Genomic DNA, 288,358 nt, shown 5'->3' with positions numbered 1-288,358 from the left:
TTTGGCTCTGCAGCCTGAGTCATTAGCCCTCCCTCCCATATCTGATCCTTTCTATTCACTTAAGCTTTCCTTCCAGGCCCCAAGATAGACCACTGGGAACCTCAGTAGACTGTGCTCCCTGAACAACAGAGTGCCTCATTAGCTACTTTTCAATGAGGTCACAGCCTGCGACTTGCTCATTAATAGATTGGCTAGTCAGCATCCCCAGGGGTAGGGGAGACTGAAGACAGAAGTCAGTGATTACAGAGCCTAAGTGTAGCTGTGTTAGAGGGAGAAAGAACTTAGCAGAGACTCTGAGGCTTTTACTCTGAGGTCTCCAGGGTCACTTCCAGCTCTCAGAGACTATGATTCTGGAGAACATCTTGAGGGACCAGGGCCTTGTTGGGAGGAAGTGACAACAGAGTCAAGTGATCCCAGGCTTGTAACAGCTGTTGGTCTAGAGAGATTCTTGAGGAAATGAAATGCTCTTCAAGTTCTCTTGGATGCTTATGGAAATGGAATATTATTTTTGCAACCTTTTGTCATCTTGCCTTCCATAACCATGGATTTTCTTGCTATTCCTTGCATATGACTAAGTGCAGATTGTTTGGGTTATTTTCCAAGTATTTTAAAACTGATCCTGGGAGTTAATTTATTGGCCCTCTTCTATACTCCTTGTTTACTGTCTCCTAGACATCCCGTTCATTCACAGGATTCCAACATATCACTCCTCTGGAGATGAAACTTGGGCATTGACTTATATCTCCCACTAGGATTAGTGCCACAGCCTCCTAATTGTATTCCCTGCCTCCAGTCATGCTGCAGATTTACACATACACCTCATTCTCATTCAGCCCTTAGTCTCCCCAGAGTTCTTTCTAAACACACATGTGGCAATCTGTCTTAATCACGTTTAAATTCCTTATGAATCACCCTCATAATCAGAATGAAACCATTGTACTTAGCATGTCATACAAATAGTTCATCATACTGAACTATTTTCTTTTCCCTTATACCATGCATTTTTAATTTCTCAAAATGTGCTTTTTTGTTTCTCTCAAAAATTTGGAGTCTAAAAAACCTTTGTTCAAATTATGTGTCTGCTACTTACCAGATATGAAAATCACGCTATGTTTCTCTCCTATTTCCTCTTCTGTGAATTGAGTGATAATATCTTGTGGATTTAATGCAAAGATGAAATGAGAATAAGGAAACCTACTGTGAAGATACTAAGAGGCCAGCCATTCTGTGACAGCAGAGGTAACAGGTGAGCTAATCAAATGATATTAGCCAACAACTAACACCTGTGGAACTTTATGACTTTTGTCTATTCTTTGTTCTTTTTTACATTTAAAGTAGTATATCAATTATGTAAAATTCCCAATAGGTATTTGCTATTATTCATAACACAAGTAAATTGTTAGGTTCCCTCCTTTTCCCAGTGAACAGAGTAAAGAGAGGAAGTAACATGTTAAATATGAGCTACATGTTTGTCAATAAAGTGTTATTTACTCCTCACAGGTATTAACAAGAAGTATATAATATGGCAAAGTAACAAGTAATGGGTGTCAAAGTTTAGGTTTGAATCTAAGTCTATCTGATTCTAAAATATCATGTTTAAGATAACATATTTAATCTTTAAAATATAAAGAAAGAATCTAAGAGTCTAGAAAGTTATTTGGAAGTAAAGGAATGTAATATAGACAGCCAAGAGGCTTCAGGAGGGTCATAAGAGAGAGAAAAAAAACCTTTGAGGCCAATAGACATAAATGGATGACATATCACCATATTGTAAACTATTTCTTCGGGGTAATTGAAAGAAATGAATAGTTACTTTTTATTCTCTAATGCAAGCTCTTTATTCTCTAAATCAAGCTACTTGGAAAAGAGTACATCTTCAACAGAAGGTAGACATTATTATTAAATCTTTTTATCTTTACTCAGTTCCTCTGCCTGCTATTCTTGCCTCTCACCCCATACTCACCATACCAAGTTAATCCCTACATATTATTTAAGATTCAACTCTAGTGTTTTCTCTCCTATGAATCTCTCCCTGATTCCTCTAGGCAAGTCTGAGTTCGCTCTCCTTTGTACACATGTGATATCTTGTATATAAAATTGTTAAGCATTGAAGACATTGAAATTGTCTCTTCATAAGCATAGAGGATACAGTAAGAGCAGTTCATCATTCTTGTTTGTATTTCTGACATCTAGTCCAGTGCCTGGCATATAGTAAGTACTCAATAAATGATTGAAGAAATGTGTGGTCCCCAAATTGTTTCTCTAGCCTTGGCCTGTTCCATTCTCACTGAAAAGTGAAAATTGTCTCTGAGACATTTCTGCCTAGCTGTCAAGGCACATGTCAAACAACAACAAGCTCCCAGATAAAATTTTCTCCCATTCTCTAAATCGTGAAAGAAAAATGTCTTATTACATATTTGTTGCTTTTACCCCACTTTTCATTGACATATTCTTTCATTTAATCAGTGAATATTCATACTGAATCCTGAAGGTACAACAATGAACAAGGTGCGTCCCTCTAAGAGCTCCTGGCTCCTTAAGTGAGAAAACGTAAATACACAGATACAGACAAAAAGACAGTGCCATGGAAAAGGCTTTACTATATTATAATTTTGCAATGATAACTGCTATCAAAGAAATGTTCAATCAGTCTCCTAATCCTATTAATTCCTCCTTGGCAACATCTTTTTACTCAAACCTTGGTTAAATACCCATTTTCACTGCCACTGCCACTGCCATGAGTCTAGCCAGTGGATCTTCTCAGAGAAACTTCTGCCCGGGCATCTAGGCATTTCCATACATCTTCTGAAATCTAGGCAGAGGTTCCCAAACCTCAATTCTTGGTTTCTGTGCACTCGCAGACTCAACACCACATGGAAGCTGCCAAGGCTTAGAGCCTGCACCCTCTGAAACCATGACCCGAGTTCTAGGTTGGCCCCTTTCAGCCATGGCTGGAGTGGCTAGGATGCAGGGCACCAAGTTCCTAGGCTGCACACAGCATGGGGACCCTGGATCCAGCCCATGAAAACATTTTCTTCTAGGCCTGTGATGGGAGGGGTTGCCATGAAGCCCTCTTACATGCCCTGGAGACATTTTCCCCATTGTCTTCTGGATTAACATTCCTCGTTATTTATGCAAATTTCTGCAGCTTGAATTTCTCCTCAGAAAATGGGTTTTTCTTTTCTACACATTGTCAGGCTGCAAATTTTCTGAACTTTGCAGTTCCAATTTTCTAAACTTTGCAAGGATGCTCTGCTTCCCTTATAAAACTGAATGCTTTTAATAGCACCAAAGTCACATCTTGAATGCTTTGCTGCTTGGAAATTTCTTCCGCCACATACCCTAAATCATCTCTCTCAAGTTCAAAGTTCCACAAATCTCTAGGCCAGGGGCAAAATGCCACCAGCCTCTTTGCTAAAACATAACAAGAGTCACTTTTGCTCCAGTTCCCAACAAGTTCCTCATCTCCATCTGAGACCACCTCAGCCTGGACTTTATTGTTCATATCACTATCAGCATTTTTGTCAAAGTCATTCAACAAGTCTCTAGGAAGTTCCAAAGTTTCCCACATTTTCCTGTCTTCTTCTGAGCCCTCCAAACTGTTTCAACATCTGCCTGTTACCCAGTTTGAAGTCACTTCCATATTTTCAGGTATTTTTCAGCAACGCTGAGCTACACTGGTGCAAATTTACTGTATTAGTTCATGTTCACACTGCTGATAAAGACATTCCTGAGACTGGGCAATATACAAAAGAAAGAGGTTTAATTGGACTTACAATTCCACATGGCTGGAGAAGCCTCACAATCAGGCAGAAGGCAAGGAAGAGCAAGTCACGTCTTATATGGATAGCAGCAGGCAAAGAGAGAGAGCATGTGCAGGGGAATTCCTCTTTTTAAAACCATCGGATCTCATGAGAGTAATTCACTATCACAAGAACAGCATGGGAAAGAACTTGTCCCCATGATTCAATTACCTCCTACTGGGTTCCTCCCACAATATGTGGGAATTCAAGATGAGATTTGGGTGGGACACAGCCAAACCATATCAGTTACTCTTTTCTCCCCTTTTCATACTGTACTCTTTGTAAAGAAGTCACCATGATAAGCCCACACTCAAGAGGTAGGGCGTAATGTTCCACCTCCTTATGGGCAAAGTAACTACATAAATTATGTTGAATTATTCCAGACAGACTTGTTGACTCTTCCTCATTTATTTCTTTATTCAATCATTTATTTACATCATATATACTCATAAACATTTATTTTATATGTTGGTTTATAAACCAATACTACCTTTTTTGTTGCTCAAATAGTCCAGCTTTGGCTACCGGGAGCTCTTCATTTGGTTTCTGTGTTCCTTTGACATACCCAATAATGTGGGTTTTTTTTCATCACTTTCTTACTTTCTGCATTACAAGAGTCTCCAGGATCATCTTGCATATTTCCTAACTCAGTCCTAGAATCAGCCATTTTTCCAGGGAACACGAGTTCCTTCTAATGGAAGACTGTATTAGAAAGAAATATTTGGGTGTTAGGTGTCTATCTTAAGCTTTTACATAAATATTAATGCATATCCCAGTTATATTGTATTCCATTGTAGTCTATGGAAAATCTGCAGGTTTCGAATCAGTCTCCTATTAATGAAATCAAGATTTTTTTTACATTATTTTGCAAGTAAAATGTGCTGCATTAGCAAAAGTATCAACAGAGTAAACAGACATCCTATAGAATGAAAGAAAATATTTGGAAATTATGCATCTGATAAAGGTCTAATATCTGGCATCTATAAGGAATGTAAACAAATTTATGAGTAAAACCAAAGAACTCCATTAAAAAGTGGGCAAAGAATATGAACAGACACTTTTCAAAAGAAGACATATATACGGCCCAAAAGCACATGAGAAAAAGCTCAATATCATTAGAGAAATGCAAATCAAAACCACAATAAGATATCATCTTACACCAGTCAGAATGGCTATTATTAAAAAGTTAAAAAATTACAGATGCTGGCAAGGTTATGGAGAAAAGGGCATGCTTATACACTGTTAATAGGAGCGCAAATCAGTTCAACTATTGTGGAAAGCAGAGTGGCAATTCCTCAAAGAGCTAAAAACAGAACCACCATTTGACCTAGCAATCCCATTATTGATTATATACCCAAGGAGTACAAATCACTTTACCATAAAGACACATGCATAAGTATGTTCATGGCAACACTATTCACAATAGTAAAGACATTGAATCAACTTAAATGCCCATCAATGGCAGATTGGATAAAGAAAATGTGTTACATATACATCATGGAATATTATGCAGTCATAAAAAAAGAACAAGATCATGTCCTTTGCAAGAAAATAGATGGAGCTGGAGACCATTATCCTTAGAAAACTAATGCAGGAACAGAAAACCATATACCATATATTCTCATTTACAAGTGGGACCCAAATGATGAGAACATATGGATACAAAGAGGGGAACAACAGACACACTGGGGCCTACTTAAGGGTGGAAGGTGGAAGGAGGGAGAGAATCAGGAAAAAATAACTAATGAATACTAGGCTTAGTACTTGGGTGACAAAATAATGTGTACGGAAGCCTCCCATGACATATACCCCTGAATTTAAAAGTTTTTTAAACAATGGTGCTACATTTAAAAAATAATTTCGGCCGGGCACGGTGGCTCATGCTTGTAATCTCAGCACTTTAGGAAGCTGAGGCAGGCGGATCACAAGGTCAGGAGATTGAGCCCATCCTGGCCAACATGGTGAAACCCCATCCCTACTAAAAATACAAAAATAAGCTGGGTGTGGTGGTGTGTGCCTGTAATCCCAGCTACTTGAGAGACTGAGGCAGGGGAATCGCTTGAACCAGGGAGTTGGAGGTTGCAGTAAGTGGACATCATGCTACTGCACTCCAGCCTGGTGACAAAGTGAGACTCTGTCTCAAAAAAAAAAAAGAGAGATAATTTTTCCTTTCTCCAAAATGACTGGCTTTTAAAAGCATGGATCAATTTAATATCATTTTATCTCTATCTTGTACTGTTCACTAGCTATTTCAAAATTAGGTAGCCTCAATTCATCTGAACACCCAAGAGACTGGGGATGATGTCTCCTACATTTTCCTTAACAATGACCAGCATAGGACCAAATAACAACAGCAAAAATTCTTATGCAAAAGTCTACATGTCTGCATCCCACTTTCCATGCAGTTTCCTATTTCTTCCTTCTGGATTCAATAACAGCTATATTAGTCATATGTTCTTTGTTGTTATCTTATAATTTACCTAATTGTAGTTCACATTTCCCCATTAAAATGTAAGCTTTATGAATACAGGAACCAAATCTGTTTTTGTTTTACTTCTATAACCTAATGCTTAGGAGAGTATTTGACATTTAGTAGATACTTAATGAACAATTATTCAGCGTGCAAAAGGTTTAACTAATATAAGCCATTCTCTGTAAAATAACATTTGTTATCTTTAAGAAATGTGGAAATCAAGGCTCAGTGAGTTTAACAAAATTGCTAAGCATTACGAGCCAGAGTTCCAGTGCTGAGATTAAATTTAGGTTGCTCTGACTTCAAATTCTTATAGTGCTTCTCTACACAATGCTGCTTCCCCTAGCCTGGAGTTTGGTTTTTCTTTCTTGAATTTTATCCTGTTGGCATCTGAAATTCATTATATTCTCAAAGGATGGTAGATTCAAACAAGACCAGGTCCCTGAAGAAAGGAAGGAAAAAGCCTATAAACACCTGGGAAAAAATACAGGTGTCATCCCTTCGACTAGCCCCAAGGACAAAAAGAGGCACAGATGGGAACAACTCTCCCAAAACCAGGACTGGGAGCATGGCCAAACTTCATAGTGAGCTTACTTGCCTCTGACACACAAGGCAGCAGTGAGCTGGCTACAGCTCCAGCCATTAATAGCTCAGCCAGGACAGGGAATAAGACTTCTCTGGTTCTTCTTTTGGCTTTGCTGAAACAGAAATAGAGCTGTTACATTACATGCATGAAGGACATGCATGAAGCATGGATGTCAGCCAGAGTTGAACAAGGCAGATGTTCCTGTTGGACACAGGTAAGGCTTTTTTTTTTTTTTTTCCACCAAGGACTGAATCTACCAGAGGTCACTCTCCAAGTTCAATTACTCAGCTGCACAAAATGTGATCAGAGTTTGGATACCTAATTCTATTCTTCTGTCCACACTGGGAGATCTCATCAGTTCCTCTCTCCTTGGGCATCAGTTTATTCTATGTCATAAGATAAGTGAGATCTGGGTTCACAAAAAGACTGATATTACCCAGGCTTTTTCCAATTCTGTCCTCTAAAGTTTTCTGAGTCAGGAAGCTTCCAGGCCCTACAACCTTCACAGGACATATACCCCCTTCAGGTCTTGATTTTTGTCTAAGTAACACAAAAAAGACTTGCCTCAGTGGAACATTTATGAGACGGAGAACATCAGGGCAAACTACTACTTTACAACAATTCGGCAGTCAGAGAAGGCCTAGAAGAGTGGGTTCCAGGTCCTGGGACAATCAAGTGATTAGCAAAGGGATGTTCCTAGGGAAGTTCTAGAGCAAGTTTGCCCAACCTGTGGCCCATGGGCCACATGCGGCCCAAGATGGCTTTGAATGTGGCCCAACAAAAATTCATAAACTTTGTTAAAACATTATAAGATTTTTTTCCTTTCTGTTTTGCTCATAAGCTATCATTAGTGTTAGTGCATTTTATGTGTGACCAAGAAAGTTTTCTACTTCCAATGTGGCCCAGGGAAGCCAAAAGATTGGATACCCCTGTTCTAGAGGAACTGGCAAGAACGCTGTGGGCTGGACATGAGCTGCCAGCTTCTGCAATGCCTCTCCCACACTGGAGACAGGGCACTAGCTTTTCTTCCCCAGTAGTTTTCAGAAGTTCTATGGGAATCCCAGCAAGTGTTTCTGCCCCTCCTTCTCCCCAGTCTTCTCCGCCAGCACCACATACAACACATCTGTCATGAGGCTTCTAGTTAAAGTGCAGTTCTAACAAAAAAAGAAAAGAACAGTCATTGAGAAAAAGAAAATTCTAATGGTGAATAAAAACTCCAAGAAGGATGAACTTTGTAGAACTCGTGTAATCCTTTATACAATCAGCTGTCCAAAAACATGTATGAATAGCTTACTTGGTAAAAACACTGGGCTTCTTCTTATAAAGATGACTAAGACAGTTTATACTATGGAGAAGTTTAAAGAGTGAGATATATATTGGTAGTAGAAATATCTGAATAATTAAAAATATTTTTAAAGGATAGAGGAAAATAGAGAAGATGACTAATCCTATCTGGAAGCATCACATGACAGACAGAGCTGAGTTTTGAGGATTTGAAGGAGTCAGCCAGATAGAGGAGGGGATGTGCAGGCAGAAATGATGTCACATGCAAAGGCAGAGGCAAGCAAAAAGAACTCTGTTCAGTAAATAGTAAGAAGCTCAGCAGTGTGATACATTTACAATTTCAAAAATATATGCTATATAAAAAGACTGAAAGGCTATATGCAAAATGTAAAAGTGACCTATTTCAAGTGGTAAAAGGAGGGGATTTATTATTTTTATTTTTCTGGATTTCCAAATTTTCTACAGTGAGGTATATTTGCTCTGCATTAGCAATAAAAACATTGAGAATGAAAATGATGATCATAATAATGATGAAGCTGGCAATATTCCCTGAGTATGTAATAGATTTATGCTTTGTGCTTTATAGTGATTCTCTTAATTTTTTTCTCACAACTCTAGGATTTAAGTGCCATTATCCTCTCCACGTTAGAGATGAATAAACAAATTTCAAACTGATATGTAATTTTATGTAACCATGATATTATAATAAAATAAAACATTCAATGTAAGTCATTCATTGTAAAATGAACATACACGTTAATTTATATATAAATATATCCTATCGGGAAGTATCACATGACAGACAGAGCTGAGTTTTTTTTTTTTTTTTTGAGATGGAGTCTTGCTTTGTCGCCCAGGCCGGACTGCAGTGGCGCTATCTCGGCTCACTGCAAGCTCCGCCACCCGGGTTCATGCCATTCTCCTGCCTCAGCCTCCTGAGTAGCTGGGATTACAGGCGCCCGCCACCGCGCCCGGCTAATTTTTTCTATTTTTAGTAGAGACGGGGTTTTACCGAGTTAGCCAAGATGGTCTCGATCAGAGCTGAGTTTTGAGGATTTGAAGGAGTCAGCCAGATAGAGGAGGGGATGTGCAGGCAGAAATGATGTCACATGCAAAGGCAGAGGCAAGCAAAAAGAACTCTGTTCAGTAAATAGTAAGAAGCTCAGCAGTGAAGCAGAAGAAGGAGAGATGGATGTGGGAGACCAAAGATGACATTTCGGGTGTAGCTTAAGTTCATTTCATATGGCTTGTTGAAAACCCCAATTTTTTAATTATAAATTTTTCTGTTTTAAGTTCAGGCTCTGCCATTTATTTTCCATATAATTACAAAATTTCTTATATATATAAACATTTATATTCATAAATATATATTCTTATAGATATAAATATATATAAACATTTATATTCATAAATATATATTCTTATATATATAAATATATATATTCATTGTAAAATGAACATATATGTATATATGTGTATATATATTAAATATTATATATATTATAAATATATATTTAATATATATTATATATAAATGAACATATATGTTCATCTTACAATGTATATATATTTCTATATATGAGAATATATATTTATGAATATAAATATATTTATATATTTTCCATATAATTACAAAATTTCTTACATATATAAATATATATATCGAAATATATATTTATATATATTTATCGATATATATTTATCGAAATATATATTTATATATATTTTATATATTTATCGAAATATATATTTATATATATTTATCGAAATATATATTTATATATTTATCAAAATATATATTTATGTATATTTAGAAAATTTGGAATTCCAGAAAAATAAAAATAATAAATCCCCTCCTTTTACCACTTGAAATAGGTCACTTTTACATTTTGCATATAGCCTTCCAGTCTTTTTATATAGCATATATTTTTAAAATTGTAAATGTATCACATGTGTGCAGGCTGTGTTGTTTTTCATTTAATATTATATGGTGATTATTATATGACAGCATTAAATGTTCTTCAAAAATGACTTTAAAGATTACAGGGTATTTCCTTAAATACATGCTTCATAATTGAGCCATTCATTCTGTTAATTATAATTTTGAATTTATAACTATAATAGTCAGCACTGAACAAACAAATAATTGGCTATGCTTACTAAATATTCACACTGATTCAATAATTCTGACCCACAAATATGCAAAGATTTCACTGAAATATGACTGGGAAATTTCTATTTTTCCTGAGACAATTTTTAAATAAATTAAGAAGATATTGTCTTTTATTATTTTAAAAAATGTGTTCAAAGCTTATTGCAACTCTATATTTAGCAGATTTTTAAAAATTCATTAGCAATTCATCAGTTTTTTATGTGAATAAATATGGAGTTTTACAGGAGACATAATCATTTCTGTCAACAAAATCATGTAATGATGTAAGTATTTGCAAACATCCAAATGACCCTCCATAGCAGAGAATTCCATTGCTAGGAAAATCTCCCACCTTGGTCTTTTATATCCAGACCTGCTTCCCTCTTGTCCCCACCGTCTTGTTAGTCAGTGGCAATCACTAATCTCTTTTCCATTCCTATAATTTTGTCATTACAGAAATGTTATGTAAGTGGAATAATAAAATATGTGTCTGTTTTTTTCACTCAGAATTATCTGTAAATTAATTCATGTTATTGCATGTATCAATAGTTCATCCTCTCTATTGCTGAGTTTACTAAGGTATAAGTGCATCATAATTTGTTTAATCATCTGGGTTTTTAACAATTTGAGGCTATTATGAATACAGCACTGAGGAATATTCATGTTTTTATATGAACATAGTCTTCATTTCTCAGGGATAAATACCCAAAGGTACAATTACTGGTTGTACCGCAGTTGCATGCTTAGTTTTTTTAGAGAACTGTCAAACTGTTTTCCACAGTGGCTATACCAAGCTTGTCCAACCCTGTGGGTCGCATGCAGACCAGGACGGCTTTGCATGTGGCCCAACACAAATTCGTAAACTTTCTTAAACCTTTATGAGATTTTTAAAAAAAAATTTTAGCTTATCAGCCAATTCTTCTTCCAATGTGGCCCAGGGAAGCCAAAAGATTGAACATCTCTGATACTATTTACATTTTCATCAGCAATGTATGAATGATCCAATTCATCAAATCCTCACCAGCATTTGGTGTTGTCACTTTTTTTTTAACCCATTCTTTTTTTTTTTTTTTTTTTTTTTTTTTTTAATAAACAAAGCTTGTTTATTTATTTTTGAGACAAAGCCTCACTCTGTCGCCAGGCTGGAGTGCAGTGGCACGATCTCAGCTCAGGGCAGCCTCAACCTTCTGGGCACCAATGATCCTTCTACCTCAGCCTCCAGAGTAGCTGAGACTACAGGTGCACACCACCATACCTGGCTAATTTCTGTATTTTTTTTTTTTTTTGTAGAGATGGGGTTTCGCCATGTTGCCCAGGCTGGTCTCAAACTCCTGGGCTCAAGTGATCCATCTGCCTTGGCATCCCAAAGTGCTGGGATTATACTCTGGAGCCACCGCTTCTGGCCCAAAGTTTATTTTCTTGCATGTGGATATCCAATTATTCCATCAGCATTTGTTGAAAAGACTACCCTATCTCTACTAAATTACTTTTATATCTTTGTTGAAAAGCATTTGTTCATTTAAGTGTGTGTCTAGTTCTGGACCCTCTATTCTGTTCCATTGATTTATCTGTTGTTATGCTAATACTACACTGTCTTGATTAGTTGAATTAGATTGTAATCTATAATATATATTCTTCTTTTTCAAAGTTGTTTTGGCTATTTTAGGTTCTTTGCATTTCTTTTTTTTTTTTTTTCTTTTTTTTTCTTTTATTGTAATTATTATTATTATTATACTTTAGGTTTTATGGTACATGTGCCCAATGTGCAGGTAAGTTACATATGTATACATGTGCCATGCTGGTGCACTGCACCCACCAACTCGTCATCTAGCATTAGGTATATCTCCCAATGTTATCCCTCCCCCCTCCCCCCAACCCACAACAGTCCCTGAAGTGTGATGTTCCCCTTCCTGTGTCCATGTGTTCTCATTGTTCAATTCCCACCTATGAGTGAGAATATGCGGTGTTTGGTTTTTTGTTCTTGCGATAGTTTACTGAGAATGATGATTTCCAATTTCATCCATGTCCCTACAAAGGACATGAACTCATCATTTCTTATGGCTGCATAGTATTCCATGGTGTAGATGTGCCACATTTTCTTAATCCAGTCTATCATTGTTGGACATTTGGGTTGGTTCCAAGTCTTTGCTATTGTGAATAATGCGGCAATAAACATACGTGTGCATGTGTCTTTATAGCAGCATGATTTATAGTCCTTTGGGTATATACCCAGTAATGGGATGGCTGGGTCGAATGGAATTTCTAGTTCTAGATCCCTGAGGAATCGCCACACTGACTTCCACAAGGGTTGAACTAGTTTACAGTCCCACCAACAGTGTAAAAGTGTTCCTATTTCTCCACATCCTCTCCAGCACCTGTTGTTTCCTGACTTTTTAATGATCGCCATTCTAACTGGTGTGAGATGGTATCTCATTGTGGTTTTGATTTGCATTTCTCTGATGGCCAGTGATGGTGAGCATTTTTTCATGTGTCTTTTGGCTGCATAAATGTCTTCTTTTGAGAAGTGTCTGTTCATGTCCTTCGCCCACTTTTTGATGGGGTTGTTTGTTTTTTTCTTGTAAATTTGTTGGAGTTCATTGTAGATTCTGGATATTAGCCCTTTGTCAGATGAGTAGGTTGCGAAAATTTTCTCCCATTTTGTAGGTTGCCTGTTCACTCTGATGGTAGTTTCCTTTGCTGTGCAGAAGCTCTTTAGTTTAATTAGATCCCATTTGTCAATTTTGGCTTTTGTTGCCATTGCTTTTGGTGTTTTAGACATGAAGTCCTTGCCCATGCCTATGTCCTGAATGGTATTGCCTAGGTTTTCTTCTAGGGTTTTTATGGTTTTAGGTCTAACATTTAAGTCTTTAATCCATCTTGAATTGATTTTTGTATAAGGTGTAAGGAAGGGATCCAGTTTCAGCTTTCTACATATGGCTAGCCAGTTTTCCCAGCACCATTTATTAAATAGGGAATCCTTTCCCCATTTCTTGTTTTTCTCAGGTTTGTCAAAGATCAGATGGTTGTAGATATGTGGCATTATTTCTGACGGCTCTGTTCTGTTCCATTGATCTATATCTCTGTTTTGGTACCAGTACCATGCTGTTTTGGTTACTGTAGCCTTGTAGTATAGTTTGAAGTCAGGTAGCGTGATGCCTCCAGCTTTGTTCTTTTGGCTTAGGATTGACTTGGCGATGCGGGCTCTTTTTTGGTTCCATATGAACTTTAAAGTAGTTTTTTCCAATTCTGTGAAGAAAGTCATTGGTAGCTTGATGGGGATGGCATTGAATCTGTAAATTACCTTGGGAAGAATGGCCATTTTCATGATATTGATTCTTCCTACCCATGAGCATGGAATGTTCTTCCATTTGTTTGTATCCTCTTTTATTTCCTTGAGCAGTGGTTTGTAGTTCTCCTTGAAGAGGTCTTTCACATCCCTTGTAAGTTGGATTCCTAGGTATTTTATTCTCTTTGAAGCAATTGTGAATGGGAGTTCACTCATGATTTGGCTCTCTGTCTGTCTGTTATTGATGTATAAGAATGCTTGTGATTTTTGCACATTGATTTTGTATCCTGAGACTTTGCTGAAGTTGCTTATCAGCTTAAGGAGATTTTGGGCTGAGACAATGGGGTTTTCTAGATATACTATCATGTCATCTGCAAACAGGGACAATTTGACTTCCTCTTTTCCTAATTGAATACCCTTGATTTCCTTCTCCTGCCTAATTGCCCTGGCCAGAACTTCCAACACTATGTTGAATAGAAGTGGCGAGAGAGGGCATCCCTGTCTTGTGCCAGTTTTCAAAGGGAATGCTTTCAGTTTTTGCCCATTCAGTATGATATTGGCTGTGGGTTTGTCATAAATAGCTCTTATTATTTTGAGATACGTCCCATCAATTCCTAATTTATTGAGAGTTTTTAGCATGAAGGGTTGTTGAATTTTGTCAAAGGCCTTTTCTGCATCTATTGAGATAATCATGTGGTTTTTGTCTTTGGTTCTGTTTATATGCTGGATTACATTTATTGATTTGCGTATATTGAACCAGCCTTGCATCCCAGGGATGAAGCCCACTTGATCATGGTGGATAAGCTTTTTGATGTGCTGCTGGATTCTGTTTGCCAGTATTTTATTGAGGATTTTTGCACCAATGTTCATCAAGGATATTGGTCTAAAATTCTCTTTTTTTGTTGTGTCTCTGCCAGGCTTTGGTATCAGGATGATGCTGGCCTCATAAAATGAGTTAGGGAGGATTCCCTCTTTTTCTATTGATTGGAATAGTTTCAGAAGGAATGGTACCAGCTCCTCCTTGTACCTCTGGTAGAATTCGGCTGTGAACCCATCTGGTCCTGGACTTTTTTTGGTTGGTAAGCTATTGATTATTGCCATAATTTCAGCTCCTGTTATTGGTCTATTCAGAGATTGAACTTCTTCTTGGTTTAGTCTTGGGAGGGTGTATGTGTTGAGGAATTTATCCATTTCTTCTAGATTTTCTAGTTTATTTGCATAGAGGTGTTTGTAATATTCTCTGATGGTAGTTTGTATTTCTGTGGGATCGGTGGTGATATCCCCTTTATCATTTTTTATTGCATCTATTTGATTCTTCTCTCTTTTTTTCTTTATTAATCTTGCTAGCGGTCTATCAATTTTGTTGATCCTTTCAAAAAACCAGCTCCTGGATTCATTGATTTTTTGAAGGGTTTTTTGTGTCTCTATTTCCTTCAGTTCTGCTCCGATTTTAGTTATTTCTTGCCTTCTGCTAGCTTTTGAATGTGTTTGCTCTTGCTTTTCTAGTTCTTTTAATTGTGATGTTAGGGTGTCAATTTTGGATCTTTCCTGCTTTCTCTTGTGGGCATTTAGTGCTATAAATTTCCCTCTACACACTGCTTTGAATGCATCCCAGAGATTCTGGTATGTTGTGTCTTGGTTCTCATTGGTTTCAAAGAACATCTTTATTTCTGCCTTCATTTCGTTATGTACCCAGTAGTCATTCAGGAGCAGGTTGTTCAGTTTCCACGTAGTTGAGCGGTTTTGAGTGAGATTCTTAATCCTGAGTTCTAGCTTGATTGCACTGTGATCTGAGAGACAGTTTGTTACAATTTCTGTTCTTTTACATTTATTGAGGAGAGCTTTACTTCCAAGGATATGGTCAATTTTGGAATAGGTGTGGTGTGGTGCTGAAAAAAATGTATATTCTGTTGATTTGGGGTGGAGAGTTCTGTAGATGTCTATTAGGTCTGCTTGGTGCAGAGCTGAGTTCAATTCCTGGGTATCCTTGTTGACTTTCTGTCTCGTTGATCTGTCTAATGTTGACAGTGGGGTGTTAAAGTCTCCCATTATTAATGTGTGGGAGTCTAAGTCTCTTTGTAGGTCACTCAGGACTTGCTTTATGAATCTGGGTGCTCCTGTATTGGGTGCATATATATTTAGGATAGTTAGCTCTTCTTGTTGAATTAATCCCTTTACCATTATGTAATGGCCTTCTTTGTCTCTTTTGATCTTTGTTGGTTTAAAGTCTGTTTTATCAGAGACTAGGATTGCAACCCCTGCCTTTTTTTGTTTTCCATTTGCTTGGTAGATCTTCCTCCATCCTTTTATTTTGAACCTATGTGTGTCTCTGCATGTGAGATGGGTTTCCTGAATACAGCACACTGATGGGTCTTGAGTCTTTATCCAATTTGCCAGTCTGTGTCTTTTAATTGGACCATTTAGTCCATTTACATTTAAAGTTAATATTGTTATGTGTGAATTTGATCCTGTCATTATGATGTTAGCTCGATGTTTTGCTCGTTAGTTGATGCAGTCTCTTCCTAGTCTCAATGGTCTTTACATTTCGGTATGATTTTGCAGTGGCTGGTACCGGTTGTGCCTTTCCATGTTTAGCGCTTCCTTCAAGAGCTCTTTTAGGGCAGGCCTGGTGGTGACAAAATCTCTCAGCATTTGCTTGTCTGTAAAGTATTTTATTTCTCCTTCACTTATGAAGCTTAGTTTGGCAGGATATGAAATTCTGGGTTGAAAATTCTTTTCTTTAAGAATGTTGAATATTGGCCCCCACTCTCTTCTGGCTTCTAGGGTTTCTGCCGAGAGATCCGCTGTTAGTCTGATGGGCTTCCCTTTGATGGTAACCCGTCCTTTCTCTCTGGCTGCCCTTAACATTTTTTCCTTCATTTCAACTTTGGTGAATCTGACAATTATGTGTCTTGGAGTTGCTCTTCTCGAAGAGTATCTTTGTGGCGTTCTCTGTATTTCCTGAATCTGAATGTTGGCCTGCCTTGCTAGATTGGGGAAGTTCTCCTGGATAATATCCTGCAGAGTGTTTTCCAACTTGTTTCCATTCTCCCCATCACTTTCAGGTACACCAATCAGACGTAGATTTGGTCTTTTCACATAGTCCCACATTTCTTGGAGGCTTTGCTCGTTTCTTTTTATTCTTTTTTCTCTAAACTTCCCTTCTCGCTTCATTTCATTCATTTCATCTTCCAGGGCTGATACCCTTTCTTCCATTTGATCGCATCGGCTCCTGAGGCTTCTGCATTCTTCACGTAGTTCTCGAGCCTTGGTTTTCAGCTCCATCAGCTCCTTTAAGCACTTCTCTGTATTGGTTATTCTAGTTATACATTCTTCTAGATTTTTTTCAAAGTTTTCAACTTCTTTGCCTTTGGATTGAATATCCTCCCGTAGCTCGGAGTAATTTGATCGTCTGAAGCCTTCTTCTCTCAGCTCATCAAAGTCATTCTCCGTCCAGCTTTGTTCCGTTGCTGGTGAGGAACTGCGTTCCTTTGGAGGAGGAGAGGTACTCTGGTTTTTAGAGTTTCCAGTTTTTCTGCTCTGTTTTTTTCCCATCTTTGTGGTTTTATCTACTTTTGGTCTTTGATGATGGTGATGTACAGATGGGTTTTTGGTGTGGATGTCCTTTCTGTTAGTTTTCCTTCTAACAGACAGAACCCTCAGCTGCAGGTCTGTTGGAGTACCTGGCCGGCCGTGTGAGGTGTCAGTCTGCCCCTGCTGGGGGGTGCCTCCCAGTTAGGCTGCTCGGGGGTCAGAGGTCAGGGACCCACTTGAGGAGGCAGTCAGCCCGTTCTCAGATCTCCAGCTGCGTGCTGGGAGAACCACTGCTCTCCTCACAGCTGTCAGACAGGGACATTTAAGTCTGCAGAGGTTACTGCTGTCTTTTTGTTTGTCTGTGCCCTGCCCCCAGAGGTGGAGCCTACAGAGGCAGGCAGGCCTCCTTGAGCTGTGGTGGGCTCCACCCAGTTCAAGCTTCCAGGCTGCTTTGTTTACCCAAGCGAGCCTGGGCAATGGCGGGCGCCCCTCCCCCAGCCTCGCTGCCGACTTGCTGCTCGATCTCAGACTGCTGTGCTAGCAATCAGCGAGACTCCGTGGGCGTAGGACCCACCGAGCCAGGTGCGGGCCATACTCTCCTGGGGCACCGTTTCCTAAGCCCGTCGGAAAAGCACAGTATTCGGGTGGGAGTGGCCCGATTTTCCAGGTGCCGTCTGTCACCTCTGGAAGGGGAACTCCCTGACCCCTTGCGCTTCCCGAGTGAGGCAATGCCTCGCCCCTGCTTCGGCTGGTGCACGGTGCGCTCACCCACTGACCTGCGCCCACTGTCTGGCACTCCCTAGTGAGATGAACACGGTACCTCAGATGGAAATGCAGAAATCACCCGTCTTCTGCGTCGCTCGCGCTGGGAGCTGTAGACCGGAGCTGTTCCTATTCGGCCATCTTGGCTCCTCCGGTCTTAACCCATTCTTATATGTGTGTAGTGATATATCATTGGGGTCTTTATAAGCATATATGCATTTCCCTAATGGTGAACACTTTTTATTTTTTTGTTTGGTTGTGGTTTATAGGGGGTATTTTTGTTTTGTTTTGTTTTAATCATTTTCCAATTTGGTTACTTATCAGAACTTTTCTCTATTTTCAGAATTAAAAAAAAAATCTTTCATTAAAATAAAAACATGTTTGTGTGAATATATTAAAATTTTCTTTCGTACTTAGGGATTCTTTTGGTTCAAAAAGTCATGTCTTCTGTTAGATCAGAGACATTTATTCTTCCTCTGGTACTTCTTTGGATATTATTTCTACCCCTCTCCATTCTTTCTGTCGTTCTGGAATACCTGTTATAGTGATTTTATTTCTTGTATTTTACTTCTTTATTCTTCTTATAATTGTTATGTTTTCATAATTTTCCCCAGTAACTTGGGTGTAATTTTTCAAATTTGTATTCTAATTGACTCAGTTTTCTTAAGTTTCTGGCATTTTGCTCCACAAGGTTTAACTTCAATAATCATGGCTTTGTTTTGTCCCCCAGGTGGTCTTTTCTGGCCCAACACTGTCGTTTTCATGAGTACTTATTCAATATTCTATTATTATTATTATTATTATTATTATTATTATTATTAAGACAGAGTCTCCTTCTGTCGCCCAGGCTAGAATGCAGTGGTGCAGTCTTGGCCCCCTGCAACCTCTGCCTCCCGAGTTCATGCGATTCTCATGCCTCAGCCTCCCAAGTAGCTGAGATTACAGCCGTGTGCCACCACGGCCAGCTAATTTTTGTATTTTTAGTAGAGAGGGGGTTTCAGCATGTTGGCCAGGCTGTTCTCAAACTCCTGGCCTCAAGTGATCCTCCCGCCTTGGCCTCCCAAAGTGCTGGGCTTACAGGCATGAACCACCGTGCCTGGCCTCAATATTCAATATTTTATAGGGCTTTGTTGAGAGTAAGTAATAAAGACAACTTAATGTTTTTCAACTTTCTTTCAGACTCTTGTTTTTGAAAAGGGGAACAATTGATTTGATATCTTGGATTTCATCTCATTAACCTAAAGTGTTTTGTCTTCATATCTCCCATAACCTTCTCTGTTTACTTATGGGCTGGCTTGCCTTGGAATGACAGTAAGAGAGTTTCTATTTTTTTTCTTTACTTTTTTTTCTTTTTTGTTGAGACTGAGTCTCACTCTGTCACCCAGGCTGGAGTGCAGTGGCACAATCACAGCTCACTGTAGCCTCAACCTCCTGAGCTCTGGTGATCCTCCCACCTCAGCCTCCTGAGTAGCTAGGAATACAGGCATATGCCACCACACCTGGACAGTTTTTCCATTTTTTGTAGAGATGGGGTTTCGCCACCTTGCTGAGGCTGGTCTCAAACTCCTAGGCTCAAGTGATCCACCTGCCTCAGTCTCCCAAAGTGCTGGGATTACAGGCATGAGCCACCATGCCTGGCCTACAGTGAAAGAGTTTCTAGTTGAGATGATCTGTCTTTTCATCATTGGTTCTTTTATTATTTTTTAAACTTACATTTGTTTTTCTGAAACCAAGCTAAAAACTGTAGACATTGCTTCATTTAATGTTTAGCATTTCTGAGAAATCTTAGATCAGTTTGATTATAATTCTTTTATAAGAATGGTGTTTTTTCCTTCATAGATGCTCTGGAGTTTTAAACATAACCTTGAAGTTCAAATTATTCACCAAGACCTGAGTAATATTTAGCCTCTTTTAAATAAGTTGTCTGCTGCTTGAAAATGGATTGTGAGTAAAGATGGAGGGTAATTATAGATATACCACCTAGTCTTCTTGATCTGAGGCCTACAGCTTTTGATCCCTTCTCTATCCCATTCTATCAACAATGTCAGAGTGATCCTTCTACATAGCATTATGACAATGCCACTCTGCAGCTTCAAATATTCAGGTGAATCTCCTCATCTATAAAATAAAGTCCAAAATTCTCAGCATGTAATATAAGTCTATTAATGTAATATATCCAAAACACTGACCATATCTTTGTTTATCTTTTACTTTGTGTCAGTTCTGGTTTTTACTGTTCCTAATAATGTTTTTAATTTTTATTATTAATTTTTTTACCACAGTTTGCTAACCACATTCATTTTTTTTTTATTTATCCCAGCCTCTCAATTTCATTTTCCAGCTTAATATCACCATTTCTCCACTAGACTTCAATATTCTAGATTACAAATACAATAAGAAGAGCCTCTAGATAACCAACTGCAAATTAGAAACCAGTAATACAAAATTGGGATTCAGTTGTGTCTAGGAAATCTCCTAAACGTCTTAATGCTAATGATGTTGGTTCTCGTGCTTATCTTTGTCTGTCTTCACTGTGATTTTGCAGAAATCCCAATTCTAATTCTCCTACAAATTAATGAGTTAGTCATCAGATAAGGCATGACAGTCCAACAAAGCATGATTTAGTAAAAATCTGAAGGGTTTTGTAATCCAATAGATGTGGTTTGGATTCAAGATCTGCCATGTGATTTGTGTTTCTTAAATTATCTGGGATCAGTTTCCTCATGTATAAACCAGAGATATAAAAGAACAAAAACATGCATATGTAAATGGTCCTCAATACATGCTAACCTTTCACCCTCCTCTCAAATTCTAGCCAGTCAAGAAAGGTTCATGAAGAGTAGAAAACATATTATATGCATTCTTCATGATAGTTATAAATATATTTCTAAAGTTTTGATAAATTTAAATGTATGTGTTCTTTTACGAGATTATAAACACTCGGTGTGTTTCATAAGTTTAAGTGTTTTCAGAAACATCACTTTCTCCCAAAATGTATCCTTTGATGGACCCTTCAGAAACTTGTGATTCTGACTTTGCTTGGCCTTTCTGAATAACTTAATGTGTGAACAGAAATATCAGCTCCTCTAGAAGCTGATTCAGGCCCATCTCAGAGATTAGGCTCTGGCTATTATTTTTGTGTTTTATTCTTAGACAACCCAAGGCACTTCCTCTGCCTGAGGTGCTGACCTTGTCTCTTTCCCTGACAGTAAGAGGGAGTCTGAAAAACAAATTGAGAATCTGACTTCCAATCAATAATCTTTCTCCATGACCACAGTTGGGGACTTCTGCCCATAATTATGGCTACAGGAAACTGGACAAGAATAAGTGAGTTTATCCTCATGAGCTTCTCTTCCCTGCCTACTGAAATACAGTCATTACTCTTCCTGACATTTCTAACCATCTACCTGGTCACCCTGATGGGAAACTGCCTCATCATTCTGGTTACCCTAGCTGACCCCATGCTACACAACCCCATGTACTTCTTCCTCACAAACTTATCTTTCCTGGAGATTGGCTTCAACCTAGTCATTGTGCCCAAAATCCTGGGGACCCTGCTTGCCCAGGACACAACCATCTCCTTCCTTGGCTGTGCCACTCAGATGTATTTCTTCTTCTTCTTTGGAGTGGCTGAATGCTTCCTCCTGGCCACCATGGCATATGACCGCTATGTGGCCATCTGCAGTCCCTTGCACTACCCAGTTATCATGAACCAAAGGACTCGTGCCAAACTGGCTGCTGCCTCCTGGTTCCCAGGCTTTCCTGTAGCTACTGTGCAGACCACATGGCTCTTCAGTTTTCCATTTTGTGGCACCAACAAGGTGAACCACTTCTTCTGTGACAGCCCACCTGTGCTGAGGCTGGTCTGTGCAGACACAGCACTGTTTGAGATCTACGCCATCGTCGGAACCATTCTGGTGGTCATGATCCCCTGCTTGCTGATCTTGTGTTCCTATACTCACATTGCTGCTGCCATCCTCAAGATCCCATCAGCTAAAGGGAAGAATAAAGCCTTTTCTACATGTTCCTCACACCTCCTTGTTGTCTCTCTTTTCTATATATCATTAAGCCTTACATATTTTCAGCCTAAATCAAATAATTCTCCTGAGGGCAAGAAGCTGCTATCATTGTCCTACACTGTTGTGACTCCCATGTTGAACCACATTATCTACAGCCTGAGAAATAACGAGGTGAAGAATGCCCTCAGCAGGATGGTCTGCAAGGCCCTAGCCCTCAGAAACTGTATCCCATAGACCTTAGGAAGTAAGGCTACATTTTACCGGATGAGAAACAATCAGTCCCAGATTTGAGATTCCTCTCTGCATCTTTCCACATCTCCAATGAGATGAAGTCCTGTTGCTGAAATGGCTTTTGGAAAGCTGAGTGGAGAGAAAAGAGCACAGAAGTAGTTTCGACCTAGCACCACCAACTATGAATACTCCTCTGCCTGCCCATTGTAGACTTACATTGTTTTCCTTGTTTCAACTGGTATGATAGCACTTCTGTGGCCAACTATTTCCAGGTATTATATTTCTTTTTTTTTTTTTTTTTTTTTTTTTTTTTTTTGAGACAGAGTCCCCCAGGCTGGAGTGCAGTGGCGGATCTCTGCTCACTGCAAGCTCCACCTCCCGGGTTCACACCATTCTCCTGCCTCAGCCTCCTGTGTAGCTGGGACTACAGGCGCCCGCCACCACGCCCAGCTAATTTTTTGTATTTTTTTTTCAGTAGAGACGGGGTTTCACCGTGTTAGCCAGGATGGTCTCGATCTCCTGACCTCGTGATCTACCCGCCTCGGCCTCCCAAAGTGCTGGGATTACAGGCGTAAGCCACCGCGCCTGGCTGGTGTTTATATTTCTGTGTGACGTGCATTATGCACAATATGAAACTGTTAGTCATTATAACATGGGGGCACACATAGTAACTGAGGGTAAAACCCAATAACAATCATCTTGTCACTTTTCCTCTTCTGGGCAGATCTGACTCTACATTCATGACATAGAAAATCTCATGATCTTTCCCAACACATAACTCTCCTCACCCTCTTACTTCATTCTCATGCCCTTAAGCAGTGTTAGTTCTTTTAAGCTTACTGGTATGCAGTATGCATGTATGAGAGTAGATCAAAAGTTCACATGCATATGCCTTTATAACCCCAATAATTATTTCCTTCACACTAGATTTTTCCCAAGAAGAAAAACCTGAGCTTCCCTAAGCTCTCTATTCCATATTCAGGTTCTTATGTTTTGTTGAAGTAATATCACAAATTTCAGTCATAGCTTTGCTTTGATGAGAACAAAGCTCCAGAATAAGTCTTCTTTAACCACAAGATTTCTCCTTCTTATAATCTGGTAGTACTCTATTTGTAGATGTGCCCTAATTTATTCAGCCAGTCTTTTACTACTACAAATCATGCTGTAAATAATGGACTTATCCATATATCTTTTTTTATATTTTTGCTAGTGTACCTGACAAATAGAAATCTAGAAATTGAGTTTCTTGGGCAAAAGTTAAATACATACATAATGTTGCTATATATATTGTCTATCTAGCTCCCCTCTGAACTTATTGCACCATTTTATGCTACCACCAGCAATTTATGAGGTGTTTGTTTCCCCACAACTCAACAATAACATTTGTCATGAAATATTTAGAATTTCAATTATTTAATATTTTATAAAAAATCAATGAAATTTTAATTTGAATGAAATAAATAGTGAAGAAAAAGAAAGAAACAGATGATCAAATGAGAGGAAAGGTGTGCATTTCATTGAAACTTGAGTTATAGATTAGACGATTAGCAATTGGTGATGTCTTGGTGTTTTATTTTCTCTTCTTGAAAGGTTGTTTTTCACTTTTATTTTAGCCGAATCTATCCCATCTCTCAAGACCCCACTGTGATTCCTCAAGAAGCATAAATCACTCTTTCCTATATGCACCCATTTCAAGTTTATTAATAAATAAGTTAAATTTTGTATATACTACATGTAGAAAATGTACATGTACTTATTTTTACATGTTTGTCTTCCTCCAGCTTTTCTGTAACTCTTCAAAAATAAGAACTGTTCAAGTGTTTCTGGTGTTTTGTTTTGTGTTTGAGACAGGGTCTCTCTCTCTGTCACCCAGGCTGGAGTGCAGTAGCAGAATTATGGCTCACTGTAGCCTCAAATACCTGGGCTCAAGCCATCATCCTGCCTCAGTCTCCCTAGTGGCTGGGACTATAGGTGTACATCACCATGCCTGGCCATTTAAAAATTTTTTTTTAGTAGAGACGAGGTCTTGCTATGCCACCCAGTCTGGTATCGAACTTCTGAGTTCAAGCAATCCTTCTGCCTGAACCTCTCAAAGTGCTGGGATTACAAGTGTGAGTCATTGCATGCAACACAAGTGTTTCTCTTTTCTTTTCTTTCTTTCTTTTTTCTTTTCTTTTCTTTTCTTTTTTTTTTTTTTTTTTGAGACAGGGTCTGCTCTATTACTTAGGCTGCTGGGGTGCAATGGCACAATCTTGGCTCACTGCAACCTCCGCCTTCTGGGTTCAAGCAATTCTCATGCCTCAGCCTCTTGAGTAGCTGGGATTACAGGCATGCCAAGCCATGCCCAACTAATCTTTTTTTTTTTTTTTTGTATTTTTTAGTAGAGATGCAATTTTACCATGTTGTAGCTCCTGGCCTCAAGTGATCTGCCTGCCTCAGCCTCCCAAGGGCTGGGATTACAGGCATGGGCCACCATGCCAGGCCAAGCATTTCCCTTTTAATATGACGTAGGCATTCCTGAAAAGCTTATGTAATGTTATGGGGAAGTAGGGCTAGGGTTAGGGCTAGACTCAAAATACATGCAACTTTAAAGACAAGGCATTAGTAGAAACAACATTTGGTCCCCAGAGAGACAATGTAGACTGCCCAGGCAGGCAGCTCATTGAGGCTGGAGGTTGCCACAGTAGATATTTAAAATATATAACAACAGTAGAATGAAAATACCAACAATGCTTTGATTAGAACAATGATGCTTGATGCTGAGAAAATTTGTACTGGGGTAGGGGGTAGTCCTTAGGTGGTCATGGGAGTCAATGCCACTTGCCAGGAGCCAAAAGCTGCATAAAGCAAGGAATACTCCTCTCTGGGAATGAGGCCTAAGATGCAGGCACACTTTAAATTTTTTCTATAAAATAGACATAAGGGTTCCCGATGCCAAAGCCTAAAGACATTTACCTCACTATGGAAGATTTGTCTTGCCCAAGAAAAACTTTCACATTACAATGAAATCACTCTCTGATTTTTCAGTTGTGTATGAAAAAAGAATAAATGAGTGGGTAGTCCAACTGAGAAATGATGGTGACCTGGAGTGGAATGATATGAGTAGGAATTAATTTAAAATAATTTTGGAGGAAGAACTGATAGGATTCTTAAAAGTAGATTACATGTGGGGAAATGCACTGCTCAAGAGAGGAGGGCTGATTCTTGAGCAAAATCAGTTCCTGTAGCAGAGCATAGGTGTTCTGAAAGCCTGGAAGAGATCCATAAAAGAGGTATAAAATAAATGAATATTCTTTACACAGAAAGTCAAGCCTGAAGCTTTTTCCTTCATATCTCCGTGTTATAAATCCCTTTCCACCTTTTAGGGATATCTGCCCTCAACCAGTGGGAATTAGACTTGTCTTAGGACCAAAGACTTTCATCACAGGCCAGGTTTTCCTAGAATCAGATATGGAGCCAAGGACTCAAGTAAAGCTGACTTGTTAAAGCAAAACCATTAATTGAATGGGGAAAGTTGAGTAGAAATGCAGAAGAGGCTAAACAAAGGTGCAATTTCAATTGAAATCCCAAATTCCACCTGATCCAGCAAGGAATTCCAGGGCATACATAAATCTCAGAGTTTGTTCACATCAGGGCATAGGAAGTAGGCTTTTGTTCCACTCCAGCCATCCATTGGCTACTGGTGGACTGTGGGGTGAGCAAAGGGGACAAGTAAAACTCTCAGGCACCTCTGTGTCCTGGAGAGGGTTCCTAATGCCCAAGGGCATTCTTTTGAAGGTGTCAGGTGCAAGCTGTTAGAAAGAAATCAAGTAAAGGCTATGCTAAGTGTTCTTACTGCCTCCCCCCCCGCCCCCCACACACACACAAGGAAACGTTTGGAGGTGATGGATATGTTCATTACCTTGATAATTTTTTTTAAAGTAAAGCTTGAAGAAGCTGAGAAAGGAGGCACAGAGCCAGTAAAAGTGACTCAGAAGTATTAAGAAGGAACTACAACAGCGTCCACTACAGTCCTCCTGTTAGAAGTGCTTGTCATCATCTGAGTGTATGAACCAGAAAAAACCAAAAGAATTTAATCAAAACATTTAAAAATGACCCTTGATAAAATGACTATAGTTAAATGGAAATATATTGTTCCAGGATGATGGACCCTAAATAGTCTGGCTTGATCACTTGATCATGCAGTATGTACATGTAACAAAGTTTCACATGTGTCCCATCAATTTGTACAAATAAAAAGATTACCATGGAAAATAATGACCACTAACACCCTAAATCTAGAACACAGTTCAATGTGTGGTGACCTCTCCAAGTTCAACATCTACCCACCAGTGTGATTTTTCCATGAATAATTTGAACCAAACACAAATATTCAAACTCATCTCCCAAAGATATGCATTATTAGAAGAGTCTACATATGTGTAAAAAAAAAGTATTTTTTATTTAATTCATTATTTTCAAGGTATCTTTATTTTTCACAATGGACTCAGAACCATACATCATTACATAGGGCAGTGATATTTCTTTTTCTTCATCTCCCACTTTTATAGTGCCCCCCTTTGGGATTTCTGGGACTGAGAAAGTAGCCCATGATGACTGATTTACCTCATAAAGACTTCTTGTTTAGCAATCCTAAAACATGGCTGAAGCTTTGGGGTTGCTGCTCATAATAATTTTATTAAATTATTATCCAGGTCTCTCATGCTTATAGTTTATAGCTAGGGAAAGGGGAAATGCTATTTTTGAAGATACATAACTTTCTTCTAGTTACATGTTCATTACAGTTGTAATTTCACATTTTTACATGGTTGTTTGATGTTTGGCTCCCCCTCTAAACTGTATGTTCCATGAGGCCAAGGACAATGTCTATTAAATTTATTATTAAATCTCTAGTGCTTGCTACTTGTTAGGCATCCACTAAATATTTGTTGGATGAACGAAGCAAGACTCAAAGTGGATCTTGTGCATTTGTTCATTGGTCATTGCAGCCTGTGTTACAATTTTTCCTCCTCCAAATGCTAGAGAGCAGGACCAGGGGAGAGGGAGAGGATGAGAGGAAGAATGGCAGAGAGAAGTCGGGTGGCCATATCTACTCTCACATTATCTTTGGTTATAATCCCAAGTAAACATGGGAACCAACAGGGATTTAGAGTATACACTGGAAGAAGATAAGGGTTATCAGGGGGAACAATAAATAGCTGTTAATTTTTATCCACTGAATAACTTATTATCACTTTTTTGGGGGGAAATGTGGAGTATTTCTGTAGAACAAAGTCCAAGATGAGCATGCCTTCCTAATCAATCAAAATAGAAAATCTCAAGTTATATAGATAGGAGTGAGACAAAAGGTCAGTACATTAAATATGCCTTGTGGAAAAATTCCAGCACATAAGTGCAGATACCATGCTAGATACTAAGCAAACAGTAACAATCAAGGCAGACAAGATTGCTGCTTTCAGTAAGAAACATGCAATCAAAGGTCTCATTCAAAAACAGTAAGAAATATTCAGATGTCCATTTGGGTCTTTGAATGACGCCCTTATTGTCTGGGGGGAATTTTATCCCAAAGCATTGACTTTACCTTACTTCCTCAACTTTAATTCCTATCGCAGAAAGGTTAGAATGTTGAAATTGTTAGTTGGAGTTTCTTCATCTTAGCATGGAGTTAATAACCTCCCCAACCAACAGCATCCCCAGTGAACTCTTTATGGTTTTTATTAACATTCTCTACTTGGTTTAGACAATGATTAATTGGTTATCTTCCTCATGCCTGAAAACTTTTTCTGAGTTCAGATCAGAAATACTCCTGAGAACCAGCCCAAAATAATGAAAAGTGAGGGGAACTATGGAAAGAATACTGGTATACTCCTCTAATCTCTCTTGGGTACAAACCTTGGAGGATAGATAGACCACTGAGTTTTGTCCCTTTACACTTCTAGCCTCACAAGTGCAGAAAAAGTTGGAGCTACAGTAAAGACCTTCCTCTAATTATAAGATTGCAGAATCTTCAGAATTTTTGCAATCCTGGGAACTCCCCAATACTCATACCTGTCAGAAAGCGAATCTATGACTTCACCTTAGGAAAACAAAGCATTGGGGGAATCACTTCCCTACAGTAAACAGCAGGGAATGAAATAATCCTGAGACCCAGCCTGGAATCCTCTAGAGTGACTGACACAGATCCAGTTCAGAACTCCTCTAGAGTGACAAATGCTGCACAGCTCGGGGCTTCTTTAGAGGGACTGACCCAGCCACAGTCCAGGATTTGCCTGGAGTGACCGACACAACCTGGGACAAAGTTTCTTTGGAAATGTGACAAAGGCACAATCCAGAATTCACTAGCATTGTGGACTGAGACAAGCACAGCCCAGAGCATCTTTGGAATGACTGATGCCTCCGACACGGCCCAGGCCTTCTCTGGAATGACTTGCATAGACAAAGCCATAATTTAGGACTCCTCTGGAGTTACTCACTCAGAAATAGCCTAAGGCTGCTCTAGAGTGACTAATATAGACCAGGGCTTCTCTGAAATTTATACAGACAGATGTCACTGGCAGAAGGTGAGTAAGGGTAAGAGGATGGGGCACAGACTTGAAACCTCTTGTATAGAGGCTCACCATAAAAAATGTGTCTTTTTGGACACATTTCTCAAAGACAAGAAAAGAGAGCATGGGTCTCAAGTAAAGAACCTGGTTTACAGGACTTGACATGGAATCTAGGAAAGGATAGAACATAAATGGTAAGATATGTATCGTGCTTTCGAATGTTCAAAATGTTTGCACATATATTATCTCTCATTTTGCTCTCACAACCACCCTGTCAGGTAGATAGGACATTTATTATAATTACCATTTTACAATTGAGAAAAACATAATTCAGAAAAGGTCATGTCTGCAGCTCAGCATCTCATTTAAAAATAAATAAGTGAATAAATAAACAGCCAGAATTTTAACTCTGAACTTAAGGCTCCAAACTCCTTGCCATTGTAACTCTGTGGTCTCAGACCGTCATTTATGTGGTAGTTTCACAAAGTTCTTATGTTATCTGGTTCCTCCATATTGAAACAAAACACAGACTCTCTAAGATATTATCCCTGAAAGGAGACACTCTTGACAGAGAAGGGGCTGACCAGGCAACCTCAACTAAGTTTCCACGTAGCTTTTCTCTCCCCCTAGGGTTCTCTCCTATCTCTTTCTGATGGCTGCAGCCACAACCACACTTATCAAAGGTTCTGTGCTTTGCAAGACCAGTAGTAAAATAGTACCTGAATTATGCTGCATGATAACATCCTGACAGCCATAGCTACTTGTGTACAGTTATAGGAATTCTTCACATCTTCCCCACAACTTTCCCTCTACCATCCCTTCCCTGCTTAGTAGAGGAAAAACCTAAAAAACGAAAAACAGAGGAGAAAGTTGAAGGGTATGAAAGAGAAAGTGAGGGAAAGATAAATCCAGAGAGAAAATATGAAGGAGAAGGTTAAAGAATGAAGGAAAATATAGAATTACAAGTATGAGAAGGAGGCATTTGAAAAGTCCTAAATCAGGTTTTCACGTTGTATTTCTTGCAGCCCTTGGGTCCTGAAGATGCCTGAGGGGGACATTTCAGGGGACAAGAGAAAGTAAAACCCAAGCAGTAGAGCCCTGAGGCCCTGCCCCTGCCCTTGCTTTTCCTTATGGATGTAAGTATTGCAATTCCCTATAAAATTTGGTTTGTAAAAAAGGAGAGGACATCCCTGCTCTAAAAGTAAAAAATAAATAAACAAATAAAAAACCAAACCTACTATTAGGTATATGTGGGTTCTCTCAGCTTCATTTACTGAATATGCAGCAATACTCTGATAACGTCTGAATTTTCAGCCAGAGAACCTTTTTCTTCCCAGTCTTTAGTCACATGTAGGCCAGTGGCTAACTAGTATCTGGTTGTGTATCTTTAGGAGATTCTCAAACTATGCTGTGTGGCACTTTTTCTCTGGTTTCAACTATAATGGGCCTCGGCTACACTTCATTGGATTTTTTTCTATCTATCCAGCACGGTTTCAAGAAAAATTTAAGTTTGGAGGTTTTTTTTTTTTTTTGAAACTATAGTAATATTAGTGATAATAATTACGATAATAAGAATTCAATTTGTATAGTTTTATAATTCTACATTTATTTCCATCTCTCTTATAATTTAAAACAGAAAATAATTCAAAACATTGTTAAAAGGATTTTTTACAAAAACTTTTTAAAAAATAGCAATTATTTTAATCCATGATGGATTCACTAATGACTTCATGACAAAGAACGTCATTAACTTTTTAAGATAAATATTCGTATGGTAGGCCAATTCACTAATATCATGAAAATAAATGTTAATTCATAATTCAACAAATATTTATTGTTACTTAATATATACCAAGCAATGTAATGTGGACATAATGATGGATATGATTTTGTGTCTCCAAGGAGCACACAATTTGCAGGAGAGAACATATATGTAAAAATAATTAATATATAAAACCATTGTTATAATAAGGGTACTTTTAAATGTTATGATGAACACAACCAGAGAATAATTAATTATACCCAGTTGGGGAATGACAAGGAAGTTGACATTAGATCTCAGATTAAGGAATGAGGGCCAAAATGGTTTGCTGTGCTTCACTAAGATATTTGACTAATTCTTTCATGAGGTCTCTGTTGCCACATTAACAGATGACAGTACTTATAACTGTTAAAAACCCAACCAGTGTCTGAAATGATTTAAAGTCACTGAGAGAAAAAAATAGATAGCTTTGCCCAGAAAGTATAGATTAAAAAATTGGTGTCAATCAATTTTAGGATATGGTTTAATTGATGTGCCTCAGTGTCTTGACTCTCTCCCAGAAAACATTATGATTAAATATTTCAGGGGAGTGGATACCCAAAGCACACTGAGCGATGTAAAGCTATTATATTAGAGTAAAGCTTTTAAAATATTTTCTCAGAACATAGCAAAATATTTAAACAAAAGAAATATACATTGGAAGACAAAACCCAATAATATACCACCTATTAAAAAAACACCTATAAGAGTTCTGACTTTGTAGGCTCATTTAGAGATCCAACAGTGTCATCAAAGTTCTATAAAAATAATCAAACCTTAGGCTGCATTAAATACTGAGCACTTGGAGTGAAGCACTTTGTTAGGTGCAAAAAATACACAATGAACAAATAGATTTGTCCTCATGATGTTAACAATTAAGATAATATAAATAGATACACAGGTACACAATCATAAAAATACTCTAAGAGAGTTTTTCACAAAGTGTTATGAGACAGGACAAAAACATTCTTGATTCTGCCAAGGGAGGACAAGAAACTTCAAAAAGAAAGTGATGTTTTAGCCAATTCTTACAGGATGAGCAGAAAGTTATACTTTTTTAAACTCCTACAAATGAGTAAGAACATGTGATATTTACCTTTCTGTGCCTGGCTTATTTACTTAACATAATGGCCATCCCAACACAAAGAAATGATGCTTGAGGTGATGGATATCCCAATTACCCTGATGTGATCATTATACATTGTATACATGTATCAAAATATCACATGTACTCCCAAAATATGTACAACGATTACATGTCAATTAAAAATAAAGAGAGTATGGGTAAAGAATTTGAAGTAAAGCAAATGAGAATAATCCAAAACCTAAAAAAAAAGCTGTACATAGTTTCAGGGAAAGGATTCCAACAGAAGAGTGCCACATGTACAAACACAGGAGTGCTGAGAGACTATGATGTGTGTAAGGATCACAAAGCATTTTTGTGTGACTGAAAAATCAGCTGCACTGGGGATTTGAAACTGGAAAAATAAGCAGAGATCACAGGAAAAGACCTTGTTAAAGGATTTACTTTATCCCAGGGGCCATACGGAGTAATTGAAAGACATTAAACAGGTAAGTGACTTAACCAGAATTGCTGACAGATCACATACAAGCCAAGGATGGTTTGAAGAGAATGAACCAGAAGCAGGTTCCTACCGTACTCCAGGCCAGAGAAAATAAATCCAGAACCTACAGGCAGTGGTGGTAGAGCTGAAGAAGGTGACACTGAATTAGTGTTTAGGAGTAAAAATAATCAAATTTGGGGGACAAATTAAAGGATTATATCCCAGTTCCTGGCTTGTACTTTGGGGTGGCGCCATTTACTGAAAGGGGTATCTACAAAGAGGAGGTTTGAGCTGGAGGAAGCAGACAAGTAGGTTTATATCTCTCATCATTGTTTAAGTCCATGTAAATTGTATGATGTTATATTATATTCTTTTGTGCCTTTGTCTAAATTCCTTATGAATGGGGCTCACTGTACCTACTTTGTGTCTGTGTAGATGTTTCCCTGATTATTTACCACATTTTCTTCATTATCTATTAATTTATTCAATAACAATTTACTGGGCATCTATCTTTCTAGGCATTGGGGTAAAAAATTGAATAACACGATTTCTATTTCAAGGAGCATGTCATCTACTGTATGAGACAAATACATACAATAATGATTATTCTAAAATAAGAACTATGAAAGTGGCATTCCAGTTCTCCAATGTTAATAATATATTGAAATTTTCTGCCCATCTTAAGAAATTGTGTTGCTTTGTTCTTACTGCCACCCTGTACTGGATACTGGCTTGTCCTTAGCTGTGGGCTCAGATTTATTCCCATTCTGAAAAAGTGAGTGCAAGTGTCACTTGTTGGCCAAATCCCTGACTTGGACTCAGGCCACCCAGGATTCCAACACTTGCTGAAAAAACTACTCAACTTATCTATGTCTCAGATTCCTTGACTGTAAAATGGGTATAATACTATCTGTATCTTCAGGTGTTGTGAGAATCAAATAAGATAATACATGCAAAACACTTAGAACGGTGTGTGGTGCTTATTTGATGCTTCATAAATGTTCATTCTTACTATGAAAGTAGATGAGGTATCAAGGATGTTTTCATAAAAGAAGTGATTCCTTGGTTGAATTGTTTTAAATGAATATGAATCAACAAAAAAATTAAAATAGCATTTTCTCATTTTTTTCTCTTTACCGCCCTCTTTCCTTCACCAATCTAAATTCACTTCTTGCACTCGCTCAGAACTTTACTCAAGTATCATATTCTTAGTGAAGCTTTCCCTGACACTTTCCACCTCTAAATGTTTATCTCCTTCTCTACTACTTTATTCTTTTCCATTGCTCTTACATACTATGCTTTCTACTAACATAATTTATTTATTTATTTATTTTTGAGGTGGAATTTCGCTCTTGTTGCCCATGCTGGAGTGCAATGGCGTGATCTCGGCTCACCACAACTTCCGCCTCCCGTGTTCCAGCGATTATCCTGTCTCAGCCTCCTGAGTAGCTGGGATTACAGGCATGCACCACCATGCCGAGCTAATTTTGTATTTTTAGTAGAGACAGGGTTTCTCTATGTTGTTCAGGCTGGTCTTCAACTCTCGACCTCAGGTGATCAACCAGCCTCCACCTCCCAAAATGCTGTGATTACAGGCGTGACCCCCCGCGCCCAGCCTAACAGAATTTGTTTATAACCTGTCTTCCCTATGATGAGTTTTTATGAGGGCAGAGATTTTTGCTTGTTTTATTTACTAATGTATTATCTTCAGTATCTAAAACAGAGCATAGCATACAGAGTTATCTTCTGATAATCAATATTTACTGAATTATTTTATTTTAGAGATTGAATAGTAGGGGCTATAGTGAGTTTTGGCAATGAGCTGGATAAGAAGATTTAGAACCATAAAACCTAAAGTATAATAATAATAATAATAATAAAAGAAAAAAAATAATAACTTACGTAAAAACTTTCAAAAAAAAAAAAAGAAGAAGATAGGTCTAGCATTATATCAATAATTATAACGGTTAACATTCATGGAACATGTATAGTATAGCAGACAACATGCTAAGTGCTTCAGATTTTATTCCTCCATATGTTTATAGTCATCACAAAGAATTTCAGGGTCCCAATTTTGAAGCTTCGTTATTAATGCAATGATGAAATCTTTTGTTTCCTTTTCATGGGATTTCATATTATTAGTCACACCTGCATACTTAAGTAGTGTTTTATTAACATGTAAAATGTGAGCTTCAAGTTTCTTGAGAGTCAAGACACAAGTCAACCAAGAGAGCTGATGAAAAAGTTCATGCTTAACCCATCTAGATTCTGTCCATGGTTGTGATGCTATCTTGACACATACAATTACTTGGAAAATACTCATCCCTGGGATCAAGATAAGCCACACTGACTATGTTGTGTGTCTTCTTGTTTACACTGCAATTTTCAGAGTGTAGAAATTGAGATTCTTACAATATAGTGAAACCTTCCTGAGTATGGGCTTCTTGAGATTGGGACACATTCGGATCTCCTCCTCAGGAATCATTTAGTAACTGCTGAATCAGTTTCTTTGATTTTCTCCTTCCTACATTTTTGTTTTGCAAAAAATATACCTGCCTGACCTCACCACTTTTCATTATGTATCAAGACCTCTCTCTTCATAAATGCTTGGCCTGCCTTTCTTAGCACCATTATTGAAGAGAGATAAGGTAGGAGCATGAACGCAAAGCTGTGATTTTGGCCATTCTCTATGGAGAACAGAAAAATCAGGACATGTATAGATATATATGGTGTGTTAATTAAGTCTGGAAAAGTAGAATTCTTTCCCCAAAAATTGTGAATCTAATGGTCAAATTTGTTTTATTATATTTTGGAGAGTATAGATGTTTGATCCTCAACAACTCTAACAAGGAAAGTAAAGAATGAGGCCACAGGAGGTAACCTTTATAGGAATATAATAAAGGTATAAATGACATATGAGATTTCTTCTGCCTTCCTAGATTTTGAATGCCCAGTGAAGTCCTGGGCAGAAGAATGATGTGGGAAAACTGGACAATTGTCAGTGAATTTGTTCTTGTGAGCTTCTCAGCCCTGTTCACTGAGCTTCGGGCTCTACTGTTTCTCCTTTTCTTGACCATTTACCTGGTTACTTTAATGGGCAACGTCCTCATCATCCTGGTCACTGTAGCTGACTCTACACTACAAAGTCCTATGTACTTCTTCCTCAGAAACTCGTCCTTCCTGGAGATAGGTTTCAACTTGGTCATTGTGCCCAAGATGCTGGGGACCCTGATCATTCAAGACACAACCATCTCCTTCCTTGGATGTGCCACTCAGATGTATTTCTTCTTCTTTTTTGGGGCTTCTGAGTGCTGCCTCCTGGCCACCATGGCATATGACCGCTACGTGGCCATCTGTGACCCCTTGCACTACCCAGTCATCATGGGCCACAGATCCTATGCCCAGCTGGCAGCTGCCTCTTGGTTCTCAGGGTTTCCAGTGGCCACTGTGCAAACCACATGGATTTTCAGTTTCCCTTTCTGTGGCCCCAACAGGGTGAACCACTTCTTCTGTGACAGCCCTCCTGTTATTGCACTGGTCTGTGCTGACACCTCTCTGTTTGAACTGGAGGCTCTGACAGCCACTGTCCTATTCATTCTCTTTCCTTTCTTGCTGATCCTGGGATCCTATGTCCGCATCCTCTCCACTGTCTTCAGGATGCCGTCAGCTGAGGGGAAACATAAGGCCTTCTCCACCTGTTCCTCCCACCTCTTGGTTGTCTCTCTCTTCTACAGCACTGCCATCCTCACGTATTTCCGACCCCAATCTAGTGCCTCTCCTGAGAGCAAGAAGCTGCTGTCACTCTCTTACACAGTGGTGACTCCCATGTTGAACCCCATCATCTACAGCTTAAGGAATAATGAAGTGAAGGCTGCACTGAAGCGGGTTATCCACAGGACCCTGGGCTCTCAGAAACTATGATTGACTTAGATGGAAACTGAAGGGGTAAAATGTAAGTACACACACAAAAAATAGAAAAATGAATTCTTCAAGTGGGTTTTGTGTTTCTACTCTTTCCAGGTGATACAGTATGCCTACTGAAACTTTTTACTTTCTACTAAGACCTATTTCTGAAAGAAAGAACATGAGTAATGTGCTACCTGACTTCAAACTATACTACAAGGCTACAGTAAGCACAACAGCATGGTACTGGTACAAAAACAGAGGTATAGACCAATGGAACAGAACAGAGCCCTCAGAAATAATACCACACATCTACAACCATCTGATCTTTCACAAACCTGACCAAAACAAGAAATGGGGAAAGGCTTCCCTATTTAATAAATGGTGCTGGGAAATCTGGCTAGCCATATGTAGAAAGCTGAAACTGGATCCCTTCCTTACACCTTATACAAAAATTAATTCAAGATGGATTAAAGACTTAAATGTTACACCTAAAACCATAAAAACCCTAGAAGAAAAGCTAGGCAATACCATTCAGGACATAGGCATGGGCAAGGACTTCATGTCTGAAACACCAAAAGCAATGGCAACAAAAGCCAAAATTGACAAATGGAATCTAATTAAACTAAAGACCTTCTGCACAGCAAAAGAAACTACCATCAAAGTGAACAGGTAACCTACAGAATGGGAGAAAATTTTTGCAATCTACTCATCTGACAAAGGGCTAATATCCAGAATCTACAAAGAACTCAAACAAATTTACAAGAAAAAAACAAACAACCCCATCAACAAGTAGGTGAAGGATATGAACAGACACTTCTCAAAAGAAGACATTTATGCAGCCAAAAAACACATGAAAAAATGCTCATCATCACTGGCCATCAGAGAAATGCAAATCAAAACCACAACGAGATACCATCTCACACCAGTTAGAATGGCGATCATTAAAAAGTCAGGAAACAACAGGTGCTGGAGAGGATGTGGAGAAACAGGAACACTTTTACACCGTTGGTGGGACTGTAAACTAGTTCAACCATTGTGGAAGTCACTCTGGCGATTCCTCATGGATCTAGAACTAGAAATACCATTTGACCCAGCCATCCCATTACTGGGTATATACCCAAAGGACTATAAATCATGCTGCTATAAAGACACATGCACACCTATGTTTATTGCAGCACTATTCACAATAGCAAAGACTTGGAACCAACCCAGATGTCCAACAATGATAGACTGGATTAAGAAAATGTGGCACATATACACCATGGAATACTATGCAGCCATAAAAAATGATGAGTTCATGTCCTTTGTAGGGACACGGATGAAGCTGGAAACCATCATTCTCAGCAAACTATCACAAGGGCAAGAAACCAAACACCACATGTTCTCACTCATAGGTGGGGATTGAGCAATGAGACTTTCATACCAGAAAGTCCAATAAAAAGTCCTAACCTAACCAGTATGTTGTCAGTTACTTTCTGCCACAATACTACATTACACATAATCTTCAATAAATTCTACAAGGACTATATGATTCCTTTTCTGGATCATAATTTAGAAATACTATTTACAAACAAGAGTTAAGTTTACTTCTTCCTAAAACTTTTTATTGCCTATTTAAAAATTTTATTACTATTCTGTTCATTTAAAATATTGTGATATATTCATAAATTGAGCATCCTTCAAGATGTATTTCAGATATTACCTCTTTCATGGCATGGGTTCAATTGCTTCCAACCTGACAGTATTTTCTTCTCTGAGAAAACACATGCACACAAACATATGATCTATTTTTATTCTGTCTTACTTCTTTGCTCCTTGATTATACTGTTTTCTTGTAAGGACAGGGTTTATAACATACTTATATCTCCTACATGGCCTAGCACAGTGACTTGAGCATGGGAAAAATGAAATTAATATACATTTGATTTCCCATGAAATAAATTGGAAGTGCTAAATAAGTCCAAACATTCAACTATCCAGGATCCCTCACAGATATCTATATATAATCCCTGCAGAGAAGTGTTGACTTATCAATATTTTAAGTTTCCAATATTTAAAACAATTCTATATTTATGATTAAATGTGGGAATTAAAAATGATAAAAACTTTATATCTGTCCACCTGAAGGGTGTCTGTATTATCCAAGAAAATGTGTAAAATACATAACTTTTCCATCTACTCCCTGCCTGCAGTTAATCATTTCTATGTAAATTACATAATATGGTTGGATTAGAAAATATAACAAAAAACATACATTTCTATAGTTTATAAGTTACATTTATAAAATTCTACTTTTATCTTTAAAATAGCCCTTTGAATTAACTATTGTTATTATTATTCTCATGTTAGAGATCATCTAAAAGATTTTATCTGGTTTCACGCCTTTATATACAATGTATACAGTACTGATACCCAAAATTATATCTTCAAATGTGATATCTCCACTGAGCGCAAATCCAATATCCAATTGTGTTCTTCATCCCTCTGCATTTATGTCAAGTAGGCAGCTCAAACTTAATTCATCCAAAACACTTCCATAAAACTTGCTTTTTTATTCCCCTCTTCTACTCACCAGCAAATATTATCACCATTTATTCAGTGACTCAAGCCAAAACCTTAAGAGCCATTCTTATTTACTCACTACCTTTTATCCCTCATATTCAACCTATCAGCAAACCTGACAAATGGTTTCCAAAATATATGCTATATCCAATTTTCTTTGATCTATGCTGCTATTATCCTAGACCAAGACACAATCGTTCTTTACCTTGACTACTGCAGTACTTCCTAACATATCTTCCTATTTCTATCTTGCTTCCCTATAATCCACTATCCATGGAGGATCCTGAGTAGTCTTTTCAATAAGTAAATAAGATTATGTCATTCCCTTGCTTGAAAACTTTTCACAGCTTCCCATCACTATTAAAGTAAAATGTAAAACCTTTACTAATTCTACATTCCCAACTTGTGCTAGTCTCTATCCACCTTTCCAGCCTCACTTAAAATCCCCTAACCCTATCAAAAAGTGGGCAAAGGATATGAACAGACACTTCTCAAAAGAAGACATTTATGCAGCCAAAAAACACATGAAAAAATGCTCATCACCACTGGCCATCAGAGAAATGCAAACCAAAACCACAATGAGATACCATCTCACACCAGTTAGAATGGCGATCATTAAAAAGTCAGGAAACAACAGGTGCTGGAGAGGATGTGGAGAAATAGGAACACTCGTCCACTGTTGGTGGGACTGTAAACTAGTTCAACCATTGTGGAAGTCAGTGTGGTCATTCCTCAGGGATCTAGAACTAGAAATACCATTTGATCCAGCCATCCCATTACTGGGTATATACCCAAAGGACTATAAATCATGCTGCTGTAAAGACACATGTACACGTATGTTTATTGTGGCACTATTCACAATAGCAAAGACTTGGAACCAACCCAAATGTCCAACAATGATAGACTGGATTAAGAAAATGTGGCACATATACACCATGGAATACTATGCAGCCATAAAAAAGGATGAGTTCATGTCCTTTGTAGGGACACGGATGAAGCTGGAAATCATCATTCTCAGTAAACTATCACAAGGACAAAAAACCAAACACCGCATGTTCTCACTCATAGATGGGAATTGAACAATGAGAACACATGGACACAGGAAGGGGAACATCACACTCCGGGGACTGTTGTGGGGTGGGGGGAGGGGGGAGGGATGGCATTAGGAGATATACCTAATGCTAAATGACGAGTTAATGGGTGCAGTACACGAATATGGCACATGTATACATATGTAACAAACCTGCACGTTGTGTACATGTACCCTAAAACTTAAAGTATAATAATAACAATTTAAAAAAATCCCCTGGCCTCTCAATTACATTGATATAGTACAATGATTTTGAACTGTGGATCAGAATCACCTGGAGAACTTTAAAGACACACTTAATGTCAGCACTTCTCTTTTGGCCACAAAGAAGTAGCTTGCATTTAAGTAACTCTCCCCAAAACAACTACACAACTATAAAAGATTGACAAAACACACAAAACAAGTGCTTAGAGATACAGGAGAGCAGCAAATACAGGACTTGAAGAGAAAAGGTAAGAGGAGGGAAGAACAATAAGGTAAGTGCCACATTCACCTAAGTGTTTTCCCCAAGGGCGTCTGTCAATTCTCTAAGAGGAAAAGAGAGTGTTAGCATAAAGTAGCAGTCACTTAAATAAGAGGGCAGAAATTAGAATTCGGGGTTGCCAAACATATTAACATTGAGAATCAAATCACAAAGATGAGGGTACCACAGATAAACAAGTCCAAAAATTTGCATGCAATATACTTATAAGTTGTTTGTCACTCCTAAATAGTGTATGCACAAGAAAAGACTCAAGGAAACTCAAAAGAAAGCAGTATATGAAAGGCTAAAAAAAAAAAAATATATATATATATGTATGTATGAGCTGAGCATTTACTAACTGATTGGTGCTGGGAGATAGAGGGTAGCGTTTAAGTCTTGTGAGGTAGATCACTCTGTGCTTTCAGCTGAGATCCCACAAAGGTAATAATTTAGGAACAAATGCAAAACTAGATAGAAAAAGCCTAAAAAAGCCTAAAACCAACCATCAATAGGATTGAATTGATCTGCTTATGTTTTTACCCTGTCAAAAGAAAACTGCATCCTCTTAGAAAGAAAAAAATCACCCAGAACCTCTACAAGGGGACTATTTAATGAAAAAATTATAAAACATGCTAATGAAAAAGGGTCCATAATGACTGAAAACCGAGAAAAAAAATGGGCAATTTATCTATAAATGTTTGTGACATCTGTGACATTTGTTTGCCAATCTTTTATGGACAATTTATTTGTCTACGTTTAGATATATTGCCATTATTCATAAAACATTTAGAGGTGATTTAGATATTAGAGTTCTAGGTTCAAAATAACTGTTATTAATATTTTTAAGAAAAGAGAAAAATATTTTTTCATGAGACAACTACAATTCATGAAAAGAAAAACAGACATAAAACTAAAAAAGAAACTGAACTGAAAATGCACTAGGTAGGCTCAATAGCAAAGTACACAAACCAGAAAAGATAATTTATTAACTGTAGTCTTGTTCAGTAGAAAGTATGGAGACAGAAGCACAGAACAAAAAGGAGGGAAAATAAAGAAATGAGCATAAAAGTTCAACTAAGAAAAAAGGTCTAAATCATGGATAGTCAGATTTCCAAGAGAAAACAATAAAGTAAAAGAGATGCAATATCAGAAAAAAATACTAGCTCAGTGAACACCAATCGGATAGCTAAAACAAACAAATAAACAATCACATCAAAATGCTGAGAAAGATACAGAGAATATGTAAAAAGCATCTATACAATCACAAAATCAGTAGAAGATGGAAGACAGTGGGATAATACTTTTAAACTGCTGAAAGAAAATACTGGCTGTAAAAATTTTTGTATTGAACAAAACTGTCATTCAAAACTACTCTCAAGGACTTCCACTTTTAGCCAAAACTAAATAACAGGAATTGGATTTACCCCTCACCTAAAACAATAAAATAAGAAGCACATAAAATACATGAAACAATGATCCTTCAAGACACAGGCATCAAGCAACAAAGGAAAGCAGTTGCTGAGAGACTGGAAACAAATGAGGTAAACCTTATGAATGTATAACAGAGAAGAGAGATCTGCAGAGAAAGAGAACCCCAAAGATCTAAAAGGGTTCCACTTTGCCTATTCAATAGAGTCAAGCATATACATCTGAAGAAACTGTCCAAGGCTGGGGAAATAGCCATCAGAAAGAATCAAAGGAAGCATCAGACGTGCTTGGCATGAACATAGCGTCTGTTGTGGTTCCTGTTCCCAACATTCAGGCTGGAAAAACTTGTAATTCATGGAATAGTGGGTAGAGGATACAGGAAGGTCTAGTTTCAGTAATGGGGAATACTTGTCCCTATACTGAGCACTGCTTCAGACCCACCTAACGATTCATACAACAAAATACAAAAGGACAAAATTATCTCTAAGTGAATTAACTGAATTCTAAAACAGCGCTCAAGAAGATTTATAGGAATACAAAAAATACCCAGTATCCACCAGAGTACAATTCACCAAGTCTGGCATTCAATCAAATATTATGAGTTATGTAAAGAGGCAAGGAAATAACAACTTATATAATGAGGAGAAAAATCAGTATAAATCAACCCAGAACTGACTCAAATGTTACAATTAACAGAGAAAAATATTAAAAGTTATAATGTTATTGCATATGTTTAAAAAGTTAAGTAGAGACATGAAAGCTATAAATAAAAGACAAATTAAACTCCTAGAGATGAAAACTAAAATATCTGAGATAAAAAATATGCTGAATGGGATTCACAGCAGGTTAAATATTACAGATGAAAGATTAGTGAGTTTGATTAATAGCCATAGAAATTATGCAAAATAAAACAGAAAAATGAATACAAAATATGAGAAGGAAATCAGTGAGCTATGGGACAGCTTCACACTGTGTAACATGAAGGTAGTTGTCGTCACCAAGGCAGAGGAGAGGACAGAAAAAAAAATTGAATAATGAGGCTGAAAATTTTCCAAACTTAATTAAAACTATAAACCACAGATCAAGAAACTCAGTAAATTCTAAGCACGAAAAAATGAAGACACATAACTAAAGGCACGTAATTGTCAAATTGCTCAAAAACCAATGATAAAGAGAAAATATCAAAAGTGGCCAGTGGGAGGAAGGCGAGGCATTCTACGTATAGAGGTATAAAGATAACATCAAATTTCTCATCAAAAACAATACAGGTAAATGAAAATGAAGCAAGACTTTTATGGTATTCAAAAGAATAACAATTTTTCAACCTGAAATTCTACACTTGGAAAAATATCTTTCAGAAAGAAAGGCAAATAAAGATGTCTTCAGGCATACAAGATCTCAAAGATTTATCACCAGCAGAACCCACACCACGAGAAATACTAAAGAATGTCCTGTTGGCAGAAAGAAAAATGATACACAGGCCAGGTGCAGTGGCTCACGCCTGTAAATCCCAGAACTTTGGGAGGTTAAGGCGGGCGGATCATTTGAGGTCAGGAGTTCAAGACCAGCCTGTCCAACATGGTGAAACCCCATCTCTACTAAAAATACAAAAATTAGCTGGGCATGGTGGCGTACGCTTGTAATCCCAGCTACTCCGGAGGCTGAGGCAGAAGACTTGCTTGAACCTGGAAGGCAGAGGTTGCAGTGAGACAAGATCGCACCATTGCACTCCAGCCTGGGCAACAGAGGGAGATTCTCTCTCTCAAAAAAAAAAAAAAAAAAAAAAAACCATAGGAAAATCTGGTATTTAAAGAAATGGAGACCATAAAAATAGTAGTAATATAAGTAAATATATTTTAAAATTTACTTAGTATCCAAATTTTTTTTTACCAGAAACAACATTATTTAATGTTAAAAGAGTCAATTTACCAGGAAGATATGACAATTATAAGAAATAAATAGAAAACAACACAACAATAGTAGGAGATTTCAATATCCCACTACATCTATACACACACACACACACACACACACACACACACACACATATATACATTAAGTTCTGGGATACATGTACAGAACATGCAGGTTTGTTACATAGGTATACACGTGCCATGGTGGTTTACTGCGGCCATCAACCAGTCATCTACATTAGATATTTCTCCTAATGCTATCCTTCCCCTAGCCCCCCATCCCCCGACAGGCCCCGGTGGGTGATGTTCCCCTCCCTGTGTCCATGTGTTCTCATTGTTCAACTCCCGCTTATAAGTGAGAACAGGCGGTGTTTGGTTTTCTGTTCCTGTGATAGTTTGCTGGGAATGATGGTTTCCAGCTTCACCCATGTCCCTGCAAAGGACATGAACTCATCCTTTTTTATGGCTGCATAGTATTCTATGGTGTGTATATGCCACATTTTCTTAATCCAATCTATCACTGATGGGCATTTGGGTTGGTTCCAAGTCTTTGCTATTGTGAACAGTGCTGCAATAAACGTACGTGGGCATGTGTCTTTATAGTAGAATGATTTATGATCCTTTGAGTATATAACTAGTAATGGTATTTCTGGGTCAAATGGTATTTCTGGTTCTAGATCCTTGAGGAATTGCCACACTGTCTTCCACAATGGTTGAACACAATGGTTGAATGAGTGAATTTACACTCCCACCAACAGCGTAAAAGCATTCCTATTTCTCCACAGTCTCGACAGCATCTGTTGTTTTCCGACTTTTTAATAATCACCATCATAACTGGTGTGACATGGTATCTCATTATGGTTTTGATTTGCATTTCTCTAACGACTAGTGATGATGAGCTTTTTTTTTTTCATATGTTTGTTGGCCACATCAATGTCTTCTCTTGAGAAGTGTCTGTTCATATCCTTCACCCACTTTTTGATGGGGTTGTTTGCTTTTTCTTGAAAATTTGTTTAAGGTCCTTGTAGATTCTGGATATTAGACCTTTGTCAGATGGATAGATTGCAAAAATTTTCTCCCATTCTATAGGTTGCCGAACAGACACTTTTCAAAAGAAGACACACAAGTGGCAAATAAGCATATGAAAAAATGCTCAACATCACTAATCATTAGAGAAGTGCAAATCAAAATCGCAATGAGGTACCATCTCACACCAGTCAAAATGGCTGCTATTAAAAAGTCAAAACAACAACAACAACAAAACAGATGCTGGCAAAGTTGTAGAGAAAAGGGAACACTTTTCTGGTGGGAATGTAAATTAGTTCAGCCACTGTGGAAAGCAGTTTGGTGATTTCTTGAATAACTTAAAACAGAACTACCATTCGACCCAACAATGCCATTACTGGGTATATACCCAGAGGAATATAAATCACTCTACCATAAAGATACGTGCGTGGTTATGTTCATTGCAGCACTATTCACACAGCAAAGGCATGGAATCAACCTAAATGCCCATCAATAGCACGAAATGTGGTACATATACACCATGGAATACTATACAAGATCATGTCTTTTGCAGCAACATAGATGGAGCTAGAGGCTATTATCCTATCTTAACACAAGAACAGAAAACCAAATGCTGTGTGTTCTCATTTATAAGTTGGAGCTAAATATTGAGTACACATGGATACAAATAATAGAACAACAGATATTGTGGCCTACTGGAGGGTTGAGGGTAAGAGAAGGGTGAATATAAAAAAAACTGCCTATCAGGTACTATGCTTATTACCTGGGTGATGAAATAATCTGTACACCAAACCCTCGTGACACGCAATTGACCTATGTAATAAACCTGCACATGTACCCGTGAAACTAAAAGTTAAAAAAAAACACAGAATCATCAATAACTCAAATATTACAGGTAAGAAGTTTTAGGTTGCCACACCTGTTAAAAAACTCCAGTGAGCTGAGCTTAAGGCAGAAAATAAATCCATGAAAGGGTAGTGAAAGAACAAGCTATAATTATCAATTTATGTCTGGGGCAGGATTAGGAGCTACAATAGCTGTGTTTTCTGCTAATTATTTGCTTTTTTTGCTCTTCCTCTTTCAACTTATATAAATAATCATGACAGGAGCTATTCTTTTATGTATCAAGTAGAAGTGTGAGCTACTTGATATCATGCTGCTACGATATAGTTCTTAGTGGAACTTTATGTGTTCCCTGTATTAGGAATATGAATTAATCACTGAAAGAAGAAGTGGATGCTGAGGGCAAAAGGTGTGTACTTCACCAGCTGACCTTTCCAGATCTACCTTCTATCCTTTTTCAGCTTGCTATGTGCTTCAGAATGTTTGACGTCTTTTATGGATTATACCAAAAGGCTCCTTGTTCCCTGGCTTCTAATTGGAATACAATAGCAGGGGATCAGAAGGTGGGTGGAAAATGGGCTTGAGAACTATTTCTTCCCATGGCTCCCTTGCCTTCATATAGCCTAAGTCCACAGTCACTGCCTTGTGCCCTTAGCATATTTCTACCCTCTCCAGGTTCTAGTTCCCTCCTCTTGGTCATTCAGGCTTAGCATCAGTTACAGCTTCTCACTCTTGCTATATGTCACTATTCTTGGAATATGTCACTATTTCTTGCTGGTTTCCACAACTCCTATACTCATCTTTATGAAGATGTATCCTGATAAATATGATCCTTATGTTTCTAAAAGAGTGTGAGAAGGAGAGCAGAGCTCATATATTCTGCTTCATTGTACCCATGCTCTTCATTACCCACGTTAAGCACACATACAGGTGCACATGCCAACACACATGTAGCACCTAGCTCATAGTAAGTGATTCAGTAATGTCTGTTTATTTATTGATCACTTGATGATGCAGAGAGATTCAGAAGTACCAAAAGAAAAAGGACTTGGAGTAAGATCTGAAATAGACAGGTGATAATACACAGCATTATTAAAAAGGTAGATTTTACAAGGCTTATAAAATGTGTGTGTTTCTCAGGGGATTTCTCAGGGGATTTCTCAGGGGTCCTTAGGTGTCAAAGGACCAAACAGAAGGAAGCATATCCTCCTTTGATTCCTCCATGAATTATTGTCCTTCTTCTATGAAAGAAATGCAGGATGAAGAATAGAGGGTGTGTCTATGGATAAGGCCCAAGAATAAGAATCTTACCATATTTTTTATTAATTTTAAATTTACAATTGACATAATTATACATAGTTTGGGAATACAGTGTGATGTTTCAATGCATGGAAACATTGTATAATAATCAAATCAGGGTAATTACCATATCCATCACTGTAAGTCTTACCATATTTTAGATTCACAAAGAAGAGGGCTACCCAGCAAGTCTTCTTTAATAATATAATTTTATTTTATCCAATATATCAAAATATTATTTTATAGTCATGTCATCCATATAAAATTACTAATGACATGGCTTATATTCTATTCTCATATGGATGTGAAAATTTGAAATCTAATGTGCATTTTTTTCTTCAACTTTTATTTTAAAATCGAGGGTATACACGCAGGTTTGTTACAGAGGTATATCACGTGATGCTGAGATTTGGAGTACAAATGAATCCATCACCCAGGTAGTGAGTAGGTAATAGGTAGTTTTTTTTAACCCTTCCCCCTCCCTCCCATAATCTAGTAGTCCCCAACGTCTATTGTTCCCACCTTTGTCTTCATATGTACCCAACGTTTGGTTCCTACTTATGAGTGAGAACATGAAGTATTTGGTTTTCTGTTTTTGTACTAGTTCACTTAGGATAATGGTTTCGAGCCGCATCTATGTTTCTGCAAATGACATGATTTCATTCTATTTTATGGCTGCATAGTATTCCATGGTGTATATGTACTTTTGTTTTCAGAGCAGGAGTGAAAGTTTATTAAAAAGCTTTAGAACAGTAAGGAAGGAAAAGGAAAGGAGAAAAAAGAAGGAAAGTACAACTTGGAAGGGGGCCAAGCAGGTGACTTGAGAAACCAAGTGTGCCAATGTACATTTTAAAAAATCCAATCCACCTGGGTTGATTCCATGTCTTCCCAGCAAGTCTTTGAAGTGGGAAGCCAAAAGATTCTCTGAGCTCACTGTCAGTGTGAGATTCCAAGCCTGCATGGGAAACTCCTTGTGGCTACTTTCCTCAGAGCTCCCTTCACATCCTTGTTTCTCAGGCTATAGATGAGGGGATTAAGCACAGGAGTCACCATTGCATAGAAAACAGACACCAATTTTTCCTGCTGTTTGGAAGACTTGGGTGTCATGTAAGTGATAATTGCTGATCCATAAAAAAGTATGACCACCATGAGGTGGGAGCCACAGGTAGAAAATGCCTTGAGACTCCCCACAGTTGACTTCATCTTGACCACAGTTACTATGATACGGCCATAGAATACCAGAATCAGAAAAACAGGTATGAGGAGAATCACAATCCCCATAAGAAAAATGGCCATCTCTGATGCGTGGGTGTCTGTGGATGCCAAGATCAATAGTGCAGGGGCCTCACAAAAGAAATGAGCTATGCTGTTACTGCCTCGATAGAGTAGCCTCAGTGTGAAGGTGGTGTCTACCACAGACACCAGAATGCCACTGGTCCATGATCCTGTTGCCAGCCGGACACACACTTTCCAGGTCATGATGCTCGGGTAATGCAGAGGATTGCAGATTGCAACATAGCGATCATAGGACATCACTGCAAGAAGGACGCACTGTGTACACCCAAAAATGAGGAAAAAGAGAAGTTGAGCTGCGCAACGTGTGAATGAAATGACCTTCTTCCTGGAAAGCAGATGGACTAGCGCCTGAGGAACTATGTTGGTAGAGAAACAGAGGTCAGCCAGAGACAAGTTGCAGAGAAAAAAATACATGGGTGTGTGAAGTTGGGAGTCAACATGAACAAGGGACATTAGAAGCAGATTTCCAAGCACAGTGACCAGGTAGACGCCCGAGAATAAGATAAATAGCAGCTTCTGGGTGTGTGGCCCATCAGAGAGTCCCAGAAGGAGGAATTCTGTCACTTGTGTCTGATTTATCTGTCTCATAGTTTGTTGTCCTTTTCAGTAAGAAGTCACTATGTACTAACCATAGACATGCATACCTATAAAATTATATAATTGAGAAGTGCAGGCTTAGGAACTGCCCCAACTGCTACTGAAAATTTCAAGAACCCCCTTCATAAGATGATCATGTTTCTTTCCTTGGAACATTTTCAGTGTTGTAAAACAAACATTAAAAGATGTTGCATTCATTGTTGGTGTCATCTGGCAAGAATAGAGTAGATTTTTAAAATTATTTTTTCTCCGAATACCACACTTTTAATAATACAATATTAAATACAGACTGAATTCATCTATAAAGTCCTGCCATTTAATTTCTGTTTGTTCTTAACTAAAACCCCTGAGTCTTAAGTGCTCTTGTCACATCTCCTCTTCCCTGCTTATGATTATGTAGCTTTCTGTTGTATTTTCCCGAAAGGACAGACACGAAGGTATAAGAAATCAGAAAGAGCCAAAGTACTGGTATGTTTTATTTAAGAAACTAACCTGTCTTATAGGAGCTGGGAAACCAAAGGGTAACTCAGGATACCCTTGGGAATCCTATCTGAAGCCTCAGCTTGAGTTCTGTTCAGTCTCAACTGTGAATGAACTTCCAACATAACAGACACACCTTCAAAACAGAATTTTCATTTTAAGCCACCAGCGTGGCTAGTTTCTTACTCAGCCCAAATAGCACTACTCCCCAGCTCTCTCTGCTAAAAATTATATATGCATTATCTGTCCACTCCCCCTACAAAAGTAAAAGTTCCTTTGAAAATAGTTTCCATGTCTTTTTCACCTCTGTGTCCTTTGTAAGACATAGCAAAGAACTTCACTTCATAAATGACCATTAATTCATTAAACAAATAATAATTTGATCACATAGTTAAGCAGAGTTGTTTAGAAGGTTTGCCAATATCCCTAGAGAGATTTAAAATAATTTGGAAATAATAATCCAATTTTGTGGAGCTGTTCCAAAAAGAAGGGAAATAAATTTACTTTAAAGTGTAAAGTTTAAGATCCTGTACATGGGTTGGGCTATCAATCCTTTAACTGTCTGGTGAAAGTATCTCAGAATAATGTTTTAAATACATCAAATAAAATGTATAGGATTACCAAGGAAACCAGTTATATCAAAATACAGTTATCGAAATAATTTTAGAAAACAGATTTGTAAACAGCAATATATGTGCTTCTTTATTAATACACTAAAATTTTGAAATGTAGTGGTGGGTCTAATAACCATCTTCATTTCAAAATAGTGATGAGCTTAAATGTTTGGAAATCCCTTTAACAACTGCAATACAATATAAAAATTCTTATAATTACTACTGCTGACAAAGTCATAAATACTTCTAATATTGGTGTGGGTTGGTTACTTGCATCCAAATTGGAAGGAAACATAAACTTTCAGTTAGGGGAAAATAAAAATAAAGAAGTAACATTTTACTCCAAGTTGCAGAACTCACTTGGGTTACAGGACTCCCCAGGAGATTTCTTTAAAAAAAAAAAAAGACATAATTACACCCTACATAATCTAGTAACAGAGTCTCAGCATCTGGATTCGTCTGTGAGTCAAAGAAATGAAAGATTTCAATTCCTAATTGGTTTTCAGATTAAAGTTGGAATTTGGCATTGGGAGGAAGATCCCTTTGCACTTCTACTTAACTGTTTGGTGCTTTAGATTTTTAGCATTGCTCCTTGCTCACTTTGTAGGCAGAAGGCCTTAAGCAAACAGCTTAGTCCAACATGCATCACCTGTATGACAAAATTCAATTTATAACCCTTCCACCTTTGCCCACCACTGGTTAGCCATGGACTCTACACTCCTTTCCTTACTTCCTGGGATTTCTCCTGCAACATCTTTTCTCCAGACAGGAATTTAGTTGTCCTGGGCCAAAGTTACCACTAACAACCAATCTGGGAAAAGTTTGACCTAATTTCTTTTCTCTTCTCCACTTTTATTTTAACCACCAGAGGAAGAAGCCTGAAAACAATTTCACCTTACTGTTTTACTTTACAATGTACAGATTAATTATTTAAAAGGTTCTTTTTTAACTCAAAATACACATTTTCTTTATTCTTTGTTATTCTCTTCTTTTACATATCCAGGAAAATCTGTCAAAACAAAAACAGTCTCATATCAAATCATATAAATGTAATGGTTACACAATATTACCATTATATCAGGTAAATGGAGGTGTGGATGTTGATTCAATAGTAAAATAAAAACCAGTGCCACCAAACTCTAAAATCTTTGAAAGGATAAAAGCCTCTTACCTAATCCCTAAAAGAAACTCTATATTCCTTCTCAGTTTTGAAGATAAGTTACTTAATTTTAACATTTTGTTTGCTTAATTGTATTTTAAATATACACCAAATATATATTTTTCAGAACAAAAGAAAAAAATTAATAAATTGGACATCATCAAAATTAAAAATGTTTGTGCTTCAAAAGACACCATTAAGGAAGTGAAAAGACAACCCACAGAGTGGGAGAAAATTTTTGCAAATTATATGTCTGATAAGGGACTTATATTTAGAATATATAAGAAACATAACTTGGTAATAAAAAGGCCAATAATATAATTAATAACTGGGCAAAGAATCTAAATAGACATTGTTTCCAGAAGAGGTATGCAAATGGCCAGTAGGCACATGAAAATATGCTGAATGTCATTAGCCATAAAGGAAATGCAAACCAAAACCACAATAGCGTACAACTTTACACCTATTAGGATGGCTAGCAGGTTACCATATGAATCAGCTATCCCACCAGTAGGTATATACCCAAGAGAACTGAAAGCATATGTTGCACACAAAAACTTATACATGAATGTTTATGGCAACATTATTCATAATACTCAAAAAGTGCAGTGATCCAAAGACAAAAAGTGAAATGTCTTTGAATGTATAAAGAAAAGGTGATATATCAGCTGGGTGTGGTGGTTGATGCCTGTAATCCCAGTACATTGAGAGACTGAGGCAGGTGTATCACTTAAGGTCAGGAGTTCGAGGCCAGCCTGGCCAATATGGTGAAACCCCGTCTCTACTAAAAATGCAAAAATTAGCTGGGCATCATGGAACACGCCTATAGTCACAACTAGTTGGGAGGCTAAGGCAGAAGAATCGTTTGAACAGGGTAGGCAGAGGTTGCAGTGAGCTGAGATCACTCCACTGCACTTCAGTCCATGTGACAGAGACAGACCCCATCTCAAAAAAAAAAAAAAAAAAAAAGGTGATATATCCATATAAAGGATTGAACATGGTACAACATGAATAAACCTTAAAAACATTATATTAAGTGAAAAAAGTAGTCACAAAGGATGACATATTGCATGATTCCATTTATATTAAATGTCAAGAACAGGCAAATCTATAGAGAAAGAAAGTAGATTGGTTGTTGCCTAGGGCTGGGGTTATAGGAGGACTGGATGATGATGACTAAGGAATGTATGATTTCTTTTTGGAGTAACAAAAAAGTTCTAAAACTGATTGTGGTGATGGTTGCACAACTTTGTGAATATTCTAAAAGTCATTGAATTATACACTTTAAATGGTAAGTTGCGTGGTGTGTCTAACACGCATCGCCCAAATGTATGGTAATAGTAAGTCTCTTTCCAAACACCCTCAAGCCCAATAACCTTTCCATTAGTAACCATAGATCACAGGTTGGTATACATCTTTCCAGATGTCTATTAATTCAAATACGCATGTGTGTATGTACATGAGTATGCACACTTTTGTAATTAACATATGATTTAATGACTTAATTTTCCCAACAATCGCTATTATCTTGGAGACACTTCTTGACCAATACATATAGCTATACCTATGTCTTGCTACTGATTTCATTATATTCCACACTACAGTTAAACCAAAACTTAGTTAACTATTCTCTTATTGATGAACATTAATATTGGGGCCAATTTATGCTACCACAAACAATTATGTTATGAACATTCCCATACATATATTGTTTTTCACTGTTACCAATATATCTGTAAGGTAAACTACAAACATTCAAATTGCTAGATACGAGCTTTATCCAAGACGGAAGATATAAGGGTGGGCATATCTTTACTTTTGATAGATGCTGCCAATATCTAAAAACTGTAGTGCCTAGCAGTTATAGAAGTGCCTACTTTTATTTCAAGGGAAATCAACTCATTCAATAACTGATAAATAAAACATAATTATGAATAATTACATCTCTGCTTGATGATTACTTATGGTCCCACACTGAATATAGATAAATTCCACCCTCCTTTATCCATCTGCAGGCAACCTTACCAGCCTTATCCTGTACCAACTAACTAGAACACACTGCATTTTTACACCCCACTGTTTTTTGCTCAGCATAGTCCCTCTACTCAGAGACATGCCCACTAAATCAAGGTATCATTACTTTCCTTGGGCACTCATCATACTTTGAATATTCAATCAATCTTATTTTTTGAGCAAATACTGTGTACCAAGCATATGCTAAAGACTGGGGATACAGACTGAAAACCAGTTCCTAACACTAAAGAACTCCAGAGGGGAGGGGCCAAATTGTTTCATCCCCAGTGCCTACAGTGGTCCTTGGAATATCATAGATTCACAGCCAATATTGGTTTAAGGAATCTGTATAATCTATCACATCAAACTAATAGAGAATTGCTTCTAAAGAGAAAAATAGTGTATTATCAAAACAGCTAATATAAAAATAAATTTTAAGAATACAGGTAATTTAAACATTGCTACATTTTGAATTGCCGTCCATCTGGTGGAATGTGCTATCTGGTTAGTTCTTAGAGGCTCCGGGATTTGGTTCCGCTCAGGATCTTTAGACTCAGTCCTCTTTCTGCCACAATTTTCACTCTTCTTAGAGTAGAATTTTATTTTTTTGGAATTTGATTACAACTGTATCAATAATGTGTCTAAATCTCAAGGAAAATTAAATGATAGACAAACAATCTTTCTCAGTTTTGACAAAGGAAGATATTAAGCATAAAACTAAGCATCTTTCGAAAAATTTAAAGTGATGACTACAGTCAGTGGTTAATTTAATGAAAGTGAAGCTACAAGATATTGCTATGATTTCTATCCCTTCTTCATCTGGCTCATAACCATAGCCAGATGAATTTTTTAAGATTCTGTCTAGGAAAAATATACTCCAGAAACAATTCCACAAACTTTCTCTATTCCCACCTCCAATACACATGGACATAAATACACCAATACACACACTCACAACAACTAGTCTTAGATGCACAAGTATACCTACAGCATCTTGTACTTATCTCCACCACAGCCCTTAACAAATTATATTAAAATTATTTGTCTTTCTCTGTGACTGTAAGATAGTCAAGGGTAGAGATCACATCTGAATCATCTTTATTCACATAAAATAAGAGCAGTCATCGTACATTATAAGTGTCCAACAGATGTTTCTTGAACTGATTTGACCTGAGCCAAAGTAGCAAGAGACAGAGAGGGGAATGTAAGGAAGAGATGAGTGTGATTTATGACTTGTCAGATGCTAGGAGTTCTCACTGACCCTGGGATTATGCACTAGAAGGCAGCACCCCAATCTCTCCTGATTTTTCTTTAAAAATGTTATTCTCCCATGTAAATGCAGAGGACAAAATGTTCCTCCAGGTGACGCTGAATCTGCTCCCAGGGTCAAGAAGCTCCTATAAGAAAATCATGTTCACTGTCAACCTTTCTGCCATTTCATTTTACTTTTTTTCTAGATTTAACATAAATTTGTGAGTTCATTTCTATAAAAATAAAATATGTCACTGGATATGGAAAAGGAAGACAGGGTCACAGAAACATGCATTATCTAACCTGATGTGAATTTTAGGAAGAAGAGACTGAGGAAACCCCTAAGGAATCAAAAGAAAACTACTAAATTTCTCTTCTGATTCCAAGATCCTTCACACTTAAAATCCTCTATTCCTTATCATCCATACCTATTTACTTTCTTCCAAATCAAGTTCAACAAGGGAAGAGAACACTACCCAAAGGAACAATACTGACTCCATGAAAGTTCTGCCTATATCTACATAAGGTGAAAGTCAGGATTCTTCTCAGGTAATTTTGCATTGTAATTGTGGTTTGATAAGGTAGATCCACTGTGGAATAAAACCTTGGCTAAATCTATTACAGAAGATTTAGCTCTATGAATCAGATTATTTGGACAAAATTAGTTGAATTTCAAAAACCAAATCTATGACAATGTTAAAACCAATTCACTCCCAATATATCTCCAGTTATCCCTTCTTTGTTTATCTAATGCCTTATCTTCCCCCACCCTCTAATAATCTTACCAATATTTTGTCCTATGATGGAGAAAGATCAAATTGGCATGGAAAGCCAATAAAGACACTCCACTATTGATGGGAAAGTGCTTCAGGTGCACTGGCGGCAGCATGGACTAATCACGGACAGCAGGGATATTTTCATAAAGGCAAAGGGCTCAGTAGAATCTCCAAAGTCAAGAACAAAGCAGGAAGGGGAATCCCCACATCTCCCATCTCCTTCTGCTCCATCCAAAGGTCTTATCATGGACTTCACAGTATATTGTGCAACAATAGTTCAGTTTAAATGAGGTGAACAGCAAGGATACTAGAAGCAGTCTCTAGAGCAGGCGAAGTGCTCAGGAGAATTCTGAATCATTAGGGGGGATCTTGAGCTGTGCTTCCTCTCAGAAGGTTCCCTAATGGTTATAAGGAGGGCAGAAAATAATATGCAGTTAGCAGTCACATCTCTGTTTACAGGTCCCATCATGAATTCTTACATGTCTTCTCTTTGGGGGAAGAATTGTATTGTTGCAATTAAGTATTTGGTTTCTGAAGGAAAAAATACTAGGTTGCAACTTAAGTCTACTCCATACACTGTATAATTCTGAGAAAGTTCATCATTTGTAGAGTATGAATGTGATGTGACCTAGATAATAATAATTAGATGAATGTGATTAACATAATGTATTCATGTAGTAAGAACTCAATAAATACTCTCTCTGATTATTATAACCAGGGCTAGGGGATTGAGATTATAAATAGGTATTTGAGTTTTGGCATTGTTCAGGAAATGTATTATACATAAATGAATCCTAAATTGCCCAGAAAGATGAGAGGCTGAAAAATCTTCAAGTACTCTGATTAGCTTTTTAAAATTCCTCCAAGGGTACCTGAAGCCGTGTTGGGCATGAGTGGAGGGAGTGGAGATCAGGGTCTGAAAAGAAGAGAGCCTTTGGCAGAAACCCCACTCTTTCCGTTGCAACTCCTGAATGACTATCCTAAGACAAAAAGCCAACTGAACATGGACCAGCTGTCACAAAATATGACTGAATAGGATATTCTATCAGGTCAAGTTTGTCAATGGATGGTTAAAAATCTTCATATCTTTACTGATTTTTCTGTCAGTTTGTTTTTAAAGTTACAAAGGCAAGTTCATCAAAATACATGTGTAAATTTTATATTTGATAAACTTGTTATTTTATAATTTTGTATTTAAAAATAATTTCAAATTTTCAAAAAAGTTAAAATTGTACAAAACTCTCATACCTCTCTTACTCATATTCTCCAATTATTATTTTGTCACATTTTATCATTTGTCTGTATTTACAAACATATTATTTTAAGAACTTGACAGTAAGCTATAGGTGTGATGCCCAGAATATAATGAACTACTAAAAATGAATAAGAAAAGTTGGAAATTTCCAGTTTTTTAAAATGGGCAGAAGACTTGAACAAGCACTTTCAATATAGGAGATAAAAATAACTAATAAGCACATGAAAAGGTGCACAATATAATTAGCCCCCAGGGCATATAAACAAAAACCATAGTGAAATTCCACTAATCCTCATCAAAAAGGATAAAATGACTGAGGATGTGGAGCAATTTACATTGCTTATGGGAGCATAAATTCAGAGTCAATTTTAAAATTCCATTCGGAAGTATCTCTGAATACAGAGCTAAACATGCCTTCCCTATGACTCAGTAATTCCACTCCTGAGCATATACCTAATAGAAATGAGTATTTATATCCACCAAAAATATATACAAAGATGTTTATAACAGTTTTATTCATAATATCTCACACTGGAAACTATAAATTTATATGGGCAATAGAAAAGATAAATTTTGGTACAGTCATGCAGTGGAATACTATCAAATAATTTAAAATAAATGAACTACTGCTACAAATAACCATGTAGATGAATCTCACACAGTGATGTTTTAGTAAACAAAGCCAGGTGGCACTGTTGCAAAAAATAAAAGACTAATAAACAAATAAAAGAGAATGAAGACCTCATAGACTGACCCATGTGGAAATCGAATATACAATGAAGTTAAGTCCAAAAATCATCAGGGAAGGGAAAATAGTTTATTAAATAATGTTAGTAAAGTGGGTTTACTACATAGAGAAAAATAAAGCTGGACTCCTACCTAACATGATAGAAGAAGGTAAACTGCAAATGAATTAAATATCTAAAAGTTACAAGAGAACAATGGCACAATTGAATAAAACATAGAACATCTTTCTGACCTAGAGTGAGAAGCTTCTAAAGCACAAACCATAATAATAATTTTGATAAATTTGATTTCATAAAAATCTGGTATTTGTCTTCAATGAAGGACATCATAGACAAAACTAAAAGACAGATGAGAGAATTGATGAGATATTTGCACTCTTTAAAATCAAAAAGAAATAAAAATCGAATATCAGGAATTTACAATAAGCTTCTAAAAACCAATAAAAGAGGAAGAAACCTCCAAAAGAAAAAAAGAGCAGAGGTAATAAAAAGGGAATTTATTAAAAAGTAACTTCATTGGGCTACAAGAATATAAAGCAATACTCAAATTCATCAGTAATCAAAGGCATGCAAATTAGAGCAACAAAGATATATCTAATAGGCATGCAGATATTCAGAAGTCAGATACTGTAAAGTGTTGACAAAAAAGTAGAATGTAACACTCATTTACAATTGGGAAAGATGTAGAGAAGTGTAGCCACCCTGGAAAGGAATCTGGCAATTACTTGGTCACCTTATACTTGCTTATTCTGTTATAGTCACTATTATTAAAGACAGAGCCAAAAAAATTGTGTTGCAGACATATATGGTACACTCCTGAAATGTTTGTTGTTCTGTTGTTTGTGTTGGTGAGGTGTTGTGTAATTTGGATATTACTTTACTCACCAGGAGAGAAGATGAATGAAAGTGTGACAGATGTATACCAAAGAAGATCCCACAGCAGTTAGAAAGAGATTAGACACACACATGCAACTTGAATGATCTTAAAGACAGAGGTGGGTGGAAAAGTGAGAAACAAAGAGGCATATAGCAAAATATTGTTTATGTAAATTAAGAATATGGGCACAAACACGTCATTTTTCAAAAACAAAATAAAAGTATTGCATACCTTAGAATGGTTACAGGGTCAGTAGGAATCAAGTTTGGGTGTAAATTAAGCAAAAAAAAAAAAAGTAAATAAATAAATAACAAGAGAGGGGCTTTGAAATGACTTTGAATGCATAGCAATGTGTCATATACTGAGGAATATTATTCACTCATTCCTCTGCATCTGATAATCAAACAAATAACAACAACAACAACAATGGAGAGAAATTAAGATTGCATGGTATTTGTATGGAAATATAAAGTCAGAAAAGGAACAGATTACAGGAAACAAAAATAGACTGAATCCAGCAGAAGTTTAGTATCTTGTATAAAACACATTTAAAATCACTGAGACATTTTCCCATAAGTGGTACTAACAGAGCACTTTAGGAAAACATCTAAGGTGGATTTCTATCTTACTCATTAGATCAAAACAAATTTTAGATGTATAAAGAGGTAAATTAAGCCATACATGTAAGTAACCTAGGAAAATCTTAGAAGAAAAAAATGGGTGGTTTTTAAACAGCATAACTTTTAAAAACAGAAGCCTTTCAAATGTTAACAAAAAATCAGAAGGGTAAAGACTTCTTGATTTGCTTAAATTATAAAACACACATGTGATGCAAAAATACATACAGGAAGTCAACTGGAAAAATACAAAACAACTTATTTCCAAGGTAAAATCAAAGAGCTATTTTTTTCATGTTATTCAAGGATTTTTCAAAGCAGTAAAAGAACGTTTAACAGCCCAATTTAAAAAAAATGAACAAAGAAAATAACCAGTCACTTCACAGAAAACAGAAATGAAAATGACCAGCAAACATAGATTATACGCATCCTCAAGTATAAAGTATCACATAATTTAACAATGAGATGCCATTTTTACATAAAAGACTAGTGAAATTAAAGAGTTTGAAGATATCAAATGTTAGTAAAGATATAACTAAATAGAAACTGTCTTTGATGGGAGTGTAAATTAATGCAAACTTTTAATAGGGAAGTTGGCAATATCTATTGATATTTAAAAGAAATATATCTTTAGGCCCAGAAATTAAGCCTCGAGAAACTTTTCCTTCATGTATATCTGACAAGGGTACAAGCATGCATATTTAAAGACGTTCACTGTGGCACTGTTTTAATGTCTAAAGATTAAAAATAACCTTTGTTAGTCCATTTACATTGCTATAACAGAATACCTGAGGCTAGGTAATTTATAAAGAAAATAAATTTGTTTTGGCTCACGGTTCTGCAGGATGTACAGAAAGCATGGCACCAGCATCTATCTGCTCCTGGTGAGGGCCTCAGAAAGCTTCCACTCAAGGCAGAAGAGGGAGAAAGCATGTCATAAAGTGAGATAAGGAGCAAGAGAGAGTGGGGAGGCAACGTCAACTCAGAGTGAGAACTCACTCATTATGGGGAGGAGGGCACCAAGCTATTCATGAGGAATCAGCCTCCATGACTCAAACATCTCCCATCAGGCCCCATCTCCAATACTGGGGATTACATTTCAACATGTGATTTGGAGGGGACAAAACAGCCAGACCACATCATAACACAAGTGTCCATTAATATGGATTAATAGACACTTGGGTAATATTATGGACTATAGCTCAATCATTTTAATGAGTTAGATTCATATGTGCTATGAAGCCAAAAATAAGCTGCAAATAATGTATGAGCCAAGCTACAAAACCAGTAAAACAAGAAGATTCAAATTAATAACATCTACTTAATGTGATGAGTGATGTTTTGCTGAAACTAAATTGCCATTTGAAATATGATTGAGAGATTGACTTCAGACCATTTTTTTGAACCTCACATAGCTATACTACCATCTAACTCAAGTCTTCCACCATTTTTCTCTTACATCTTTTGGCCTTTAGAGCAGTGGTCCCCAACCTCTTTGGCACCAGGGACTGGTTTTGTGAAAGGCAATTTTTCTACAATGAACTGGTGGGGATGGTTTCAGGATGACTCAAGTGCATTATATTTGTTGTGTACTTTATATTATTATTACATTGTAAAATACAGTTAAATAATTATACAACTCACCATAACGTAAAATCAGTGGGAGCCCTGAGGTTGTTTTCCTGCAACTAGACAGTCCTATCTGGGGGTTATGGGAGACAGTGACAGAGCATTATAAGGAGCATGCAGCCTAGATCCCTCACATGTGCAGTTCACAATAGGGCTCACGCTTCTGTGAGAATCTAATGCTGCTGCTGATCTGACAAGAGCCCGAGCTCAGGTGGTTATGTGAGCAATGGGGAGTAGCTGTGAATACAGATGAAGCTTTGCTTGCTTAACTCCTGCTGTGCAGCCCAGTTCCTAACAGGCCAGGAATTGGTACCAGTCCATGGCCCATGGACTGGGGACCTCTGCTTTAGAGGATATGGAGGTATTATTTAGATATAAAATTTGCCTTTGTTTTGAATGTTATCAGCTAGAGAGAATTATAGGAATAATTCCATTTTGATGAGGCCAAACCAAGTTCTTGATTTAATGGTTTAACAAACTGAAGTCTCATTCTACAAAACTGTCCTTTGATGTGAATTATCCCCTCAAAAGAAATGCTCTAACTTTATGTCCAGTAAAAGCATGCAACTTTACTACAAGAACACATTTGGAGGGTGGAGCCAAGATGGCCGAATAGGAACAGCTCCAGTCTACAGCTCCCAGCATGAGCAACACAGAAGACGGGTGATTTCTGCATTTCCAACTGAGGTACCGGGTTCATCTCACTGTGGAGTGCCAGACAGTGGGTGCAGGACAGTGGGTGCAGTGCACCGTGCATGAGCCGAAGCAGGGCGAGGCATTGCCTCACCCAGGAAACGCAAGGGGTCAGGGAATTCCCTTTCCTAGTCAAAGAAAGGGGTGACAGACAGCACCTGGAAAATTGGGTCACTCCCACCCTAATACTGCACTTTTCCAATGGGCTTAACAAATGGCACACCAGGAGATGATATCCCACACCTGGCTCGGAGGGTCCTGCGCCCACAGAGCCTCGCTCATTGCTAGGACAGCAGTCTGAGATCAAACTGCAAGGCAGCAGTGAGGCTGGGGGAGGGGCGCCCACCATTCCCGAGGCTTGAGTAGGTAAACAAAGTGGCCCAGAAGCTCAAAGTCGGTGGAGCCCACCACAGCTCATGGAGGCCTGCCTGCCTCTGTAGACTCCACCTCTGGGGGCAGGGCACAGACAAACAAAAGGCAGCAGTAACCTCTGCAGACTTAAATGTCCCTGTCTGACAGCTTTGAAGAGAGTAGTGGTTCTCCCAGCACACAGCTTGAGATCTGAGAATGGGCAGACTGCCTCCTCAAGTGGGTCCCTGACCCCCAAGTAGCCTAACTGGGAGGCACCCCCAAGTAGAGGCGGACTGACACCTCACATGGCTGGGTACTCCTCTGAGACAAAACTTCCAGAGGAATGATCAGGCAGCAGCATTTGCGGTTCACCAATATCCACTGTTATGCAGCCACCGCTGCTGATACCCAGGCAAACAGGGTCAGGAGTGGACCTCCACATAACTCCAACAGACCTGCAGCTGAGGGTCCTGACTGTTAGAAGGAAAACTAACAAACAGAAAGGACCTCCACACCAAAAACCCATCTGAACGTCACCATCATCAAAGACCAAAGGTAGATAAAACCACAAAGATGGGGAAAAAACAGAGCAGAAAAACCAGAAACTCTAAAAATCAGATCGCCTCTCCTCCAAAGGAATACAGCTCCTCACCAGCAATGGAACAAAGCTGGACAGACAATGACTTTGACGAGTTGAGAGAAGGAGGCTTCAGAAGATCAAACTACTCCGAGCTAAAGGAGGAAGTTCAAACCAATGGCAAAGAAGTTAAAAACCTTGAAAAAAAATTAGACAAATGGATAACTAGAATAACCACTGCAGAGAAGTCCTTAAAGGACATGATGGAACTGAAAACCAAGGCATGAGAACTACGTGATGAATGCAGAAGCCTCAGGAGCTGATGCGATCAACTGGAAGAAAGGGTATCAGCGATAGAAGATGAAATGAATGAAATGAAGCAAGAAGAGAAGTTTAGAGAAAAAAGAATAAAAAGAAGTGAACAAAGCCTCCAAGAAATATGGGACTATGTGAAAAGACCAAATCTACGTCTGATTGGTGTACCTGAAAGCGACGGGGAGAATTGAACCAAGTTGGAAAACACTCTGCAGGATATTATCCAGGAGAACTTCCCCAATCTAGCAAGGCAGGCCAACATTCAGATTCAGGAAATATAGAGAATGCCACAAAGATACTCCTTGAGAAGAGCAACTCCAATCTGACACATAATTGTCAGATTCACCAAAGTTGAAATGAAGGAAAAAATGTTAAGGGCAGCCAGAGAGAAAGGTCGGGTTACCCACAAAGGGAAGCCCATCAGACTAACAGCAGATCTCTCGGCAGAAACTCTACAAGCCAGAAGAGAGTGGGGGCCAATATTCAACATTCTTAAAGAAAAGAATTTTCAACCCAGAATTTCATATCCAGCCAAACTAAGCTTCATAAGTGAAGGAGAAATAAAATACTTTACAGACAAGCAAATGCTGAGAGATTTTGTCACCACCAGGCCTGCCCTAAAAGAGCTCCTGAAGGAAGCACTAAACATGGAAAGGAACAACTGGTACCAGCCACTGCAACAACATGCCAAATTATAAAGACCATCAAGGCTAGGAAGAAACTGCTCAACTAACGAGCAAAATAATCAGCTAACATCATAATGACAGATCAAATTCACACATAACAATACTCACCTTAAATGTAAATGGGCTAAATGCTCCAATGAAAAGGCACAGACTGGCAAATTGGATAAAGAGTCAAGACCCACCAGTGTGCTGTATTCAGGAAACCCATCTCACGTGCAGAGACACACGTAGGCTCAAAATAAAGGGATGGAGGAAGATCTACCAAGCAAATGGAAAACAAAAAAAGGCAGGGGTTGCAATCCTAGTCTCGGATAAAAGAGACTTTAAATCAACAAAGATCAAAAGAGACAAAGAAGGCCATTACATAATGGTAAAGTGATCAATTCAACAAGAAGAACTAACTATCCTAAATATACATGCACCCAATACAGGAGCACCCAGATTCTTAAAGCAAGTCCTTAGTGACCTACAAAGAGACTTAGACTCCCACACAATAATAATGGGAGACTTTAACACCCCACTGTCAACATTAGACAGATCAACGAGACAGAAAGTTAGCAAGGATATCCAGGAATTGAACTCAGCTCTGCACCAACCAGACCTAATAGACATCTACAGAACTCTCCAGCCCAAATCAACAGAATATACATTCTTTTCAGAACCACACCACACCTATTCCAAAATTGACCACATAGTTGGAAGTAAAGCTGTCCTCAGTAAATGTAAAAGAACAGAAATTATAACAAACAGTCTCTCAGAACACAGTGCAATCAAACTAGAACTCAGGATTAAGAAACTCACTCAAAATCTCTCAACTACATGGAAACTGAACAACCTGCTCCTGAATGACTACTGGGTACATAACGAAATGAAGGCAGAAATAAAGATGTTCTTTGAAACCAATGAGAACAAAGATACAACATACCAGAACCTCCGGGACACATTCAAAGCAGTGTGTAGAGGGATTTATAGCACTAAATGCCCACAAGAGAAAGCAGGAAAGATCTAAAATTGACACCCTAACATCACAATTAAATGAACTAGAGAAGCAAGAGCAAACACATTCAAAAGCTAGCAGAAGGCAAGAAATAACCAAGATCAGAGCAGAACTGAAGGAAATAGAGACACAAAAATACCTTCAAAAAATCAATGAATCCAGGAGCTGGTTTTGTGAAAAGATCAACAAAATTGATAGGCCGCTAGCAAGACTAATAAAGAAGAAAAGAGAGAAGAATCAAATAGACGCAATAAAAAATGACAAAGGGGATATCACCACTGATCCCACAGAAATACAAACTACCATCAGAGAATACTACAAACATCTCTACACAAATAAACTAGAAAATCTAGAAGAAATAGATAAATTCCTCGACACATACACCTCCCAAGACTAAACCAGGAAGAAGTTGAATCTCTGAGTAGACCAATAACAGGATCTGAAATTGAGGCAATAATTAATAGCATACCAAACAAAAATGTCCGGGACCAGATGGATTCACAGCCGAATTCTACCAGAGGTACAAGGAGGAGCTGGTACCATTCCTTCTGAAATTATTCCAATCAATAGAAAAAGAGGGAATCCTCCCTAACTCATTTTATGAGGCCAGCATCATCCTGATACCAAAGCCGGGCAGACACACAGCAAAAAAAGAGAATTTTAGACCAATATCCTTGATGAACATTGATGCAAAAATCCTCAATAAAATACTGGCAAAACGAATCCAGCAGCATATCAAAAAGCTTATCCACCATGATCAAGTGGGCTTCATCCCTGGGATACAAGGCTGGTTCAACATATGAAAATCAATAAACATAATCTAGCATATAAACAGAACCAAAGACAAAAACCACATGATTATCTCAATAGATGCAGAAAAGGCCTTTGACAAAATTCAACAACCCTTCATGCTAAAAACTCTCAATAAATTAGGTATTGATGGGATGTATCTCAAAATAATAAGAGCTATCTATGACAAACCCACAGCCAATATCATACTGAATGAACAAAAACTGGAAGCATTCCCTTTGAAAACTGGCACAAGACAGGGATGCCCTCTCTCACCACTCCTATTCAACATAGTGTTGGAAGTTCTGGCCAGGGCAATCAGGCAGGAGAAGGAAATAAAGGGCATTCAGTTAGGAAAAGAGGAAGTCAAACTGTCCCTGTTTGCAGATGACATGATTGTATATCTAGAAAACCCCATTGTCTCAGGCCAAAATCTCCTTAAGCTGATAAGCAACTTCAGCAAAGTCTCAGGATACAAAATCAATGTGCAAAAATCACAGGCCTTCTTATACACCAATAACAGACAAACAGAGAGCCAAATCATGAGTGAACTCCTATTCACAATTGCTTCAAAGAGAATAAAATACCTACGAATCCAACTTACAAGGGATGTGAAGGACTTCTTCAAGGAGAACTACAAACCACCACTCAATGAAATAAAAGAGGGTACAAACAAATGGAAGAACATTCCATGCTCATGAGTAGGAAGAATCAATATCGTGAAAATGGCCATACTACCCAAGGTAATTTATAGATTCAATGCCATCCCCACCAAGCTACCAATGACTTTCTTCACAGAATTGGAAAAAACTACTTTAAAGTTCATATGGAATCAAAAAGAGCCTGCATTGCCAATTCAATCCTAAGCCAAAAGAACAAAGCTGGAGACATCACGCTACCTGACTTCAAACTATACTACAAAGCTACAGTAACCAAAACAGCATGGTACTGGTACCAAAACAGAGATATAGACCAATGGAACAGAACAGAGCCCTCAGAAATAATGTCGTATATCTCCAACTATCTGATCTTTGACAAACCTGACAAAAACAAGAAATGGGGAAAGGATTCCCTATTTAACAAATGGTGCTGGGAAATCTGGCTAGCCATATGCAGAAAGTTGAAACTGGATCCCTTCCTTACATATTATACAAAAATGAATTCAAGATGGATTAAAGACTTACATGTTACACCTAAAACCATAAAAACCCTAGAAGAAAACCTAGGCAATACCATTCAGGACATAGGCATGGGCAAGGACTTCATGTCTAAAACACCAAAAGCAATGGCAACAAAAGCCAAAATTGACAAATGGGATCTAATTAAACTAAAGAGCTTCTGCACAGCAAAAGAAACTACCATCAGAGTGAACAGACAACCTACAGAATGGGAGAAAATTTTCACAACCTACTCATCTGACAAAGGGCTAATATCCAGAATCTACAATGAACTCCAACAAATTTACAAGAAAAAAACAAACAACCCCATCAACAAGTGGGCGAAGGATATGAACAGACACTTCTCAAAAGAAGACATTTATGCAGCCAAAAAACACATGAAAAAATGCTCATCATCACTGGCCATCAGAGAAATGCAAACCAAAACCACAATGAGATACCATCTCACACCAGTTAGAATGGCAATCATTAAAAAGTCAGGAAACAACAGGTGCTGGAGAGGATGTGGAGAAACAGGAACACTTTTACACTGTTGGTGGGACTGTAAACTAGTTCAACCATTGTGGAAGTCAGTGTGGCCATTCCTCAGGGATCTAGAACTAGAAATACCATTTGACCCAGCCATCCCATTACTGGGTATGTACCCAAAGGATTATAAATCATGCTGCTATAAAGACACATGCACACGTACGTTTATTGCGTCACTATTCACAAGAGCAAAGACTTGGAACCAACCCAAATGTCCAACAATGATAGACTGGATTAAGAAAATGTGGCACATATACACCATGAAATACTATGCAGCCATAAAAAATGATGAGTTCATGTCCTTTGTAGGGACATGGATGAAGCTGGAAACCATCATTCTCAGCAAACTATCACAAGGACAAAAAACCAAACACTGCATGTTCTCACTCATAGGTGGGAATTGAACAATGAGAACACATGGACACAGGAAGGGGAACATCACACACCGGGGACTGTTGTGGAGTGGGGGGAGGGGGGAGGGATAGCATTAGGAGATATACCTAATGCTAAATGACGAGTTAATGGGTGCAGCACACCAACATGGCACATGTATACATATGTAACAAATCTGCATGTTGTGCACATGTACCCTAAAACTTAAAGTATAATAATAATAAAATTAAAAAAAAAACACATTTAAAGCCTTCATTGTCATGTTGATATTAGGACGGTGCTAACCAAATTATACTCCACTATGTAAGGTGATCACACAGCACTCAAACAATCATGAACTAAAATGAAAGCACAAGGCCTGAAATCAAGTTGGATTAGTCAATTGGAAAGTCAGCATCCAGGTGATCCAATACCTGCTCATTTTCATTTTTATTTAATTACCATATAAAGAAAGACACAAGTTTGAAAACTTATGAACCCCTCAGAATATATCTGTTTTTGCCATTCTAAATGACAATGGTGTAAGGTTTGGAAGAAGGGTAAGTATGATTTAGAAACTTTAGTCTGTGGTTTCAAACATAATGCAAAGTGCCCCCCCAGGGTGTCTCAGAGGTTGGAAAAAGGTAATAAAGTTGAGGGTTTTAAAAGCTCCAGGGAATGCCCTGTTGACATAATTCTCAGGACCTCACTTTTAATTATTTTCTCAAAGGAAAATACGTTGTTCAGAAGTGGAACCTAGGTAAATTAGAATTTGTACCTTGAGTAAAGTAAAAAGGCTTGGAATGAAGTCAGACTCCTAGGATGACTCTAGTACAGGCCTTGGGAGGAATTGCTCAGGAGCCAACCGACAAACAGGTGAATGTCCTTGAAGTGTGGATCTGCAGGCACAGAAGTTGCTCCCTTCCATACTAGATCCTTGGTTCCTTCATCAGTGACCTCACAGTGTTGTTCCTGTTTTGTCTCTGCCCTCAGGTGAGACAGAAGAAGCCACTGATAGGCCTCAAACTGTAGGATTCTGCAATACTGATTGGGGGTTGGAAGCGGGCAAGGTATTGGGAAGGTGAACTTTGTCATTTTATCTCTAACACATCAATTTTTCCCTTGCTAGGTTCCCAGAGACAATTCAATTCCCACTCTTCTCCTCCAGAATCCCAGCCTGAAAACCCTCCTCCAGATCTTCTCCTTCATGGATAAGACTGTTTTCAGAGAGATCACAGAGGCTGTACCCTCCTATATTACTTTCCTCTTACTGTTGAAAAGTACCTCTGCCTGATTCTCCCCTGCCCTCAGCTGTCAGCCCTTCGGTCTTCATTGCCTCCCTCAGTTTACATTTGTTCCACCATCTTCCCTAGTGCATGGCCCACTAAATAGGCAAAGAGCTGGAAGGACACTAGGAATCGTGCTTTCAGAAGCTTCATCAAGAGCTTGGTCATGCTCTGGGTCTAAGAGATATGAAAGAACCAAGATTGTATGAATACACTGTTGTAAGAACGCTGGCACTGCTGGCTCCAATCCTCTGGTGGTCTAAGGCACATAGAGGAGAGTAGGTCCAATTACAATCAATGCTGCCCTCACAGAATGGGTAAGGATACCCACTACAGGTGCCATCATACATATACGCAATACGCAAATATGCTTCCCATACAAGTCAGACAGAATAAGTTCCCACGTTACTCAGCCTTGGTCAGTATCCAGTTGGCTCAGTACCTCCTCTGATACTGTTTATTATGTGGAAGATTTGGTAGCCATGGGGATGCATGAAAAGAATATAAAATAATTGTGTGAGCGTATCTTGAATATCTGCATGTTCTATGAGATATTAAGTTTGTAAAGCTGAGAGGAAGTCCATGTGGCTTGGGATGTGTGTGTGTGTGACAAGGAAGAATTCCCTTGTGTGCAGCTCTGTGCCTGTGTGAGACTCTTAGGAGAAGATATCCGGCAAGGACATATTAATTAAAATGTTGTTAGGGCCTCAGAGAGATAACAGATTCATTGCTTGTCCTTTCAGTTTGGGGAAACAACCTGCCTTCCATATCTCTTCCTGTACTCCCTTTCCTCTTTCTGCCTTCTCTCTACATCTCTGAATTCCTGACTTCTGTGTTCAGCTTCCCCTCCCTGATTTCTTCTGAAGTTTATTCTCTTTATTCTATTTTTACCAGTTATTTTTTCTTCTTCATTTTCTCTCTGCATTAGATAAAGAGATACCTTTGTTGAATTAATTAGGGAAGTTTACAAAGTTACATGAAATCTTCAGAGTGTGAAAGTATAATTATCCCTGGTCTTCCTTGGAATATTAATGAGACTAAATTTCATCTTAGTCCTTTTGATTTGACTCCTTTCCTGTTTTGAGATTAAGCTACATTCTTCCTAATCCACATATACCCATACATCCTGTCTTTGAGATATAGATAACCATTCCCTATATACTCTACCTGAATTCTAAGTTTTTATTGTGTGTTAAGAATTATTAATGTGGTAAAGGTATTTTTTAACAGTCATCTCTCGCACACACACTCTCATTCTCTTTCTCTATACACACACACACACGCACCATATATATAAATCATACCCATACATGCAATTTTGTAACCTACTTTTTAAATTCAACAGTATGTCAAACATCTTTCCATGGAAAATACATACCTACTTAAATTTTTAATGATATAAATTTATCATATTATCATAATAATAACCATCAACATTGCAGTCATTTCTTTACTGCAGTTTCTAGGCATAATGCAAATTTTCCACTAAGTTCTTAATTTAGTCTTTACATCTATATTATGAAGTTGTTGTTTTATGTTCATTTTACAAATTAGGAAACAGACAAAAAGGAGTTAAACTGTCTAAAGTTACAGAGCTAGGAAATGGGGAACAAAGATTCAACCAGGTATGTGTGACTAAGACATCTGCACTGTTACCCACTTCTCTATACTGTATAGGTTCTATTATATAGGAAAACTATAATTTATTCAACACAACACCTATTATTTGACTGTGGGTTGGTTTAGTCTGGAAATAATTCTGTGTGTGAGTATCCTCTGAAACAAAGCTTTGTGCATACCTATAATTATTTCCAAAATATAAAGTCCTAAAACTTGAGCTGTTCAGGGAAAAAGAAAAGTTCATTTTATAATTTTTAAATATCTTCAAGTTGACTTGCAGAGAGATTTCATAAATGCACATGCCTACATTTTTCGTATCTGTTTGTTCTGCTCTCAAAAATATAGTGGGTGATTTCAATCTATTTCATCTTTTCTAAAATGATGAGAAAGAAACAGTAACTACTTGTTTTATTTTACATTTCTCTGATTCTGAGTGAGGATGAACATTCTTTACATAGTTAGCTTTTCGGATATTTGAATTTCTTTTATGAATTGCTCTTTAACATTTCTTTTTCCATCCTTTCCATTGAGAAGTTCTTCGTATTCTTGATCTTTAAAAGCTCTTTGATGTGGTAGTTTTTCTATTTGTTACTTACATTTTACATATATATGTTCTTTAACCATTCGTTTAAAATAGTTGTATAATAAAATATACCAATCTTAACTTAATGGTTATGGTTTTCATGATGTCCTTAGAAGGTCCTTTCCCACTCAAAGATTACAGAAAATAATTTAATATTTACATCCATATTATGAAGTTGTGGTTTTACTTTCATTTTACAAATGGTTTTCATGATGTCCTTAGAAAGTCCTTTCACACTCAAAGATTACAGCAAATATTCACCTATTATTTCTCCTAGCAATATTAGGGGGTGTTTTTATTTTTATTTTTTGTTTTATATTGAGATATTTAATCCATCTAGATTTTGGAGAAGAACTGATGTGAGAATACTTTCTTTCTCAACAAATAATCAGATATTCTAACACCATTTTAAATAATACACCCTTCTATTGATTTAGATGATATCTTTATCATTTGTTCATCTATATACTTGAGTTTCAGTCATTTCTCTATTTTATTCAATTGAGGCATTGATATCTGCATTAGTACAATGCATAAAAATTATCCTGATAGTAAATCACAAGATTGGATAGGTTAAATCTCCCCACCCTCCCCATAACCACAATTCTTTTTCATATTTTTCAGATTTTTTTCTCTGAATATTTTTGCATGTATTCATCTGGGTAAACTTTAAAATTATTTTGTTAAGTTTCCCATCAGAGATTGTTTATTGGCTTTGATTATAAATGCAGTTATTTTTTAGATAATTACCGGGGAATATTTCTCAAAATATGATTTATGGAATACTCTTATCAAAATCACCAAATGGACTTGTTAAAAGGCAAATTTAATTGTTCAACCACAAACCTACTGAGAATTTCTAGAACTCAGGAACTTTTATTTTTAACAACCTCTCACAAAGAGAATTATTAGGGATGTTAATATATGAGAATCAATAATTTGTTAATGATATCTTTATAATATTTAAATCCTACATCTAGAAATTACGTTTATTTCTCTATTTATGCATGTTGACTTTTCCTGTATTCTTTCTGAACATATTCACGTTAAATTCACACCTACATATTTTGGCAAAATATATATATCTATATTTAAATATTTTTTTGAGACAGTCTCACTCTATTGCCCAGGCTGGAGTACAGTGATGTGCTCTCAGCTCACTGTAACCTCTGCCTCCTGGGTTCAAGTGATTTTTCTGCCTCAGCCTCCTGAGTAGCTGGGACTACAGGCATGTGCCACCAGGCGTGGCTAATTTTTGTAGAGACAGAGTTTCACCATATTGGCCAGGCTGGTCTCGAACTCCTGACCTCGTGATCCACCTGCCTCAGCCTCCCAAAGTGCTGAGATTACAGGCATGAGCCACTGTGCCCAGCCATTAATTATATATTTTTAAAATTAATTTTATAATTAGTTCTGATTAATATATAAGAAAACCACGTACATAGTTACATATATAATATAACTTACCTGTTTACAGATTTTTTATTCGAATCAGTTTTCAGATTATATTAAAATTTACAAACAGAAAATCAACCTACAAGTAGTGATAAATTTACCCTCTCCTTTCCAATAATTATACCTGTCATTTCTAGTTTATATTTCTAATTTTTATTTCATTAGCTAACTCTTGGCAAATAAACAGACACCTTTTTTGTAACTCAGAATTTAATGTGAATATTTCTAGTATTTCACCATTAAGCACGATGCTAGCATTTTGTTTCAAATATCTATTATTATACAAAAGAAGAAATACTCAGATTTCTTCTTTAAAAAGTATACTTAAGTTCCTGTTTGACTCAAAGTACTTATCAAGAATGAAATATGAACTTTATCAAGTTCATATTTTTTAGGCATTTACTAAGATACTTTTTCCCATTCTAATCTATTAATATGAAGAATTGTTCAAATAAATTTACTAATGTTGGCCTAAATGAGCACTTACGGTAAAAGCTCACTTGATCACAATGCTTTATTCCAATGGAATACTGTTGTTATCTATACACTTTCATTTTATTTTGACTTTACATCTATTTTATATGTATTCATTTAATGTCAACTTCATTAAAAAATTGACTTTTCCTTTTTTCTCTACAAATGAAGTAAATGAAATAGTAATCGCCATTCCTTAAAAGTTTCTGGTAGAATTTCTTAAAATGCTATTTTTATTATAATGCAGTTTAAAATTTCACTTGATTTCTTCTTTGACTCATGTGTTATTTAGAATTGTATTGATAAATTTCCAAATGCTTGAGGATTTTCTAGATATCCTTTTGTTATTGGTTTATAATGTAATTCTGTCATGCTCAGGGAAATATGCCCTATGTGAACTTTGGTGAACATTCCCTTTGCATTTGAAAAGAATGCATATGCTGTACTTATTGGGTAGAGTAACCTATAAACAACCTTTAGGCCAAGTTGGTTGTTTATGTTGTTCAAGTCTTCTGTATCCTCATGGATTTTCTATTTGTTCTGTCAGGAAGACTGTTGAAATCTTCAAATATTTCTCTGTTTTTTTGCTAATTATCCTTTCAGTTACATCAATTTTTCTTTGTACATTTTGAAGTTTCATTAAGTGCATTCATATTAAGTATGGTTTTGTCTTTGTGGTGAATGACACTTTTATCATTATGAAATGTCCTTCTTTGTTTCTGGTAATACTTCATATTCATATATTCCAGTTTTTCTATGACTAGTGTTTTTGTGGTATATTCTTTTCCATCCTTTTATTTTCACACAACTGTTTTTATGTTTAAAAATGAATCCCTTGTAGACAAAACATTATGTCTTCTTTTTTGTCCAATCTGACAATTACTGCCTTTAATTAGAATGTTTAGTCCATTTATTTTTCTTTGTTTTTTTTTTTTTTTTTTTTGAGATGGAGTCTCGCTCTGTCACCCAGGCTGGAGTGCAGTGGCGCGATCTTGGCTCACTGCAAGTTCTGCCTACCGGGTTCACGCCATTCTCCTGCCTCAGCCTCCCCAGTAGCTGGGACTACAGGCGCCCGCCATCACGCCTGGCTTTTTGTATTTTTTTTTTTTTTTTTTAAGTAGAGATGGGGTTTCACTGTATTAGCCAGGATGATCTAGATCTCCTGACCTCGTGATCCGCCCGCCTCGGCCTCCCAAAGTGCTGGGATTACAGGCATGAGCCACCGCGCCCAGCAGCCCATTTATTTTTCATATAATTATGGATACAATTTAAGTCTACCATCTTACTTGCTTTGTAATATTCCTATCTATTCTTTATTCTTTTATCCTCCTTTCTTGCTTTCTTCTTGAGTACTTAAAAATTATTCCATTTTTAGTTTTATTTTTAACTATAACTCTTATTTTATATTTTAATGGTTATTCTAGGAGTTACATTATGTATCCTTGACTCATCACGATCCTCTCTTATTGCCTACCCTCTCTGAGGTATCACCTTAGTGCCAGGGGTTTTCAGTGAAGGTTCTTTACTCTGGCAGACTGAAATTCCAAAATCTTGTAGCCTTCCATGAGCCCCCTGGCAGTTGCTGTTTTGGGACCTGGCAGTTCTATCCTGTGTATGCACAGCTTAATATTCAGCCAAGACTCAGAGAGATTCCTGAAGTCCCTATCTGCAGCTTCTTCCATTCTGCTATTCCCTTCCATAATTCAAACTATCAATTATGGATCTCCGTCTCATCAGTTCAGCAAGGGTCTCATGCTCTCCTTAGGCTCCCACTCCATGGACCACAGTCCTGAAAGTGCCTCCAGGCATAAAGCTAGTGTGATCATAGGGCTTACCTTGTTTGTTTCCTTGCTATATGGCATTATTTTCTGAGTTGGCTGTTCGTTGTTCAAGGTCTGAAAATAGCTGTTTCACATATTTTGTTTTATATTTGCTTTCTGCAAGAGGTCTAGTCCTATAACAGTTACTTTATCAAGACTTCTTATCAAGCAGAAGTAAAGAAGTGACTTTAGAGCATCCTCAATTAGGTACTACTACATTTTCCCATTTTTATTTTTTTCTTATATTGGTAATATAGGGCTTTTTAAAGTATCAACACATTAGAAAAGAATAAAAGTAACCTACCATAATTACAGTACCCAGGGTCAACCACTCTCAACATTTTGGAAATTTTTTTCTTCTAGTCTTTTCTGTGCACTTTGAAAACATATATTAGCATTGGTCTCTAAGACAACAGCAAAACCACTTTTGGTAAGTACCAATGGGAGGTGATTCTCATTTTTATTATTGATAATGATATTAATAATCATTATCTGCAGGATACAAAGGAAATAGTAGTGATCATGTAGACCTAGACAACCAGAGAAGGGGAAAAAGAAAATGACAGGCCCCAACTATTCTGGAGGCTGAGGTAGAAGGTTGGCTTGACCCTAGAAGTTTGAGGCTGTTGTGAGCTACAATAGCACTGCTGCACTCCAGCCTGGGTGACAGAGCAAGACCCTGCCTCTAAAAAAAAAAAAAAAAAAAAAAAAACAAAAACAGAAAGAAAGAGAAAAAGAAAAGGAAAAAAGGAAATGACAGACATTACTTTGGGGCTAACAGTGATATGTTCCTAAGAACACATAAGTTATTCTCTGTGGAATTTCAGAAATAATTGCAGGAGAAGAAGTGGTTCTTTGAATAGGCTGTTTCACTAATTTTGATAACTCCAATTATAGCTAGATAAATAGATACTGTGCCCTTATATTGTTGATATTTTGCCCATATTATGCCCCCTTTCACTGTTGCAGCTACATATTTGAAAACAAGCTATAAGAAAATTTTTGAGACTAAATTTTGAGTATGGGACAAATTTTTCCCTACCAAATTCTATTGAGAACTGGGTCAAAACAGATGAATATTTAAGTCTTTTACTGTAATTGGCAAAATTACTTTCCAGAAAGCGTAATACAAATTTTCCTAACCACTTGCTTTTGCAAATGTGTCCTGTTTTTGTACCTTCATTATACAGCTAATTAATTCTATACTTGTTAATTGTATAATTTGGGGACAGTAACTTAACCTTTGTGTGCCTCAGTTTCCTTATCTACAAGACAAAATTAACAGTATTTTAATTTACCTCATAATGTTATTGGGAAGACATAATAATATAAAACCCTAAAATTAATGCTGTTATGGGTTCAATGCTTAATGAATATACTAGTTATTTTTTGTTAAGGTTTTGGTGTTAAAATCTTAGATAATTAACCAAGTAAAAATTTATCTTTCATTGTTTTAATTATTGAGTTATAATAATATTGAATATTTTTCTTATATTTAGTAGCTATTTGCATTTCTTCTTTGTAAATAGTCTGTTCATATCCTTGGCCCATTATTTCTTGGACTTCACAATTTTCATATAGCTTTATACAAACTCTTAATGTAATAAGGTCATTTAATTTGACTTCTTTTCCTATTTGGATGCCTTTCATTTTTTTCTCTTCTAGTACTACGTTGAATACGAGTGGTGAGAGTGGGCATCCTTGTTTTGTCCCAGTTCTCAATCAGAATGGTTCCAGCTTTTGCCCATTCAGTAAGATGTTGGCTGTGGGTTTGTTACAGATATACCATCTTTCACCAGTCAGAATGGCTTTCATCAAAAAGTTAAGAAATAACAGAGATGGTGAGGCTGCAGAAAAAAGGGAACACTAATACGCTGTTAGTAGAAGGTAAATTAGTCCAGCCACTGTGGAGAGCAGTTTGGGGACTTCTCAAGGAACTAAGAATTAAAGTGATATTTGACCCAACAATCCCATTGCTGTATATACACCCAAAGGAAAATAAATCATTCCAGCAAAAAGACACACACAATTATATGTTCATCACAGACTATTCACAATAAAAAAGACATGGAATCAACCCAGGTGCCCATCAGTGGTGGATTGGATAAAGAAAACATGGAACATATACACAATGGAATACTATGCAGCCATGAAAAAGAATGAAATCATGTTTTTCACAGCAACATGGATGCAGCTCAAAGCCATTATCCTAAGCGAACTAATGCAGGAACAGAAAACCAAATACCACATGTTCTTACTTGTAAGTGGGAGCTAAACATTGGGTACACATTGACATAAAGATGGGAACAACAGACACTGGGGACAACTAGAGTGGGGAGAGTGGTGGGGGGGGGGAAACGGCTGAAAAACTGCTTCTTGGATACTATGCTCACTGCTTGGGTGGCACATTGATTTGTACACCAAACCTTAGCATTTGTACTCCAAACTTTGTAACAAACCTGCACATGTACCTTAATTCTAAAATAAAAGTTGAAGAAAAATAAAATTATTTAAATTTTTTTCTGGCGTCTCCCTCCGACATTTTTCTCAGTTTGTGGCTTATCTTATGATACTATTATCTCACAGAAGTCTTTCAATTTGTGTGGCAAATTCTGCATATATTTTCCTTCATGGTTTCTTAGAAAGTATTTGTGTTTTTCAAGTCTGGTCCTATCCAAATATCACAATTTTAACTTATTTTCTCTTTTTGTATTGCTTTAATTTTAATATCTTATTTCTTAATCCAAATAGTTTGGCCTTTGGTGTAGTATAGCTAAGGCTTTACTTTTAAACCCAGCAAAAGTCTGTTGCTTCTTAATAGGTCAAATTAAGTTTGATTCCTGAAAACTGCTTCACAGTTTTGAAGTATGTGTTATAATTAAATATGTGGTATTTTAAATAGTTAGTGGTAGAGTTTTCTGCATAAGGATAGTCCTAACAGTATATACAGTCATTTCCTAACAGTATATTTATAGCCGGTTAGTAAAATCCACATGAACTCTAACATCCTTACATCAGAACTAGCCAAGAGGGCTTTCACAGTATCATACTTTACCTATTAAAAAGTGGCACTGTGGAGAGACGACTTGGAAAATAACTAAGTTGGTTTAAATTGCAACCAACTAATAATAACAAATATATACATTTATTGTTAATTAGAACAAGCTAGATAGCAAAGAGCTAGAAATACTCAACTAGGTGTCAGTTTTAACATGACCCTCTTCTACAAGACTTGATGTCATAGACCCAACAAAAATGTGTTCTTTTTTCTTGTGCCAAACAGGTAAATAGGCAAAAATATCAATGGGAGAAGAAAACCAAACCTTTGTGTCTAAGTTTATCTTCCTGGGCCTTTCACAGGACTTGGAGACCCAGATCCTGCTATTTATCCTTTTCCTCATTGTTTATCTGCTGACCGTGCTTGGAAACCTGCTCATCATCATTCTCATCTTCCTGGATTCTCGCCTTCACACTTCCATGTATTTTTTTCTTAGAAATCTCTCATTTGCAGATCTCTGTTTCTCTACTAGCATTGTCCCTCAAGTGTTGGTTCACTTCCTGGTAAAGAGGAAAACCATTTCTTTTTATGGGTGTTTGACACAGATAATTGTCTTTCTTCTGGTTGGGTGTACAGAGTGTGCGCTGCTGGCTGTGATGTCCTATGACCGGTATGTGGCTGTCTGTAAGCCTCTGTACTACTCTACCATCATGACCCAACAGGTGTGTCTCTGGCTGTCCTTCGGGTCCTGGGCCAGTGGGGCACTAGTGTCTTTAGTAGATACCAGCTTTACTTTCCATCTTCCCTACTGAGGACAGAATATAATCAATCACTACTTTTGTGAACCTCCTGCCCTCCTGAAGCTGGCTTCCGCAGACACAGCACAGAAATGGCCATCTTTTCAATGGGCGTGGTAATCCTCCTGGCCCCTGTCTCCCTGATTCTTGTTTCTTATTGGAATATTATCTCCACTGTTATCCAGATGCAGTCTAGGGAAGGCAGGCTCAAGGCTTTTTCCACCTGTGACTCCTATCTTATGTTGTTGTCCTCTTCTATAGGTCAGGAATATTCACCTACATGCAACCAAACTCCAAGACTACAAAAGAACTGGATAAAATGATATCTGTGTTCTATACAGTGGTGACTCCAATGTTGAACCCCATAATTTATAGCCTGAGGAACAAAGATGTCAAAGGGGCTCTCAGGAAACTAGTTGGGAGAAAGTGCTTCTCTCATAGGCAGTGAACTCTGAGTCTGACTTTTAGAGCTATGGTAACATCCTTTAAAAAGGAGCAAGAATTTAGTAGGCAGTTATGAATTAGGTTATTTCAGGAAGAAGTGTGAAAATGAACATGTTCTAAAAACTGTGAATACTACAATCTAAACTAGAACATAGGGAAAAAATAAAAGCATGAAAAGCTTGGTCATTTCCTGATTGTAAAAGTGTTGGGTGCTACTGTGAGGAGTTTGTAGTTAATTCAGCTGCCATGGCATGTTTTAAGCACAGTCACAATTGAATCTAGGAGGTTTCAACCAGATTATTCTGAAAAACAGCTAATACAAATTGCAAGCATAATTCTAACATCAACGACATCTCAAGTTTGCATGTCTTCAGCATATAAAGCTTAGAATAGGCTCTGATTGAAACAATTAAAATATCTGTAAGAGTCTTTAATACTGGGTTCATTAGATCCTAGAGCATTTCAGCTTGTGAAAAGGTACCAGAGGAAATAATACTTCCTAGTTCTTCATGATCCCTCTTGAAAACCCCCCAAAATTTTATATAATCACCTCAAATTTCATGTAAGCATAGACTATCAGAGTAAAAAGGGAATTCAATAGTAAAATGATCCAACCACATATCTGAGGCTTAAATTATTTCATAATATCTCATCAAATAATTGTTCAGCATTTGCCTAACCAGGAATGATACAGCTCCTTACTCGGGCCACTTTCTTTCATATAAAGGTAGTTTTTACTATTATAGAGATCTTCCTCATGATAAGTCAAAATCAGTTTTCCTGTATCTTCAATCTAGTTTCTCTAGTTTTAGTCCTAGAGCAATTGTCATTATTCTTCAATACTAGAACACACTGAGGTCAATTTCTGTATTTGCCCAAATTCAATTGTCTCTGCCAACTGCCCACTAGTTTCTTTACAATTTCTTTATCTAATATGCTTTGGTACCCTGTATTATCTTGGTCATCCTCTTTTGAATGAGCCCAGTTTACCTAACGAGTATTGCTTTAAAAAACAAAAGAGAAATTAGAATTTGGGGTAACCCCTCCATAGGCTTCAACGCCTGCACACCATATCACACTGTGGCCCAAGTTCTCTAAAATAGTCAATTCCAGAGTCTACTTCAGTTCCTCATAAACGCGTAATACAAATAAACTGGCTGGTAGCCTCTTTGCTCTTTCACTTAAAACTTCTAACATTCACATGTTTAGAAGAGATTCTAAGTCACGTGTTTAGAGGTGGTTTTCCATGGTAACTATTCTACAGCCATCACGCACGTGGGGTCCAGAAACCACAGACCTCAGACTGACTGTGTAGAAGTCCCCTCCAGTGAAGAGATATCCAATAGCTGTACTTATTTCTTTCTTCTTTAATTCATGTATACATGTGTCCATTTTAAAACCAGCTATTGATCTCTTATTTCATTTTATCTTATCCAACTCTGAGTGTATTTGATATACTCAGAGTAATGACTGAGACATAACGTATATTAATACACATTTTTTTACTATCTTTTAAAAATTTACTGGAACTGTATCACAATAGGCAAACTTTAATCTAGGGTATGATAATCACTGAAAACCTTCATTCAAATGATATGTGTTAGTTGAGGTGATAATAGAGAAGGATAGGAAATTTTTAGTTGAATTTGGTAACTTTGGCTGCTGGTTATGATCTAGATGAGATCTATTTCAGTGAATAGAGGAAAAATAAGAAAATGTAAACAGACATTTGGAGATGTTTTACCATGAGGGAGGAGGAAATGAGGTATGGTTAGGAAAGTGGGATTGTGGGGGTTTTATTCATTTTATTTTATTTTAGATGCTTAGGCTACTCCCCCACCCATTCCTTGCAGATTCTAGCCCCTGACTCACTGCCACTCTCCTGAAGATACTGCTCTTGTGTTATAGTTGTTGGTTATTTTAATTTTCCCATAGAACGAAATATTCAAATAGTTTGCATTCTGAGATTCCTTAATCCTCGCTTCTCCAATGATTTCAGCTACTCATTCCCATGGTCATATCTTAAATATTGGCATTAATGATAACTGCCATCCCCTCTGACCAAATTTCAAACACACTCCTGAGCAAAATAAAACGATTGCTATTTTAAAGCACTAAATTTTGAAATGGTCTGTATGCAGCGATGGATTACTGACACCCTGAGAATTATGTTCCCACTCATTCCACCAAAATAGATGCCAATGAGGCTTCTTCACAAAGCTGTCTGCATGAAACCACTACATGCTAGGGAGGGAAGGGGAAAATAAAGACAAAAAAATTCTAATGAAAACATATTTAATACATACACCTAGAAATCATCATAATGATGATGTATCAGTCAGGGCTTTTAGTTTCAAGTAACAGAAACTAAGCATGATTTAAGCTAAAAGTAAAAATATTGAAATAATATTCGAGTCATGTAGCCAGAACCACAGACCAAAATTGTACCACAGAATTGGTTCTATGAGGACAAGACTTCTATTCAGCACCAGAAGCATGATTTACCTGCCAACACCATCAGGACAGGACACTGCTGCCGGAGCTGCTGATTCTGGAAACTGAATATTGCTGCATCCATTGCCACTGTTGGAAAGAAAAAAAAATGTCTTCTGACAAACACAACCTGAGCCAGGTGATCAAATTGAACACCAACAATGATAAGTCATACTGATAGTATGTACCTGTGATATGATGTAATAAAAATGGTACTCTATCTCTGTGACCTTCATCTCCAGTCTAATCATAGGAAAAACATCAGAAAACTCCCAATAGAGGGAGATCATACAAAATACTTGACCAGTACTCCTCAACACTGCCAAGGTAATGAAACACAAGGAAAGTATGAGAAACCGTCACAGTCCAGAAGAGCCTAAAGAGACATGACAACTAAATGTAATGTGATATTCCAGTTGGGATCCTGCATCAGAGAAAAGAAAAAAGATAAAAACAAAACAAATAAACCAACTAAAGAAGTCTGGTCCTTACCAGCCTGGACAACATGGCAAAAATCCATCTCTACAAAAAAAAAAAAAAAGAAATTAGCCAGGCATGGTGTCAAGCACCTGTAGTTCCAGCTACTTGGGAGGCTGAGATGGGAGAATCACATGAGCTCAGGGAGGTCCAGGCTGCAGTGAGCTGTCATACCACTGCACTCCAGCCTGGCAGCCTGGGTGACAGAGTGAGACCCAGTCAAAAAAAGAAGAAAGAAAGAAAAGAAACAAGCAAGCAAGAGAAAAAGAAAGAAAAAAAAAGAAAAGAAAAAGAAAAAAAAGAAAAGAAAAAGAAAAAGAAAGAAAATAAAGAAAAAAAGAAAGAAAGGAAAAGAAAAAAGCAAAGAAAATGAAGAAATCTGAATAAAGTATTGTGGACTTAATGTATCAATGTTATTTTATTTTTTATTTTTACATTTTATTTTTATTTTCTTAGTTGTAACAAATATACCATAATAATGTAAGAGGGTAATAACAGGGAAAACTAGTTGTGGAGTAAAAGGTAACTCTGTATATTACCTTCTCAATTTTTCCAAAACTGTAAATCCAAAACTGCTCTAAAAAATAAAGTCTATTTAAAAATAAATAAAAGAAACTATATGGTGTGTCCTTGTTTTTTTGTGTCACTAGCTGTTCAAAGTTGCCATCTTGTTTTACCTTAGTCCACTCCTGGCCTAGATATAAAGCTCTCTCTGGTTTAAGTTCTTTTACTCTGCTCCTACAGCACTGTCTACATGCCTCTAGGCAAGCACTAATCATATTATCATGTACTTAATGCCACCGAGCATTCTCTCCTTTGTGACACACACATCCCTTCCCTCTGTGTCTCCACACCCACCAGATTTCCTCCTACCTCTCAGGCTGATCCTCCTCTTTTTTGCAGGTCCGCCTTCCTGACTCAACCAATGGTGTTGGTGTTCCCTGGGCCAATCCCAGCCCATTTCCTTCTATTCTATTCTCTCTCTTCCTCTCTGTCCCTCTCTCTGCAATCCTATTCCAACAGATAGCATCAATCACCATCTACCCAGATTGACCCAAATTTTACAGGTCTAGCCCCAGACATCTCTAAATTCCCAAATGTTTACATCCAAATGCCTAATTGACAATGCTTCTCAGATGCCACAAAGTGTCTCAGTCTTAACAAGCCAAAACTGAACAACGAACTGCAAGAACTCTCACTTCCATACAAAACTGAATGAATGAATCTGTGAACCAATAAACCAGTAAAGACCATGTAAGAGACAATGTCTCGTCGAGATTGTCATTGTTTTTTGATTCCAGGCAAATGGGGTGTGGGGAACAGAAAGGCGATTTGGACTAGTTTCCCCGGACAGGATGAGGAAGCGCCGGAAGCATGACGCTCATTTCTTTAAGCCACCAGAAGCGCGTGGTGAGTCCATTCACAGGGCCAGAGTTCCCACTGTGCGGCGTGGGCGGGGCTTGCAGAAAGGGACGGGGCTTGAAAAGGCCTGGTCTACCTTACAGATCCGGGTCGCGGGGGCTCCTGGGGGTTCCTTCCACAGCTGGTGCGCGTGCGCAAGAGTGAGTCTAGGTTGTTCCGTGGCAATTTATGAAACTCGGAGCCGGCAGTGAGTTGAGGGTTCGGCGAGGTCAGGGGTTCCTAGTTGCAGCGTGATTACCAACGCCGGCTCCCTTCACTGTCCAAGACAGCGATTCCGCGGCTCCTCTCAGAACTGGACGGAGTGACTGAACGGGCCCCTGGAGAGGAGCGGTGCTCACAGGTATCATCCTCGTCAGCGGGCGGTGGGGACGCGGGGTCTTGGAATTGGGAATCACGCTTGAGGGCGTCCATGCGGAACGTGCAGCTCACCTCAGCTTGCTTGCAGTTACTCAGTTTCCACGCTGCCCTCCAAGGTCTGTGCGGGAAAACCTGGAGGAGGGCGCGAGCTGACTGGAGGGATGGAAACGTGGGCTGCGGAAGTAAGCGTTGAGAGCAGCGACAGAGGGCTAGGGGGTGGGCGGCGGGACGGCTGGGGTCAGGATCCAGCTCCGCTAAAGCAAGGATTTAACCACACTCCTGTTGCCTCTTCCATTCTGTAATAGGGGCAGTCTCCAGACGCGCAAAGTGGTTAGTATGTTATGATCAGCTGGTTTGGGAATGGCTGATATTGATGCCTTGTGGAAAAACCAAGTGTGACTGGATCAATCAACTGGGAAAGACAATGGAGTTTTAATTAATTCATATTGCCTTGTTTTCCCAGTCATTCCTGGCCACCTCCCTAAAAGATTAAAACCTCCAAGTATCGTACTTATTTTAAAATAATTCTTTCTCCATTTAACATAAATGACTTACATTCAGTCACTTATTTGCAAACTGTTTTCTGTTCCTCTTAATCTGCTCTAATCTCGCCAGGTGGTTCTTACCTCAAGCAGCTGTCCTACCTACAACCTGTTTGATTAGAAATAACCCTCTTCACTGACAGTACCTTTTTTCCATAATTAGCAGCTGTTCAAGTTCCTTGCGGCCATAAAACCGTAGAACTGGTGCCACCTGGTTATATTAGTCTAACCATCCACTACGACTTCAGGTCCCTCTGTCACAGTGGTACTGGCTCCGTGTCTTAATCCTGAATCCCACCTTTATATCAGAGGTGTCTATTCAGTACTTTAGAGTTTAACCGTTATATTTCTTAGCTTTGTATATTCCAGTGTTCATCACTTACCATTTAAGCTACTTGCAGTCACGTCACACCTTGGATCTCTATCATCAAAACTATTCCACCTCGGAAATCTTACTTAAATGCAGCATGCCATCCTGAAAGTCTCTCCCTGTCCTAGCTCTGTAACTGTTTACAGTGAGTAATTAATTAATTTGTGTTTTTCACCTACAAACCTCCCAGTATATTTGTTGCTTTTTTTTTATTTCCTGAGTTGGATATTTAATGCATCTCATTCTTGTTTAATTATATGTAAGGCTTTTCCATTGCCTATCAGGAGCTTCAGCTGTGCTCTTTAGATTTTGACGTACAATGTTTTTACTGTTTTTAGATACTTTGCAGCTGTACTTTCGATTCTCTTTTATCTTTTTTTTTTTTGGAAGCAAACATTTGAATTTTAAAGTAGGTGAAATTGTTTTTTCTATGTGGTGTTAATTTCTGGTTTTGCATTCTAGTAATAAATGTGGTTTCCACTACTCTTGTTTACCATTTATCAAGGATTTTCTATTTGGTAGCCTAATAAATTGCTTTTGTAAACATTCCCATAGGTGCTTGAATAGAAACTACATTTTATCTAGTTTTATTTATCTATTAGGCTAAGCATATTATTTATATCCACTACACTATTACTTTTTTGACTTTATCTGTCAAAGTCTGAGAAAGTTACCTAATATCCCATTTCTGTTGTATCACTGACTTCATTTCTTGTTTTCTGAGAATTTTGCCAAAAGTGTTTCAAGTATGTTGTACATTTAATGACAGTTATATTTCATTATGAGTTGTAATCATTTAGTTTCCTCTAATGTATTTGTGCTTTTAATTCATTATAATTTTAATTCACTAAACTCTTGAATATTTTTTGTTTGCCTGGTATTTTTTAGAAATTCTTTTACATTCAGTTTTGGAGTTCTCGTTTCGGATGTCTTTTGAGTATTATGTAGTTTGAGTTTAAATTTTTACCCGGTACATTTATTGTTGCAATTAACATCTTTGTTATTTTTACTTTTTAGCATAAAGCCTTTTCTGTTTTGTCTTTGACATGGCCTGTGAGCTTTTATTTTTTCTTTCTCCATTTATGTTACTTTCAAAGTATCTGGGCCCATAGTTCATTTTTTTGTTGGACTAAATTATACTACTTCAGGACTATTCCACCAGTCATATTTAAGACATCTCTCTTGGCTGGTGGCTCAAAAGTGGAGCTAATGAGGCCAGATCAGGAGGGTCGTGGATGTCAACAGTTGTGGCAGGTTTTCAGTCTGTTGTATTGACGGTGGGCCTTGGCAGATGCGAATGAGGAGAAAGATGGACTTTTGTTACAAGTTTGGGGAGATGTCAAGGAGTACTCCAGAGGGATTCATTACAGGAAGCGCTTGTTTCATGGCAACTGGAAGCAATTTTCTATCCCGTGAGACCCAGGAATAGCCCATGAAAGGCACCATTACCCTTTTCCTCCCCTGGCCATGACAACCTAGATGGGATCTTTCAAGCCAGAAGGCACCTGCCTCTGTGGCTTTCCACTTGCTGTGGGAAATCCTTTGGGGAGCTTGCATTCACAGAGAAAAAAAGTTTCTAAATAAATTGGTTAAAGTTACAGGAAAATAGAGAAGACAGTACAACAGAGTGTCCATATACCCCTCCACTAATTTTTCCTATTAGTAACATTTTATATTAGTATAGAACATTTGTTACAATTAATAATACTGCATTAACTAAAGTCCATGCTTTATTCAAGTTTAATTTTTACCTAATGTCTTTTTTACTGATCTATAATCCATCCAGTATACCACATTACATTCTGTTGTCATGCCTCCTTAGGCTTCTCTTGGCTGTGACAGTTTCTCAGATATTCCTTGTTTCTGATCATGCTGACAGTTATGAGGAAGTATTGGTTAAGTATGGAGAACCATCTGTTGGAATTTGATGTTTTTCTCATTATTAGACTGGGGTTATGGGTTTAGAGCAGGAAGATCACAGAGGCAAAATGCCATTTTCATCACATTGTCTCGAGGCTACATACTGCCAACATGACTTATCGCTATTGATGTTAATCTTGATCACCTGGCTGAGATGGTATTTGTCAGGTTTTTCCACTGTAAATTTACCTTCCCCCCCTTCCCCCCACCCCACCGCATTTCCTCTTTGGCAGGAAATTCCTATGCAGAGCCCATACTCAAGGGGTGGGGAGTTATGCTGTACCTCGTGGATGGCTGAGAATTTGCGTAAATTATTTGGAATTTTTCTGCATGGGAGATTTGTTTACTCTCCCCCATGTATTAATAAGTTGCCATTTATATCAGTGTGGCTTATGAGTATTAATTTAATTGTTTGAATTATCTAATATTCTGTTGCTTATATTGTTCCAGATTTGGCCATAAGGAGTGCTTTCATTTGGCTCCCGTGTACCTTTGATGTGCCCCAATAAATGTTTCAGTTTCTTTTTTTTTCCCGATTTTTTGAGCATTTCTTTACTTTCTGGCACTATAAGATGCCCCATGGTTATGTTGTATGAGCCTCGGTCCTAGAATCAACCATTTCTCCAAGAAATCCTGGTTCCTATTGGAGAATGGTATTAGAAACCAAGATCTAGGAGCTAATTGTTCTTTTGCTGCTGGGCTGTTCTTGCTTCTAGACCTACTTAGCCAACAGAGCAAGAAAATATGTGTTTATATTAATCTATGTATATATACATATCTGTAAATATTTATGTAACCATCTTCATCTAATTTAGCCAAATACAATTTCACACTTAGGTCTCCAACTCTAATCCATTATCACATGGATCATTCTAGCCTCCTTCCCTTGATTTTCTGTAAATTTCTAGTCAAACATTGAGAAACCTGGCTCTCACCACTCATCTGCCACTAAAGTATCTTTTCATAGTTCTGTGTATCCTTCCCCTACTCTGTTGGCTGATACTTATTTGAATGTTGAATGATCTATGCAGGCAGGCATTGCCATGGACAAGGTCACACAAACTTTTGGCCAATATGTAAGATCTAACATTGTCACATACATGTGTGCATATGATCTATTGAGAGCTTACTGTGTGTCAGGAAATGAGGTGAGAGCTCTTTTAATCCCTATAATTTGATCAGATATGTTTATATCCATTTTACAGTTGAGAATGCAAACTTGGGTTAATATAATTTGCTCAGCTTTATACATATAGCAACTAGTACAGCTGGGATATAAACTCATGTATCTATGACTCCAAAGTATGTAGTCTCATTTATATATTGCCTATAGCAGAGTTTTTAAACCTTGGAATTATTGACAATTTGGACTGGGTAATTCTTTGCTACAGGGGACTATCCTGTGTAGGATATTTAGCAACATCCCTGGCTTTGACTTCCTAGATGCCAGGTACCATCTCTAGCTGTAACAGTCAAAACTGTCTCTAAACATTGCCAAATTTCCCCTGTTGGCAAAATCTCCTGATTGAGAACCACTGACCTTAGATGATCATTATAAAAATGACACCTGAATAGTAAATTGCATCTGGACTTGGAGAACTGTAAATCAAATAGAAAGTTGTATCTGGACATCCCTGAATGTAGTGACTCCTATAATTTGGCAGGCTCTTTGAGATAACCCATAAAGTTGTGCTCAATTGTTATGATATTGGCTCCTGGGGGAATTCTTTTGAGTCAGAGTGTTTCCTACACCATGTTTATGGGTCTCATCTCCCTGTACTTGAGCTAAACTCTGCAAAGACTCACACTGAAAAAAAGTGCATATTATTCTCCTGCTAGCAAGTTGTTTTTTGCCTTCTGAGTAAATTGGTGCCAAATATGACCTATGGTAGTCTTGCGAGTCTAAATGTTCAGTTGCGCCTAAGACATCCCTGGTGGGCATTGCATAATTGTCCATAGTAAGTCCTAACAAATATAAACTCTTCATTGTAGTCTGGGAATCCACTTTTTGATTTAGTCCTAATAATCGTTTATGGATATTATTCTAGTATATTTTAAACAATTGTCCCTTACCTTAATTTCTAGTGCTATTGTCAGTTTTACTCATAGAATTTTATTGGCATTTTAAAGAGAACTTGGGGTAAGGTTTTTCAGTCATATCTATTCTGAAACCTTAATATCCTACCTGAAGATTTGTGTTGCTTAATTTTAAGGTAAAAATGATTTGCTACCTGATATAGAATAAATCTAATTGCAATTCAGTTATGAAGTTTTTTTAAATCAAAGGACTCTTCATCATTTGTTTTGGGATGTCTATTTGTGTGTGTTTCTCTGCCCTTTGGGAAACTGGTTAGGAGAAAGGGAAAGTGTATTTTCTAGTTCTAATAAAGGAAAATAAAAATAGAAGGAGAATCCATAATATGCATTTTTCTTAGGCAATTTTAATAATATTTGTGTTTAACACTATGCTAATAGATGTTTGTTCCCTGTGGGTTAATTTCTATCTTTTTTCAGTTGCTCAGGTACCTGAATATTGGCTTTGTGTCTAAAGTTCCTGGAACTTTCCTCCTTACCGTGAAATAACTTGGCTTAAATCACACTGCATATAGTACGCAGGTGCTTAGCTCAAGCCTGAGAATTACTGCAATCTAGTAAGGCGGACTTGAACTACTGTGGGAGTTCTATTTAGGAAGATGCAGCCTCTGAGCAAGTTGATGGCTATCTCAAAACCTCAAAACCTGTCTCTGCATGAACAAAGAGAGGTTCTGAGAGCAGATATGTGTTGGCAGCAGGAAACCATCCCTGTCGTGGAGACACATGACTCTGAGGCATCTCGTCAAAAGTTCAGACATTTCCAGTATTTGAAAGTGTCTGGGCCCCATGAAGCCCTGAGCCAACTCCGGGAGCTCTGTCTTCAATGGCTGAGACCAGAGATTCATACAAAGAAGCAGATTATAGAACTGTTGGTGCTGGAACAATTCCTGGCAATCCTGCCTGAAGAAGTCAGGACTTGGGTGCATTTACAACATCCAAACAACAGTGAAGATATGGTGACCCTCATAGAAGATGTGATTGAAATGCTTGAAGATGAAGGTAAGAATATTAAAAAATTAGAGGTAAAATACTGGACCTTTCCCATGTAAAGAGAAATTATCTTTTTTTGAGGCCAGAGAGTATCAAGTGCCAGATCTTGAAGGACTTTATATTACTCTATTAGGAGGAAGCCTTGACTTTATTCTGTAGGTAATAGAAATAGAGAATCAGGTCTCACAGATTGGGTAGGGGAGTGAGACAGTTTGATTTGCCAGTTAAAAATATTACGTTGACATCAATTTAGAGCAGGAGTTGGCAAAATATGGCACACAGGCCAAATATTTTTTAAAATAAAGTATTATTGGAACATAGCTATGTCCATTTTCATTTTGTCTATGATTGCTTTTGTGCTATGACCAGAGTTGGGTACTGGTAGCAGAGACTGTATTGTCTGCAAAGTCTAAAATATTTGTTATCTGCCCCTTTACAGAAAAAGTTTACCGATGTCTCCTGTAAAGGAGAGAGATCTGAGGGTTCTGAAAATAGGAAAACCAGTTAGACTATTGTGATAGATTAGGTGTTAGAGAATGAGCTTTGGGAAAGCAGGATTTTGAACCTAGAGGAATTATAAACATATAAATAGGATACCTTTTGACATAAATTCACATGTACTGGCCTGCATGAGTGGAATTTGGGAATGGGGGAGAAGGTGTAATACTTTAATTATGTGGCAAGTTTTATTTCAGGTCCCTGTGGGACTTTCACAATGAATAAACCAATATATAGTTAACAAGCTTCAGTGTTCAGAAAGAGAAGATTTGGAAGCTTATATGTATGAACAGAGAAGTAGGAGAAATACAAATCCTTAGGGAGCATCAATATTTAAGAGCTGGTCTAGGCCAGGCGCGGTGGCTCACGCCTGTAATCCCAGCACTTTGGGAGGCCAAGGCGGGCAGATCACAAGGTCAGGAGATTGAGACCATCCTGGCTAACATGGTGAAACCCCGTCTCTACTAAAAATACAAAAAAAAAAAAAATTAGCCGGGCGTGGTGGTGGGCGGGCGCCTGTAGTCCCAGCTACTAGGGAAGCTGAGGCAGGAGAATGGCGTGAACCCGGCAGGTGGAGCTTGCGGTGACCCGAGATGGCGCCACCTGCACTCCAGCCTGGGCGACAGTGCTAGACTCCATCTCAAAAAAAAAAGCGGGTCTAGATGTAACTATCAGTTACAGGAAATACAGAGGATAGTGGAACATGTTGAACTATACTGTGATAATACCATGTGTAAAATCCAAACTGGGAAACTATAAGACAGTCAAGTTTTTAAGGGAATAGGAAGGAGTATGGCAAAGTGATATAGAGATTAGTTATACATCTTTTTAAGTTTTTAAAATCATGTGAATGTGTGGACCTTGTAAGACATGAGGCCATGAACTGGATATTTGATGAGGAATTATTGATTGGGGACGTGATTATGTTGGTATTGTGGTTATATTTAGTCTTCGTCTAAAAATTTTCTTAATGAGCAAAAGAAAGAGAAGTCTGATAAGCAGCCTAGAAAGTAATAATGTAGGAAATCAGAGAACCAGAAAAGATTGGTATCTGAGTTAAGAAAGGAGAAATTTTCAAGAAGTGAATGTTCAACAATGGTATAACAAAAAGGTCCTATTAAGATGAATTTTAAAAATAATTCATTGAAATTGTTGATTAGGAGGAATTTTGAGGTTTAGTTTGAGCAGTTTTAGCGGATTTGAGGGGTGCTTATTTGTAATGAGTTGTATTAGTTTTCTATTGCTACTATAATAAATTGCCACAAACTTGGTGGCTTAAAACAACACGAATGTATTATTCTACAAGTCTGTAAATCAGAGATCCAACAGGGGTCTCCCTCAGCTAAAATCAAGGTAATGGTGGTACCGTTTTCTTTCTGGGGCTTATGTTCCCCTTCCCCTGTCTTCAAAGCTAGCAACAATGGGCCAAGTCCTTTTCACACTGCCACATCTCTAACACTTTATTCTGTTGTCATAGCTCTTGCTCACTCATGGTGCTTCTCACTGTCTCACCACACTGGAAAAGCTTCCTCACTTTTCAGGATTCATGTAATTAGGTTGCGATCACCTGAATAATTCAGGATGATCTCCCTCGTCTTAAGGTCCTTGACTTTAATCACATCTGCAGAGTCTCTCTTGCTATGTATCCAAGGGCTAAGACATGGATATCTTTGTGGGCTGCTATTCTGCCCATCATGTGGGTTAAAAAAAAATAGGTATGAGGTGGGAATGTGATCATTATAGATTATTCTTCAGAAATCTAGCAGAAAAGGCAAATGAGAGGTTTCAGGGTAATACAGAACTGAAGGAAGGCTTTTGGTTGTTTCTTTGGTTTGCCTGGTGGCTCTCTAAAAAACCTGCTCATAGGGCTTGCCCTTATTTTACCTAGTTCAAAAGTCACTTGGAACTGAGGTGGCTACCTGGGGGTATTTTTTAAACATTTCATGGAAAATGTATTAGCTACTGCTGTCTGAGATAATAAATAACTGTTGGGATGCTGGAGGATGAAATGCTTTGAGGGAATAAGGGATTTTGAAAGTTCACACATATATCTGAAAATCTGGATGATTGAAGACATGTTCAGAAAGACCTGAGAAAGCCCTCTTATCTCTAGCTGACCTTCAAGTGCTACACAAGAAAGAAGTGAAGAATAACATAGAGTTAAAAGTGTCTGAGTGAGTGTGCCCTAATACACACAATGCAACTGCAGAGACCAGGTGATGGTTTTTGTTTTTGATATTGTTTTTATGTTTCAAGGCATTTAAGAAAATCTCTGTGGTATCACAAGCTGACCAGTAAGCTGAGAGAACAGATTCATGCAGGTAAACATAACATAGAATATAGAGTTTACAAAATTAGGTCAAAAGTTACTAAATGAGCAATAACTACAACAGTTAGAGCCTCAAAATATATGAAGCAAATACAGAAGTGAAAGAGAAATAGATCAAGAATAATAATTGGAGATTTCACCCCACTTTTATTAACAAATACTAGAAAAAAAGATTAAAAAGGAAATAGAAGACTTGAGAAACACTATAAACTGACTTGAACTAACAAATATATAGAGCGTTCTACCCAAAAAACAACAGAAAATACATTTTCAAGTATACATGGAATAGTCACCAGCATAGACCAAATGTTAGACTAAAAAACATGTTTCAGTACATTTAAGTAGATTGATATCTCATGAAGTATCTTTTCCAATTATAGCAGAATTAGAAATCAGTAACAGAAGGACATCTGGATAATTCACAGATAAGTGGAAATTAACAGTCACATAATCAATGGGTCAAAAAGGAAAGCACAAAGGAAATGAAAAAATATTTTGAGAAATGGAAACAAAAACACAACATACCAAAACTTACGACATACAGTGAAGGCATGGCTCAAATTATAGCTATAAATGCCTACATTAAAAAGATCTCAACCCTCCACCTGAAGGAACTAGAAAAAGAAAACCTAAAAGCCAGATGAAGAAAGAAAATAAGTATTAGAACAAAGATAAATGATGTGGAGCACACAAAAATAATAGAACCAACAAAACTGAAAGTTGGTACTTTGAAAAGATCAGCAAAATTGACAGAGGTTTAGCTACACTGATCAAGAAAAAAAGTACTCAAATTACTAAAATCAGGAAAAGTGGGGACAATACTACTGACTTTGCATAAAATGAAAGGGCTCATAAGAGAATACTAGGAGCAATTAAATGCCAGCAAATTAGATGCACTTAGATGAAATTCACAAATTCCAAAAACACAAATGACCAAAACTGACTGAAGAAGAAGTAGAAAATCTGAACTCAACTCACCAATAACAAAAGACTGGATTAGTTATTTTTAAACTTTCAACAAAGAAAACTCAAAGATGATATGGCTTCACTGGTGTAACACCAGTATTCTCAAACTCTTCCAAAAAATAGGAGGAACACTTCTTAACTTATCCTGTGAGGCAAGTATTAATCTGATGCCAAAGCCAGACAAAGACATCACAACAAAAGAAAAATGGCAAACCAAATCCAACAGCATTTTAAGAGGATTATACAAAATGATTTAGTGGGATTGATCCCAGAAATGCAAGTATGGTTCAACAAATGAAAATATATCAGTGCTGTACATCATGTTAATACAGTGAAAAGGGAAAAATTACATGATTATCTCAATTGATGCAGAAAAGGCATCTGACAAAATCCAGTGCCCTTTTATGACCAAAATAAAAAAAGGACTAGAAGTGAACTCACTCAACCTGACAAAGGGCATTTATGAAAAACCCACAGTTAACATTGTACTTGATAAACTTGATAAAAAAGTGAAACCTTTGTTCTTAGAATCAGGAACAAGACAAGAATGTCCATTCTTGCCACTTCTATTCAATGTCATACTAAACGTTCTAGCTAGTGCAGTTAGGCAAGAAAAAGAGAAAAGGTGTCATGATTGGAAAGGAAGAAGTAAAACTATCTCTACTGGCAGATGTTATACTCTTATATAGCCAAAATTCTAAAGAACTCAGTAAAAAACTATTAGACTTCATAAATTCAAATTTGCAGGATGCAAAATCAACAAAAATAGGTTATGTGCCTATAGCAATGAACAACCCTTAAAAGAAACCAAGAAAATAATTTCATTTATAATATGTGAAAAATAGAGGTGTAGGACTTGTCTGCTGAAAACTACAAACCATTGTTGAAATTAAAGACCTAAGTAAATCCTGCGTTCATGTATTGGAAAACTTAATATCATAAAGATAATACTCCCCCAAAGCAATCTACAGATTCAAATGCGATCCCTATCAAAATCTCAGCTGCTTTTTTTTTTTTTTTTTTGGTCAGAAATGGACAAGTTCATCCTAAAATTCATATGGAATTGGAAAGTACCCAAGATAGTCAAACTGCCTTCATAAAGAAGATAGTTTTAGAATGTATACTTCTCAATTTCAAAACTCACTAAAAAGCTGCAATAATCAAAGCTATGTCGTACTGGAATACAATTAAGAGTCCAGAAATAAACTCACACATCTATGTCCAATTAATTTTTGACAAGGGTGCCAAAGCATTAAATGAGAAAATAACAGTTTTTCAACAAATGTTGCTGGGACCACTTGATTTCCATATGCAAAAGATTGGAGTAGGGGCCTTACCTCATATCATGTACAAAAATTAACTCAAAATGGGTCAATTGTCTAAATATAAGAGCCAAAATCATAAAATTCTGAGAAAATATAGAAATAACTCATCACCTTAAATTTGGTAATCAATGCTTAGCTATGACACCAAAGATACAAGCAACAAAAGAAAAAATAGATAAATTAGACCATCAAAATTAACACTTTTGTGCATCAAAAGACACCATCAAGGCAGCAAAAAACCTACAGAATGAGAAAAAACATTTTGAAAATCATATATCTGATAAGGGTCCAATATCAGGAAAATATAAAGAACTCTTACAATTCAATAACAAGATAAGCAACAGTTTTTTAAATGGACAAAGGACTTGAACAGATATTTCTCCAAAGAAGATATACAAATGGCCAAAAAGTATAGGAATAAATGTTCAGGATCGTTAGTCATTAGAGAATTGCAACTCAAAACCATAATAACACCCACTATATTAATATAATGTGGCTATAATAATTACAAAAGGAAAAAGAATAGGGTTAGCTAGGATGTGGAGAAATTGTTGAGAATTGTATATCGTTGTTGGGAATATAAAGTGGTTCAGCCTCTGTGAAAAACAGTTTGGTGGTTCCTCAAAAAATTAAACGTAGAATTACCATATACCCCAGAAAACTGAAGACACATATTCACATTAAAAAGTGGAAACAACCCAGATGTCCAACAACTAATGAATGGATAAACTTTGCTATATACATACAATGGAGTATTATTCTGCCATAAAAAAGAATGAAGTACTGATACATGTTAAAAAAAAAATGGATGGACCTCCAAAACATGCTAAGTGAGAGAAGTCAGACGCAAAAGGTCATATACTATATGATTTAATTTATGTGGAATGTCCAGAATAGGCAAATTCGTAGAGACAGTATGAGGAAAGGGAGTGTATGGGAATCACTCCTAAATTAATATGGGGCTCTTCCTTGGTAATGAAAATGTTCTGGAATTAGATAGTGGTGATCATTGCACAACATTATGAATGTATTAAAAACCACTGGATTGTATTATTTAAAATAGCTAATATGGTGAATTTTACATTATGTGAATTTTACCTTTTTTTAAACTTAAATTCTAAGCTTAATAGAGAATGAAGTGACTTCACTAGAGCCATGATAGAATGGGAGAAAATTAAAGAATCAGTGTAGTGTAATGGGACTCTGATGAAAGTTGGAGAATATACAAAAAGCAAGGAAGTAAAAATTGAAAGGATAGGAAGATGCATTTAGTTATTGATTTATCCAATTTTATACTCATGGCAGGATAGTTCTAAGTAATAAAGACCAGAGTATGAGCAAGGAAGTAGATTGGTTGCTGATGGTCATTAGAGATAAGAAAGCCAAAGGTCTATCAGTCTGGGTTGCTGGAAGGGGTGGTCTGTGTCAGTGTTGAAGTAACCTATTAAAAGACTGTCAGGATTTGGGGTGAAAAGCAACAATGTAAAGCAAGTAACCAAAGTTTTTATTGGCCTAGTACAATTACTTTAGTGTTGGTCATTCACAATATACTAGGCTCTCTGAGGGCAGGTATTTGTGTATCTCGCACATAGGAGATAGTAAATATGTGTTGAAAAAAATGAATGTGCAATAGCTTAATGTATTACAACATCAAGAACAGTATAGCTAAATGGCATAAACCAGTAAGAAATATTTTTGCATGACAGAAAATACTAGGAAGTGGAAGGGAGGTACAAGTAGATCAGAACAATTTCCAAGATCGTAGTGCTTAGAGGATAGAAAAAGGTGCCTTTGATGATGCCAAGATCCATTTAACAAAGGAGAAGGAAGAGTCTGTAAAGATGAGAATGTATATAGATTTTTCTTTGAATGGAATGAGGGTTTCAGAGAACATGATGGTAAAAGTTCAAGAAGGGGAGGTCAGCAGGGAAGAAGTAAGGGAAGAAAAGGATATTCAGAGAGAGCAGTAAATAAGAGGATAGCTGATTGGAGGGATTTGCACCCTTCCAAGATACCTCAAGTATTTCCAAGAATGTCAAGAACAAGGAACAACATTGTATTGACTGTCCTAAAGATTATGGAATTGAGCAGACTGACATTCCACAAAGTGTTATAGACCTGAATAAAGTTAACAGATCTCAGGACCAGGCTCACACTTGTAATCCCAACTCTTTGGGAGGCTGAGGCAGGAGGATCACTTGAGGCCAAGAGTTCAACACCAGCCTGGGCAGCATTGAAAGACCCTGTCTCTAAAGAAAAAAAAAGAAAAAAAAAATTATCCAAGCATGGTGGCACATGCCTGTAGTCCTTGCTATTCAGGAGGCTGAGGCAGGAGGATTGGTTGAGGCCAGGAGTTAGAGATTGTAGTGAGGTGTGATTGGGCCATACTGCACTCCAGCCTGGACTGAGCAGGACCCTCTTTAAAAAAAAAAAAAAAAAAAGTTAACAGACCATAATATTTGCAGCATTCACATGGTATGTTGCTGAGAAATTTGGATTTTTGTTTGCTTTTATTCAGACAGGGTTTCATTCTATCACCAGGGCTGGAGTGTGGTGGTGCGAACACCACTCACTGCAGCCTCTACCTCCTAGGCTCAGGTAATCCTCCTGCCTCAGCCTCCCAAGTAGATGAGCCCACAGGCACACACCACCACACCTGGCTAATTTGTTACGATTATTATTTGCAGAGAAGGAATCTCCCTATGTTGCTTCGGCTGGTCTTGGATGCTAGGCTCAAGCATTCCTCCCACCATGGCCTCCCAAAGTGTTGGGATTGCAGGTGTGAGCCACCAGGCCTGCCCTGATGTGTTTTAAGAAGTCCCCATGCAGTTGTTTAAATTGTTGAACCCAATTATACATTTATAATGGAGAATTAATGCTGATCATTATGTAACTGCATGGTTTTAAGATTTTTGGGGGGTTTCAAAGGTCATTAAAAGTTTTAAAAATGGGGGTGGAGATGATACAGATTTGCCAACTCTTTTTAAGTAAAAACATTTTTTAAATCATATTAGAAGACATTCTAACATCAAAAGAAAGTCCCTTATATTGAATAAATGTAATGTTTTAACAAACTTACTACATTGTTTCTACTCATTTCACCCTGAGTCAGTGAAAACTTCACAGACCAGTGTGACACTTGAGGATCACTGATGTAACTCATGAATCTTCCAGAGTGGCCCTTGGATAAATTTCTCACTGAATGGCTGGATAAGAGAATTGGTTGTCCCTCAGAATTTTATGTTTTGAAAGAAGCAATAGTTCAAGGTGGACAGGTTGCTTAGGTCTATGTATAGTAAGCACAGAGCAACTTACAGGAAAACAATCCTTGAATAGAATTCTCTCTGGAGTGTTTGAAGAAGGGATTGGTTGGATAAAATATTACAAGCTCCAAGTAGAATTACAGCCTGTGATGGCTACGCTGTAGTTAGGCTTTAGTTATGACAGAATTAGTTATTTTTTGGAATCTGCTATAAGCATAGATGAGGTCTGAAAATATTATTTTGTCCCTCTTTCTGATTCAGTAGATCTCAACCCCTGGTAGCATATCAGAATCACATTTAAAATATTTTAAAAATACAAGATCTAGGCCTGACCTTTGAAGACTGTGATTGCTGGTAGGGCCTGACATTATTTTTTTCAAAGTTCTACGGATAATTCCTGTGAATATCATATTAAAACAACTATAATTATTAGAAGTTGCTCCAGGGCAAAACTTGTCTCCCTAATAGTTTCCTTCATCTTCCTCAGGTATGCCCTGCAAGGACTCTGCCCCGCAGATGGGGAGCATCAAGGAGAAAATGAAAGCTGGCTCACCAACAGGCAAACCACAGGTGAATTAGGATTCTAGTCTTTACTGAACATACATGCTCATTTTTAGTATTACCTGCTTTCAATTTTTTGATCTTTGAACTTTTGCCAAACATGGTTCCATCCAAGAACATGAGACTTTTATTTTCCCACAGGACACTGGACCTACTTTAGTTGGTGATACACTCTTAGCCATATAGTCTCTCTGTGTATCTCTCAGACGCTATAGATGTAGCGCTGAGATGTAGAGCTATAGATGTAGCTCTATAGATATAGACGCTATAGATGTAGAGCCTACTCAGAAAATGTTGAGAATTAAGCCTCAAGAGTAGAATCCAGAGCAATGTCACTTACTAGGCAAGAGTAGAAGAAACCTCAAAGCATACTAAAAAGACAGGACCAAAAGATGTAGGGGAAAACCAGGAAAATGATGTCACTGAGGCCAAGGGGTAAGAATATTTAAGGGAGAAATGCTTTAAAGGGTCAAAATAATACAGCCCAAGTAGTGTCGATTCACTTAAGGAGATACTAAAATGCACAGGAATCTAAGCCAGACTGTGGTGTGTTGAGGAAAGAGGAAGTGAGGAAGCAGACAAAATTAATGCAGACAACTTATTCATAAAGACTGGCTTGAAGGAGAGGAAAGGAAGATGTTTATATATTTCAGTGTGATTGAAGGTGCCAATAAAGACAAGGTTGAGGATGCTGGAGAGAGAAGTGGAATAATTGATGGTGTGATACAGGAGGGAATTTATTTATTAGCCAATATTTATGTAGTGCATAATATGCCAGATACTGCTCTGAGAGCTGAAAATATGATTGATAAATAAAACGAAATCCCAGCCTTGTGGAGATCACATTCTAGTGGAGGTATACAGGCAAATAAGGTAATTGTAGATAGTAATAATTATTACACAGAAAATAATGCAGTAGTAACTGATTAGTAGGAAGGCTACTTTGGGCAGTCAGGCAATCTTGCCCATTTGATGAGTGACATTAAACTGTGAGTCCCAAATGATAAGAGTTATCAGGCAGCATTTCTTAATTAAAGAAAATGCCCTACCTCTCCTTCCAGCAGAGCCTACATTTTCGTTACAAATTTCTCTCAGAACTACCACAAACTCTTCCTGTTTTGAACTTTTAGGTAAATTATTTGTACGGCATAGTAATTTTTTGTTCCACAGTTATTTCAGTTGTCTTTTTTCCCCCTCAACCATAATGTAAAGCTACTTTAGAATAAGGACTGCACTTCACTTTTCTTTTGTATCCCCAACAGAGTATATACAGTACCAATTTGTTTGGCCCTTACTAAAATTTGATTTTCATCACTTAGAACCTCAAACATTGTCCTCAAACATTGTCCTGTCAATTTCTGGTGTATTCTGGCTCCTACCCTATTCCTTCAAATCTATTCCTTCTCTGGTAGTGTTTTGGGGAGTGACACCTTTGATTAAAAAGGAACTTAATGTTTTAGGAACCAGTGACATTCAAAGATGTGGTTGTGGAATTCAGCAAGGAAGAGTGGGGGCAACTGGACTCTGCTGTAAAGAACCTGTACAGGAATGTGATGCTGGAAAACTTTAGGAACCTGAATTCATTGCGTAAAGGTGGTTTCTATATGTTTACCTAATCTGTCCATTTAGTAGTCTCTTCCTACTGTTAAAAGCTATAGGACTGCTGAAGTGGCTAAGTTCACTTTTGGGTCTGGGTTCAGGTTTGCTAACATCCTTCGGACACAGTAGCAGATTTTCTGACTCATCTGGATGAAAGTCCTTTCTGATATTGAGCCAGAGATACACAAGTCTATGGTGCTCTTCTGGCCTTACCCTTCAGCAGCTTAGATTACTGTGTTGGGATAGAATTATCTTCTCTATAAAAATGTCTGAAGTGTTATATATGTTTGTTGTTGTTCTTTTTATTTTCTCCACGAACAGCACATCTACTTTCCAAACCATTTGAGAGCCTTAAGTTGGAGAGTAGGAAAAAAAGATGGATAATGGAGAAAGAAATACCAAGGAAGACTATTTTTGGTAAGAACCAGGTAGATATGAGGGCATAGTAAGAAGCTTCTGTTTCTTAAACATACAGACAATGCGCAACCCAATCTTTGAATTGTTTGTTGGGAAGGAGATAGCAAAACCTAAACTTTGGGGGGGAAAAAGACATCATTGGCTTTTGTTCACAGGTTCTTTTTCTTATGTGGTAAAATAGTCACATAAGGTTAGGGATAGGACCACAGACACTTAAAGCTGTGTGACCTGAGAGAGCCTTTCTGCCAGTTTCCTCATCTGTAACATAGAGTTAATAATAATATCTACCTCTAGGTTACTGTGAGGACTAGATGAGTGTGCCTAGTACACTTAGAACAGTGCATGGTGTGGCCGGGTGCAGTGGCTCACGCCTGTAATCCCAGCACTTTGGAAGGCCGAGGGGGGCGGATCACGAGGTCAGGAGATTGAGACCATCCTGGCTAACACGGTTAAGCCCTGTCTGTACTAAAAAATACAAAAAATTAGCCAGGTGTGGTGGCGGGCACCTGTAGTCCCAGCTACTAGGGAGGCTGAGGCAGGAGAATGGTGTGAACCTGGGAGGCGGTGCTTGCAGTGAGCCAAGATTGCGCCACTGCACTCCAGCCTGGGCGACAGAGAACAGTGCATGGTACATGGTAAGTGCTACATCAGTGAAAATTGGCCCACCTAACTTTGAATGTTATTCTTTATTTTAAAGAAAATAAGTCAACTTTATACTAGAGTGATTTCTAGTAATTTTCCATTTTTCCTTTTTTTTTTTTTTTAAACTGTATCACTTATTTTATTTTCTGGAAATGGAGTTCTCACTGTGTTGCCCAGGCTGGCCTCAAACTCCTGAGCTCGTGATCCTCCTGCCTCAGCCTCCACCTGGAAAACTTCTTAACTTTTGCCTTAACTCACTATCTTCTTCATTTTTGTTTATTCCTCATTCTTGTTAATACTTTGCAAGAGAAAATAAAATTGTAATATTAATATAAGTTCTAGTAAGTATAGAAAAATAAAACAAGGAATATAACTTGTTCATTACTTCAGTATCCAGAGCTATGCAGTATTAACATTTTTTAAAGCCATTTTCTTTTGTTTGTAATGTTGTATCTCTGTGGTTTCTGAATATTTCTTTTCTGAAATTGTGGAACAATTTTCAAAATTTTTCCAGAATTCATCAGGAATACATCATTTTATATCCTCTTTTCACCTAAGATACCATCGTGATTACCTGTTTCACTAATCTTTGAAAATGTGATTTCTAATTCCCATAAAATATTCAATTATATCATAATATATTTAACCATTCCCCCCACCCCTCCACTGTTGGACATTTAGATTGTTGTCAATTTTTCAGGCATGTCTGATAACTTCCATAGGATACCCTATTAGAAGAGGAACTTGACATTAAAGAGTATAAATATATTTAGTTGTCTTATATTATGCTAAATTGTCTACAGAAAGGTTATACCATTCATACTCTCACTAATAATAAGAGTATTATTATCTCTTTATCATCATCCTAGCAAACACTGGATATTATTTACCTGAATTCTTTATTAATTTGATAGGCAAATTACTCTTTTCTTCCTTTCTAAGGTAAATACCCTCTGTCCCCGCTTCCATTGTGCTTTGGACCTCATTTGCCCCTACCTTTTCTCACTTATATTTTCACCATTTCTGTCTCATTTTTCCATCAGCTTTTTAACCTTTTCTGGTCATTACTGATTTTTTTAAAGTTTTCTTTCAACTATACATCCTCCTCTAGCTATTACTCTCTTTCTTACCTCCTCTTTGTAGCCAAACTTCTCAAAGTACTTTATGCTTGTTTTTCTCATTTCCTCAGCTCCTACTCCATACCCCATTTCAATTTAGCTCTTACCCCAGACATTTACCTGAAACAGTTGTTGCTCAAGTTTTTAATGACTTCATGTAGCTAACTCCAGTAGATATTTTTGAGACATTCCTTGTCTCACTTGAATTCTCAGCAGCAAGTTACACTGTTAACTATGCCTCTTTCTTAAAACATTTTTAGGTTCTTGTAATACTTCTGATTTTCTTCTTTGGTTGGCTATTCTATCTCTGTCTTTTGCAGACTTAGCTTTCTCTAGCTATCTGATAAATTTCAGAGTTTGTCAACATTTAATCTTGTTTTGTCTTCTCTTCTTGCTCTTTTCTTCCCTAGTTTATTACATCCACAACTAAAACTTAAATTATTTCACATATATAGGGGATTTACAGATGTATATCCTTAGCTCAGACTTTTTCTCTGGAGATTTATATATGCTATGACATTTCTCTAGGATATCTTAAAGATGCCTTAAATTCCATGAAGCCAAAGTCTGATTTTTTTTCCCTTTCTACTCTTCTATTATTCCCTGAGTAAATGACACTGCCCTCTACCTAGTCTAGTTACACAAGACACAGTTTAACTATTCTTGACACAACTTCTTCTCCTTCACTTCTCTAATATTTGTTCCTATTTTACTTCCCAATTATCTCTTGAATGTCTCCACTTTTGTCCAACTGCAGTGCTGCTTTGCTAGTCTAGGTACCATCATCTCTCACCTGAACCACCACCTTGGCATACTTCTTAGCTCTATTATTATTGCCGCAACTCCAATCTTGGAACCATACTGTGACCAAGGAGATCAGATTTTGTGATCTGCATTTTTTAAATACTATATTGATTTCAGTATTGTTTATTTCACAACATTCTATTCTCTGCCTACTTCTCCAATTTCATCTTGCACCACATCCTCCCCTCTCTCTTTATACTCAAGCTACACCTATCTACTTTTAGCAAATCATCGTCAAATATATATTAAGCGTCTATATACTGTGACCTAAGCACTCTCACAGGTGTTAGTGTGCAGCAGAGAAAAGATGATTCTAAGGGAACGCATTCTGGTTGTCCCTGGAATGTGGCTTGCTGTCTTCCATCCCAGCTTTCGACATAGAACACTCTTCCCCCTGTTCTTTACCTAATTGACCCTTATTCCTCAGATCCCAAATAAGTGCACATTTCCTTAAGGAAGTCTTTCCTGACTTGGTGTTTTTCTGTTGTACACTTGTACAGCACCTTACTCTTCCTTTTAGCAGTTATCACAATTATATTTTACATGTATCTCTGTGAATATTTGTCTCCCATATTAGGCTGTATGTTCCTTGAGGGTAGGCATAATGTTTCTTTTTATCCTACCTTTACATCTCCAGCCCATGGTGCATATAGGAATCAGAGAAAAAAGGATGGATGGATAGATATTAGATAAGAAAGGTAAAAATTATTTTTTGGGTTGTCATTTAGTAAAGGGCTGTTTATGTGGTTTGTTGATTAAAACTGTAGGGGTTTTTAATGTATCAACATCTTATGTAAATTCTATGGATCACAGTTGTGGCAAATGGGATATCTCAGAGTTTTGTTTTTTACCTTTATTCATGGTGTCTGCCACAAGTTTTTAAAATTTATGTAACTCTGTATTTCCCCATTGTTTTGTATCTGTTCATTTTATACATGTTTTTCCATCCTAAAACTAGGAAACATTTTCTGATTATATTCTACTTTCATCTATCTCCTCATCTAAACATAATAATCTAGAATTTACTTCAATAAATGTAACTTATTTTCTCAAATAGTTAATGGATTGTGGTGGATTAAAGATGACCACAAAATCTATGTCATAGTCTCCATCATGATGTAGACTTTGCCAAGGCAGGAGGATTTCTTGAAGCCAGGAATTCAAGACCAGACTGGGCACCATGGCAAGACTCCATCTCTACAAAAAATAAGCTGGGCATGGTGGTGCATACCTGTAATCTTAGCTGCTTGGAGGATTGCTTGAGTTCAGGAGTTGGAGGCTGCAGTGAGCTATGATTGTATCACTGCATCCCATCTTGGGCAACAGAGCAAGACCCTGTCTCTAAAATAAATAAATAAATAAATAACAAAATAAAAAAGAGTGAGGAAGTTATATGAAAAATAAGTTGTACAAACATGAGTAACAAAGATTTAATTACGGAAATGCAATTGGAAATTCTGCTATTACATAAATACTACTAGAACACTGTTTTTGGTTATCTGTTGCATTTAACAGACAACCAAAAACATAGTGACTTAAAAGAGCAATCATTTTATTCTCAAATTTTGTGAGTTGACTGAGGAGTTCTTATGTTCCATACGATGTTAGTTGGGAATGCAGCGTTCTAGGGCTCAAGTGGGATGGAATGTCCAAGATGGCACATCACATGGGTGGAAGTTAATGCTGGCTATTTCTCGGAACTTAACTGTTCTTATGGGCCAGAGCACCTACATGTGGCCTCTCTTTGAGGCTTGGGCTTCTCACAGAAAGGTGGCTGGGTTCTAAGAGGCAACATCCTGAGAGAAATCAGAAGCTGTCACCTTAAAGGCTAAGTCCAGAAGTGGCATAGTATCACTTCTGCCACATTCTATTGGCTTAGCAATCACTGGATCCGCCCAGATTCAAGGAGAAGCAGAATAAACTCTACTTCAGGATGGGGAGTGTGGCAAAGGAGGTGCAGCCATTTTGATCTATTATCATCTGTCCTCTGGCTACAAAATATTTGTGTTCTTCACCCTTGCAAAATATATTTATTCTCTCCTAAGACCCCCAGAGTCTCACCTACTATGGCATCAAGGTTGAAGTCTAGGATCTCATCTAAATTAGGTCCAGGTTTGGAAGACATTTCTCTCTCTGAAGACTTGTGAATTAAAGGAACAAGCTGTCTGCCCCCACACACCCAGTGTACACTGGTGAGGCAGAGACAGGAAATTTTATAAAATAATAGAACCAAAGCACAGATTTGATATGGGAGATGAAGGACAATGGTTATTCAGTTTTTTTTATGGACTCCAGTAAAAACATTAGAAAAACAATGACTCAAAACTGAAGACACTGAAGTTTTTTCAACATGGAAGATGACTTCAGTCTCTCATTTGTTAAGCTAGAGGACTATGATAGTCAAGTGGAGATGTCCTAGAGAGTGATGAAAACAAGGAACAGTAATGTATGTGAGTGCAAAGCTGAATGATTTGGTCACCAATAAATGTTGGAGAATAAAATTATTAGGCATACTTGAAGTTACAAGAAAAAAGTCAGTGAAATTTAATTTTTAAAAAATTGCTGGAATATAGAGTACACAGTATATAGAAGCTAAGAGACGAATTTTGAGAAAGGAAGTGGAACATAAATAAAACAGAAATGAGGACAGGTGAAAGGAAGAGACCCAATCTTAATTAGAATGGTAAAGTTTTGAGTTCTAGGGAGTACAGTAGAAAAAAAGTACCAAAGCACTAATGTTGGAATCGGGAGTTATTTTGAGCCCAGAAAAAGGACTTCTGCTACCTTATATTAGAGTTGTTTTTGCCTTTGTTATATGTAGGGAGTAATTGAGGGGGCACTATGATTGCAAGTTTGTTTTTAGCTGGTTAAGGTATGGTGCCTGGGAATACAGACATGTTCTTAAAATTATTATTAAATTGGTATTTTATAGAAAGGAATATTTATTGGTAAACAGCTTGGGATAAACAAGATGCTAGAAGAAGGAATATTAGGCAGAGCCTTCATACACTAGTTACGAACCAGTGATAATTTGAATTATGATATGATATGCCACCCCCCATCCTTGTTCATGTAACGATATTTTACTCGAGCCCTATATCTTTTTTTAATATTCCAGAATAGCTTTCCTATTTTATTTATTAACCTGCTTTTAACATTTTTGTACCATTTATTTCTTTTATAAGTATTTTTTTCTAACCTTGCCTCACATTTCCATTCTGTATTTAAGACTCGTGATATATGCATATACCTTATACAGTTCAGCCTCCATTTCCTAATGAAGGAGTTTCCCTTCTAGCTCATGGCATTTTTTATTTCTCTTTAGACATGAAGAGTATTTCTGGAGAAGAATCATCTCATGGAGTGATTATGACAAGGCTTACCGAAAGTGGACACCCTTCTTCAGATGTCTGGAAAGGTGAGAATTGGTTATATAGGAACCAGAAAAAATGGGACATAAATTTGCCACAAGAGGCTTTCATTCCTGAAACAATTTACACTGACGAGGAAGATTTTGAATGTAGTGAAAATAAGGAAACCTTTGATATTAATTCAGTTAGCTCAATTTGTGCTATACAACAGGGAATTCCTTCAAGAAAGGGGTCTCCAAAATGTGATAAGTTTAAAACTCAATTCAAATTTAATTTAGACTCAGTCGGTAAGCAACATTCAGAATATGAATATGTGAATGACTTGAGTTTGAGTACAGATATTCGACACCAAAAAAGTCATACTACAATGAATTCCTATGAATGTTATCAATGTGGGAAAGCCTTCTGCCGAAGTTCATCCCTTATTCGACATCAGATCATTCACACAGGAGAGAAACCCTATAAATGCAGTGAATGTGGGAGATTCTTCAACCGACGTACAAACCTTACTAAGCATCAAAAACTTCATGCTGAAGTAAAGGCCTGCACAAGCAATAAATGTGGAAAAGCCGTCAGTAAAAGTGAAGACAGTAATAATCCAGCACTCCATTTTGGAAACAATTTCTATGAATGTGTTAACTGTGGAAAATCCTTCAACCGCAGCTCCTCTCTTATTCGACACCAAATGATTCATACAGGAGAGAAACCATTCAAATGTAAGGAATGTAATAAAGCCTTCAACAGGAGTTCAAACCTTGTTAAACATCAAAAACTGCATACTCGAGATAAGTCCTGAAAAAAGAAAAAATATTACTTTCAGTCAGAATGCAGAACTCATTCAACATCATGAATTTATGCTGGATAAAATCTCATGAATATAATGTAAGAAAACATTTGTCAGATTATTCTTTAAATGATATCACAGAATTAATATTGGATAGAAATATTATTGGATAGAAATCTATTTGAAGGAATTTTCCTGGTTTTCAGATGAAGCCATAAGGCTTTGGAGTTAAACACAGTATCACCATACAAGTGTTTGTGTATCATTATTTTGATATCCATTACCCTCACCTCTCCCTAGTTCATAAATAGGTCTATAGCATACTAATATCTTCCTGATTTATTGATGAAGTAGACGTTAGGCAAAGCCAAACAATACTCTTGGAGTTGATATTTAATAAAACTTAGCCCTTTTAAGAAGGTCACAAGAAATCAGGAGCTCGTGTGAATATAAGAGAATACTTCTAAGGACAGAAATCTCTGAATCAATGGCTAAGACAACAGTAACAGCCATTTACTCCACTCCTGACAATACCCTTTGTTGTCTTGCTGCTGAATGGAGATTAGAGTTGGGAGAGGGTTATCAGCTGCAATGGGAGAAGTATGTATGCTGTTAATCTATATGTATTCTTAAAATCTGCATTTGTTTAAAGTACAGCAGGTCCTTGAAAAACTTTTTTGTTTTGTTATAATGTTATAATGATGTTGATGAGAAAAATATCGATTCCCAGCCAGGGACACTGTGTGGAGTTCGCACACTCTCCCCATGTCTCCAGGTGCTCTGGTTTCAAACCCGAAAGATGTATACATTAGGTTAATTGACATATCTAAATTATCTCAGTCTGAGTTTGTGAGGGAGTGTGCCCTGCAGTGGAATGGCTCCTAATCAGCGTTGGTTCCCACAATTGCCCTGAGCTGCTAGGATGCACTCTGTCCACCCATGGGCCTGTACTGGAATAACAGGGTAAATAATTATCTTACCTGTTTTTATTAATCCTTCTTAAATGTGTATACAGCTCAGATTTATTTTAATGTCTGATATTGGAAGCATTTGGGGTCTTTAGAAGTTTGATGATGTTGTGACCAGACATTTGCTGTAGGAACTTAACTCTTGTTTGTATCCATTAGTCTACGGTAAAATTGGTTTTGTTATACATCATTTCACTTAAAGTTGCAGTTCCTAAGAACCTATTGATGATGTTCAGTGCAGACTTACTGTACCTTTGGGAACTTAGGTTGGAGAGACATCCATAGCCTTAGGTATATCATTTATACCAGACATTATGAAGTTATTAAAGTCTCTTAATACTCTGTATACCAGAACTGTGTCTTCTGTAAACTACCTCAGGATCCCATCTGGTTCTTGAGCCAAGAAGTATGACTTAATCTGCCCCAAAAAATTCACACGGGAGACATTCCCAATTAATGATGATGGTAGCTTTTTCTGAAAGTTCATACCTTATTCAAAGGCAGAAAAGGTATACTGGAGTGAACTCCTATGATTAAATAATGTCAAAATCTATGTTTGTTTATCCTTTATATTGCAATACAAGTTTTATTAGGACAAAGCCCTACATAAGTAATTGATAATAGAAATTCATATAAACAAGAAGTAACTTGTAGAGAAGCCTAACAAGAGAAAAGCACTCTGAATGTAAAAAATTCTCGAGGTATAGTTCATTCATCAAAGTACTTACATTAAATACAATGGATTCTGACTTTTTAATTTCAGGTATTCCAAGTCCAATATTTCAGTTTTTGAAAATAAGCTGTGATTTTCTTTTGGATGGTTGAAAGATAGAAGTACTATTTTCATTCTTTATCTCTTCTTTGAACAACTAGCTATTTGAGCCTAAGTAAGATACTTATTTTTTTCTCCTAAATCTCCAAGCTTTCTTTAAAAAGTGTTTACTATGTTCACTAAGTTTAACATAACATAGTTTCAAATAATAATTTTTGGAGTGCATTTAAAGCACTTGCAGAGTATTTATAGCCAATTAACATCTTCTTGCAGCCTTGTTCCACAAGCCTACTATTTATTTAGTACATTGTATTAGCGTTCTCTAGAGGGACAGAACCAATAGGATAGATGTATATATAAAGGGGAGTTTATTAAGGAGTATTGATTTACACTGTTGCAAAGTGAGGTCCCACAATAGGCTGTCTGCAAGCTGAGGAGCAAGGAAGCCAAGTCCCAATTTTACATAGAGTTCAAGTCCCAAAACCTCAAAAGTAGGGAAGCCGACAGTGCAGCCTTCAGTCTGTGGTTGAAGGTCCAAGAGTCCCAAAGCTGAAGAACCTGGATTCTGATGTTCGAGGGTAGGAAGCATCCAGAACTGGGGAAAGATGTAGGCCGGAAGACTAAGCCAGTCTAGTCATTCCAATCTCTCCTGCCTTTTATTCTGGCCACACTGGCAGCTGATTAGATTGTGTCCACCCAGATTGAGGGTCGGTCTGCCTTTCCCAGTCCACTGACTCAAATGGTAATCTCCTTTGGCAACACCCCCACAGACACACTCAGGAACAATACTTTGCATCCTTCAATCCAATCAAGTTGGCACTCAATATTAATCATCACATATTTGAGTTTTACTATATACCATCAAAGGTATACCTAAGCTGAAACATGAAGAGTGTAGATTAGCCAGAGTGTGTCTGGCAAGTGTGGAAATGTTAGGAGAGATGATAAAGGAAAAACAAGGGGCACAAAGCTATAAAGGGATGAGGGCATGGCATGTTCAGGAAACATAAGTTCATCTACTAGAATACAGCATTGGGAAAGAATGGAGCTTTCATTTCACATAGAGGTAAAGCTACAGATAGACTCAAGGGGCACATCATGAGAGGTCTTGTAAGCCACTTTATAAGTTTGAGCTTCAGCCTAAAGGTAATAGTGAGATAAAATTATTGTTAACTCCATGTTTAGTACTCTGAAAATGCTAATTTAAGTAACAAGACAAAACTCGAAAGGAGAAAATCATTTGCTGCTGATATGGTTGACCATCATGACAACCTAATAAAATTCATTGAAAAAGTGTTAGATTTAATAAATGAATTAAGATAAGGTAAATATACCAACTTTGCTCAAAAAATAATCTTGAATAAGTGGAAAGCTGTGTCTGGATGGGAAGACTACTATAGAGATTTTGAGTCTCCACACATTAAACTACAAATGAAAAATTCTAATCAGATATTCAATAGGGAGGATTTATTTCACAAAGTGATTATAAAGTTTACTTTGTAGAAGTAAGAAAATAGCTGTGACCATTTTTTTAAAAGCAAGGTAATGAGAACATTACTAATAACATAGTGTGATACTAGTCTATTGACATGTGTGAGACAGTTGTTTATAACTAGACCTAGGTGTTTATAAGAATTTAGCATATCATAAATTGTCACTTCAAATTAGAGTGGAAACAATTCAATATTTACATATATATCATATACAGATATATACATATATGAATATGTATGATATATGTTGATACATTTTTTGAAAATTTGACCATGCTGTAGAAAACTGGTCTAAAAAGTTAAATGCCAATCTCAACCGATAAACAAGGGAAATGTTCTATTTTCACTAATACTAAAAAACTTAAAGATCATATATTGGGCTGATACACAACATATAAAAGGAATAATAACACTCAGTTTTAGTGGGACTCTCAAGAAATGTAACTCACATGCCACTAAGGGAATGCAAATAATTACTAACTTTCTGGAGGGCCAACTTGACAATATATATTGAGAGCATTTAAAAAGTCAAGTTACAGGAGGGAACAGCACAAGTTAGGATTCAAAAAATCACAAGACCACATGAGCTCCAGAGAGTGACAAAGAATGCACAGTCTACACAAAGGAAGAGCAATGGGAGTTGAAGAAAAGACCAGCATCCAGCCTACAAAGAGGAAGAAAGGAGCTGCAGAACTCAGCCTGAGCAAGTGAAAACAAGTATGAGTCAAGAACCACCAGATTCACACTCAGCAGCATCAACAATCACCAAGAGGTGAGGACAAAGATGAGGCTGATAGGGGTAAAGCAAGTGCTTCACCCAGGCTCTCTTCCTTCTACTTAAGTATGTCATAAGCACGTTACTAGGCTGTCCAGCTATTTCATTTTTAGAGAGTTGTAACCCAGGTGTTATTGCCATAGATTGCCCTGGATCAATACTCTGATTACTTCACTCATGTCACTCGGGCACTGTGGAATTAAATGATTAAGAGCAAGAAATCCATTTCCAGGGCAACAGCTTTCACCATCATCTCCAGCCTTCAGAAAATGGACACTACAGAGCTCTTCAGGGATGCCTTTGCTTCTTTTTCAAAACATCTTTAAATCTTTAGTGAAGGGAGTACTAAATTGATTCCAATATTCTATCACCCTGGACCTTTGGATTCTTTTCTCTATGGTATGCCAGAGAAGTTATGTTATTAGCTGTAGGTCAAATTTGACTCTAGGCTTTAATTAGCCAACTTACCAGAATAGGTTGCTCTTTCTGGTGTTTTCATTAAATGTCAGAATTAACAGAATAGGTTACTCTTCTGGTGATTTCATTAAATCCCAGGTTTCAGATGTTTGCATCTGTGACAATAAATCCAACCCAAATGTAACTTACATTTGGTCCATCATAGAATTTGCTCCCACACGTATTCTCCAGGCTTTTTGCTAATAGAATTGCCAAGCCTGTTAACTCTTACAATAACAGATATTTCCTTCTGTAGGAACAAAGAATGCTTGCATTTTCTGTCACGGTTATATTCAGATCTAAGTCTCATTATGACCCTGGAGCCAATGACAAGTGGTAGGGGTGGGAGCCGAAGAGAACTGGTATCAGCTTGTAAGGCAAATGTAAGGTGTAGTCAAGAATATGCTTTAGTGGAGAGAAGGCCTGATACCCTCAAGTGGATAAGGAGTACCATTTCATTGGCAAGATATTCAAAAGAATGGGGTGGCCAAATTCTCAGCTTCATCAGTGTCTGCCCAAATACCTTATGTAATATTCCTCACCAGTTCTCTTACCTTCACTGTCACCAGAATATGCATTTAATTGGTGCGGCAATTCTGCAGCACTTTCTGTTGAGTAGGGTTTGTCAGCCATATCTACCTTACAGCCGCTGGGTTTCAGAGTGCCATCGGGCCTTTTGGTTATCCTCTTTTGATTCTTAATTGTGTATTCATAGCTTTTAGTTGCTCTTCTTCCATATGTTCATTCCCTATTAAAAATCATTTTTTCCACCATAACTAATGCCACAACCACTTGCGCTCTCGACACCTTGTCCTTTACCTGCACTTCTATTCTAACAGTGATAATCTGAGAAATCCTGATGTCCTCAAATGCTGATTTTTCCCCCAACAGAAAGGTTATCCCTGTGCTTTTCTGCAGCCTAATGCTGAATCCCGCTTAGAGGATCTATTTTGTAGAGCCGCTTTGGTTCCAATCTTCATTTTCCTCTGGGTCAGCAGGAAACAGATGTCATTCTCAATTTTAGAATAATAATAGTTTAATATTATGGGACTATTTCTAAAGGTCTGAGCAAAGTTTAGGGAAACCACAAGAAATAGGAAAATACCCAAAAGCTAGTAATAAGGTTTTTTTTTTGTTTTTGTTTTTGTTTTTCCTTAGGCCTGAAAAGGCAAGACAAAGGAGTCATCACCAGAAGCTAGGAGTCATGTAAAGAGGGCACTTTGGTAAGAGCTGCAACCTGAGGTCTAGGAAAGCAGCAGTCAAAATCAACCCTCCTGTCTCCTGCCAGGGACTCCCATTGGCTATAGCCATGGAGTTAAAGAGCCCATTGATGTCATCCATTTAGGCCAGCCTCCCAGAGAGGAGAAAAGTGGAGAGTGGATCTAGAAGGGAAAATAGAGGATATCTGGTATGGGATCCAAATTGATCTGATAAGGGACTTAGAGTGAACCTCAGCCCTTTTATATATATCTATGATTCACATCCTTGAAAGTCCAACTCCTTCTTGGACTGGTTTCTGTACCCTATTATGTTATCTACAGCAAGTGGAAGTGTATTTTTTAAAGTTTGACCGTTCATCTCACTTGGTAATGCTTGGTGTCTTCACCTTGTAATGTAGTGTAAGTGGTTCTTACAGGGTGGTCTCCAGACCAGCAGCATCAACATCTCTTGGGATTTGTTAGAAATACCAGTCCTTGGGCCCCACTGCAGACCTAATCAGGCAGAAATTCTGGAAAATGGACAGTAATTTTTCTTGTAACAAGCCCTCTAATTCTGATGCAAGTTTGGAAACCTCTGATCTAAGCTTGACATCTGGGCCTAATCTTACCAATGACACTGATTGTAAGTTTCAGTAATGTTTCTAAAATTGGCCTTGCATCAGCTATCACCTATATTTTTCCTGTGTCATATTGCGTGTCATAAGTCCTTGTTTCTGAAGGGCCCTTGTATTCTAAGTTTCTCTTCAGTATATTCAATATATTCAGAAACTATCAATTCTCAAGCAAATTAACAGCTCTACCCATTTTCTTAGTGCCCTTTATTTCTAGTCTACTTATCCACCTTTCCTGGGCATGGGCATTTAATTAGTGAATTCAATTGAATTAATCACACAGTCACGTAACTACCACCATAATCTGTATATAGAACAGTTCCACCAATACAGAAAATTCTCTCCTGTTCTTTTATAGTCAAGCTGTTCCCTCAACTCCTGCCCTCATGACCACTGATCTGGCCTCTCTCTATATAATTTTGCCTTTTCCAGAATGTGATATAGGTGGTTTCATATAGTATATAGGTTTCTTAGTCTGGCATCTTTCCCTTAGCTTACCTAATTGAGAGTCAAACATGTTATTGCATCTTATTTATTGTTGAGTAGCAATAAAATGCTACTAAAATATGGTTACATATATTCTACTCTATATATGAACCATCTGAGTTATTTATATATATGTGTTATTCATTTTAAATAACTCAGTTATTCACCAGTTGAGAGACATTTGGATTGTTGCCAGTTGGAGTTAAATATAAAAAAATTATATAAGAGTTTGTGTTAAGATATGTTTTCATTTATCTTGGTATATACCTAGGTGTGAGATTGTTGGGTCCTATGGTAAGTATATGTTTATCTTGATAAGAAACTGTCGAACTATTTTACAAAAAGACTATCACTTGGCATTCTGACCATAATGGATGAGAGTACCTGATTTTCCACATACTAACATTGGATATTCCCAGTTTTGCTTTGCTTTAGCTATGGTGTACTAGAGTAAGCTCACATTGGCTCACAAAAAGTAACTGTTAAATTATCAGGAATTTTGTGAGCTAAGTGAAATTATGTTATAGCTTGGAATCAACCAAGATTTACACCACAGAAACAAATGCTATTAATCTGGGTTTTTAAAATGTTTTTTGGAGACCTAGCTAAACATTTGCCATACCACTATGTTAGCAATTATAGTAAGTATGTAATAGTACCTCATTATCACTTCAATTTGCATTTTCTGAATGACTATATTATATTTTCATGGGCTTATTTGTCATACATATATTTTTGATGAAATGTCTTTTTAAATCTTTTGGCTATTTTTAAATCTAGTTGTTTTCTTAAGTTTTGACAGTTTTTTATATATTCTAGATGGAAGTCCTTTATTGGATATGTATTTTGTATAAATATTTTTTGCACAGTCTATGGCTTGTCCTTTTATTTTAAACAGTGTCTTTCAAAAAAGTTTATAATGTTGATGAAGTTCATTTTATCAATTGTTTCTCTCATTGATTGTGCTTTCACTGTCATACCTAAAATATTTCTCCTGTTTTCTTCTAGAAGTTTTAGAGTTTTAGGTTTTACATTGAGGTTTATGATCTATTCTTAGTTAACATTTGCACATTATGTGAGGTATGGGTCAAGCTTTATTCGCTTATGGATATCTAGCAGTTTCAGTACTATTTATAGAAGACTGTAGATTGAATTACCTTTGAACATGTGTCAAAAGTCAACAGTTATGTCAGTCCATTTCTGGAGTCTGATCTTTGTGCCTATCCTTTCAGTAGTATGTTAGTTTCTTGATTAATGAATATTTAGCCTTGAAATCAGATCATGTAAGTCTTCTTAGTTCTTTTTTTTTTTTTAAATGTCTTTGGCTTTCTTGTTCCTTTGCAGTTCCATATAAATTTTTAGACTTAGCTTATTTCTACAGAATAATCAAGATGAGTTTTTATTAGGGTTGCATTAAATCTAAAGATCTCCTTTTGTATATGTGTCTTTTAACACTGTTTTACATACATTAGTGTGTGTATTCACTCACAGAAATAACATTCTCAAATGAGTGCCCAAGTAACATTCTAAGAAACTCTTTTATACATTTGTATTTAAACAAAGTTTTACATGCATTACATCATAGTGAATACATCCATTTACTGAAATAATACTACCAACAAGCTGTACAAGTAGAACTCCTACATCACCTTTTATACATGGGTCTTCACATGCATCATTTGTGGTGAACTCAGATGTGGCCACCACATTAATGTGAGTAAACAGTGTTGAAAGACAAAGATACAGAAGAAATATCTGAGTGAAACTTCCACACCAAATTGAGAACAGTGTTATTTCAGTAAAGCTATATTGAACACTGTAATACATGTTATACAGAGTTTAAAGTCACACATGTAAAAGTGTTTCTGAGAGTGCCACTTGTGTACCAGGTTGAGAATGGTGTTATTTCAGTGATTGGATGTATTCACTACTATGCAATGATGTAAAACCTGTTTTTAAACACATGTATAAAAGATGTTTCCAAAGTGCTACATGGACATCAATTTGAGAAACATGTTTTTAGTGTACAAATGTGTTCACTCTATTCAAACAATGTTTAAAGATACCTAAATAAAAGATGTTTCTAGAACTGTTATTTACAGACAAATCTAAAGATCAATTTTGGGAAATTTCACATCTTAAAAATACTGTGTCTTGCAATATGTAAACATAGTGTGTCTTAAGGTGTTTTATTTCTTTTATCAGTCTTCTGTAGGTTTCAGCATACAGAACTTACAAAGATTTTGTTAGATATACTTCCATGTAATTAACATTTTTAGTACATTATAAATAGTACTGTTTTTATAACTTGAATTTCCATTTGTTCATTCCAGTGTATACAAATAAAATCATTTCATATTGACTTAGCTTCCTATGAGGGTGCTAAATTCATTCTAGTAGTTTTTTGTGATCTCACTGAGATTTTTTATATAGACAGTCATGTCATCTGTGACTATTTTTTAGTATTTTAGTTCTGTCTTCAGGGATGATACTGGTCTTTTTCTTGTATGCCTTGGTCTAGTTTGGATTAGACTAATGCTGGTATAATTAGGTGAGTTGGAAAGTTGTTCCTTATTTTCTATTTTCTGGAAGAATTTCGGTAAAACTGGTATTATTTCTTCCTTAAATATCTGATAGAATTCTCCAGTGAAGTCTTTAGGCTTTGAGCTTCCTTTGTTGGAAAGTTTTAAATTATGAAATCTATTTTTTAAGAGGTATAGAGCTATTCAGGTTGTTTCTTCTTGAGTGAGCCTTAGGACTTGGTGTCTTTCAAGAAGATACCGTTAAATATTACACAGCCATAAAAAAGAATGAAATCATGTCCTTCGCAGCGGCATGGATGGAGCTAGAGGCCATTATCCTAAGCAAATTAATGCAAGAACAGAAGACCAAATACCACATGTTCTCACTTATAAGTAGGAGCTAAACATTGAGTACACATGTGCACAAAGTAGAGCACAATATACATTGGGCCTAGTTGAGGGTGGAGGGTGGGATGAGGATGAGGATTGAAAAACTACCCATCAGGTACTATGCTTATTATCTGGGTGATGAAATAATTTGTACATCAAACACTGGTGACACACAATTTACCCATGTAACAAACCTGTACATATCCCCTCCAAAACTAAAATAAAAAATAAAAGTTGGAAAGAAAAAAAAAGTTTATATCATCTAAGTTGTGGAATCTATAGGCATAATATTCTACGGACAGAATTGTTCACAATATTACCTTGTTTTCTTTTTAATATCTATAGGATCTGTAGTCCCTTCTTTCCTGATAGCATAACTTGTATTCTCCATTTATCTTAGTCTGGCTAGTGGTTTATCATTTTCATTGATTATTTTTCTATTTTAAATTTCATTTTTATAATTTTGTTCCTTCTGCTTGATTTGGGTGTACTTTTTTGTCTCTTAAGGTAGATGCTTATTTTTTTAAGTATATAGGAAGTTGACATTTCTTTTATTATTTATTACACTTTAAGTTCTGGGATCTATGTGCAGAACGGGCAGGTTTGTTACATAGGTATACACATGCCATGGTGGTTTGCTGCATCCATCAACCCATCATCTGCATTAGGTATTTCTGCTAATATCCCTCCCCTATCTCCCTACCCACTGACAGGCCCTGGTGTGTGATGTTCCCCTTCCTGTGTCCATGTGTTCTCTTTGGTCAACTCCTACTTATGAGTGAGAACATGCAGTGTTTGATTTTCTGTTCTTGTGTTAGTTTGCTGAGAATGTTGGTTTTCAGCTTCATCCATGTCCCTGCAAAGGACATAAACTCATCCTTTTTTATGGCTGCATAGTATTCCATGGTGTATATGTGCCACAATTTCTTTATCCAGTCTATCACTGATGGGCATTTGGGTTGGTTCCAATTCTTTGCTATTGTGAATGGTGCTGCAATAAACATACATGTCCATGTGTCTTTATAGTAGAATGATTTATAATCCTTTGGGTACCCAGTAATGGGAATGCTGGTCAAATGGTATTTCTGGTTCTAGATCCATGAGGAATCTCCACACTGTCTTCCACAATGGTTGAACTAATTTACACTCCCACCAACAGTGTAAAAGCATTCCTATTTCTCCACATCTTCTCCAGCATCTGTTGTTTCCTGACTTTTTAATGATTGCCATTCTAACTGGCGTGAGATGATATCTCATTGTGGTTTTGATTTGTATTTCTCTAATGACCAGTGATGGCAAGCTTTTTTTCATATGCTTTTTGGCCACAAAAATGTCTTATTTTGAGAAGTGTCTGTTCATATGCTTTTGTTTGTTTTTTTTCTTGTGAATTTGTTTAAGTTCTTTGAAGATTCTGGATATTAGCCCTTTTTCAGATGAATAGATTACAAAAATGTTCTCCCATTCTGTAGGTTGCCTGTTCACTCTGATGATAGTTTATTTTGCTGTGCAGAAGCTCTTTAGTTTAATTAGATCCCAGTTTGTCTATTTAGGCTTTTGTTGCCATTGCTTTTGATGTTTTAGTCCTGAAGTCTTTGGCCTTGCCCATGTCCTGAATGGATTGCCTAGGTTTTCTTGTAGGTTTTGATGATTTTAGATCTTGTGTTTAAGTCTTTAATCCATCTTGAGTTAATTTTTGTATAAGGTGTAAGGAAAGGGGTCCAGTTTCAGTTTTCTGCATATGGCTAGCCACTTTTCCCAACACCATTGATTTAATAGGGAATCCTTTCCGCATTACTTGTTTTTATAAGGTTTGCCAAGGATCAGATGGTTGTACGAGTGGCAATATTTCTGAGGCCTCTGTTCTGTTCCATTGGTCTGTATATCTGTTTTGGTACTAGTACCATGCTGTTTTGGTTACTGTAGCCTTGTAGTATAGTTTGAAGTCAGCAGCCTGATGCCTCCAGCTTTGTTCTTTTTGCTTGGGATTGTCCTGGCTATATGGGCTCTTTTGTGGTTCCATATGAAATTTAAAGTAGTTTTTTCTAATTCTGTGAAGAAAGTCAGTGGTAGCTTCATGAGGATAGCATTGAATCTATAAATTACTTTGGGTGGTATGGCCATTTTCACAATATTGGTTCTTCCTATCCATGAGCTTGGAATATTTTTCCATTTGTTTGTGTCCTCTCTTATTACACATTTCATCTCCTGATTGCTCTGAATTGCATCATTTTAAGCTCTCTGTGTGGCTCACATATATGGAGGCTTTTTTTTTTTTTTTTTTTTTTTTTAACAGGCACTCTGTTATGTAACAAAGTTTGAAATCAAATTTAAGCCTGATTTAAGCCTGGGCACAGTGGCTCACACCTGTAATCCCAGCACTTTGGGAGGCCAAAGTGGGTGAATCACTTGAGCCCTGGAGTTCAAGACCAGCCTGGGCAAAAGGGCAAAATCCCATCTTTACAAAAAACACAAAAGTTAGCCAGGCATGGTGTCACATGTTTGTAATCCCAGGTACCAGGGAGGCTGAGTTGGGAGAATCACCTGAGCCCAGGAGGTTGAGGCTGCAGTGAGTCATGAGCATGCCATTCAACTCCAGCCTGGGCAACAGAGTGAGACCCTGTCTCAAAAAAAAAAATTACTTATATTCATGTCCCTTTTTTCTGGGTAAATGTTTGAATAAAACAAGCCTTGAATAAAACAAGCTGCTTCTGGTTTTCCAAATGCCTCTTTAATTGTTCATTACATTCTATGATTTCTTTGCGTGGGAATTAGTCACTGGCCATATCTTTCCATTATTATGCCATGTGCTGATTCTTCCTAATAAACTGGGTACTTTGTTGTTGAATCACTGGATTTTATTCAGGTTTCCATTTCTAAATGAAATCCAAAATGCGAATTTATTCCATGTCCTTATGCTTTTAAGAAAGAAAGAGCCCTCATATTGATAATTAGAATCTCAGTAACAATGACTTTGCTTCCAAGGATAAACTTGTAAGCTGTGAAAGAACATGTCAAGTATATTGTCACTTTAAGTCCATTGCAATTTCCGTTTACTTTCCTGTATCAAATTTTCTCCAAATATACATTTGAGCTACTCCTTGTGGAATGAAGAAAACTCACATTTTTCCTGATTATCTTAATCTCTGATTACTGAGGTATGATTGCCACCAGAGAGAAAAGCTCTACTAAAAAGATATACTTTTTTCCAAAAGCAAACAAGAAAATTTTCAATTTGTATATGTGTACAAATAACTTGAATGTACTCCATTTTAAATTTTGACTTTGGAATCATATAAATGTTTTATATAATTAAACATAATTGCATCAGTAAAGTGAAAATAGCTAAAAAAAAAAAATTTAGTTAAATGAACCCAACTATATATTGGTAGCAAAAGCACAGAATTATCTCAAGATTTAAAATATAGTATACTTATTAAACACGATGGATTATATCCTAAGAAAAAAAACTGCAAAGAGCTTTAAACTACATACTAAGGCTCTCATCTTTTCATAACTAATATTAGCATTGGTAGTCTGTTATTTTTTATTTTTTGAGACGGCGTCTTGCTTCGTTGCCCAGGCTGGAGTTCAGTGGTGCAATCTTGGCTCACTGCACTCTCCACCTCCTGGGCTCAAGCAATTCTCCTGCCTCAGCCTCCTTGGTAGCTGTAATTACAGGCACCCGCCACCATGCCTGGTTAATTTTTTGTATTTTTAGTAGAGACAGGGTTTCACCATGTTGGCCAGGCTGGTCTCGAACTCATGACCTCAAGTGATCCACCCGCCTTGGCTTCCCGTAGTGCTCGGATTACAAGCGTGAGCCACTGCGCCTGGCCAGCATTGGTATTTTGAAGTATATGTTACCCCCTATGACATATTCTTGTTAATTAAACCTCAATCTATTCAAGCTTCTAGATCTACAAGTGCAGAAAAATATGGAAATACGAATAATACAGGATGATGATAACACTACAAAAATGCAATCAGTGAAATAAAAATATAAAAATTTGTACAGAAAAAATGATCCAATTTCTTTAACAAAATGCATGAGAACAAGTTATAGATGACAAGCGACTTAAGAGGCATATTAACAAGTCCAATGTCTTGCCTTTGTTTAGATCCTGATCTGAACAAATCTACTGTAAAAAGACATTCTTGTAACAATTGGGGAAAATTGAACATGGACTAAGTATTAGAAAATATTTGGGATTTACTGCTATTAACTTTGTTAGGTGATAAAATGTATTTTCGTTATTTTTTAATCCTTGTGTATTAACAGTACACACTAAAGTGTTTACGGGTGAAGTAATGCCTAGGATTTGCTTGAAAATACAGAGAAAAACAAGGGATAATTTAAACCAGAATGACAAATTATTGACATTATTTGAAGCTTGGTGATAAGTGGGCATTCATTATACTGTTCTCTCTATTTTTGTGTATTTTTGAAATTTTCCATCCTGAAAAGTTTTAAAAATAACTTTACCCTGTCTATCTCACCTTTGTCAGTGTGCAGGTACCTACTACAACATATGCTCTGCTGCTTACTGAGCACAAAACTAGATATTCCGAGATTTCCTTCCTTGCAGGTACATGTATACATGTGATAGTTCTAAACAATGGAATGTGCACCAAACATGACAAATGAAGCTTTCAGATCTGCCCCATACAACCCTGTGGGGGAACTCGATCATGCTCTTTTCTTCCTTGCAAGTGATTGGTAGAACAATGACCAGAGCAATCTTGAAAGCCAGGTGTTGCAGATGACAGAGTGCAGACATCCAGAGTAACCTGAAGAGTCATGTGGAGCAAATACCCCTTCAGCCAACTTTAAATATTAGCCCTGGACTGTCACATGAAAAAAAAAATTTGATTAAGTTTGGATCATTACATTTGAGTGTATTTCTTAGAGAAGTCTGCCTCCTTAACTAATAAGGATCATCTCTTATTCTTGCCTGAATCCTCACTGCCTAGCACAGTGTCTGAACATAGCAGATTTTAAAAAATGTGTAAGTATAATAATCCTAAATCCTTTCCATCACATCTGTCAACAATGAATTAATCATATCTCCTTCTATGAGAGATGATTATTCCTCTGTGGCAGAGTTGCTGCTCCTCTGCATTTACATAGCTCTTTGGGCTAGCTCGCGTTACAGTCTTTTCATTGCAGTTTGGTAATACCTTCTCCTCTATCTCCCTGAAGACAGGAATACATTTTTCTGTACTATTTTGTATCCCATTACCAATCAGAATGCCAGGAAGATAGTAGATGCTCAATAAATGCTGACTAATAAATGCCTATCATAGAGAAAACATAAAATGGATAGATTAAAACATGAAAATCTTTGAGTTCTTTGAGTACATATCTTTAGAAAGGAGCAGAGAAGAAAAGAGAATTATTAGATTTTTCTTTAAGAGGAGAAGCCAAGAAATAGGAATTAGACATATAGAAAATTGTTAGGAAGAAATCTATGAAATGATATTATAAGTTCACACATTCTGATTCAGCCTTAGTTAAAATTGTCATCGAACCCATAGACATAAAGTTAACATTTAGTAAGAACTCAAGCTGGGAAGAGAAGGTTGATACAGGTGTTTTTGAGTACATATAGCAGGGTTAGCCATTGTCTTTTAGGAATAAACTGAAAAATATTAGAGTACTTACAGAATAGCTAACAAATTTTAAATTAAAGTCATTTTTAAACTACATATTGTCACTGTAAGGTTGTTTTTGCCAAGTCTATTTACTAAAGGAAATTTTTTTTCCCTGTACTACTCAGAGATTTGTTTTAATAGTTGTCTTCCCAAGGCTACTCATCTGGAACCTTGAGACTGTCTACTATTATCTGGGAAACTACATTAAATGTTTGAGTGAGGTAATTATATTTGTTAATTTAAAATTACAGACTAGGCATCAGTAACCTTTTGTTTTTTTGTAAAGAATGAGATAGTAAATATTTTAGGCTTTATAGGTTATATAGTCACTCTTTGTCAAAACAACTCAATTTTTTACAAAAGCAGCCATAAACAATACATAATGAATGGGTATGACTGTGTTAAAATAAGACTTTATTTACGAAACAGGTGACAGGCCCACATAATTCATCAGCCTCCTTTAGACTAAGTTTATCCTAGGAGACTTTTTTTTTTTGACCATTATTGTAGCAGTTTACTTCCTATAAATTCACAGATTGTTTTTTATATTTAACTCAATAACTATTGAATAAATAGAAACACTGTACACTCTCCTACTAAATTGGGAATGTATCTTTAAGCTTTTCTCCTTGCAAGAGATTTTTGCAAGGAAAATTCATGAGTGATTTTAATAAATAGATTTTAGAGTGGAAGATCTTTTACTTTCATAAATTCCAAAACTCTTATATAAATCAGTGGAAGGTGGAATTTCAAGGAAAGTAGAAATCTTCCCTGGCAAATGCCAAATAAATTTTGACAGAGATGAAACTAAAATAATTCCATTGTATTTTCCTATAAAATGATTACCAAATTCAATGGGAACGCTTTCAGTTTTTGCCCACTCAGTATGATATTGGCCATGGGTCTGTCATAAATAGCTCTTATTATTTTGAGATACGTCCCATCAATACCTAATTTATTAAGAGTTTTTAGCATGAAGCGCTGTTGAATTTTGTCAAAGGCCTTTTCTGCACCTATTGAGATAATCATGTGGTTTTTGTCTTTGGTTCTGTTTATATGCTGATTACATTTATTGATTTGTGTATGTTGAACCAGCTTTGCATCCCAGGGATGAAGCCCACTTGATAATTTTTGTGGGTACATAGTAGGTGTATATATTTATGGGGTACATGAGATATTTTGATACAGGCATGCAATGTAAAATCACATCATGGAGAGTAGGGTATCCATCCCCTCAAGCATTTATCCTTTGTTATGATCCAATTACACACGTAGTTATTTTTAAATGTACAATTATTGACTACAGTCCCATTGTGCTATCCAATAGTAGGTCTTATTCTATTTTTTTTTGTTCCTATTCACCATCCCCACCTGCCTCCCAGCCCCCAACTACCCTTTCCAGCCTCTGAAAACCATCCTTCTATTCTCTATGTCCATGAGTTCAATTGTTTTAACTTTTAGATTCTACAAATAAGTGAGAACATGTGATGTTTGTCTTTCTGTGCCTGACTTATTTCACTTAACATAGTGATCTCCAGTTCTATCCACATTGTTGCAAATGACTGGATCTGATTCTTTTTTATGGCTGAATTACTCCATTGTGTATATGTACCACGTTTTCTTTATCCGTTCCTCTGTTGATGGACACTTAGGTTGATTCCAAATCTTAGCTGTTGTGAACAGTGCTGCAACAAGCATGAAAGTGCAGATATTTCTTTGATATACTGATTTCCTTCTTTTGGATACATACCCAACAGTAGGATTGCTGGATCAGATGGTAGCTCTATTTTTAGTTTTTTGAGAAACCTCCAAACTGTTCTCCATAGTGGCTGTACTAATTTACATTCCCATCAACAGTATACAAGGGTTCCCTTTTCTCTAAATCCTCACCAAATGTTATTGCCTGTCCTTTGGGTATAAGCTGTTTTAACTGGGGTGAAATGATATCTCATTGTAGTTTTGATTTGGATTTCTCTGATCAATGATGTTGAGTACCTTTTCATATGCCTGTTTGCCATTTGTATGTCATCTTCTGATAAATGTTTATTCAAATCATTTGCTGAGTTTTTGACTGGATTATTAGATATTTTCTTATAGAGTTGTTTGAGCTCCTTAAAAGGAATTATTTCTTAAAAGGAAAAACAAAACAAATCTCATGTAAAAGTGGCCTGAGTATCATAAAATTGATTTATTTTCCAAAAAGTCCAATTAATGTCTTAAAATATGAAATGTTGAAATGGAGACCAAGGATGCTAAAAATAATATCTTATGACGAAAATAAGGGCCCAGTAGAGGTTACATGAGAATAAATCCAGAGAACTGGCAGCGTTTAACTGATGAAGAAGCACCTACATTGAGTCCAGAAGATCATATCAGCTAATGAATATATAGAAAATATGTGAAAATGATGTTGCAGTATTGAGGGAACTTAACTGACTTTAGTCTTATCCTCAGACAAAGGAAACGTGGAGGAGTTTTTGTTGTTGTTGTTGTTTTATTTAATAATTCCATTTAAGAAGAAATTGCTTCCTCTCTGACTACTAGCAAATACTTCTTGGTTCTCACCTGGAGAGGTAACTTACAGATTATTTTATTCTCCACTAGTCATCACTCTTGCCCATGCTCCAGCTGAGTGATTACAATTGGCTTGAAAAATCAATATCTCGTTTGTGGAGAGAAATACACATGTATATGTTTTCTGTTTCTTCTATTAGTTTCCTGTGGCTGCTATAGCAAATTACCACAAACTTAATGGCTTAAAACAACACATCTTTATGTTCTTAACGTTCTAGATATCAGACGTCTGAAATCAGTTTCAATGAGCAAAAAGTCAAGATGGTGGCAGCATCGTGCTCTCTCTAGAGGGTCTGGGGAGAATCTGTTCTTCACCTTCTCTAGCTGGCATTCCTGGGCTTGTGGCTACATCACTTCAATCTCTGTCTTTGTGGTCGTATCACCTTCTCTTCTGTGTGAAGTTGATAAGGACTGAATTGTGCCCTCCAAAATTCATGTGTTGAAGCCCTAATTCCGAATACCTCAAATGTGACTACACAGTAGTCCCCCCTTTTCCATGGTTTCACTTTCTGTGTGGTCAACCACAGTCTGAAAATATTAAATGGAAAATTCCAGAAATAAATAATTCATAAGTTTTAAATTCTGAGCCATTCTAAGTAGCGTGATGAAATTTTGCTCTCTTGCTCTGTCCCACCCTGTCCAGCACAGGATGTGAATGATCCTTTGTCCAGTATATCTGTACTATATACTCTACCTGACTGTTAGTCACTTAGCAGTTACCTTGGTAATTAGATTTTTTTAAATATAGATGTATATAAGGCTCTGTAATATCCGAGGTTTCAGGCATCCACTGGGGGTGTTGGAATGCATCCCCTGTGGATAAGGAGAAACCGTTATATTTGGAGACAGGGCCTTTAAAGAGATGATTAAGTTAAAATAAGACCATTAGAGTGGGCCATAATCCAATCTGTCTGGTATCCTTATAAGAGGAGATTTGGACCTACAGAGGGACCCAGGTATGCATGTGAAGGAACATGTGAAGACAGATGGAGGCCTCAGAAAAAAACCAAACCTGCTTACACCTTGATCTTGGAATTTTAGCTTCCAAAATTGTGAGAAAATAAATTTCTGTTGTTTATGCCATCCAGTCTGTGATATTTTGTGATAATGAATACACTCTTGTGACAACAAACCCACTCCCAAGATAACATTAACTCATGAATGCAGGCAGAGCCCTAGCGACCTAATCACTCATAAAATTGAAATATATATACTTAACACTGTTGCACTGAGTTTTAAGTTTCCAAAACATGAACTTTGAGGGACACGTCTAAGCCACAGCAAAAGGAAACCATAAAGATCAGAGACTCGAATCTGGGAAAAGGCAATAGCTCACTCTGTTGGTGAATTTCAACCCCATCAGTGTAATGCCTTTTTTTCTAACTAACATTACTAAGCATTTACTACCCAGAAACTGATTCAAAAATAATGTTATCTCCCATTTATATGAAATGTCTAATATAGATAAAACAGTGTTCAGTTAGTGAACCCAAGTGTTCCATCAGTAGGAGAATGGATAAATTTACTATGATATATTCATAAAAATAGCAATAAAAAGGAATGTGCTTTGCTGAGTGAATGAAGCCTTAGAAGAGAAAATAATCTATGGTTTCATTTACATGAAGTTCTTGAACAGGCAAAACTGATCTATGGTGGAAAACATTCAGAACAGAGATTACCTCTGGTGGATGGTGTTGGGGACTGATTAGAAAAGGGCATTTGACAAAGCTCAGTGAATATACATTTAGGAGCCAAGTTGAAAACAAATATTGAACTCTGATTAATATGTATGCTGCAATATGTAGGAGACAGCATACTGATATCTCTAGTTTCACTTGAAATGATTGAAAAATATGGATTGATGGATGACAGAAAAATAGATGGACAGGTATGATAAATCCAATATGGTAGAAGGTGAATAGAAGGTCAGGTATAGTGGCTCACACTTGTTATTCCAGTGCTTTGGGAAACTGATGCAGGAAGATCACTTGAGGTCAGGAGTTCAAGACTAGCCTGGGCAACATAGCAAGCCTCCACCTCTACCAAAAAAAATGTATTCACTGTAAAATTCTTTCAACTTTATGCTTGAAAATATTCATAATAAAACGTTAGAAACATGGTTAATATCCACCTATATACTTAATTTTAAAACATTAATTGGGATTAGTTGAAATATAAGATGAATAAAAATGAGAAATGTAAACTCATAAATTGAAATATGTTTTCCAGCTCTATCACTGCTAAGATAGTGTTGCTGCCTAACAGCAGCACTTCTGCTCACTATTATAATAAAATTACCATGTTCCCCATTGCCTAAATTTTATACTATTTTAAAGCTCTTATCCACCAAAAGGAACAAGCACACCTTGCCATGTAATGGAATACAAATCTTGGATCAGTACAACATAGGGATATATGTGCCAATTACCAATTTATTGTCTCTCAGCCCCCAGTCCACCTTTCTTTGTCCAACTCTACGATACTGTACTCTGAGTGACATAGTAGCAATACTGTTTCCAAGAATATCAGGGACAATGTTGAAAGGATAAAGGAATAAATCTAAAGGGACTCCTGCTAGCAAATTTTACAGTTTGCTTATTGAATAACACAGTAATAATAATAATAACAATTGTGGTATATTAGAACAAGCTGAGTCTGTGAAAAACCATAGATTTATAATAACTTGATTTTTAAGCTTTTAGAAGAAGAGTTTATATGGACATTGTGTTTCTTCTGTTACTTATATCTGTTTATAAGTACTTGCTCTTTTTGTCTGTGTAAGCAGGAAAGACAAATACTTTGAATAAGCCAAATAGTCCAATTAAAAGGAGGAACTATTTTAGGAACAGTAATGAATAATCAGTGCTGTGATTTTCACATAACATCCAAGTAGAAGAAGGAGGTTAAGTAGCATGTTTAAATGTCCTAAAGAGGAGAAGTAACTTGGCTGAACTGATTCTTCATCTCCTAACAGGTAGCTCTATTAATTATAATACTAATAAAAATTTGTTGCTTTTAAATGTTATTAACAGACTAAGTCAAAATATAATGACATAATGACTTATAAAGTATTGACTAAGAAAATAATTTTAAAATATATTGCTGAGAGGACGGGGATAGGGGGCAAGAAAATAAAACCTACATGACAGCTGTAAACGTGACAGACTTACAGATGTAAAATGTATTTTTTAAAAGCTTATTTATCTTACTTTGTTTTTCAACCAATTTCCTGAAACATAACCTAGAAAATTATGTCAATTGTTAACATTAAAAAGCAACAAGTACACATGCACGCGTGCACACACACACACACACAACAAAATTTAAACGCTAAAAATGAAGTTCAGCCCAATGATTGGTGGTTCAGGATCATATTAATTTGGAAGAAGCATTAAGTTCCTTTGTCAACAATCAGTTAACAAATCCCAGAAGCTATGTATGTATGCCTTTTGTGTTTGTTAAAATTACTGCAGTCATTGGAAGAAATCAAAATAATACCAAAACTCCAAGAAAAATTAAAAATATAGCTTATTTTGCTACAAAAATTATATAAAAATTAAAATAATAAATGAATTAAACATGTTATTTTAGAACAGGTTTAGGTGTAACTAGCAATGTTCTGTAATCATAAATATCAGTTTGATATTTAATGGTTTGGAAGTGATTCAAAAGTCTACAATACTAAATTCAGTTGCAATCGTTTAAAATACTCCAAAGTTTTAATAAGACAGTGCTCTAGAAAAATTAGTTTTCAATGTTTGAATTATTAAACAGTTTAATAAACTAAGTGTACAAATAGTTGCAGTTTTCCTTTTTGTTCTTGAGTATTAAGTAATCTATCAAAATCAGCCAGTCATTTGAAAAATGAAATTAAACTGATCTTAGTTTACTTTTTATAAGAATATAAATTCCAAATGTATCGAAGTTTTAAATATGAGAACTAAAATAATTTTTAAAAACTAGAACACAGATATATCTTTTTAAAAATATTATGAAGTGGAAATAGCAAACTCAGAGACATTGTTTTAAACCTGTTAAAGTTTTTATATATTAGAAAATACAAATAAAACCAAAAATAAACTGGGAGAAATAGTTTCACTACATATGGCAAATGAAGTGCTAATATCTCTAACATAAAAAGCTGATAAAAATAAGGAAAAATAAGGAAAAGACAAAGCATCAAGTAGAAATCTGGCAAAGAATATAATCCAAAATGCTACAGAAAAAGTAAAAATGAATGATAAATACATATAAAGGTGATAGGCTTATCTAATATTTAAAGAATTATAAAGTTTAACACCAGTACAGCATTTTTTCTCTTATGAGACTAAAAGCCTAAAACATGATAGTACTCAGTATTGGTAAAGGATATAAAAATTAACATACTCTCAAACGCTATCTTTGGGGGTATGAAGTGGTAAAATATTTCAGGAAGATAATTTGACAATGTCCCTTAATTTTTTTTTTTTTTTTCAGATGGAGTTTCCCTTTTGTTGCCCAGGCCAGAGTGTAATGATGCAGTCTCGGCTCACTGCAACCTCTACCTCTGGGTTCAAGTGATTCTCCTGCCTCAGCCTCCTGAGTAGCTGGGATTACAGGCACCCACCACCATGCCTAGCTAATTTTTTGTGTTTCTAGTAGAGATGACGTTTCACCATGGTCACCAGGCTGGTCTTGAACTCCTGACCTCAAGTGATCCGCCCACCTCAGCCTCCTAAGGTGCTGGGATTACAGGCGTGAGCCACCGCGCCCAGCTGTCCCTTAACATTTTAAATCCCCTCATTTAGCTATTCTATTTCTAGAAACTTATTTTTACAAAAAAAATTCACAAATGCACACAAAAATGTATGCATGAAGATATTTGTCACAGCGTTGGTTGTAATAATATGGAATTAGGTCAAATATTTATCAGTAAAAGACTAAGTCATATTGTGCATATATTGAAATATGTGATAAACCTAAATTTACTGACAATCTGCCCATGATTTACTTTTATGGGAAAAAAGGTGAAATTTATTGTATATGGTATGATTCCATAGTTTGAAAACTAAAATATAAATTGGTATGTTGCTACCTGCACAAAGAGGGAAAAATTACATAAACTAACTTTTTAGAAGCCATTTTATCCAGATAGTAAGATAAAATTGGGTTTTCACAATCTTACATTTCTCTTATAGAAGTAAAAAATAGTTAAAAAGAGAACAGACCAGTAATAGGTTCCAAAATTGAATCAGTAATAAAAACCCTACCAACCAAAAAACTGCACTGGTCCAGATGGATTCACAGCCGAATTCCACCAGATGTACAAAGAAGACATAGCATCAATCCTACTGAAACCATTCCAAAAAATTGAGGAGCGGGGCTCCTCTGTAACTCATTCTCTAAAGGCAGCATCACCCTGAGACAAAAACCGGCAAAGACACAATGAGAAGAGAAAACTCCAGACCAATGTCCCTGATGAACATAGACACACCAATTCTCAACAAAATACTAACAAACCAAATCCAGCAGCACACCAAAAACATAATTCACCATGATGAAGTAGGCTTTATTCCTGGAATGCAAGGTTGATTCAACATATGCAAGTCAATAAATGTGATTCATCACAAAAACATAATTAAAAGGAAAAAAACTAATCTCAATATTTACATAAAAAGCTTTCGATAACATCGAATGTCCCTTCATGATAAAAAGCCCAATACAATAGATACCTAAGGAACACACCTCAATAAGAGCCATCTATGACAAACCCACAGCCAACATTATACTAAAAAGGCAAAATCTAGAACCATTCCCCTTGATAACTAGAACAAGACAAAGATGGCCACGCTCACCACTCCTATTCAACTTAGTGCTGGAAGTCCTAGCTGGAGCCATCAGGTAAGAGAAAGAAATGCATCCAAATAGGAAAAGAAGTCAAGCTATCTATCTTCACTGATGATATGATTCCATACTTAGAAAACACTAAAGACTCTGCAAAAAGGCTCCTAGAGCTTATAAACAATTTCAGCAAAGTTTCAGGATACAAAATCAATGTACAGAAATCAGTAGCATTTATATATACCAATAACATTTAAGCTGAGAGCCAAATCAAGAATGCAATCCTATTTATAGTAGCCTCAAAAAGAATAAAATACCTAAGAATACAGAGAGCCAAAGAGGTGAAGAATCTCCACAAGGAGAATTACAAAACACTGTTAAATCAAAGATGACACAAAAAGAAAAAAGGTCCCATGCTCATGTATTGGAAGAATCAATATCATTTAAATGGCCATACTGCCCAAAGCAATTCACAATTCAACACTATTCCTATTAAACTATCAACATAATTTTTCACAGAATTAGAAAAAACTATTCTGAAGTTAATGGAACCAAAAAAGAGCTCGAATATCCAAAGCAATAAGTAAAAAAGAACAAAGCCAGAGGCATCATATTACCCAACTTCAAACTATATACTACAATGCTACAGTAACCAAAATGCATGATTCTGGTATAAAAACAGACACATAGACCAATACAACAGAATAGAGAATCCAGAAATAAAGCCACATGCCCACAACCATCTTTGACAAAGTCAGCAACAATAAGCAATGGTGAAAAAACTCCCTATTCAATAAATGATGCTGGGATAACTGGCTAGTCATATGCAAAAAAATGAAACTAGACCCCTACCTAACACCATAAACCAAAACTAACTCAAGATGTATTAAAGACTTAAATATAAAGCCTCAAACTACAAAAATCCTAGATGAAAACCTAGGAAATACCCTTCTTGATATTGGCCTTGGGAAATAATTTATGGCTAAGTCGTCTTGCAACAAAACCAAAAATTGACAAGTGGAACCTAATTAAAGAGCTTCTGCCCAGCAAGAGAGATCATCAAAGGAGTAAACAGACAACCTAGAGAATGGTAGAAAGTATTTGTAAACTATGCATCCAACAAAGGTCTAATATCCAGAATCTATAAGGAACTTAAATCAACAAACAAAAACCCCATTAAAAATGAGCAAAGGACATGAACAGACACTTTTCAAAAGAAGATATACAAGCAGTCAACAAATATATGAAAAAATGCTCATCATCACTAACAGGAAAGTGCAAATCAAAACCCCATTGGGATACTATCTCACACCAGTCAAAATGACTTTTATTAAAAAGTCAAAAAAAAACAAAAAACAAAAAACAACAGATGTTGGTGAGGCAGCATCTGTTTCTCTGTTTCCCTGCAGAGAAAAGCGAATACTTATACATTGTTTGTGGGGATGTAAACTAGTTGAGCCAACCGTGGAGAGCAGTTTGGAGATTTCTCAAATAATTGAGGGTTGAACTACCATTTGACCCAGCAATACGACTTCTGGGTACATACACAAAAGAAAATAAATCATTTTACCAAAAAGACACATGCACCCATATGTTCATTGCAGAACTATTCACAATAGCAAAGACATGGTGACCATCAATGGTGGATTGTATACAGAAAATGTGGTACATATATACCAAGGAATACTATGAAGCCATAAAAACGAATGATATTATGTCTTTCACAGCAACATGATACAGCTGGAAACCATTACCTAAGCAAAATAACACAGAAACAGAAAACCAAATACCACTGGTTCTCATTTATACCACAGAGCTAAACATTGGGTACACATGATCATAAAAATGGGAAAAATAGACACTGGGGAATACAAGAGGTGGGAGGAAAGCAGTGGGGAAGAGTTGAAATAAACTACCTTTGGGTACTATACTCATTAACTGGATGACACATTAATTTGTGCTCCAAACTTCAGCATCATGTAACATACATTTGTAACAAACTTGCACACGTACCCCCTGACCGTAAGATAAAAGTTGAAAAAAGAAAAAAGAAAAAGAAATCCACACATAGGCATCTGGTATGTATATCTATCTTTTGTTATCTTAAGAATTTGTTTAGAATGAGCCAGTTGCCCTGCAGCTTATTAACTCAAAGAAACTAGTCACAGTCAAGTTTCTGAAAATGCAAAGATGCAGGTAGATGATAAAGCACTCACCAAAGTAATAACATCCATTGTAGTCTCTAGTAACCAGTCAGTTGTTATTCTGCTATAAACCTTGACATATCACAGTATGTCTTCTTTCAAATTGCACCCCACTAACCCCACCTCTGACAAATTACATGGCATTTCAGCATGGAGAGAGGAAGGACTTACCTGGGATTTGGCCATTTCTTCTTCTTAAGCAAGTGAAGAACTGGAAAAAAAAAAAAAAAAGAAAAGTAATTATAATCAGAGCTTACCTTACAGCTCCAGATTAATCACTTTTAAAACCTCACTTAACTATATCTAAGAACATTCTGTAGGAGACTGAATCCCTGTGTCCTGTGGAAGGAAGAACCATGTTGAAGTAGTGTGACCTGTCAGATTAAATGTTAAGTAAAAATTTGGAGCAACAGCAATTCATAATCATAACCAATGCATAATGTGTTCAATTACCTTGTAGAGAATTATACCCATGACTTCTTCCTCACATCGATAGGGAGAACACACTGAAGGAAGCAGAATGAGGGGCACTAAGCACTGCAGGAGAAGATGGGGATGGCAGACTCAGCTTGACCAAAGAAATCAATCACATCTTGGTAAAGTAAGCCACTCTCATCTGTGTCTGGATTAGAGTAGGATGAACATCAGAAAAGGGCTCTGTAATCAGCCTCCTTTACTAGGCTTTAATGTAACTGATTTTCCCTTTATTATCTCCTAAACTCCTAATTTAGAACAGCATATAATAAAGCCTTTTTGTGCAGCTTTCTATCCAGGCACCAAGAGGGTAAACCAAGCCCTTATATGCAGAACTGACATACAATGCCCTCCTCCAAAATGGTAGCAACAACCATCTCTGTACCCTCAAAAGTGAACTTGTTGAGGGCAAGACTTAGGTGTCCTATCACACCGAATCCCAGAGAAAGAAAACAAGATAGAATTAAATTGGCCTGTGTTTGTTCTTCAGCCTCCCCATCAGAGCTGAACTAGAGATGACTCAAACACAAAATCATTAGGGTTCCTGGGGTTTGTGGTAAAATGGAATATGAGATATGCTAAAGATGTTTTCACTACAAAACACTCAAAATAACCAAATAAATATAACATCTTGATAATTTTGAACTTTACCTGAGCTATGTGATCCTATAATCCTCTTAAGAATCTAGGGTGTGGTCGCTCATGCCTGCAATCCCAGCACTTTGGGAGGCCGAGGCAGGCAGAACACAAGGTCAGGAATTTGAGACCAGCCTGGCCAACATGGTGAAACCCCATCTCTATTAAAAATACAAAAATTAGCCAGGCATGGTGGCGGGTTCCTGTAATCCCAACTACTCGGGAGGCTGAGGCAGGAGAATTGCTTGAAGCTGGGAGGCAGAGGTTGCAGTGAGCCCAGATCGTGCCAATGCACTCCAGCCTGGGTGACAGAGTGAGATCCGTCTCAAAAAAAAAAAAGGTATTATGTTGGTGCAAAAATAATTGCAGTTTTTACGATAAAAGTAATGGTAAAAACTTTTGCACCAAGCGAATAAAATTGACCTCTGGGAAAAAACATTAGCAGTCTGATCAAACATCCCACTTTCCCAAACCTACTTCTTTCTAGCCATGTTTACGCCTCCCTATAAAAGAAGTAGACATGGGTTCTGGAGCAAGGACATTCTTTCTGGAGAAGATAACTAGTCACCCTTTGAAAAGAAGCTTCTGACATACTACTAGGCCCTAGTGGACACTGAACACCTACCTGGAACATCAAATGACTAGATAGCCACACCCACCCATGAACTGAGTATTGTCAGATCAACCAAGTTATAAAATTGGATAGGTACTATAGCAGTCCATCATAGGAGGGAAATGGTATGTTTGAGATTGATTCAGAGGGCTAAAATTTCATGAATAGGTGGCCCAGACTCCCATGTTCCCTAGCTCTGCTGCACTCTTGGCTCTTCCTAAACTTGTATCCATGGCCCTAAAAGTAGCTTCCTGTGACCAGCTGACAGAGGAAGTGAAAACACAGGCCTGGGTCACAGAAGAGTTGGCTCAATATTGCAACCGCACCAGACAAATCTGGTTCAATTTTTATGTAACAAGGTTGTGAGTTATTTTTCAATTCCCATGGACCCTCAGGTCATGTAACCTGAGTATGCCCAGATAAACCAAGCCTGCAACCATAGGGAGAACCTAATGCTCAGACCTAGCAGCAGAAACTGAATTAAGAAGCAGACACTGCATGTCATAACCCAGGATCGAATCAAATTGAGCTCTGGCATCACCTCCATGGCAGGATCCAATCAGATAATGCCTCCCAGCACTACCTCATTGCAAGATCCAATCAGATCATGCTTCATTGCCCTATGCTTATAAAACCCAACCCCGCCCCTGGCTCAGGGAGACAGATTTGAGCCTTTCCTCTTGTCTCCTTGCAGGTCAACTTATAATTAAGCTTTTTCTATTTTTGAAAGCTTGTGCCAAAGTATTGGTCTCCATGTGTATCAGGCAGCAAGCCCATGGATTTCTTCGTAGCAGTATGTTGGAGCCAAAATCATACTGCTGCTGTACCTCAGCCCCACTCAAGGATAGCCTTAACAATGGTGAAGGGAAATCTTTCCAGTGGCAAAGTCACAAAAAAATGTTGAAAAATGTATTATCTATGTTTTAAAGGAAAATTAATGTTCATTATACAATGGAATACGATCTTTCAAAAATTCTTAAGAATGTCTTTCTGTTGTCTTTATATATATTGGGTGGATATTACCTAATTCTAATTAGTCAATTCCAGATACCCCAAACACACACACACACACACACACACACACACACACACACGTGCACGCACACACAAAGGGGACTTTGAAAAAGAAGGGTGATGAGAATATACTTGTCCCTACCAGGTATATATTCACATTATAAAACCAAAGTCATTTAAATTAGTGTGGCACTCCTGCAAAAATTCAACAGACCAGGAAAAATGAGAATCAAGCAACAATTATAAGAGCTTGTTTATGAAAAAGAATCACAAACCAGTGACTGGAGAAGGCATTATGGAAATTGGCAAAATATGTAGACATAGGCAGGAAATCAAGTTAGCATCACACTTGATAACACATACCAAAATTATATCCTCCTTTTCAAAGCTTTCCAGCCTCATCATGTGAGAAAACTGTTTTCATCAATGCCCTGACTTTAATCCTGGACAAGCTGCCTGGCCTGTAGGAAAGAGCAAAGAGTCTCAGGTTGCAAACCTTATAATAATCATGGTAGAGTTCTGGACAACCGCTTACTATTTCTTTGCCTGCATTTCTTCATGGTCGAAATGGATGGCTCCTTGTTATCTGTGATTCCACTTTCCCCTAGCCTCCCTGCTTTCCTCCAGGATATCCAGCACCAGCCAGTGTACAGGCCCAAGGTCTGGACACCCTCCCTGCCTCTGGCTCCACTAAGACACTGCCTGCGGCAGGGCTGGGGCTGTGGCAGCACACACCGTCAGGGCTGGTACTCCAGTGCTCCCCCGCCCACCACAGTAGATGAGGGCCCTACCCTAGAGCCCCTCAGGCCTCCTGCACTTACTGCCACCAAACTCCAAGTCACCCCTACACACCCACAACTGCTTTTTTACTTCCTCCTTAAGAGCTTAGGCTCAGCCTTCTTTTTCCCTTTGTGCTGTCAGTATCTCATCTCAGTTCAACATTTGTAAGTAAACTAAACAATGCTTTAGAATCTTTATGACTTCTACACTTCTAGAATTCTCATATTTTCATTGCATGGCTCATATTTTCATGATTTTGTGTCCAAATTCTACTTTGCCTCTGACTTTCTGTACGATTAATTATAACTCATTTGGTAATATTTTAATACCACTTTTAATTTCTAATATACTCTCTTAGATTGACTGGTTAGCCAGAGCAAGCTTATTATTACTACAACTAGTTACCTGTCAATTTGTCAGAACGCCACTGGCTCTACTGGCATCTCCCCATGAACCGCCTCTTGGTGTTCATAACGTTGTGTAGTCCCCTTCCTGTGAATCTAGGGTGGTCCTGTGACTCTTTTTCCCTAATAGAATATGGCAGAAGTGATAGTTTGCACCGAAATTTCATGAAGGGCTGGAAGTTTCTGCTCTCGAGCTCTTAGGATCCCTGAGCAACCCAGGAAGAATCCAGGAATTCTGCTGGAAATGCCATGTAGAAACTATGTGAAGAGGGAGAAGTCCTGAAACTACATGCAGAGAGAAAAAGCACAGCCCAGCTTGTTCCTTAATGCAATCACAGGAATGCACACGGCAAGACGAGCAGAACCAAGCAGCTCAGCTCAGCCTAGCCCAGATTTCACAATTGTGAGCAAATAAAATGGTTGTTGTTAGGTAAAATGGCAATAGATAACTAAAACATCAGTGTTAGCAAAGTGGCATAATTAATATATTGTCAAAGTTGTATTTCAAGAGTGAAGACTGCTAATAATGGCCAAAGAATCTGTGATGCTTCCGCAACCATCAATAGGATAAACATGCTATAAATAATATGACAGGATATCAACTTTGTCTTAAATCAACCTTTTTACACTAACAGTAAAGTGTAAATAAAATGTGTAAATTGTCCTCAGCGGGAAAAATACTCAGCTATATTAGATTTCGAGGACAGGACTGACAGATCGTGCTGTGCCACAGAATTATATCACATGCTGTGAGAAAGCTGTTCCTCACCAAGGGGCCCATAGAATCAACCATTGGGACTTTTCTTTCAGCTTCTACAATGAACACATTTCTAACATGTACCAGCTCTGAGGTCTGAACTAGTCATCCAGCTATGTATGCTTTCATTCTGGGACATCTGACCCAGGTTAAGGTTCTGGCTAGTCACATTATTGTTAAGTAAACAGGAGCATAGGAGAGCTACGGTAATACTGTTTTTAAATGAACTCCATCTTAAAACCAGCAAGGCACATTCCTTGCCAGTCACAATGCACAGTCATAACATGTTTTTGGCTAAGGAAGCAGTTTAGTAATGCTTGCAAGGATAAACTCCTATGATGGCAGAATGTCCAGATGTCCCAGTATCACATAACAATGTATGCTTTTAAGATATAGTCATGCTTTGATGTACTTATGCACCAAAATGCCAAAGAAAACTTTTTAAAAACAACAAAGTACTAAATTTTGTCATGCTGTCAGCCTACCCCCACATAGACATAATAGTTTTTACATACAAGAAGAGTTTAAAACAAAGAAGGCACATTCCTCCATTTCGTTTCTGAGGACACCCTACTCTGTATCTGGGTAGCTTTCAATAAACTCTCTTCTCACTGTACTCTGCAACTCACCTTGAATTCCTTCCTGCTTAGTCCCAAGAGTTCTCTCTTAAGGTCTGGATTGGGACCTCTTTTTCTGGCAACACTATTTCCTACTTCATTTTAGCCTCTGATCCTCAGAGGAATCACTTTGAACTGATTCTTTTTGTATCTACCTACCTATTTCTAAATACTGCACTATGCTTATGCGGTAAGATTGACAATTTTAGGTACTCCCTTCTGCTTTTTTTCTATTATGGGAGATGGAAATTTGGTGTTTTTATACCCCCTCTCACCCTTCCGTGATCCTACTAATATAGTTTCTATCAATTTTTTGTTAATTTATTTTCAGTGATAACATTTTTATGACTATGCCATATTGTCTAAACGGAGATAAGCAGTGTTCTATGATTACATTTTCTTCCTTATCCTATTTTTTGTTCTTTCTTATGCCTTTATGTTTGATTGGCTTGCCTAGATTTTATATACAGTTTAACCTCATTACTAATGGATTTCATATTTGTAAATTCACCTACTCACTACAATTTATTTGTAACCAAAATCAATACTTGTAGCACTTTTCCCAGTCATTTGTACACATGTGCAGAGCAGAGCAAATTTCAAGTTGCCCAAGGTGCATGTGACCAGCTGAGGTTGAACAAAGCAATGCCATACCTTCTTGTTTTAGCTCTTCTACCATAAGAAGCATCCTTTTCACAATATATTTAGTGCTGTTTTAGCATTTTTGTGCTTTTTGTTGATTTTTGCTGTTTAAAATAGTCCCAAGTATAGTGCTAAGATGCTGTCTAGTGTTCCTAAGTACAAGAGGGCTGTGATGTACCTTAGGAAAAAATACATGTGAAAGAGAAGCTTCCTTCAGGCATTATAGTGCTGTTGTGAGTTCAGTATTAACGAATCAATATAGTAAATGTTATTTTATATATATTTTATATATTATATATTGTGATATATTAATACCGTTAGTACTAATATCGCATATTAAAGGCAAATTATGTATTGATCCGTTGACAAAAATGTTGTGATAAGAAGCTCGTAGGAATCTCACCCTCTGGTGAATCATGAACTTTTCTATGCCACAATTTCTCTTGACTATAGAATGTGCCTTGTGGGACCTTTCTCAAAGCACTTGTGAAATTTTAATGACATTAAACTTTTAAGACTTCTGAGAATCAGTGTGCTGTGAAAATTAATACTTTATTATGTGAATAGGCACTATTCTAGAGAAAAGATAAATTTGTTTGGGCAGTAGCTTTAGGACTCATCTTATTTCAACATTTTATTTTATAGCTGAGGCTGCTTAAGCTCAGAGAGGTCAAAAGATTATCCCAATCCCATAACATCAGTAAAGGACAGATTCTGGGTAAAACCCCAGTGAGCCTTTTGGATCCTTCAGCCACTGTGCTGTCACTGTTCACCAGGAAACTATTTTAAAGAATGTTAGAGTTCTAATTCATCTGACAATTAATTTTAATGTTCAGTGAAGGATTTCTTATGGGTGCAGTGATTGTGGTCTGTATTCCAAATTTTAGGGCCTGATTAGACAGAAACAGAAAAACACCATAGCATTGCCTTTTTGACTGGATCATAGTTTTTCAGCCTCTGCATACCCCATATTAATATTCAATAGATATTAGGATTTAATCATTCAATTTAATAGGAATTTCTGACAGGATCTGCCTGACTCTGATACTTTTCTCACCAGAACTGCTGATGAGAGTCTGTATTACTCCCAGTTCACACTGAGCCAATGATTATGTTTGTTGACATTAGGTAGAAATATACCTTGTCTTCCCAAAAACTGATCTCAGCTCAGGAAGCCTTGCTCTTAAGCAATAGGCTATATTTATTCATAAAACTGCATTTTTCCCACTTTGCTTGAAACACTTTTAACTCTTTCTTGTCCACCCCCTCAGGTTATTGCAATTTATTCTGGACTAAGATGAGAACCTCTCTGGAAAGCCTACCCTGACTCCCCAAAGTTGGGCATGACTATTCCCATGGCACCACTTGAACTTTATATTATCCACATGAAAAAACAAAACCCTCTAGTCCCTTAAGAGTAGCTTAAATCTCAACATTGATATTTGAGGTTAATGTTTTAATTAATCTTGAAACATTAATCTAGACAGACTGATTTCACTGTCCCTAAAACACTGTGTTCAACTGTAAGATTTTACAAGCAATTCTTCCTGTCTGTAAAGTAGTAAAGGATTTTGGCCTCCTTTTTACCTATTAAAATACTACCTAAAGTCCAGTTTTAAAATTAACTTTTGATATATTCATCATGGTCAAAATATATCCAATATTTATTTCTGTCACCTCCACTGTTAACACTATGTTAACACCTTATCTCTTTTAGGGGTAACTGCAATACCTCCTAATTGGAATCCCTGCTTTGGCTCTAGTCTCTACTTTGTCAGTTCTTAACACAGCATTCAGAATAAGCCTGTTTAAATTTGTTAGATCACTTAAAACCCTCCAGTGGCTTTTTACTTCACTTAGAATAAAAGACAACGCCTTTACAATTACTTACAAGGCCCTATTACCTTTAATTTCACTCCGTTTTCCTCCTCCCTTACAGTGCTGCAGTACATTCCAGGTCCATTCCTAGCCTCAGACCCTTTGCACTTGCTCTACCCTCTACACGGAATTCTTTTTCCATGGAGAGCTCCATGGCTCACTTGCTCCCTCACTTCTTTTAGTGAGATAACATCCTGGGATCTGAGTATGTGCATATGAGCTTCTACCATGTGATGTTATATAACCCTCTTCTTTACAAGCCCCCTAATAGTATGAAACTCTATTTCCATAGAACATATTCCTATAGAATTACTGTAGCAAAGAGTAACAGCAATTTTAAGGCTCAGAATTGGCCAAATCGTTTTTCCAAAAAGTTGTTATCAATTTACTTTCAACTTAAGTATACATCACTCCATACTCTTGCTGAAAATGGCTGTTGTCATTTTTGTTAATAAAAGTGATACTTCATTGCTTTGATCTGTTTATGTTCTTCATCAAAATTTTAAATTAGGTGTCCATTTAATTAAAAAGAGTTTGTACTGTCATAATCATGGCAAATATTTCTCCTATTTTTGTCTGACTTACATGTTTTTCACCCACAGTTTAAAAATTTTTATGTGGTCAAATTATGTATTTTTTCTGAGTGTTTAAAAATCCACTCTAGAGAATTTTAAATATTTTATAGTGGAGCCTCCTTTAAAAAAATAAAATAAAGTCATTTTTGCATATGAAGAGATAAAATGTGGCTAAACTTGGAGTTCTTTTGCTTCTGAAGATACTAGTCTTCATGAAACCATATGGAGGTCCATGGAACACAGCTTGAAAACTTGTATTCAATCAATATTTTATTCTGATATAGGTCATGAAATGAAAGTCTTTTTTATTAAAGAGTTAAATAATGATCTCAGCACAATTTACTGAATAATCCTCCTATTCGCAGATCTTTATCATGTGTGAACTCTATAAGCATATGCACTATATGTTAAAATACACATATATAATCCATACACTGGTATATTTCTAAGCTATTTAGTGACTTAGAATCCTAACTTTTTTTTTCCAATATACAATTAAATTCTCCATTATTACAACTTCATATACCAATATACAATTTATTATATGTTAGGGCAATATCATTAATCTTTCTTATAATTATCTTTGCTCTTCTCCAATGTCTATTTTCCTTAAAAGACTAGAACATCTTTATCTCAAATTCATTGGGATTTTCATGAGATCTGAAACAAATATATAAATTAGGAACATTCCCTTAAGGAAAATTAAGACTCCTCTAGTCAAGTCCTCTTTTATATTTCCCCTTTTTTTATTATTTTCATTGTGCATTTTTGTAAATTAAAAACCAGATTTTTTGACAATTACATTTTCTGAATATTGCAAGAATTTAGAAAACTAATGATTTTGTATTTTTGCCTAACCTAATGAGTTTAAATTAGTGCACTTTTCACCTTTAAAAACATATTGTAGGTACTCCTTTATGTTTGTCTAATAAACCTTCACCTGGTCTCACATTTAAGCAATATCACATTTTCATCTGTTATAGCACATAATTAGAAATTTTTAACCCAGTGTTTTCAACATTTTAAAATGAAGCATTGAACATATTTTGATACATTTGGCTTTAATCATCTTGATCCATTTATTTTAATATTTTAGGCCAACTTCTTGGGGATTTTTTTGGTAGTCATTGCTATAGAGACTGAATAATTTTTGCTTTTATCTTCTTCCATTTTGAAAGGTATATGCACTTTTTTTAGTTTTATTAAGTTGTAATTTTAGGTTTGTAAAAAAAAAAAAAAAAAGGCCTTTCTTAAATTGTCAGTCAAAAAGAAAATGTTATTATGAGTCCCTGCTATTTAAGATCAGAAATGTGGCACTTATGGTCTCTCTCCGGTTGCCGGATGTAGCAACTAAAAACAGAAATGGCCAGTTAAATTTGAATTTCAAATGTATGAAATTTTAGTGTAAGTCCCCTGCAATATTTGGGACACCCTTATACTAAAACAATTATTCTTTGCTTATATGAAATTCAAACTTAACTGGGTGTCCTGACAACCTTACTCTCCTACCCAGACTCAGCATTTGTACATTTTACACTCAGCATTTGTATATTTTCTTGCACATTTAATTTTTTGAAGTTTTGGAAACTATCCAGACAACTGCATATTTAATTGATTTCAGTGCTCATCACTAGTCCTTTTATACCATGATTTCCACATTCACAAATTCTCTTTAAGGCACATGTACGCTACACTGTTATCTTCCTTATCAAAAATATTGTTTCCTGCACATATGAAAGACACTTTTGTTATAAAACTGTTTGGTGATAATAAACTGTTCAAATCTCAAAATTCTGAAGGTGCTGTTCCATTGCCTTCTGAGTTACTGTTGCAGAGGTCTGTATCCACCCTCCCTTTTTGGTTTTGCAGATAACCAGAATTTTTCTTTCTGCATGCTTTTAATTGCTTCTTTCTAATCTGTTTCTAAGGTTGCTTTAATACCGATTTTGCCTAAAATTTAGTGACCATATACTTTTAACTCAGAAAAAGTTTCTTAATATTTCTTTGATCATTGATTCTATGCCATATGTTCTTTCACCTTCCTTAGAGACACCTTTAATTCTCACACTGGACCTCCATCCTCTGATATTCATATATGTTCTTTCTTAGTTTCCATCTCATTATCCTTTTCAGATACATTTAAGATCAGATCAAGTTTATCTATTAACTATCAATTATTTTATATTCTTCAGTGTTAATTTTACTTTTTGTTGAATTTATTTTGATACAGTATTTCAGAGCTCCCTGAAGTCCTTCTTTGTTGTACCTATTTCTCTTTTCACTTTAGAGACTCTTCTCTACTTGTGTATTTCTACTCTATTGAGTTCAGATTCTCTGTTATGCCACTGAGGACACCAACATTTCTGGAAATTTCCTCTGAAGGCTGCAGCAGCTAATTTTCAGGGCAGTAAGTTTCCAAGTCTTTAGGATGATATTTTCTTCAGTATTGCAATTCCCTCTAATTTTCCTAAACATGTCTGCTTTTTTTCTCTTGGTATTACTTCAGCATATTTGTATATCAATAATTAGGACTGTGTATTCCTATTAACTCTATTCTGAGATAATGGCCAAACTCTCTTTTTACATAATTAGCTTCAGGGTTCATCATAGCTTGCTTTTTACATAATTAGCTTGCAGAGTTCTGAGTTCAATGTTGTCCTTGCAGATATTTCTCTATTACCACTCTGTTCTACTGAGATTAAATAAAATTCTACTGCTTGGATCTCTAATTCCGAACCAATAGAGTATCTTCCATTTCTAGCACTTTTGTCCATACCCTTCACACCTTAGAGAAAATTCTGTACTTCTTGTTATTTGGTATCTGAACCTATTATTAAGCGTGGAAAACCAGGAAAGGGAAGGGATAAGAGTGCACTGTGGTCACCTCAAAGTGAATCACCCCTGCAACAGAAGGATGGTCCCTGGGTTTTCTGGTTGACAGAGATAACAACTCAGAGATACACTGTCTCAGACACAATGTCATACAATGCTTTCCTGTCTTTTATTAGGTGGCTTTTGTCCATAAATAATTGAATTCTACCGGCCAAAACTGAGTTTCAAGTTCTGTGTGTTTCCATCTTTTCTGTTACTTCCTAGGGACTTTTTAGGGGAGTTAAGAGATGTTGTTTAACAGATGGCCAACCAGTTTCAATTCAAACCAAAATTTAAGTAAATATTTTGAAGACAGTGAAAATACAAAGTTGAACACACAATATAATTTCATGCACATTAAAATGCACAGAAAAAAAGACTAGAATGAAATAGGACGAAGAGTTTTCTCCTTAAATGTTTAATATATTTATGACTGTATTATATTTATAGTAGGTAAAGAAAAATACACTATAATTTTAAATATATAGGGATTTTTCTAAAGATCTCCTTTTGAAGCAAATAATTCTTAGTGGGAGATAGGGGAAACTATAAATGTTGCTTGGGATTACTTGTGTTATTTATAAGATTTCCTTAACAGCAGCATTTATAGGGTTTAAAGGTTAGGTAAACTTTGATTAAAGCTGTTAACTAAATGAACAATATTTATAAGTTTCCTCTTCTATGACTACTGTGAAGATGTGAATTATGATCAAATCCCTTATAATATTCACGACATTTATAAGGTTTCTCTCCTGTGTGGACTCTTTGATGAATTCGAAGAGCTGAGCTATGACTGAAACCTTTACCACACTTAGCACATTGATAAGGCTTCTCTCCTGTATGGACCCTCTGATGAATGTGAAGATTAGAACTGTGACTAAAACCCTTTCCACAATCATCACATTTATAGGGCTTTTCTCCTGTATGGACTCTCTGATGAATGAGAAGATGTGAACGCTGACTGAATCCCTTGCCACACTCTTCACATTTGTAGGGTTTCTCTCCAGTATGTACTCTTTGATGAGTGTGAAGCTTTGAACTCTTACTGAAGCCCTTCCCACATTCAGGACAAGTATAGGGTTTCTCCCCTGTATGGACTCTCTGATGAATGCGAAGATCTGAGCTGTGACTAAAGTCCTTTCCACAGTCATCACATTTATAAGGTTTCTCTCCTGTATGCACTCTCTGATGAATTTGAAGATTTGAGCGCTGGGTAAAGCCTTTACCACAGTCCTCACATTTATAAGACTTCTCTCCTGTGTGTACTAACTGATGAATTCGAAGATTTGAGCTCTGGCTGAAACCCTTACCACACTCATTACACTTATATGGTTTTTCTCCTGTGTGGACTCTCTGATGAACATGAAGTACTGAACTCCGATTAAAACTCTTACCACACTGATTGCACTTAAAAGGCTTCTCTCCTATGTGAAGTCTCTGGTGAATGTGAAGTAATGAATTTCTACTGAGGTCTTTATCACACTTGATTTTATAGAATTTCTCTTCTGTGTGGACTCTTTGATGATTGTGAAGACTAGAGATCCGGCTGAAGCTCTTATCACATGCATTACAGCTATAAGGTACCTCCCCTATGTGAACTCTTTGATGAAAGTGAACTCCAGAGCTCTGATGAAAGTTACCGTCAACTTCATCACATCCGTACAGCTTCTTACCTATGTGGATTCTTGGATGTCTATACAAGTCTGATCTCTGAGAGAAGCATGCTTTACGGATGGAACATTGATAGAGGTTTTCTCCAGGCTGATTTCTCTTGTGGAAAACACACCGTGAGTTCCAATAATAAATTTCTTTACATTTGTTACATCCACAGTACTTTTCTTCCGTTGAATCTCTCAGTAGGTCTTTTTGACATATCACCCCAACGTACTGTGGAAGGGCTTCCTCCACTGGGATATAAGAATGCTGAACTATGAGCTTCTGTTCTTTTTCCATGGAGAGGTTTTTCCTGGATATGCCAAGACGGTATCTGCCCCCTTGAAAACCATGTGAACCACTCATGTAGATTTCTCTACCATAGTCTTGAGTGGTTTTTGTTTCTAAGGACTGCCAAGGCATAAAATTTTTATATTTTAAGTTCCTGCGACTTTTGCTTTCAAAAGTCAGTTCATAGTTCCCATACCCTGGTACTTGTGTGGAGAGTATTAACCATTCGTGACACTGGGAACGATCTTGCTGTGTTAGGTCTTTGGAATCTGTCCCTTGAACAGTTTCCCCATAGTTCTGATTCTTATACATCTGGGCGCCAGCATTCCACCAGCCTTGCCAGCAGGAAAAATTTTCATATTCTAAGTATCTGAATTTTTCTTCTTGGGATTTGTAGCTCTCATTCCAGTTTTCTAGAAAAATAAAAAGATAATCCCATGGTGAGATAAAAGCTGTGTTGAAAAATTTCCAACTATCTAAATCAATGACCTTTAAATGATAGGAATATATGTGTGGGTGGGGGTAGGAAAGAAGGGTTATGACTCTGGCTGCTCCATTTGGGTCTGAAATTCATTTGTTTTGTTCATTCATGTATGTATTCGTTCATTCACTTATTTATTCATTCCACAAGCATATCTTGAGCAGGCACTGTTAGAAAGATTTAACTTCTATTTACCATGCACTATAAGAAATGAGAATAATGCCAACTGCTTCATGGAAATGGTAGTAAAGACTGAGATTTAATTAGATTACTTTATTTTGGATATTATTATAAGAAACAAAATATATTGTTCCTATTTTTCTGTTCTAGAATAGCGTGGTAGATTCAGAAAAAATGACTACGTTAACTCACTACTTTACCTACACCTTTGGTGTTCTCCTTCCACACTCTCTCTATGCTTGGCTACACAATTTGCGTTGGTAACTGGGAAAATAACAAAAGTAACACAAGCAGAGACTTGAAAAGTCCTTTCCCTCTCTCGATGCTTTTGAAAATCCCGTGACCACCACCATGTAAGTGTGCTTGGGTTGGCTTGTTTGAAGAGAGATATATGGCCAAACATTCCCACTACCTCCACTGATACTGAGCCGACTGCCCCACATTTGAGTCAGGCCAGGCAGCTTAATCTTAGACCATTCAGCCACAACCAAATCCTTCATGATAAAAGATCCATCCAGTCAATGAGAATCATAAAAAATAATAAAGTTTGTTTTTAAGCCACTAAGTCTGGCATAGTATGTTATACAACAAAAGCTAACTTATACAAATAGCATGAAGAGAGAAAAAATTTAGGACCACACAAAATTGACTACATATGGAGATATGTGTTTTAAGGGTAATGCAGAAAATAACTAAAACTAATAATCACAAGTATCTATTAATGATATAACCTAGGTGTCCTAGAATCTGTCTTGCTTTATCTTCTATTTGTAACCTGATTTAAGAAACATTTTTGAGAATATCTCTTCCAACACCTCAATATAACACCCAGATAAAAAAACAAAATACTCAACAAAACTGCTCTTAGAAGAAACTCTATTCCCTATGAGACGGGATAACTTTACCTACTGACATGACATTTGTGTAGTTCTCCCACATGACCTCCCTGTAGAGTCTTTTTTGAGAAGAATCCAGGAATTTCCACTCCTCCCAAGTAAAAATAATAGTCACATCTTCAAATGTTACTGCCATCTGGTCAAAGATCAGGCTTTCTAGGAAAAAGAAGTCTAAGTGAGAAGATGGACAAAGGTAAAGACATTTAGCAGATAACATAAGTGGCAGGCCAAATAGAAAAAAAAAGAACTTCAATAAAGAAGAAAACCAAGAAAGGTAAGGAGAGGTAATAACAATAGTAGTCAAATAGCTAAATAATATATCCAATCATGAAACATCATCACTATCAAAAGAAACACCTATACAGCACTTGTCTACTAACTAAGTTTTTTACCTGTATTTCAGTTACTCCTCACAGAAATCCCATGTTGTAGGTAGCTTTCTACTACTATTATGCATTTTAGAATGGAGAACAGATAAATATATGTATTAAAACTGCCTAAAGTAATTCTTTTAGTGGAAAGAACAGATCATAAATTGGTTATGTGACAAAGCCATTTTATTTCGTTTTAAAATTTTCATTGTATCTATTTGATCACACATTCTCAATTCTAAATTTCAATTTAAAATTTTGAGTACCTACTAAGAATAAAGGAAACAGATACTTTTAAGGAGTTTACAAGAAAATGGAAGGAAAGCCAAATACTATCATCATCAGCAGCAGCAGCACCATCATAGCTGCAGCTAAATCTTATTGAATGTTTATTGTATGAATAGGGCTATGTTATCTCATTTACTCTCAGAACAATCCAATAAGGTATGATTATTCACAATAAATGAATACGCAATCTAACGTTTAGCAAGACTAAGTTACTTGTATAAGATTATGTAGTTACATCATAGAGGTTTTTAAACCCAGCACTACCTATTAAATAAAAGTGAGATAAATTAAAAACGTTTGATGAAGGGTTGTCAGTTGAGATTTCCATATACTGTCATAATGTGTTAATGAAGAAGGGCAAAGGAAAGAAGTACTGAAATATTCAAGAGTAAAAAATACGCCACCAAACTACTATTTTCCAAATAAACTACATGAAAATACTTGTCTAAACAATAAAACATTAACCACAAATAAGAACTCAAGAATGAGAACATTCAGAGCCATATATTTAAATATCTAGTGGTCTATTTTTAATGTTTATAAAATAAGTTTAATAAATTTTAAATATAATGAGTCCGCTTTAAATATATAAATTAAAAAAGAAAAGAAATTTGGGATGCTCAGAAACTCAAACTACAGGACTGAAAACTGTGAAAGTTGGTATCTGTCTGGAAAATAAATGGACTCACTGATCTCTAATTTTATAAAAAGTACAATAAAAATAAAACTCAATCTGTAGTTACTGGATTTGTTATTTTTTAAAAAATTTAAGGATTTATTTTAAAAACATACTAGCAATTAGGAGTCTAATTTCTTTTACTGAAAATAAGTTCATAAATATTTAAAATACTGAAATAATATAAGTAAAAATTAAAAGCCTACCTTCCCCCAAATAATTTAAGAAATAACCACTATAACCAGTTTTCACTGTGTTCTAACCTTCTTCCATGTATACACAACACACATTCATACTTCACTGATTTTTTTCCTTAATAAAGACATGATAATTCTGCAATTTTCTTTTCTTCATTTAATACATAGTGTACAACTTCCCACTTCAGTACAGATAGACCTATCTTATTTGTGATAATTTTTAAACATGCCCACAAATTATTTGATCCTTTCCATTCAAGAGGTGAAGCCTAATTCCCCACCCCTTGACTATAGGCTGAACTTGGTGAGTAACTTCTGATGAATAGGAAATAAAGTGGATAACGAAGTAGTGGTATGCAACTTTGGAGGCGGGGTCATAAAAGTCACTGCAGCTTCTTTCTTGCTCTCTCTCGGATCACTAGCTCTGGGAAAAGCTATATGCCATGTCATGAGAAAACCTAGGCAGCCCTGTGGTGAGGAATTGGGACCTTCTGCTTTCATTGAGAAATGAGACATCTTGCCAAAAGCCATGTGAGTAAACTATCTTAGAAGTGGATCCTCCAACCACAGTGCAGCCTTCAGATGACTATAGTCCCTGCTGACAGCTTCACTGCAACTTCATGAGAGACCTTGAGACAGCTTAGTTTCTTCCCGATTCCTCACCCTCAGAAACTGGGTGAGATAATGTTTGCTGTTTTAAGTATTAAATAATTTGTTATGCAATAATAGATAACTAATATTATTTGTAAAAGTTATGTAGCATTTCATTTTATTGATGTCCAAGACTTAACTGTTCCCATATTAATGGACGTTAAGATCATTTCCAGTTTCTTGGCTATAACATATAGCAAAAGAATTCTCTTAAATATATCATTATTTCTATTGTAATATTTCTATATGATAAATAATGTCTTATGATAAATATAAATATTTCTACATGATAAATAGATGTATTTCTGTATGATAAACTTCTAGAAGTGAAATTGTCAGGCATCTGTATTTCAGTTTACTAAAAAATACTACAAAATGTCCCTTGAAAATATTTTTAAAAATATGTTACAAATATTTTCCCCCAATGGAGCAATAAAAGCAAGACACCTATATTCAAAATTAGTAAGTACAATAAATCTAAACAGAAAAAAAGAAAAGAATTATATAAACAATAAACTAAGATGACAAGCCTATTGATAGAGAAAAGGATACTAAAACTGAGTTTTAAAATAAAGTGGCATACTGCTTACAAGAGATATATTCCAAACTAATGAATTCTGAAGGACTAAAAATGATCTGGCTAATTGTTTTCTTGTGATGTTTAAGTTCTTTATTCACTTCCTGTTAGCTGGTTCTTTTGTTCCAGGGACTTGATTAGACTACGGTTCATTTTTTCCGACAAGAATACCTGCCTATATACTTCCTATAGTACATTTTAGTTAGCTAAACTGAACAATGGCTTCAGGTGCTGTCAGCCCAGTCCTTCCATTCTAAGATTCTCTTAAACCTTTCACTAAAAGTTTTAGCAATAAATGATGATCATTTCCTGGATTTGTGATTTCATTAGGTTTTACAAATTGGTTAATTCTGTAATTCTACATACCTTGTGCATACATATGCTATAATTCTTCTATCATGAAAAACTTGCCATTACAAATTTTCTGGTTATCCTGAAATGTAATCCTAATGAAAAAGATAAGATAAAATGCTTGATTATCTCCCAAACTTACTCTCTTTCAAAAATCAATTTTCAGAGTAATGAGATGGGGCAAAGCAATCACCAACTATGACCAATGAGATTTGTATTATTTTGCTTTTCAGTGTTTTCATACTCACTGATTCTTACATACTGGATGGGTTGCAATTAAATTGCAGTCATTTTTCTTTTAGATGTGCAAGATTCTCTCATCTCAGACAAGTAGGAATCCCTTCAGGTTGGCTCCTGGGTTTGTAATATGACCTTTTTTGGTGTTTGAGAGCTTCCTTACTTTCTGGCACAACAAATGTCCAGGTTCATTCTTGTTCCATTTCCTTGACCAACCAGGATGTATTATTTCTCCCAGGAGTCTGATAATTTTCCACTCCTTTTTTGGTATATAAGTAACCCCCCAAAAATATTATATAAACTTGATCTCTTTTGTCCTCTCATCTATGAACATAGCTCTCTCCGATTATTAGTTTTCTTTAAGGTCCTTTTCAAGAAAGGTCAGTTAAAATCATTCTCTATACATCTGGAGTTTTGATTCCTTCTTGTAATATTGTCAGATTTTGCTTATACAATTTGAAATGGATTCTTAGCTACATATTAGTTCATGACTAATACATCTCCTTGATGGATCTTAACCATTATTGAACATTATTGACCTTTTATTGTGACATTAAATAAGTCTCTTGTAAAGAGCACAGAGCAAGATTTCTGTTTTTCATTCAATCAGTATGACTCAGTTATTTTATTATCCATGTTCATTTATTGTGATTACTAAGATAGACTTATTTCTAACATATTATTTTTTATTCTTCCTTTCCTGTCTCTTAGATTGACAGTTTTATGCTTTAATTTCTTCACATCGCCACCTTTTCATCTATATAGATTTCAATTTCACACATAGCTTCTATTATTTTAATAAGTAACCTAAATATATTTTAAACATATACACTTACCTATTTTCCTAATAAGTCAATTAAGAAGAGAAACTAATCCAGGAAAGGCTGCATGAAATATGACCAGAAAGGTGATCAAGTACCTTGGTAAAGTTTATTGTTATCATAAAACAAAACTAACAACAAAAAAAATAGGAGTGAACAAAGAAAAAATGAGACATAGAAAGTATATCAGTGCCTACATATCTGAACTACAATTCTTGACAATACAAACATGAGGGGAGAAAGAGAAGGATATAAGAGTGTGCTAAAGTCCATGTCTTATTAAAAATATGATACGCCATGGAATACTATGCAGCCATAAAAAATGATGAGTTCATGTCCTTTGTAGGGACATGGATGAAATTGGAAATCATCATTCTCAGTAAACTATCGCAAGAACAAAAAACCAAACACCGCATATCCTCACTCATAGGTGGGAATTGAACAATGAGAACACATGGACACAGGAAGGGGAACATCACACTTCGAGGACTGTTGTGGGGTGGAGGGAGGGGGGAGGGATAGCATTGGGAGATATACCTAATGCTAGATGACGAGTTAGTGGGTGCAGCGCACCAGCATGGCACATGTATACATATGTAACTTACCTGCACATTGCGCACATGTACCATAAAACCTAAAGTATAATAATAATAATAATAAAAAAAAGAAAAAAAAAATGACCTAGATATTAATACATTTAAAAAGTCAGTAGGGGTAAATAAAAGTCAATGTGGGTTTTAAGTTAAGCACAACCATCATAAGAAACAAAATGAAATCTATGAAAAACAAAATAAAAACAGAAGACAACTTGCTCCACGGGAAAACAGAAAATAAGAAAAGACGGCAAAAATAATACAATAATAATTATAATAAATTTAAATAATTTAATATTACAGATTAAAAGACTCATAGATTAAAAAATAAGATTTAGCATGTGGTTTAGAACAGATACACTAAAAAGAAAAACATTTAAAAATACAAGGATAGAAAAAGATTGCAAAAATACGAATCAAAAGAAAGCTGAAATAGCAAACTTAATTTCAGATGAGTAAAATTTATGGCAAAAATACCATAAGGGACAAAAATGTTTTTTATATGAACAGTAAGAAAAAATATCCAAAATAAATTGAATCCACAAGCAAAATTTCAAAATGTACGAAATGACAAGTGTCACAAATGTGAGGGGAAATATATATACCATTAGTTGTAATGATAGATATTAATATGTCCCTCTCAAAAAATTATAGCAAGCAAACAAAAAACCCTAATAATATGAAGACTAAACACTACAAATAATAAGCTTCAGTTATTTTATCTATGTTGAACTCTGCACCATCAAAATACAAAATACAGATTATTTTTATGAATACATAGTACTATAAGATAGACCATGTATTAGTCCATAAAAGAAATCATGATAAATTCCAAAGCATCAACATAATACAGAATACATTCTCTAGTTACAATGTAATAAAATTTGAAATTATTAACAATAGAATTTTAAAAGTCCACACTTCTGAAACCCAAGTAACATACTATATTATTAAGTAATCTTTGAATTTAAAAGAAAAATATAACAATTCTTAATTGTTTTTTCTTAAAAATCTAAATGTAATAATGACAATAATTACACAAAAAATGTGCAAGATCCAAATGAAATACTTGAAGGAAACAAAAATGGCTAGAACAACTGGGCAAAGTGGCACACACCTGTAATTCCAAGCACTTTGGGAGCCCCAAGTGGGCAGACTGCTTGAGTTTGAGACCAGCCTGGGCAATATGAAGAAATCCCATCTCTACAAAAAATACAAAAATTAGCCAGGCATGGTGGCACACACCTGTAGTCCTAGCTACTCAGGAAGTTGAGGTAGGAGGAGCGATTGAGCCTGGGAGGTTGAGGCTGCAATGAGCTGTGATTGTACCACTGCACTCTAGCCTGCAAGACAGAGCGAGGCGCTGTCTTAAATAAATAAATAAATAAATAAATAAATAAATAAATAAAATTTAAAAACCCCAGCTACACTAACATCATACTGAATAGGTGAAGGCTCAAAGTATTTACCTTGAGAACCAGAAAAAGACAAGAATGCCCACCCTCACCACTCCTATTCAACACAGTACTGGAAGTCCTAGCCAGAGCAATCAGGCAATAGAAAGAAATAAAAGGCATCCACATAAAGACAGGAAGTCAAACTATCTCTGTTTGCAGATGATATGATTCTATACCTAGAAAATCCCAGAGTCTCTGCCCCAAAGCTCCTTTAGCTAATAAACAACTTCAGGAAAGTTTCAGGATATGAAACCAATACACAAAATTCAGTAGCACTTCTATATACCAACAACATCCAAGCTGAGAGCCCAATCAAGAATGCAATCCCATTTACAATAGCCACAAAAAGAATAAAATATCTATGCATACTGCTAACCAGGGAGGTAAAAGATCTCTACAACAAGAATTACAAAGCACTGCTCAAAGAAATCAGAGATGACATAAACAAATGGAAAAACATTCTATGCTCATGGATAGAATCAACATAATCAAAATGGCCATACTGAAGCAGTATACAGATTCAATAATACTTCCATCAAACTACCAATGACATTCTTCACTGAATTAGAAAAAAAAAAAACTATTTTAAAATTCATATGGAACCAAAAAGGAGCCCAAATAGCCAAGGCAATCCTAAGCAAAATGAACAAAGCTGGAGGCATCACATTACCTGACTTCAAACTACAAAGCTACAGTAACCAAAACAGCAGGGTACTGATATGAAAACAGACACATACACCAATGGAACAGAATATAGAGCCCAGAAAAAAATGCCTCACACCTACCACCATCTGATCTTCAACAAAGTTGACAAAAACAAGCAATGGGGAAAGGACTCCTATTCAATGAATGGTGCTAGGATAACTGGCTAGCCATATGCAGAAGATTGAAACTAGACCCCTTCCTTACACAATATACAAAAACCAATTCGACATGGTTTAAAGACTTACATGAAAACCTAAAACTGTAAAAACCCTGGAAGATAACCTAGGGGATACCATTCCGGACATAGGACTTGGCAAAGATTTCATGATGAAGACACCAAAAGCAACTGCAACAAAAACAAAAATTGACAAATGGGACCTAATTAAACTAAAGAGCTTCTGCACAGCAAAAGAAACTATCAACAGAGTAAACAGACAACATACAGAATAGGAGAAAATATTTGCAAACTATGCATCTGACAAAGGTCCAAAGTCTAGAATCGATAAAGAATTTAAACAAATTAACAAGCAAAAAAAGTAGGCAAAGGACATAAACACTTTTCAAAAGACATACATGCAGTCAACAAGCATATGAAAAGAAATGCTCAACATCACTAATCATCAGATAAAGGCAAATCAAAACCACATTGAGATACCATCTCATACCAGTCAGATGGCTATTATTAAAAATTCAAAGATGAATTCAAAGTAGCAGAGAAAAAGGAATACTTAAATACGCTGATGGTGGGAATGTAAATTAGTTCAGTCATTGTGGAAAGCGGTGTGGTGATTTCTCAAAGAACTTAAAACAGAATTACCATACCCCGCAATCCCATTACTGGGTATATGCCCAAAGGAATATCAACTGTTCTACCATAAAGACAATAAGCATGTATATGTTCATTTCAGCACTATTCACAATAGCAAAGACATGGAATCAACCTAAATGCCCATTAACAATAGACGGGATAAAGAAAATGTGGTACACATATACCATGGAATACTACACAGGCATTAAAAAAGAACAAAATTATGTCCTTTGCAGCAACATGGATGGAGCTGCAGGCCATTATCCTAAGTGAACTAATGCAGAAACAGAAAACCAAATACTGCACGTTCTCAATTATATTTTGGAGCTAAATATTGAGAACACATGGACACAAAGAAGGGAGCAACAGATATTAGGGCCTACTTGAAGGTAGAGGGTGAGAGGAGGAAGAGGATAAAAAAACTACCTATCTGGTACTATGCTTTACCTGGTTGACAAAATAACTTGAATGTCAAACACTCATGACTCACAATTTATCTATATAACAAAGCTGTAAATATACCTCTAATCCTAAAATAAAAGTTAAGAAAATGTCTAGAAATAAATCATTCAGCTCAGGAGTGTAAAAAAGAGAAACCATCCCCCATTAAAAAAAAAAAAAGAGCAAACTTCAAAAAAGAAGAATAAAGTGGAAGTCAAAGATATAAGAAACAAATAAATGATTGAGAAAATGCATAAAGCCAAAAGATGTTCTTAAAAATTTAATGTCAGACCAATGAAAGTCAGATTTTTAATAACACGGTTATGAAAAAATACAGGGCAAAGTAAGGAAATAACTTTTGACATAAGATTTTTCAATGATGCAAAGGTGTTGTGAACTATATATATAAGGATATTTATGAGCTATAGGCAAATACACCTAAATATGTACCTAAATAAAGGGATCAATTCCCAGTAAAGTACAAAAAAAAATTGCAAAATAGATGAAAGACTAATAAAAAATTATATAGACTAGTAAGTACTAAATTAAAATGGTAGCCACGCTCTTCCTCCCTCTCCCTAATCCCAAGGCTCTAAGAGTTTTATAGTTGAGTTCTAGCAAACATGTAATTAACTTAATTACTATTACATTGTTTTCAAAAGTAGAGAGTGAAAATTGCCAACTTATTTTATGTAGCTAGTATAATCTTGGATTCCAAGACCAGATAAGAACGATACAAATAAAATTAAATTACAGGCACATTTGTAAATTTTGTAAATATACAAAAATCCTAAATAAAATATTAGATAATTAAATTCAGTAATATGTCAAATATATGCATCATGATCAGACAGTTTATTATAGGAATGCAAGGATCGTTCAACATGAGAAAAATCTATTAACGTAATTCACTATATTAATAGACTATAGAATAAATCCATGATAATCTCAACTGATGCAGAAAAATCATGTGCTATAAAGTTCAGGAAGTTCAACACCGATGTATTCTCTTAAAAACACTTGTAGCAAACTAGAGGAAAAAAATAAACTCCCTAAAGTGGCAAAGGTTAAATATCAAGAACTTTAAGCTTAATGGAGAAACTTCATATATATTCCCTTTACAATGGTAACAAGAATGACCACCATCACTGCTGCTTTCAACACAGCACTAGAGATTCTGGCAAATACTATAAGAAAAAGAACTAAGAGGTATAAGAATTAGAAGCAAAAATATAAGATGTCATTATTTGCATAGTTATGGCCATCTACCTAGAAAAAGAGTATACAATAAACTATAAATTAAGAGAGTTCAGCAAAACTATCAGATACAATAAATAGTTTAACTGACTCAGCAATCAACTACTAGAAAGATACCATTCACGCCAGAAAAAAAACCCTATCTTAACCAAGAATACAAATAATTATTTGAAGAAAACTTTCACATTCCAATAAAGAAGAAAGATTATCTAAATAAAAGGAGAAGCATGCTTCCATGCTCTTGGATGCAGTAACTTAAATTCAATACATTCCAGTCAAATTTTCAGATGGCTATTCTGAGGAACGCAATAGACTTCTGTTCCTTAAAATTGACAAGGAAGGAAATAAGTTGGTAAAGACAAGTAAACCAAACAGGAAGACTACTAGATACTGACATATCACCAAAACTATAGTAGTAAAATCAGAACAGACAAATAGATCAGAACAGAGGGCTCAGACACTAACCAATGTGCTTCTTTAACTACAAAAACATATTAACAATAGAGGTGGCATTAAAAATCAAAGACAGAAGTATGGATTATTTACCAGATAGCATTATGAAAACTGATTACCTATATGAGATAAAATAAAACTGGATTCCAACTTAATACCATATACAATGGGGACACTAGATCAAGTAAGCACTTAAATGTTAAGGGGAAAACTATAAAATTAATGGAAAAAAAAGATGGAATTTGAAAACATTTACCACTGTTAAATGAATCCAAGAGCCAGTCCTTTGAGAAGAAAAATATTAATAACAAAGTAGATAAATCACAAGCTAGTTAATCAAAGGGGGGAAAAGGAGCACAAATAGAAAAAAAATAAAAATAAGATTAGGGAAATGGCAACTACAACCTTTAAAAATAACTGGAACAAAAGTTTTCTCAAATTCTTTCAAATTTTCAAAGAACAGATTATTTGATGCTATGAAATTATTCCAAGGCATCAAAAACTGTTCAAGACATCAGAAATGAAAAACTCTTCAAGACATCAGAAATAAAGTGAAATATAAGACCAGTAAAATCCAGCAGCACTTGAATTCATAATCTACTACCATATCACTAATTACTTCAACATTTAGTAGCTTAAAACAACAGTAATTATTTACTATTTCTTATTTTTTTTCTGGGTCAGAAATTCAGGAGTGGCTTAGCTAGGCAGTTCTGTTTGGATCTCACAAGATAAGTTGTTACATCTGCAGTCATCAAAAGGCTTGACCGAGAAGGATTCAATTCCAGGGTGGCTAACTCCCATGGCTGGCAGGCTGGTCTAAATGTTGATGACAGATCTGTTTTTCCTTCACGTGGTCCTTTCAAGTGGCGGGGGCTATCTGTCAGCATGGTGCAAGTTGCCCAAAAGAAAGTCAAGCAAAAGCTGCATTGTTTTTATGACTTAGCCTTGGAGGTCACATCCTATCACTTCTGCTGTACTCCACTGATGAGGCAATCACAAGCCACGGCTGTATTTGAGAAGGGTGGGACACAGACCCCACCTTTCAGTGGAAACAATGTCAGTCACATCGTAAGAAGAGCATGAAAATAGCATAAATTATAAGTGTTGGGAAAAAGCTGAGTGTTGAGAAGGAAACTGAGGCAGGGTTTGCATAATGTCCTTTGGAATGTGTCTAGACTTGCTGGCTCCTTGCTTCTAGCCCTCCTAGGCTCCTATTCCCATTATCTAAAGTAGAAGAACGTGTTCCATATAAATGCTAAACTATCGAAGCTGTAAATCATGTGCTTAATGCAACGTGTCCTTTTGACCTCCACATTCTCACCACCTGTTTCTCTGTTGGATTACCAATAAATAGCGTGGGCTCCCAGAGCTTGGGGCCTTCGCAGCCTCCATACAATAGTGATGGCCCTCTGGTGTTCCCACCTTTTCTCTCACTGTCTTTTTCTCAATCCTTTGACTCCGCCAGACTTTGTCACCCCCACGACCTGGTGTTGGGTCTGATCACTCCAACAATAAGTAAGGCCATCTTTGGAAAATTCAATCTGTTATAATACCAAAGCATATTATATCATGGTAAAGTGGTAGTTTATTCCAGAAAGAAAAGGTTCAAATTAGGAAAGCTATTAACTTTAAGCTTTTATAATAACATCAAATAAGAAAAGCCATATGATTATTTTAATGGATGCCAAAAAGTATACTTATTAAAATTCAACATGCATCCTTCATTTAAAACTACAGACAAAGCATGCAAAACAAAACAAAGCAAAAGACATACAAACGTATCTTAAACCCAAAGATAAAACATTAAAGTCATTTTCATTAAAACTGGAAACTTGACAAGGATACTGCAAGTCCACAATTTTTAAACTACTGTGAAACTACATGATAATGCAATTAGACAAAATTATCTGTAGAGGATATGACTGCATATCTGAGAGATCCAAGAAAATCAGCTGAAAACTACTGGCAATTATAAGGGAATTCATGATCCCAGAAATTCTGTTACTAGAATTATAAACTAGACATTACACGTGTATACCAAAAGATCTGTACAAGAACAGTTAGAGCATAATAAATGCTGTAACAGCAAAATACTAAAAACAATCCAAAAATTCCAACAACAAAACAGATAGGTTGTTCATACTATGAAATAGTACACAGCTGTGAAAATGAACAACTACATGAATCAACATCGATGCACTGTAACAGTTAGCATTATGCAAAAGAAGCCATTCATGGAAGAATATATACAGTGATTCCATTTATATAATGTTCAAAAATATGCAAAACTAAACAACTGTGTTTAGAAATGTACATGTAGTTAAAAGCACAGGAAAAAAAAATTAAGGAATAACAACATTTAAGATAGTGGCTGCCCCTTTAGGAAAGGGGTGGGAAAGAAATTCTGGAGTCATCAGGGGGCTTTTAAAAGTATATGCTGATTTAGGCTGGGCATGGTGGCTCATGCCTATAATCCCAGCCCTTTGGGGAGGCTGTGGCAGGCAGGTCACTTGAGGCTGGGAGTTCGAGACCAGCCTGGCCAACATGGCAAAACCCTGTCTCTAACAAAAAAAAAAAAAACAACACTACCCAGGAGGTGGAGGTTGCAGTGTGCTGAGATCACGCTACTGCACTCCAGGCTGGGAGAGAACAAACAGTATGTCTTAAAAAGAAAAAACAGTGTATGCTGAGTTCAACGGTGAGTGTCCATGTTATTATCTTTTAAATTGTACATATGTTTTCATATATTCTTTTGCTTATATGAAATACATCACAATAAAGTTCAAATTACATAAAATCTAAGAGTATACAAAAAGAGTTCAGACATATAATAATTTTTTTTTTTTTTTGAGACAGAGTCTCGCTCTGTTGCCCAGGCTGGAGTGCAGTGGCATGATCTCGGCTCACTGCAAGCTCTGCCTAAATGAAATTTCTAATAGCAATAAGAATATAAATTCCTAAAAATAAATTTACCAAAAATACTTAGAACCTATATAAAGATAGTTTTAGAATTTTGAGGGCTAAAAATAGGGTTGGGGCCAGGTGCGGTGGCTCATGCCTGTAATCCCATCACTTTGGGAAGCCAAGGTGGGCGGATCACTTCAGGTCAGGAGTTCGAGACTAGCCTGGCCAACATGGTGAAACCTTGTCTCTACTAAAAATACAAAAATTAGCCAGACATTGCGGCTCACGCCTGTAATCCCAGCTACTTGGGAGGCTGACGTTGCAGTGAGCCAAGAGTGTGCCACTGCACTCCAGCCTGGGCAACAGAGCAAGATGACTCTGTCTCAAAACAACAACAACAACAACAACAACAACAAATAGGCTTGAAAAAACAAGATGACTCTGCTCAATGTTAGGAGAAATAAATATAATTTTGTTCTAACTAAACTTATCTCTATTTTCAAGCAGATTTAATCAAGATATTAATCTTGATTTTGATGTGGGGGTGGAGGAGCTGTAACAAACTGATTTTCAAATGCTTTTGAAAGAAAACCATTTTGAAAGTGGAATAATGAGGAGAAGCTAATTCAATGGCATATTAAAACTTTAATAAGGACTCTGCAGTTCATAACATGGCTTGACATAGAAGTAGAGAAGATCAATGGAGACGGGTACAAATCCAGAAATGGACACGAGTACAACAGTGCATTTTACACATGACAAAGGTTACATCAAATTTGTGGGGAAAAGATAGCTTATTCAATCAATGATGTTGGGCCAAATGATGACATCTGGCAAAAAAAAAAAAATTAAGCTTGATACTCTGTCTCAATTCTTAGTGACTAAAAGTCACTAAGACTAATGTCTTAGTGACTAAAAAGAATTATATCAGATATGCATTATAGTTCAAATAATAGCTAATTTAATGCCATCAATTGTTGTGAGTTCTTCATGTCCAGCACTGTTCTAAGTTATTTTTACATGTATGATCTTGTTTAACATTCTTAACAGCCCTACACAGTAGCTGTTATTTCTCCACTATAGAGACGAAAGCCTGGCTAAGTGATTCAATCTAGTTCACAGTATTAAGAAGTGACAGACATGCAATAAGCTTAGGTAGTGGATGTAGAGCCTGTACTATGACCAATGTGCTATATTGATTAAACATAATGAAAGGTTAGTACATACTTATTATCTAAAACTTATTACATAAATGTTCCTTTTACATCTTTTTGACCAAAATGGAAATCATCAGAATATTATTCTGTGGAAAAAGCCATCCTCTCTCATTTTTATCTTCATTGAGTGAAAAAGAAACGCTACATTCTTCTTCATTGCCTATTAAATGCACTACATATAAAGGGACAACAATAAAAACATTCTGATACCAGTGTAAGAATTGAGAAGAGGCTCCACAAAACAGGACAGCCTCAAAAGTAATCTTTGTATACATATGTGTATGTGTAATTTTGTATACGAAAAGGTAGCGCCACAGTCAGTGGAGAAGATAAATTTTAGTAGAAAAATTAAATAACCTAAGTAGGAAGTAAAAAGAATGTTTAAATTCTGTCATTTCTCACATCAAAATAAATTCTTGATAGATGTAAAAATTAAATGTTTAAAATAACACAATTAAGAAACAGGAAAATGAAAGCAATTACATATTAAATTTGGAAGTGAAGAAGAGATTTCAATGCATAAAACTTTATGTAAAAGAAATGAGATTTCATTTTATGCAAATTAAAACTTATATAAACAAGTCCTTAAAGTAAAAGGCAAATGATAAACTAGGAGAAATATTTACAGCATATGACAAATGATTTATATGTTTTCCACACAAGAATATCTAATATCAAGTGGAAACAAAAAATTCAGTAGGAAAACAGTGATGTATATCAAAAGGCAATTCATCAAAGAAGGAATATAAAGAGTCAATGAATATATGTGAAAAAGTCAACCCTACTAAGGATTAAAAGGATGCGAATCAAGGCAAAATTTAAAACTTAATGCTGGCAAAGGCTCAGTAAGACTCATTCATCAAACGGTTGTAGGAGTTCAAGTTCATGTAACATTTCTAAAAGAGAACTTGAGTTTTTCAAAAGCCTAAAACATGCTTATATCCTTTGATTCTGTTTTCCTATTTCTCAGAATATATCTTGAGAAAATAAAAAGACATATACTTAACAAATTATGTATAAGAATATTTATTATAAGATATTTATAACAACAACATATTGGGAAATACTTAAATTTTCCCCAGTAAAAAGCAAACTTAACGGGAGTCCAAGGTGGGCAGATTGCCTGAGCTCAGGAGTTCAAGACCAGCCTGGGCAACACGGTGAAATCCTATCTCTACTAAAAATACAAAAAAATTAGCTGGGCATGGTGGCGTGCACCTGTAGTCCCAGCTATTGGGGAGGCTGAGGCACAAGAATTGCTTGAACCAGGGAGGCTGAGGTTGTAGCGAGCCGAGATTATGCCACTGCAGTCCAGCCTGGGCAACAGAGCGAGACTCCATCTCAAAAAAAAGAAGCAAACTTAAATAAAGCATACTGTATACATAGAATGGAACACTATACAGTCATTAAAACTCATGCTACCAAAACATGCTTGGAAAAATGCTCATTATATGTTAAGTGAAAAACGTATACAAATAACAGCTATTCATACATTGAATAAATATTTACTGAGTGCTTAGTATATGCACAGTACAGTTCTATATACTGGGAACATTTCCTTCCCTCATGGAGACTATTTGTCATGAGTCAAATTTTTTAATTTAATGTTTTATATATACTAATCTTTTTATACACATGTGTGCATATGGGTGCATATACCTAAGTTTATATTTGTACATGTGTATGAACATGTATACATACATATCAGTATTTGTACAGACTAGTGAGTACGTATATACAATAAGTATTAAATAAAAGACTACAAGTAAATACACCCAAGGTCAACAATGGCTATCTGTCAATATGGTTCATGTGAAGAGATGCACAAGAATAAATAACAAATTTAAACATTAATTGACTTCCACAATGTGGCTTTATACATTCATGTTTCACTTCCCTGTCACTAGCCTGGTTTCCTTATTTGTTCCCTCAAATTGTACCTGAGACTAAATGATGGCTTTCCTATTTAGAATATCTTCCTACTCATAATTGTTCAAATCTGAGTTTCTGTTGCTGTGTTTTAAGTGCCACTCATTCTGGCACTGTTTAATGTCGATAACTTCAGAAATTATTATTAATCTCATATAGTTTATTACCCCCAATATTAAGACTTTTTTTTTTTTGAGAGGGAGTCTTCCTCTGTTGCCCAGGCTGGAGTGCAGTGGTGCCATCCTGGCTCACTGCAACTTCAGCCTCCCGGGTTCAAGCAATTCTCCTGCTTCAGCCTCCTGAGTAGCTGGGATTACAGATGCCCGCCACAATGCCTGGCTAATTTTTGTATTTATAGTAAAGACGAGGTTTCACCCTGTGGGCCAGGCTGGTCTCAAACTCCTGACCTCAAGTGATCCACCCACCTTGGCCTCCCAAAGTGCTGGGAGGCCAAGCCACCGCGCCTGGCCATGACATTCTTATAATTCTTTATCTCAGAACACCAAGAACAGCATGAATTATACACTAGACTTGAGTGACTGAATGAATGAATGAGTAAATGTTGGGAAAAGACACTGGGTTGGGGCAGGGTCAAGTCTGCACGCTCGAAAATTTCACAGGCAAGCAAGGAACATTTTCTGTCCAGTCATCCATCCATCTTCATTGCCACCTCCACCACCCATGGAGAATGCAGGGACATTTTGTAAATGAGAAAAGACAATCATCCTCACCTGGGATCAGACTATGAGGGAAACAGTGTACATCCCTTCCTCCTTTGTGTTCCTCTTCTGGGGAAGGGTAGAGTGCTGAGACGGCTAAGCTGAGGAGGAAGGCAGACTGAAAACCTGGGTTTGACTTTAAATTCCCAAATTCATTAAATTTCCCATATACTAACTGGGTATGACTCGCAAATCTCCTAGCAAGAGGTCAAAAAGAAGCCTATGAATGCTCTTCTTTCCTTTCAACGACCAGAAACGAGAGCTATGAACACTGGCACCTTGAAATTTATTTCCAACCCTCTAGAAACTTCAAAAGATACAACTCATTTATTGAGATTATTATTACTACTAATAATAATAATAGAAAAGCACCAGCACACTTAAATAGTATCTATTCTCAAGGTATTTTTCTTATTTTGTTCAGTTTAAGTAGAAAATCATTCCATTGTCCTCCCCTACTTGCTAAACAGGAATACTGGATTTACTATCAGAAAGGTACCTGGAGTCTTAGAGAAGTATTCCAGAACTGGAGCTCCCAGGTCCTGATCAAAGTCTCAACTGTGCCATCAAGCACTTGTAGAACTTTAAAGAGGGCCAAACTTATAGATCTCCAAGATCTCAGTTTCCTTACCTGTAAAATGGGGGCATAAGCCTTTGCCACCCCAGTCCTTCCTTGCTGATCAAAGGTAGGTTCCTGGGCAAAATAATAAGCAATTAGTTAAGAACCCTCTTTCTCTAAGGAAAAAACATTTCATGCGTGCCCCAAGAGCAGGACAGGTTTGGGCTCCCCCAGCGCGTCGCGGGCTTCCCAAGTGTAAGCACCAGAGAACCAGACACACGAACGGTTCTCTAGGAGCGGGATCTCCCGGTCTCGGCCACAGACCCGGGGGTCCTCTGCTCCTGCAGTGAAGACGCGCGCGGCCTCCGCTGCTTATCCAGATCCCCGGCCAGAACTCTGTCCCAGCACCGAACACCGGGCACCCATACCCCGGGGCCCAAGCTGCTTCTGCCCTCCTCTACTTGCCTTTATTAAGTCTTAACGTGGGAGAGAAGCCGTGATGTACCCATCTACACGGGTGTCACCGGAGTTTCTAAACCGGAGTAGCTTCTCAGTCCCTGACCCTCGATTTTCTGCCCCTTTTCCTTCAAGCACGGCTCGTCTTGCCCTGTCCGCTTCTGGCTCAGTCCTCCTGAGAGTTCACGTCACTTAACGGAGCCTGTGAGAGTGGACCGGGATGGCCAAAACACTCAGTCCACACAAACAATGGCCGCAGCCCGGCTGGACCGAAACGGAAGTCCCAGGTCTCGGAGTAGACACTCGCAGTGTTTCCATGGATACGGGAGGGGCGGGGCGGGAAGAGAGAGCGCGGACAAACGTGACTCCTGATTGGCCAGAAAGATTCCGCGCCTCCCGACCTTTGGCCGCTGGCATTCCCGCGCGGGCGGGAGCTGCGGGCGCTCGGGGCACAAGGCGAGGACGCACCGGTATTAATGGAATAGAACTCCCGAAGCTTTTAGGGCCCCGGGAAAGGGGGCGTGGCTGGAAACGGAGCTACTGGCTTCAGAGAATTCTGTGACCCTCACCGCCGCGACGACCCCGAGGAAACGCTGTCAGGTCGCCTTTGGTTGGCAAGGCGTGGTTGTTCTCGCTGTCCCGCGCCTTGGCGGAATGGGCACCTCACTAGCCCTGGCACTAACTAGCATCGCTCTAAACTGGAGGTTAGAGGTTTTCAAATTCCATCCTATTGTTGCCAGAGACCCTCTTAGTTCCTGGTCCAGTGAGGCTTTCCTCCCTCCCGCCTTCTTGCCAAATCCCAGGCTCCTCTGGAGACTCCAGGCAGAGAAGGGAAACGCACAGTGGAGCTGAAATGAAGCCATGAGAGGAGCCCCTCCTCAGTGTCCTGGGACCACAGAGAGTTGCAAGAGCTTGTTCTATTATTTAGCTGAGTGTGTTATATTAGGAAAATATTTTCGCATCTTTGGGCCCTGTCCCTCAAACTTGGGCTGGATCAGTAATATTCAAACATTTTATTAGGCAAGGAACTTTTGGTAGGATAGTCATTAAAAGCAAGGGACTCCTTGGATTCAAATCTGGCAACACCACTTACGAGATCTTGGCTGGATTACCTAACCTTTAAGCATCACCTTAATAGGCGTAATATTGATAGCCAATAATAATAGTAACTAACAGACTTGTTAGATTGAAATGAGTTAGTGTAGTTAAAATGCTTAAACCAGCCCCTGGCACATAGGAAGTAGTCTGTGAACTATATATTTACAGTTCGGTGTTTAGCAGGGGTGGGTGGCCCAGCGCCTATCTGCTTGAGTTCACCACACAATAAGCTCTTGCATTTTTTATGACTCTGGAGACCACATTTTGAAAATTACTGGTCGTGGACCTTCCCTGGTTTGAACATTCAGAGAGTATAGCATAGCATTTTAAAAATGTGGGCTTTGTTGTCTGACGGAACAGACGTTAAAAGCTGTCAATCATTGTTATCCACTAGGTGGTGTTAAGCAAGTTGTTTAACCTCTCACCCTTAAGTATTTTCACCTGTAAATTGCAATGTATTTATTTATTTTTTATTATACTTTAAGTTTTAGGGTACATGTGCACAACGTCCAGGTCAGGTTTGTTACATATGTGTACATGTGCTATGTTGGTGCGCTGCACCCATTAACTCTGTCTCTGCATTCAGTAATTCAACTATCAATTGCGGCTATTTAAATACATTAAAAAGCAATGCATTTAAATAGCCGCAATTGATAGTTGAATTACTGAATGCAGAGACATTGGCAAGTAAGAAGGAACACTGGAAGTGGTCTGTTCTGCCACACTGCTTCCAACCTGAGAATATTACCTGAACCTCAATGAACTAACCGAAATTAAAAGAAAAAAAAAAGCTAAGAGGATCCAGTTTTCAGAGAAACAAAATGTGTATCTGAAGAAATATACCTGCTAAAGGGCAGAGGCCAATATGAATAACAAAGAGCACCAAGTATAGCATACACAAGACTTTTAGGAATGAATTCTACCCAGTTACAGTTTGGGGTTTAGCAGGGGTGGGCGGCCTAGAGCCTATCTGCCTCTGTCCACCACACAATGAGCATCTGCATTTTTTATGACTCTGGAAGCTACATTTTGAAAATTATTGGTCATGGACCCTCCCTGGCTTGAATGTGCAGAGACCCAAAGCACCAGCTTTGATGGGGGTCCTGGGAGCAATCACCAGATGCCTAGAGATGTACCCAGGGGAGGAGTGAAGAAACTGCCTTGCATGGGAAGAGAGGGACAGCCCAAGTTCCTAGTCCAAGATGTTGCAGATTCTTCATAGCAAATAATTGAAGAATCTAAGAATAGGACTGTGGCTTGAAGGCATAGAATTTTCCATAATTTTGGTCAATGTCACATAACTAAGAACAAAAATTGGAGTCAAGTCTGACAAGACAACAAGGAATTTAGGGGCCAAGATCCTGATGAAAAGGGAATCTTTAAGCAGCCAACCTAAAACTTGGTGGTTTTCTCTTCAAACATTAGCAGAATTCTTAAGATGAACAGGGAAAGAAGATAAGAAAAAAGCTGTTGAAGTGCACAGAAAATTTTCAGAAGTCTCATCACAGATCGGAGGAGATAAAGATTATAGTTCAAAACCCACCAAGGAAGAGATACCCAACTAGAATTCCTGGAGAGCAAAAGAATAAGAACAGAAGCAAACTGGCAATAAATAGAGATGTAGCTGCAATTCAACTTTGAGTCAGCTCCATACCTGACTGGATTGTTATTATCTGCTCCCTCTCTATCTGCCTATGAGAGGAACTCTCTCAGGAGGAATATTATAATTCAGAACTTCTACAGTGTTTCATATACAATGTCTGATAATTCAACCAAAAATTATAAGGACAGAAAGAAAGACAATAGAAACAAATTCATGGATGACTAAATTATTGAGCTAACAAATATATATTTAAACATAATTGTGATTAATATGTTCAGTAATGGCGAAGAGTTGACAAGATCAGGAATTTTAATTGAAAATCAAATTAAAATTTTATGAATAAAAATAAAATTGAGAATGTAATAGATGTGTATGACAGCAGATCAGATCCACCAGAGAAGAAGAGGAAAGAATACAAATACCTGAATGAGAAGATAACCATTTTATATACACATATAAAATTTTAAATATATGTTTAAATTTTAATTTTATATATATAAAATCTTAAAATAGGTATTTTAAGATTTATAAAGTATATAATAAAATAAAATTTTAAATATATAATTTTAATTATATTACATATATAAATATATAATATATATCATATGTTTAGCTTGGAAATTTTTTATATAAAAACTTTTATATAAAAACATTTGTACTATAAAATTTTTATTTTATATATGTATAAATCTATTTTTACACATAAAAATATATAAGTATAAATATATAAAAATTTATTATATAAAATATATTTATTTATATTTATATGAATATATTTTATTTATATATAAAAATCTCCAAGCTAAAGTACAGAGAAGAAAGCACAGAAAAGAACATAAGAAATTATATTAGGCCATCTTGAGACTGGATAATTTATAAAGAAAACAGGTTTAATCTCACAGTTCTGCAAGCTTTACAGGAAGTACGGTGCTTGCATCTGCTTGGCTTTTGGGGAGGCTTCAAGAAGCTTACAATCATGATGGAAGGTGAAGGGGCTATGGGCATGTCTCACATGGTGGGAGAAGGAGCAAGAGAGAGAGAGAGTAGGGAGGGAGGTTCCTCACACTTAACCAGATATCATGAGAACTTACTATCACAAGGACATTACCAAGCCATGAGGGACACACCCCCATGACCCAAATACCACCCACCAGGCCCCACCTCCACTGTTAGGGATTACATTTCAACAGGAGATTTTTGTGGGGACAAATATCCAAACTATATCAGAAACATGAAACACGATGAAAAGATCTAACATACAAAATTAGAGTCTCAGAAAAGATAAAATGAGCAAGGATCAATATGTGAAGAAATAATGATTTAGAATTTTCCAAGCCTGATGAAAAATACTAATCCACAGTGTATAATTTCATTGTAACTCTCAAATGGTGTATTGAAATCCTACAAGTATTTCCAGGTTGGAGCCACGGTTTTGATCCTTGGCCAAACCAGAATAGAATATACTACATAGGAATTAATGCAGTTTTGTGCTAATGTAATTTTCCAAAAAATACCAAGAGGGAAATCTGTAACAGCTTGCCAATATTGCTTATAGAAAATTTATTGATGAAAGGTTTGCATCTGGTTTCTGTTATGCTATCTTGGTTTCTGCTGTTGAACCTGGTCCCATAGCCTGGTTTCAGCTACATGACAGGAGTAGTATAAAAGACCCCTACTTGAATGAGCTGTGCCTTCTCTGAAATCAGAGTATCTTAGTAGTTCACTTGCTGGCCATAAAGCACAACCTTGTGACTGAGAGAGGTCTCTGGAATCTGTGTGGGTATTGTGGACCTCCTTTCTTACCCCTGCTGCTTTGTGTCCATATCTGTCACAAATCTTTCATGAGTGTGTGTGTGTGCATGCATACAAGTCTATGTTACCTGTATTTTTATAAATATCTCTAATAAGCTTAGAACATTTGTACATTTTAATGGGAAAAATATGTGAGTAAAATGTGAAAAAAGTCTGTATTTTTTTCTAATTAAGCATGTTAGCAATTGAATTGGAGGAGAAAAAATGGTCACTTTTTGAATCAAAAGGTATCCTATATGATTTGGTTAAAGAAATACCTGAAAGCATAGAAGAGGAAAAAGATAGAGATGGAAATCGTGAAAAAAAGATGATAGGCTTAAATAGTAGATCTGTAAGACTTAACATGTAGACACAAAAGTTCTAGAAAGAAAGAAAGAAAGAAACAGGAGTTTATAAAAGTGAAGAAACAAATGACTAACAGAATAATAGAAAATGTCTTTGTGTTGAAAATTTTTGAGAAGGCATGAATGTAGACCAAATAACTCACTACATTTCAGTCTGGATTAGTGAATAAAGATACACTAGACATAAAAAGGTATAATTTCTGTACTGTAAGGGTAAAGAGAAAAGCTTTTAGGTAGAAAGGGTAAGTTATCTAAAAATAAAAATGACATTGGACTTCTCTTTTGTAATGTTGGAAGCTAAAAAATTGTTCAATAGCAGTATAGACTAGTAGGATAAAGAGGCTTCAATACATCAGCCAAAATACCATCTCTCCCTAATGTAGTGAAATAAATGTTTAAGGATTTTCAAGAATTCAGAACCTGTATCACTCAGATGTCCCCTGAGTTCACAATTCAAGAAAGTACTCCAAACAAATAAACCAAAACCAGAAATACCCCACAAAAAATTATGGACAAGGAAACAGAGAAAGCCAAGATATAAAATAAATAATAAACCAAAAGTTACATGTATAAAGAATGCAATAAATTATTAGTCATTATGCTAAAAGTGAATGGACTGAATTTTTCAATAGAAAGAAACTCTCAGAGTCACTCAAGTAACAAAATCCAACCATATGCTGTTTTCTAGAAACATCTGTGAGGTGAGTATAAAAAGATACCAGGCAAATGAGCAAAAATGTCAAATAATTGAAGGTTAATTTAAGAACTAAAGAAAGAGATTGGCCTTATATTTTGATAACAGGTACAACTTATGAAGAAGTATAATGCCATCAAACCTGCTAAATACATGGAGCAAAAATGCATAAATTTGAGTACTTGATTAAAAAAATACAGTTCTGTGGGAAAATTCAATATTTGTGTTTTAGAATTAGAACTACGATACAATAAAATAAAGCCATGCACGGATTGAATAGTATAATAATCTGAATTTCAAAGGTATATATAGAAACCTTATAACCCTAGAATTGATAGTATATTTTGTGTCCATAGATCATTTACAAAACTGATTATGAGTTTTGCCATCTTCATCCTCAACTGATGAATGTGTTTTTAATTGCTCTGAGAAAATAAGCAAAGAGAACTTCCATACCCTTGCCCATCCACACAATGCATTCACACACCTACCTGCATCAGTGCCCCTTTTTAGCTAGAAGCCTGTTCATGTAGTCACTAGTTTCCATCCATTCTTGCTCACATGCCACATGCACCTAACTCCAGTAATTCCCCTCCCTTGCAATGTCAATTTTTCCCTCTATACTATATCCTTCCCATCATCAAGTATGCTGTCATTTCTGCAAAACAAAACAATAAAATTTTCTGGGGCCCTGTTTTAGTTAGCGTGGGCTGTTATAACAAAATACCGTAAACTAGATGGTTGACAACAACAGAAACTTATTGCTCACAGTTCTAGGGGTTGGAAGTTCAAGATCAAGGCACCAACAGATTCAGTTTAGTGAGGGCCACTTCCTGGTTCATTTATGGCTGTCTTCTTGTGGAGTCCTCACATGGCAGAAGGGACCAGGGAGCTTTCTGGAACTTCTTTTATAAGGACACCAATTCCATTCATGAAGGCTCTGCCCTCACAACCTAATCATGTCCCAAAGTCTTCACCTCCTAATATCATCAGATTGAGGATTAGGTTTCAGCGTATGAATTTGGGAGGACACATGTAGTCTATAGCAGGCCCACTTCCCCCTCAGCTACTGTATCATTTCTGTCCTTCCTTTTGAGCCAAACTTCTTAGAAAGTAGTCCATTGTCTTCAATTTTTTCTCCTTCCAGTCTTTTTTGGCCTTAGTTCAATTAGGTTTTCACCCTACCGTCTCACTGAAACTGCTCTTTTCAAAATAACTGTTGATCTCAATGTTGCTAAATTCAATGGTCAGTTTTCAGTCTCATCTCGTTCTATCAGCAGAATTTGGCACAATTGATTTCAAGCATTTGGTACAATTAATCTCTCTACCTTGAAACATTTTCTTCACTTGGAATTTTAGACAGCACACTCTTCAGGTTTTCCTCTCTGGATGTTCTTTTTCATGCTTTTTTGAAAACAATTTTATTGCTGCCTCCCAGGTCTGCTCCCTCTCTGTGCCTTCTAAACAGTAGAGTGATTCCTCAGGGATCAGTCTTCGAATGTTCTATTCTCACTCCTTGAATGATCTTCCATGGCTTTAAATTCCACCTGTAAGCTAGTGACTTCTAGTTTATATCTACTGCTCAGACTTTGAATTCTAACTCCAAACTCCTTCCTTGTCAATTTGACTTCAATGTTTAATAGGCATCCCAAATTTACCAAAAATGTACTCCTGAAATACCTCATAAACTTGGTTTTTTAAACAATCTTCTCAATCTCTTTCTTCCAGATTCCCAAGTCAGTATCTTAGATTTGCCTTTGACTCCTTTCTTTTGTCTTACCTCCCAATCTGTTCTGTCAGCAAATTCTTGTAGTTCTATCTTAAATACCCAGAATATGACTACTTTCAGCACCACGACTGCTACCAGCCTCGCCCTAGCCATCATTTTCTCTCATCTGGATTATTATAATAGCCTCTTAACTGGTCTGCTTGCTTCTGCCATTGCTCTACTCCAGGATACTTCATATAGAACCAGGATGATTCTCTTAAAACATAATAGCTATTATTCACTTTGCCCAAAACCCTCAGCTGGCTTCCTAGTTTACTCAGATTGAAAGCCAAGGAATTACAGTGACCTATAGGGCCCTACATGATATCTCTCTTCCTACCTTTCTCATTTTCCCCCTATTTCTCTGATTCATATTCCATTATTTTGCTCCCTTATCCCATATTAGCCATTCTGGACTAATTGTTATTTCTTCAACTTGCCATTCTTGTTTTCACTTTACTCCCTTCTTTCATTAATGAGGTGCTGTTGATTGATTCATTCACTGCTTTAGGTGCTGAGAATAAAAAAAATGAAATAAATAAAAATCTTTATCTTTTATGGATCCATTCTCTAGGTGGGGAGGTGTGGAGTAAGGAAAGATCAACAGCCACTAAATAAATAAGTAAAATTATTTATTGGGTGAGAGTAAAAATACAAACAAAAGAGTAATTCAAATTTTGTTACTTGTTGTATTTGTGTATGTGACTGTTAATTTAATTATGCAGCATGAAGAAAAAAATGTAAAAGGATACATACCAGAGAATTGATATGTTCAATGTGTATTGTTTATTAGGAGGGACTGATGGAAGTACAGACAGGAAGAAATTAGGGGCCTATAAGGAAGTCTCTCAAACTCTTAGTAAAAATGGAATACTACCACTTTTATTTTACCTTTATGCTTGTGGTAGACAAGCGAAGTGACAAGTTCTTTCAATTTGACAAAGAAATCCTAGAAGCATTTTTACCTTTTTGCAACACAGAGATGTCATTTAAAATATATTAACAGCAACAAATGAACAAGTACTACAATCACTCATATTTGCTGACCTTTTAGATATTAAAGATCACTTTCATGAGGCATTGCAATAACTTCAAAAGTCCAGGTTTCTTATAAGATCTCTCTGAAGAAATAAGACACTTCCAAATATAAGTCTGTATATAAACACCTCTATCCTCTTCCACACATTTACCGCGAAGATACAGTGTTCAATATAGGATCTTTGCGCTCAGCAAACCTGTGGGCACACATCCTTCCGAAACAAAAATAGAACAAGATAATAACAGTATGAATATTTATATGGATATCTTTCATGGGACAGCAAAAATGTTCTATTTCATGGTTTTATGTGCATGTTAGAAACAATTTCAAAACCAAACGTAGAATTTATAGTTTCTCTTAAGATGCACATACTCGTGAATGTAATATTCAGCACATTAGCACATTATAGCAATTTAATATAGTATGTTGGAACGAAACTAAAAAGAGTTTACCTTTTCTCTCACCCTACACTTGGTTATCCTTTTGAGGTAGTTTTTGTATGAATCTTTATAATCTAAGCTTCTGATTTCTGGCTGTTATTGAGGTTGTTGGGCCCATCTTGCTAACTAGCATGCCTGAGTCTTTAGTATCAGTTGCCTAGAGTGTACATTTTCTTAATGCCAACGAATACTGGCTCCTCCTTTGCCAATAAAGCTTAAAGTTCTCCATGAAGAGTCCAGCTGGAGAAATGCTATCTTAAATAAGGATAAATCACCCAAATCTGGCTGCTATGTGAATATGAAAACTTGTTTCAAATGGGTAATCCTTAGAAAAAGGAAGCCATCCAAACAGAGCATCCATTTACTCATGTGATCCAGAGGTTTCTCATCTGAGAGGCAATTCTCAATCCTGAAGCTACTGCATCTATTAGCTTCTAAGACTGTCTTCAGGGGCCAATGACATGAATTCATCTTAGAGCAGTTCTAGTCATGTGGGATTTGAATGAAATTGCACTATCCATAAATCGACACAGAGCCTTGGTGACTACTGTGGTCGATTTGACTCAGATGTTCCTTAAATATGTCGAGTAGGCTCTTAACTGAGGGTCTCTGCACTTGCTATTTCTTCCTCCTGGAATGCTCCATCTCCCAGATATCTGCATTGTTCACACTTTCACATTCTGCAAATATCGCCTTAGCAGTGTCTTCTCTTGCTATTCAAAGAGAAATAGGACCCATCCCCCACTTTTCACCCCCAGCGCTGTATTCCTTGCCCCACTCTGATTTTCTCCACAGCAATGATTACCACCTGGTATACTACAATTCATTATCTGTGCCCCTTCAACAGAATGTAAGCTCCATGGAGGTAAGGGCTAGATGAGCAAGACTGGATATTTTATTCACTGCTAGACAGGGTCCAGAAAACTGACAGGCACAAATAAGATGCTCAATAATCGTACGGATTTTAGATGGACGAATAAAGGGACACTGCTTACTGGGAGTCAGCCAGTCTGGGAAAGGTCCTTCAAAGCTAGGGTTCAATTCCCCGACTTCCTCTTTCCCACATCGGGAAAGCAAGGAGGAAGGACGTGCGCCCACAGGTTTGCTGAGCCTAGGGGATCCTATATTGAACACTGCATCTTCCGCGGTAAATGAGTGGAAGAGCATAGAGGCGGAGAGTGGGAGCAGAGCTCCCTTGGCCCCTCCAGCCAATGGGAAGAGAGATTCGCTAGGTCAGGCGGTGGGGTCCAACCACCCACGCTGGCCCGCAGCCCTCTTAGCGGGTTTGCTCTTCTCTCAGGGGAGGAGGGAGATGAGGCATTAAGGGCCAGAGTGCGTTCCCCTTTGTGGTGGAACAGCAAGTGCCTGTTGATCCTTTCCTGTCCTTCTGAGGCCTGGCTTTTGGCGCTTTTACCCTTTGACACCGACGCCTGGTGAGACAGAGGTATGGAATGACTCTCCTCTCCTCTGGATGCGTACTTTGTCCACTCTAAGATGGGAAGTTGGGTTCTGTGCGAGTCCATCCAGCGTCCACATTCTGTGTGGAAAATGAAAGGGATGTGGACTCAGGGTCCAAGAGGATGAGCTGCCAGGACACTCCAGGGGGGGACACTTTTGGGCATGGCGCCGGCCATGACCAGGGTGGAAAAGCGACCTTGAGGGTGCGAGTCCACGGTCACCTGCAAGTAGTCTTCGGCTGGAGACCTAGTGTGGCCTGTATCCATTTGTCAAATTCCAAAGAGATAAATAAATGAATGCCTGCCAACTGTGCTTGAATTTGGCAGGCACTGCGTGCAGTGCCCGCTTCTTGAATCTCCTGGATTAAAGCGGTATGAATAGCCCCACTTTCACCAGCCTTGACTAATGCAGGCAAGCCCCTCGCCTCTCTAACCAGGAGCAGGTGTTTGTCCTTCAGTCTGAAGCTATTCCCGCCACCTGTGTTCTGCCGTCTTTCATTCACTCTGAGTCTCCTCCTAGCCCCTCTCCCTACTGAAAACGAAACAAACCGCCTGAAAACTGCTTTGCAGGTGCAACAGCTGCTCTCACTGGTGCTCCAGGTTATCAGTATCTGTCTCTCCACTTCTCCCTAGCAAAGTTCAAGAAATATTAGTAAGGTAGCACATGCTTGCTCCCTGCGTTGGTCATCCTCTAGCCTATAGTGCTTTAGTGCTTTAGCAGCCCCACTCCCTCTACTCCAGCAGTGACCCAAAATTGCTCTCTCTATGCAAGTTAGCAATTATTGCCAACACGCCAAATTCAAGTACAGATGGCAGGCATTCATTTCTTTAACTTTTTGGAATTTGACAAATGGATATTGCCTTTTTACCTTTTTATTTCTCCACTTATTTAAGGAATGTATTCTGATGAAAGATAATTGTCACAAATTGTCCTAAACTCTGTTGTGTTTTGAGTTAGGACAATTTGTGATAATTATTTTAAGTACATTTTGTTTTTTTTTTTTATGTAGAGGTTTTGTTTTCTTTGCTTAGTTGTAATCTTCATATACCTGCCATCTGTTTTGCTGTATGACGAGGTCATTTTAATGACTAAAAATCAAGTGTGTGCTATATTTTTATACATTTATTATAATTGAATCCTTATTGACAATTATTTACTATTCTAAACAAACACCCTTATGCACAAAACTTTCTTTTCTGTATTTAGGATTTTTTTTTCAGTGGATGATTTCCCAAAGAAAATACTGTTTGAAAACTCATGCATGTTTGTAAAATTCTCAGTAGACATGCAGACATGCAGTTTTTCAAGAGTGTAGCAATTAACATTTATATTAACTCCTTTTATATGGTACTGCTTTTTAAAGCTTATTTTTGTCATTTTGATCTTTGAGAAGGGCTGTTTCCTGGTTTGCATTAGTTGTGCTATCTGCCTAAGTTTGAAAATTTTCTGAAATACTTGTTAGCCATTTGCTTTTTGCTTTTTTTCCCCTTCTATGAATAGGCTATTCACAATAAATTTGCTTTATTGCTATTCTGATCTATTTATATCATGTCATTTTAGGGATATGAACCTTTCGAGACAATATTTTAGTGTGAACTGTACCTCATAGAAGATGCACTAAGCATAAACATGCAGCTTGGTAAATGATTACCAAGTGTTCACTCATGTAAAACATTAGCAGGTCAAGGAATAGGACATTCATTACCAGGACCTAAGGCCCCCTTCATCCCCCTCCACCTCATCTCCACAGAGGTATTAGGAAACCGACTTTTATAATAGCTACTTCATAATCTTGTTTGATTTGGCTTCTTTCACTAATTATGAGATTCATTCTAGTGGCATATAGCTGCAATCATATGTTTTCTTTGCTGTTTAGGATTTCATTGTATGAATTTACCACAATGCATTGATTGGTTCTACTATAGATGAACTCTTGGATTTTTTCAAGTGCTTAGGAATTACAAGCAGTGCTGCTGTAGTTATTGCATATCTCCTGGTATACCTACACACATATTTCTATTGGATATTTTCTAAGAACTTTAATTGCTCTGTCATAGTGTATGTATATTTCCAGTTTTAAAGAATAACCATTTTAGAATAGTACTTTTTAGAATAACAGAAATTTCTTGTCACCCAATTTCCCCAATTTTTAATATCTTGCATTACTATGGTATATTTGTCACAATGAAGACAATAAGGCAATTAAGTTGCACTTAATTTGAAGTTCACTAGTTTTTCCATAGTGTTATTTTTCTATTCCTGAATATTACATTTTTCTATTCCTGAATATTACATTTATATTTATTATTACAGTACAATATTGTCCTGGGTGGACATCTCCAATTGTAGTAGTTAATACAAACAGTTTTAAAGTGGTTTTATTAATTTACACTTCAGTTGTTTATTTGCCATATTCCCTGTAAACATTTTTCTGTTTTTGGTTGACCATTTGTGTTTGAATTCTAAGGACAAGAGGTTTTAATTTCAGCATAGTTAACAATATATCTTCAAATATTCTTTGTGGTTCTTGGTCAATTCCCTTATTGTGTCCAAACTGGTAAGTCCCTTCTTTCCTAAGTTGTGATGAATATTCTTTGCTGTTTTCTCCTCCCTGGTTTGAAGTATTAATGATGTACTACTTACTATATCTGGGATTTATTATGAGGATACTAATTAATTCTTGTCAAAATGGTTTACAAGTTGTCCTAATGAACCACCCTGAATTCTTTCCTCCCAATTATGGTGTCTCTTCTATAATATATTGAAATCTAATGAGAATGTATTTTCTTGGCTATCTACTCTTTTTCTTTGATTTAATTATCATGATAGAAGTTGTACATTTAGGCCAGGCACCATGGCTCACGCCTGTCACCTGTAATCCCAGCACTTTGGGAGGCCTAGGTGGGCAGATCACTTGAGGTCAGGAGTTGGAGACCAGCATGGCCAAAATGGTGAAACCCTGTCTCTACTAAAAATCCAAAAATAAATAAATAAATAAATAAAATTAGCCAGGCATAGTGGCAGGCACCTGAAGTCCAAGTTACTTGGGTGGCTAAGCCATGAGAATTGCTTGAACCCAGGAGGGAAGGCAGAGGTTGCAGTGAGCAGAGATCCACCACTACACTCCAGCCTGGGCGACAGAGCGAGACTCCATCTCCAAGAAAAAAGAAGTTGTACACTTAGCAGTAGAGGTTAGACTCTTGAAGTTTTTTCAAGTGGGGGGAAGTTTGCTGCCCTGGGGTCATTTGGCAATATCTAGAGACATTTTTTGTTTGTCACAACTGTAGAAGATCCAGGGTTCTAATTGGCATCAAATAGGTAGAAGCCATGAATGCTGCTCAACATCATATAACACACATATAGTATCCCCCAAGGAAATATCCAGCCTAAAATGTCAGTACTCCTGAGGTTGGGAAACTGCTATAGGAGATTTAATTAGAGCGACCCAAGAAAGGAAATCAATCCGGACTATATGAAAACGGTGGAAACACCTGGCTTCCTAGGTCAAATCTTACCTCCCTGAGACCTCCATATCTCTACCCTCTCTAGGTAAGAGTCCTTTCTCCCTTTGTGTCCTCCTAGAACTATTCTGGCCCAGATGATAGTCATGCTATATTTAGAGGTCTTCCTCTTCTAGTCTGGTGTTCAGCATAGGGTCTGCTATCACAGAGCATGGCCACACAGATTTTGTATAACTCTGAATTTCCAATGCCTAGGAAAATGAAGTGAAATTAAAAGGCAATGCTATGTAGTAGAAAGAGAATGAGCTTTGTAGTATGATAGGCCATTTGTCAACTCTATGACCTGGGCAAGGTTCTTAATTTCTGAGACTCCGTATCTGTAAATGTGGATAAAATCAAACTTTCAGGTCTGTTTTAAAGTCTAGAGAAAATTTTTATAAAGAACCTATACACACTAGGTCCTCATAAATATAGTCATTATTAATATGAGCTAATTATTTTGAACAAATATGCTTTGTTATAGGCAATAATTTACATCAGTAAATTTGCAAATTAAAATCCTTATAGACCATGGGTTCCCATTTTAGTTTAGGGCATTTTTGAATGAATGAATACCTTCCTATAAGAGAAACAGTGCCAAACGTGTTCCTCTTTCTAAAAAGGTAAAAAGACAAAACAAAACAACAAATTCCTTCAAGAACAGCATAAAACCTTTGGGAAACAGACTACAGTATATTGTACTCTATTATAATTGTAGATGTCATATAGTAGAAAGCTAATAGGATTCAGACTCATATAGATCTCAGCTCAAAGGGACACCCAGAAAGGAGGAGGAAAATGAAAAAAGTGTGGAATTATGACAGCAAAGAGGCAAGTAAATATCAAGATGTAAGGCATTGTTAAAATAGTGTTATTAACATATGGCACCTTGTTAAAGTTAGGTGCATGCATTAGCTTTTTTAATCCTTGCAGAGGTAGGTACTCTTGCTATTCCTGCTTACAGATGGGAAAATTGAAACCCAAAATGCCCCTTGAGTTTTGTAACAAGGAGGTTATTGGTATGAGTTATTTCAGTGGAATTGTGGTGGCAAAAGTTCTATTGCAGTGGATTGAGGAGGTATAATATAATAGGTGATAGAGTATAGAAGATTGGAGAAGTTTGACTATGAAGATGAAGGGGATTTGGAGTAAAGGGAATGTTTGTAAAAGACTAAGTTAGATTTGGGCACATTTAAGTGCTAATGAGTAGGACTTAGAGGACAGGGAGAAGTTGAAGATCAAGAAGATAGATTTCTAATGGATTAAATCCCTTCGGGAGCAATTGCTTATGAGATTTAGATCACAGGTAGAGAAATAAGCTATAGAAAAGGGAAGAGAGCTCCCCTCATTTGTTACAGGAAAGACAAAGATAAAGATGGACCCACATGCAGTGATACCTGCAGATTTCTAGACAGGAAGTGGAAGATGCATTCTGTGCCTTGCTTACCCTCACCTACCATATTCTCTATGTCCTGGAGAAATTTCAGAGTTATTTTTTGAAGTTCCTCAAACCTTTTCCTTTATGCTTTTTAAAAAATTACTATAGGACTTGTTTTTGTCAGATTTATCTGTAATCTAGAATATTTTTACCATGTAGTTAAACAACCTTAAAACAGCTGATAGCTCACCAATTACTGTAGGATAAAATCCAGATTTACTATATGTTTTGAGACAATTCACCTTCTGTTTAAAAGAAAAACTCTTCCTTCTATATACTTTTATTTCCCCCATCCATCCTTTTTTTTTCCAATCATATTAGCAAGAATTGGGGGAGACATTATGAAAGACTGGAAAGGGCAGGAATTTTAGTGAAAGATCTAAGTTGAGTTCCAGCTGCACCACTTACTAACTCTATCTCTTCAGGCAATTCACCAAAAGAGATTAAGAAAACTTGATGGTGCTTGGGAGTATGGATTAAGTGATTAATTGGAGTACCCATGCTGAATAAGAAATTGAATAAGGCCCTTAAGATGGCTGATGAGGGGAAAATGCAGGGCTCAAAAGGATTTGATGATGTTTGAAGAACTGTCACCGAGTAAGGGCATGAAACCACTCAATTAACTGGAAGATATTAGTAAAAATGGGTTATGGGAGTTTGCAATTTAAAAGTTTGAGTAGTCATTGATAAAGCCTGGGGTGACAGCATTAGAGTAAACTGCCAGAGAACAGTAAGGTCATGGGAGTTGATGTCAAAGACGTGAGATGAGGCTGTTTTTGATGCGCTTTAACACTGAACTCACCCAGAATACCTGTGGTGTTGGGGAAAGTGCACGAAGGGAGCTTGTGTACTATGAAAGACCCTCAGTAATAATGTATGGATTTATGACCAGAAATGACATGACAAGAAGAGGTAGATGGTGGCATATTCTAATTGCATGTGTTTGTTGAGTAATAATGTGTTGGCAGGGGTGCAATAACAATGTTTTATAGGTTGAGATGTATATTAGATGTTGTTGGGGGATAGAAGGGATGAGGACGGACAGTTAGCAATACTTAGGAGGAGCCAGTTCTGTGCCAGGTGATATATGAACCCTACCTTATTTGATCCGTACTAAAATTAGAGGTTGGCTCTGCTATCCCCACTTAGCAGAAGAGTAAGTTGAGGTTCAAAGAGAGGAATTACCTTTATTTATATAGCTCATAAGTGGTAGGACTGGGAATAGATCGTAAGAAGATGGAATAAATATACAGTACAGTGGTCTATATCAGAGGAATGCTTTGTGAAAGAAGATATATTACAGAGGACACTAGGTCAGTACTGAGCCTAATACAGTGGGTTTCTTCAAATGTTTGTTAAATTTATATAAGTATTTCATTTTCAAATCTGTCTTTTTCATGTGTCCCATTTTATTCCATGTGCTTTTGGTTATTTTTTTTCCTCCCACAGAGGCCTGAATATTTGGACAAGATGGCAGATTCATCATCATCCTTCTTTCCTGATTTTGGGCTGCTATTGTATTTGGAGGAACTAAACAAAGACGAATTAAATACATTCAAGTTATTCCTAAAGGAGACCATGGAACCTGAGCATGGCCTGACACCCTGGACTGAAGTGAAGAAGGCCAGGCGGGAGGACCTGGCCAATTTGATGAAGAAATATTATCCAGGAGAGAAAGCCTGGAGTGTGTCTCTCAAAATCTTTGGCAAGATGAACCTGAAGGATCTGTGTGAGAGAGCAAAAGAAGAGATCAACTGTGAGTGATGCTAGGGCCAAATCGGGCTAGGCAGGAAGGAAGTGTTTCCTGGAGCCCAGTGGAATGTTTCTGTAAGAGGAATTTAGGGATTAAACCATGTTGGGGGACATAAGCTCCATGGTGGTCTTGTGCATGGGGAGCTCGTTGAATTATTTGAGGAAGGAAAGGCAGAAGCGTTTTGAGTACTGTTACTCAGCCTGTTCCTTAATTGGGGGGAATTCATCCATCTTGTACCAGTTGAAATGATCAAAGGAATTGAGTGATAGGAATTGTCCCATAAGTGCCTTCACATAAACTACAAGTTATAAGTTAGGCAACATTTTGAGGAATCAAATATGATTTAACATATTTGCTGAAATATGAGGAATGGGCTGAAAATTATTATTGGACATAATCCAAGCCAGTATTTTTAGTCATTCTCAGGTATGAAATATTATAGACCTCTAGAATTCCGTACTCGTATACAAGGCTTTAGAGTTATATATATATATAAAAGTGTGTATATATATAATATTCATATCCATTATCTCCTTTGCACCTCTCCATATCCTAGTGAAGTCAGTATAGACAAGGAAACTGAGGCTTATACACTACACTATTTGCCCTGGAGCTACAGGGTGGGGGCCATGGTAAGAGGTCTCCTACTTCAGTGTTGTCTGTATCACATTGTTTTTTCTCTCAGCTAAGCTTATGGAGTCTGAGGCTCTGGCAGCTCTAGTTTTCTTAAACCCAGATAGTCATAGAATTGGACCACTGATGAGAATGCTGACCTCTGTTCTAGCCATCATGAAAGCTCACTTCGTTTTCATTAAATATCATGATCCTATTGGAACCTGTTGCAGGGTCAGCCCAGAATATAGGACCAGATGATGCCAAGGCTGGAGAGACACAAGAAGATCAGGAGGCAGTGCTGGGTGAGTAGTTAGGCCTTTCATCAGATTTGGGAGGCATTCAAAGTTTTGATACAGGATGGCGATTTATCTCCCAAGGACTTTTGTTCAAATCTTGTTAACTTCTTCTGATACCCCACCTGTTCCCTGAATGTCACCCAAAAAGGATCGGCAAAACACTCTCTGGCCAAAGTCACAATCAGGGCCTTGTTAATTCAGGTCCTCAAGAGAACAGTGTTTAGAATGCCTGCTAAAAGAAGGGCTGATGCACAAAGGTATATTAATGTTTATATTTTATGTACTAAAAGTCACTGAGTTGGGAGGAAACTTTCAGTTTATCACATCTACTTTCTTTAAAGATGGTGGTGTAATTAAATTCTAGGAGTGGTGACCAACTGGTTCATATAAAAACTGATTTCTAGAACCAGGTCTTCTCAGTCATAGTTAACACAGGGGTCCCCAGGGCCACGGACCCCTACTGGTCGGCGGCCCCTCGGGAATCAGGTCGCATAGCAGGAGATGAGTGGTAGGCCACACGACTTTACCACCTGAGCTCCGCCTCCTGTCAGATCAGCAGCTGCTTTAGTCTCATAGGAGCACAAACCCTATTGTGAATTGTGCATTCAAGGGATTTAGGTTGTATGCTCCTTATGAGAATCTGATGATAAATGTAATGCAATTGAATCATCCTGAAATCATCTCCCCTCCCTGCCCTGCCACCCCTACCTCCTACATCCATGGAAAATTTGTCTTCCACGAAACTGGCCCCTGGTGCCCAAAAGGTTGGGGATGTCAGACCACTGGTTTATTAACACCATTTCCCCACTTTGTTTTGAATTCTACATAATTTAATTCCAATTTATATAAATGGAATTACAGTAGAAAGAAAATTAGATCAAGTGAGAAACTTTTATTCTTAACCCAGCCACATTCTAACAAGCCACATTATTTCATTCAAGAAATAATTGAAAACTTACTTCATCCCAAGCACTAAAATAGAAAAATTGCTTGTTACATTAAATGACCTTGAGTATGACATCCCACTGTGACCTTAATTTCTGATTCAATATAAAGAAGTATATCTTTGTGGTAAGAGAAAAAAACTCATGGCTAATAATTTTTGTTTTATTATTATTTCAAACCTAATGGCTATTTCCCTCTTATGTGTAGATAATTGCACACAGCTAATAAATGTCTTCAAATTATTATTTGAAAATTGTGATAAAAGTAAACTATTTATTATAGGAACTTTGGAAAATACTGTAAGTACAAAATAGAAAATAAGAAGTACAGCAATGATTTACTGATTATTTTCTCTGTGAGTGTACCAACATCACGCTGTTTGAATTACTATAGTTTCGTGGTAGGTTTTAGTTTTAGGTAAATAGTGTTTTTCTTCTCCCTGCCTGGCCAATCATTATTTTCACTTTTTGGGATTTTTTAGCTATCATTTGTTTATGTTTTATCTTTGTTTTTAAACTTCACATAAGCAAAATGAGCTATTTTTAAAAAAAGATTCAAATATTTTAAAATTACATAAAGTGAGTTTCTCATTCTTCCTACTCCCCATTCCCAATCCTACTATTCAGAAATAACCAATATTAATATATTGGTGTATATGGTATAGGTTTTCAGATACATAAAGTTTGTTTATCTTTTTTCCAGGAGAGGATCATATTGTACATAATTCCCAGAAACTTCATATCTTTTTTGGTTATTATTTGGGGGGATATTAGAACCTATAGTTATACCTTATTCAAAAGTTGTAAAGTACTCAATTATATCATTGTATTCTCTCATTTTTTTATTGCACAAATATATTTGACACTTATGTGCAAGGAAATGTGTTAGACACTGAACATGCAATGATGAAGCCCCTAGCCAAGTGCATCATTTATTTTAAAAATAAAGTAATTATAGCTAGTGACATGTACTGTGAATGAAAAATATACTGTTTTGAGAATATATAAAAAGGGGAAGTAGTCTAGCAATGAGGTTCAGAGAGTTCTCCCCTGAGATCCTATCCTTTTAATAGAGATCTAAAGGAGGGATCAGACTTAAGCAAGTAAAGATGAAGTATATTTTCATTCTATTTCACTTAGGATGTTTTTCTTTTTTTCAAAATATTATTTAAGCTACGATTCAATGTTTATTTCTATTAACTTTTTACTTGTACAAAGTAAATTATTTTGATCTGTTGATTCAGGTGTGTCTTGGCGTCTTCCCTATTGTTAGTGGTTGCCTCTGTTCTTTTTTTTTTTTAATCTGGATGACAGCTCTGTTCTCCACATCTATCATCTTTTTTCTATGTAGAAGGAAAAGTACAAAGAAGAAAAAATATGTCTAAAGTGAATCCAGTTTTTATTTCCCATCACAAATTTTTTCGCATCATCAATTCTGGTTTTTATTACAGTATCTAATACAGGTTTTAAATCTATAGGAATATTTTTATTTGATTTATATTATTTTAAAAAAATCAAAACCAGCTCTGATTTCAGCCTATGTTCTTTCTTGGTCCTAACTCCAAGTTCGGTATTCTTGACATTACATTTCATAGAATTTGTTTTGATCATGTGTCTTTGTTTTTGTTTTTTTACCTTTGCCATTCTGACTTAGGTGATGGAACAGAATACAGAATTAGAATAAAGGAAAAATTTTGCATCACTTGGGACAAGAAGTCTTTGGCTGGGAAGCCTGAAGATTTCCATCATGGAATTGCAGAGAAAGATAGAAAACTGTTGGAACATTTGTTTGATGTGGATGTCAAAACCGGTGAACAGCCGCAGGTCGTGGTGCTTCAGGGAGCTGCTGGAGTTGGGAAAACAACCTTGGTGAGAAAGGCAATGTTAGATTGGGCAGAGGGCAATCTCTACCAGCAGAGGTTTAAGTATGTTTTTTATCTCAACGGGAGAGAAATTAACCAGCTGAAAGAGAGAAGCTTTGCTCAATTGATATCAAAGGACTGGCCCAGCACAGAAGGCCCCATTGAAGAAATCATATCCCAGCCAAGTAGCCTCTTGTTTATTATTGACAGTTTTGATGAACTGAACTTTGCCTTTGAAGAACCTGAGTTTGCACTGTGTGAAGACTGGACCCAAGAACACCCAGTGTCCTTCCTCATGAGTAGTTTGCTGAGGAAAGTGATGCTCCCTGAGGCATCCTTATTGGTGACAACAAGACTCACAACCTCTAAGAGACTAAAGCAGTTGTTGAAGAATCACCGTTATGTAGAGCTACTAGGAATGTCTGAGGATGCAAGACAGGAGTATATTTACCAGTTTTTTGAAGATAAGAGGTGGGCCATGAAAGTATTCAGTTCACTAAAAAGCAACGAGATGCTGTTTAGCATGTGCCAAGTCCCCCTAGTGTGCTGGGCCACTTGTACTTGTCTGAAGCAGCAAATGGAGAAGGGTGGGGATGTCACATTGACCTGCCAAACAACCACGGCTCTGTTTACCTGCTATATTTCTAGCTTGTTCACACCAGTAGATGGACGCTCTCCTAGTCTACCCAACCAAGCCCAGCTGAGAAGACTGTGCCAAGTCGCTGCCAAAGGAATATGGACTATGACTTATGTGTTTTACAGAGAAAATCTCAGAAGGCTTGGGTTAACTAAATCTGATGTCTCAAGTTTTATGGACAGCAATATTATTAAAAAGGACGCAGAGTATGAAAACTGCTATGTGTTCACCCACCTTCATGTTCAGGAGTTTTTTGCAGCTATGTTCTATATGTTGAAAGGCAATTGGGAAGCTTGGAACCCTTCCTGCCAGCCTTTTGAAGATTTGAAGTCGTTACTTCAAAGCACAAGTTATAAAGACCCCCAGTTGACACAGATGAAGTGCTTTTTGTTTGGCCTTTTGAATGAAGATCGAGTAAAACAACTGGAGAGGACTTTTAACTGTAAAATGTCACTGAAGATAAAATCAAAGTTACTTCAGTGTATGGAAGTATTAGGAAACAGTGACTATTCTCCATCACAGCTGGGATTTCTGGAGTTGTTTCACTATCTGTATGAGACTCAAGATAAAGCATTTATAAGCCAGGCAATGAGATATTTCCCAAAGGTTGCCATTAATATTTGTGAGAAAATAGATTTGCTTGTATCTTCTTTCTGCCTTAAGCACTGCCGGTGTTTGCGGACCATCAGGCTGTCTGTAACTGGGGTATTTGAGAAGAAGATATTAAAAACAAGCCTCCCGACTAACACTTGGTAAGTGTGTTAGGGCCATTCCCTGGAAGTGCCCTGTAAGGGAGAGAAGAAGTAGATTTTGTCAGAGGGAGGAGGAGTTTAGCTGAGGTCCCAGAGCTGAGATAACCCTTGGGAGTTGTCCCATCTTGAGGCAGGGAGGCTAAGCATTTAAACCCCTTATTGACCAATCATGGCTACTGGTGAGGAGTGGGCAAAAACTTTCCTGAGATGGCTTTTTTGGCCTGAAGGCAATACCAGGAGAGGGACTGGGCTGAGGACTCTCAATTATTGACAATCCCAACAACTCAGGGGGAATGAGCACTTCAGTCTTCAAGGAGGAATGTAGCATGGCACAACTTGCATCCATGATAATAAGTATATTTAATTTCTAAAGATAATGTCATCCAAAATAAGGGACCAGAAATTTTCTGCTGAACCTGGTAAACATAGGTTATCTCTCTGTATTATATTCCTGTGTACTCTACTGACCTAGCTTGCTTTCTCTATTGCCCAGACATTGGTTGGCCTTTGTTTTGTAGTTTGTGAAGGGTCTCAGCCCTTTAATGCCTATCTGGAGACACTGGAGGTTAGTAAGAAATAGTAGATGCCAAATAAATATTTTTGAAAAAAGAAATGAACCTTAAGTGTTTTACGTACATTATTCTACTCTACCTCCTTTCTCAGTTTGCCTTTTCTGACTACCCATCTAAATCTGAGGAAAGAATTGAACTATGGAATTCATTCCCAGATGTATATAAAATTAATTGAGGACTTCTTATGTACTATATAGTTGTATAGTGAACTGGATATTTAACATAATATCCAATTTAATGTTGTTGGCAACTATCTCTATTTTTAAGATTACAAAACTCAGAGACATATACCTAGAAAATTTCTTGATTCAAGCACACATCAAATAATAGTTAAGTGGCTGAGTGCTTATCACATAACCTGACAGTCTTCTAAGTCCTTGATCTCATTTAGTCTTCTGATAGTCTTATTAGGTAGGTGCTATTATTTCCATTTTGCTTAGGACAAAATTGTGGTACCAAGAAGGCATATAACTTGACTGAGGTCACACATCTGATTGTAATTTCTTGGTTTGCTAACTTTATCCAAGCTGTTTCAGTACCATTATATACAATTGCAGAATCACTCCTTTCTTATAAGAGCATACATTTCATTTATTTGCAAACTGTGGGAGTAGAAATTGTGGGCCCTGATGCTATGACCTTTACCCACCTTGGAAAATTGTGAGTAATCTTCAGTCAATTTTCTTAATTCTGACTTCAGAGTTCTATTTAAAGAAGATGTGATTTAACAGGGCATTAAAACATCTTTTATGCCTAATAGTAAATGCTAGAACAGTATTCTGGCCACTAGATTGCCAGTTCTCCTGCTAGCTTTCCTTATCTATGTTGTAGAGTTACATAGTACTAGAGTTGGCATTGTTGCTAAAATAAGGAGCCAGAGAACCCAGTGTTTTAAAAGAAAAACTGTAGGTGACCTCAGTCTCTTCTACAATATAACTACATTGTAAGCTTTGTGAGAGCAGGAGCTCTGTATGGTTCACCATTTTATCTAGTGTTCACACAGAGGAAACACTTGAATTCTTGAATGAATAATTTATTATCTTGTTTTTATAAATTTAAGACCTCAAGTGATATAGACCATCACTATGAACTGTCATTCATTCCGATTTAAGATATGGGAATGAATATTTATTGACTAGCTGTTATATATAAGGCAACACACTAGACTTTTACATGTTTTATATATATTATATTTAATATATACATATATATGTATATAACAGTTACTGATTACTAGGAACACTTATAGCATGAGACATTTGCTAAGCATTTTCTACATACTGCCTTATTGAATCTTCACAGTAATCCTAAAAAATAGATACTATTATCTTCATTTATCAAGATGATGAAGCTGAGGCTCACATAGGTTAGTACATTTTCCAGAATAACTAAGTTCAGTGAGTGGCAGTGTTGAATTGGGACTCAGAGCTGCTCCATTGTCGACCTTATAAGCACAAGGTTGTCCCCTGTTTTATTACCCTTTATTTGTTCATGAGTTTATTGATAATATTCCTAATAATTAAATCATAAAGTATTTAAAGTTTACAGTGTGCTTTTGTGTACCCTTTAAAATGCACTATTAAATTTCCACAACTTTGTGAAAGGAGACAATATTTCCATTTTATAGATGATGAAAATTTGCAAGTTATAGAACTGATGCAACTCTCTTAAAATAATATGGCTAGTAAGTGGTAGACCTGGGGCTCAGGCCTGTGGTTTTTAATCTACACCACTTTACACCTAATGTCTACCTACTAATCCTAATCATATTCTTTGTGACCAAATTTTATTTTTCTTTTTGATATTGGCTCTTCAAGTATTTGAATACTTCTCTCTTATCCCTCCTGAGTTGCTTCCTCTAAAGTAAAGCTTCTCTGGTTTTTATTTTGTATGTGTTGAAGGGAGTGGATGGGAAATGGGAGAGCTTTTGGACAAATAAGGCCTCTGGAGTGCCCAGAGGAAGACTTCCTGGTGGACTGTGCCCACGGTGGAGCTGCACTGGATGCTCTTGCCTTTCCAAAGTACACTTACTTTTACCCCAATACTATCCTCTGAGAGTTGGCTAGGCTGAAATAAAATCAGCATTGTTTTTCTTTTCTCAATTATTTATGCAAAGGGACGGTGATCGCATTACTCACTGTTGGCAAGATCTCTGTTCTGTGCTTCATACAAATGAACACTTGAGACAATTGGACCTGTGCCATAGCAACCTTGATAAATCAGCAATGAATATCCTGCACCATGAACTAAGGCATCCAAACTGTAAACTGCAAAAGCTACTGTAAGTCTGGTATGAGAAAATTTAATGGAGTTATTCTAATTTCTTTCTGTGTCCCATCCTCCACTCATACTCGTTAGGGGAAGCCAATGCTAAACAAATACTTATAATCCATTGTGTAAAATACTCAAACAGGAACAATGGAATCCTCTGGGGACATGGGATCATTACTAACTTGTTCTCAGAGTGATTCCACAGGGCATAGTAGCTGTTCACATGGGTTTTTCAGGCTTGATTAGGAACTTTCTAAATGAAGAGCACAGAGCTAAAACATTCTAGGCAGGTCACCAATGCACTTTCAAGGACATATTCTGGAACTTACTATCTTCTTAAATTTTTTTCTATTGAGGAAAAATTTGCATTTAACAAAGTCCACAAATAATGTTCAGTTTGTTGAGTTCTGACAAGTGTAAACATCTTTATAACCAACACACCCAAAACAAGATAGAAAATATTTTCATTTATCTCAGAAAGGTCCCTTGTACCTTTTTTTCTTTCCTTTTTTTTTTCTTGAGACAGGATCTTACTCTGTTGCCCAGGCTGGAATGCAATGACGCTATTGCAGCTAGAACTCCTGGGCTCAAGCAATCCTGCCACCTCAGCCTCCCAAGTAGCTGGGATTACGGGCATGTACCACTATGCCAGGCTATGTTTTTTTGTAGAGATGTGGTCTCACTGTGTTTCCCAGGCTGGTCTGAAACTTCTGAGCTGAGGAGATCCTCCTGCCTCAGCCTCCTAAAGTGCTGGGATTACAGGCATGAGCCACAATGCCCAGCCTATCCCTTTCTGTTCAATCTTCTCACCCCATCCATTCTCAGAGACAATCATTTTCTAATCTCTGTCACCAGAGATCAGCTTTGTATCTTTTTGGAATCATTTTGATTGATTTATACAGTATGTATTTTTTTTTTAATTTATCTTCTTTTTCTTTTTTTTTTTCTTTTTGAGACAGTCTTGCTCTGTCACCAGGCTGGAGTGTAGTGGCACAATCTCGGCTCACTGCAACCTCTGCCTCCCGGGTTCAAGCCATTCTCCTGCCTCAGCCTCCCGAGTAGGTGGGACTACAGGCACGCACCACCACACCTGGCTAATTTTTGTATTTTTAGTAGAGACGGGGTTTCACCATGTTGGCCAAGCTGGTCTCAAACTCCTGACCTCAAGTGATCTACCCATTTTGGCCTCCCAAAGTGCTGGGATTACAGGCATGAGCCACCACACCTGGCCATATCCATCTTCTTGTGCTCAACAAAATGTCTTCTAAAATTTATCCATTTTGTTGCAACTTTCAGTAGTTTCTTTTTTATTGCTGATTAGTATTCCATTGTATAACTATACTATAATTTGTTTTATATATATAACTATACTATAATTTGTCTCTTGTTAATAGACCCCTGGAGGTTTCCCTAACCTGTTAGGAATAAGGGTAATCTTTGCCAACATTGGATGCTGTCAGTCTTTTTTAAATTTTAATTTATCTTAATTGGATTCTAGATAATCACTTTAAAATGTTGATTGTTCACATGTCTCTTACCCTTTTGTGTAAGGACTCCACTAGGAGCTGAAATTGATCCTAATCTCTGTATTTTGTGCCTGTCAATATGTACAAGGTGCATTTGTTGCTTAGTATGAACTGAATGCTGAACAAATGATAGATCCTTGTTTCATTAGCACTGAAAATAGATGTTCTTTTGGGTGGGGGCTGGGGACAGGCTTCTCACCAAATATTTTCCTCCTGATCTCAGTGTTTTTAGTGAGTTCTGACCTTAGATTTCAAGCATCTAGAGTCGGTTTGGTCTTGCATTTAGATGTAGTAAGACAACTAGATGTATGTTATGATTAAGGGGTTCCTGGAAGTCCTTTCCACTCATCCCTAAACATTTCCCCCATATTGCCCCTTCACTGGATGTCATCAATCCGGATCTTCACAATAGCCAATGCCTTCTGGGTTAACTGACTTCCTTTCTTAGAATGGGAGGGTTGCGTCAGTGGGATGACACCATGATGACTGTTCTCAGTCTGTGCCACCTTAATGTGGTCTGTCTTACTGTGGTCCCTTTTCCCTAGTAAGTGAGATGGTGCTGTTTGTATTTACTGAGTGCCTTAGGCACTTTTACTAGATGAGGATGGTTAGTGCTGTAAATGGGTAAAAGCTTTATTTTCCTGTGAGTACTTGCCTGGGGTGAGGGGAGTGAGGGTGGAGGGTGGGTGGTGGGCAGAAAGGAGGAAAGGTGGTGTTACAAAGCGAGGTTTTGGACAGTGAACAGAAGGGCATTGGGGACTAGCAGAGACACTATAGAAGAATCAGAAATATCTGACATTGACTGAGTTAGGAGGTAGAAAGTAGGAAAAAAATTGGCAGATTTAACTTCATTATTTTGCTTGGGCTGCCTCCGTACACCTGCCTCCGTATGCCTAAAGCAGTCCCCAAGATGACACAGCATGTTTTGCAACAGTGTTTTGTTATTACTGCACATCAAACAGTTGATGCTAATTGTGAATTAACCTTGGATTATTTAAAGATTTGGCTATTGTGAATTAATGTTATTGTAGTACTTGGAATAGCCCTGATAATTTTTGATAGTCATTCCTGGGATTACAAGTTTAAGAGGCTCCTCTTCTGCTTTTCATGGTGTTATCACCTCCTTTTCCGTTAAGGTAAAAAAAACTTGGGAGTGTCAATTATCAGGTCATAAATAGAAATTGAAGTTATAACCCAATTGTTTTAGATGAAAATAAGATAAAAGAATATTCATGTAATATCCAAGAATTAGATTGAAAAGAAAGATCCTGTAACCAAGGAGAGAAATGATTTTGTAATACCTCCTGCATATTTTTCTTCTGAAGGTTGAAATTTATCACTTTCCCTGATGGTTGTCAGGATATCTCTACTTCTTTGATTCATAACAAGAATCTGATGCATCTTGACCTAAAAGGGAGTGATATAGGGGATAATGGAGTAAAGTCATTGTGTGAAGCCTTGAAACACCCAGAGTGTAAACTACAGACTCTCAGGTAAGCTTTGAGTTGTTTTGTCTTGTTTTGTTTTTATAATTGAGGCTTTTGTCTATCCAAGTAGACTCTTACAGCCTGGATTTGCTATTCATAGGACCAGCTTAAATCTACTTTCATGATATAGGGTAGCAAGCATCAGTAGAATCAAGCTGATTTCATCCTGGTAGGACTTCTCACTCCTCCCATCTCCCCAGGAAGATTTCTCATTGTGTAGTTCTCTGTGTCTCCATCTCCTAAATCTGCTGGTGGAGGGAATAAGAGCAGATTGAGAATTATAAATATTTAACACTTCTAATATTTAAGTGCTGGAATAGATTTGTTGTATCTTTGAACTCTCATAGAAAATAATACACTGGGGGATGTTCTTTAATGTAACGGGGTAGTGCTGGCACAGACTCGCTTTTATTTGATTTTTGATGGTGACTCCCCGTCAATTTAGAACTGCAACTCAGTGACCAGCCCAGAAGGCTAAGAAAGAACAGCATGGAAATGGTCCTCTTTCAAGGTGCTTGCTGGCTACCACACACTATTGATCTGAGTGGTGACTCTTCTTTGGCCGATGAAAGTGAAAGGATTAGCAATCATACTGTTCTCCACATTGTGTGACAGGTTTTAAGAAAGATCTTATTTTCCAATGAAAGGCAATGAAATAGGTTTCTGACAAAACCAGACAAAACAAATAGTTACAGTAAGTTTTACATTAGAAGTTTTTATAAGCCCTGGACTCTGTTCAGGGTGGCCAAGACTGAAGCTTGATGCATGAAGGGCCAAAGTAGATCTGTATTTGTAGGAAGCAAATTATAATCCAGGTGTAGGAAAAATAAGTGAAGTCTGGAATAAGACTTTCTTTGACATTTTAAAAACTCTTATCAGTTTTTATAAGATGGAATTCACTTACAGCATATCTGGAAAGTTGTTGGATAATTCTCAAACATAGGTTGAGTTCAGTTGTTAGCAGGCCAGGTCAGAGTAAAGGTTTTACCTACTAATCAGTTTTAAGATATTATGAGGCATTTTCTGTAACCTACATATCTAGTCTGAAACTCAGGTAAGAAGTATGTCACTGTTTCCTATATCTAAAAATAAAATGTATTAGTAGCAAAAAGCTGTTAAATTGAGGAAAAGAGGAAAGATGTTTTCTTACAGTGGGAGCTGTGGATCCAAGACAAGAAAAGCTTGGTGCTTGACAGATCAGTAGGACTTGATAAGATCCCTTCCATTTGAGGTTTGAGTAATGTCGTCCACTGGTAAGCCTTGATACCAAGTTGCCAGGATTTCAAATAGGAAACCATCTTTCTGGGTCAACTAGCAGGGCTCCTTGCAACAGTAAATACAATGCTTTGGCAAAAGTCATCAGAGCTTTGTAATCATCTAATACTCCATTATGTGGGACTGCATGTTCCCCCAGTGTGGATGGCCACTGAGGATCAATGGTCCTACTAACATTTCATGTGGGCGTAGGTCCAGTTTTCTGTTTGCTTCATATCTCACGTTATAAGAGCCATGGGTAGTATGAATGTCCTCATTAGTTTGGTTTGTGTATAGACCATGCACTAGTTTTTAGAATTGCATTTTGATGTTATACTCTCTCTGTAGATGTGGGCAGTGTCAATACATCAGTAGGACTTTGCCAGTCTGTCTTGCAACATATGATCCCCAGTGATTGTTAGAACTTGGCTAATTTATAAATAAAATATCTTCTAAAACTTTAAATTGCTCATATGAGCCCCTGTACATGAACATACTGAAAGGATACATAATCGCTAATTTTCTTCTTTCTTTTTTTGAGACAGAGTCTCGCTCTGTCACCCAGGCTGGAGTGCAGTGGTGCGATCTCGGCTCACTGCAGCCTCTACCTCTGCCTCCTGGGTTCAAGTGATTCTCCTGCCTCAGCCTCCTGAGTAGCTGGGACTACAGGCCGGTGCCACCATGCCCGGCTAATTTTTGTATTTTTAGTAGAGATAGGGTTTCACCACGTTGGCCAGGATGGTCTCGATCTCCTGACCTTGTGATCCGCCTGCCTTGGCCTCCCAAAGTGCTGGGATTACAAGCATGAGCCACCACACCTGTCCCATAATCACTAATTTTCATGAGAATGCTTTACTATAATATTTACCCAAGGCCTCCCTCAAGAAGAGGAGAAAGATCTATTCTCTTGGTCTTGATAATTTTTTTTCCACATTATAGGCCTTATAATAGGTCTTAAAATATGCTTTAAGGTAAGCTCTTAAAATTTGCTGAGCAAGGAGAGACCAAAAACAAAAACAGAAACCTTGGCATAGTCCAATAATTTCTGATTGTGCCCAGAATCTCTTCTTAGTTTGCCTATACTCTGCCACTGGGGCTTTATAAGCAAGGTAAAGGAATGATTGTTGCTTCCACAGAACAGCCACCTGAAGGGTACCAAAATGGCATATAAATGCAGAGCACTCTCTATATCTTCACAGACTTTGAATTAGAAGACTAATATTTCAGAAGGGGGGCATCTAGAATAGTTAGATAAGGCCGGGTGTGGTGGCTCACGCTTGAAATCCCAGCACTTTGTGAGGCTGACAACCTTGGATCACTTGAGGCCAGGAATTTGAGACCAGCCTGGCCAACATGGCAAAACCCCATCTCTACTAAAAATACAAAAACTAACCAGGCATGGTGATGCGCACCTGTAATCCCAGCGACTCAGGAGGCTGAGACAGGAGAATTGCTTGAAACCTGGGAGGCGGAGGTTGCAGTGAGCCAAGATGGCGCCACTGCGCTCCAGTCTGGGCAACAGAACAAGACTCTGTGTTAAAAAAAAAAAAAAAAAAAAGAAAGAAAAGAAAAGATAAAAGAAAAAAAAGCTGACTAAGAGGAACTTGCCTGAGAATGGCAAATATCCACAGCTGTGTCTCATTATCAACTAGAGTAAAATATTACTTAACAGGTAGATAGCATATGGACCAATAGAAATTTTTGCTTCTTCAGGAGTGAGGAAACTTTGTGGCTCATTACAGTTGTTTATAATCATGAAGTGTCTAATGAATCATCATAAATGTAAACAGAATTTGGAGAAATGAGAATACACAGTTTAAAACCAGAGATTCTGCCACCTGGGAAGAATACCAGCAGGCAGAGACTAAACTACCAGTCCTCTTCTCCATTCAAAAGTTTCTTTTATGCATTAATAAACCATGATATATATGTATACACAGCTTCATAATCATACCAAAAAAGTTTAAGTGAACTATACTTTAAAGGCTGAGACCATAACTTTTTGAACAGAAATAATATGGATAATAAGACAGTATATTGATTTTTGCTGTCTTTAATATGAAGAACAAATTATGTGGTAAGACTGTAATTTATTTTCCCACTTTGAAATTAAACCTCTCTAGAAACATTTAGATAAATTATGAACTAATCTTTAAAATACTGAATTACTTCAACATTTCAAAATCAGTAAGTTTGAAAACTGTATTTAAGTTAATATTAGGAATAATATAACCACTGTTCTTTTTTTTTTCTTTTTTAAAATTATTATTATTATACTTTAGGCTCTATGGTACATGTGTGCAACGTGCAGGTAAGTTACATATGTATACATGTGCCATGCTGGTGCGCTGCACCCACCAACTCGTCATCTAGCATTAGGTATATCTCCCAATGCTATCCCTCCCCCCTCCCCCCACCCCACAACAGTCCCCGAAGTCTGATGTTCCCCTTCCTGTGTCCATGTGTTCTCATTGTTCAATTCCCACCTATGAGTGAGAATATGCGGTGTTTGGTTTTTTGTCCTTGCGATAGTTTACTGAGAATGATGATTTCCAATTTCATCCATGTCCCTACAAAGGACATGAACTCATCATTTTTTATGGCTGCATAGTATTCCATGGTGTATATGTGCCACATTTTCTTAATTCAGTCTATCACTGTTGGACATTTGGGTTGGTTCCAAGTCTTTGCTATTGTGAATAATGCCGCAATAAACATACGTGTGCATGTGTCTTTATAGCAGCATGATTTATAATCCTTTGGGTATATACCCAGTAATGGGATGGCTGGGTCAAATGGAATTTCTAGTTCTAGATCCCTGAGGAATCGCCACACTGACTTCCACAAGGGTTGAACTAGTTTACAGTCCCACCAACAGTGTAAAAGTGTTCCTATTTCTCCACATCCTCTCCAGCACCTGTTGTTTCCTGACTTTTTAATCATCGCCATTCTAACTGGTGTGAGATGGTATCTCATTGTGGTTTTGATTTGCATTTCTCTGATGGCCAGTGATGGTGAGCATTTTTTCATGTGTTTTTTGGCTGCATAAATGTCTTCTTTTGAGAAGTGTCTGTTCATGTCCTTCGCCCACTTTTTGATGGGGTTGTTTGTTTTTTTCTTGTAAATTTGTTGGAGTTCATTGTAGATTCTGGATATTAGCCCTTTGTCAGATGAGTAGGTTGCGAAAATTTTCTCCCATTTTGTAGGTTGCCTGTTCACTCTGATGGTAGTTTCCTTTGCTGTGCAGAAGCTCTTTAGTTTAATTAGATCCCATTTGTCAATTTTGGCTTTTGTGGCCATTGCTTTTGGAGTTTTAGACATGAAGTCCTTGCCCATGCCTATGTCCTGAATGGTATTGCCTAGGTTTTCTTCTAGGGTTTTTATGGTTTTAGGTCTAACATTTAAGTCTTTAATCCATCTTGAATTGATTTTTGTATAAGGTGTAAGGAAGGGATCCAGTTTCAGCTTTCTACATATGGCTAGCCAGTTTTCCCAGCACCATTTATTAAATAGGGAATCCTTTCCCCATTTCTTGTTTTTGTCAGGTTTGTCAAAGATCAGATAGTTGTAGATATGTGGTGTTATTTCTGAGGGCTCTGTTCTGTTCCATTGATCTATATCTCTGTTTTGGTACCAGTACCATGCTGTTTTGGTTACTGTAGCCTTGTAGTATAGTTTGAAGTCAGGTAGCGTGATGCCTCCAGCTTTGTTCTTTTGGCTTAGGATTGAATTGGTGATGTGGGCTCTTTTTTGGTTCCATATGAACTTTAAAGTAGTTTTTTCCAATTCTGTGAAGAAAGTCATTGGTAACTTGATGGGGATGGCATTGAATCTGTAAATTACCTTGGGAAGGATGGCCATTTTCATGATATTGATTCTTCCTACCCATGAGCATGGAATGTTCTTCCATTTGTTTGTATCCTCTTTTATTTCCTTGAGCAGTGGTTTGTAGTTCTCCTTGAAGAGGTCCTTCACATCCCTTGTAAGTTGGATTCCTAGGTATTTTATTCTCTTTGAAGCAATTGTGAATGGGAGTTCACTCATGATTTGGCTCTCTGTTTGTCTGTTATTGATGTATAAGAATGCTTGTGATTTCTGTACATTGATTTTGTATCCTGAGACTTTGCTGAAGTTGCTTATCAGCTTAAGGAGATTTTGGGCTGAGACAATGGGGTTTTCTAGATATACTATCATGTCATCTGCAAACAGGGACAATTTGACTTCCTCTTTTCCTAATTGAATACCCTTGATTTCCTTCTCTTGCCTAATTGCCCTGGTCAGAACTTCCAACACTATGTTGTATAGAAGTGGTGAGAGAGGGCATCCCTGTCTTGTGCCAGTTTTCAAAGGGAATGCTTCCAGTTTTTGCCCATTCAGTATGATATTGGCTGTGGGTTTGTCATAGATAGCTCTTATTATTTTGAGATACGTCCCATCAATACCTAATTTATTGAGAGTTTTTAGCATGAAGGGTTGTTGAATTTTGTCAAAGGCCTTTTCTGCATCTATTGAGATAATCATGTGGTTTTTGACTTTGGTTCTGTTTATATGCTGGATTACATTTATTGATTTGCGTATATTGAACCAGCCTTGCATCCCAGGGATGAAGCCCACTTGATCATGGTGGATAAGCTTTTTGATGTGCTGCTGGATTCTGTTTGCCAGTATTTTATTGAGGATTTTTGCATCAATGTTCATCAAGGATATTGGTCTAAAATTCTCTTTTTTGGTTGTGTCTCTGCCAGGCTTTGGTATCAGGATGATGCTGGCCTCATAAAATGAGTTAGGGAGGATTCCCTCTTTTTCTATTGATTGGAATAGTTTCAGAAGGAATGGTACCAGCTCCTCCTTGTACCTCTGGTAGAATTCGGCTGTGAACCCATCTGGTCCTGGACTTTTTTTGCTTGGTAAGCTATTGATTATTGCCACAATTTCAGCTCCTGTTATTGGTCTATTCAGAGATTCAACTTCTTCCTGGTTTAGTCTTGGGAGGGTGTGTATGTGTTGAGGAATTTATCCATTTCTTCTAGATTTTCTAGTTTATTTGCGTAGAGGTGTTTGTAATATTCTCTGATGGTAGTTTGTAATTCTGTGGGATTGGTGGTGATATCCCCTTTATCATTTTTTATTGCATCTATTTGATTCTTCTCTCTTTTTTTCTTTATTAATCTTGCTAGCGGTCTATCAATTTTGTTGATCCTCTCAAAAAACCAGCTCCTGGATTCATTGATTTTTTGAAGGGTTTTTTGTGTCTCTATTTCCTTCAGTTCTGCTCTGATTTTAGTTATTTCTTGCCTTCTGCTAGCTTTTGAATGTGTTTGCTCTTGCTTTTCTAGTTCTTTTAATTGTGATGTTAGGGTGTCAATTTTGGATCTTTCCTGCTTTCTCTTGTGGGCATTTAGTGCTATAAATTTCCCTGTACACACTGCTTTGAATGCATCCCAGAGATTCTGGTATGTTGTGTCTTGGTTCTCGTTGGTTTCAAAGAACATCTTTATTTTTGCCTTCATTTCGTTATGTACCCAGTAGTCATTCAGGAGCAGGTTGTTCAGTTTCCACGTAGTTGAGCAGTTTTGAGTGAGATTCTTAATCCTGAGTTCTAGCTTGATTGCACTGTGATCTGAGAGATAGTTTGTTATAATTTCTGTTCTTTTACATTTATTGAGGAGAGCTTTACTTCCAAGTATATGGTCAATTTTGGAATAGGTGTGGTGTGGTGCTGAAAAAAATGTATATTCTGTTGATTTGGGGTGGAGAGTTCTGTAGATGTCTATTAGGTCTGCTTGGTGCAGAGCTGAGTTCAATTCCTGGGTATCCTTGTTGATTTTCTGTTTCGTTGATCTGTCTAATGTTGACAGTGGGGTGTTAAAGTCTCCCATTATTAATGTGTGGGAGTCTAAGTCTCTTTGTAGGTCACTCAGGACTTGCTTTATGAATCTGGGTGCTCCTGTATTGGGTGCATATATATTTAGGATAGTTAGCTCTTCTTGTTGAATTAATCCCTTTACCATTATGTAATGGCCTTCTTTGTCTCTTTTGATCTTTGTTGGTTTAAAGTCTGTTTTATCAGAGACTAGGATTGCAACCCCTGCCTTTTTTTGTTTTCCATTTGCTTGGTAGATCTTCCTCCATCCTTTTATTTTGAGCCTATGTGTGTCTCTGCACATGAGATGGGTTTCCTGAATACAGCACACTGATGGGTCTTGAGTCTTAATCCAATTTGCCAGTCTGTGTCTTTTAATTGGAGCATTTAGTCCATTTACATTTAAAGTTAATATTGTTATGTGTGAATCTGATCCTGTCATTATGATGTTAGCTGGTTATTTTGCTCGTTACTTGATGCAGTCTCTTCCTAGTCTCGATGGTCTTTACAATTCGTTATGATTTTGCAGTGGCTGGTACCGGTTGTGCCTTTCCATGTTTAGCGCTTCCTTCAGGAGCTCTTTTAGGGCAGGCCTGGTGGTGACAAAATCTCTTAGCATTTGCTTGTCTGTAAAGTATTCACTTATGAAGCTTAGTTTGGCTGGATATGAAATTCTGGGTTGAAAATTCTTTTCTTTAAGAATGTTTCTGGGAAGGGAGGAGCGCCTCTGCCCGGCCGCCCGGTCTGGGAAGTGAGGAGCGCCTCTGCCCGGCCGCCCCCTCTGGGAAGTGAGGAGCGCCTCTGCCCGGCCGCCCCATCTGGGAGGTGAGGAGCGCCTCTGCCCGGCTGCCACCCGGTCTGGGAGGAAGTGAGGAGCGCCTCTGCCCGGGCGGCCCGGTCTGGGAAGCGAGGAGCGCCTCTGCCCGGGCGGCCCCGTCTGGGAAGCGAGGAGCGCCTCTGCCCGGGCGGCCCCGTCTGGGAAGCGAGGAGCGCCTCTGCCCGGGCGGCCCCGTCTGGGAGGAGAGGAGCGCCTCTGCCCGGGCGGCCCCGTCTGGGAAGTGAGGAGCGCCTCTGCCCGGGCGGCCCCGTCTGGGAAGCGAGGAGCGCCTCTGCCCGGCCGCCCTGTCTGGGAGGTGTACCCAACAGCTCCGAAGAGACAGCGACCATCGGGAGCGGGCCATGAGGACGATGGCGGTTTTGTTGAAAGGAAGGGGGGGGGAAGTGTGGGGAAAGGAAGGAGAGATCAGATTGTTGCTGTGTCTGTGTAGAAAGGGGTGGGCATAGGAGATTCCATTTTGTTCTGACTAGGAGAAATTCTTCTGCCTTGGGATGCTGTTGATCTATGGCCTTTCCCCCAGCCCCATGCTCTCTGAAACATATGCTGTGTCAACTCAGGGTTAAATGGATTAAGGGCGGTGCAAGACGTGCTTTGTTAAACAGATGCTTGAAGGCAGCATGCTCTTTAAGAGTCATCACCACTCCCTAATCTCCAGTACCCAGGGGCACAAACACTGCAGAAGGCCGCAGGGTCCTCTGCCTAGGAAAACCAGAGACCTTTGTTCATGTGTTTATCTCCTGACCTTCTCTCCACTATTATCCTATGACCCTCCCATATCCCCCTCTCCGAGAAACACCCAAGAATCATCAATAAATACTTCATAAATTTAAAAAAAAAAAAAAAGAACTCCTCAATTTCATCTGCTTAATATCTCTGCATCTCCTGTTTAACAACATGTTGCTATTTTGCCCTTCAAGTAGGAATGGAAATCCTTCAGTGTCTGTCATTTCTGTATTCTTAGCTCAGATGTTAAGAAAAGTGTTGTTGAGTAAAGAAGTTACTTCCTTACCATGAAAAAAAAAAAAAAAAAGAAAATAAATCTCTTTATTGTTTAAAAAAAAAAAAAAAAAAGAATGTTGAATATTGGCCCCCACTCTCTTCTGGCTTGTAGGGTTTCTGCCGAGAGATCTGCTGTTAGTCTGATGGGCTTCCCTTTGATGGTAACCCGACCTTTCTCTCTGGCTGCCCTTAACATTTTTTCCTTCATTTCAACTTTGGTGAATCTGACAATTATGTGTCTTGGAGTTGCTCTTCTCGAGGAGTATCTCTGTGGCGTTCTCTGTATTTCCTGAATCTGAATGTTGGCCTGTCTTGATAGATTGGGGAAGTTCTCCTGGATAATATCCTGCAGAGTGTTTTCCTACTTGTTTCCATTCTCCCTGTCACTTTCAGGTACACCAATCAGACGTAGATTTGGTCTTTTCACATAGTCCCACATTTCTTGGAGGCTTTGCTCGTTTCTTTTTATTCTTTTTTCTCTAAACTTCCCTTCTCACTTCATTTCATTCCTTTCATCTTCCAGGGCTGATACCCTTTCTTCCATTTGATCGCATCGGCTCCTGAGGCTTCTGCATTCTTCACGTAGTTCTCGAGCCTTGGTTTTCAGCTCCATCAGCTCCTTTAAGCACTTCTCTGTATTGGTTATTCTAGTTATACATTCTTCTAAATTTTTTTCAAAGTTTTCAACTTCTTTGCCTTTGGTTTGAATATCCTCCCGTAGCTCAGAGTAATTTGATCGTCTGAAGCTTTCTTCTCTCAGCTCGTCAAAGTCATTCTCCGTCCAGCTTTGTTCCGTTGCTGGTGAGGAACTGCGTTCCTTTGGAGGAGGAGAGGTGCTCTGCTTTTTAGAGTTTCCAGTTTTTCTGCTCTGTTTTTTCCCCATCTTTGTGGTTTTATCTACTTTTGGTCTTTGATGATGGTGATGTACAGATGGGTTTTTGGTGTGGATGTCCTTTCTGTTAGTTTTCCTTCTAACAGACAGGACCCTCAGCTGCAGGTCTGTTGGAGTACCTGGCCGGCCGTGTGAGGTGTCAGTCTGCCCCTGCTGGGGGGTGCCTCCCAGTTAGGCTGCTTGGGGGTCAGGGGTCAGGGACCCACTTGAGGAGGCAGTCAGCCCGTTCTCAGATCTCCAGCTGCGTGCTGGGAGAACCACTGCTCTCCTCAAAGCTGTCAGACAGGGACATTTAAGTCTGCAGAGGTTACTGCTGTCTTTTTGTTTGTCTGTGCCCTGCCCCCAGAGGTGGAGCCTACAGAGGCAGGCAGGCCTCCTTGAACTGTGGTGGGCTCCACCCAGTTCAAGCTTCCAGGCTGCTTTGTTTACCTAAGCGAGCCTGGGCAATGGCGGGCGCCCCTCCCCCAGCCTCGCTGCGGACTTGCTGTTTGGTCTCTGACTGCTGTGCTAGCAATCAGCGAGACTCCGTGGGCGTAGGACCCTCTGAGCCAGGTGCGGGCTATACTCTCCTGGGGCACCGTTTCCTAAGCCCGTCGGTGGGAGTGGCCCGACTTTCCAGGTGCCGTCTGTCACCCCTGGAAAGGGAACTCCCTGACCCCTTGCGCTTCCCGAGTGAGGCAATGCCTCGCCCCTGCTTCGGCTGGTGCACGGTGCACTCACCCACTGACCTGTGCCCACTGTCTGGCACTCCCTAGTGAGATGAACACGGTACCTCAGATGGAAATGCAGAAATCACCCGTCTTCTGCATCGCTCGTGCTGGGAGCTGTAGACTGGAGCTGTTCCTATTTGGCCATCTTGGCTCCTCCCCCCAACCACTGTTGATAACTAACAATATAGTCAAACAATGCAATACCTCAAAACTTGACCCAGGTAGTATAAAATATTTATAATCTTGGCTGATTCCCAGATTTACAAGCTTCCTGTTTATAAAGATGCTGGTCATTTAGTTAACTCATTTAAATCATATATACATATATATATATATATATATACACACACACTTTATTAGTGTAAGTAATATATCTACAGGAGAATTGTAGTATACTTAGGAAATTATTTAATAATTTTGACTTCTCATTAAAGAAATACAGAACCATTTGTGGTCTAAAAAGCCATCATTTGTATTTTTTTCTGAGAGGATTTTGTGTTTTTTTACTTTCACTTTTGTATTTCCAATTTTTGTAGGTACATGGTAGGTGTGTATACTTATGGGTTACATGCAATATTTTGATACAAGCATTCAATGCATAATAATCACATCAAGGTAAATAGGGTATCTATCACCTCAAGCATTTATTCTTTGTGTTAAACAATCCAAGTATACCCTTTTAGTTATTTTAAAATGTACAATTATTTTTTACTATAGTTACCCTGTTGTCCTAGCAAATACTCAGTCTTATTCATTATTTCTAACTATCTTTTGTACCCATTAACCATCCCCCTCTTCCCCTCTTTCCCTCACTACGCTTCCTAGCCTCTGATAACCATCATTCTACTCTCTATCTCCATGAGTTCAATTATTTTCATTTTTCACTCCTACAAATAAGTGAGAACGTGGAAAGTTTGTCTTTCTGTGCCTGGCTTATTTCGCTTGTTGTTGCAAATGACAGGACCTCATTCTTTTTTATGGCTGAATAGTACTCCATTGTGTATATGTACCACATTTTCTTTATCCATTCACCTTTTGATGGACATTTAGGTTGCTTCCAAATCTTGGCTATTGTGAATAGTGCTGCAGTAAACATGGGAGTGCAGGTATCTCTTCAATACACTAATTTTCTTTCTTTTGGGTATATACTCCACAGTGGAATTGCTGGGTCATACGGTAGCTCTAGTTTGGGTTTTTTTGAGGAACCTCCAAACTGTTCTCCATAATAGTTGTGTGAATTTACACTGCTACTAACAGTGTATGAGGGTTCCTTTTTCTCTACATCCTCACCAGTATTTGTTATTGACTGAATTTTGGATAGGTCATTTTTACTGGAGTGAGGTAATTTCTCATTGTAGTTTTGATTTACATTTCTCTGATTATTAATGATGTTGAGCACCTTTGCATATGCCATTTGTGTGTCTTCTTATGAGAAATGTCTATTCAGATCTCTTGCCCATTTTAATTGGATAATTAGATTTTTTTTCCTGTAGTGTTGTTTGAACTCCTTATATAATATATTCTCGTTATTAACCCCTTGTCAAATGGGTAGTTTGCACATATTTTCTTCAATTTTATGGGTTGTCTGTTCACCTTATTCATTGTTTCTTTTGCTGTGCAGCTTTTTCACTTGATATGATCCCATTTGTCCATTTTTGCTTTGGTTGCCTATGCTTGTGGGGTATTACTCAAGAAATCTTTGCCCAGTCCAATGTCCTGGAGCATTTCCCCGATGTTTTATTTTAATAGTTTAATAGTTTGAAGTCTTATATTGAAGTCTTTAATCTACTTTGGTTTGATTTTTGTATATGTTGAGAGATAGGAGTCTAGTTTCCTTCTTTTACATATGAATATCCAGTTTTCCCAGCACCATTTACTAAAGAGACTGTCCTTTCCACCATATGTGTTCTTGGCACCTTTGTCAAAAATGAGTCTACTGTAGATGTGTAGGTTTATCTCTGCATGTTGTATTTTTATTTATCATTGTGGTAAAATCAAAATCTCAAATTACAGAGCCAATTAATTTATCTGATGATTCACCTTGGTTTAGAATAGGCCCATGAAGCCTATCCTGTTAGTGGAAATGCTCCTTCTCTTGGAAATATCATTCCTCTGTCCCCTGCAGTACATTTATATTGATCCTTAGAAACAAACAGCTCATGCAATCATATAGCTTCAACAACAACTCTCCTGTTATCTCTCAATTTCTAATTCATATCAGAAAAGTAATCTCATACTCAAAAAACAAAAATAAATTACGAAGTTCTTGAGCAACCTGGAAATTACATAGCAGACATTTTCAGAAGGGAAAAATACATTCACACAGCTTCTTTGAGTTCCTGGGAGTTCATCTTCAGGAGTTAGCAGTTCCTCTTTACTGAGGAATGGCCCCTTTTTCAGGTAATGGCAGTTTTCTGATTCTTGTTTGCTAGCAGGACAGGAGAACTTACTCCAACAGGGCTCAACTCATAAAGAAAGCTCCAGCATCTTGCATCAGTTAAAATCCTACCCTGAGCAACTCTCAAAGCAGAGCTTATTCTAGGCAGATGGAACATGGGTTCTCTAAGTCAACAGCATCTGTACCATCTTATGGACCTATACCCAGTAACGGCTGGTCAGTGCTACAGATAGCAAGCAATAAGGACAACAAAAACATTTATAACTTGCTTACTTTTAAGGAACTTTGGGCTTTGGAAATTTTTAGCCAAGGGTGTTGTTTTGGTAGCACTATTAAGAGGAAGTCGTGCAGGCTCTTAAGAAGGAACTAAATATAAGTGATAAGCTAATCTGTCTCCTGTTTTGCTGGCTTATATTTAGGGGTCAGTTTGGAGCCATAATCCTCAGCTTTTGGCTTCCCTTTTGATTGAATCACTGGTGATTGATGTTATATATTAATACAGGTGAGAAAAAACCTCCAAACTCTAGAAAACTAGGAAAGAGTTATATTTTTTATTACTTTATACATGTGAGAGGAGAGTGTTAATGATTTTTTTCTGATTTGAAAAAATCTTTCCCATATTTATAAAATTTGGGAGTTCAGAAATATCAATGTGAATATTACAAGAGTGACACAAAGTAAGATGATTGATAAAAAGTACAGACTTAATAGTAGGTAAGGGTTGTTTTCACAAGGCATAGCAATAATTTCTAAAGTCCAGGTATCTTATAAGATTTCATTATTATAATAAGACAAAATCATTCTTATAAAAGATTTTCTGATTTGTAATACTCTCTGCTTTTCTTTGCAGCTGCAAGGGAAAGAGGAAACATTTTGTTTTAATGAGGCTAATATTTCATACATAAAGAGTTAGGCAGTCCCATAGCTGAAATTCTATTAGCACTAATACTCAAAAAAAAAAAAAAAAAAGAAATCTCAAGAAACTCATAATACGGGAAGGATAAGAGAAAATGAACTATCAAGCATTTAATATTTAAATCTACAGTTAGAAACATTTAAAAATGTTTTCAGTACCATTTTTCCTTCATAAGTGGGATATATTTTCTTTCATTTTTGTTCTGTTTTGCTTCCAAGATTTGGAAGCAACCTAAATGTCCATCAAAAGGTGAATGGATAAAGAAAATGTGGTACATATACATTTGTTTCCAGAAACTTCCAAGTAATTTTTAACTTAAGGCAATTATTAGTTATGGTTTAGTGCAAAAGTAATTGTGGTTTTGGGCAAGCTGAGCTTTTTCAGCCTTAGGCCATGTTCTAGGTCATCTATTAATATCTAATTCTGGGCTTAGGAGGAAGCTTCTCCGTTCCTTCCTCTATAGACCCTGATTTTGATGAAGAGAAACAATTCTTGAGTGACTCAAGTTGGTAAGTCTTTGATTATAAAGGAATACCCAGAGAAATTCCAAATACCAGAAATGCTGCTGCTGCTGCTGCCTGACTCATTACAAAGGGTTAGTATTACTCCTGACCATGTACAAGGCACAGGTTGTCTCTAAATATGAGTCTCTCTACACGTACTTTTTCTGTTTCTCTTCATTTTAATCTTTAGAAATGATTTTGTTTTATTTATGATTTACTTATTGTTTTTCACTCTTAAGGACTGGATTCCTCAGAAAACATGGGCTCATGAATAAATGAGCTCACGAGAGACAGCTTTTGCTCCCAACTTCCTGTCCATTTCTGTTCTGTTTCAGAAGTCGGAGTGTAGAATACAGTCATCCTTCAAGCCATATCTTCCAAGTTGTAGTTAGCGGAAATTCTTCCCAGACTGAAAAATATTATCATTTAAAGATATTTTTGAATGCTCTCAAATATATTTTCATAGGGAATTAAGGGGGTGGGGATGTGATAAACAATCTCCTTCCCTTCCCTCCTTAACTCTGTCAGAGCCTTATGCTTTAGTTAAATAACTTACTTTCCGTGTAGAGAAGTTGGATTTTTCAGGCAAGATTCCAAAGATTAGGAAACTTCCTACCTTCGGGATCGGTAGGTGTTGGTTGTAATTCTTCTCTAAGGAGTGGTCATTCCTGTTTTTCTGTGTCGTTTTCCAGGTTGGAATCCTGCAACCTAACTGTATTTTGTTGTCTAAATATATCTAATGCTCTCATCAGAAGCCAGAGCCTGATATTTCTGAATCTGTCAACCAATAATCTGTTGGATGATGGAGTGCAGCTTTTGTGTGAGGCCTTAAGACATCCAAAGTGTTATCTAGAGAGACTGTCGTGAGTGTTTCTGTTTTGTTTTCTGTGGAGTCATTTTGCTTGGTTCTGTGTAGCTTAATTGTGATCTGATAGGGAAACTACTTGGGTCTTGACACTAACTGGCTCGTTTGTCAATCCTGAATAAGCTCTACATGCATCCCCCTTCTCTTCCTCTACTTCCCTCTCTTTTACTTCACTTTTAGACCTATCATTTTTTTTCTGATTGACCTCTTTATTTTCATTCTTTTCTAAGCTTCCCCCTCCCCTTCTGTGTTTTGTTTCGTCATATCCTGCACACAGCTGCAATAGAATTCGTAATTTAAATAGGTTTGTTGAGGTTAATTTTATAGTCGAGGTGTGGGGGTTATAAGCGCCACTGATTTCCCTGTGAAGGAGAAGAGAAGCATGGGCTTTGGGAATTGACAGATCCCTTCTCATCTCTTTCTCTTTCAGCTTAGAAAGCTGTGGTCTCACAGAGGCTGGCTGTTTGGATCTTTCTTTGGCTGTCATCAGCAATAAAAGACTGACACATTTGTGCTTGGCAGACAATGTCTTGGGAGATGGTGGAATAAAGCTTATGAGTGATGCCCTGCAACATGCACAGTGTACTCTGAAGAGCCTTGTGTAAGTGTCTTCAAGTTTTTATCCTTAATATATATTGTACATTTTGAAATATGTTTAAAATAGTAGAATGTTATGAACACATTCTGTCCCTTGCTTTTTCCCTGTTACCCTTAATGAAGAAGGTGAAAGTGATATTAATAATTGCCATTTATTGTGTCCTAACTCTACTCTGGATCTTGTGTTAAACATGCTTAATTTGCAAAATAGTACCTGATGGTGTCAAATTGACCACCCGATTTTGAGAGGCCTCACTCTACAGGTGAGGAATGTGAGCCTTAGGGAGATAATGCACCTTGCTTAATATCTCACAAGAAAATGATGAATTCAGAACTAAAGCCTACCACCTATCCTAGTCTATAATCTGAGCTCAGAACAGAAATACAGCACTCTGTTGTATGTCTGAATCACATTGTGATTATTCTGTTCATTTTTGTTAGATAATTTTCTAAACATTGAATTAATAAGCAAGGTTTTAATTTGGTCAAATATGGTTAAATTGCCTTCCAGATAGATGTTTATATTCCCAGCAGCAGTCTAGGGACCTGCACTTTAACACCCTCATTGGACATCTACAATCTTTTTGACCTGTATTAATTAAATAGTTGAAAAGTAACTTTTTTTTTTTTTTAAATTTATGAAGTATTTATTGATGATTCTTGGGTGTTTCTCGGAGAGGGGGATATGGGAGGGTCATAGGATAATAGTGGAGAGAAGGTCAGGAGATAAACACATGAACAAAGGTCTCTGGTTTTCCTAGGCAGAGGACCCTGCGGCCTTCTGCAGTGTGTGTGCCCCTGGGTACTGGAGATTAGGGAGTGGTGATGACTCTTAAAGAGCATGCTGCCTTCAAGCATCTGTTTAACAAAGCACGTCTTGCACCGCCCTTAATCCATTTAACCCTGAGTTGACACAGCATATGTTTCAGAGAGCATGGGGCTGGGGGAAAGGCCATAGATCAACAGCACCCCAAGGCAGAAGAATTTCTCCTAGTCAGAACAAAATGGAGTCTCCTATGCCCACCCCTTTCTACACAGACACAGCAACAATCTGATCTCTCCTTCCTTTCCCCACACTTCCCCCCCCTTCCTTTCAACAAAACCGCCATCGTCCTCATGGCCCGCTCCCGATGGTCGCTGTCTCTTCGGAGCTGTTGGGTACACCTCCCAGACAGGGCAGCCGGGCAGAGGCGCTCCTCGCTTCCCAGACGGGGCCTCCCGGGCAGAGGCGCTCCTCACTTCCCAGACGGGGCCGCCCGGGCAGAGGCGCTCCTCTCCTCCCAGACGGGGCGGCCGGGCAGAGGCGCTCCTCGCTTCCCAGACGGGGCCGCCCAGGCAGAGGCGCTCCTCGCTTCCCAGACGGGGCCGCCCGGGCAGAGGCGCTCCTCACTTCCTCCCAGACTGGGTGGCAGCCGGGCAGAGGCGCTCCTCACTTCCTCCCAGACCGGGTGGCAGCCGGGCAGAAGCGCTCCTCACTTCCCAGAGGGGGCGGCCGGGCAGAGGCGCTCCTCACTTCCCAGACGGGGCAGCCGGGCAGAGACGCTCCTCACTTCCTCCCAGACGGGGTGGCGGCCAGGCAGAGGCGCTCCTCACCTCCCAGACAGGGCGGCCGGGCAGAGGCGCTCCTCACTTCCCAGACTGGGCGGCTGGGCAGAGGCGCTCCTCACCTCCTAGACGGGGTGGCCAGGCAGAGGCGCTCCTCACTTCCCAGACGGTGTGGCGGCTGGGCAGAGGCGCTCCTCCCTTCCCAGATGGGGCAGCCAGGCAGAGGCGCTCCTCACTTCCTCCCAGACGGGGTGGCGGCCAGGCAGAGGCACTCCTCACTTCCCAGAGGGGGTGGCCGGGCAGAGGCGCTCCTCACTTCCTCCCAGATGGGGTGGCGGCCAGGCAGAGGCGCTCCTCACTTCCCAGACGGGGTGGCCGGGCAGAGGCGCTCCTCACTTCCCAGACGGGGTGGCCAGGCAGAGGCGCTCCTCACCTCCCAGACGGGGCGGCCGGACAGAGGCGCTCCTCACTTCCCATACGGGGTGGCAGCCGGGCAGAGGCGCTCCTCACTTCCCAGATGGGGCAGCCGGGCAGAGGCGCTCCTCACTTCCTCCCAGACGGGGTGGCGGCCGGGCAGAGGCGCTCCTCACTTCCCAGACGGGGCGGCCGGGCAGAGGTGCTCCTCACTTCCTCCCAGACGGGGTGGCGGCCGGGCAGAGGCGCTCCTCACCTCCCAGACGGGGTGGCCGGGCAGAGGCGCTCCTCCCTTCCCAGACGGAGTGGCCAGGCAGAGGCGCTCCTCACCTCCCAGAGTGGGCGGCCAGGCAGAGGCGCTCCTCACTTCCCAGAGTGGGCGGCCGGGCAGAGGCGCTCCTCACTTCCCATAGGGGGTGGCAGCCAGGCAGAGGCGCTCCTCACTTCCCAGATGGGGCAGCTGGGCAGAGGTGCTCCTCACTTCCTCCCAGACGGGGTGGCGGCCAGGCAGAGGCGCTCCTCACCTCCCAGATGGGGCGGCCGGGCAGAGGCACTCCTCACCTCCCAGACGGGGCGGCTGGGCAGAGGCGCTCCTCACCTCCCAGAAGGGGCGGCTGGGCAGAGGCGCTCCTCACTTCCCATATGGGGTGGCAGCCGGGCAGAGGCGCTCCTCACTTCCCAGACGGGGTGGCGGCCAGGCAGAGGCGCTCCTCACCTCCCAGATGGGGTGGCCGGGCAGAGGTGCTCCTCATCTCCCAAATAGGGCAGCCGGGCAGAGGTGCTCCTTACTTCCTCCCAGACGGGGTGGCGGCCGGGCAGAGGCACTCCTCACCTCCCAGACGGGGCGGCCGGGCAGAGGCGCTCCTCACTTCCTCCCAGACGGGGTGGCGGCCGGGCAGAGGCGCTCCTCACCTCCCAGAAGGGGTGGCCAGGCAGAGGCGCTCCTCACCTCCCAGACGGGGCAGCCGGGCAGAGGCGCTCCTCCCTTCCTCCCAGACGGGGTGGCAGCCGGGCAGAGGCGCTCCTCACATCCCAGACGGTGGGCGGCCGGGCAGAGGCGCTCCTCACTTCCCAGATAGGGCGGCCGGGCAGAGGGGCTCCTCACATCCCAGACGATGGGCGGCCAGGCAGAGATGCTCCTCACTTCCTAGACGGGTTGGCGGCGGGGCAGAGGCTGTAATCTTAGAACTTTAAGAGGCCAAGGCAGGAGGCTGGTAGGTGGAGGTTGCAGCGAGCCGAGATCACACCACTGCACTCCAGCCTGAGCACCATTGAGCATTGAGTTAGTGAGACTCTGTCTGCAATCCCAGCACCTCGGGAGGCCGAGGCAGGCAGATCACTCGAGGCCAGGAGCTGGAGACCAGCCCGGTCAACACGGCGAAACCCCGTCTCCACCAAAAATACAAAAACCATTCAGGCGTGGTGGCGCAGGCCGAGGCGGGAGAGTCACAGGAGCCCGAGGCAGGGAGGTTGCGGCGAGCCGGATCATGGCAGTACAGTCCAGCTTCGATAACAGCGGGAGACCAAAAAAAGGAGAGGGAGACCGAAGAAAGGGGAGAGGGAGAGGGAGCCGAAGAAAGGGGAGAGGGAGAGGGAGAGGGGAGAGGGAGGGGGGAGGGGGAGGGAGAGGGAGAGGGGAGAGGGAGGGGGGAGGGGGAGGGGAAGGGAGAGGGAGAGGGAGAGGGAACTTTTAAAGTAATTTAAATCTTGAGCATCTTTTCAGATGTTTTTGGCCTTTTATATTTAGGAATTTCCTCTTCATAGGCTGTTTTTTTCTGATGTTTTCTATTATATATGTTATATCTTATGGTTATTAATATCACATATACATTATTGTTTTTTATATATTACAAACAATTTTCTTAGCAAGTTTTATTTCTAACTTTCTTTATGGTCATTTTTAGAATAGATAAGTTTAAAATTTTTTGTGATGTCAAATTCTTCCTCATGACCTCAAGAAGTTTTGTCATAATTGGAAGTACCTTTCTTTTAAAAAAAAATACATGTATGTCATCTCATACTCTTTATGGTTTAATTTTAACATTTACATGTTAAATTATTCCAAATTTATTTTGTTATAAGGCTTAAACTTATTTTCCCCCATATATCAGATCTATTGTACAAAAACAATAATGGCATAATATGGATTTTCCTTACTGTTTGAAAATGCCACTTCTATTACGTACAAAGAGCACTTACTTTATTATTATTACTCTTATTCTACTCCATCTGCCTGTTCTTCTAGTCCATGGAGCTACTTCTACAACAGAGTACTATGTATATGTGTAATGTAACGAGGTTAGCATTTAATTTATTTTAAGAAAAATGCTGAAGAATATGAGTCTAGTTTGTAGCATATATCTGTTTCCCAAGTGAGACAGGCTGGCAGTGAGGGTGTTTCATCTGAGATGGAATGTTGGCAAATAGATAAGGGATCAAATCATGAAATCTCTTCAAAGAAAGAAATCTCTGGACAGTACAGCAATGATTCCATCTTTCTTCACATTGTCCTTCCTGTAGGCTGAGGCGTTGCCATTTCACTTCACTTAGCAGTGAATATCTGTCAACTTCTCTTCTACACAACAAGAGCCTGACGCATCTGGATCTAGGATCAAACTGGCTACAAGACAATGGAGTGAAGCTTCTGTGTGATGTCTTTCGGCATCCAAGCTGTAATCTTCAGGACTTGGAGTAGGTTTTCTGTTGCTTTACTTTTGTGTAGTTTCAACAACAGAGTGTCTGGGGAGATACTGAAAGAAAGGCTGAGAACCGAGTGTCTATCAGAGAAAAGAATATACACCTAATTTTCCCTCTCTCTTCTGCCTGAAACAAGCTGGAGAAGTCTGCTCATCAGATTTTTAAAAATAATTACCATAGTAATTCTAATAAACTTTCCTCAGGTAATGAGGACCAGAGGCATCAGGCTGAACAGTGGCCATTTTATTCTTTCCTTGGTTGTGCCCCAGTGAATCTACTGTGTGTCCTCTACTTTTAATCCAGAAGCTGAAATTGTTCTCTACTAGTTTTTCTCTTAGATTTATATTTAAACTCAGGTTTATAATCAGGTCAACTTTCAAAGAAATTGGGAAGGAGATTTTTACAATATCCTACAATCTATTGCTGAACAGTGGCCATTTTATTCTTTCCTTGGTTGTGCCCTAGTGAATCTACCGTGTGTCCTCTACTTTTATCCATGAAGCTGAAATTGTGCTCTACTAGTTTTTCTTTTAGATTTATATTTAAACTCAGGTTATAATTAAGTCAACTGTCAAATAAATGGAAAGGGGATTTTTAACAATATCCTACACATTTTTAAACTCCAACCATTTTCATAATGTTATGTTTTCTTAGTCTGTGAGCAGATATGCGTACATATCCATTGCATGTGTATACATAATTGTGATTGCTTTATGGACATGATTTGGGGTTTCCTTTTCACTTGATAGTATTTCAGAAATACATTTATCAAGGTGTGCATACTGAGAATAAAAAAAGAAATACATTTAAATACTTATTTCAAATTATCTTCTTGATTATTTTAATGACTGTATGGTATTTAGTATTTCATTGCATAAATACTTTGGCCAGCATGAATCAAAACAGAGGCATCACTTAGCAACCTCAGCTCACTTTCCTACCAGGGCCTCCCAAGTGACCAGTAACTTCTGTGAGTCATTAATGGTCTAACCCCAACATAGTTTTTTAGATCTATAAAGTCAAGCTCTTTGGTAGACCCAGAAGTATTTGTCTTGACCAGACTGACTCATGATAACTAAACTTCCAAGTGAGTTTAATAGTTTAATGTGACATCTATAAACACGAAGGCAATTACACTGTAGGGTTCAATAAATACGTTTACTTACTTTAGGAAAATGTAGATGATATGGGTTACTATGTGATTCTCTGGAATTTCGTTGATCATTATTCAACTGGAAGACAAAGTTTTACTTAATGGATATTGTTAAATCCAATGTCTTCATTTAACTACAGAGGTATAATTTCTAAGTGACCTATATACTCAAGGTCTTTGCTAGCCCACTTTCTGTCCTTAGCATTGCTGTAAACAAAGCTGTACTTTCTTAGTTACCTTCCAAAGCCTCTATGCAGACCATGTCAATTCTCTTAACCAATATTTTCAACCAATATGAACTAGATGCTGAGGGAACTAAAAGTCACTAAGGTGATGCTTTTGTCCCCAAATAACATAAAATGCTGATAACAGGGAAATAAATATAAAGCAAATTACAATATATTCCATACGTTGTTATAAGGATATGACAACAGTCTCAGGGATTAAGGCTTGGACTTCTCAGTGGAGACAGAGTTACTTTAGGCTAGAGAAATGATGAAGATTCTGTTATGTGGGAATATGCTAAACAGAAGGAAAGGAGAGAGAATAGAAGAGAAACAACAACAAATATGGTTTAGTTGGAGAAAAATGCATGTGTATGATTAGAGAATAATGTGGGGAAAAATATGGAAAGAGAAAGCTTGAGGCCAGATTGTGAGTGCTCTTGAATACTATGCAAAGGACCTGGAATAAATATCTTTTTATATGTAGCTTTCTTCTTTGAAGATAATACTTTGAGATAGATTCCAGGAAACTTTTTTCACTTAAAGGTATATTAAAAACTGAAAGCACAGAGATCGATGCTTGGGAAAGTTTATATTCTTTTTTTTAAATATTGGTAAAAATAAATGTTTATACCCTTGATTTTTAAAGCTCTGTAGATAACAACCTGTTTGTGGAAGAAAACAGTTTTACCTGCTGGTTTCTTCTGCTCATTAAGAAATCCCATCGTTTTTACTGATAAATTAGACCCTCCCATGCATGTCCTGGATTGTAGATAGAAAAGAGAGAGAAAAGAGGTTCAAATACCTGTGTATATCTCCTAGGAAGAAACTTATTTAGCCTCACAATGGAAGGATTCACTTTTCCTATTGTAATTCTTACAGATTGATGGGCTGTGTTCTCACTAATGCATGTTGTCTGGATCTGGCTTCTGTTATTCTGATCAACCCAAACCTGAGGAGTCTGGACCTTGGGAACAACGATTTGCAGGATGATGGAGTGAAAATTCTATGTGACGCTTTGAGACATCCAAACTGTAACATTCAGAGGCTCGGGTGAGTTCATAGTTTTCCATTAGGAAAATGATGCCTATTTGGTAGCTAGTATAGCTAGAAGATATTTAGTGTATGGAGAGAGGATAAAAACTAAATGGGGCTAGAAGGTAAGTTACTCTCAGAAATAAGAATCTAAATTTCAAATAAATGGATCAATGTACTGCATGTTCTTTAGTGTAGAAGCCATATTTCACATTTCTTTGTGTCCCCTTTAGTACCTTGGACAGATACTTAGTACGCAAGTGGTACCTGGTTTGGGTCTTCATGTTCTGTCATCCTTCAGATAGTCCACTTGTCTTTGCATTAATTTTTTAAATTAAATTGAAGATTTTTACTAATTATCTTCTATCTGTAAAATACTATGTTCTTAAGGAGCTTGTAATAAAATCACATTCTGTGTTGTGGACATTTCTTATGTTCAATTCTGTATTTAGATTTTTATTTAATTTTGAACTGATATTGGCTAGTACATTTTCACTTATACAACATGAATTATTGACCTCAGGGTCAAGAATTGTGCTCTATGTGTGGGAAGCTCAGACATAATGACATGTACCATCCTTTAGAAATTTAACAATCTTCCAGAGAAATCTCCCCTGACTCTTCCAAGAAAATGAAGCTTTTATATTTACATTGACTATATATTTTTATAATAGCAATGATGATGATGTAACTGTTAGGTCTGAGATTTAATTTTATCCTACTTACAACCTAATAAATTTACCGGTTACTGTTTCATGGATGCTGGCCAAAAAACAAAACCAAACCCACAAGGCTCTTATCAGAGACAAAGGACTTTATTGCTTGTAGCAGAGCAAGAGCATGAGTATTAGCATGTTTGTGTCAGTTCCTTTTGTCCCCCAAGTCTCACAGGGCTGATGAAGAGGGTCCAGATGGATGCCTGCACATGCAATGAGATTGAGAGACTAGGATTTTACAGGAGGCAGTAATAAGCCTGCTCTTTGTCCCCCAAGGTTGCTCATTATAAACACAACCCTGGAAAATGGCCCAGGTAAAGCGTTGTCAGGGCCTTGCATTTTTGTTAGCAAACATGTAGCAGAGAGAAAGACCTATGGAAGAATATCTCCCCAAAATATCTACCCCTTGTTTCTACGCAGTAAAATCTTGGCTTCTACATTTATGCAGCCAAAAGACACATGAAAAAATGCTCACCATCACTGGCCATCAGAGAAATGCAAATCAAAACCACAATGAGATACCATCTCACACCAGTTAGAATGGCGATCATTAAAAAGTCAGGAAACAACAGGTGCTGGAGAGGATGTGGAGAAATAGGAACACTTTTACACTGTTGGTGGGACTGTAAACTAGTTCAACCCTTGTGGAAGTCAGTGTGGCGATTCCTCAGGGATCTAGAACTAGAAATTCCATTCGACCCAGCCATCCCATTACTGGGTATATACCCAAAGGACTATAAATCATGCTGCTATAAAGACACATGCACACGTATGTTTATTGCGGCATTATTCACAATAGCAAAGACTTGGAACCAACCCAAATGTCCAACAATGATAGACTGGATTAAGAAAATGTGGCACATCTACACCATGGAATACTATGCAGCCATAAGAAATGATGAGTTCATGTCCTTTGTAGGGACATGGATGAAATTGGAAATCATCATTCTCAGTAAACTATCACAAGAACAAAAAACCAAACACCGCATATTCTCACTCATAGGTGGGAATTGAACAATGAGAACACATGGACACAGGAAGGGGAACATCACACTTCAGGGACTGTTGTGGGTTGGGGGGAGGGAGGAGGGATAACATTGGGAGATATACCTAATGCTAGATGACGAGTTGGTGGGTGCAGTGCACCAGCATGGCACATGTATACATATGTAACTTACTGCACATTGGGCACATGTACCATAAAACCTAAAGTATAATAATAATAATAATAATAATAATTACAATAAAAGAAAAAAAAAAAAAAAAAAAATCTTGGCTTCTGGTGAATTTTCACATAAATATGCTACTCCATTGGCCACTCTGATTAACGGAGACTGGGACCAAATCTGTCCAATTAATCTCATCTACCATTTAATTAAGGCCACTAATAACAAAACTCCAAGCATGGGATGAGCCCAACTTGTAGTATTGATTTCAAACATTCCCACAGGGGTCTGACTCAGTCAACTGAGTAAGTCCCAGGAAGGACTACTAGGTCTTTTATGCATTAGAACCCATACAAGGGAATCTAAAATGAGCTGCCATTCTTTGGTGTCACTGGCAATAAATAAATAAAGATGGGCCAAAAGCAGCCCTCCTCCCCAGTAAAGAGACAGTTAGCAGCCCACTCTTCCCCACATGCAAACATGTAACTGAAAGGAGTAGAGGTCACTCTAATTTTGGATTTGCTGTTATATTTTATTTGGTTAGCCTTGCACTAGTTTGGTTAAGCCAGGTGAGCAGTCTCATTGGTAGTTGTAGCTTCCTCATTCTCATACGTGGTGTATTCCAAGGCTGTTCTGGCAAGAGAAGCTTGCAGATTTGTATCAAATTGAAACAAGGTTGTGCTAGTGATTGTGTTTGTATACATATGATAAGGTTCCACATTAGGAGGTTGCTATTGATGGCATCAGGCACAGCAAAGTAGTTCAGGACCTGCTACGTCTACATGAGATTTTCTATTTTCATAGTATATAGACAGGCATGACAAACCAGGCCATGGGGGTCAGTCTGTCAGCTGCAGTTGCTGCTTAGACTCCACAGACCACATAATTATTTTGCCAGGCTGAAGTGTTGGATCTAGGAGAAAAAAGCGTGAATTGTTCTCCTCACTCTCCACACCTCCAGGTTCTAAGGTGTTCTGTTCCAAATATTGTTGCTGCTCTTCCCCAACACCGATGAAATCAGTTTGTGCCATCCCAGTGGCTAGAACTTCACCTATTCTCCAATTATCCTTTACTTGCATGGAGACCTTTGGTCTGGAGGAATCATACAAATGGGAGAGAGAGAAAAGCATCTTTACAATATTTACAGAAACCCATTATATCTTATACATTATATACCAATTCTATATTATCTCTGAAATATCAAAGGCAAATTATGAAGCTTCGGAGCCTCTAACTTTTAAAAACATAGGTAGCTGTAAAGTTCAATTTTATAATTTTCCTATATACTCTTTTTTTTCCAGCAAAAAGTATTGAAATTTTTCTCCCCTCTGCTTGGTAGGGACATCTTTGTTATAAACCACATTTTCACTGGTGCGTGGATCTGTTCCTGGGTTCTGTTTTCTTTTCCACTGACCTGTTTGTAATTCCCAGTTCTAACAATGCTGTCTTAATTAATATAGCTCTATAATAAGCCCTGATACCCACTACAGCAATTCTTCCCATCTTCTTAAAGAGAATTTTGGCTCTCTTTCCCTTTTACATTTGCAAATAAATTGGAAATATCAACTTATCAAGTTACATACATATGTACTGCCCCCCAACCTACCTATATGTTGGTGTATTGAATCAAATTGCATTAAATCTATCAGTGAGTCTCCTGGTACACCAAAAAGACATATCTCACTTATTTAGGTCTATCAATAAAGCTTAGTAATTTTTTCTTGAGTGGTCTTGTATTTTGTTACTGGTTAACTTTATTCCAAAGTGCTTGCTATATTTCATGCTGTTGTAAATGATTGTTTTAGTTATTTTTTCATTGTGTTTACACATAGAAACATAGGAGTTTTTAAAGTTGGTTACTTATCCAATAGCCTGCCACATTCTCTTGCTTATCCTAGTTGCTAATTTGTAGATACTTTTGTATTTTTTAGGTATACAATCACATCATTTGGGAATAATACAATGTAGTTGTTTTTTCCTTTTCTGTTCTTATATTCTTTTTTCCTTTTTTTACATGCCTTAGTAACTGTTAATATATGTGATATAATGTTAATATGTCTGGGGAAAATGAACTTTCATATGTTGTTCACAATGTTTAAAGCACAACTTCAGTGTTCACCAATTTATCAATTTAAGGAAATTGCCTTCTACACCTAGTTTTCTAGGAGTATTCTTTTTCTTTTTTTAAATTATACTTTAAGTTCTGGGATACATGTGCAGAATGTGCAGGTTTGTTACATAGGTATACATGTGCCATGGTGGTTTGCTGCACCCATCAACCCATCATCTATATTAAGTATTTCTCCTAATGCTATCCCTCTGCTAGCCTCCCATCCCCCAACAGGCCCTGGTATGTGATGTTCCCCTCTGTGTGTCCATGTCTTCTCATTGTTCAGCTCCCACTTAAAAGTGAGAAGATGGGATGTTGGATTTTCTGTTCTTGTGTTAGTTTGCTGAGAATGATGGTTTCCAGTTTCATCCATGTCCCTGCAAAGGACATGAACTCATCATTTTTTATGGCTGCATAGTATTCCATAGTGTATATGTGCCACATTTTCTTTATCCAGTCTATCATTGATTGGCATTTGGGTTGGTGCCAAGCTTTTGATATTGCGAATGGTGCTGCAATAAACATACCTGTGCATGTGTCTTTATGGTAGAATGATTTCTAATCCTTTGGGTGTATGCACAGTAATGGGATTGCTGGATCAAATGTTATTTCTGGTTCTAGATCCTTGAGGTATCACCACACTGTCTTCCACAATGGTTGAACAAATTTAAATTCTCACCAACAGTGTGAAAGTGTTCCTGTTTCTCCACATCCTCTCCAGCATCTGTTGTTTCCTGACTTTTTAATGATCACCATTCTAATTGGCATGAGATGGTATCTCACTGTGGTTTTGATTTGCATTTCTCTAATGGCCAGTGATGATGAGCTTTTTTTCATATGTTTGTTGGCCACATAAATGCCTTCTTTTGAGAAGTGTCTGTTCATATCCTTTGCCCACTTTTTGATGGGGTTGTTTTTTTCTTGTCAATTTGTTTAAATTCAGATTCTGAATATTTGTCAGATGGATAGATTGCAAAAACTTTCTCCCATTATGCGGGTTGCCTGTTCACTCTGATGACAGTTTCTTTTGCTGTACAGAAGCTCTTTAGTTTAATTAGATCCCGTTTGTCAATTTTGGCGTTTGTTGCCATTGCTTTTGGTGTTTTAGTCATGAAGTCTTTGTCCATGCGTATGTCCTGAATGGTATTGCCTAGGTTTTCTTGTAGGGTTTTGATGGTTTTAGGTCTTATGTTTAAGTCTTTAATCCATCTTGAGTTAATTTTTGTATAATGTGTAAGGAAGGGGTCCAGTTTCAGTTTTCTGCATATGGCTAGCCAGTTTTCCCAACACCATTTATTAAATAGGGACTCCTTTCCCTATTGCATGTTTTTGTCAGGTTTGTCAAAGGTCAAATGGTTGTAGATGTATGGTGATATTTCTGAGGCCTTTGTTCTGTTCCATTGGTCTATATATCTGTTTTGGTACCAGTACCATGCTGTTTTGGTTACTGTAGTCTTGTAGAATAGTTTGAAGTCAGGTAGCATGATGGCTCCAGCTTCGTTCTTTTTGCTTAAGATTGTCTTGGCTATACGGGCTCTTTTTTGGTTCCACATGAAATTTAAAGTAGTTTTTTCTAATTCTGAGAAGAAAGTCAATAGTAGCTTGATGGGGATAGCATTGAATCTATAAATTACTTTGAGCAGTTTGGCCATTTTCATGATACTGATTCTTCCTATCCATGAGCATGGAATATTTTTCCATTTGTTTGTGTCCTCTGTTATTTCCTTGAGAAGTGGTTTGTAGTTCTCCCTTGAAGAGGTCCTTCACATCCCTTGTAAGTTGTATTCCTAGGTATTTTATTCTCTTTGTAGCAATTGTGAATGGGAGTTCACTCGTGATTTGGCTCTGTCTGTTATTGGTGTATAGGAATGCTTGTGATTTTTGCACATTGATTTTGTATCCTGAGACTTTGCTGAAGTTGCTTATCCTTGAAGAATTTTGCCAAATGTGATGAATCACATCGATATAATATGCATTATATCAACCTTGCATTTTTGGAGTAAAATCAACTTGGACATATCTCCTATGTACATTGTGTAATTTACTTTGTTAATGTTAATATTAGTGACAGCATTTAACCATTTTGTTCATAATGGAGAGAGGTTATAATTTCTTTTGCAGTCTTCATTAAGTTTTTGTATCAAAATTACAGTATTTTCATGAGTTCAGGAGTGTTCCCTATCTTTTAGTTTCCTGAGAAGATTTTTGTAAGATTGGAATTATTTCTTCCTTGAATTTTGTAAAAATTTCTGGTGAAGCTGTCTAACAGGGAGTTTCTTTGTATGTAGGATTTTTGACTTCTGATTCAATTTTTTAAATAATTATTTAGGTTTTCTCTTTCTCATAGAGTACTTTTTAGTAAGTATATATTGTTGATTTTATCTATTACATCTAAATTTTAAAACATATTGGCAAGCATCTAGTATTTTATTATTTGCTTAACTTCTTAATCATCTATAGTGATGTGTTTTTTCTCATTTCTGATATTGAATTTGACTCTTTATTTTTTATTCAAAGAACACAACATTGATCCACTCTGTTGTACGTCTACATTCTATTTCATTAATTTCTGTTTTTATCTTATTTTTTTTCTTGTACTTTTGTTGGGTTTATTTTACCATTTACTAAATTCTTGAGTTGTATGCTTAGACATACATATTCCCTTTCTTCTTCTCCAACAAAGATATTTAAGATTACAACTTCCCTTCAAGTGACTGCATTAACTTAATCATAAAATTTTGATATTGTATGCAGTGTTTTTATTATTTTTGAGTCCACAATATTTGTAAACTTCCCTAGAACTTTTTTCTTCAACTAATAGGTTATTTTTAAACATACTCCTTAATTTTCAAACATGAGGCTTTTCTTTTTTATTCAGTCTGTAGAATTGTTGTCTGAGAACATACTGTGCATGAGTACAGTTCTTTGAAGTTTGTTGTCATTTGCTACATGACTTTTTAAACATACTTAAGAACATGAAAAATTGTTATTTCTAATTTAATTTTTATTTTTTTCTAAGTACAGGGTCTTTTTCTTTCACCCAGGCTGGAGTGCAGTGATGTGATCATAGCTCACTGTAGACTTCAATCACCTAGGCAACCAAGCCTCCCAGCCTCATGAATAGCTGGGACTACAGGTGTGCACTACCACGTCTGGCTATTTTTTTCTTCTTTTTGGGTAGAGATGAGGTCTTGCTCTGTTACCCAAGCTGGTCTTGAATTCCTGGCCTCAAGCTACTCTGTTCCCTTGGCCTCCCAAAGTGCTGGTATTACAGGTGCCAGCTACTGTGCCCGGGCAGTTGCAGCATTCTGTATCAGTTAATTAAGATTATTAGTTCTGTTTATTTAAATTTTAGTGATTTTTTTTCCAGATAACTCAGTTACTGTGAAAAATGTTAAAATTTTCGTTAAAATTCTAGATTTGAGTCTTTCACTTTGCAGTTCTGTTCATTTCTGTCTTCTATATTTTGACTATAATTTGTGACTGAAAATATAAAATGATTATATTTCCTGATGAATTCATGATAACACTTTGTTTTACGATGCTTTTTCCCCTAAGGAAGATTTTGTGTGATATTTACATACCCTGTCTCATAATTAGTGGGACCATCTCTTCATCACATAAATGTGATCACTTAACAAAAAAAAAGTTTTGTATGCTCAGCATCTATATAGGTACTCAGTTGTTCAATGGCCAGGTAAACATAAGGTGAAAATTAGATTCAAATTGTTTAGGAGAATGTTAGATGCAGAAGGCTGAGTTTGACATACTTCCTCAGTTCACATATATACTATTAACAGCTTGTACAGAGGCCCTTGGCTGACAGATGGGTGAGTTGGTTAATTTATCTCCATTAGCCATTCTCTTTCCCACCTATAGGCAGCTGACCTAATGTATTCGAAATATGCCATATAATTGCATTTTTATTTGCATCAATGGCATGATGCTAGAGACCTTATGATATTTCTTGCTTATTTTATTTTATTTTTTTGAGACGGGGTCTCACTCTGTAGCTCAGGCTGGAATGCAGTGGTGCGATCTCAGCTCACTGCAACCTCCGCCTCCTGGGTTCAAGCGATTCTCCTCCCTCAGCCTCCCAAGCAGCTGGGATTACAGGCGCATACCACCACCCCCAGCTAATTTTTGTATCTTTAGTAGAGACGAGGTTTCACCATGTTGGCCTGGTTGGTCTCAAACTCCTGACCTCAGATGATCTGCCCACCTCAGCCTCCCAAAGTTCTGGGATTACAGGCATGAGCCACCATGCCTGGCCTATTCCTTGCTTTTTAAACACTCACTACCAAGCTTCCAATATCTAGTTATAGTGATGTATTTTTAGTGATGTTCAAGGATTCAACTGCTTCCTAGTATTTTGTAATGTGCTTGCATATTTTATTTATTCCTTAATAATTACGAATTTGTAATTCATGATTTTAGAAGGGATAAGTTCAGCCTAGAAATATCTGGTAATAGTGAATATTATAGATACTTATAGTCCTTGAATTTATACTAACTGTGCTCATTTTTTAAAGTTTCTGGAATTATCCTCCATTCTGAGTTCACAGATCTCTTGTGGGCTTTGTTGTGTCATCGAATAAATTCATTTTTATCTTTTGTCTCTCTTCTCTACAGGTTGGAATACTGTGGTTTGACATCACTTTGCTGTCAAGATCTCTCATCTGCTCTTATCTGCAATAAAAGACTGATAAAAATGAATCTGACACAGAATACCTTAGGATATGAAGGAATTGTGAAGTTATATAAAGTCTTGAAGTCTCCTAAGTGTAAACTACAAGTTCTAGGGTAAGTCTCCGTTGGCTTCTCAGGGAAAGTATTTCCTGTAATGAGGGATTTGGGGAGCCACTCATTAATACAGGCCTCAGAATCAACCTAATTGTGTATCCTTGGGTATTTTCTAGACACTTATTTGTTTTTCTCTCATAGAACACTGAGTTTTGAGAGACACAATATAGCATAGTGATTAAATATTGAGCACCCTGGAACCAGCCTAGATGAGTTTGAATTCTGACCCTACCACTTACTAAATGTTTAATTAAGGCTAGTCCCCCATCACTCTTTGTTTTGATTTGCTTATCAGTAAAATGGGTGAAATTACAAAATCTACCCATAAGGTTATCGTGAGGATCTGAGTCAATATAGGCCAAGTACTTAGAACGGTGCCTTGCATGATAATAAACAATAAATATGTTAGCTGTTTTCATTATTATCAGTAGTAATATTAATTTTGCTTGGATAGCAAAAGGCTCTTGAAGGATCCTTTTTAATTTTAATTGGTTTCTCTTTCTCTTCTGTTAATTTATTCTATCTTCCTTCAACTGCTTTATCTCCCTCACTGTATCTCTCTCAGTTCCCTTCCCCACTCCTCACCCATGTTATAATATTATCTCTCTATTTTAACAGAACAGTTTTTTTGTCCTGAAATAAATCCTTTACAGAGAAAGAGGAGGGCTGTAGGGAAATTGAATGCAGGAAAAGAGATGTTCCCTTGTTTTCTCAGGTTGTGCAAAGAGGCATTTGATGAGGAAGCCCAGAAGCTGCTGGAAGCTGTGGGAGTTAGCAATCCACACTTAATCATTAAGCCAGATTGTAATTATCATAATGAAGAAGATGTGTCTTGGTGGCGGTGTTTCTGATTTGAAGAAACTGACATTCCTTTAAAAATATAAATATAAATACATACATACATAGATACATACCCAGACTTGGGTGCTTAGCTTCAGACACTCTATGCCCAGAGACAGTGCATTTGGCAGCTGTCAGATACCATTCTTCTACTTCTCTGTAAAATGTCTGTTCTACTTCACACAGTGGTCGAGAGGCTAAAATAAAATGAAAAGCATAAAACTCTCTGAAAAGTATGTTTTTAATTGGATACAGAGCTTAAGAATGCAGGTAAGGGAAGCCTGGATATGAGGCTGGAGGATGCGGACAGGGAAGATCAGTTAAAATGCCTTGTTTTTTCCTTACTTCCACTGGCATGGCTTAGTTCACAGCCCCGCTATCTCTGGCACCTTTTATTAAAATGTGTCTCCATATGTGTTCTTGGGATCACCAGTGTCAAGATCACTTGGGTATCTGTCTTAAAATGGAGATTCCTGAACCCCACACTAGACTTACCAAATCAGAATGTCTGGGTAAGAGTCCTTAGAAACCAAGATTTTTGATAATTTCCCAGGCAAATTCTTAAGTATACTAATAGTTGAGAATCGCTAGTTTCAATAGAAGTGGGAGTCTACTTCTACAATGAACACTTTCTATAGCTTATTGTAAAGATAAGGAGGATTAATTTCCTTTAAGGGAATATAAGGTTATTTGGGCTAGAGCTAGAAACAGATTCTTTCATTTGGCAAAAGCATGACACAATAAATTGTGTGTGTGTGTGTGTGTGTGTGTGTGTGTGTGTGTGTGTGTGTGTGAAAGACTGTTCTGGTTATTTATCGATCATGTAACAAACTATCCCAAAACTTGGTGGCTTAAAATAATAATGATTTTATTAAATCTCATAACTTGGATTGGAATTCAGAAAGGGCCCAGCTGAACATTTCTTATACTCCACATGGTATCACTTGGGGTCCTTGGTGGTATTCACCTGGCAGCCAGATTGCTCTAGAGGCCCCAGATAACTTGTACATGTCTGCTGCCTTGGCAGGGATGGCTGAAAGGCTGGGTTGAGCCAGACCCCTCTTCCTGTTATCAGCCGAAGTCTAGTGGTTCTCAGCAATTTTGGTCCTTGCCCCCTCAGAGGAAAGAATTCAACTGAGGGGCCGAAGCAGGTTTAAAGCAGAGGCAAAGTTTATTAAAGAAAGCAAAGTACACTTGGAAGAAATCAAGCAGGCCACTTGAGAGATTCAAGTGTCTCTCTTGATCCTTGGTTTGAGACTTTATACATTGACTCATCTTCCAGGCTCTTTTCCCCTGTTGATCCCTCCCTTGGGCAGGTTGTTGCTTGATTACCTGTGTGCAGTGGCCTGCCAGCACTTGTGAGAGGCCCCGTGCACAGTGTGTTTACTGAAGTTGTATGCATGCTCCCTCCCTTGGGATGATTTTTCCTTACTGGTCGAGCTCCTCCAGGGGATGGTCATATACAGGTCAAAGTCCACCGTCTTGCTCCCCTTTGCACACACTTGAAATTTTATCAGGGATTGTGGTTTGCTGACTCCAGGTGTTTTCTGTCTGTTGGAGGAGTCCTTTCCCTTCTGGTGGCAGTTGTGGCCACTTATTGTCTCAGAGGGATAGTTTTGTGCTCACCTGTCCTTCACCTGATGACAGCCAGACATCTCTGGGGGCCCTCCCTTGTCCTGCTCATTATCTCAGAGGAAAAGGTTTACGAGGGCTTGACTATGACTCAAGAATTGCTTGGCATTCCTGGGGGCCCTCTCTCCTGCCCTGCTCTCATATCTGTCTAATTACCTACTCTAACATTGCTTGTAGTCTTAGGGCCTCTCCATGTGGTTTCTGCAGTGTGGGGATTCAGGATTTGAAAGGGCCAAGAGGAAGCTGCCAGTTTTCTTAAAAGCTAGGCCCAGAACTGGCATAAAGTCACTTCCATAATCCTCTATTAGTGAAAATAGTACAGGCCAGCTCAGATTCTAGGGTGATCAATTGTTGGTGGGAGTAGTGTCAAAGAATTTGTGGCCTTCCTTAGTTCACCACAAACTTAATGTTTTTCTCCTTGTCTGTGGGAGAAAATAAAGCCTCTTAACTTATTGTAAGGCAAAAACCAACACTTTTTCTTTGATAAGACTGTCAATTCCTGTGCAGTTCTGGTCACCAAAATGTGTGGGTTTTTACCACACCAAGCAGTTTTCCAACACCAGCTGAGTGTCCTATAATTCAGTTCTATTCTGACATTATCATCCTGGAGGTAGCATGGTATCCCACAGGTGAGGATCTCAGTCCCACAAGACTGTCCCCTATTTGAAGTACCAATTGCAAGTTCCAGGTTGTGACCTGTTCTTCTGACAAACCGGCCATAAGTCAGGGTTCCCACAACTCTCTTTTCCCTGGGTTCCATAATTTGCTAGGATGGCTCACAGAACTCAGGGAAGTACTTTGCTTATGTTTACCCATTTATTATAAGAGAATATTTCAAATGATACAAATGAACAGCCATATGAAAGAGACACATAGGGCGAGGTTCGGAAGGTTCTATCCCTATGCATTTGGCTTGTGCTACCTTCTCAGCACATGGATGTGTTTAGCAACCAGGGAGCTCTCTAAATCCCATCTTTTTGTGGAAGCTTCATTAGGTAGTCATGATTGATTAAGTCACTGGCCATGTCATAAACTCAACCTTCAGCACCCCCTTGCTTCTTTGGAGGTTGGGATGGGGAGTGCTGAAAATTCCAACCCTTTAATCACATAGTTGGTTCTCCTAGCAACCAGCCCCCATCCTGAAACTATCCAGGAGCCTCCAGCTACCAGCCATCTCATTAGCATACAAAAACACTTATTGCTTCAAATATTCCCAAAGTTTTAGGACCTGTGTGCCTTGAAAGGGGCCAGGAAATCACACTCGTATAATATCCCCTGGGTCAATGTGGAGGACTGGAGAATAGACCTTGGCAGTCAGAGGGGGCAAATGGTTTTCGTGAAAATTTGCAAGTAATGTTACTGGTGCTGATATCCACACAAAACAGTAATACTGCTGCTGACATTTGGCATAGGTGATACTTAGAGAGGTGGCTTTACTGAGGTTGATTCCCAGTGAGGACAGTCTTGCTAGTTAGAGGAAGCTAACCAGGGCTATTATAACAAACACAGAAAAGAAAGTATACACCAAAGTGGTGACACCTCTTTCACATGATAGCCTTGGGCTGCAGTCATCGTCTCATCCTTCACAGACAACAGGATTTCCAAGCTGCCCAAGGAAAACTCCAACAAAGGTAAATGTTTCTTAAGATAATTTCTACCAGACTGTCAGAAAAAGGAAAATTCTTATATTTCTGAAACCATTTCAGAGCATTATAGAGGAAGACAGCTTTTCTAATTCATTTTTTAAAGATGAAAACTATTGATAATAGAACCTGACAACCAAAATGAGTGATTGAGGCATGAGTCTCAAATCATCAGGATTTATTGAGCCAGCTTGAGAATGCATCTGGGAAAAATAGGGGTCACAGGTGCATCTGTGGCTGTTTTTTCTATAGAGGATCTGAAGAGGTTTAGTATTTATACATTTTCCTTTAAAAAGGGGACGTGGCAGTGAAATTAATGATTATATAGTTTTCAGACTTTAGTGCCCAGTAAATCTACATTTTATGTAAGGTGAACATTTGAAGAAAAAAGGAATAAAGCAAGCAGATGTCTCAGGAGTGGAGGAATAATTAATCTTTGTCTTTTTGGTGTACCTGGGAAGATAAGCTAGTTGTTGACATTATTGGTGTGGAGCCTTTTGAAAGGGCTGGTTTCTGTTTAGCCTGTAGGGAAGAAAGCCTAATGGTAGTTAACTAAGGGGAGGGAGTAATGTGGTGTGTCTGACCTCCCATTTCTCCTGACATGAATGGGAACTCAGCTTCCAAGGTTTTTCCAGGGTTCCCTTGGCCAACTGGGGGTCCATTCAGTCAGTTGGGGACTTTGGATTTTATTATTTCTCAAGCCTAACAGCACTATCATGAAATTTAAAGATGAATGTCACTTACGACTATGCAAAGACCTAGTATTAAAATTTTTGAAAATTTCAACATTTAGTTAAAATATACTATGATTATTGTGACTTAGAAGTGCAAGAGTGGGCTGATGTTAGGAGGAATATTATAATTTATCACATTAATTGGATGATGCAGAAAAACCAATTACCTCAATTTACGTTGAAAAGGCGTTTAATAAAATTCAGTCTCTTTGTGAGGTAGTTTTATAACATGATGAGGAATGTTCATCTTAAACTAATAGCAATACACTTAGAAGCATTAGCATTTAAATATTAAAAACATGCCTGGTGGTATAACTGAGCCTATATTACAAAAATCATTATGTGTTCATTTTACTTATTCTTTGTCTTTGTTCTTTTCTTCCTCCATGCAAGCAAGCATGGAGTATAGAGTTGTTTTGAGAGAATATAGTCACTAGTAATTGTTTAACTTCATATCCTAAATTCTGGGGGCAACCTGCAGAATTAATGAACTCGTTTTTCTTTTAAGGAACAATGATCCTTAGGTCATGCAGGCCTCCTTGATGGCATCCAGAAGTTTGATCACCCTAGAGATGCAGATAGTTTTGATCATCGGGGATCTCCCCTCCTGCACATCTACCTTATTCATAAAAGCCCACAGTTATGTTCGAAGGCAGGTCAGACTTGAGAGCTCATCTCTCCTGCCCTCTCACTTTAGCCAAATTGAATAAACTTTTATCTGCTCCTAAGTGCTGATGTGTCAGTGTTTCACTTACTGCACATCAGATATATGAACCTAAATTTTGGTGTTCTACAACAGGGTCACTGCTGTAGAACAGTGGTGATGGTTAGAATAAGTCAAATGAAAATTTTGATATTTTGATCATTATGGATATTTTTGCACTAACTTTTATCTCTAAAAATAGTATTTATCGTGGTTACTAAGTTTTTTTGTATCTCCTTAAATTTTGTGCATCAGGCAAGTCACTCCCCTCATGCTAAACTCAGCTCTGGGGAAGAAAGTGTTTGCAATTTTAAATAGAGTCGAGTCAGATTGTCAAAAAAGCAAATAGAGTCTTCAAAACTAACTTTAGTTTTTTTTATTCTTTATGTTTTATCGTTTTCTTTTTAATTTTTTGTGAATTTTTATTGCATTATTTCTGCTATCTTTAAATTTATTCTGTTAGTATGCTAACTTCTTAAGTTGGATTCTTCTGATTCCCAGCCTTCTCTCTTTTATTATAAGCATTAAGGCTATGAATTTCCCTTTGCATACCTGATCCTCTCTGGCCACTCAGCTCCTCTTCCTCCTCCTTACAGAGCTGGCTCTGGATGATCCCTAAACCTGCAGTTGAACTATCACCTCCTCAGAGAGGTTGAGCACTCTGTCTTATATATCATCATCTCCCCCTCCCCTTTCCTACCAAAGCACCGTGTTTCTTTTTTTTTCCTACCACTATCACAGATATGTAATTATTTTATTTCCCATTGCGTGTCTCCCTCATCACAATGTAAGTTCTATGAGAACAGAAACTATGAGCATTTTCTTCACTATTTTATTTCCAGCCTACAGCACAGTGTCTTCTTGCACATGTGGGCTATGATTCAAGAATGAATGAATGAGTGAATAAAAATTGATGAATGAAGGAAGAATGAATAGAAGCAAAAGCATCCTACTCTTCCAGGGAACACTTGTATTATTTTCCAACTTCCCAGCAACTCGGTGAAGTTAAGTGATCTCGTTATCATGGGAAGCCCCGCAGACTCCAGCAGAAGTCACTGCCCGAAACACCTAGCTCTCTGGAGACTCCCTAGAATCGCATCCGGTGGGAGTCCCGGGATTCTATCCCAGGGTGCCCCACGTTTCTGGTTGTCTTTTTACATTTCTTTAATTGGGTGTGACGAATCAGCTCTCAGGCCCTGAACTTCCGCTCCTCCTTCTGTGTCCTTGAGCCAGATGCCCTCGAAACTCGGCGTGGGGCGCCTGGTAGGGGCGTGGATGCGACTGGAAAGGAGGTGACCCCAATTCTGGTCTCCATCACCAGAGAAAGCAGGACCCTGGACAGCACCAAGAGCCCACAACAGCTAGCATTCCTCCCTTTAGTTCTGAGTTCTTTGCCCACAGGGGGCAATTTCGCCAATCTGAGCCGAGGTCCCAATCTCTGAAGCCACTCTCCTAAAGATAGAAATGGATTCCAGAAAAATGGATGCTTACCATTCATTGAAGTAACATAAGTATATGTGAATTAAAAGTCAGCCACTCTTTTGGTTCATGCTGTTTGAATAAATGGGGGTGTATTAGTCCATTTTCAGGCTGCAGATAAAGACATACCTGAGACTGAGCAATTTACAAAAGAAAGAGGTTTAATGGACTTACAGTTCCATGTGGCTGGGGAAGCCTCACAATCATGGCAGAAGGTGAAAGGCACGTCTCACATGGCTATAGAAAAGAGAGCTTGTGCAGGGAAACTCGTCTTTTTGAAACCATCGGATCTCGTGAGACTTATTCACTATCATAAGAACAGCATGGGAGAGACCTGACTACGTGATTCAGTTACCTCCCACTGGGTCCCTCCCACAACATGTGAGAATTCAAGATGAGATCTGGGGGGGGGACACAGCCAAACCATATCAGAGGGGGTTCCCAGTAGTCAAATTTATAGAGACAGAAGAATGGTAGTTGCCAGGGTCTGGAGGTGGGGTGGGGGGACACTGGGGTTGTTTAATGGGTATAGGGTTTCAGTTTTGCAAGACAAAGAGTTCTAGAGTGTTTGCACAACAATGTGAATGTACTTAACACTACTGGACTATACACCTAAAAATGACTAAGATGGAAAATTTTATGTGCATTTTAACCACAATTTAAAAAATACATTGGATTAAATTAAGTTTAAAAATTGAATTAGGCTGGGTGTGGTGGCTCACGCCTGTAATCCCAGCACTTTGGGAGGCCGAGGCGGGTGGATCACGAGGTCAGGAGATCGAGACCATCTTGGCTAACATGGTGAAACCCTGTCTGTACTAAAACTACAAAAAATTAGCCAGGCATTATGGTTGGTGCCTGTAGTCCCAGCTACTCAGGAGGCTGAGGCAGGAGAATGGTGTGAACCTGGGAGGTGGAGCTTGCAGTGAGCCAAGATAGCACCACTGTACTCCAGCCTGGGCGAAAGAGCGAGACTCTGTCTCAAAAAAAAAAAAAGCAAAAAAATTGAACTAGATTAAATTACATTTTAAAGAAATTAGAGGGCTGGGCACAGTGGCTCACACCTGTAATCCCAGCACTTTGGGAGGCCGAGGCGAGTGGATCACCTGAGGTCAGGTGTTTGAGACCACCCTGGCTAACGTGGTGAAACCCCGTCTCTACTAAAAATACAAAAGTTAGCTGGGCATGGTGGTGGGTGCTTGCAATCCCAGCTACTTGGGAGGCTGAAGCAGGAGAATTGCTTGAACCGGGAGGCAGAGGCTGCAGTGAGCCAAGATCGCACCATTGCACTCCAGCCTGGGTGACAAGAGTGACACTCCGTCTCAAAAAAAAAAAATAGATTACATTAAATCTTTTAAAAACTAGGAGGTATCCAAATTGGAAGTCTCCCTCCCTACTACTGAAGAATTGTGGGATAGTATAGAGCCATGGGGTTGCTCCACATGTCTGGACCATTGAACCAGAACTCAATCCCTGAAGATAGCAGAAACAAAGTAAGGGTCCCAGGCCACAGGCACTTGGTTCTGCTGCAGGGAAGTTTCCCTGACCTTTCCAGTTGGAAAGAGTCTCATTTAATTGTCTTAGGGACTTATACCCTGAGGAGATAGGGATTTGCAAGACAATTCTTTGCATTCTCCAACTCTTCCTTGTCAGGACATAGCCCTGTGCAGATTTTCTGGGGGGCCAGAGGAAGAAGATGATTCCTTTTTCTCTTTCTCTATGGTAGATACACTTATCTTCTTCATCTTGGAGCTTCTCTGCCCCCTAAATTCCCATCTAGAGTTACCTGTTCCAGTTACTCTCCTGGAGGATACGGAGGCCAATGTAGCCAGTAAGATACTCTGTAGAGAATGTCCCCTCTTTGCCTGGTTCTCATTCCTTTGGTGTACTCTTCTTTGTTCACCAATATTCACACCTTCACTCATCATTCAGATCTACCACAATTCTCTGCCATTAGTTGTAAAAGGAATAAAAAGTAATCATTCTTTGTCATAGTCACATAGAGAACAGTGTATAAACACATATTCATCAATTGTATTTTTGCAATTTCGGGTATTATAAGTATACATTAAAATATTACTTAATTTTTCAAAATAAGTAGTCTAGACCATGAGTGTTCGAATTTATGAAGACCATATATGTTAGAACCTCTTCATTGCAGTTGACTTGTGTTGGAAACAAATGCTCGGTGCCACAAAGAAGAACTAGCACTGAGACAAAGGACAAAGGGTCTCTCAGCAAGGCAAATTTACTTCTGCAGAAGGGTGCATCTCACGTATGGAGCAAGGGCGAGAGCACATAGAACAAAGGAAAGCAGGGGTTTTTTATTATCTCTAACGCAGCTTCTGCTTCTGTGTCTTTCCCCTATTGGCTAGGGTTGGACCCCACAATCTAAGCTGAATCTGGTTGGCTAACTTGAAAAGTGCAGGAATGCGGTTACACTGGTGGGAAGGCAGGAAGATCAGTGTCAGTGGGAGAAGCCATTGCGATGGGAGGGGTAATTCACAGCATGGGTAGCAGATGTGGAATATGGGCTCTATAGATAAGGACTGGCGGGAAGGTTTTTTACCAGGGCAGGGGGAACACAGAGAGTAAGGAAGTCTGGCTTTGAAAGCAGGGAACAAAGGACAAGGAAACTTCAGCAAGCTAAACCTTTGAAGAATTTCTTACTGTATTTAACAACTTGGCAACTGTTTAGGTATCCTGGGGACCCCATTTGCAGCTGGCATCTGAAGTGAGGGCAGCCTTATTGGGACTAAGCCCTTAAAGTGTGAGTCTGCAGTAATTCCTGGTACTTAGTGTCAGAATAGAATTGTAGGACACATGGTTGGTGTCGGAAAATTAAGAATTGTTGTTGAAAAATGATATACTATCTATCCTTGATTACTACAGTAGTCTCCTAGCCAACTTGGGCATTCCTATGACGCCCTCAGATTCAATAATTTACTAGAACGATTCACAGAACTCAAGAAAGTACTATACATTTTGTCATGACCAATGCAAGATTAGAAATAACCAGGTCCATGCATGTTTGTGTCTTTCCACAATGTCAGGCTTTTATTGATGCTATTTCAATCACAAATGCCACCTGGAGTTCCCACGGAGACAATTCTCCATAGTAATTCCTGTTTACTCCCTAGCCAGAGCTATGGTCACACAGGTTCAAGCCACTCCACAAGTCAGTCAATATGACAAACCATACATAGCAGTGTGCTTAACCAATATTCAAATGTTATATGTTAAACATTCCACAAAAGCAAAATAATATTTATCACCAAGAGGAAAAAGAGATAGTGTAAGACTTAAAGAAAGAGGAAAGAAACACGAAACACGGCTTGGCAGTCAAAGACAGGTTTTCTTTAGTTAAAACATGAGAGGTGCTCCTGTCCGATTGTGGTCAGGATCACTTTCTCTTACAGACTAAGAGTATATATTTGTTTTAGGGTGAGGGGGCTTATCACAAGCTTGGAATGTTTATGTGTGTAGAGAAGTTTATGGCGGGGTTGGAATCTCTCAGGGAGGAGGGGAGGTTGTCTTGGGACAGAAATCTTTCTGGCCCAGAGTGGGGGTTATCTCAAGGCTGGCATCTTCCTGGCTGGAGGGGTCTTATCTAGGGGCTAGCATATCTTTGGTTAGGGAGGAGTTTGAAATGTTTCTGGTTGGAGATGTTATTGGTGGTTTATGGTCATGCTGACCTTAGCCATTAGGCTGATGCCCTTTGAATTTAGGTGGTTTTTTTTTTATTAAGGTGAACTTTAGAATTAGGGCCTTGTCCCAAATGGTGATGCTCCTGCTCTGTCAGATAGGAGAAACGGTTAATCAATCAGTCCAGGGAAAGTGAAGAAGACAGAATCCTGGTCTGAGCCAAGTGGTCTGGGTGGTCTGTTGGTCTTGCAAGGCAGAGTCTTTGACTGCAAGATAGCATTACCCAAGATGGCCATTTTGAGCTGCTGAAGGGCTAATCTTTTATAGTCACAGAGTCCTCTGATGAGAACCAATAGTGGAAGAGTTCTTGTTTGTGTCTCTATGTGATTGGATGCCATCTTTATTTTTTAAATTTGTTTATTAAACAAAACATCTTATCCTTGTTGGCAAAGTATCCTATGAAATATAAAGAAGAGTGTTTTTCTAAGATGGAGTTAGTTATGTCAAGGGTGCTCTATACACTTGTGATTACAGTTTATTATAAAGGATAGGAGGCAACATCCAGATGAGGAGGTACATAAGGCAAGGAAGGGGGAAAAGTGTACAGTTTCCATGCCCTCTGTGGCATGCCACCCTCCCAGCACATCTATGTGTTTATCAATTTAAAAATTCCCTAAATCCCACTGCTTGGAGTTTTTATATGAGATCTCATTATATAGATGTGACTGATTAAATGATTGGCCATCAGTGATTAAACACAACCTCTAGTGCCTCTCCTGTCTCTGGAAGTCAGGATGGGAGGTAGGGCTAAAGTTCTGACCCTCCATTCACAGAGTTTGTTTCTCTGGTGAACGGCCCCCATCCTACAGTAATCTAGGGCCCCCACTATGAATTACCTCATTAGCATAAACTCAGGTATGGTCAAAGGGGCTCTTTATGGATAACAAAAGACAGTCCTACCACTCAGGAGTCTCCAAGGGTTTTAGAAGGTCTGTACCAGGAACCAGGACAAGGACCAAATATATATATTTTTGTTACATCACAGGATACCCCTTGGTCTTTGACCATGGATTCTTTATAGCAAAAGGATCATCTGTCTGAGCAACATTTTGAGGAAGGAGTGTGGTATAGGAATAGGAGGCTTTTAACTCATCTTTTTCCAATTCATTTGACTATCGATATTGGTATTATAATTTTTACCAACAATGCAAGTGTAAAACAATATTACATTATGGTAGATGTAACTAAAAAATAAAGTCGAAAGATGCTGGCATATTACTAGAGTCCCATTCAGTTCTTAATAATTAGTTCAGTCTGTTATATTTCATGAAAATGTCTCCTGGGATGAGGCCACTCCGGTTTGCAGGCTTTCATTTGATCCTGACTAGTTCCAATAGCAGAAGTGGTGTCAGCAATAGATGGTTTTACCCTTCGAGGCATCAGATATAACTGAGTAAAAGATAATATCTTTTGCTCTGAGCCTCTTTCAAGGTGTTAAAGTACTATTGAGTTTCCATCATTACAGAACCCATTTATTTGTTGCATTATCCTCATCTACTATTTTTCCTTCTCTCCATTTATACAAATTTTTCCGCCTTTGGAAGGGACATTAGGTTCAACCACTGTGCTGGTCTAATTGCAGGCAGAAATACTAATCTAGCAAGTACCTCTCCATCCGCCCACTACCATTCACATAGGTAGTGTTACATAGTTATAGAAATGGGCTATTTTTACCATTAGACATTATAATTGTGTTCACGGTCAATCCCAGTATTTCTAGATTAGGTGAAGGCACAATCTGCCCCATCAGGCCTGTAGGAATTCTGACATAAAGTTTAGAATACAGCTATACTTTATTGTTTAGGAATCATCACTGCCTTCAGCACTTGCAGTTGCAGCCTTGAGCCTGTGACCATGAAGTAGGAAAAACAAAGTTGAAGTGACACGGGGAAGAAAGAAGAAAGTATAGTCATCAGTCATCTTCCCTGTGGGAAAAATTGCATAGTCATACCAGCATCTTCTCCCACTCCCTATCCTGCTGATCTACCAGAAAACCAGGAATCTATCTAGGAGATGCTTGTCTCCTTGTTGTTGAGTGTGAGCACACATTTGCAAAGGTGTGTAAGCCAGCTCTTCATGCTTTTATATTCTCCCATTTTAGGCAACCAATGTTTCAAATGCCCATTCCAATTCTCTACTGAATTATTATATTACTCTGAGGAAAATATCTCTCTGCCCATTCTTGAAATTATAGATTGTGAGAGGTGTTCCTCAGTCTGATGAAATGTTACTTGGTAGTCCAAATTGATGCAATATTTTCTATTCCGATTTTTGACAGTTCTCTGAATATTTGCATCTATCACTGGGTAAGGAAAGCCAAATCCAGTGTCTATTCCCATCAAGACCCCCTCATAGCCAGCATCAGTCCCACCTACCAGCTTGTTCAGGGTCTTCTTCCAGGGACTGTTGACACACAGCCATCTGCAGTGTCTGTCTCTTATTTTTGGAAGGCAAAACAGTTTTTAATGGTATTTTGTGCTTCAGAGGTGCAAGAGGAATATGTCTAGAGTTCATCCATCTTTACATTGCTGCAGGCCCCCAGTGTCCACTCATTTCATGGACCCAGGTGGCTACTTCAAGCAAGCATACTGGGATATCTACTGGTCAATTGCAGTCACCTGCTGAACCTACAAATGGATTCTTCTGTTGGGTACCAATGTGTTCTACCTTAATGCACTCCTCCCCAAATTCTCTTACTGATTTTCCTATGGGTATGCCTTTAATAGGCATTTTTACATTGCTCTCTGTCTGGCCACATGGTCAGGCCATTGGTCACCATCCACAAAGCAGTAAAATCTCAAGCAGGGGATTTTTGTCTTTGTTCAATTCTTCCATCACTATAAGGAAAATAGCACATAATGTTGCCCATCAAACTGGTTTGTTTTTATGTTCTTCAAACATAGAGGTGGCCTTCCAAATAGGATGCTGTTCATTCACCTTGAAACTGCTATTTATAAACCAAACAACTTTCTGCTGGTCGTTTGAGAACAATTCACAGGGTACTATCCATAGTATAGAATCTGGCACCTCCTCACAATATTCCAAAGTCAGTCCTGGGGAAAAGAGTCTACGTGCTCCTCCAGTAGTGTATTCCTATTTTGACATAAGAAATGTTTTGTTTCTGCTCATAGTTACTGACACAGAGGTCTTAAAACCTTTGGAACTTCCTGGGAGATAGGAGTACCCTTTGTTTTATTGAGGTGACTCTTGGCGGGCTCCTTGATAGCTTTGGGATGGCCGCTGGTCACCAGAAATACCAAGCCATGATTAGAGGTGGAGAATGTTCAGCTCACACCCCATCCTCCAGGAAGGGGAAATGGGCTAGAGATTGACTTAATCAATTGTGTCTATGTCATGAAGCCTCCATAAAAATCCCGAAAAGGCTGGCTTTGGAGAGCTTCCAGGTTGGTGAACACATTCACTTGCTAGAAGGGTGGCTCACCCCAGCTTCATGGGTCAGAAGCCCCTACACTCTGGACCCTTCCAGACCTTGACCTATGTATATCTTCATCTGTTGTTCATCTGTATCTTTTATCATGATCTTTATAATAAACCAGAAATGTGTTTTCCAGATTTCTGTGAGATATCATAGTAAATTATCAAACCCAAGGAGGGTTGTGGGAATCCCCAATTTGTAGCCAAGTCGGATAAGAAGTGTAGGTCATCTGGGGATCCACTTCTTGTGACTGGTGTCTGAAGTTGGGGGTAATCTTGTAGAAATAAGCCCTTTGAGGTCTGCAATACTTCAGGTAGTTAGTGTCAAAATTGAATTGTGGGACACCCAGTTGGTGTCCAGGAGCTGGAGAATTGGTTGGTGTGGGGAAGAACTCCATATTTCAATAAAATTTAAACTGTGGTAAAATACATATAACTGTGTTCACCATCTTAACCAGTTTGGTAGCATTAAGTGTACTCATATTTACTGTGGTAAAATACATGTAACATGGTGTTCACCATCTTAACCAGTTTGGTAGTATTAAGTATATTCATATTTACTGTGGTAAAATACATATAACATGGTGTTCACCATCTTAACCTGTTTGGCAGTGTTAGGCTTATTCATATTTACTGTGGTAAAATACATACAACATTGTGTTCACCATCTTAGCCAGTTTAGTAGTGTTAAGTGTATTCATATTGTTGTGCAACCAATCCCCAGAACTTTTTCATCCTGCAAAGCTGAAACTCTGTACTCATTAAGCAACAGCTCTTCATTTTCCCCTCCTAGCCCCTGGCAACTACATTCTACTTTCTGTCTCTATAAATTTAACTAGACACCTCATATAAGTAAAATCATACAGTATTAGTCTTTTTGTGACTGGTTTATTTCACCTAGCATAATGTCCTTAAGGTTCATCCATGTTGTAGTATATGTCAGAATTTCCTTCCCTAAGGCTAAATAATATTTTATTATGTGTATATAGAACAGTTTCTCAGTATTTATGGGGAATTGGTTCCAGGACCACCAAGGATACCAAAATCCAGGGGTGCTAAGTCCCTGATATAAAATTACTTAGTATTTGCATATAACCTGTACATATTCTCCCATATACTTTAAATCATCTTTGGATTACTGATAATACCTAATACAATGTAAATGCTACAGAAATAGTTTTTATAAGGTATTGTTTATGAAATAGTGACAAGAAAATGAAGTCTGTACATGTTCAGTACATAGTGTTTTGTGAAATATTTTTGATCCTCAGGTGGCTGAATCCATAAATGTAGAACCCACAGATATGGAGGGCTGACTATGCTACATTTTAAAATTAATTAATCTGTCAATGGACAGTTGCATTGCTCCCACTTCTTGGCTGTTGTGAATACTGTTGCTATGTGTGTGGGTATACAAATATCTAAGAACCTACTGTCAAATCTTTTGGTTATATATCCAGAAATAGTGTTGTTGATTCCTATGGTAATTCTATTCCTAATTTTTTGAAGAACTGTCATACTGTTTTTAATAGTGGCTGTACCATTTTATATTCTCACCAGCACTACACAGGGGTTCCAATTTCTCCACATCCTTACCAACACTTATTCTTTTTGTGCTTTTGACAATAACTATCCTAATTGATATAAGATAATAAGATTATTACATTTTCTTCAGTCATGGGGAAGTTTCAATTAATGTCCAAGATTGAGCTAGTAATTGACTCAGATGTAAATTCTGCACTTCAAAGTCCCTGTAGTTGTTGCTGGGAGGCCCTCCAGGCTTTTGCCACAAGCCCTAATCTACCCTCCACACAGGTCCACTGTACACAGAATTTGTGCATCCTAGCACTTCAGGTTTTATTCTATACTGTGTGGGCTTGAACAATCTTGTTCCTTCCTATTTAGCAAATATAATTAATATTTCTTAAAGGTGGAATTTATATGCCTTGTGTTTTATAGCACTAGGTAGGGAAACATTCCCCAGTCAGACACAATATCCATTCCCAGAATACATTCAGGTAAAAGAGACACAATTTTTTCACATAAAACATATGTAAGCATTCCAATTTTCGCCCAAACTTTGATCTTGATCCTATCATTTTTTGCAGAGCAGAGAGCGTTTTAGGGGCCTCTGCAACCCCTCTCCCACAAATACGGAAATAAAGGAAAATCTGGAGTTCCTTTAAAGGAAATTCCATGTATCTAGCTATCCCTGAGGAATGAAGTTAAGGAACTTCATCAAATTCCTTAAATGAATAAGGAACTTCATAAGCAAGAAAGTAATAGGAACCTAAAACAATAACCATGGAAGTTAAGAGTCAGGAGATTTTTTGTTCTCCTATAGACACTAAATATAATGTCTTAACATATGTCCCTGAGTTGTCTTTCAGAAACCCAGATCCCACCAAACAATTCCACAGGCAGGTAGACCTCAGATAAGAGGGAACTGGGGACAAAACTCTGACAACCATTCTTTGTTCTAAATATCTTCCTGAGGGGCCTGGATGGAGTCACACTCAGGAGCCAAAGCTCATTCTTTTCTGCTGACTGCAAATTCTCTTCCTTCACCAACTGCAAATCAGAAAATCTGTGAATCTACCTATGACCTGTAAGCCCCCTACTTCAAGAGATATCTCTCCTTTGGGCCAATACCAATGTGTAACCTCCATGTATTGACTTATGATTTTGCCTGTAACTTCTGCTTTCCTGAAATTTACATTTTCCTTTAAAAACCTTTACTTGTAAGCCATCAGGGAGGTCAGAATTTAAGAGTAGCTGCCTGGTCTTCCTTGCTTGGAGCCCTGCAAATAAATGCCCTCCTTTTTCCTGCTGCAATCCTTAGTGTGGCTATCTGGTCTTATTGTGCCAGGAGAGCATATCTCAGTTAGGTTTGATTAATAAGTGGCACAAGTGAACCCTCTGGAGTGATGGAAATGTTATAGATTTTAATGTGGGTCATGGTTACATGGATATACACATGTAAAATTAAGCAGTAAACTTGATTTTATAAGTAAATTTATAAACTTAGCATTTTTAAGTTAGCATTCAATAAAAACATTAAGGGCAGTCATTCAAAAAAGTAGAAATAGAAGGCATAACTTCTTCCATAGTGGAGGAAAAAGAAACAAAGACAAATCACTTACTACAAGAAAAGGCAAGAAAGATGGAAAAAAGGAAGAAGGAAAGGTATGGCTGATAGCAAAGATTTAGGAAGAAATTGCAAAAGTACCGAAAGATATAAGCATCACACAAAATGGATTAAGGTAAAAAGGTTTTTACGAATAATGAGGATCATTACATAAAAAAGGTATTCACCAGAAATACGTAGCAATTCTCAATTTTTATATATCTCACAATATAACCTTAAATTACATGAAGCAAAAACCAGACATAAAGACAAAGAGAAATTTACAAATCCACAATTAGGGTAAATTTTAAGACAGTTCTAGTGTTTGGCAATTCTATCAAATAAAAAATAAGTTAGAAAAGGGAAGATTTAAATATCACAAAATAAGAAAGAACTTTGTCCAACATTTAGAGAATATACTTTCTGCTCAGTATATATGGAACATTAATTACACCATATTAGGTCACAAAGCAAGTCTCAACGAAAAACAATGGATATCGTACAGAGCATATTAAAAAATAACCAACAGGTACATATGTTTGAAAATTTACAAACATACTTCTTTAATACATGGTCCAAAAAGGAAATAATAAAAATGAGAAAATCTTAGGAACTGAACAACAATGAAAACAACATATATTACAGCTCAAGGCATGATATTAACCAGTGCATAGAGAATAAGTTTTAACCTTAAATATAACAATTAGAAGAAACATTTTTTAAACTCTTAATGTGCTAAGTGCCTTATTTAAAAAATCAGAACAAAATAATATAAACAATAAATCCAATAAATGTAGAAAGAATAAAGACAATAGCACCAAATAAAATCAAAACAGAGGATAGACAAGGCTAAAAGCTGAATAGTTTAAAAAGATCAGTAAGGTAAAATTTAAACTTGTAAACTGTTATTACTCTATTTTTCAATAATTGAAAAATGATTTTTAACTTAATTTTAGTAATAATGAAAAAAATTCATACTTTTTTTTCTGTTTGAAAATGGTTTGGGTAGCTTATGTTTGGGATCATTACAATTGTTCTCATTAAAACTAATAGAAAAAAAATTTTTCCACCTAACGGCTTTTCCCTGAGCTTTCAGGAGGCCATTAAAGCCGTTAAGACCGGGTCAGGTGAGCAGGAAGTTAAAGACTGAAAAGGAGACACAAAACTGTCGACTTTCCCGACGGCGAATCGGCCCTCTGGAGACAGCTGACCAATCACAGGCAGTAGGGGCGCGCCCTGCAGCAGGGCTGAGGCTGCGGTTCCGGGGACTCAGTGACTACGCGCCGCCTGACCGGTAGGAGCCGCCCTCGACGAGTGAGCTCGAAGGCTGCGACTGGCGCCGCCTCATCGCCTCCCACCGCCACTGACCGACCGTTCGACCAGTAAACATGATTGAAGCAGATCGCCCGGGGAAGCTGTTCATTGGGGGCCTCAACCTCGAAACCGACGAGAAAGCCCTCGAAGCTGAGTTTGGCAAGTATGGCCACATCGTCGAGGTGCTCCTGATGAAAGACCGAGAAACCAACAAGTCGAGGGGCTTTGCATTCGTCACCTTTGAAAGCCCTGCAGACGCCAAGGCCGCCGCCAGAGACATGAACGGCAAGTCCCTGGATGGTAAGGCCATCAAGGTGGCCCAGGCCACCAAACCGGCGTTCGAGAGCAGCCGGCGGGGCCCGCCGCCTCCCCGCAGCCGCGGTCGCCCGAGGTTGCTGCGCGGAACCCGCGGGGGTGGCGGCGGCCCGCGGCGTTCCCCATCCCGGGGCGGGCCCGATGACGACGGCGGCTACGCGGGGGATTTCGACCTGCGGCCCTCCAGGGCCTCGATGCCCATGAAGCGTGGGCCGCCGCCGCCGCGCAGGGCCGGCCCACCCCCCAAGAGGGCCGCGCCGTCGGGCCCGGCTCGCAGCAGCGGCGGTGGAATGCGCGGGAGGGCCCTGGCCGTGCGGGGGCGAGACGGCTACTCAGGCCCACCGCGCCGGGAGCCGCTGCCCCCGCGCCGCGACCCCTACCTGGGCCTGCGGGATGAGGGCTACTCGTCCAGAGACGGCTACTCGAGCCGAAACTACCGCGAACCCCGGGGTTTTGCCCCCTCGCCCAGAGAGTACACCCACCGCGATTACGGCCACTCCAGTGTCCGGGACGACTGTCCCTTAAGAGGCTACAGCGACCGAGACGGCTACGGGGGTCGCGACCGTGACTACGGGGATCATCTGAGCAGAGGCACCTATCGAGAGCCCTTCGAGAGCTACGGAGACCTGCGTGGCGCCGCCCCAGGAAGGGGGACACCGCCATCTTACGGAGGAGGAGGCCGCTACGAGGAGTACCGGGGCTGCTCACCCGATGCCTACAGCGGCGGCCGCGACAGTTACAGCAGCAGTTATGGCCGGAGCGACCGCTACTCGAGGGGCCGAGACCGGGTGGGCAGACCAGATCGTGGGCTCTCTCTGTCCATGGAAAGGGGCTGCCCTCCCCAGCGTGATTCTTACAGCCGGTCAGGCTGCAGGGTGCCCAGGGGCGGAGGCCGTCTAGGAGGCCGCTTGGAGAGAGGAGGAGGCCGGAGCAGATACTAAGCAGGAACAGACTTGGGACCAAAAAATCCCTTTTCAAAGAAACTAACAAAAAGAAGAACCTGTTGTATGGTAACTACCCAAGGACTAGTACAAGGAAGAGTTGTTTTTACGTTTTAAGAATTTCCTGTTAAGATCGTCTCCATTTTTATGCTTTTGGGAGAAAAAACTTAAAATTCGTTTAATTTAGTTTTAGAATTGTTAACGTTTCTTTCAACAAGCTCATGTTAAAATTATATGAACCTGAGTACTAGTCTTCTTATATTTACAAGTAGAAATTCGATTAATGGCTTCTTCCGTTGTAAATTTTCTTGATAAGTGAGGCAAACAGTTCTAAGATCTTTCATAAACATCTGCTCACCTAAAATGGAAAAATGGATCATTCTGCTCATTTAAACCAACTAGATTTTGGGTGGAGAGTGGGAGGGATTGGTGTATGCTACTTTTAAGATTTCAGGGTATCTTTCAAACTGAATCTTTGTTTCCAGTATTAAAAACCAAACAACCAGCAACAACAACAACAAAAGTGATTTAGATCAAATGTTTATGTAAAGAAAATTATATTCACTCAGTAAATCTGAAAAGTAAATGGATAATGTTGGCCATGTTTTGCCTTTTTGCTTTTTCTTTGGGAATCTACAGGATCACCTGTCCCCTCACTCCCAAAAGTACTATTTATGTTTTGAACAACAGTGGAATACTATATCAAAGGTTTGGCCAACCAACCACAAAGCTACAAAACAAGCAAATCCAAAATCCTTCAACTGATAGCATTCATTTTCACCACCAACAAATTTATTAAGAAACTAGTAGAAAATAAAGCAATGATCGATTTGGGGACCATAATGGCTTCCATTCCTAACTCCAAGCTACTTGCCTTTGGCTGTAGAGCCAGCCACTGAGTCCTGTGGAGAGAATTGAGCTTCTTCCCTTGGGGGTGGAGGATTCAAAAGTGAGCAGCTTCAGAGCTCAGGAGCAAAGGTCAGAGAATCCCTGAAAGAGCTTGGCGTTTCAACCTCTGAGGATCTCAAACTGGCATGAAGGGGCTGGTTTTCCTGTCCACAAAAGGCGAGAGGTTGGATGGGTTGTTTCCTAGTTTTAAGGTGGGGAGAAGGGCTTCAACAGAAAAAGATTAGAGTCTTTCTTCAAGATCTGTCAAAAGGAACGTAAGTTTCCCCTTAAACGTCTTTTCCATTCAGCACCTGTGGATTCCCCAATTTATCTGTGAGAAAGGTAATGGTACAGTCAAGGGACTGTAGCAACCAGAGAAAGAAGGATGGGGTTAAGGTTTATGACCCATGTTCAGTGTAATAATTGCTGGAGGAAACAGATAAGGGAACAACAGCAAAAAGTACTTAAAGGGATCTGAATGCAACACACATACACAACTTTTAAAAACATGATTTTTTTTGACAATAATAAAGTAGGTGCATTAAAGGAGAGGACACACTAGTGGCTCAGAAGATCAAATGCAAGAAATAGCTAAAAAATGATCCAGGAATTAATCTAGCAAAAATATGTAAGATCTTTGTGAAAAAATTACTAATTTTTATTAAAGGACATGAAGAACTATAAGAGATTGATATGCTCATGGTTGGGAGGACTTTATTATAAACTATTCTCAACCTCATCAAATTAATTTGGAAAAACAATACAACTTCAAATGAAGTCACTTCATGATTTTTTTCACACAGCTCCCCTCCCCTCTTTCCGAATAACACCATTTATTTGTGTTGATCAATGATGGAATAATAAAAGATTTGGTAAACCAGCCACAAAAAATCAATAGCTTCATTTCACCACCAACAAATTATTAAGAAACAAGTATTTAGAAAAGAGACACTAATGGGAGATATAGCTAATCCTCAAATTTGCATGGTGGAATAAAGAGCAGCAAGAAAAGCCAAATCAATTCAGATGAACAGTTGTTAGGAAGGATTCATCCTACAGATACCAAGACTTATTACAAAGCTCTAGCAATTTAATTGTATGATATCAGCAAACAAGGATAGACAGACCAATAGACCAAAACTGTGATCCTAGAAACAAGTCCACTTCTGTCACATTATGCCAGCAGAGGTAATTTTAAAAGTCATTCGTGGCAAAATGAACTTCTAAAAAAAAAAAGACTATCTGTTAAAAGATAAAATGAGATTCCATAACAGCATACACAAAAATACATTCCAGATGGTTTGAAGATTTAAATGTGAAGAGGAAATTTTTAAACACTTAGAAGAAAGTGAAGAAATGTATACACCACATTGGGGTTGAGAATTCCATTTTAAGACAAAAAGCACAAACTTAGAAGGAAAATATTGATAAAAATTTCCACATTATTATTAAGGTATTTTAATGATAAAAGTGACTATTAACAAAGTGAAATTTCAAGCCATAAATTGGAAGAATATATTTACATTGAAATGACTTCCAAAAGAATGCTTAAAAATCAATAAGAAGAAAAAAAACACCAAGAAAAAAAATGGACAAAGGACTTACATTTTTGATAGCTGTATAAATTGATAAAATCATTTTGGAAATAATTTTAGCAATGCCTAGTAAAGTTGGAGGATGCATACTTTACGACCCAGAAATTCCATTTCAAGGAATGGACTTAGAGAAATTTGCGCATGTTCACAAGGAGATATGCACAAGATTGGTCAGTAAAGCACCCTTTGAATGTTTACAACAAAAGTAGTCTACCTGGAGTGGATCAACTGAGATTTACTCTTATGATGAAGCTCAGTGTAGAAGCTAATATGAATCAGCCAGGTCTACATGTATCATTATGGTAAATATCAAAATATTAATATTTGGTGAAAAAGGCGAATTGCATAAGTATAGGTATAGTAAACAAAATAGGATTTGAATGATAGCATGAAAAATCAGGATATTTAGAGTTGAAAGGAGAAAGATGGGAGGAGGAGTGGACTTTAGCTGAATGTTTTATGTCTTTAAAAGTGATGGCTCTTAAGCAAAACTGACAAGTTTAACATCTTAAATTTCTGTGGTCTGTACATTGGCATCTCTTATTCTGTAAGTTCAAAATATTTTATAATACAAATTTTAATACTAAAAAATAGAGCTTAGCATACCACCCAGCATGTAACTACTGAAAAATGTTTGTTATTAATATGCTGAAACTCAGCTGCAGCATTCTTATCTTGGCAATGATTCTTTCTCCTGGCTTTGTTCTTTTATCAATATGGGTGATGCCTTATTCTATTTAAATGAGTTTTTAAAACCTTTCTATCTCGGAGTGTGCCCACAGCTTGTTTACCATAATCTCAAGGGTAGAACCGGCAATACCTGAGAACCAGATCTTAGAGGAAGGTGCAGTTTTTCCCTTTGTTGTCTGTTTTGAAGTGTAATAGCGATGAAAAACGTTTTCCAATCAACAAGCTGTTTCTGAAGAGTAATCTCCTGAATATTGAAACTATTAATAAAAACAAAGTATTAACATTAGGAAAATAAAGACTCACTGGAGTTCAGTGAGTTAATTTAAGAGATTATAGCATACAAAAGTTGTAGATCTCTCATACATATATAATACACAGTCTCAATATTTCTTTACTGGAAATATTTTTGTAGGAAAATATGCCAGAGGTCTAGTCAATTGAGAACTCTTTATAATCACTTTCATAATGATGAGAGAGAGAGAGAGCTTATCACATGTTTTCCAGAACTCACCCACTGAGTAAAATTTAAGGAATTTGTATCTCAGTGAAAACCTTTATATTTTCTATCATGTACTTTTCTCTGATTACTCCTGAAACCCCATCTCCTCCATATTCCCTTCCAAAATGGTTTCAGGAGTATTCAAATTGTCCATGTGGCAACTGACAGCAATACCGAATCCCCACAGGGTGAAGCCTGAACATCTTCTGTTTCTGATCACAACCGGAATTCTACTGTGGCTCCTGGGACTATCTTAAAGAGTGCTAGAGGTAGAATTTTTTTTTTCCCCATAGGGCAATAGTTCCCTTTTTCCCCTTGCCTTAGGCCAAGTGAGATAGAGAAGGCTTCTCTGCTAGTGTTCCTCCTAACTGGGGCCTCTAACATTTTTCAACCTTTATGTGGTTTCCATGCCCCCTCCCTTTTAGCCTTTATTTTAAAAGTGATGTAACTTCTTTTCCTCCATATAAATGTTCTCTCTGGGGATAGTTACTGTGTTCTCATAAATGTTTTCCTCTTTAGAATGTGTTTAAGAACTCACCAAGCAAAATAAGGCTGTATTGCTCTTGATGTGCACACATGATATCCAATGCTCATGGCAATTTCTTTCAGAACCTACATGTTCTATTTGTGGTGAAGTTTATTCTGAAGCTAATTACTCTTACAGTGTAGCACATCTAAGAATGATTTTAAAATGATTTTGATAAATATTTTGTGAGTGACATTGAATGAACATATCAAGCACAGAAAATTAGAGGAACTACATAGCAGTGATGTCCTTGTTGAATGCATCTCACTATCATATTTATTAAAGTGCTCAAGGGGAATAAAAAATACGAGGACCTATTATGAAAATTTTAGAGAAAACGTTAGGAAGAAATAGTAAAGCTTTCTCAGGTTTGAAGGCTGCTTGTTATAGTAGAGAGAGAATCTTTTGGTCATATGCAGAAGCTCTCATTCTGTTATTCATGTAGCTTGGACAACTTTCTTAAAACTTTGGACCTTCCGTTTTTTTCATGTGTGGTGATAAAACAGTTTCATAATATTTGTGGAAGTTTTAAATAAGATGACTCATATACAGCACCCAGCACAGTGCCTGGAATACAGTGAGGTTCATTAAGTGGTAGTATTACAGCATTCTACAAAGCAGTAGCACAGACTTTCCCTTGGAATTTATCATTTATATTCCTAGTAAAATTGCTTCTGTACTCAAAAGTCTTCAGAAAAAGCACACTTGAGCGTTTTAATTGTATTTACTCAAGCTGCACTCATCCAGCTTGAAATCTTGGAGATATATTTGACTCTTTATAGTCCCCATTAATTTTCTGCTGCCTCTTTCTTCTTCACCTCTTCAGTTGAGGGGACCAGAACTTCCGCCATGGGCTCAGTGCCCCATTCCTAACCAGTCTGAAGTAAAGCAGGTTGATGTTATTATAAAGGCTTGATTCCTTAGGGTTTAGAATTATTGCTCTCTGGCATAATTGGCTTAGATTCAATTTTGCCCCAGAAATAAAGTGCCTAGTGCAGTGCCTAGATTTTTAAAAAACGTAGCTGTTTTTATTGTTATTTACAGTTGACTCAGGCTTTGGGGCACCTAGAGAAATCTCTGAGTTGAAGAGTGTAGTAATTTAGAATAAGTAATATGTAATCTTGTAGACCTGAATTTAAATCCTGTGTCCACCATTCACCAACTGTGATCTTGGTCGGGTTACTTAATTACTCTTTGTGTTTTTTTTCCCCTTACCTATAAAATAGGGTCAAGAATGCTCCCCTCATGAGATTGGTTGTCCATCTATCCATTTATTCATTGAATCTAATTTTTATTTATGTAGTACCCACCAAATGGCAAACACTGTGCTAATATCATGCCAACTAAGGCAAACAGAAGAGCAGCACCAAGATCATAGTTAGTGAATAATCTTGGTCAGGTTGCTCTGTTTTTTCCCTTATCTATAAAATAGGGACAAGAATGCAATCATACTTGTTGGCCAGATTAATATTCATTAAGGACGATTCACAGAGACAGTGGAGTGGTACTTGCTAGTTGCCCAGATGCATTCTGTGGGAATACACAGAGATTTAGCATGATTGGACGTTAGCTTTGGGAGAGGAACTCCCACATTTGGGCTGTGGGGCTTTTGAATTACATAATATAGGAGATTCCAGCCTCTACGCTGGAATAATTAGGGGTTAGGATATAATAGCAATATGTCACGGCAGAAATAGCTATAACCCTGTCACTTCAGTGCTCATGGTTGTGGATTTGCAGGAGTTGAGGACTTGATAATAACATCAGTCTGCCTTAGGTTAAGAATGGGTCACTGAACCTTGCAGTCAACAGCTGGAGAAGGGAGAGACAGTAGAATATAAATGGGGCTGGGAAGAACATGTTTTTTGTGAATAATACTTTTATCTAAGGTGGTAAAGGGCTGGAGTCAAAGTCTTGCAATTGAAGCTGTATGGCAGCAAAGCAAACTAGAGGCAGGACTTGCCACATCAGCATTCAAGATTGGGAATGTACTAACATAGCTGCAGGGCTCAAGCTGTGCAGCTGACCATGACTGAGTGCATTAAAAATGGGCTAAAACCAGTTTTCAGTGAAATTTGCAGAAGGCCAATCCTTTCCAGGATGCCAATCTACTGAGGATTAGTTTTGGATAAATTAATCCTTGTCTCTTAGCTAAGCAATGGAGACATATTGGTGAGTCAAAGTAGACATTATTAATCCTCACATGGAACAGTGTTCAAAAGGTAAGATAGACTGGTTAAATTGTCATACAAAAAGCAACATTTTAACCATGACAAGCACTATGAAAGAGAGATACATAGCACTATGAGACATATTTTTAAAAGCTTGGTGTAGTATAACAGGGATCCCCAACTCCTGGGCCAGGAACTGGGCTGCACAGCAGGAGCTGAGTGGTGGACGAGCTGGCAAAGCTTCATCTGTATTTACAGCCGCTCCCATCACTTGCATTACCGCCTGAGTTCCACCTCCTTTGAGATCAGCAGCAGCATTAGATTCTTACAGGAGCATGAGCCCTATTGTGAACTGCACATGTGAGGGACCTAGGTTGCATGCTCCTTGTGAGAGTCTAATAGTTGATGATCTGTCACTGTCTCCCATCACCTCCAGTTGGGACCATCTAGTTGCAGGAAAACAAGCCCAGGGCCTCCACTGATTCTACATTATGGTGAGTTGTATAATTAATTCATTATGTGTTACAATGTAATAATAGTAGAAATAAAGTGCACAATAAATGTAATGTGCTTGAATCATCATAAAACTATCTCCCCCGACTCCATGGTCCCTGGAAAAGTTGTCTTCCACAAAACTGGTCCCTGGTCCCAAAAAGCTTGGGGACCACTATAGTATAGGACACCTAGAGAATGCATTCTTAAGTGATAATTGAACTAAGATGTGAAGGATGTATAAGAGCTAAATTTCTATGAAAATTAAATGAGATAATATATAAAAAGCATGCAGCACATAGTAACCCTCAGTGAATAGAGACTGATTTTCTTATACCTGTTCTCTTTTGATATCAAGGTAGTTTTTGCTGGGAGTTTGTGCTATATAAATAAAGGTGAAGGAATGCAGGTGAATTACTAACAGACACTGATTTAAGAGAGCATATCTTGAGATTGATTACCAGGAGAGGAGAAATGAGAAACACAAAATGTGAATCAACAAATAAGAGAGGCAAATAATATGAGATCAGTTCAAGGTCAAGTAAGAAAAAAACAGATAAAATGAAGAAGTTGGGAAAAAGACAAGTATTGGCTGGATTAATGCCCTGGGAGTAACTACTGATACCCCCTTTAAAGTCTCAGAACCAAGTTCACAGAGAAAGTAGCTTTTAAAGGCATCAGGGTTGTTTGAATCTGAGATGAATCAGACACTCTTTATCCTTCAGGCACTCATAGTTTAGTGTGGGTAACATTTTTCTGCATAAACTACCTAAAATGCAAAACAGAGCAAGAAATGTTATCAAATAGGCATGGGCAATGTGCTAAGCAAACCAATTAATTCTGATTAGGAGGCTTTCCAGAGGTTGTGAAATTTCAAGATATTCCATGAAACAGGGAAACTCATCTTTAGTATGTGTATGTTATCCACTTTAAATACAGCTAGGTTCATTTGTTTCTATTTGTAATTAATTTTAGGAGTGTCTTCATCTTGTTGATTTTATATCCCATCTCTGCTAATTTACATGGAAACTATTGAAATTTCTGAAGGTGGGAGTGATTATCTGAGCTGCAGTTTGGCACCTGAGAGATGGACCGAAGAGAAAGGTTGGAGGGAGAGAGCCATCGTAAACATACTAAGGCTTGCATTTTTATTTATATTTAAAATTGCCCTAGTTGATTAAGAAGCTGAGTGGAGGAAAGCATGCTTCCTGACACTGAACAGAAGTTACCATATGATAACAGTCCACTAGATGTCACTAAAAGCTCAAGGATTGGCGCTTTATGTTTCCTTCCTTGAACCTGCCCCTTGGAACTTGAACTCTAGGGTCTGTGGATTTAGGCTAGGTGCTGCTTATGCTTTTAACTGGAAATCCCCATATAATCAGATACTGCACGTTATGTACAGTTGAAAAGACCAGAAGTATATCCAAGTATATATAAGCATTCAAATTGGTGGGAAAAGTAATTCAGTAACTGATGCTGATTTAATTGGCTAACCACTTTGGAAAAAAGTCCTGATGATTTTGATCATTATACACCAAAATGAGTTCCAGGTGGATTAACTTTTTTTAGGTAGGATTTAAACTTTTTTTTTAAGTGTAGTAAAATAACATGACAAAATTTACCATCTTAGCCATTTTTAAGTGTACAAGTTTAGTGGCATTAAGTACATTCACATGGTTGTGCTGCCATCACCACCATCCATCCATAGAACTCTTTTCAACTTGCAAAATTGTGGATTAATGTTTTTTTTTTTTTTTGAGATGGAGTTTCGCTCTGTCACCCAGGCTGGAGTGCAGTGGTGTGATCTCGGCTCACTGCAACCTCTGCCTCCCGGGTTCAAGCAATTCTCCTGCCTCAGCTCCTGAGTAGCTGGGATTATAGGCATGTGCCACCACACCTGGCTAATTTTTGTATTTTTAGTAGGGACGGGGTTTATCATGTTGGTCAGGCTGGTGATCCGCCCGCCTCGGCCTCCCAAAGTGCTGGAGATTACAGGAGTGAGCCACTGCGCTCAGCCAGATTAACTTTTTAAATGTAAAAAATAGAAACAACAAAAAGTTTAGAAGAAGATCTATTTGTGTTTTTATATAATTGAGTTTTGGAAAATTTTTCTAAGCTCAACAGTAAAGGAGGTATCAAAAGTTATATATTGATAAATTTTATTACCTAAAGATTAAAATTTTGTTTACATCTAAATGCCCCAAAGTTTATTCATTTATTATATATATGAATAATTTATCATATATTCATTATCATGTGGTTATAGGACTTGCTGGTTTTCAGCAGTGGAGCTGCTGTCGGTTCCTAGGGACCTCCCACAATTCCTTGCCATGTGCTCCTCTCACATGTCCTTTCACAATATGGCAGTTTCTTTCTTTTATGCCATAGCATAAAAGCTCAGATCTCTCTTATGATATCAATCTAAGTAGCTCAGTTCTCACCCTAAAGTTTTAGGAAAAATTAATAAATAAGGAGTATTCACTCTCTAATAAGCATGCATATTATAGAAAAATATGTAATGAAAAGCAGAAATACATTAAAAATTAGTGTATAGATTACTTAACAAAGATAAAGCCCACACAACATCTAGTTTCATCCAGTATGTTACTATCTTTTTATAACTCCCTCTTCGTACTTCTTCCATGGAAAAGATACATGGGTAGGACATGAGGACATCCTAGGTATTTGGTATGGCGTTCTTTGCTGGGTACTGACTATTTTTAATTATTTTGACCATTAGCTTCCTTACAGTTAGCATATTATCACTTAACTTGGCAGTTGTTTTGAATTAAGAAATCTCACAATGATTCTTGAATTGGAACTGATATGTATGCTTTTTTTAAAAAAATCTATAATGTTGTTTGGTATCAAATCCAGAGTTAAGCTCAGCTTTGTCAGAATGTTGGGGTATACTTCCTTCATAATGGCTGCTTTCTAGTGTCAGTTGTCAGGGTATAACTTGAGGTTAAACCATTCTCAGTGTTCCATTCCCCGGTTTAATCATGCCCTTACCTGAATCCTTCAACTACCTCACAGGCAGCAATTCATTGACTCCTATCTGGTATGAGATTGTAAACTGAAAGATGTCCTGATTTCCCCATTACAAGATGATACTGTCTTCTGTTTTATCCGTCAGCTATCTTTATCAGTAACACCAGAAAATTATATATAATAGGATTTTATCTCTAGTCTCAAATTTGTGCTGATGAACTTAATCATCGTCATGTTCTTATTTTCATTTGTGTTTTATCTTATTATGTGGCCACAAATACATAGACAGTGTATGTGGTTTTAGCCTTCCATTGTATCTGGAAATTTAATTGTTATAAGCCTTTTCTTGTAGACCTTATTCTGTATTTGAGTGAGATTCTAAACCTTCTACAGCGGCTACAATTATGTTTGTCTCTATCAAAATCAGAGATCTGGGAAAACAAACCATAATGTTTATATTTTCCATTAGGAGAAACGTTCTTGGGAAAGTAATCACTCTGGGTATTTAGACAGCCTGGAAATGCAGTTCCACTTTTCAGATGCTTACTGGTTTCCACGAAAATGTTCACCCGTTGAGGTGGAATGAAGAGGCTCATGACAGGGAACCACTGTGTGCTTGGCGTTGTCCACAGCCTTCTGTTCACTCATTTAGTATAGACCAGTATATACTACTGGCTGAGCATGGTTCTGAAGGGTAGAAATGCAAATATGAAACACTAATTATGATCTCTATCTTTGAGGATTTATTTCTCAGCCTCGTGAGGAAGAAAAACACTAACTAGAAATTGCAATCCAACTCACATATGAGTACAAATGAAAACACTTCATCCTGGAAGCAGAAAATACGCTTCTGCTTTGGAATAGAAGCAAAATTGAAGACTAGAAGTGAACCTGAAAAGAAGGCAGAAGTGAAGTAGGATCTGCATAAACTGTTACATGTTTTCTCTTTTATGTCCAGTTAAATATTTTTGACAGTAGAACTGCAAAAATACTTAACATTGAATTGAAGAATTTCTTTTTAGAAGTGTTGAAGAAACACCATTTCTCTGATTTAAGGAAGTCGTAAATATATTTGAATGTTTGATATATTAAAATTGTTTAGTAATATTAGTTTTCACTAAATGGATTTTATGACCTCAGTAATAACACTGCTTTATTTACTTTTATTATTTCCAGTGGAGTAAACACTCCACATATAACTAATATATTTGGATTAACTCCTCTGTGCTTCATTTGTTTTAGGAAGGATTAGCAGCAAAGCTAGATTTAGGATCCTTGCGGGAGGCGTGTGCTTTACTGAAACACTCATTTGATTTTATAAATGTTTCTAGATATCCAGGAGAGATGGAATTAACCAGTCCTCAGCTCCTTAAGGATGTAAGTGCTGGCTAACCAGAACAATAACTATCAAATTAAAAATAGCAGTGGAGCGGTACTCAATCTAGGGCTAATCCAGTACTGTGGCAACAAGCACTATTCTTGGCCCTAGTGAGGGACAGGTACTGCTCCTCCTAATCATTTTGGGCTGCTCTTTCCCCAGTCTCAGACAGCTTCCTCACACATTTGCATGAATCAATACTTAGCTAAATATTCTAGGTGGACTCTCTGGAGATGTCTGGAGTTTTTTCTTAGTGCAGCCTCTTTTCTCTGTTACTCTGGCCTGCAAATGGTAGCACCTTTCTTCCCTTCTGAACTGTTGTCTTTCTATCCTCAACTAAGGTTATCAGCCAAGCTCTGCCTGAGTTCCTCATCCCTGATTTCCATAAAAATATATATTTTAATAGAAAAATATAATTCATAGAAATTGACTCAAGGGTAAGTAGGATATATAAATAGGGTAATAACCATGTAAGCAATTTTAAATCTGTGAAAGAATTCTCTGAAAGCATGCTTATTTTGGTTAGATTGCAAATAAGTAAAATAAAATAATTTCCCTGCTATATAAATCACTGAAGTATATTTTAAAAGATAGACAATACTTAAGTTCATTTTACAAGCCAGTATAAACTTGCTATCAAAATCTGGCAGATATGAAAATTATAAACACTTTTTACGCATTAATATAGGTAAGAAAATATTCTAAATAATAGTAAGAGTTGAATCACACAAAGTACTGAAGAATATCATGAACAAATAGGAATGTAGTTTTGTAAAACTTATTAATCATTTATATTGGTAGACCAAAAAAAGTCACATGAGCATCTCTATAGACGCTCATGAAATATTAATAAAAATTCAATATCTGCTTTTGATACAAACTCTTGGTAAACCAAATATAGAACATGGCAAAATGTATCAATCTCAAGGTATCAGCTGACAGAAATTTTAATAGTAAGAAGGAATCTGAAGAAATGAGAAATTTATGATTGATCTAGAATGTCAGAAAATGAAAAAAAGCAAGTTACAAAGGGAAGTAAAGGAATAAATAATATTAAAATATAATTATTTGCTGACAATATGATTATTTACATTTAACTTTTTTAAAATGAGGAAGGACCTATGCTTTCAATGTCAAGAATGAAAGTATTTTTGCCCCCCACCCCATTTTTTAAAAAGAAAACTATAATGTATCAGTTTCCTAGTTTCTTCCCATCTCCCTTTGGCAGTTTTGAATGGAAATCGTTGGGATTTTAAACTTTTACAATTTATGTTGTAGATGCTCTGCAAAAAATAGTGACAAATTACATTCAATTCCATTTGGATATTTTAAAATTACATAGATTAAATTTTGTTTTTAATACTTACTACCGATTTTTTTTAATACCATCTTCCCTTTTATTAAGTTAAAATGTTAACAATTGATTTTGTGGTTGGCTGAAATAGAACCAGTAATAACTTTTAAGAATGGAAATGTGGTTGGTAGATTTTCTGAGTTCTTATATGGTTCAGCAGATTTTCTAATGAATGTGTGCTTGATCAAATAGAAAACGTTCCTACTGTATGTCTGTCATTTTTAAGATTCTTTAGCCAATGCTAAACTGTCATTTTTTTGTTATGGTGCAGAAATCTGAGGCCAGCAGGACACTATTTTTCCTTTCGCCTTTTCTTTCTAGTGAGAATTTATTTTTTTAATCCTTAACATTCACAACTTTTATGAAGCTATGCCCTCTTAAAAGTTATATTTGCTTTTAATTAAAGTTAGACATTTTGTCCCCAAAATTCAAGCAGTCTTTTAGTTTCAGGCATGTTTGTCTTTTATTTCATTGATTTTGCTTTTCTTCTGTTGGTTTCTCTTTTGGGGATGCCCTTTACGTGCATATTCCATGTTCTTGATTTGTCCTCCATGTTGCTAACATTTTCTCTCCTCAGTTAAGTCTATATTGGGTGATACTGAGTTATTTCTCTTGAGGTTTAGTTTTTCATTAAAATGTATCTATATCTCGTTCATTATCTCAATTTTTTCTCCTGACAAATCTTCTGTTTGCTGACTCCATTAAAATAATTCAGCAACTATGCTTTTCAAATCTTGAAAAAATATTTCCTGATCTCATATTGTGCTTTTTTCATAATTTTCTATTTTAGTTTCATAAATTGTAATGTCCCCCCCAATCTTTTTGAATGTGTGAATTATAGATTTTTCAATGATTTTTTCTTTCAAGGAAACAAGTCAGTTTACTTGGGGTGGCCAGAGGGTGAAACATTGCTGGGATTTGTCAGCTTGATCCCTCTTTTTCAATGCTGAGCATTTTTACGGTCCAATTATCTTTTTTATTTTTCATTATGTCTACTGAGGAGTGTCTCTGTTTTATCAGTAGGAAATCAAGGTGGCTTTTTCAGAGACTGTGTTGGTTCCTTTCAAATATTTGAAACACTGACAGAAGGAGACATTTTAGATTTCCTCAAAGTTTACATTGCCATTTTAGAAATCTAGAAGCCTATAAGGAAAATTAAAACTGTAGAACTAAGAGCAGCCAACGCAGAGAGCATTCTCTTGGTGTTCTAAAGCTAGGATTCCACAATTATTATGACAATTCAAGTTAGAGAGTTGTGTGTCCTCATCTTTTCTCCTTTTCTTCCTCCTTCTCCACTGTCGTCTTCATCCTAGTAGTAGTATTTTGTCTTAGTTTTCTATTTAATGTTTATTGAAAGATGTATCATGCCTGCATAAAAGAGCATAAAATTATTTGTACACTTTACAGTAAAGCTGTAAAGTGAACACATGTGTAATCACTAACTAGATCAAGATAGCACACAAGAAGTCCTTCATTGCCTCTCCCCAAATGTAACTCCTCTCCCTCCTGGAAGTAACCACTTTCCTGACTTTTGTAAAATCATATTCTTGTTTTTCTTTATATTTTAATAACCTAGTTATATTCTTAAATAATATGATATGGTTTTGCTGAATTTTATAATTTTATGTGAAAGGAATTATATATGCTTTTTTGCCTTTTCTTTCCATTAGTACTTTATTTGGGATATTTATTTTTTTGAATGAGATTATAATTTGTTAATTTTTGTTGCTATCTGGTATTCCATTGCATGACTATAACACAGTTTATTCTTCCATTTTATGGTTGTACATGTCAGCATCATTTCTAGTTTGGGACAGTTATAAACAATGCCACTCTCAACATCTTTGTATTTCTGTACCTAGAGTAGATTGCTAAGTAATGCCAAACTGCTTTCCAAATGTGATCATTTCAATATATCATTCACCTAGCTGTAAATATCTATTGTTTCACCCCCTTTCCAACCCTTGATATCATCACATATTCAGTTACCAATCCATTTAGTGGATGTTCAGCTCAGTGTCAAAGCAATCCCCAGGCTGTGTGAGTAGGTGAGGCAGTTTATGTCTGTCTTGCTCTTACCCTGAGAGCACAGCTCTTTGGATTCCCAGCTCTATGAGAGGAAGGTCTCCTTTTAGAATCCTCATCAATGTGTACAGTGGATTTGGTCTTCTGTCTTCCGCGCCACAACAAGACTTGGAAACTACTGTTAAAGTTCAGAGGACTTCACAAATGCTGTCCTATCAAAAGTTCCTTTACTTACATATTGACCTGATAATTCCTTACTATTTTGGCATATCTTTGATGCATTTAACATTTTTTTGTTATGTGTTTTGTTCAGTTTTTCGAGTTTTTATGAAATGTCTCCAGAGCAGATTGGGTGGGTCCAAATATTGTTAAGGCCACACTTTTTGGACAATGTAATTTCCCCTAAGTCAATTGATTGATTGATTGATTGATTGGTGTATAAGCATCCCCCTTTCTCTGCAATCTCACCAACATCTGTTATTTTTTGACTTTTAAAAAAATTTAGTTCAATAGTTTTTGGGGGAGCACGTGGTTTCTGGTTACATAGATGAGTTCTTTAGTGATTTTTGAGATTTTGGTGTACCTGTCACACAAGCAGTGTACACTGTACCCAATGTGTAGTCTTTTATCACCCCCATCCACCCTTCCCCCTGAGGCCCCAAAGTTCATTATATTATTCTTATGCTTTTGTGTCCTCATAGCTTAGTCCCACTGATAAGTAAGAACGTACCATATTTTGTTTTCCATTTTTGAGTTATTTAGGTTGGTACAAAGGTAATTGCAGTTTTTGCCTCAATTTCAATGGCAAAACCACAATTACTTTTGTACCAACCTAATACTTCACTTAGAATAATGGTCTCCAACTCCATCTAGGTTACTGCAAAAGCAGTTATACACACACACACACACACACACAGATATACCACATTTTCTTCATTTATTTGATTGATGGACATTTAGGCTGGTTCCGTATTTTTGCAATTGCAAATTTTGCTGCTATAAACATGCATGTGCATGTTTATATAATGTGTCTTTTTCATACAATGACTTCTTTTCCTCTGGGTAGATACCCAGTAGTGGGATTGCTGGATTGAATGGTAGTTCTACTTTTAGTTCTTTAAGGAATCTCCATACTGTTTTCCGTAGTGGTTGGTTGTACTACTTTACATTCCCACCAGCAGTGTAAAAGTGTTCCCTTTTCACCACATCCATGCCAACATCTATTTTTTTAAAATTATGGCCATTTTTGCAGGTGTAAGGTTGTATCTCACTGTGGTTTTAATTTGCATTTCTCTGCAAATTAGTGATGTTGAGCATTTTTTCATATGTTTGTTGGCCATTTGTATATCTTCTTTTGAGAATTGTCTATTCATATTCTTTGACCACTTTTTGAGATTGTTGTTCTTGCTGATTTGTTTGAGTTCCTTGTAGATTCTGGATATTAATCCTTTGTCAGATGCATAGTTTGTGAAGATTTTCTCCTGCTCTGTGGGTTGTTTCTTCACTCTACTGATTATTTTTCTGTGCAGAAGCTTTTTAGTTTAATTAGGTCCCATGTATTTATTTTTGTTTTTGTTACATTTACTTTTGGGTTCTTGGTCATATCTCTTTGCCTAAGCCAATGTACAGAGAGTTTTTCCCATGCTATCTTCTAGAATTTTTATGGTTTCAGGTCTTAGATTCAGGTCTTTGATCTATCTTGAGTTGATTTTTATATAAGGTGAGAGATGAGGATCCAGTTTCATTCTTCTACATGTGGCTTGCCAATTATCCCAATATCATTTGTTGAATTAGGTATCCTTTCCTCACTTAATGTTTTTGTTTGCTTTGTTGAAGGTCAGTTAGCTATAAGTGTTTGACTTTATTTCCGAGTTCTCTATTCTGTTCCATTGGTCTGCATGCTTATTTTTTTTTTATTATACTTTAAGTTCTAGGGTACATGTGCACAAAGTGCAGGTTTGTTACATATGTATATATGTGCCATTTTGGTGTGCTGCACCCATTAACTTGTCATTTACATTAGGTATATCTCCTAACGCTATCCCTCCCCCTTCCCCCCACCTCACGACAGGCCCTGGTGTGTGATGTTCCTTATCCTGTGTCCAAGTGTTCTCATTGTTCACTTTTACACTGTTGGTTACGTCCTTTCCTGATTTTGGTATTAGGATGGTACTGGCTTCATAAAATGATTCAGTGAGGATTCCCCATTTCTGTATCTTTTGGAGTAGTTTCAGTAAGATTGGTACCAATTCTTCTTTCAATGTCTGATAGAATTCAGCTGTGAATCCATTTGGCCCTTGACTTTTTTTGTTGGCAATTTTTTTTATTACTGTTTCAATCTCACTACTTGTTATTGGTCTGTTTAGAGTTTCTGTTTCTTCCTGGTTTAATCTAGGAGGGATGTATATTTCCAGGAATTTATCCATCTCCTCTAGATTTTCTAGTTTAATGATCTTTTGTATTTCTGTGGTATTGGTTGTAATATCTTCCATTTTATTTCTAATTGAGCTTATTTGTATCTTCTCTTCTTTTTTTGGTTAATCTCACTAATAGTCTAAATAGTCTATCAATTTTATCTTTTCAAAGAACCAACATTTTGTTTCATCTATCTATCTATCTGCCTCTCTATCTATCTATAGCTGCTGTTGTTTCAGTTTCATTTAGTTCTTGTTTCGTCTTTGTTATTTCTTTTCTTCTGCTTGGTTTGGGTTTGGTTTGTTCTTGTTTCTCTAGTTCCTTGAATGTGACCTTAGATTGTTTATTTGTGCTCTTCAGACTTTTTGATGTAGCCATTTAGTGCTATGAACTTTAGCCTCCTGAAACACTGCTTTTACCATATACCAGAGGTTTTGATAAGTTGTGTCACTATTGTTGTTCAGTTCAAAGAAATTTTTAATTTCTATCTTGATTTCAGTGTTGACCCAATGATCATTCAAGGGCAGATTATTTAATTTTTATGTATTTCTATAGTTTTGATGGTTTCTTTTGGAGTTACTTTCCAGTTTTTTTTTTTTTTTTGAGATGGAGTCTCGCTCTGTCGCCCAGGCTGGAGTGCAGTGGCGCTATCTGGGCTCACTGCAAGCTCCGCCTCCCAGTTTCACGCCATTCTCCTGCCACAGCCTCCCGAGTAGCTGGGACTACAGGTGCCTGCCACCACGCCCGGCTAATTTTTTTGTATTTTTAGTAGAGACGGGGTTTCACCGTGTTAGCCAGGATGGTCTCGATCTCCTGACCTCATGATCTGCCCGCCTCGGCCTCCCAAAGTGCTGGAATTACAGGCGTGAGCCACCACACCTGGCCTACTTTCCAGTTTTATTCCAGTGTGGTCTGAGAGGATACTTGATGTAATTTTGATTTTCTTAAATTTATTGAGACCTGTTTTGTGGCATATTGTATGGTCTGTCTTGGAGAATGTTCCATGTGCTGATGAATAGAATGTATATTCTGCAGTTGTTAGGTAGAATGTTCTGTGAATATCTGTTAAGTCCTTTTGTTAGTTTAAGTCCATTGTTTCTGTGTTGACTTTCTGTCTTGATGACCTGTGTAGTGCTGTCAGTGGAGTATCAAAGTCCCCCAGTATTATTATGTTGCTGTCAATCCCATTTTTTAGGTCTAATAGTAATTGTTTTATAAATTTGGGAGTTCCAGTGTTAGGTGCATATATATTTAGGATTGTGACGTTTTTGTGTTGGACTAATTCTGTTAGTTTTACTGGATACACAGTTCTTGGCTGACAATTATTTTGTTTCAGGAAGCTAAAGATAGGACCCCAATCCCTCTGGCTTGTAAAGTGTCTGCTGAGAAATATACTGTTAATCTGATAGGTTTACCTGATGCTTTTGCTTCACAGCTCTTAAGATTCTTTCCTTTTTCTTGACTTTACTTGATGACTTTGTGCCTAGGTGATGATCTTTTTGTGATAATTTTCTCAGATGTTCTTTGAGCTTCTTGTATTTGGATGTCTAGATCTCTAGCAAGGCCAGGGAAGTTTATCTCAGTTATTTCCTCAAATAAGTTTTCTAACTTTTAGATTTCTCTTCTACCTCAGGAGCACCAGTTATTCTTAGATTTGGCCATTTAACATAATCTCAAATTTCTTGGAGGGTTTGTTCATTTTTAAAATTCTTTTTTCTTGGTCTTTGTCTGATTGGGTTAATTTGAAAGCCTTGTCTTCCAGCTCTGAACTTCCTTCTTCTACTTGGTCTAGTCTATTGTGGAAACTTTCCAGTGCATTTTGTATTTGTATTTCTCTAAGTGTGTATTTTATTACTAGAAGTTGTGATTGTGATCTGTCTTCAGGTCGTGTGATCTGTCTTCAGGTCTCTCAGCTGTGGATACCAGCACCTGCTCTTGTGGAGGTGGCAGGGGAGTGAAGCAGACTCTGTGAGAGTCCTTGGTTGTAGATATGTTTAGTGTGCTGGCTTTCTCAAATGCTGAATATACTAGCAGTGAAATTGTCACATGGACAGACTCAGGACCTCCGATTAGCCAGGATGTTGCAGGCAGTGGAATTAGCTGTTGTTTTCTCCTTCCTGGAAGCAAGGTTATTCTCTCCAGTAGTATTTCAGTGGGCCTCTTTTTCTGAAAATGTCGTAGCCCTCCCTTTAGCTCAGATAAAGACGCAGCTATGGAGCCAGATTTGATTAATTAGGAGTTATCTTGGCATTGATTTCCACTTATTCCCAGACAGGCTTTCCTGCTTCTTGAATGGTATTACAGTTTGGTGTTCCCTTTTACTACCTTGTATTCATTATATTTTTTGATATATGCTCAATGTAACTGACATGTAAAATACAACCTTCCATAGTCCGCTCACTGATTGATTTCCTGCCCTATTCATTATAACCCTTTGGTCCTTTCAATGGCAATTTGGAAAGGATTGAATGTAGGTGTTAAACTGTTATGTTTGTGATGCCACCCTGAGCAAGAATTTTGTATACCCTGAAACTGTCTTTCAGTAAATGTTCATTTTGTTATGTTTTTATTCTGGGATTTACTATGCCCCTCAGGTATTTAGCAGGTATTTAGGAAAAAAAATTTTGTTTTAATTTCAACTTCTCCCCTTTGACTAACTTTTCCCCATCAGCATTTAAACATGCTCAGGTCTCTTAAATTTAAAACTCTCATGACCCTCCACATCCTCTCTAGCTATCACCTATGACTCTCCCTCTTCACAGCCAAATTTGTCTCCATTTTTTTATGTCTCAAGTCTTGTCAAGTTTTCCCTGTATTATAAAATTGGAAATCAGCTTGTAAAGTTTCTTTAAAATTATTTTAGCTTTTGATTGGGAATATACCAAAATTATAGATAAATGTTGTAAGAACTGGTATTTCTAAAATATTGAATTTTCACATCTAAGAATACAGTTTGTTTCTCCATTTAATCAAGTTTCTTTTACGTCCTTAGGTAAAATCGAGTGCCTTTCTTCATATAGATTTTGCACATTTCTTGTAAGGTTTATTCCAAGGTATTGAATAATTTATCTTCTGCAGTTAATGCTTTTCCCTCTCAGTCTTTTCTAATTATTATTACTGGTTGATAAAGGAGGCTATTGATCTTTGTAGACATGTCTCATATAATACCTACTTACTCAATACTTATAATTTTGAATAGTTTTCAGTTGATTGTATTGTATATTCTAGGGAGACAATCATATCGTTTGTAGGCCAGGAGCAGTGGCTTACACCTGTAATTTCAGCACTTTGGGAGGCCAAGGTGGGCGGATCACTTGAGGCCAGGAGTTTGAGACCAGTCTGGCCAACATGGCAAAACCCTGTTTACTAAAAATACAAAAACTGGCGGGGTGTGGTGGTATGTGCCTGTAATCCTAGCTACTTGGGAAGCTGAGGCAGGAGAATTGCTGAACCTGGTAGGTGGAGGTTGCAGTGAGCCTAGCTAGATCCTGGACTGCACTCCAGCCTGGGTGAGAGAGTGAGGCTCTGTCTCAAAATAAATAAATAAAAATAAATCCATTTTTATTAGTAGCAGTAATAATGAGAATCCTTATTAACTTTACTGCAGTTGTTTAGTGGGATTGCTTTTGATATTTAACATGAGGCATGTTATTTGCTGTGGGGTTTGTTAAGAGAATTTTACTTTATTCCTTGTTTACTAAAAATACTGGGGCTTTTGTTTGTTTTTACCAGGAATATTAACAATGTTCAGTTGTTGAACATTAACAACTGCTTAAGGGACATCTCTCAATCAGGCTATATGTTTTCCTTTAAACCAACAATTTAGAAATGTCTTCAGATAAACCCTACAGAGTCACGATGTGTTATTTTTTAATGTAGCACTAGATTCAGTTTTCTAAGATTGATTTATATTTTTTTCATCTGTGATCATAACTGAGATTAGTCTGTAGTTTGTGTTTATGTTTTTTCTTTTACTTTTCTAGTTTAGCTATTAGAGTAGGTTAGCCTGGTATAATGTTACTATTTTGCTGTAAGTCTGTGCGTTACTTAAAGATAATATGATTTTCATTATAATACTTCAGATAACCAATAGAAAAACTATAGTATTTGAATTAATGAGAGAATTAGGCAAGATTCCTAGATATTAACTTGTAAAAATAAATGTCATTCCTCTAAATGGGCAATTACTATTTGTAGGAAACAGAAAATGAGATAATATTACAGTAATGGCAAAAAGTGTAAATTACATGGAAACTAACTTAAAGTTTTTCTAAGACCTTTAAATAGAAAAATACTAAAAGCTATATGATGATCTAAAGAAAACTTCATATGCCATGTTTAAAGGCAGACTGACTTAAGATTTGTAGAGGTTCAAATTTCTTCAAGTAAACATATAAATAAAATAAAATTTGAACAAAAATCTAGCAAGTTTTTTGAGAAAAAACATATATTTCTCAACATATAGAGTCTCTATATATGAATGTCTTGTCAGTTTTAGATTTTGCAGATATCTTCTTCCAATTGATAATTCATCTGTGTCCTCTTTCTGTGATAACCTTCACTAAAAAGTAATCCTTAATTTTGATGAAAGATATCAGTGCTTTATTGTCTGATTTAAAAAGCATTTTTCCTTCAAAGATACAAGGATATTAACCTATATTTTCTTCTATTAGAAAATATATATGAAATAATAGGAAAAGAACAAAAGGAAAGCTCATTCTACTAGACTTTAAGACCGATTACATAGCCAAGTAAGGTGAGAATGACAAAAGTACAATGGAACAGAGTACAAAGCCCAGAAATAGGTATAGATTTGTGTGTATATAACTTCATATATAATACAAGTAGCAGTGAGGGAAATAATTGTTCAATAGATTTTGTTGGGGAAACTGGCTTGTTCTATTGCGAAAAACAGAATTAGATCACTATCTTATATCATAAGCAAAGGTAAATTTAAGACCGTGTAAGTTGAAGACCAATAGGTAAATAGTTAAATTATGAAATTAGTTGACAAGGGATTAATATCTGTAATATATGTAGAATTCTATATAAATCAAAGTAAATAGAAAGAAATGCGCAAAGGAGAGCTATTTACAGAGAGGAAACACTGAATGGATAACAAGTATATGACAAGATGCTTAGTTTCACTTGTAAATAGAGAAATACAAATGAAAACCCTGAAATACCAACTCATACTTGTACTAACAAAAATTAGAAGGTTAAGTGTGGTAAACAAGAACTTTCATGCTCTGCTGGTGGGACTATAAACCAGTATGGTTATTCTGGAGAGAAATCTGGCAGCATATGGGGAAATTAAAAGGGTGTATAGGCTGGGCGTGGTGGTCCATGCCTGAAATCTCAACACTTCCGGAGGCTGAGACAGGCGGATCGCCTGAGCCCAGGAGTTTTGAGTCCAGCCTGGGTAACATGGCCAAACCCTGTCTCTACTAAAAAGAAAAGGAATAGCCAGGTGTAGTGTTGTGCACCTGTAGGCTCAGCTACTAGGGAGGCTGAGGTGGGAGAATTGCTTGAGCCTCAGAGGTTGAGGCTGCAGTGAGCTGTGATCACACCACTGCACTCCACCCTGAGTGCAAGAGTAAGACCCCCTTCTCTCTAAAAAAAGGTGTATATTCTATAATCCAACAACCCTGATCTTGGAACTTAACTGAAGAGACTCTCCCATGGGTTTAATGAAGAGAAATGTAAAAGAATACATGTCACTGCATTTTGGGTGGGGGACATTAAATTGTAAGCCCATTGTCATACCTTGAAACTAGTCATTGCATTTTAATGTAATCCCTCCATTACCTCTATTCCTACTTTTTGCTTTCAAACAAGAAGCTACCACCTTATGCTTCATCTTTTAGGCACCATCTTTATTGTAACCAGGAATCCATTTAAACCTACCATTTTTCATAAAACCTTCCTTTCTTCATGTCTTCACTTCCTTCCTACCCAGGTTACATTTTATGGTTCAATTTAATCACTTCATTAACTCCTTTGTCTCTCTCTTGCTCTGATATTTTCACCTGGCAAAACCCCAACCCTGTTAGATCTAACTCTCCACACTTCAAAACTATACAAGGGAGCTAAATATGGTTAGGGAAATTTTCAAAACACTGCTGTCTGGTATCACTTTAAATTTATGGCCATACATATCAAGTAGATTCTTAGTGCTGCCAGCAAACAATGTGTTGCCAAATCTGTTCATCCTCCTACTTTTCAGAATCAATGAATGTGTTATACACAGAGAAATATGGGAAGATAATTAAAACAATGTTGATTGAAAAATAAGAGAGTGAAATCTACAATAAAATATCCTTTAAGTAAATTAAAAATGCATATTGCAAAACAACACTAAAGTATATATAAAATGTTCCCATTTTTCATGAATACATACATGTTTAAGACCTTATGGAATGCATTTAACTGGGTGCCCATGAAGGGAAATGGAATACAAACCATATGAGATAATAGGAAAAGAACAAAAGGAAAGCTCATTCTACCAGACTTTAAGACTGATTACATAGCCAAGTAAGGTGAGAATGACAAAAGAACAATGGAACAGAGTACAAAGGGTGGATGGGAAATTAAGAGAAAAAAAATAGACTAAACTATAACAAGAGAAGTGCCTTGCACGGACTGATAGTGACCTGTGGAGTATGATCGATTTCATTCCCTGCACCTGGAGTTTCGTTTTTATATTGAATAAAAGAAAAGAGACAAGCAAATGATCTGTCCAGAGAGAGCAAGGGCAGCTAGTCGGGTGTGGCACTTCAGAATAAAGTTGTCTTCATCCTACTATGTAAGAATTCTCCAGCATAAAGTTTCGTCTCCTGCCTGCTTACTCTCAAGTAGATATTTTCAGTTCTGATGTCAATAAGACGCAGATAGGTCACACATATACACATGTGTAAAATGGGCTTCAAGCGGAATAGCTACCAACTGGTCTGCTGACATTTGTCAATGTGGGCCTAGTGTTGCTAGAACATTTACAGTTATTTTTAAAAAGAAATCAGAAATATAAATTTTATGTGAGATTTCCCAGTTTTAGATTATTTGCAATCTAATTTATAAAGTTCAAATCACTACATGAGTCCTGATTAGGCTCATGGGCCAATAATTTGGTATGTATGAACAGATGTGAAGCCTGCCAGTTGCTAAATTCCACTCATTTACACAGAGCTTCTAGTCAATACTACTCCCTTATTCTTAAATATGAATGGGCAACTGTGAGTCATCAGATATTTAAGGAATGCCTGCAGCATGACTAAGGTATACATATTGAAAAAAGCAATCTCTTGGGAAACAGAGATAATTCTGGAAACAGAAAAGAAGTTTAACTATGTCACATATCATAGTAATCTCCTTTCCAAGTCTAATAACTATTTCTGAGTTCCTACACTGACTTTTAGGAGGTCAAAAATTAGTCTCCTTATTGTCCAGCTGGGCTTATTGGACATTAGATATTTATTCTAGAATGTAACTCATGTTGTAAAATACTATTGTGTTCATGGATTAGTTACTTTTGACTTTTTTTCTCTGTACTGTCTTCAGAATAAGATAAATGTCACCACATCACCAGAGTTCTCAGGTGGCTGGCAGGATGATGACAAATTTAATTATCACAAGAAACACTGCTGTATTGGTGCTGTACATTGTTCTTGAGAAGGCGTATCAGTCTCTCCAGACCCAAATCCGGATTTGATAACAGGAAATCATCAACTGCATTATGTTACCCTGTTAACTCTAAATAAAATATCATGATATTTTAAAATAATATCATGATATTTTAAAATAATATCATGATATTTTAAAATAAAATCATGATTTTAAATCATGATTTTAAAAAAACATTATATTTTAAAATAAAATTTATAAATATTTATATTAAAATAAAACTAAAAAAATCATGATATTTTTAGAGTTACATAAAAAGAAAGTGTCAATTCCTTCATATCTTTTTTTTTTAGAGTAATAAGACAGAAGAAGCCCAAGAGCAAATATTTTATTATAATGGGCTATATGTTTTTAAGGGGTAAAAAGAGTGAATTACAGACATCCTTCGTTTGAACTTCAGTCTTACCACGGATTTTAAGATTGATGAATTCTGACCTTTTAATAGAAAAGTAAAATAAAAATTTGCTTGGAAATCTTGGCCATTTATTAAAGTTTTGTGCCTTTGATAATTTTTTGGTGACTAAAGTTTACATTCTCCATTCAGAACTATTTGCCACTTACCATAGAGTTTTATTTTTTCATTTGTTTAACTGAAATATACTGAGCAACTGCCAAAGCACAAGACCTGGGATGGGGTGGAGGAGGGAGGGATACAAAGATCAATCAGATGTAGGCTGTGCTGTAAAAATGCTCATGCTCACCATGCTGAAAACTGCTGGCAATTTGCATTAGGTCCAAAAAGAATGTTGTATTATACTTTGCTCAAAATAGAATAACTGCAGGATCTGGAGTCAGACTGCCAAAGTTCAAATCAGCTGTGCAACTTAATAGTGGTGTGACCTTGGATCAATTACTTACGTTTTCTGTTTCTCTGTTCTCTTATCTGTACAGTTGCAGTAAAAAAATAGTGCAGACATAGATTGTTGTGAAGATTTAATGCAATACTACTTGTAAAAGGGAGGTGAATTGCCTCTGGATTCTTACATTATGTAGAAATTTGGGGATTTAATTCTTGTAATTATCTTTGAAATAGATTTTATTATGTCTGGTGATTAAAAAAACAAAGGTTTTTTAAAGATTGAATAACTTTTTAAAAAATTCATAGACAATACCAGAGCCAAAACTAAATCCTTATTCAATTTTTACATTGCAAACAGGGTTATAGAATTTTCTGAGGGAGTCACATTTTCAGATATTCTGTGTCATTATACCACACTGTCCCAATTTTGGGTCTGTAAACCATAATCTCTATAATCCTCACTGCCTCTTATGAATGCCTGGCATTTTCAAGACTCAAGCCCCAAAAAGCAATTAGAGAAGGAGAAAGGAGTAACTCCTGTTTCAGGGAAAATTAAGAGATTTTGGAAGACCATGTTCTTCTTGTTTCTTCCCTTCAACCCACAAGCCTGGTCTTGCACAATGATGCCACTTGGTATGATTTAAGGAAAATCTCCCTGCATCAGCCTACTTTCCTGAGAGGTTCAATGAACAAACACCCAGAAAGGCATAAAATGGCTATTAGGAACTAACACACTAGTGTGGCTTCATTTAATCAGCTTGCTTTCCTAATGCAAAGTAAAGTCCAACTGAAAGAGCAGTAGGAATTGTGTCGAGTTAAGGCACAGGATAAGAATGAAGTGAGGAAGATAAAAACATTATTGAATGCCAGAATAAAAGCTACAGATGCATAGTGGATCAGCAAAAAGGAGTAGAGGGCATAGTAAGGTTGAAAGAGGCATCGATGGGGAAATAAAAGGGCAGAGATTGAGAGACCATATATAAGAATGTATGTTATAAACAGGTGGAGATGTGAGAAAAATCCTTGCTACTCGAAGCGTGGTCCTCAAATCAGCAGCGATGTATCAGCTGGAGCTTGTTAGAAATGCAGGATCTCAGACTCCACCTATAATTAAAATACATTTAACAAGATCCCCACTTGATTTCAGTGCACATTAAACTTTGAGAAGGGTGCATCAGAGGTACACACATGGATGATGAGAAAACCTTGCAGATGGATGGTGGAGGGGAGCAGCTTGATGGATGAGATGTCCAAAAATGTGCCAGGAGGAAGGTGGTCATGGAGTAGTTTGTGGGTAGTTGAGCTGATTATGAATTATATATTAGTTTCCACTCATGCTTTCAGAGCCTCAATGGTATGAGACAAAGCATGAGAGTGTTAAGGAATGAAGTGGGAGATTCCTAAAAGATTCTGATGTTATTAGGAATTGGTTTTAATTTTAGGCGTTTGTCACTGAATGTACATTTTTCTTCTCTTTTGTTTGTTTGGTTATTTTTAATTGAGAAAGCTGTATTGGGGGGAGCTATTCAAAAGTGACTTATAGCAAGAAGTCACTCCCATAAGCTTGGCTTCTGAACATTCTTGCTTCTTCCTCTCCTTCTTCAATCATTTTCTCATAGGCTCTTTTGCAAGTCTTAAGTCTTCTAGGCAACCCTTGGATGTTTTTGTTTTCAGGATCTGTTCTCGGCTGTCTCTTCTCTTTTCACAGAACAAACTTCTCTAGGTTGTATAATCGATTATTGCAGTTTCCACTACCACAATACACTAGTGACTTTCAGAGTTTTATCTTCAGTCTTGTTCAATTGGGAGCATCAGACCTACTGCTCAGTTCATATATCTTACTGGGTATACAACAGGCAACTGAGATGGTTATGGACTGAATGTCTGTGTCCTTCCAAAATTCATACACTGAAAAATCCCAACCCCCAGTGCAGTGGTACTGGGGGAGGGTCTTTGGGAGGTAATTAGGTCATGAGGGTGAGGCCCTCAAGAGTGGGATTAGTACCCTCATTAGAAGATACACAAGGGAGGTGATACCTATTTCTGCTATTTGGGGATATAATTAGAAGATGGGAATTTGTAAACCTGGAACAGGGCCTTCACCAGAACCCAACTATACTGGCACTCTGATCTTAGACTTCCAGTCTCCAGAACTGTGAGAAATGAATGTTTATTCTTCAAGCCACCTAGTCTATGGTAATTTGTTATAGCAGCCTGAGCTGGCTAAGAGAGAGACTCAAGAAGTCACAAGCTGAATTTATCATCTTCTTCCTAAAACACCCTCTCTGTTCTCTACTAGTGAATGTCACTACCATGATCTCAGTCTCCTATGCAAGGATCATAGATGTCCCTGTATGCTTCAATTTTTTCCACGTTCTCCATCTCTAATTACCATTAAAACATATTGATTCTATCTCCTTAACACTTCTGCATCCACCTTCTTATTTCCATTCACGTGGCTATTGCCTTGGTTCAGTGCCTTCTAGGTCCCTTCCCTGATACATCACAGCAGTCTTTTAACTATTTCCCACCTTCAGTGTAGCCCCATTTCAATTTTAATCTCAATGCTTCAGACAAAGTGGCATTTTAAAAACTCACATTTAGAACTAAAATATCTCTCATGTTAAAACTAGACAATAGCTCCCCATTAACTATTGAATAATTTTTAAACATTTTTGTAAATCATGTATAAAACTTGTATCCTGCGTATTGTACAGCTTTATCTCTCATTGCAGTTCTCTCTGCAGGTTTTGTCTTCTGCTTAAAATTTTCTGAATAGAAAAATCTGTTTCATACCTCCATATCTTTGTTCATGCTGTGCACTCTACCTGTCCCCTCTCTGTCTCTTCTCTCTACCAGATATAATTTTAAGGGCTGAACAGTGGTTAGCTTATACATAAAGTCTTTCCTAACCTCCTCCTCCATCTTTTGTATGTACACTGAACCTTATGCAGCCTTGGATTATCACTCACATATTCCACCAACATGGCAGTTCTAAGGCCCTGGTCTGTTTACATTATTGTTCTTACTCTTCTGATGCTTAATTGCAAAAATGTCTATTCCTGCAGGACTGCAAAGCCTGGGTGGAGGAGGTATTCAGGGCCTAGGAGACAGCATTGGCTAATGGATCCTGTGGGGCTGGAGCTAAAGAGGCATTGTTTATAAATAAAGGAAATGGCCAAAAGTAATGGGAGCCAAGTTTCTCACTGTAAGAGAAAGGATATTCAATAATTTAAAGGGTGAAAATTAGAACAGAATGGTGTTCCATCAGAATTGGAGATACCAGTATGATGAACTCTTGAGAGAGAGATATATTTATGTTATACACACACACACACACACACACACACACACACACACACACACACACACACATACACACACACACACACACACACACGGGAGACAGTGAAAGAAAGGAAAAGGACATAGCCCCGTATGTGCATGTGTAGATAGATACGTGTGTGTGTGTACATTTTCTATATTTTCTAGCTTTTTCTGCTGAGACAGCCTAAAAGCAATGGAGCCCCAGCAGCAAAGAACACACATAGTGTCCAGATCTTGACTTATATATGTATGTTTTTCCAATGAGAGAAACAAAGACTTTTTAGAGAAATGTTTAATTCCAGGGCTGGGGCAAGGAAAGTACAAGATAAGCCCAAAATATCTTGATTTGTCATAAAACAAGAGAATGATTAAAAACAATGTGGACTTATCAAAATGACACAGTAAGCAGCCAGAAGGACCACTGGGACAGTTTCAGCATCAAAATAAATAAAGATAGTAATGAATTATAGCCTACTGATTAAAATAAGGATCAGTGAGTCCATAGTGAGATAAATGATTAAAGAAATGTGGGAGAAGCAAAAGCTCTTTCTTACAGTACAGAATCAACTAGTAAATGCAGAAGGAATGATAGAAAGTTAGGAAGTCATTATTAGCAAACATCATAGTTATTACTTAGGCATAAATCATCAATAGAGTATAAAACTAGTGGGTAAAAGTTTGTTGAGGAATAAGATATTAATGTAATATCAAAGGATCTCGCCACAAAATACTTAATTGTAAAGGGAAGACTACAAATTTATAGTGAAGAAATTTGGCAAGCACCACCTTTACCTAGTGATAAAAATTAACATCACTTAGAATGATACAAATCAACATTGTCTTCTTGTTATGATCTGTTGAGAAGAACATAGCATCATTTCTGTGACATTCCTGCCATAAGTGCATAACCTGAATCTAATATTGAAGCAGCATTATTAAACTCAAGTTGAGGGGAATTTTACAAAATAGCTAGCTTGTACTCTTCAAAAATGTCAACATCATGAATGAGAAAAGACAGAAAATGTTTCAGATGGAAGAAAATGAAAAGTGACAATGAACGGCAGCATTTTATCTGAGGCAGAACTTGAACCAGAATATTCTTGTACTTTCCTTTGCTATAATGTACAATATTGGGACTATTTGTGAAATTTGAATGGGATTTGTGAATTATATGGTCTCAATGTTCATTTTCTCAATTTTGTACTTACATAGGAGAGTGTCCTTTTTTTTAGAGATATAGGCATAATGGATTATCATGGCTTCCACTTATTTTCAACTGGTTTGGGGGGAAAATGTGTGTGTGTAGATAAAGGCGGGGTGGAATAGGGAGAGAGAATGGCAAAGAAACTGTGTAAAATGTTAACCATTGGGAACCTTGACAAGGCATACTGAAATTCTTTTTACTCATCTTACAACCTTTCTCTAACTTTGAAATTATTATAAAATACAATGTTTTTAATCACTATTTCTTTGCCACTTTTTGTACTTCAATTTTCTTTCCCAACTTCAACTACCTTCTAGCGATCTCCAAAGGCTCATGGAAATAAATTTAAAAAATACAGAAATGAATTCATTAAAATAAGTAGTAACATGGTGTTTAAGCTTCTGTGCTCTTGAATCAAACTGAGTTCAAAATTCTAACCCATATGTGGTTTTTTTTTTTCCTTTATTATTATTATTATACTTTTGACTCTATGGTACATGTGCGCAATGTGCAAGTAAGTTACATATGTATACATGTGCCATGCTGGTGCGCTGCACCCACCAACTCGTCATCTAGCATTAGGTATATCTCCCAATGCTATCCCTCCCCCCTCCCCCCACCCCACAACAGTCCCCGAAGTCTGATGTTCCCCTTCCTGTGTCCATGTGTTCTCATTGTTCAATTCCCACCTATGAGTGAGAATATGCGGTGTTTGGTTTTTTGTTCTTGCGATAGTTTACTGAGAATGATGATTTCCAATTTCATCCATGTCCCTACAAAGGACATGAACTCATCATTTTTTATGGCTGCATAGTATTCCATGGTGTATATGTGCCACATTTTCTTAATTCAGTCTATCATTGTTGGACATTTGGGTTGGTTCCAAGTCTTTGCTATTGTGAATAATGCTGCAATAAACATACGTGTGCATGTGTCTTTATAGCAGCATGATTTATAGTCCTTTGGGTATATACCCAGTAATGGGATGGCTGGGTCAAATGGAATTTCTAGTTCTAGATCCCTGAGGAATCGCCACACTGACTTCCACAAGGGTTGAACTAGTTTACAGTCCCACCAACAGTGTAAAAGTGTTCCTATTTCTCCACATCCTCTCCAGCACCTGTTGTTTCCTGACTTTTTAATGATTGCTATTCTAACTGGTGTGAGATGGTATCTCATTGTGGTTTTGATTTGCATTTCTCTGATGGCCAGTGATGGTGAGCATTTTTTCATGTGTTTTTTGGCTGCATAAATGTCTTCTTTTGAGAAGTGTCTGTTCATGTCCTTCGCCCACTTTTTGATGGGGTTGTTTGTTTTTTTCTTGTAAATTTGTTGGAGTTCATTGTAGATTCTGGATATTAGCCCTTTGTCAGGGCTAACCTAACCTGAGTAGGTTGCGAAAATTTTCTCCCATTTTGTAGATTGCCTGTTCACTCTGATGGTAGTTTCCTTTGCTGTGCAGAAGCTCTTTACTTTAATTAGATCCCATTTGTCAATTTTGGCTTTTGTTGCCATTGCTTTTGGTGTTTTAGACATGAAGTCCTTGCCCATGCCTATGTCCTGAATGGTAATGCCTAGGTTTTCTTCTAGGGTTTTTATGGTTTTAGGTCTAACATTTAAGTCTTTAATCCATCTTGAATTGATTTTTGTATAAGGTGTAAGGAAGGGATCCAGTTTCAGCTTTCTACATATGGCTAGCCAGTTTTCCCAGCACCATTTATTAAATAGGGAATCCTTTCCCCATTTCTTGTTTTTGTCAGGTTTGTCAAAGATCAGATAGTTGTAGATATGTGGCATTATTTCTGAGGGCTCTGTTCTGTTCCATTGATCTATATCTCTGTTTTGGTACCAGTACCATGCTGTTTTGGTTACTGTAGCCTTGTAGTATAGTTTGAAGTCAGGTAGTGTGATGCCTCCAGCTTTGTTCTTTTGGCTTAGGATTGACTTGGCAATGCGGGCTCTTTTTTGGTTCCATATGAACTTTAAAGTAGTTTTTTCCAATTCTGTGAAGAAAGTCATTGGTAACTTGATGGGGATGGCATTGAATCTGTAAATTACCTTGGGAAGGATGGCCATTTTCACAATATTGATTCTTCCTACCCATGAGCATGGAATGTTCTTCCATTTGTTTGTATCCTCTTTTATTTCCTTGAGCAGTGGTTTGTAGTTCTCCTTGAAGAGGTCCTTCACATCCCTTGTAAGTTGGATTCCTAGGTATTTTATTCTCTTTGAAGCAATTGTGAATGGGAGTTCACTCATGATTTGGCTCTCTGTTTGTCTGTTATTGGTGTATAAGAATGCTTGTGATTTTTGTACATTGATTTTGTATCCTGAGACTTTGCTGAAGTTGCTTATCAGCTTAAGGAGATTTTGGGCTGAGACAATGGGGTTTTCTAGATATACAATCATGTCATCTGCAAACAGGGACAATTTGACTTCCTCTTTTCCTAATTGAATACCCTAGATTTCCTTCTCCTGCCTAATTGCCCTGGCCAGAACTTCCAACACTATGTTGAATAGGAGTGGTGAGAGAGGGCATCCCTGTCTTGTGCCAGTTTTCAAAGGGAATGCTTCCAGTTTTTGCCCATTCAGTATGATATTGGCTGTGGGTTTGTCATAGATAGCTCTTATTATTTTGAGATACGTCCCATCAATACCTAATTTATTGAGAGTTTTTAGCATGAAGGGTTGTTGAATTTTGTCAAAGGCCTTTTCTGCATCTATTGAGATAATCATGTGGTTTTTGTCTTTGGTTCTGTTTATATGCTGGATTACATTTATTGATTTGCATATATTGAACCAGCCTTGCATCCCAGGGATGAAGCCCACTTGATCATGGTGGATAAGCTTTTTGATGTGCTGCTGGATTCTGTTTGCCAGTATTTTATTGAGGATTTTTGCATCAATGTTCATCAAGGATATTGGTCTAAAATTCTCCTTTTTTGTTGTGTCTCTGCCAGGCTTTGGTATCAGGATGATGCTGGCCTCATAAAATGAGTTAGGGAGGATTCCCTCTTTTTCTATTGATTGGAATAGTTTCAGAAGGAATGGTACCAGCTCCTCCTTGTACCTCTGGTAGAATTCGGCTGTGAACCCATCTGGTCCTGGACTGTTTTTGGTTGGTAAGCTATTGATTATTGCCACAATTTCAGCTCCTGTTATTGGTCTATTCAGAGATTCAACTTCTTCCTGGTTTAGTCTTGGGAGGGTGTATGTGTTGAGAAATTTATCCATTTCTTCTAGATTTTCTAGTTTATTTGCGTAGAGGTGTTTGTAATATTCTCTGATGGTAGTTTGTATTTCTGTGGGATTGGTGGTGATATCCCCTTTATCATTTTTTATTGCATCTATTTGATTCTTCTCTCTTTTTTTCTTCATTAATCTTGCTAGCGGTCTATCAATTTTGTTGATCCTTTCAAAAAACCAGCTCCTGGATTCATTGATTTTTTGAAGGGTTTTTTGTGTCTCTATTTCCTTCAGTTCTGCTCTGATTTTAGTTATTTCTTGCCTTCTGCTAGCTTTTGAATGTGTTTGCTCTTGCTTTTCTAGTTCTTTTAATTGTGATGTTAGGGTGTCAATTTTGGATCTTTCCTGCTTTCTCTTGTGGGCGTTTAGTGCTATAAATTTCCCTCTACACACTGCTTTGAATGCATCCCAGAGGTTCTGGTATGTTGTGTCTTGGTTCTTGTTGGTTTCAAAGAACATCTTTATTTCTGCCTTCATTTCGTTATGTACCCAGTAGTCATTCAGGAGCAGGTTGTTCAGTTTCCATGTAGTTGAGCAGTTTTGAGTGAGATTCTTAATCCTGAGTTCTAGCTTGATTGCACTGTGATCTGAGAGATAGTTTGTTATAATTTCTGTTCTTTTACATTTATTGAGGAGAGCTTTACTTCCAAGTATATGGTCAATTTTGGAATAGGTGTGGTGTGGTGCTGAAAAAAATGTATATTCTGTTGATTTGGGGTGGAGAGTTCTGTAGATGTCTATTAGGTCCGCTTGGTGCAGAGCTGAATTCAATTCCTGGGTATCCTTGTTGACTTTCTGTCTCGTTGATCGGTCTAATGTTGACAGTGGGGTGTTAAAGTCTCCCATTATTAATGTGTGGGAGTCTAAGTCTCTTTGTAGGTCACTCAGGACTTGCTTTATGAATCTGGGTGCTCCTGTATTGGGTGCATATATATTTAGGATAGTTAGCTCTTCTTGTTGAATTAATCCCTTTACCATTATGTAATGGCCTTCTTTGTCTCTTTTGATCTTTGTTGGTTTAAAGTCTGTTTTATCAGAGACTAGGATTGCAACCCCTGCCTTTTTTTGTTTTCCATTTGCTTGGTAGATCTTCCTCCATCCTTTTATTTTGAGCCTATGTGTGTCTCTGCATGTGAGATGGGTTTCCTGAATACAGCACACTGATGGGTCTTGAGTCTTTATCCAATTTGCCATTCTGTGTCTTTTAATTGGAGCATTTAGTCCATTTACATTTAAAGTTAATATTGTTATGTGTGAATGTGATCCTGTCATTATGATGTTAGCTGGTTATTTTGCTCGTTACTTGATGCAGTCTCTTCCTAGTCTCGATGGTCTTTACATTTCGGTATGATTTTGCAGTGGCTGGTACCGGTTGTGCCTTTCCATGTTTAACGCTTCCTTCAGGAGCTCTTTTAGGGCAGGCCTGGTGGTGACAAAATCTCTCAGCATTTGCTTGTCTGTAAAGGATTTTATTTCTCCTTCACTTATGAAGCTTAGTTTGGCAGGATATGAAATTCTGGGTTGAAAATTCTTTTCTTTAAGAATGTTGAATATTGGCCCCCACTCTCTTCTGGCTTGTAGGGTTTCTGCCGAGAGATCCGCTGTTAGTCTGATGGGCTTCCCTTTGATGGTAACCCGACCTTTCTCTCTGGCTGTCCTTAACATTTTTTCCTTCATTTCAACTTTGGTGAATCTGACAATTATGTGTCTTGGAGTTGCTCTTCTCGAGGAGTATCTTTGTGCCGTTCTCTGTATTTCCTGAATCTGAATGTTGGCCTGCCTTGCTAGATTGGGGAAGTTCTCCTGGATAATATCCTGTAGAGTGTTTTCCAACTTGTTTCCATTTTCCCTGTCACTTTCAGGTACACCAATCAGACATAGATTTGGTCTTTTCACATAGTCCCACATTTCTTGGAGGCTTTGCTCGTTTCTTTTTATTCTTTTTTCTCTAAACTTCCCTTCTCACTTCATTTCATTCATTTCATCTTCCAGGGCTGATACCCTTTCTTCCATTTGATCGCATCGGCTCCTGAGGCTTCTGCATTCTTCACGTAGTTCTCGAGCCTTGGTTTTCAGCTCCATCAGCTCCTTTAAGCACTTCTCTGTATTGGTTATTCTAGTTATACATTCTTCTAAATTTTTTTCAAAGTTTTCAACTTCTTTGCCTTTGGTTTGAATATCCTCCCGTAGCTCAGAGTAATTTGATTGTCTGAAGCCTTCTTCTCTCAGCTCATCAAAGTCATTCTCTGTCCAGCTTTGTTCCGTTGCTGGTGAGGAACTGCGTTCCTTTGGAGGAGGAGAGGTACTCTGCTTTTTAGAGTTTCCAGTTTTTCTGCTCTGTTTTTTCCCCATCTTTGTGGTTTTATCTACTTTTGGTCTTTGATGATGGTGATGTACAGATGGGTTTTTGGTGTGGATGTCCTTTCTGTTAGTTTTCCTTCTAACAGAACCCTCAGCTGCAGGTCTGTTGGAGTACCTGGCCGGCCGTGTGAGGTGTCAGTCTGCCCCTGCTGGGGGGTGCCTCCCAGTTAGGCTGCTCGGGGGTCAGGGGTCAGGGACCCACTTGAGGAGGCAGTCAGCCCGTTCTCAGATCTCCAGCTGCGTGCTGGGAGAACCACTGCTCTCCTCAAAGCTGTCAGACAGGGACATTTAAGTCTGCAGAGGTTACTGCTGTCTTTTTGTCTGTGCCCTGCCCCCAGAGGTGGAGCCTACAGAGGCAGGCAGGCCTCCTTGAGCTGTGGTGGGCTCCACCCAGTTCAAGCTTCCAGGCTGCTTTGTTTACCTAAGCGAGCCTGGGCAATGGCGGGCGCCCCTCCCCCAGCCTCGCTGCCGACTTGCTGTTTGGTCTCAGACTGCTGTGCTAGCAATCAGCGAGACTCCGTGGGCGTAGGACCCTCTGAGCCAGGTGCGGGCTATACTCTCCTGGGGCACCGTTTCCTAAGCCCGTCGGAAAAGCACAGTATTCGGGTGGGAGTGGCCCGATTTTCCAGGTGCCCTCTGTCACCCCTGGAAAGGGAACTCCCTGACCCCTTGCACTTCCCGAGTGAGGCAATGCCTCGCCCCTGCTTCGGCTGGCGCACGGTGCACTCACCCACTGACCTGCGCCCACTGTGTGGCACTCCCTAGTGAGATGAACAGGGTACCTCAGATGGAAATGCAGAAATCACCCGTCTTCTGCGTCACTCACGCTGGGAGCTGTAGACCGGAGCTGTTCCTATTCGGCCATCTTGGCTCCTCCCCCCCCATATGTGGTTTTAAGGCAAATCACTTAACTTCTCCATGTCTATTTTCTCATCTGTACAATAGGAATGATACAAAAAATGCTCACTTTATGTTTGTTTGGGGAGAATTAAGTCATTCAGCATATTTAAAACACATAGCACAGTGCCCAGCACATGGTAAATAATTAATGTATATTCAAAAATTTTTGAAGGACTTATTGAGAAAGATTACTGCAGAAAAAAGCTGGTTTGTGTAGCATTTTGTTTACTAGAATCTCTGTAGAACCTGAGTGGCTGACAATCCTAAAGAACCTCCCATATCCACGTAGTAATAATTTAATATCTCCAAGCCATGAAAATCTGAGCAGAAGACTGAGGAATCAATCCATGTGAGAATTTTAATTATAATAATGAGTGGATTTTCTTATTAACATACTTAAAAACCACTGCCACCACAGCCCAGATTCATCAGACAGTAGGGAGGATGGGGAAGCGTAAGGCAGCTACTTTTACTGAGATTCAGAACGGAACAAACCCTGGATACTGCAGGTAATGCCCAATAGTTTTTCCATGAGCTATTTAAAAACTGGAGAAGTATTGGATTTTATGAGGTCAGTCAGTGAAGCAGAAAAAGCTCAGCTTGCCTGTGATGCTCCTGGAATACAAGTAATATATCTGCATTACAGCAGAGGAGCAATGTAGGGAAGGAAATGTAAGAAAGCTGGATGAAGAGAAACACAATTAAAATCACATGCTCCAAGCTCTCAGTCTAAAATAAAATGCTTCTCAAGTTATTGTCTTTGAAGGACATTATGGCAGTCAAGAGCATTGGTTTTATAGCCAGACAGATCTAAATGTGAATCTTGGCTTTGTCCCTTGATGCTCAACAGTTAATCTTGAATAAGTTACAGAACCTCTCAAAGACTTAGATACCTGAAATGGAAAATGGGATGATAGAACTTGCCTCAGAGTTTTATGTGAGCACCAAAAGAGGTAATATTAAAATGACTGTCACACGTGTTCAGTACACATATTTATTGCTCCTATTCTGACAGAAAGCATAAAGCAACAAGAAAAAAAGACAAATTTGGGAAGAAAAAGTTTTTATTTATTTTTCAATATTAAGTTAATATTGTTGTAGTTTTTTGTTAACTTTTTATTTAGAGATATACATTATTAATATAATACATTATTAAGAAATAATTAAGAAAATATTAAATTATTAAGAAATAATACAGAAATACTCCAGTTTGAAGAACCTTTATTCAATTTAGTCAGTTTAGAGTAACCCTCATTAAACTCTTCCAAGCACGAATCTCCTCCATTTCTATAATTTTGTATTTTTAAGAATGTTATATAAATGGAGTGATGCAGTGTGTAACCTTTAAAGATTGGCTGTTGTTTTTTTAAACTCAACAAAATTCTCTGGAGATGCGTTCGGGTTTTTGCATGTTTTAATAGTTTGTATCTTTTTATTGCTGGTTAGTATTGCAAGGTATAGATGCATCACTGTTGTTGTTGTTGTTGTTTTAGACAGTGTCTCATTCTGTCGCCCAGTCTGGAGTGCAGTGGCTTGATCTTGGCTCACTGTACCCTTGCCTCCAGGATTCAAGTGTTTCTCATGCCTCAGCCTCCCAAGTAGCTGGGACAACAGGTGCCCACCAACATGCCCAGCTAATTTTTGTATTTTTAGTAGAGACAGGGTTTCACCATGTTGGTCAAGCTGGTCTCAAACTCCTGGCCTCAAGTGATCTGCCCACCTCGGCCTCCCACAGTGCTGGGATTACAGGCGCAAGCCACTGAGCCCAGCCAGACGCATCACACTTTAATCATTCACTCCTTGTTTTTTTCCAGTTTTTGAGTGTAATGAATAAATCAGCTATAAATATTTGTTCACAGGTTTTTGGGTGAACATAAGTTTTCATTTCTCTGGGATAAATGCCCAGGATCATAAATTGCTGGATCATATGGTAGTTGCATGCATAGCTTTTTTAAAACACTGCCAAATTGTTTTCCACACAGGCTGTACCATTTTACATTCACACCAGCAATGTAAGAGTAAGCCATTTTCTCTAAAAGCTTGCCAGCATTTGGTGTTGTCACTATTTTTAATTTTAACCATTCTGATAGATGTGTAATGAGGTCTCATTTGTGGTTTTAATTTGCATTTCCTGAGTGGCTAATGATGTTGAACATCTTTTCATGTGCCTATTTGACATATGCACATGCCAGGGCATAACTACGCATATCCTCTGGTGAAATGTCTCTTCATATCCTTTTCCTACTTTGTAATTGAGTTGTTTATTACTGGTTAGTTTTGAGAGTTCCTTATATATTCTAAATATTAGTAATTTGTTAGATATGAGGTTTGGAAATATATTATTCCACCCTGTAGCTTGCCTTTTCATTCTCTCAACTGTTTTTCACAGAGACAAGGTTTTAATTTTTGCTGTTCAATTGATCAGTTTTTCCTTTTATGAATCAGTGTATCAAATCAAGGAAATCTTTGCTTAACTGTGATTCCTTAAGATATTTTCCTAGGTTTTTTCTAACGTTATCATAAGTGTTACATTTTACATTTATGGGCATAATTTATATTCATTTTGGGTTAATTTTGGATAAGGTGTAAAACAGGTTGAGGGGTGTGTGTGTGTGTGCGTGCACACACGCATGTGTGGCTGCTTTTGGTCTATGGATGTCCAGTTGTTCCAGCACCATTTGTTAAAAAGTCAATCTTTCCTTTATTAAATTACCTTTATTACCTGTGAACTTTTGTCAAAAATCTATTGAACATTTTCGAGTACATTTCTGAATTCTCTATTGTGTCCCATTGTTCTATTGATCTATTCCTCCACTAGTACTACACAGTCTTGTTTACTCTAACTATACAATAAATCTTGAAATCATACAGACCAATTCTTTCTGATTTTTGTTTTTAATTTATTTTTTAGCTTTTTTAGTTCCTTCACCTTTCCATATAAATTTTAGGATTGTCTATCTCATCTATATATGAAAAATCTTACTGGGAAATTGGTAGGAATTGTGTTAAACCTGCATATGAATATGGGAAGAATTGGAATCTTTACTGTTTTGAGTTTTCCAATCTGTTAAACTAGTATGTCTCTCCATTTCTTTTGATCTTTGATTTCTTTCACCAGCATTTTCTAGTTTTCAGCATCCAAATCTTGTACAGTTTTTTAGATTTATACCTGTGTCATTTTTCAAGTGATTATACATGGTACTGTATTTTTAATTTCATTTTCCATGTGATCATTACTAATGAATAATATTTGTATATTAATCTTGTATCTCATTACCTTGCTGAACCCACTTACTAGTTCTAGGAATTTTGAGGGTTTTTTTTTGTGTAGATTCCTTGATATTTTCTATCTAAACAATCATTTCATTTGCAAACAGGGGCAGTTTTATTTCTTCCTTTTCTGTTTGCCTTTCATTTCTTTTTCTTGTCTTATTGCACTAGATAGAAATTCCAGCATTATTTTGAATAAGAGTGGTGAATGCCTTGTTCCCAGCCTTAAGCGAAAAACATCTTTCTCCATTAAAGATAATGATATTGTAGGTATTGTATAGATGTTCTATCAAGTTGAAGGTATTTCCTTCTATTCCTATGCTTCTGAGAGTTTTTACAATGAATGGGTGATGAATTTTATTAAATGTCTTTTCTGCACTGGTCGCTATGTTCATGTGGTTTTTCTTTTATAGTCTGTTAAAATAGTGGATTATATTGGTTGATTTTTGATTATTGAGCCAGCCTTGCATTTTTGGAATCATTTCAACTTGGTCATGGTGTATAATTCTTTTTACATATTGCTGAATTGTATTTGCTAATATTTTAAGGACTTTTTCACTTATATTCATGAGGGATATTGTTCTTTAGCTTCTTTTTTAATATACTGTCTTGTTTTGGTATCATGGTAATATTACTTCATAAAATAAATTGAGAAATGATCCCTCTTCTTCTATTTTTTGGAAGCAGTTATGTAGAATTTATGTTAATTATTCTTCTAATGTTTGGTAAAATTCTCTGGAGAAACCATCTGAGTCTGGAGATATATTTTGGGGAGTTTTTAAAATTCAATTTTATTGTTATAGAATTATTCAGATTATCTCTTTCATATTGGGTGAATTGTGGTACTTTGTGTTTTTTGAGGAACTAGCTCATTTCATCCAAGTTGGCACATTTATGGTTTCAGTGATGTTGATACTATTTCCTTACAATCCTTTTTATGTCTGCAGGGTCTATAGTGATATCCTCTGTTTCATTCCATATATTGGTAATTCGTATTCTCTTTCTCTCTTTCTTAATATCAATTTTGTTAAAGGTTTGCCAATTTCATTATCTCCCCACCTTCGTCTGAATGATTTTTCTCTTTTTTTCTGTTTTCAGTTTTATTGATTTCCATTTTTATCTTCATTGCTTCATTTCTTCACTTGCCTTGGATTTATTTTCTTTTCTGTTTTCTAGGTTCTTGAGGTGGCAGCTTAGATGATCAGTTTGAGACTTTTCTTCTTTTCCAATGTATGCATTTCTTTCTTAACACTGCGTTAGCTGTGTTCTAAAAGTTTTGATAGGTTGTATTTTCCTTTTTATTCAATGAGATAATTTTTTAAATTTCCTTTGAGACATTCTCTTAAGACCAATAGGTTATATAGAAGTGTACTTATATTTTCCAAATTATTTGGACATTCTTCTGTTATGTTTCTGCTTTTGATTCCCAGTTTGATTATATTGACCACACTATCTAGAATTTCATTTATTTTAATTTCATTGAGGTTTGCTTTATGGACCAGGGTATGGCCTATCTTGGTATATGTTCTGTGGGCACTTGGAACAAAAATGTGTTCTGCTGGTTTTAGGTGTAGTGTTCTATAAGTGCTGATTAAATCCTGTTGTCTGATAATGTTGTTGAGTTATTCTATATCTTTGGTAATTTTATGTCTAGTTGTTCAATACATTGTTGAGAGAGGTCTCCAAATGTAACTGTGGATTTGTCATTTTCTTGTTTCCGTTGTATCCGTTTTTGCTTTGTATATTTTACAGCTCTTTTTTTTAGGATATAAACATTTAGGATTACTATATGTCTTTTTGGTGCATTGACCTTTGTACCTCCCTGTCACTGGTAGTTTTCTTTGTTCTAAAGTATATTTTATCTGATAATATTGCCACTCCTGCTTTCTTTAATGTTTGCACAATATCTATTTTTTGATCCTTTTACTCTCACTCTATCTATATGCAATATATGAAGTGAGTTTCTTTTACACAGCATATAATCAGGTTGTGCTTTTTTATTTCACTTTGCCCATCTGTTTTTCAATTAGTGAATTTAGTATAATTATTGATAATGCTATGGTTTAAGTGTACCCATTTTTCTTTGTTTTCTGTTTTTTTCTCTTTATTTTCTTTTTCTTGTCTTCTTGTGGTTTACGTGAAATATTTTAGAATTCCATTTTGATGTATCTGTAATGTTTTTTAATGTATCTCTTTATATAGCTTTTTTATTGCATGCTCTAGATATCACCTGATATCTATCTGTATTCATAGCTGTCTACATCTATGTCTTTGTCTATCCTAGTCTACTCGTATCATTTTACCAGTTTGCATGAAATGTAGAAAATTTATTTTTTATTACATCCCTTTCTACTCCCCCATTTATGTATATAAAATACTTTAAGTTCTAGGGTACATGTGCACAACGTGCAGGTTTGTTACATATGTATACATGTGCCATGTTGGTGTGCTGCACCCATTAACTCGTCATTTACATTAGGTATATCTCCTAATGCTATCCCTCCCCTCTCCCCCCACCCCACAACAGGCCCCGGTATGTGATGTTCCCCTTCTTGTGTCCAAGTGTTCTCATTGTTCACTTCCCACCTATGAGTGAGAACATGTGGTGTTTGGTTTTTTGTCCTTGGGATAGTTTGCTGAGAATGATGGTTTCCAGCTTCATCCATGTCCCTACAGAGGACATGAACTCATCATTTTTTATGGCTGCATAGTATTCCATGGTGTATATGTGCCACATTTTCTTGATCCAGTCTATCATTGTTGGACATTTGGGTTGGTTCTAAGTCTTTGCTCTTGTGAATAGTGCCGCAATAAACATACATGTGCATGTGTCTTTATAGCAGCATGATTTATAGTCTTTTGGGTATATACCCAGTAATGGGATGGCTGGGTCAAATGGTATTTCTAGTTCTAGATCCCTGAAGAATCACCACACTGACTTCCACAATGGTTGAACTAGTTTACAATCCCACCAACAGTGTAAAAGTTTCCTATTTCTCCACATCCTCTCCAGCACCTGTTGTTTCCTGACTTTTTAATGATTGCCATTCTAACTGGTGTGAGATGGTATCTCATTGTGGTTTTGATTTGCATTTCTCTGATGGCCAGTGATGATGAGCATTTTTTCCTGTGTCTGTTGGCTGCCTAAATGTCTTCTTTTGAAAAGTGTCTGTTCATATCCTTTGCCCACTTGTTGATGGGGTTGTTTGTTTTTTTCTTGTAAATTTGTTTGAGTTCTTTGTAGATTCTGGATATTAGCCGTTTGTCAGATGAGTAGATTGCAAAAATTTTCTCCCATTCTGTAGGTTGCCTGTTCACTCTGATGGTAGTTTCTTTTGCTGCACAGAAGCTCTTTAGTTTAATTAGATCCCATTTGTCAATTTTGGCTTTTGTTGCCATTGCTTTTGGTGTTTTAGACATGAAGTCCTTGCCCATGCCTATGTCCTGAATGGTATTGCCTAGGTTTTCTTCTAGGGTTTTTATGGTTTTAGGTCTAACATTTAAGTCTTTAATTCCTCTTGAATTAATTTTTGTATAAGGTGTAAGGAAGGGATCCAGCTTCAGCTTTCTACATATGGCTAGCCAGTTTTCCCAGCACCATTTGTTAAATAGGGAGTCCTTTCCCCATTTCTTGTTTTTGTCAGGTTTGTGAAAGATCAGATGGTTGTAGATGTGTGGTATTATTTCTGAGGGCTCTGTTCTGTTCCATTTATCTAGATCTCTGTTTTGGTACCAGTACCATGCTGTTTTGGTACTAGTACCATGCTGTTTTGGTTACTGTAGCCTTGTAGTATAGTTTGAAGTCAGGTAGCTTGATGCCTCCAGCTTTGTTCTTTTGGCTTAGGATTGACTTGACAATGCGGGCTCTTTTTTGGTTCCATATGAATTTTAAAGTAGTCTTTTCCATTTCTGTGAAGAAAGTCATTGGTAGCTTGATGGGGATGGCACTGAATGTATAAATTACCTTGGGCAGTATGGCCATTGTCACGATATTGATTCTTCCTATCCATGAGCATGGAATGTTCTTCCATTTGTTTGTATCCTCTTTTATTTTGTTGAGGAGTGGTTTGTAGTTCTCCTTGAAGAGGTCCTTCACATCTCTTGTGAGTTGGATTCCTAGGTATTTTATTCTCTTTGAAGCAATTGTGAATGGGAGTTCACCCATGATTTGGCTCTCTGTTTGTCTGTTATTGGTGTATAAGAATGCATGTGATTTTTGCATTTATATTATCATTGTCTTAAACATTTCTTCTACATGTATTTAGAACTGTGTCAGGCAATATTATGACTTTCTGCTTTAACCATCAAACGTAACTCAGAAAACTCAAGATGAAAAGGAAAGCCTATTGTAGTTATTTATATTTTTGTTCAGCATACCTTTTTTCTTCCTAATTTTCCACAATATTTTCTGCTGTCATTTCATTTCTGTTTAGCCATTGTTTTAGGTAGGTCTGTAGGTAACAAATTATTTTCCTTCGTCTGACAATTTCTTGATTTCACCCTTCATT

General features: G+C 37.6%; 9 protein-coding genes and 1 long non-coding RNA gene across 32 annotated transcripts; 6 read left to right on the top strand and 4 right to left on the bottom strand.

Moving 5' to 3' along the window:
* The first annotated feature begins 21,170 nt into the window (after positions 1–21,170).
* On the top strand, positions 21,171–22,133 carry LOC129007598 (olfactory receptor 10A2). The gene has a single exon (XM_054438679.2). The coding sequence runs from the start codon at positions 21,180–21,182 to the stop codon at positions 22,131–22,133; it is 954 nt and encodes a 317-aa protein (XP_054294654.2). The 5' UTR covers positions 21,171–21,179.
* A 12,858-nt stretch (positions 22,134–34,991) lies between these two features.
* LOC129007596 (olfactory receptor 10A4) lies at positions 34,992–35,986 on the top strand. The gene has a single exon (XM_054438677.2). It carries the CDS (start codon positions 35,015–35,017, stop codon positions 35,960–35,962), a length of 948 nt encoding a protein of 315 aa, XP_054294652.2. The 5' UTR covers positions 34,992–35,014; the 3' UTR covers positions 35,963–35,986.
* An 11,521-nt stretch (positions 35,987–47,507) lies between these two features.
* Positions 47,508–48,455, bottom strand: LOC129008649 (olfactory receptor 2D2). The gene has a single exon (XM_054441021.2). It carries the CDS (start codon positions 48,453–48,455, stop codon positions 47,508–47,510), a length of 948 nt encoding a protein of 315 aa, XP_054296996.2.
* Positions 48,456–76,860: 28,405 nt separating this feature from the next.
* On the top strand, positions 76,861–77,848 carry LOC129007594 (olfactory receptor 2D3). Its single transcript, XM_054438675.2, is given in 3 exon segments — positions 76,861–77,482; positions 77,485–77,637; positions 77,640–77,848. Coding segments are annotated over 3 exon segments (984 nt in total).
* A 1,365-nt stretch (positions 77,849–79,213) lies between these two features.
* LOC134740262 (uncharacterized) lies at positions 79,214–103,372 on the bottom strand. The gene is made up of 3 exons (XR_010127591.1): positions 103,263–103,372; positions 82,313–82,767; positions 79,214–80,427 (listed from the first exon to the last, which is right to left on the bottom strand). It is a non-coding gene; the product is annotated as an uncharacterized LOC134740262 (long non-coding RNA).
* Positions 82,379–144,968, top strand: ZNF215 (zinc finger protein 215). 10 transcript variants are annotated; one of them, XM_063671192.1, is made up of 8 exons: positions 82,441–82,576; positions 87,940–88,518; positions 97,378–97,460; positions 98,912–99,044; positions 99,372–99,467; positions 105,357–105,449; positions 111,809–111,873; positions 144,886–144,968. In XM_063671192.1, the coding sequence occupies exons 2-7, from the start codon at positions 88,119–88,121 to the stop codon at positions 111,847–111,849; spliced, it is 846 nt and encodes a 281-aa protein (XP_063527262.1). In that variant the 5' UTR covers positions 82,441–82,576; positions 87,940–88,118; the 3' UTR covers positions 111,850–111,873; positions 144,886–144,968. The 10 variants fall into 10 exon arrangements, with proteins under 10 accessions (XP_054294642.2, XP_063527262.1, XP_063527263.1 ...); XM_063671193.1 differs by lacking the exon at positions 144,886–144,968 and adding an exon at positions 128,582–128,608; XM_054438671.2 differs by lacking the exon at positions 144,886–144,968 and adding an exon at positions 124,324–125,187.
* On the bottom strand, positions 105,652–136,406 carry LOC134740261 (protein GVQW3-like). 4 transcript variants are annotated; one of them, XR_010127589.1, is made up of 5 exons: positions 135,719–135,780; positions 135,230–135,327; positions 132,583–132,751; positions 132,301–132,340; positions 105,908–106,194 (listed from the first exon to the last, which is right to left on the bottom strand). XR_010127589.1 is itself a non-coding variant. In XM_063671195.1 (5 exons), exons 2-5 carry the CDS (start codon positions 135,269–135,271, stop codon positions 124,844–124,846), a joined length of 252 nt encoding a protein of 83 aa, XP_063527265.1. In that variant the 5' UTR covers positions 135,272–135,327; positions 136,052–136,173; the 3' UTR covers positions 124,826–124,843. The 4 variants fall into 4 exon arrangements, 1 of the variants encoding a protein (XP_063527265.1); XM_063671195.1 differs by lacking the exons at positions 105,908–106,194; positions 132,583–132,751; positions 135,719–135,780 and adding exons at positions 124,826–124,918; positions 126,050–126,144; positions 136,052–136,173; XR_010127588.1 differs by lacking the exon at positions 132,583–132,751 and having other exon boundaries at positions 105,652–106,194; positions 135,719–135,821.
* Positions 143,499–164,883, bottom strand: ZNF214 (zinc finger protein 214). 10 transcript variants are annotated; one of them, XM_063671180.1, is made up of 5 exons: positions 164,571–164,883; positions 164,178–164,240; positions 163,559–163,647; positions 146,901–147,062; positions 143,499–145,747 (listed from the first exon to the last, which is right to left on the bottom strand). In XM_063671180.1, the coding sequence occupies exons 2-5, from the start codon at positions 164,192–164,194 to the stop codon at positions 144,054–144,056; spliced, it is 1,962 nt and encodes a 653-aa protein (XP_063527250.1). In that variant the 5' UTR covers positions 164,195–164,240; positions 164,571–164,883; the 3' UTR covers positions 143,499–144,053. The 10 variants fall into 10 exon arrangements, with proteins under 10 accessions (XP_063527250.1, XP_054294639.2, XP_054294640.2 ...); XM_054438664.2 differs by having other exon boundaries at positions 146,901–147,047; XM_054438665.2 differs by lacking the exon at positions 164,571–164,883 and adding an exon at positions 150,018–150,097 and having other exon boundaries at positions 146,901–147,047; positions 164,178–164,221.
* A 56-nt stretch (positions 164,884–164,939) lies between these two features.
* On the top strand, positions 164,940–229,743 carry NLRP14 (NLR family pyrin domain containing 14). Of its 2 annotated transcripts, XM_054438661.2 has the most exons (12): positions 164,940–165,265; positions 181,205–181,511; positions 182,354–182,425; positions 185,018–186,614; positions 189,303–189,467; positions 192,309–192,476; positions 207,536–207,706; positions 208,139–208,309; positions 212,785–212,955; positions 215,221–215,391; positions 223,998–224,168; positions 224,884–225,237. In XM_054438661.2, exons 2-12 carry the CDS (start codon positions 181,226–181,228, stop codon positions 225,017–225,019), a joined length of 3,279 nt encoding a protein of 1,092 aa, XP_054294636.2. In that variant the 5' UTR covers positions 164,940–165,265; positions 181,205–181,225; the 3' UTR covers positions 225,020–225,237. The 2 variants fall into 2 exon arrangements, with proteins under 2 accessions (XP_054294636.2, XP_054294638.2); XM_054438663.2 differs by lacking the exons at positions 207,536–207,706; positions 224,884–225,237 and adding an exon at positions 229,526–229,743 and having other exon boundaries at positions 165,010–165,265.
* Positions 229,744–240,666: 10,923 nt separating this feature from the next.
* On the top strand, positions 240,667–244,408 carry RBMXL2 (RBMX like 2). The gene has a single exon (XM_054438660.2). It carries the CDS (start codon positions 242,855–242,857, stop codon positions 244,034–244,036), a length of 1,182 nt encoding a protein of 393 aa, XP_054294635.1. The 5' UTR covers positions 240,667–242,854; the 3' UTR covers positions 244,037–244,408.
* The last annotated feature ends 43,950 nt before the right edge of the window (positions 244,409–288,358 follow it).

The sequence above is a fragment of the Pongo pygmaeus genome, chromosome 9 (genome assembly GCF_028885625.2).
Source record: "Pongo pygmaeus isolate AG05252 chromosome 9, NHGRI_mPonPyg2-v2.0_pri, whole genome shotgun sequence".
Taxonomy (NCBI): Eukaryota; Metazoa; Chordata; class Mammalia; order Primates; family Hominidae; genus Pongo; species Pongo pygmaeus.
This window is presented reverse-complemented; position numbering and strand designations above follow the sequence as displayed.

Coding starts and splice junctions, on each gene's coding strand:
- NLRP14 (XM_054438661.2), top strand. CDS start 181,226: ATGGCAGATTCATCATCATCCTTCTTTCCTGATTTTGGGCTGCTATTG. Junction 186,615..189,302: donor AGCCTCCCGACTAACACTTG/GTAAGTGTGTTA, acceptor ATTTATGCAAAG/GGACGGTGATCGCATTACTC. Junction 208,310..212,784: donor TGTACTCTGAAGAGCCTTGT/GTAAGTGTCTTC, acceptor TCCTTCCTGTAG/GCTGAGGCGTTGCCATTTCA.
- ZNF214 (XM_063671180.1), bottom strand. Junction 147,063..163,558: donor CCCTCATAGTCTGATCCCAG/GTGAGGATGATT, acceptor CTTCTCACTTAG/ACTTCTTTTTCCTAGAAAGC. Junction 145,748..146,900: donor CACAAATGTCATGTCAGTAG/GTAAAGTTATCC, acceptor TTATTTTTCTAG/AAAACTGGAATGAGAGCTAC.
- ZNF215 (XM_054438667.2), top strand. CDS start 88,119: ATGCAGCCTCTGAGCAAGTTGATGGCTATCTCAAAACCTCAAAACCTG. Junction 88,519..97,377: donor TGAAATGCTTGAAGATGAAG/GTAAGAATATTA, acceptor CATCTTCCTCAG/GTATGCCCTGCAAGGACTCT. Junction 97,461..98,911: donor CACCAACAGGCAAACCACAG/GTGAATTAGGAT, acceptor TTAATGTTTTAG/GAACCAGTGACATTCAAAGA.
- LOC129007598 (XM_054438679.2), top strand. CDS start 21,180: ATGGCTACAGGAAACTGGACAAGAATAAGTGAGTTTATCCTCATGAGC.
- RBMXL2 (XM_054438660.2), top strand. CDS start 242,855: ATGATTGAAGCAGATCGCCCGGGGAAGCTGTTCATTGGGGGCCTCAAC.
- LOC134740261 (XM_063671195.1), bottom strand. CDS start 135,271: ATGATGAGGCTGGAAAGCTTTGAAAAGGAGGATATAATTTTG. Junction 132,341..135,229: donor AAAAGGAGGATATAATTTTG/GTATGTGTTATC, acceptor TTTTTTTTCCAG/TTCTTCACTTGCTTAAGAAG. Junction 126,145..132,300: donor AAGAAATGGCCAAATCCCAG/GTAAGTCCTTCC, acceptor TTTTTTTGGTAG/AGGTGGAGGCTTGCTATGTT.
- LOC129007596 (XM_054438677.2), top strand. CDS start 35,015: ATGATGTGGGAAAACTGGACAATTGTCAGTGAATTTGTTCTTGTGAGC.
- LOC129008649 (XM_054441021.2), bottom strand. CDS start 48,455: ATGAGACAGATAAATCAGACACAAGTGACAGAATTCCTCCTTCTGGGA.